The sequence below is a fragment of the Haematobia irritans genome, chromosome 4, assembly GCF_050003625.1.
Source record: "Haematobia irritans isolate KBUSLIRL chromosome 4, ASM5000362v1, whole genome shotgun sequence".
NCBI classification, from domain to species: domain Eukaryota; kingdom Metazoa; phylum Arthropoda; class Insecta; order Diptera; family Muscidae; genus Haematobia; species Haematobia irritans.
The window spans coordinates 62,069,704-62,358,061 of record NC_134400.1 but is presented as its reverse complement, the minus strand read 5'-3'; the positions used below and the strand labels follow the sequence as shown (position 1 = coordinate 62,358,061).

Below are 288,358 nucleotides of genomic sequence, written 5' to 3'. Positions count from 1 at the left end.
CTACACTACATAATACACTACAATACCAATTGATAAATAATAATCTTATTAAACATATCAACAAATAAGAACAAAGAAAAAAAAACAAACAACAAAACTTTAAATATCTTAAACATTATTAGTAAACACTTTTGCATTGATAATTCGATTTCCTTCCTTTTGGTGTCATAAAACAGCATTAAAATTTATTAACATGCGGGCAATTTGAAATTAGGAACGTACTGGACCGGGTGTTAGAATTGATTTCCAGCAGAAGGAATTCACAAAATATCCATTTTAAACTGATAATAGCATATGAATTAAACTGACGATGTGATGCACATTTTCATCCAGAAGTTGTTGATTTCAACAATTTGTTGTTTTTAACAATTCTAATTGGTTGCACTTGTTTGTAATGTTTCTGGAAACTTTTTCTTGTCGATAAGCCACTCATTTTTCATTGGTCAGCTTCTTAATGTTTGCAAGAATGTAGAATCCAAAGATTTTAGTTTTCTGCAAAGAGATTTAAATTTAGTGACTTCTCTAAAGTGTTGATTTAATTTTTCATATTGACGTACCAATTATTATAAATTATTGGAAGCGGTTCAAGTTAATTGTCCAACATTTTTTCATCGGTCAGCTTTTTAATGTTTTCAAGAACGTAGAATCCATAATTTTAGTTTTCTGCAAAGAGATATATATTTAGTGACTTCCTTAAAGTTTTATTTCATTTTTTATTTTCACTTACCTATTTTTATAAACTATTTGGTTATTTGTCTAAAATTTTCCATTTTTTTATTTTTTGCAATTGACCACGAACTTCGTTGCACAAATAAGTATTGAAAACCACATGGTTTTTTCGTTGCATTTTAGGGTAGTGTTTTGTCAAAGTTTTCTCATATTATCTTCAACACCTTTTCAAAGATTTCGTCAACATTTTGGCAAATTGGAAGTAATTCGCAAACAATTTGAAGATGTATTGAAGATGAGCTATTTCAAGTCAAGTTGAATTTATGTTGAAAATTATATTTACCCTCAAACTGAAAAGTTGTTGCATTTGAAAAACGCTCATCCTGTGTTTATTGGGAAGTAACCATTCCATATTTGTGTTCTGCCCACACTCAGAAAAAAGTGACCCCTACTTTAAGTTAAAATGAACTCATCGTGAAGAATGTTGAACTTCGTATAACGCCAAAGACAATTTTATTTGTTTGGACGATGTGATTTTGGTAGAAATTAGGTGGAATGCATTCCACATTTTAACATTTTCCTATATTTATGTACCACTATACTACAGAATGCAAACATTTAACTGAATTGAATTCATATATGGAATGATTTTATTGAACTTTTTTCATTCGTTTGGATAAATCTTAGTGTTGTTCCACCAAGACAACGCACCGTGACACAAGTCATTGAGAACGATGGCAAAAATTCATGAATTGGGCTTCGAATTGCTTCCCCGTATTCTCCAGATCTGGCCCCAGCGACTTTTTCTTGTTCTCAGACCTCATGAAGAGGTGATCGCCGAAACTGTAGCCTATTTTGAGGCAAAACCGAAGGAGGAGTACCAAAATGGTATCAAAAAATTGGAAGGTCGTTATAATCGTTGTATCGCTCTTGAAGGTAACTATATTGAATAATAAAAACGAATTTTGACAAAAAAAAAATGTGTTTTTCTTTGTTAGACCGGGGACTTATCAGACAACCTGTTATTTTATATATTCTATTTGTTATTTATTATATTATTTTACCACATTATTTTTTAAGAATCTCTGCATAACAACACGATTCCAACTAAAAAACAACCCACGCGCAAACATATCGATTACATCGATGACAGTTATCGGTTACAGGTAGATAAAAGAAATATGGGAAAATTTCGTATATTCTAAAAAGTGTGTTTCCTTAAGTTTTGAAAGGAGTGAAACTCCGTAGTACGAATGAACTAAAATATTTTTCTATGCCAAGTGTTATTCGTATGTATGATAAGCTTTCTATAATAAAGGAAGACAGAATTATCATTTTATAAGAAGTCTTACTAAATCTGAGGAAACTTGCGATTAGTTCGGCGTTTGTTTATTTTTACGAATGCTTTGTTATCAGTGAATAAAATTTTCTTGTTCAGTAGTAAATTCTTATACCCAGCGAAAAAAACAGTTTTAGTAAAAGCACATGCCTTATTCTAGTTAATGAACTATTCCTAACTGCTTTCAGTTTAGGATTTTTTTAGTGAAACAAGTAAATTTTATTATTTCACTCAAAAATTTACCTTAATGGAAATAAAATGGCTAAACTAAATTGATGAAAATTTTTTCCTCTAGCTTCGAAGGCACCTTTTTCTGGGTTCATTAAATGTACAAACGCAGACATCATGTAACTGCAAATAAAAATAAATGATACCATATAGCAATATACAGAACAGTCCCATTTTTATACCATCCACCATAGGATGGGGGTATATTAACTTTGTCATTCCGTTTGTAACACATCGAAATATTGCTCTAAGACCCCATAAAGTATATATATATACTGGGTCGTGGTGAAATTCTAAGTCGATCTGAGCATGTCCGTGCGTCCGTCAATCTGTTGAAATCTCGCTAACTTCCGAACGCAATAAGCTATCGACTTGAAACTTGGCACAAGTAGTTATTATTGATGTAGATCAGATGGTATTGCAAATGGGCCATATCGGTCCACTTTTACGTATAGCCCCCATATAAACGGACCCCCAAATTTGGCTTGCGAGTCCTCTAAGAGAAGCAAATTTCATCCGATCCGGCTGAAATTTGGTACATGGTGTTAGTATATGGTCTCTAACAACCACGCAAAAATTGGGTGACATCGGTAAATAATTATATATAGCTCCCATATAAACCGGTACCCCGATTTGGCTTGCGAGGCCTCTAAGAGAAGCAAATTTCGTCCGATCCGGATGAAATTTGGTACATGGTGTTAGTATATGGTCTCTAACAACCATGCAAAAATTGGTCCACATCGGTCCATAAATATATATAGCCCCCATATAAACCGATCACCAGATTTGACCTCTGGAGCCTCTTGGAAGACCAAAATTCATCTAATTCAGTTGAAATTTGGTACGTGATTTGACCTCCGGAGCCCCTTGGAAAAGCAAAATTCTTCCCATTCGGTTGAAATTTGGTACGTGATGTTAGTATATGGTATCCAACAACCATGCAGGAATTGGTTCATTTCAGTCCATAATTATATATAGCTCCCATATAAACCGATCCCCAGATTTGATCTTCGGTGCCTTTTGGAGAAGCAAAATTCATAGTATATGATATTTAAATAAATTTAAATGTGGACCGAAAGTGGTCCACATCATTCCATAATCATACATACCCTCCATATAAATCGATCCCGAGATTTGGTTTTGGAGCCTCTTGGAGGAGCAAATTTTATCCGAGTGAGTTTAAATTTGGTACATTGTGCTAGTATATGGCCGTTAACAACCATGCCTAACAAGGTCCATATCGGTCTATAGTTATATATAGCCCTCAGATAAATCGATCCCCAATCACACAAAAATTGGTCCACATCAAGTTCATAATTGTATATAGCCCCCATATAAGCGACCCCCATATTTCAATTCTGGTTCTCTACGTACCGTCAAAAGTCCATATCGATTAATAATTATTTGTAGACTTGCCTATACATCACTTTTTTGTCTAATATGTACCACGTATTGACTAACTCACAATTTAGAAAACGATGTTAAGAAGTTTTAAGATACCACAACCCAAGTAATTCGATTGTGAATGACAGTCTTTCGTAGAAGTTTCTACGCAATCCGTGGTGGAGGGTACATAAGATTCGGCCTGGCCGAACTTACGGCCGTATATACTTGTTTCAATTACACTTCCCTTTTTGTGTTCATATAAAACCACGTGCAACTTCTGAATAAATAAATTAACACAATAATTCCGTATACTCCGTCCATTCCAAGCAACAATCAACTCACGACTGACGCGCAAAATGAAAATCGTGAGTACCTGCTCAATGTTTTTATAAAATTCTTTTCGCTGCAAAAAAGTTAAAAAATGTACATGGTCTTTCTGGCGACGTAATGGTTCTAGACATGTCTATACGTAACCTATAAAAATACTTTTTTCCCTGCAAACAAGTAAAAAAATTGAATGGTCAAGTACATGATTTTGCCGACCATGTAATGATCTCAAATTCTATCATATAAATAATAGAACATGTTTGCGGCATTTGAGAACCATTTAAATGCTTATTGCCAGCATATATTTTTCTCTGCTCGAAAATTATTATTACAAAGACAAAATGACTGAAAAAAGCATGCCCGGTTCCAAAGATTTTGTCTTTACTTTAACAATTTTGGTATTGTATACAAAGAATACAAGTAAGGATACTTTTAAGACACAATTCTCTTTTAAATTTGGGGTTTGTGTACTTGCTTCTAGGAAGCAAATCTTAATTTTTCGATTTTTCAGCTTTTTTTCTTCATATGCTATCAAAGTCCTTTAAAAGCGAATTAACAACAAATTTATTTTCCAAATTCAGATTCGACTTCCGTAGAAATTTTCTGGAAGCCGAATCTGAAATTTTTTTTTAATTTTTTGCTTTGTAGTCAAGATGCAAAAAGACAACAAAGACAATTTCATTAGTTTTAAAGAATTTTTCTGAAGTATTAAAGTCAAGTTGACCTTAGCCCAAAATTTGTTTCTTGCATGTTATGATACCCATTTATAAGCCAACTCACTAAATTATAAGGACAGTACGACTTCATTGATCGGCTTTTGGACAAGGAAAACAATTTTATATTAGAGAAATGCGTCTATGCTAAGCAAAATTTGCATTCGTATTTAAAGGACATGAAATCTTTGGCCTCACGACAATATTTTTTCAGTGCAAGCTGACGTATAATTTTAATACCAGATAATAGAAATTAGTTCTAATACTGGGGCATCAACAAATGTTCAATTTTTTTGACGTAGCAATTGATTCCTCATGCAGCGCTCATATCTCTCTTTCACTTTTATCCGCATTTAAAACCACCTCGTTGTCCACATTAAACGATCTCACATTGCCCCCTCCATTGTAAAATTAAATTTTTCTGGGTTTCCAATTTAAAAAATGTTTATTTAAAACTAATTGGGGGTGTAATAGCGCAATTAAGCGGTTGGGTTGGTTACGCCGTTTCAACACATTGCACCCCTTTCAAACTGCCAAGGAATGCACACTAGGAATGTTGAACCATTTGTCCAAAGGGTGCTACCCCAATATGCCTAACAGAGCCTTGTTGTGTCCTTTATCCCGTCAGAGCTGTTTTACACTCTGTCGAAAGCAAAGAGTAAAAAAATAACCAAGATAATTACATGCGATGAATGTCAAGATAAGTGTATGCCAAACAACATGTAGCAATGAATGGAAACTTAAAAAATAATTTACAATTACACAAAGGATTGATTTGGAATTATTTATGGAGGAAGAAGAGAGTCGCATACGTAGATGTTCGTTGAGTGACGACCTGTTCCTGCTGTCAAGTGTCGAGAATTTTGACAGATGGTACCTTTTCACAGAAAATTCTTTGATCTCCAGGAAAGTGTATCATTTTTTTGTCATTGTTCTATTTAAAAATATTGTCGCAATTGTCATAGGGGAAGGTAGGCAGAATGAGACTGCTATTCTCCTGTAGAAGGAGAAATCTAATATGCCTCATGATGTTGTATTATTTTTTTATTTTAATATTCGTCATGGCTATTGTAACAATGTTTCACACAAATTGGCATTTAATGTTAAATGTCGGAAAGCTGTCAAAATATTTGCACTAATCCTTTAATGACAACATTTTCTGCTTTATCACATTGTGTTGTAAATGGAAATGCAAACTAAAGTACTATGGAAACGTAATTCTTGGTTTTCATGGTTTCTTAATGCCGGTATTATGAATAGAAATGTTCGCGGTTACTTTATGAAAATACGTAGTTTTACTCAGTTGATGCGTACACCCTCAAAAAATCGCTTCTCTAATATATGTCCCAAACACATTTTTCAGGAAACATATGATCTTTTCCCAAACAATAATATTTCGCGTGAACTTCAAGAATGGTTTATCAAGGGGAGGTATCTCTTAAGTATCCTACTTAATCTACGTAAAAACATTCTAAGTTTCCTGAAACAAAAATCAGAGAAAGTAAATATTTAATAGTTCTTAAAAACATTTAGTATAATATTTTTTTTTTAATGCCGGGCACAGGGAAGAAACCTTTCTCGAACATATACCGGAAAATGAAGCACCCTCCCTCACTTAGGAAAATGAGTCCCTACAATAGTTTACAATATAAATTTTTTTTCATGTACATTTGATGAGATGTGACTTTTCTTATGTATTTTGATCTGCTGGATTCGAAAAAAATTTACAAATTTTTTTATGGAACAGTTTTTGAGATATCCCGTTATTTTTAGTTTTTCGCTTTTTTTTCTCACTAAACAAATTATATCTCGAGTAAGGAATAAACGCCATTGAACACGATTGATCAAAACGTCTATTCAAATGTTTGTAATATGAACCTAATATGACCCCACGGCATGACATTCTAACTACTTCTTGAGATGTTCTTTATTATGAATGAAAAAATAAAGAACGCTGGCTAAAATCTCACTAGAATATTATTCTAAAAAATATTTTTTTTTATGTTATATATCGTTTTTATTTTTTTTTTTTTTTTTTGCATATATTTTTTTCATTAAAAATCAACCAAAAATTAAAATTTATCGTAATTTGAAAGACCTTTTCAAAAGAACTTCCATGGATGGGAAAAAGTCAAACGCCACAGGTTCAAATCCCAGAGGGGATGCATTTTTTACAATTATTATAGCAGATTTCATCCGATCCGGCTGAAATTTGGTACATGGTGTTAGTATATGGTCTCCAACAACCATGCGAAATTGGTCCATATCGGTCCACTTTTACGTATAGCCCCCATATAAACGGACCCCCAAATTTGGCTTGCGATTGCTCTCAGAGACGCAAATTTCATCCGATCAGGTTGGAATTTGGTCCATGGTGTAAGTATATAGTCTCTAACAACCATGCAAAAATTGGTCCATATCAGTCCACGTTTACGTATAGCCCCCATATAAACGGACCCCCAAATTTGGCTTGCGATTGCTCTAAGAGAAGCAAATGTCATCCGATCCGGCTGAAATGTGGTACTTGGTGTTAATATATGGTATCTAACAACCATGCAAAACTTGGTCCATAATTAAATATAGCTCCTATATAAACCGATCCCCAGATTTGAACTCCGGAACCACTTGGACGAGCAAAATTCATCCGATCTGGTTGAAATTTACAACGTGGTGTTAATATGTGGCCACTGATAACCATGCCAAAATTGGTCCATATCGGTCCATAGTTATATATAGCCGATCCCCAATCACACAAAAATTGGCCCATATCGGTTCATAATCATGCTTGCCACTCGAGCAAAAATAATCTAGCAAAATTTGTCGAAATTTTATTCCTATAGAAAATTTTGTCAAATTTTATTTCTATAGAAAATTTTGGCAAAATTTTATTTCTGTAGAAACTGTTGTCAAAATTTTAATTCTATAGAGAATGTTGTCAAAATTTTAAATCTTTTGAAAATTCAGTAAAAATTTTATTTCTATAGAAAATTTTGTCAAATTGTTATTTCTATAGAAAATTTTGTTAAAATCGTATTTCTATAGAAAATTTTGTCCAAATTTTAGTTCTATAAAAATGTTATCAAAATTTTATTTTGTCAAAATTTTATTTCTATAGAAAATTTTTTCAAACTTAATTATATACGTATTTAATCGGCCATTTTAAGTTTAATATATACCACGTATGGACTACGTGGTATATATTACGGAATTAGGAAGTTTTATGATACCTTGTCATCGGCAAAAGTTACCGCAACCCAAGTAATTCGATTGTGGATGACAGTCTTCAGTAGAAGTTTCTACGCAATCCATGGTGGAGGGTACATAAGCTTCGGCCTGGCCGAACTTACGGCCGTATATACTTGTTTTTTTACTTTTTTTTATTGACACTTTCCGACAAAAAGTTTGAAACTCTAATTCCCAACACTGAGGCGTGGTGCACACAGACCCCGGGGAATAAAAGATATATAGATTTATACACTGATGGCTCCAAATTGGATGAACAAGTGGGTTTCGGAGTATATTCTAAAGATCTAGAACTTCGAATAGCGAAAAGATTACCTAATCACTGTAGTGTTTTTCAGGCTGAAATATTAGCAATAAAAGAGGTGGCGAATTGGCTGAGAAGTAGTTTTCCAAAAATTGTTGACATTAATATATACTCAGACAGTCAACCTGCAATAAAATCCTTGGACTATGTGTTCCGTTACTCGAAAACAGCCATCGACTGCCGCAAATCTCTCAGCGAGATGGCTGAGCAGTACCATATTCACCTTTTATGAGTGCCTGGCCATAGGAACATACCAGGAAACTGTCAAGCAGATGAGTTAGCAAGGCTAGGAACTACCTTATATATTCAAGGGGAACTAGAATGTGTTGGTATGTCTCTGGCAACCTGCAAGCTCTTACTGCGTGAGAAGGCGGTCATGATGACAAATGTTCGATGGGGGAATTGCAAGGGTTGTATCGACACCAAGCAAATATGGCCCCATTTAAACTTGAACCGCACACTAAATATGCTAGTGTTCTCAAGACGTCAGATATCACTTCTGATATCTGCTATAACGGGTCGCTGCCTGATAGGCGAATTTGCAAAAACTATTGGTGGGAAGTATAATGACTATTGTATAAGCTGCCATGATGCGAAGGAAAATGAATCGATTAAACACGTCTTATGTGAGTGTCCTGCATTTTGTGTAAGGCGTAAGCAAATTTTAGGGGCATAAAGCTTTAGATTATTGGCGGATCTGGAAAACGTTAACTTAAGCAGTCTGCTAATGTTGTTGGAACAATCTGGTTGGTTCAACAGAAGAAAATAATCATGAAGGTACAGCGGTTAAAACTCGAAATGCCCATATGTAATAGGTAAAATTATTTAATGTGGTATCACAAAGGACTGAATAGCCTAAATGAGCCTGAAACTTATTCGGGCTGTCACTTTAACCTAACCTAACCTATTGTTTATTTGCGGTTATTTTTTTTTTGTCGACATGTGGAGCTCAAAATTGCACAAGGAATTAAAAATGTACGAAAGGAAGTAATGAACAATCTAAAGATATCCGAAGGTGCAATTAAATTACGAAAAATATTCACAATTTCGCAATTACCGTTGACAAAACAACATTTAATTTTATTGGAAAACATATAAATTATAGAATGAAAGGAAAATAGTGTAAAAACATATTTTAACGGCTTGAACATTTTTTTTTTCTATTTCCAGTAATAATATTTGATTTATTGTCATAACCCATATACATGCACGATAAGATATAGTACAATATACGGTGCATGTAATTGGATATGATGCCATGTATAAGATATACATTTATATCTTATTAGATATTACTCATATAATTAGATATATCAATATATATGCTAAGATCTCATATTACATCTAGTCATATATAACACAATATGTAGCTTATCTATGGATCTAATTATACATGCAACTATATCTGATCAGTTATAATTAAATAGACTTTGATATTATTATATATGATCAGATCCAATTTTTACATGGGTAGAAAGATTATATAAATATGATCAGATCCAATTTTTACACAGGTAGAAAGATTACTTTTCCTACACATCCCAGCAAAAAAAATTGGAAGCTATTACACAAACATTTCTTTTCAAGCGCATCTCGGAATCCCCCATTAATTTTGTTCCACCTCCGATGCAGTCCTTTTGGATAAGTCCACACACATTTCATTTAAAGCGCATCCCGAGATAACCTATAGTATTTCTTTCCACTTCCGATGCTGTCCTTTTGGACAAGTCTTAGAAAGTACGGAATCAGGCCGTTTTAAGTGAAAATTAAAGTTTTGGACAATTAACTTTCGCAAAAAAGAATAGAAAATCAAAATTTCACATGCCCAGTAAAAACTGCGTAGCCAACAAAGTAGGGCAAATGTTCTTTCTGGATCCGGAAGTGGTGCAAAATTAGCGCAGAGGCAATAAATTTAACATGGGCTTGTCATAGGACTTCTTAAGGTGTGATTCGATTTCAGTGTTTGGATATGAATTAAAAAATTTTGTAAGTCAATTTGGCAAGTAAATAATTGTTATATTTTTTATGATTTGTAATGCATTCTATATATATATATATGGTTTGGGGCGTTTATGGTTTGGGGCGATTTGACCACGTATCCCAGTTCCGCAGGCTTTTATATGGGATGGATCTTGACGGATTGCTTGATTTTAGGCTTATGTTGTTTCTCCATCGGATAATTTATTCACACGAACCATTTTATTTATATGATAGGATACGGTTTGCTAGGTCTAATAGGCGAAACATTATTGTTCCAATTCGGTATCAAAGTCATGTTTCAGATTGGCATTTCTACACTCAAAAAAAAGTTTACTTAGATCCGAAGATTTTTACCTTCCCTTAAGGATTTTGGTATTGATTCCGAGCCAAAGATGCGGCTTCTTTAAAATAAAGACAATTTTTAGCGACCTATCTGGCCCTATAGGATCAATAAAATTAAAATTAGAGTATAGATCTTAATTATCGATTTTTTATTCCCTTTTTTTTGGTATATTAATAAACTATTCTCGTTCAAACAAATGGCAGTTTAAAATCCAAATTATAACGGATTCTTCAAAGTAAAAATGTTTTCTTAATTCCAAAAAAAAATTTAAGCCAAAGACGCTAAATCCTCAAAATAAGTCTTAGCCTATATAGGAAGCGTTTTTATTTTAAATCTAAAGTTTCAATATTTCAGTTAATTTAAGGACAATTTCTTTAAATAAAAAATGCGTTTCATTAGTTTAAGGAAAATTATCCTTAGTTCAAAGACATGCGACTTTAACGGAGGGACGCAAATTTACAAAATTTGTGTCCCAAATTTAATGAAAAAGATTTTTGAAGCAAGGATTATAAACGTTATTTTAATTAAAATTGCATTATTTTAAAGAAATTTGTCCTTAATGTTTTGTAAATTTCGCATCCTAAAGTTTAGGTTGCGTAATCTTTAATATCACGTAAATATTTTTTTTTTGTGTACATAAATGCAGTACGCCTCTGGAATATATTACATCACTATATTCAACTGACAAGCAACACAATGCAATTTAAAAAACGTTTATTTGATCATTATACAAATGTACAATAACTATAATAAATTAAAATCAGTTTTATTTTTTTTATTAATTGTAATTTATCATTATTTTTTTATTTATGCATTCATTTCTTTTTTTTATATATTAATTCATTAATTAATTAATTTATTACTTTAATTTAATTTATTTTAATTTATTTATACAATTTATTTTTTTTTCGTTTTTGCTTTCTTTTTAACTCAAACAAACAAATTCTAATATTTAATTTAATTTCTGTTTTTATGTTCAAATTTAATTTAATTTCTGTTTTTATGTTCAAATCATTTTATTTTCATTTTTATAATATAAGGATGTTATTGTTGGACATATATTTTATTTTATTTTTAATATTTATTTTAATAACCTGCACAACAATAATTAATTCTTATAGTTACAGTATATCCGTTTTGAAATCAAAATTACAGCAAGTGTCATTAACCCGAGTAGAATTCATCAATAAATGCAAATGTATCGATTGATACATTTTTTTCGGTTTCTCTTTTTATTAAAATGCATAGTCTGATCTAATAGAAAGTAGCAAGTAAGCATTTTTATTATTAACATAAGTCTTAGTTTTAAGTAACATACAAAGAAATATTGCACTTCATTTTTAATCGTTAAATGAAGAAGTCGTCCGACGCTCGATGCGTTCATAAAATAAATACCAAACCATTTTTTATTTCAAATAAGGTTGAATGAGTTGGAAGAGTCCCTTGGCCTACTAAGCGACTCAAAAATTATATTTTTTCAACCCGAGAATCCCAACCATGTAACTGGCGCCCGAGCGAATTCTAAAGGACACTATCGCGAGCAATTTTTAAAGAATAGTAGCCCGAGCAAATTAAAAAGGACAATATCCCGAGCAAAGTGTAATATCGTGAAGTAATATTTCTTACAAGTGAATATAAAATTTCATTATCGGGACGAACAAATCTACAAAAAACTATCGTGAAAAACAAGTGTAAAGAACGAGGCCCCCGAGTACCAATTTTGGAAAAGGGATGCATCGAGTCCAAGTCGCTTTACCCGAAAAAAAAATTTACTGAAGTAAAAAAACAAGTATATACGGCCGTAAGTTCGGCCAGGCCGAATCTTATGAACCATGGATTGCGTAGAAACTTCTACGAAAGACTGTCATCCACAATCGAATTACTTGGGTTGTGGTATCTTAAATCGTTTTCTAAATTGTGAGTTAGTCCATACGTGGTATATATTAGACAAAAAAGGTATGTATAGGTAAGTCTACAAATAATTACGAATCGATATGGACTTTTGCACGGTACGTAGAGAGCCAGAATCGAAATATGGGGGTCGCTTAAATGGGGGCTATATACAATTATGAACTTGATATGGACCATTTTTTTGTGATTGGGGATCGATGTATGTGAGGGCTATATATAACTATAGACCGATATGGACCTAGTTAGGCATATCAGTTGAAATTTGGTAACCTAATGTACCAAATTTCAACTGACTCGGATGAAATTTGCTTCTCCAAGTGGCTCCAAAACTAAATTTCGTGATCGGTTGGGGGCTATATATGATTATGGACTGATATGGACCACTTTTGGCATGGTTTTTAAATATCATATACTACCACCACGTACCAAATTTCAACCAGATCGGATGAATTTTGCTTCTCCAAACGGCACCGGAGGTCAAATCTGAGGATCGGTTTGTATGAGGGCTATATATACATAATTATGGACTGATATGAACCAATTCCTGCATGGTTGTTAGATACCATATACTAACATCACGTACCAAATTTCAACCGAATCGGATGAATTTTGCTCTTCCAAGGGGTTCCGGATGTCAAATATGGCGATCGGTTTATATGGGGGCTATATATAATTATGGACCGATTTCAACCAATTTTTGCATTGGTGTTTGAGGCCATATATTAACACCACGTACCAAATTTCAACTGAATCAGATGAATTTTGGTCTTCTAAGAGGATCCGGAGGTCAAATCTGGTGATCGGTTTATATGGGGGCTATATATAATTATGGACCGATGTGGACAGCAATTTCCAAATGCTTGACCCTACACTACGCGGACAAGAGGCACATATCGACACTCGAATACCAAATGACAGGACTAATACAAGGAAACTCGACTGTGCACGAGTTTTACCAAGCCGTGTACTTGCATCTGTCACTTATCCTAAATATGTTAGGCGGTTTAGATGTTGGAGGCGAAGCCCTCAATTTACTAACGCAAACATATCGAGGTAAGGCACTCGACACATTCATAAGAGGCCTTAATGGCGATCTCCCAAGATTGTTAGGCATGAGAGAACCGGCCGACTTGCCCCAAGCTCTGCATTTATGCCTTAAATTGGAAAATCAGAAATTTCGTACAAATCACGCTCAAAATTTCAACAGCCAACCCACAAGGAATAACTTTCAATACCCAAAACCTCCTTTGCCCCAAAGAAAAACACTTATAGAAACAGACACCCATTTTATCCAGAACTACCTTACATTCCACGCCCACAAAATCCGTTTAGCGTAAGAGCAAACAATAACGGAGGCGACCAAATACTTAATAATCAACACAGACAACCACCCCCGCGTCCATCTGCACCAAAGCCACCAGAGCCGATGGATGTTGATAGGAATATCCGTTCTCAACAAGTTAACTATGCTAATACACGGACGAAAAAGACTGTTTTTCATATGTTTGGGTGTAAAAATTATATGTTTGGAACTCAAATTTTTAAACACAATATTTTTAAGTGCAAGCATATAATTTTCATAAACTAGCATAATATGTTTGGGACATATATGTTATATGTTAGAACATATTATGTTTGGGACATAAAATGTTTGTAAATATAATATGCTTGGGTGCAAACATATATTAATTTAGAAATAGACTATAAACATATATGTGTTTAGAAAGAGAGACATAAAGTGTATGCTGGAAGTAAAATAATGAAAAAATATATATACACAAAGAAAATTCCATTAAAGATTGGATTCATTCGGAACCAAGAGAAAAGACATTTAAAAAAAAGCATGAATTTTGTTTATCATTTTCGCATTACGGGCACTTTTTTTTGTTTCGTCAAAACAAATCGGAACGTACACTGAAAAAACAGTGAACCCACCAGGAAGAAACTTTCAGTTAATTTTAGAAAATTTTGAATACAAGAAAATTTATTAGACATAATTTGTTAAAGAAAATTTTGTAGTTTGAAGAAAAAACTTGGAGTTCAAAATTGCAAGAATGTCTTTAGTGACATACGAAGTTCACGATGGACGCATTTTTGGTAAAATTTACAAATTTAAAGAAATTCTGAACTATTTTGTGGAAGACACGAATTTAGTTAATCTTTATGCTTCACTTGAGTATATTTTTTCCTCGGGTTTAGTTAATTTAACTAACGTACACAAAAAAGTATTAGAGTAAAGAAAACTTTCTCCAAACATAATATTTCTATTAACTAAAATAAAGTTAAATTGGCTTTAGTGAAATAGAGAGTTCACTTTTTTTTGAGTGTAGGACGAGTAAGTCAAAATATTCAAACAAAGGTAATTAAAGGGATCTTCATAAAAACTAACGAAAGGGCACTATACACTGAAAAATAGCATGCCCGGTTCCAAAGATTGTGTCTCTATTTTAAAAATTTTGGTATTGATTCCGAGCCAATGAAGCTGAGAATTCAAGTAAGGATACTTTTAAGACACAATTCTCTTTTAAATGTGGGTTTTGTGTATTTGACTCTATGAAGCAAGTTTTATTTTTTCACTTTTTCAGCTTTTTTCATATGCTATAAAAAGTCCGTTAAAAACAAGACAGTAGAAATTGTGCTATGTTTCAAGTAAAAACGTCTTTAAAATAAAGTGTTGAAAAACATGTCCTATTTTTTAACGATTTTTGCTTTGTAGTCAAGATGCAAAAATGCAACAAATTTAAAGACAATTTCATTAGTTTTAAAGATTTTTTCTGAATTATTAAAGTCAAGTTGACCTTAGTTCAAAATTTTTTCTTTTATGTTATGATACCCATTTTCAAGTCAAATCACCTAATTATAAGGACAACACGACTTCATTGAAAAGTTTATCGACTTTTGAACATGGAAAAAACACTTGAACATGAAATCTTTGGCCACACGACAATATTTGTTTCAGTGTACTCTTTTTAGAGTTGTTACAGTAAAATGAAAACATTAAGAAACAGTGAAAAATTAAACAGCAAGATCTATAAAAACAAAGTTTAGTTCCTCTTTATTAATAAGTAGTCCAAGAGGAGTTGACGGATACTTTCGAAAATAAAAGCGGACATTGAGTTTGAGTTTTGCCACTAAAATTGTTTCTCATTTTAACGGCAAAACTCGCATCGGTAAAACCAGAATAACATTATAACTTTTTTTGGCAAATTGTATTATAACTTGGTGGGGAATGATCCAAAGCAACAATTGAATAAGTATATTTTCTTTAGAATAAATTATTAAAGAAAGCAAACAATTGTTCACACACTGAAAAAAATATTGTCGTGAGGTCAAAGATTTCATGTCTTTAAAATACGAATACAAATTTTGCTTAGCATAGAAGACGTATTTCTCTAAAATAAAGTTATTTTCCTTGTCCAAAAGTCGATAAACTTTTCAATGAAGTCATATTGTCCTTATAATTAAGTGATTTGATTTAAAAATGGATATCATAACATGAAAGAAAAAATGTTTGGGCTAAGGTCAACTTGACTTTATAATTTAGAAAAAATCTTTAAATTTAATGATTTTGTCTTTAAATTTGTTGTCTTTTTGCATCTTGACTACAAAGCAATAAATCGTTCACATATAGGACATGTTTTTCAACACTTTATTTTAAAGACGTTTTTTAGAAAACAACAACATACACGCAAAAAAATAATTCTTTCCTCCCAAACGAAATTTTAGACAAACAAAGTTCGTTTCTCATTTGCTTTTCGTTGAAAGGAAGTGCATTTGGAAGAAAAGTATATACTTTTTGTGATAAACGTTTATTCTTTTCCAGGATGTAAAAACAATTTCATAAAGACTAACTCAAAAAAAAAATGTTCTGGTTAATTGCATTTTCCCTCACATCTTTCTCACTTCCACGAAGTTTTTTAGTTCTTAGCACCTTTTTCTGTAATACCAACAATGTAGAAGAAAATATATGATTTTATAAATTTTTAAAATTTTTTTACCTTTCGCCTGGACGGAGAATCGAACCGCGGACCATGCACTTTGTAAGCCAACACACTAACCACTGAGCTATGTACCTGTTATGGTCATCAATAGATAATTATCCATATAAGTTATATTTATATAGCATAGCTTGCGGCGCCCACGAACCGAATAAACAAAGTTTATTTAACAGAAACAAACATTTAGTTTGGCACCGTGGAGCAGTGGTTGCTACGTCCGACTTGCATGCCAAGGGTCGTGGGTTCGATCCCCGCTTCGACCAAAGTTTTTTTTTTGTTTTTTTTTTTACATATATTCCAGATATGTTCGGAAGATTCCGAAAAAATGTTCAACATTACATTGTAGTATATTAAATTTTGAACTGTAAACTGTGTCTTATTAAAGACCTAAAGTCGGAAAAGAACAGTGTTTGATATAAACGAAATGGACTGTGTTGTTGTTTCAAAAATAACTTTTTTTATTGAAAAGATAAAAATTTTGTAACAAACGATTTTTTTTGGTGATAAAAGTTTAAAATTTTCGAAGCAATTCAAAAAACTCTAACAAAAGAAAAACGTTTTCGGTACACGTTTTCCAAACGTTTTTTTTCTTTGCGTGTAATTTCTACTAGAAGTCGAGTCTTAATTTGGAAAATAAAGTCGTCGTTAACTTGTTTTTAAAGGACTTTGATAGCATATGAAGAAAAAAAGCTGAAAAATCGAAAAATTAAAATTTGCTTCCTAGAAGCAAGTACACAAAACCCGATTTTAAAAGAGAAATGTGTCTTAAAAGTATCCTTACTTGTATTCTCCGCTTCTTTGGCTCGGAATCAATACCAAATTTTTTAAAGTAAAGACAAAATCTTTGGAACCGGGTATGCTTTTTTTTCAGTGCACCTAAATAAATTTATGTGTTGGTTGTAAAATTATTGTTTCGAATTTAATTATAATGTGCTTTTGAATGGTTATCGTTAACTTTAGGATTCGATGGAAAAATATTTATATATTACTCGACTTCACATTCTTCCTTTGTAAGAGTTTTTTGAATTTCTTCGAAAATTTCAAACTTGTGTACAAAACCCTTTTTTGTTACAAATTTTTTATTTTTGCAATAAAAAATAATATATGATTTGAAATCAGTCCATTTCGTTTATATCAAGCACTGTTCTTTTCTGAATTTAGGTGAGTATTAAGTTCAAGTTTAGCCGCTAAAATCGTAATTTTTTCACGATTACTTTTCTTTAATAATCCATTTTAAGGAATACACACTTTGTGAAAATTTGCTTTGGGATATTCCCCATCAATTCATAATGAAATCTGCAAAATATATGTATAATTTTATAACTTTTTTTAATGATTTAGTTTTCACTTTAGTGAAAATTAGCGGCTAAACTCGAACTTAATACTCACCTTTTAAGGGCGTTTTCGTTTCACAAAAAATATGTTGCCTTGGTGTTACACTACTTTTTTCGTCATTATATTTTCACTCAAACGATAGTGTCATTCCAAAATTATTGTTAATTCATAATATTGTGAGGGATACAGGACCCAAAAGCTATAACAGTGCCCTTTATATTTTGCAAACAATTTCCAGAATGTTGCACCTTTTTTACCAATCGAAATCGCCATAAGTCTTTTATAAGACACACTTTACAGTTTCGGAGTAAAAAGTTAATATAGTAGTATGTAATGTTGAACACCAGTGGTTAGTGTGCTGGCTTACAAACTGTGTGGTCCGCTGTTCGAATCCCCGTCACGCAAAATGTAAAATTTAAAAAATTATAAAATTTAATTATTTCTTCTACAATGTTTGTATTACAGAAAAAGGTGCTAAGAACTAAAAAACTCACGGAAGTGAGAAAAATGTGAGGGAATACACAATTAGGCAGAAAAAAAATTTGAGCACAATCTTCTTTGGGAGAAAGTTCTTCTAAGCATATAATATTTTTGGGTTCAAAATGTTTCCAAACATATTATATGTTCACATAATAACATATAGTTTTTTGGAAGATAACATTATTGAATTTGGATGGAAAAATACATAATGTTTGGAACTTAGACTACCCAAACATATTATATTGTTTAGATTGTTATATTGTTGTTATTCGTGACGAAAAAACAATTCAAATCAAGCAGCTCTTTAGTGTAAATTCGATTAAACTGCAAGACGAACAAATAAATAGTACACAGAAGGAAATTATGTAAATCTTAGTCTTAGTAATAGGGAAAATTCGTACATCAACCGACACCCCAGTTTATACAAAATTCTATCTCTATACAGCGTCATTAAAGCAGGAAGTCGAAAGTCAAGTCGAAAAATTATTAAATGACGGAATCATACGACCGTCGAGGTCGCCATACAATTCTCCAGTATGGATCGTCAATAAGAAACCTGACTCTCAGGGAAATAAACAATTTGGAATGGTGATAGATTATAAAAAATTGAACACTGTAACGATTTCAGGCAGGTATCCCATTCCGAAAATATCAGACGTATTGGCGAAATTAGGGAACAGCAAATATTTTTCGGTGTTAGATCTCAAAAGCGGATTTCACCAAATCCCGCTTAAAAGCTCTGATATAGAAAAGACTGCATTTTCTATAAACAACGGCAAATACGAGTTCACTCGTTTACCGTTCGGTTTGAAAAACGCGCCGTCGATATTTCAACGCGCGCTTGACGATATCCTTCGTGATTTCATAGGTAGGATATGCTATGTGTACATCGATGACATAGTCATGTATAGCAAATATGAAGAAGACCATATTAGAGATATCGAAAATGTATTTAAGACCTTAGAAGATGCCAACATGAAAATCCAACTAAATAAATGTCATTTCAACGAAGAGGTAGAGTTCCTGGGAATTGTAGTATCGCAGGCAGGTATTAAGACCAACCCAAAAAAAGTCGGGGCTATAACAAATTTCCCGCAGCCAGTGATGCCAATTTGGTGCTTTTAGCACCAAATTTAGTGCTTTTTGATTTCTAAAAAGCACCAAATTGCCTTTTTTTGAAAAAGCACCAACTTGGTGCTTTCTGGCATTTTCATTTAGTGCTTTTTTCATTTTGAACAGTATTAAGTTTAATTTATACAAAAATTACGATTAGACTTTCAGGGGCTTAAGAAACTCAACTTTATTGCCAAATATAGAATTTGATTGTTATGAAGGTGCTATTGATTGTTATATATAATATCGAAATATCGATTTCCGACTATATAAAGTATATATATATATATATATCCTTGATCAGGGAGAAATTCTAAGACGATATAAGTATGTCCGTATGTCTGTCTGTTGTAATCACGCTACAGCCTTCAATAATGGAGCTATCGTCCTGAAATTTGGCACAGATTTTTGTTTGCAGGCAGGTCAAGTTCGAAGATGGGCTATATCGGTCCAAGTTTTGATATAGTCCCCATATAAACCGATTTCCCGATTTGGGGTCTTGTGCTTATAAAAACCGTAGTTTTTATTTGCCTGAAATTGAAAATCTAGAGGTACTTGAGGACCATAAAAGGTGTGCCGAAAATGGTGTCCATCGGTCCATGTTTTGGTATAGCCCCCATATAGATCGATCTCCCGATTTTATTTCTTGGGCTTCTAAAAACTGTATTTAATATCCGATTTGCGTGAAATTGGAAATCTAGAGGTAGTTTGGGACCATAAAGGGGTGTGTCGAAAATGGTACGTATCGGTCCATGTTTTGGTATAGCCCCCATATAGACCGATCTCCCGATTTTTATACTTGGGCTTCTATAAACTGCATTTATTATTGAGGTGTATCGGTCAATTTTTTGGTATTCCCCCATATAGACCGATCTCCCGATTTTATTTCTTGGGCGTCTATAGCCTATATTTTCTAGCCGATTTGCTTGAAATTGAAAATCTGGAGATCGGTCCATGTTTTGGTATAGCCCCTATATAGACTGGTCTCTCGATTTTACTTCTTGGGCTTCTAGAATTCGTAGTTCGTCTGAAAGTGGAATTCTAGAGGTATTTGAGGAACATTAAGAGGTGGTGAGTATTGGTCCATGTTTTGGTATATCTCCCATATAGACCTTACTTCCGAATTTATTTCTAGGACTTTTGGAATTCGGCTGACCACAAATAGGTCAGCAGAAAATGGTGTCTGTCGACCCATGTTTTAGTATATCGCATAGTATATCCACATAGACCGGTCTCCAGATTTAACCCCTTGGGCTTCTAGAAACCGTAGTTTTTATCCGATTTATACCGATCGACTCAGAATCACCTCCTGAGTCGATCTAGCGCTTGGTGTCCGTCCGTCCGTCCGTCTGTCCATGTATTTGTTGTTCACAGGATTCCGGTCGCAATTATTAACCGATTTTGATGAAATTTGGTACAGGGAGTTTTTTGGGCACAAGGACGAAAGCTATTGATTTTGGAAGAAATCGGATCAAATTTAGATATAGCTCCCATATATATGTATCGCCCGATTTCGACAAATGGAGTCACGTTGCGCCTTTTTACGAACCGATCGTCATCAAATTTTGCACATAGTAAACTTTTTCATCACCCTTTAAGTCTGCAAAATTTCATCGAAATCGGTTCAGATTTAGATATAGCTCCCATATATATGTATCGCGCGATTTTCCCAAATTTAGCCACAAAACCTTTATTTATCAACCGATCTTACTCAAACGTGAACAACAAATACATGGACAGACAGACGGACGGACACCAAGCGCTAGATCGACTCAGGAGGTGATTCTGAGTCGATCTGTATATATTTTATGGGGTCAAAAATCAATATTTCTGGTAGGCACATTTTTTGGCCGATCAAACTTATTATACCCTGACCACTATGTGGTTTAGGGTATAAAAACAACAACAACATGAAACGATGGAAGGCTATCCCAGAAGAATACGATTATGAATCGATTGATCAATTCAATGTCTGAAATGATACACATCGTCTACAGTTCTTCACACAATCTCATTTATAGCGTACACTCAAAAAAAAAGTGAACTCTCTATTTCACTAAAGCCATATTAACTTTATATTAGTTCATAGAATCATTATGTTTCGAAAAAGTTTATTTTAGTCAAATAATTTTTTGCGTATGTTAGTTAAATGAACTAAAAAACGGGAAAAAGTTATACACAAATAAAGCATAAAGATTTCCTAATTTCGTATTTCTTACAAAATAGTTCATTATTTCTTTAAATTTGTAAATTTTACCAAAAATGTGTCCATCATGAACTTCGTATGCCACTAAAGACATTCTTGCAATTTTGAACTCCAAGATTTCTCTTAAAACTACAAAATTTTCTTTAACTACTGAAAAAAAACTTAGTTATGTCTAATAAATTTTCTTGAATTTGTCGAAACATATTTACTTATTTTTGCCATATCGGAGTGATGCCAGCGCTTGTAATACCGTTTAGTTAAAATTTTCTAAAAAAGTTCCAAATTTTCTAAAATTAATCGAAAGTTATCTTTCCTGGTGGGTTCACTGTTTTTTCAGTGTAGAAACTCCTATAAATGTTTTCAAAAATCAAATAATTTTCGACCCGACATTGCCATCCCAATCTAAATTTGAAATAGTTTTCCCGACCGTACATAGACACCTAATTTCAGAAGTAGAATTTACCCCAAATCAAGGTTAGGTTAGGTTAAAGTGGCAGCCCTATTAAGTTTCAGGCTCGCTTAGCCTATACAGTCCATTGTGATACTACTAACTAAAACTAAAAGTACCTATTACATAGGGGCACTTCTAGTTTTAACCACTGAACCTTCTCTATTATTTTCTTTTGTTGAACCAACCAGATTGTTCCAAAAACATTAGCAGACTGCTTAAGTTAACGTTTTACAGGTCCGCTATATGCCCCTAAAATTAGCTTACGCCTTACACAAAATGCAGGACACTCACATAAGAGGTGTTTAATTGATTCCTTTTCCGCACCATGACAGCTCATACAGTAGTCATTATACTTCACACCAATAGTTTTTGCAAATTCGACTATCAGGCAGCGATCCGTTATAGCAGATATCAGGAGTGATATCTGACGTCTTGAGAACACTAGCATATCTAGTGTTCGATTTAAGTTTAAAGGAGCCATATGTGCTTGGTGTCGTTACAACCCTTGCACTTCTCTCATCGGACATTGGCCATCATAACAGCCTTCTCATACAGTAAGAGCTTGCAGGTAGCCAGAGGCATACCAACAGATTCTAGTTCCACTGGAATATGTAAGGTAGTTCCTAGCCTTGCTAACTCATCTGCTTCGCAGTTCCCTATGGCCAGGCACCCACATTAGGTGAATATTGTACTGATCAGCCATCTCGTTGAGAGATTTGCTGCAGTCGATGGCCGTTTTCGAGTTAGGGAACACATTGTCCCAGGATTTTATTGCAGGTTGACTGTCTGAGTAAATATTAATGGTTCATTCGCCCGAACCGAAACATGTACAGTCCAGGCGTGTATAGATTTGTATCTGGCGTTTTCTTTTCAATGGCTCTATTAGCCATGTTCCTTAATCTATATCTAAAGCTCGAAAAATAATTGTATAATTAGATATAATGCATTTGGACGTCAATTGCCTGTTTCGGTATCAGGCTAACATGAAATATAATTAATGCCAATATTTATTAGAACATTACTTCTCAGCCAATTCACCACCTCTCTTATTGCTAATATTTCAACCTGAAAAACACTACAGTGATTAGGTGTACACACCACGCCTCAATGTTGGGAATTAGGGTTTCAAACTTTTTGTCGAAAAGTGGTTTCGCCAGAGTGTAGTCCACTACCTTAGACACGTCTGGCATTATTTTGAGGACCGAACTGTGACCGTACATTTTTCCGACCACAGCTATAGCTCGCGCAACCGCACAGCCGTTGTTGCAACTGACTATTTGGATAGATGCAGCATGACATTAAGGGAATCTGTTCCTGTCTTACTGAATGTGCTGAGATACACAAGCACGCCATACGTTGAACTTTATCTAAACTTGTCGGTTGCTGAAGTCCCGGCCACCACACTACAACACCATATAGCATTATAGGTCTAACCACTGCCGTGTATAGCCAGAGCACAATTTTCGGTTTTAGTCTCTACTTTTTTCCTATTGCCTTTTTGCACGAGTACAAAGCTACCCTGGCTTTTCTCGCCCTTTCTTCAATATTAAGCCTAAAGTTCAGCTTCCTGTCCAGAAAACGCCAAAGTATTTTGCACACTCACCAAAGGAAATTTCAATACCCACTAAGGATATGGGCTTAACCGTGGGAGTTTTGCGATCTTTGCAGTACATGACTAATTCTGTCTTTGCAGGATTTACTCCAAGACCATTATCTTTCGCCCATTTCTCAGTCATCCGGAGGGCTCTCTGTATAAGATCTCTGATTGTGGATGGGAATTTTTCCCCAACGGCTAGAGCCACATCGCCTTCGTATGCCAACCAGAAGGTTGTTTATAGCAACATTCCAAAGAAGAGGTGATAGAACCTTTGTATGTTTGCTTGTCCTAGTGTGGCTGAAATACGTTTCCTCATTAGATGTTCGTCTAACGGCCTAAGTATACCTGGATCGACATTCAGAGTTGCCAGTCCATTTAATATCGAGCTCGGATGGACGTTATTCAATGCCCCCTCGATGTATAGAAACGACACGATTGTGTATTCATTGACAGATTGTGAGCTTTCAATGAAGCTGACTAGTCCAAGCAAAGCGGTCTCAGTAGACCTGCCCTTCGTGTATGCATGCTGTCGTTTCAAGAGCAAACTTGAATCGACGCTAGTTCTAAGATAAATGTATATCATCCTCTCCAGAGTCTTAAGTAGGAATGAGGATAAGGTGATTGGTCGGAAATCCTTCGCACTCGAGTGAGAGGCTTTTCCCGCTTTAGGTATGAAAACGACTTTTGTTTCCCTCCACTTTTCTGGAATATATGCTAAGTTTATATATCACTGTCATCCAAGGGATAATTCTTTCCGTCACTGCTTGTAACTCCGCCGGAGTAATTCCATCAGGTCCGGGGGATTTGAATGGCCCAAAGCTACTTTATTCTAGATTTCGATACAATTTTATCGATAGGAAATGTCCGCTGAGCCACTGTTGCACCGCCAGAACATGGTTCAACCGTCCGATTTCCAGGAAAATGAGTGTCCAATAGTGCCGCCAGCGTCTCCTCACTGGACGTTGTCCAATTGCCCTCCGATGTTTTAATGAAACCTGGAGCGGAGTTGGTGGATGCTAGTACCTTCCGTGGTCTGGAAGCCTCGGACGTATTCTCAATACTGCTGCAGTAAACATTCCAAGAGTTATGCTGAGCCTTTCTCAGTTCTCGCTTGTATCCTCAGATTCTTCTTGTAAGCGTCCCAATCCTCAGGATTTCTGGTGGACTTTTCTTTGTTAAAGCGCTTCCTGCAGGATTTCCTCATATTACTTAACTCCGTAGACCACCATGGTGGTCGATTTTCCCCCTTGGGTTCCCTCTAGGGCATGCAGCTTTCAGTGAGATGTTGAAGGCCTTAGTAATACGCTCCACTGTGTGTTCGATATCTTGCACAGGGCTCATATTTGTCTCTGGTATTTCCGGTATCATCATATCCAACGATTCCCTATACGTATTCCAATCAGCTTTCCTAACATTTGGCGGAAATATGGTCTTCGAAGTACGAACAGCCAATCTGAAACTGATGTAGCGATGATCTGAGAAGCTATGTTCCCTCAAAACTTACCACTCAGATATCTTATCATTCAGTTCGGGAGAGACCAATGTGTGCCTGTTTTTGATGACGAAGGTTGGTGCATATCCCTTATTGCAAACTACGAGGTTAGTACGTAAAATAAACTCTATTAGCCACTCTCCCCTTAGTATCACTACTTCCCCAAATACTTTGATGTGCATTTGCATCGCATCCCATAATGAGTTTTGTCTTTGTTTTCAGTGACTCCCCAACGGCACATGGAGGCATCTCCCTATCATGTCCCATGTAGACCGAAGATACGACAGTGTCTGCATTGCTCAATGAAGGAAGCAGAAACAAGTTTAGTTCGCTTTTGGCAATTATACATGCTCGATTAATATCTTTTCCGGTATTATGCAAAAGTTTGAAACCCGTAGTGCTTAATTCACAGATCTTGTTCTTATATACATACGGTTCTTGAATAAGAACTATATCTATGTCTCCTTTCATCAGGAGAACTTTTAAGGCAGCACAAGCGGCCTTACAATGGTGAAGATTTATCTGGAGGAACCGTAGAACCATCCAAATTTTCAACCACCACATCAGCCGCTTCAATTGAGTCATCAAGGGCTTCCTCTTTACAGATCTCGGTGACTCTTGCAACAATCCGCGGTTCAGCTTTGGTGAGGTTTGAGCCTGTGGGGACTTCCCGCATACGTGGCCTTTTCGTACGCTATTGCAATCTTACCCACAAAATGTCGGTGGCAGTGAGTAAGACACCAATTACCATGCGATCTTCTACATTAATACAAAAGCGAGAATAAAAACACCAGTAGTATATAGCAATGGTAGTATGGAGTGTCTTACAATCTTAAACCAATCGACATCGTAACAACGCTCGGTAAACACAAAACGAGTGTGGCACTTAAGTGTGATTGCACTCAACAACAACAATTACCAGTAGTTTGCATTAGCTCAAGAGAATTGAGAGTACCAAATAAGAGAATACCAAACTGCTGTGATATGGGTAACCAATTTGTGTGATTGCTTTACTGCGGGGTTTTCGAGAGACCAACACTCATACTAACAAACACCGACAGTCGTCGGTTGCATTGGATATTGGCGGTTGAATTGTTTTACAAATTGGTGTTTACTAAATACACTGGTCGGTTGCGGTAGATCGCAGCCATTCTCTGCCATCCACCTCATCCAAACGACCAACCTTCCAATCGGTGGTTGGAAGATCTGGGTTTCATTCCTTTAGTCTGTTTAGAATTGACTCAGGATCAGGAGGGTTTGCAGGTATCCATGCATGTGCTCTAGGTTTAGCCGGTATGTCCTTTTTATCGATTAACTCCAAAGCGGCTCCTTCCCAAACTTCAGCAATTAGCATCAAAACAGCTTTAAAGCAATCCATAGACCTCTGGTCCGCAAATGCTATTAACTTATATCGCCCTCCATCCAGCATCTTGTCGTCGAGTAATTGGTCCGAGAAACTTTTTTCGCACCTCTGAGTAGACACCAGACATCGCGTTCTCAATTTCCCCCCATTTTTGCTTTGGAAACATACCGTCCAATGCTCCTTTATTAATGATAGATATCACAAGGCTGTCTTTTGCAACTGAGGCAAACGATCTTTGATCCCGTTTAGAGGATGGCAGTTCATCCGGTGATCGTTCCCTTTTGCCAGCTTCGAGAATTCCTTGAGCCCATTTTAACCCTGGAAAATCATCCTTATTTTTTGTACACTAACGTCATCGTTCGTCATTTTGACTACGGCTTGTTTCAAGACGCTATAATTTACACCGTGAGCAAAAATGAGAACCAAAATTTAGTTTATTTTCTTATTCAATTTGTTTTTAATTAGTATAAAACAAAAATTCATAAAAAAGTTGAATTAGTATAGCTTCAATTTATCATTTCCCAATCGACTAAAATACATTTTAGATCGAAGATGAATTTACGCGTCGTCATTTTGACGAAGGATGACTATCCAGGGTTAAGGAATCGCTTTGCTTAGCCGACAACGTGCTTGGGTCGACAGATCCTAATTTCTTTAGGATAAATAAAGCATTACTGCGTTCTTTGAATCTCTTTCGTGAGGGATTACTTCCTTTTGATGTCGTTACCTTAGAAAAGGTTCGACTTGCCAAAGTGTCGCCACCTGTCGACCCGTCTACAGGTCGAATAATTGGGCCTGACTCTTGGTCACTGCCCAAATTTATAACTTCAGTCGATACCCGTCAACTGGGCCCTGACGTTAGCAACCCAGTGGATGACTTTGAATTTCGCTGCATGGTGGTTTAATTTTCCACCACACGTGAGATTCGTAATAAGTACTTATTACGATGAAATAATCCGCTATTAAAAAATACGTCCGTTCAGTTCGACGGTTGAATAATAATAATAAAATCAACTAGCTTCAACCTTAAAGAAATACCTTAACCCTTCAATAATAAATGGTATTAAGGCTCCTGAAGCACTGATGGGAAAAATCCAGGGAATTTATCCGGACCACTTCTCAACATATCGAATAAGGTTCACAAACCTCCAAGTGGAAGATATAAAAAACGAGCAACAACAGGAAGAAATAATCATTAGCACACACAGAAGGGCTCACAGAAATGGAAAGAAAAATAGGGCACAAATTCTTGAAATATTTAATGGCATCGTGAAAATAAGTACGATAGGCACCCGCCAAAACCCGTACTTAAAGAAACCCCAATTCCAACATATCCCGGTGAAATCCTCAATATTGATATTTATAGAACAGAAAATCACCTTGTCCTTACAGAATTGGATAAATTTTCGAAATACGCCCAATGCAAGCTCATTAAATCAAGGGCTATTGAAGACGTCAGAGAGCCTATAAGGAAACTAATTTTCTTATATGGTGTACCAAAAATGGTAGTATTCGATAATGAAAGTTAACGCACAAATTCCACATTTCGCCAACTCCTTGACAGAGCAAGTTACGAATAAAACTATACCATTCACAGTACGACAGGGCAGTGACCACTCGAAGTGCTTTTGGACGACGGGTTAGCACAGACCCCGAGACGTACGAAAAGGCTCGACAGGATAACATACAAAGACTAAGAGACAAACAGGCGATCGGTCTTAAGAACAGGGATGGAAAATACAATTTTTAAGAAAGTACAAAAAAGGTATTTTTTTGAACGAAAAGGTACTTTTCACTAAATGTCAACAAAAATCCCATTGGATGATTATTGTCAAGAGCTCCGTTAGACTGAATTTAAAGCAAATAAAATTTTGTTTGTCAAAACAAAATGCGAAAATTTTCTATAGATATAAAGTTTTGAGAAAATTTTCTATAGAAACAAAATTTTGACAAAATTTTCTATAGAAATAAAATTTTGACAAAATTTTCTATATAAATGAAATTTTGACAAAATTTTCTATATAAATAAAATTTTCTATTGGAAATAAAATTTTGGCAAAATTTTCTATAGAAATAAAATTTTGAGAAAATTTTCTATAGAAATAAAATTTTGAGAAAATTTTCGAAAAGAAAAAAATTTTGACAAAATTTTCTGTAGAAATATAATTGTGACAAAAATTTCTGAAGAAATAAATTTTTGCAAAATAATATTTTTTGGTAGTTTTAGGTTCTCATCTAGAAAGTGTTCGTCTGCAAGCGTAATATAAAAACGCGTGCTTTTTTCGACTAAAGCATTCTTGAAATTGAATAAATTGGTGTTTTGACTATGGCTTTTACAAAATCGAGATTGTATTCTCGCATGAACTTGTCGGTTTTGCCAAATTTGTAAAAGATTATTAGCAAATAAGTTTGTTAAAGACTTTCTCAAAATATTAAAATATTTTGTCAAAACTATTGTCTACACAAAAGGTACTAAATCATTCGCGGGGGTACTACGGTACTGACCAGGGTGGAAAAGTATTGAAAAAAGTACTATAGTACTGTATTTTCCATCCCTGCTTAAGAATCATAATAAAAATCGAGAACCAGTAAGGCAATACGAGCCAGGAGACACAATTTAGAAATAATAATCGTTTAGGAACGAAACTGTCACCAACATTTAAAAAAGAAGTTGTTAAATTATTCCACCACAATTATGACTCAGTAAGATTTATCCACAAAAGTAATATAAAATGTTAAGTGTACCTCCCTTCCTCATTTTATCCCTCTCCATTTATAGAATCCTCTTAACCCTTCATTCATCTCTCGCCAACGAACTACAAATGTTTAATCATCGCATCTCGTGGCAATTAATGATGGACAATGAAGAATCCAGAACGGTACATTCAAGATAATCTACATAGTGGACTTGGACCGATACTGGAATCTAACAGACAACATAAGGACAGAAATCGACACCACCATCCCCAATTCTAATCACTTTTACCCGCTCCTAACCCATGAATTATCCCAGATCCGTAATATTTTTGAACTTCTTGCACCAACAGATCAGGTTAGAAATAAGAGAGCTATCAATATACTTGGAACTGCATGGAAATATATCGCAGGTTCCCTGATCATGATGATTACGAATTAGTAACAAATACATTGAATGAGTCATTAAAAAATATTAACTAACAGGTTTTGATAAATAAAATATTTAGATAGATTAAGAAATCTGACAGATATCACAAATCAAATAATTCCATAAAAAAGAATAATCAGTTAATAAATGAAGATGACATCAGCTTGCAAATAAAGTTAAGATTTATCTAAAGGGAACTAATCAATATATGCCATAGAATGGACTAAACAAAATGTAATAATTCGGTCCTTTTAAATAAAGAAGAAATTAAAGAAACATTGAACCAATTAATTGAAGACAATTTTTCATTTTCCTCTGTAGAACAAGCACTTGAATTATCAAAAGTATTATATAATAAAAAGAAAATAATATATGTAATTGTTATACCCCTTGGTTGCGAGCAAACCAAGTTGATATGGGATGAAAAGAAACGTAGAAACTGCGAAATTTTGTTGTCGATGAGCAGAGAGGAATTACGGCCACTGATTGGTATTATAACAGGACACAACACACTTGGGAAACACATGGTAAGAATAGGACTTAAAGACGATGATATCTGTAGATGGTGCCTGGACCCGGAAGTTACGGAGGACTCGTACCACTTCCTGTGCCAGTGCCCAGCTTTATCCTTTAAAAGAAACAAGATACTGGGCTCCTTTTTCTTTCAGACTCTCACTGATCTACGGGAGTGCAGCTTAAGGAACATACTTGCCTTCATCAGGGCCTCTGGTTGGTTATTCTGAGATTTCTTTCAAAGAGAACGAGCAGAGGGAAGTTTCTGGGACGAGGCGGCCGCATCGGAAGAAGATAGATTGAAAAATCACATCGAGGGATCACAATGGACCTATACTGGTCTAAGTGGGCATCAATATAAAACATTGATGTCACCCTCTACAACATAACCTAACCTATACCCCTTATGAGCAACAAAGTTTATACTGATGTAATTTTTACACTAAAACCTGTAAAAAGAAATGGCAAGATTGTAAACGTTAAATATAAAGAAATAATGAAGAGTAATAATGAAATATATGGTATCTTAAATCCATGCCCTAAAATAAATGACGTAAAGATTTGTAAATTGGACCAACTATTTAATATACCATTTAATGGAACAATTAACAATGAAACGATTAGTGGAACATATTTGATAAAATTCCACAACATAACTGTCAAAATAAATAACAAGCTTTACAGGAATTTGGAAGCTCCCCATCTGGAAGTTTTTCCACCATCAATCCAACAAATCCCAATTGAAAATGAATTTGTAAATCTCTTATCTTTGGAAATGTTGAACTACGTACATATTAATAACACTAAGAAAATACACGAAATTAAATCAGACTTTGTCACTACAAAATACATAAATTTTTTAATATTCATTCTTTTGTTTCTATTTTTGGCAAAGAAACAAAAAAAATAGTTTTTAAAACAGTAACACCAAACCCAAAGGCAATTCAGTAAATTGTCCAACCTAACTTCCAATGTTTAAGGCCACAGAAAATCGATGACCTACCGTATTTTTAACGATTGGGGACAATCGTTTTTAAAGGGGGAGGAGTTAACGCTAAATAAGTTCACTACTATGAAAAATATAAATTTCTTTGAATTAATAAACGCAAACTCAGCGGTACAAGTTCAGTGACACAATTTGAAGCCACTAACTTGGATACGAAATTCAAAACCTTTTTTGATCGCATTTTTCTTTTTCACCTTTTTCCGTTTTGAAATCAAAATTGCAGCAAGTGTCATTAACCCTAGTAGAATTCATCAATAAATGCACACGTATCAATCGATTGATACATTTTTTCGGGTTTTCTTTTTATTAAAATGCATGATTTAATATAAAGTAGCAAGTAAGCATTTTTATTATTCCAAGAAGTCCTAGTTTTAAGTAACATACAAAGAAATATTGCACTTCATTTTAAATCGTTAAATAAAGAAGTCGTCCGACGCTCGATGCGCACGTAAAATAAATACCAAACCATTTTTTAATTCGAATAGGGTTGAATGAGTTGGAAGAGTCCCTTGGCCTACCAAGCGACTCAAAAATTATATTTTTTCAACCCGAGGATCCCATCCTCGTAACGCAATAACTCCAGAACGCATGAACCGATTTCCAGATTTCCAAGGGTTTCCATTCGTTGGAAAGGTCTCGGACCCTGTGTTTGTTATAAAATAATTTTATTTTTCACATGAAAATGTTCCGAAAACGTAGAGGTATTCATGTGATGAAGATAGGGTACCTCATTTTTCAAAATTGGGCCAAAGTTCTCCGATTTGGGTGAAACTTCCAGGGAAGGTTAGGGGTGATGTCTAGACAAAGACCCGCTACTTTATTTTTTGATATTTAGTCGCGGAGGTGGACCACCCCTTTATACGAAGTACAGTAAAGACCAACAATTCTCGGATTTACTTGAGATTTACAGAGAACACGCCGTGAGGCTATGAATTTATTATGTGGACCTGATTTTTTAATATCGCCCGACTTTTTGAAAATTGGAACAAAGATATCCGATTTGCTTGAAATTTTCAAGGAAGGTTGAAGGGGGCGTCTAGGCAAAGAACGGCTACTTTATTTTTCGATATTTGGTCACGGCCTCACCTTTGTTCGAAGTAGTGAAAAAACTAAAATTTGTCGGCTTACTGAAAATTTACGGAGATATTTGGGGGAGATTATGAAATTTATATGAGGTATATGATTTTTAATATTTGTTCGGGGAAAAACAAAAGGACACAGGGATACCTTCTTTTTCCTCAAGTACATACCGTGAAACAATTAAACTTTTCAATTTACAGAAGATGTGGGGTAGGTTATATTATTATAATGGATATTTGATTTTGAGATATTCGGAAGGGAAGAAGGACCTGCCCTTGCCCTGCCGTTTAAAAATTGTCTACACAATATACGCTATATTATTTTTCGATATTGGGAAAGGGAGGGAGACCTTCTCTAAAAAAAATTAATATGGTGTACTTGATTTTTGGGTGTTTGGACGGGAACCTTCTCCTTGGATCACATTATGAAACTTGAAGAAAAGTTTACAGATTTTCTTGGAATTTGGAGAGAAAGTGACGTCCCTTTACAAATAGAGCAAAATCGAACCTTCTCCGATTTACTTGAAATTGGGATAAGATGATTAAATTTATGCAGGATACATGATTTTTCGATGCCTGGGAAGGGGAATAGTGAAGTTGGGTAGTTTGTGAAATGAATATAGGGTACGTGAATTTACGATATCTGGTCGGTGAGGAGCCAAGTAGGGGGTTCTTTTTTCCCCGTTTTTTTTTTTTTTTTGAAATAGAAAAAATAAGTTTTAGCCTGTATTTGAAGTGATTTTATCTTAAATCAAAAGATTTAACAACGATTCCTTTAAATCAAACCTATTTTCCTTTACGGTAAGAAAAATTTTACCTTTGTTCGAAGACATACATTTTATTGGAGGGACGCAAATTCCAAAGATTTTTGTTCTAAATTTAATGGATTAAATTGTATAAACCTTCTTTTAATTAATTTTTCTTTATTTTAAAGAAATTTGTCCTTAATATTGTGTACATTGTCATAAAATTTAGTTTGAATAATCTTTCATATTAGGTCAATATTTTTTCAGTGTATATATGAAGATGGATTGCTTCCTTCAAATATATTTATTTTAACCCTAGTTTTGGCACAATATACAAATGTAAATATTTCATTTATGAAACTCTTGCCATTTCAACAATATTTATCCGATTTTTATGCAATTTGGATTCAGTGGCTAATTTTTCGTGCTCTTTTATAGTATGTACATATTTAACAATATTTTTTACAATATAGCAGTTTTTCAATACATTTTTGTATTTTTCTGCCACTATTTACAAATGTAAATATTTTTGGTTTACGATACTTTTAGTTGATTTGTTTTGAATTATTTCATATGAAAACAATACAAATATGTTAACCCTGGACAGTCATCCTTATTTTTTGTACACTAACGTCATCCTTCGTCATTTTGACTACGGCTTATTTCAAGATGCTATAATTTGCACTGTGAGCAAAAATGTGAACCAAAATTTAAATTATTTTCTTATTCATTTTGTTCTTAATTAGTATACAACAAAAATTCATAAAATATTTGCATTTGTATAACTTAAATTTATCATTTCCCAATCGACTAAAATGCATTTTAGATCGAAAATGAAATTACGCGTCGTCATTTTGACGAAGGATGACTGTCCAGGGTTAAACAGCATTTGGTTTGCACCCAGCTGTGCTCCACACAGACTGGCTTTTTACATTGCCCACATAGTTGCCTTGTAGGACACTTCCTTTCATTTCTCATCATCCGTCTTTACTAACCAAAAATTGCTACCTGTCTAATTCAGATAGTTCACCGTCGTTTTCCATATGATATTCCCCAATTCATTCTCATGTAAATCGGAGTATAATGTTGTGGTCATATGTGTATAAATCGGGCTAAAGATATACATTGGAGCTATATGGGTGTATATTGGGCGAAAGATATATATGGGAGCTATATCTAACTCTGAATCGATTTCAATAATGTCGAACAGATAATGTTCAAAAAACAATATTTTTCTGTAGCGAATATCAGAATGTAAAACAAACATTAAAAAGCGGTTACGAAGTTATAAATAACAAGGGAAACAAACTATTTACATGTGTAAATAGTGGCAGATAATGTAGAAAAACATTGGTGCCTAAGCTAGGGTTAAAGAAGTCACTTCTTTGGCTCGGAATCAATGTAAGTGAAATTTTTAATTGACTGTTCGATTAACTCCTACACCCCCTTATAAATATGCCATACGATTTCATAATTAGCCATCTTCTATCCAGCTAATAAAATGTCGAGACAGAGCTGACACCACATTTGACATTTTGTTTTTTATTGAAAAATGTGTTGCGTGAAAATAGTGTGGCTAACCACACTAATTGTAATTTGCACGCTCACTTAGGCACCCCCCATAAACAGTCAGCAACCTCATAGCCGAGAGACTATCTACACTGGGCTATTCTTAACATATTTCAACGTATAATTTGAATTTCCTCCTTCCTGCTTTGTGTTCCCGTTCATAGTACGTACGGCAGCCACCATACGTCCACTTATACGGATATTCGTTCAGGGCTCTTGTGTTCCTTTGCCTTTCCTTATTTTGACATACTGCTGTTGGCAAATATTCGATTGTATTAAGGGTCAATGCTACACATTTGAATAAGAAAAAAAGAAACGAGCAACAAACAACACAATCCACAAATGATTACTTTATCAGTTTCACTTTTTTGTTGCTTTGTACGACTTTTTTACTGGGGAGTTGGCCGTGTGCAATGATTCCGTGACAATTTGCCGATACGCGAATTTCATCCCTAATTTTGGAACTGAATGGGGGGAATTTCTACCCGCAAATCACACTAGCATGTGGCAACCCATAATTTACTCAAAGGGACATTTTTTAATAATGAACTGAGTCGTTGTTCTTCCCTTTTCCATAGCTAAGATGGGCGTTAAAAAACACAAACATCTAAGATTTCACATCCGTACATGAAATAGTCTCAAAACCACCATAATGCATATTAGTTACATTAATCAGGTGTTGCATTATGTTTTAAGGATAATGGGACCAAATTTAAGAATAGGTTTCAATGGTTAGCAGCAAACAGATGAGAAAAGTATTTTTTTACACTTCGACTGCTCTCCTTAAAATCGTTTAGTTTCCTCATAGAAGCTGTTCGAAACCGTAGCAAAATTTCTGAGAGAGCCATGAAAATAGTTGGCGTTTATCGTATTTTGAACAGAAACGTATCAGGGATTGCAATCAGAATCAAAAAGTCGATTGAAAAATTTGGAAAATCGACTTTCCCCGTTTTATTTTAAAATTTTCCATCATCTGGCTAAAGCATGACATCCCCTTTAGAAATTGGCATTCTTGTCCACGAACTCATTGTCATGATTCTACACTGTTAGAAAAATATGTTTTTCATATGTTCCGATATAAACAAAATGTGTTTCGGGCACGATTTTAAACCACAATATATTTAAGTGCGAACATGTAATGTTCCTAAACTAACACTAAATGTTTGGGACATCTATGTTAATATGTTAGAATATATTATGTGTGGGGCATGAATGTTTCATAAAAATCATATGTGTGAATACAAACATATATAAATTTACAAATTTCAACTAAACATACATATGTTGTGATATTTTATTCAAAGCGACAGAGAGAGTATAGAGAGAAATAGAGATGGAAACCGGGAGAGTTGACGAAAGATATCAATATAACACAGCAAAAGAGTCAAAAGAGAACAATTTCTGTGAAACCGCTTGTATGTTGTTTCGGAAAACTGTTTTATGATAAGGCCAAAAATGTGATATGTTTAAGTCTAAATATTATTTAATTTGAATAAAGAGAATATACATTCTGAACCAAGAGAATAGACATTTGAAAAACAAACAGCTTATGTTTTCGCCTTGAGAGCAGCATTTTATGCAAAAACAATAGATGATGAAGACGGGAGAATAGGCGACGTCATACCAAAAGTTGCATTTACGGTGTTCGATACATACACGTTCGTTCATTTTTAATTTGCAATATTTTTTGTTAAAAACTCACAAATGATGTTAAATTTTGTGTAAATAATAATGAGAAACTTTTGACCGATTGTTCTACGTCATTCCCTGATATAAATTTCTTTTTATTCTTAGTTTAATTTGTGGAACAAAAAATCATAAACGACACGTTTGCATCGAACGCCGTCAATGGTTTGATACCCTCTGCTGCCATTTTCCCATCTTCATCTTCCATTGTTTTTGATTTTATGTATGTGTGGACATGTGTTTTGTTTATCATTTTGGCATTATGGGCACAATTTTTTTCTTGGTTCGTTAAAAGAAATCAGGGGTCTTCATAAAAATAACGAAAGGGCACTATACTCTTTTTAGAGTTGGGACAGTAAAATGAAATAAGGAGGAAATAGTGAAAAATTACACAGTAAAATGTAAAAAAACAAACTTTAGTTCCTCTTTATTAAAAAGTAGTCCACGAGGAGTTGACGGACACCATCAAATATAAAAGCGGGCATTAAGTTCGAGTTTTACAGCTAAAACAATTTAAAAAGTTTATTTTCTTTAAAATGAATTATTAAAGAAAAATAAAAGGAATTTTAGAGCGATGGTGTTAAATGCTAGTAAAAAACTGTTCACTCCTAAATAAATTTATGTTTATATTATAAAATTATGTATGTATGTTTATACTCGACTCCACGTTCTTCTTTTGTTAGTTTTTGAATTCCTTCCAAATTTTAAAGTTTTGTACAAAAACAGTTTTTATTACAAGATTGTTATTTTTGCAATAAAAAATAATATTTTATCCAAAAAACAGTCAATTTCGTTTATATCAAGCACTGTTACTGACTATAAATCTTTAATAACACACATTTCGAAGTTTCATTTAAAAAAGAATTAATATAGTATAAATATAAATGTGTAAATTAAAAAAAAAAAAAAAAAAACAAAAAAATTTCGGTCGGAGCAGGGATTGAACCCACGACCCTTTGCATGCAAGTCAGACATGCTAACCACTGCTCCACGTGGCAAACAAATGTATGTTTCTGTTAAATAATGTTATGTTTGCATGGGCTCGTGGGCGCTGCAAACTATGCTATATAAATGTAACTTAAAACGATAATTATCTACTGGTGACTGTAACAGCTACGTAGCCCAGTGGATAGTGTGTTGGCTTACAAACTGTATGGTCCTCGGTTCGATTCTCCGTGCAGGCGAAAGGTAAAATTTAAAAAATTTATAAAAGTGAATAATTTCTTCAACATTATTTGTATTACAGAGAAAGGTTCCAATAACTAAAAAATTTCGTGGAAGTGAAAATTACGAGTATGTTAGGGAATGAGCACAATCGTGTTTGGGAAAAATTCTTCCAAGCATATAATATTTTTGGCTCAAAATGCTTCCAAACATATAATATGTTCACATAAAACAAACATATTAATGTTTCGGCAGTATGCAATAATATATGTGCTTCCTGCAAAATATGTTTGGAACATATGTTAAAGAAGCGATTTTTTTTGAGGGTGTACTAAATAGGTGGACGCCACCGTTGTTCAGTCGTTAACCTCTACTCGTATTGAAGGATCACGGTTCAATCCCAGATCACGCCTACAACTAAACAGTTTTTCCGCAGTGGTTTACATCCCCCCAGTAATGCCGACGGAATTTCAAAGCTCCTGTAAATGTTCCTAAAATTATGTGGGGCGCATTTCGGACAACTAAAACAGCATAATCATTGAGTTCAATATAGAATAATTGTTTGATATAGGCAGATTGAGCAATATTAAATCTGGTAGGCAAATTGGACAATATTAATCGCCTGTTTTTGTGTCAGGCTAACATGAAACGTAAATCTGAATATATCATTGTTTACCATACCATTTTCATACTCATTTCCCCGAGTTGGCTGGAATAAGTGATAATTTTCAAATAGGAAGTCATATTTCAGTCGGATGTGAAAAATAAAAAATTTGGAAAAATCGACTTTCCCCGTTTTGTTTTAAAATTTTCCATCATCTGGCTAAAGCATGATATCCTTTTTAGAAATTGGCATTCTTGTCAACGAACTCGATGTCATGATTCTACTAAATAGGTGGAAGCCATCATTGTTCAGTCGTTAGCCTCTACTCGTATTGAAGGATCACGGTTCAATCCCAGATCACGCCTACAACAAAACAGTTTTTCCGCAGTGGTTTACATCCCCTCAGTAATGCCGACGGAATTTCAAAGCTCCCGTAAATGTTCCTAAAATTGTGTGGTAAACATACCATTTCCATACTCATTTCCCCGAGTTGGCTGGCAAAAGTGCTAATTTTCAAATAGGAAGTCATATTTCAGTCGGATGTGAAAATAGTGCAAACATGTATATACGTCCTAGTTCGGCCGGGCCGAATGTTAAACTCTCACCACCACGAATCGAATATAATAGTTTCTTTTGAATACTCTTCGTCGTAGTGGGTTACTTGAATTACTACAATCATGTGGACTTGATGACGCTTGCCACTTTAAGGTGTCTACATCAGATTCTGGATTTATTAGAACCATAGAAACATCTCGTCTAAACAAAAAACGAATCTGTCCCAAATTGTAGGACAAATACATATGTATTGAAGGCTGTAGCGTGTTACTTGGGCTTCTAGAACCCGTATTTTCAGTCCGATTTGGCTGAAATTTGAAATCTAAAAGTATTTTAGGTCCACAAATAGGTGTATAATCTGCATATCTGGAGGTATTTGAGGATCGCAAATAGGTATGCTGAAAATGGTGTCTATCGGTCCATGTTTTGGTCATAAGCGGAGGAAGGCCTCTGGGGAGGGGGCTTAGACCCCCCCAGAAAAATTTTAGCCCCCCCCCCAGAATATGAAACTCTATTTATGATTTTCCATTTTTCAATAAATGTCAATAGTTTTTTAATTTTTATAAAAATTAAACAAGTATATACAATCGCACAAAGTTCTTCTAAAGACTTTCATGAACAATCGAATTACTTGGGTTGTGGTAGCAGTTGCCGATGGCAATGTTTGAAGTCAGATATTTATGAAATAAAGCTGTGGTTGAACTTATGATTGATTTAGTTTAGTCAATTTAATTAAAAAAATAGTAATTGATATTAAAACTATTCTTTCATAAATTAATATCTTAATAATGCTGCGAAAAAGTGTTGCCAAAAAAGTAGTGAAAATGTTCTTTTTGGGTCTAGAAGTGGTGCAAAATTGGCGGAGAAGCAATGAATGTAATATGAGCTTGTCATAGGATAAATGTCCACCGTTTCAACAGCCGTTGCAATGAATTTGCATCACTTAAGGTAAGATCCGAATTCTGGGTTTTCAATGTGAATTAAAAAATGTTGTGATATTTTCCCAAATAAATAATTTTTATATTGTTTTTATGATTTTTAATGCATTCTGACGCTTGTTTGAAACGTTTTTCCTCGAATAATTTCCAAATTTATCGATTTTTCTATAATGGATTTAGCAGTTTTGTGGCAAAATTTGAATAATTTGTACCAATTTATTTATTCTTACTCTTTTTTAAACTATTTGAAAAAAAGAAAACAAAAAATTACACATTAAAATATGAAAAAAATGAAGTAAAAAAACTTCCTGTGTAGTTAAAATAATTGAGGACATTTTTGGAAGTACTTTTAAAGTTGTGCCTTAAGAACAACTCACAATTTTTTTGTTGGGAACTACTTTTAGTTGCTTTATTATAAATTAATTGTCGAGTTATTTTGATGTCTAATTTTTATTCAATTTCATGAAATAAAACATTAATTGAACCTATAAATTCAGTCTATAAATTTTTAGCTAGGGGGGCTATAGCCCCCCCCTAGGAAAATTGTCTAGCTACGCTAATGGTTTTGGTATAGACCGATCTCCCGATTTTACTTCTTGGGCTTCTAGAAACTGTATTTTCTATTCGATTTGCCTGAGATTGGAATTCTAGAGGTATTTTAGGCCCACAAATAGGTGTGTCGAAAATGGTGTCTATCAGTCCATGTTTTGCTATAGCCCCCATGTAGACCGATCTTCCGATTTTACTTCTTGAGCTTCTAGAAACCGTAGTTTTTATCTAACTTGCCTGAAATTTGATATCTAGAGGTTTTTAGGACCAAAAGCAGGTGTTCCGAATATATTGTGTATCGCTACAGATTTTGATATATTCCCTTGCAGGCTCGATCTCCGATTCGGGTTGTAGATTCCGAACCACAATTGGATGTGCTGAATTTGGTGTGTATCGGTGCATGTTTTTGGCATAGCAACCATATAGTAGAGTCATCTCCCGGTTTAACTCCTTGAGCTTATATTTACTTAGTTTTATCCGCTTTGTCTGAAAATTAGTTTTGTAGTTTTTATCAGTCCATTTGGTAAGGCCTCCATATAGACCGATTTGCACCCCTTTATCTAATTACCTAGATGACCTACGCCTCTGTCCTCTTTGCGGGGGAGTTCTCCCATCTCCAAGCTAATGCGCGATACCCTTTTTGCTTTTTAACTCTCCTTCCAAATGCCCGCAAAAGTCCAATGAATGTAAAATCCATATTTTTATTTATTTATTTATTTATTTATTTTTTTTTTTTTTGAATGGCATCCATATTACTCTAAATAACTTGTTGCTCAAAATTATCTTAAGAATACAAGCATTTTCGTTCAGATGATGTGTAATGAAGCAAAATATATTTAATTTGTTGCAAAAAAAAACTCTTAAAATCGCTACAGAAATGAAAATTTTTAAAATATGTAAAGTGGTTTGTGTCTTCGCTAAAACAACTTTAGAAAACAACTTCACACGGTGTTTTTTTATTATTTTCTTGCACACTTACAAGAGATGTTTATGATTCCTCTAAAAATTCAAACAAAACTGGTTGTTATAAATATAGAATCCGATCTAGTCTTCCATTTGATTGATTGAAAACCAACACGATTTTCAATTAAAAATTCAATAAAAATTGACTTGTGTGATTAAATAAATTTAAAAAAAGATTGTTTTTTACATAAAATTCAATCAATGGTTTAATTGAATCAACTCAAATTTTAATTAATTTTGCGAAAAAAAATCAATCAACAATTTGATTGATTCAATTAAATAATTAAGTTATATTGGCAATAATTTAAAATTAATATATTGCGCACCCAACATCTTTTTTTAATTTTGTTTGAAATAAAAGAAAATATGAATTTCTTATAAAAATATTCAATATTTTATATTTGTGATCTTCTACTATATAAAAATAAGTCGGATTTTCCTTCCTGACGCAATAACTCCAGAACGCACGAACCGATTTCCACGGTTTTGCATTCGTTGGAAAGGTCTCGGGCTCCGTAAGGTTTATAGCAAAGAAAATTCAAGAAAAGTATCAACGGAAAAGGAGGAAAATCTTTTTTATATACAGCGCCGTGTCTGATACAACGCCAGAACGCGCGAACCGATTAATATATGGACGCGAAGGAGGACCACCCTCTTGCCCGACTTTTTGAGAACTGGAACAAAATTCTTCGATTTCTTTGAAATTTTCAGGGAAGGTTAAAGGGGGGCGTCTAGGCAAAGAACAGCTACTTTATTATTTTTTGGGGGCGGGGGCTCTCCTTTGTCCGACTTTTTTAAAGTACAGTGAAAAAACTAAAATTTGTCGACTTACTGAAATTTTACAGAGAACTTTGGGGAGATTATGAAATTTATATGAGGTATATAATTTTTTAATATTTGGGCGGGGAAAAGTAAAAGGGCACAGGAAGACCTCCTTTCTCCTCAAGTACAAACAAGTAAACTTTTCCAATTTACGTGAAATTTACAGAGGATGTGGGGTAGGTTATATTATTATAATGGATACTGAGGCCCCTCTTCGGAAGGGAAGAGGGGCCTCCCCTTGCCCTGCTGTTTAAAAATTGGGCTTACAATTTGCTTGAGATTTTCTGGGACGTCTACACAATATACGCCGTATAGCTTTTCGATTTTGGGACGAAACTGAAAAAAACTGGAATTCTCAAGTTTACTTGAAATTTACAAAGGCCGTATGGGGAAGGTTATTAAATCAATATGGTGTAGTTGATTTTTGGGTATTTGGACGGGAACCTTATCCTTGCCCCACACTATGAAGAAAAGTTTACAGATTTTCTTGGAAATTGCAGAGAAAGTGACGTCCCTTTACAAAAAGAGCAAAACTTAACCATCTCCAATTTACTTGAAATTGGGAGAAGATGATTAAATTTATACAGGGTACATGATTTTTCGATGTCTGGTTGGGGAAGGGGAATAGTGAAGTTGGGTAGTTTGCTACGTGATAGGGTACGTGAATTTATGATACCTGGTCGGGGAGGAGCGAAGGAAGGGGTTCCCTTTTGCCCGATTTTTTGAAAATAGAAAGTAGAGGATTGCCGATAAATGGGAACTCTGTACATACTTTTATGATTTTTCCACAGGCTTCTGCCAGACTTTTTTAAGTAAAAAACTTCAATTTACATGAAGTTGACAGGCAACCTAGAGGGAGCTTCATTTTCCGTTTGTTTGGGAAAGGTATGTTCTCCGTGTCCAACACTTTAACAAATGTTAATATGGTCAATTTTTAAGTACTTTTACTTTTTCCGATTTATTGGACCCCCTTGACAAACCACGCTTGAAATTCACGATTTGAATATAGGACAATTAAAAAACAAAGCATTGGTTGAAAGGGAACGCCCCCTACCCGACGTTTGTTAAGCCGGTCCGTTTTACATCTGCATAACGTCCTATTTCTGTAGGTTAGGTTACATCGGGCTACCACCTAACCAATGACAAGGGACCTCCTTTTTATACCTCCTTTTTATAGCCGAGTCCGAACGGCGTTCCACATTGCAGTGACACCACTTAGAGAAGCTTTGAAACCCTCCGAAATGTCACCAGCATTACTGAGGTGGGATAATTCACCGCTGAAAAACTTTTTGGCGTTCGGTCGAAGCAGGTCGAACCCACGACCTTTTGTATGCAAGGCGGGCATGCTAACCATTGCACCGCGGTGGCTCCCGCCCTATTTCTGTATATAAATGAAAAAGCAAGTAGTCCGATGTTTATTTTTATAAATATACGAGACACATGCGTGGAAACCATGGAGTGATTAATCAATACTTCAGTTTTTGTGCCTGACACTACTCTTTAAAAGAGTTCAAATCTTTTCGAATTTGTTTTCAGATCGAAAGATATGGTTGACTAAGTTAACGATAATATGCTTTGGGAGGCGCAGTGAAGCGGGCCGGGTTACGCTAGTTATGCTATAAACAAAAGAATTTGGTTCTTGTTCCATCCCTGTGGGAAATTGAGCTAACAAATGGTTAGTCAAAACAAAGTCACAGGTGACTCAAAAGCTCACTCATTTCCCATGTAAATTCTTATTGAATATAAACACGTGTTGTCAGTGGAACAAGTCAGTACTCACTCAGATAACCAAAAGTTAGCTCGGCTATAAAAAGGAGGTCCCTTGTCATTGAGCTTAACATGGAATCGGGCAGCACTCAGTGATAAGAGCCTGAATAGTCTAAGTGAGCATGATACATCGGACTGCCACCTAACCTAACCTAACCTAGCTCAAAATGAGTTAGCTTTTGGCTGATAATATTTAAGCACACTATAAGTTAGCTTCTAACTTATTAGTTTATGGTGAGCTCTCTGGTTAATAGAATTATTTGTATACCCTTCACCACTACTGTGGTACAGGGTATAATAAGTTTGTGCATTTGTATGTAACGCCAAGAAGGAAAAGTCAGTCGTTTAGTATACCGATCGTCTTAGAATTGAATTCTAAGATCGATAAGGTAGTTTGCATCTGGGAGATGCCCCAACCTTTGTCACTAAAAAGAGGTTTTGGACATCACCTTGGCCTCGCAAGAACTGAATGAAATGATATCTGAGTGGCAGGTCTTAAGTGAATACAGCTTCTCAGATCATCGCTACATCAGTTTCAAATTTGATGTTCATACCACCAAGACCATATTTCCGCCAAATGTTAGGAAAGCTGACTGGAATAGGTATAGGGAATCGTTCAATATGATGATACCGGAAATAACAGAGACAAATATGAGAAATGTGCAAGATATCGAACACGCAGTGGAGCGGATTATTAAGGCCTTCAACATCTCACTGAAAGCTACATGCCCTAAAGGGAAGCCAAGGGGAAAAAATCGACCACCATGGTGATCTACGGAGTTAGGTAATATGGGGAAATCGTGCAGGAAGCTCTTTAACAAAGCAAAGTCCACCAGAGCTCCTGGAGATTGGGACGCTTACAAGAAGAATCTGAGAGGATACAAGCGAGAACTGAGAAAGGCTCAGCATAACTCTTGGAATGATTACTACAGCAGCATTGAGAATACGTCCGAGGCTTCCAGACTACGGAAGGTGCTAGCATCCACGAACTCGGCTCCAGGTTTCATTGAAACATCGGAGGGCAATTGGACAACGTCCAGTGAGGAGACGCTGGAGGTACTATTGGAGGAGGACACACATTTTCCCGTAAATCAGACGGTTGAACCATGCACTGGCGGTACCACAGTGGCTCAGCGGTCGTTTCCTATCGAGGAAATTGTATCAGAATCTAGAATAAAATGGGCGTTAATTAGCTTTGGATCATTCAAATCCCCCGGACCTGATGGAATTACTCCGGCGGAGTTACAAGCGGTGGCTGACAGAATTATCCCCTGGTTGTCAGCGATATATATAGGATGTATCAACTTAGCATATAATCCACGAAAGTGGAGGGAATCAAAAGTCGTTTTCATACCTAAAGCGGGAAAAGCCTCTCACTCGAATGCGAAGGATTTCCGACCAATCAGCTTATCATCATTCCTGCTTAAAACTCTGGAGAGGATGATAGATATTTATCTTAGAACTAGCGTCGATTCAAGTTTGCTCACGAAACGACAACATGCATACTTGAAGGGCAGGTCTACTGAGACTGCATTACATGAACTAGTCAGCTTTATTGAAAGCTCATTATCTGTCAAAGAATACACAATCGTGGCGTTTTTAGACATCGAAGGGGCGTTCAATAACGTCCATCCGAGTTCGATATTAAATGGACTGACAACTCTGAATGTTGATCTAAGGATTCTAAGGAAGAGACGCATTTCAGCCACACTAGGACAAGCAAACATACAAAGGTATGTGAACAGAGGCACTCCTCAAGGAGGAGTTCTATTACCTCTTCTTTGGAATGTTGCTATAAACGACCTTCTGTTTTCCCTAGAAAAAGAAAGGATACAAGTGGTGGCATACGCAGATGATGTGGCGCTAGCAGTCAGGGGAAAATTCCCATCAACAGTTAGAGATATTATACAGAGAGCCCTCCGGATGACTGAGAAATGGGCGAAAGATAATGGTCTTGGGGTAAATCCTGCAAAGACAGAACTAGTCATGTACTGCAAAGATCGCAAAACTCCCAAGGTTAGACCTTTCCTTAGGGGGTATTGAAATTCCCTTTGGTGATTGTGCAAAATACCTTGGCGTTATTTTGGATAGGAAGCTGAACTTTAAGGTTAATATTGAAGAAAGGGCGAGGAAAGCAACGGTAGCTTTATACTCGTGCAAAAAGGCAATAGGGAAAAAGTGGGGACTAAAACCAAAAATTGTACATTGCCTATACACGGCAGTGGTTAGACCTATAATGATATATGGTGTTGTAGTCTGGTGGCCGGCACTTCACCAGCCGACAAGTTTAGACAAAGTTCAGCGTATGGCGTACTTGTGTATCTCAGGTGCATTCAGCAAGACAGGAACAAACTCCCTTAATGTCATACTGCATCTATTGCCTTTAGACATTTTGGCCAAACAGTCAGCTGCAACAACGGCTGTGCGGTTGCGCGAGCTATCGCTGTGGTCGGAAAAAAGTTACGGTCACAGTTCGGTCCTAAAAATAATGACAGATGTGCCTAACGTAGTGGATTACACTTTGGCGAGTCCACTTTTCGACAAAAAGTTTGAGACTCTAATTCCCAACAGTGAAACGTGGTGTACACGGACCCCGGGGAATAAAAGTTATATAGATTTCTCCACTGATGGCTCCAAATTGGATGGCCAAGTGGGTTTCGGAGTATATGCTAAAGATCTGGAACTTCGAATAGCGAAAAGATTACCTGATCACTGTAGTGTTTTTCAGGCTGAAATATTAGCAATAAGAGAAGTGGTGAATTGGCTGAGAAATAATGCTCCAAGCAATATTGGCATTAATATATACTCAGACAGTCAAACTGCAATAAAATCCTTGGACTCTGTGTTCCTCAACTCGAAAACGGCCATCGACTGCCGCAAATCTCTCAGGCACCAGGCACCACCTAATATGGGTGCCTGGCCATAGGAACATACCGGTGAACTGCGAAGCAGATGAGCTAGCAAGGCTAGGAACTACCTTACATATTCCAGGGGAACTAGAATCTGTTGGTATGCCTCTGGCTACCTGCAAGCTCTTACTGCGTGAGAAGGCTGTCATGATGGTAAATGTTCGATGGGAGAATTGTAAGGGTTGTAACGACACCAAGCAAATATGGCCCCATTAAAACTTGTGTGAGTGTCCTGCATTTTGTGTAAGGCGTAAGCAAATTTTAGGGGCATATAGCTTCAGATTACTGGCGGACCTGGAAAACGTTAACTTAGGCAGTCTGCTAATGTTTTTGGAACAATCTTCAACAGAAGAAAATAATCGAGAAGGTTCAACGGTTAAAACTAGAAATGCCAATATGTAATAGGTACTTTTAGTTAGTGTGGTATCACAATGGACTGAATAGTCTAAGTGAGCCTGAATCTTAATCGGGCTGCCACTTTAACCTAACCTAACCTATGATTCTCACATAGGTCCTATATAAATCTTTCGCCCGATATGCACTTATATGGTCCCAGAAGCCAGAGTTCTACCCTGATGTGCTCACAATTTTGTACAAGGAGTACACTTGATATTGCCGTGAATTGTGACAAATTTAGTTGAAATCGATTCAGATTTGGATATAGCTCCCATATATATCTTTCGCCCGATTTAGACTCATATGACCACAGAGGCCAACGTTTAACACCGATTTACTTGAAATTTTCACAAGGAATAGAATTGACATTCCATAAACGCATGTTAAATTTGGTTGAAATCGGTTCAGATTTATATATAGTTCCCATATATATCTTTCGTCCGATTTAGACTCATATAACCACAGAGGCCAAAGTTTACTACCGATTTACGTGAAATTTTTCACAGAGAGTAGAATTAAAATTCTACCAATGCTGACTAAAGTCGTTTGAAATCGGTTCAGATTTAGATATAGCTCCCATATATATCTTTCGCCCGATTTACACTCGTATGACCATACACTCAAAAAAAAAGAGAACTCTCTATTTCACTAAAGCCAATTAAACTTTTTTTAATTCATGGAATTATTATGTTTGGAGAAAATATCCTTCACTTTAATAATTTTTTGCGTGCGTTAGTTAAATGAACTAAAAAATGGGAAAAAATTATACACAAATTAAGCACAAAGATTTACTTAATTCGTATTTCTCACAAAATTAATTATTAAATTCATTATTTCTTTAAATTTGTAAATTTTACTAAAAATGCGTTCATCATGAACTTCGTATGTCACTAAAGACATTCTTGCAATTTTGAACTCCAATTTCACCCTACAAACTACAAAATTTTCTTTGACAATTGAAAAAAATTAATTATGCCTAATAAATTTTCTTGCATTTGTCGAAAAATATTTACTTATTTTTGTGATATCGGCGACATGTCAGCGTTTGTAATACTGTTTAGTTAAAATTTTCTAAAAATATTCAAAATTTTCTAAAATTAACCAAAAATTATCTTCCTGGTGGGTTCACTGTTTTTTCAGTGTAGTGTCGCTACAAGTAGAGGCTGCTAATGAGGAATGTGAACTGAAAAAACAGTGAACCCACCAGGAATGAAAATTTTAGTTAGTTTTAGAAAAAATATATAAATTTTAGAAAATTTTAACTAAACTGTAATGGAAACGCGGATGCCACGCCAATTTCACAAAACTAAGTAAATAATTTTCGATAAATTCAAGAAAATTTATTAGACATAATTCATTTTTTTCCCTTGTTAAAGAAAATTTCGAAGTTTGAAGGAAAAAATTGGAGTTAAAAATTGCAAAAATCTCTTTAGTACCATACGAAGTTCATGATGGGCTAATTACTGGTAAATTGTACAAATTTTAAGAAATTCTGAACTACTTTGTGGGAGACCCGAATTAAGTTAATCTTCATACTTCATTTGTATATTTATACCCTCCATCATAGGATGGGGGTATATTAACTTTGTCATTCCGTTTGTAACACATCGAAATATTGCTCTAAGACCCCATAAAGTATATATATTCTGGATCGTGGTGAAGTTCTGAGTCGATCTAAGCATGTCCGTCCGTCCGTCCGTCCGTCTGTTGAAATCACGCTAACTTCCGAACGAAACAAGTTATCGACTTGAAACTTGGCACAAGTAGTTGTTATCGATGTAGGTCGGACGGTATTGAAAATGGGCCATATCGGTCCACTTTTACGTATAGCCCCCATATAAAGGGACCCTCAGATTTGGCTTGTGGAGCTTCTAACAGAAGCAAATTTCATCCGATCCGGCTGAAATTTGGTACATGATGTTGGTATATGGTCTCTAACAACCATGCAAAAATTGGTCCACATCGGTTCATAATTATGTATAGCCCCCATATAAACCGATCCCCAGATTTGGCTTGCGAAGTCTCCAAGAGAAGCAAATTTCATCCAATCCGGTTGTAATTTGGAACATGGTGTTAGTATATGATCTTTAACAACCGTGCCAGAATTGGTCCATATCGGTCCATAATTATATATAGCCCCCATATAAAACGTTCTCCAGATTTGACCTCCGGAGCCTCTTGGAGGAGCAAAATTCATCCGATCCGGTTCAAATTAGGAACGTGGTGTTAGTATGTGGTCTCTAACAACCATACCAAAATTGGTCCAATCACACAAAAATTGGTCCATATCGGTTCATAATCATGGTTGCCACTAGAGCCAAAAAATAATCTACCAAAATTTTATTTCTATAGAAAATTGTGTCAAAATGTTATTTCTAGATAAAATTTTGTTAAATTTTTATTAAAATTTTCATCATTTTCAGAATTTTATTTCAATAGAAAATTTTGTCAAAATTTTATTTCTATAGAAAATTTTATTCAAATTTTATTCGGTTCATAATCATGGTTGCCACTCGAGCCAAAAATAATCTACCAAGATTTTATTTCTATAGAAAATTTTGTCAAAAGTTTATTTCTATAGAAAATTTTGTTAAAATTTTATTTCTGTAGAAATTTTTGTCAAAATTTTCTTTCTATAGAATATTTTGTCAAAATTTTTATTTCTATAGAAAATTTTGTGAAAATTTTATTTCTATAGAAAATTTTGTTAAAATTTTATTTCCGTAGAAAATTTTGTCAAAATTTTATGTCTACTTTGTCAAACTGAATTATATACGTATTGGATCGATCTTTTTTGATTTAATATATACCACGTATGGACTTACATACAATTTAGAAGATGGTGTTAGGAGGTTTTAAGATACCTTGTCATCGGCAAGCGTTACCGCAACTTAAGTAATTCGATTCTGCACTGAAAGAATTCTCTTCGTTAATTTTACGAAGAATTCTTCATTAACTATTCTTCCTGAATTCTTCATAAAAATAACGAAATTTTCATTCATTTTCGTAAATTTTACGAAGAACATTTTACGAATATACGAAACTTCTACGAAACATTCTACATTAACTTTTCTTCGTAAAAAGTTCGTACTTTTAACGAAACTTTCTTCACATTTCATGAATTTTGTGAAGAAGTTTTAACGAATATTTTACGAAACATTCTGCGTTAAAATTTCATCATAAAAAGTACGAAACATTTTCTTTGAAATAACGAAGAAGTTTCATTGAAGTTGTAAAATTTCCGTTCGCGGCATTAAATTGTCTTTTATAATGTGCTTGAGTGTATTCCTTTATTCTATTTTTTTTATGCAAGTCTATGCTATTTCTCATTTGGGTGATAGCGCGCTATGAATAAAAGTGAAGCAATAAAACTAAAAATTATTCAAAAACTTAAGATGTAAAGTAGTGATATCATTTTTCACACTTGCAACTACAACCAAATGCACTTTCGACTATAATTTTTTTTTCTAAAAGTTCGAACATTTTTCAGAAAAAAGTACGAAAGTTTTTCATAAAAAGTACGAACCTATTTCATAAAAACTACGAACATTTTTCATAAAAAGTACGAAACATTTTCATAAAAAGAACGAATTTGTTTCATAAAAAGTACGAAAATTTTTCATAAAAAGTACGAAGATTCTTCATAAAAAGTACGAATCTTTTTCATACAAACTACGAAAATTTTGGAAGAACTTTTCTTCGTAAAAAGTACGAAATATTTCGTACTTTTAATGAAAAGTTTCTTTGGTTGTAAAACAATGACAAATTTCGTACTTTTAACGAAATTTTTCGTTCTTTTTACGAAGAAAATTCTTTCGCTATAGCGAAATTTTCGGTAGCAAAAATTTATTTAAGTCTACAACAAAAAAACAGGGCTGTGTACACAAATTTTAATCTAGCTAATCGCTTTTAAAAATTGTTAATATATGTTCCAAATATTCCTTAAACAAATTGTTTATTATTTACAGACCTCTTAAAACTTTTACGCACACAATGATTGTAATAAATTAAGAGTTTGCTGCCAAAATATGCTTTTGACAACCCTGTTATTTTCATTAGAGGTGCGTACCAGCTTACGAAATTGAACGCTACCGAAAATTTCGTTAGCATAAATAGCAATGCATTTCTTATGGGAATGAAATTTTTCGCTAGAGGTGCATACCGGCCTTAACAAATGAAAAAAAATATTTATGTCTAATAGATTTTCTTGAATTTGTCGAAAAATATTTACTTATTGTTGTGATATCGGCGTGATGCCAGCGTTTGTAAAGGGTGATACGGTCAAAATTTGGTCAATATAAACTTGACGTATTTCTTTCAATTTGGCATTTAAAAACCTGAACACCCCCTATTTTGAAGGTGTGTGTGTGTAGAATGTTGCTCCTATTTTGATTTTGGAATTCACTCTTCAGTTGTCAAAATGCCGTCCAAGACAGAAGAGCAGCGTATCAAAATTTTGCTCGCGCATCGCGAAAATCCGAGCTACTCGCACGCAAAGCTGGCAAAATCGCTAAAAGTTGGGGAACGTTTGTCGACAGGTAAACAAAATACGATGATAAACAAAATACGACGGCCAAAGCGCGATCCCGGAGGCTGTACACGACGATGCTGGCGAAGTTTGACTGCGTGGTAATGGACGACGAAACCTACGTCAAAGCCGACTACAAGCAGCTTCCGGGACAGGAGTTTTATAAGGCAAAAGGAAGGGGAAAGGTAGCAGATATTTTCAAGCACATAAAACTGTCAAAGTTCGCAAAGAAATATCTGGTTTGGCAAGCCATCTGTACCTGTGGCTTGAAAAGCAGCATTTTCATAGCTTCCAGGACTGTCAACCAAGAAATTTACGTGAAAGAGTGTTTGAATAGACGTCTGCTGCCTTTCCTGAAGAAACACGGTTGTTCCGTACTGTTTTGGCCGGATTTGGCATTTTGCCATTACGGTAAAAAGGCCATGGAGTGGTACGCCGCCAACTACGTGCAGGTGGTTCCCAAGGACAAGAACCCTCCCAACACGCCAGAGCTCCGCCCAATTGAGAAATACTGGGCTATTGTCAAGCGGAACCTAAAGAAGACCAAAAAAAACTGCTAAGGACGAGCAGCAGTTCAAGGCAAACTGGCTTTCTGCGGCGAAGAAGGTGGACAAGGTGGCTGTACAAAATCTGATGGCAGGTGTCAAGCGTGAGGCCCGGCAATTCGGATTTGGAAAAGCGAAAGCCTAACTGAATATTTTTCCTGAATTTTATACTAATTGAACTTGAAAAAGAAATTTAATTTGATTTTTTAAATAAACCGATTTACACGCGTTTCCCCTTGACGAAATTTTGACCGTATCACCCTTTAATACTATTTAGTTAAGAATTTCTAAAAACATTCAAAATTTTCTAAACTTAACTAAAAGTTTTCTTCCTGGTGGGTTCACTGTTTTTTCAGTGAGTCCAAAAGTTTTACTCCTATTTATGTGAGGCTATCCACAGGGAGTAGAATTATTATTATAGCTATCCGTGCTAAATTTGGTTAAAATCGGTCCAGATTTAGATATAGCTCTAATATATATCTGTCGACCGATATGGATTTAATTGGCCCTAGTCGCCAGAATTTTGCCTTTATTTCCTTCAAATATTGCATGAAGATGGTCAAGTATACTAAATTTCGTTGAAATCGGTTCAGATTTAGATATAGTTTCCATATATATATCTTTCGCCCGATTTAGATTCATATAGCAATCGTAGACCAAATTTTCATTTCGATTTACTTCAAAAATATCCATGAGAGTAGAATTACGATTTTAGCATTGTGTACCAAATTTAGTTTAAATTGGTATAGACTTTACTAACTTGTTTTTCATTCATTTTATTCATTTTTTGTAACTAAATTACAAGAAATAAAGTGTATTAAGCTTGAGTCTTGTCTTCATTTCTTTCGCTTTCCTTTCCTTTGAGGTTGTGTTATAGATCGTTGACTGGAAGTGGACTTCATCAGGCAAGTCCAAAAGGCTTGAAAGCATTTCTCTGGCTATTTTCCTCTATTACAAATAATGGCATCCAACTAAAAAATAACAATAACATATATAATAAGAAAATAATTTACTACTGTACCTGTTAAACATTAAAATTTTTATTGGGAGTTTCCATTTATTACGCCAATGTTACCACAATGATGAGTTTAATTTTAAATTTTTAAATTAAACTTTAGTTATGCATTTAAATGTTACTTACCGCAATCCATCGGGAAAATGAAAAATTTCTCTGAAACCACAAGCTAAATTGAAATGTAAATAAAAAATCAAAATAACATTTATAGCAGTGAATATATTTTTATACCCTTCACCACTACTGTGGTACAGGGTATAATAAGTTTGTGCATTTGTATGTAACGCCAAAAAGGAAAAGTCTGAGACCCATCGTTTAGTATACCGATCGTCTTAGAATTAAATTCTGAGTCGATTTAGCGATGTCCGTCTGTCTGTCTGTCTGTCTGTCTGTCTGTCTGTCTGTCCGTCTGTCTGTCTGTCTGTTGATGTATTTTTGTGTGCAAAGTACAGCTCGCAGTTTTAGTCCGATTGTCCTAAAATTTGGTATAGGGTCCTGTTTCGGCTCAAAGACGATCCCTATTGATTTTGGAAAAAATCGGTTCAGATTTAGATATAGCTGCCATATATATTTTTCACCGATCTGGTCATAATTGGCGTGTATATCAACCGATCTTCCTCAAATTCCGTACATCCGAATATTTTATGAGTCTCGAAAAACTTGCAAAATATCAGCCAAATCGGTTCAGATTTAGATATAGCTCCCATATATAGCTTTCGCCCGATTTACACTCATTTTGCCCACAGAGGCCAATTTTTTGCTCCGATTTAGTTGAAATTTTGCACAGGGAGTAGAATTAGCATTATAGCTATGCGTGCCAAATTTGGTTGAAATCGGTTCAGATTTAGATATAGCTCCCATATATAGCTTTCGCCCGATTTAGACTCATATGACCACAGAGGCCAATTTTTTGCTCCGATTTAGTTGAAATTTTGCACAGGGAGTAGAATTAGCATTATAGCTATGCGTGCCAAATTTGGTTGAAATCGGTTCAGATTTAGATATAGCTCCCATATAAAGCTTTCGCCCGATTTACACTCATATGACCATAGAGGCCAATTTTTAACTCCGATTTAGTTGAAATTTTGCACAAGGGGTTGAATTAGCATTGTTACTATGCGTGCCAAATTTGGTTGAAATCGGTTCAGATTTAGATATAGCTCCCATATATATGTTATTCTGATTTCGACAAAAATGGTCAAAATACCAACATTTTCCATGTAAAATCGCCACTGTTTAGTCGAAAAGTTGTAAAAATGACTCTATTTTTCCTTAACTTCTAATGCATATATATCGAGCGATAAATCATAAATAAACTTTTGCGAAGTTTTCTTAAAATTGCTCCAGATTTAAATGTTTCCCATATTTTTTTACTAACATTGTGTTCCACCCTAGTGCATTAGCCGACTTAAATTTTGAGTCTATAGATTTTGTAGAAGTCTATCAAATTCTGTCCAGATCGAGTGATATTTAAATGTATGTATTTGTTACAAACCTTTATATATAGCCCCAACACATTTGACGGATGTGATATGGTATCGAAAATTTAGATCTACAAAGTGGTGCAGGGTATAATATAGTCGGCCCCGCCCGACTTTAGACTTTCCTTACTGGTTTTTGTTTACTTATTTGATTTTTTCTATGACTTTGTTTTACTTACATAGGCATCAGCTTTTAGTAACCAAAAAGGTAACTCATTAATGATCGAGAAGAAGTGAGTTTGAACAATATTCAATTGACTCAAGTCTGCCTTGAATTAGTTAAAAGTCATTCAAAAAGTTGTAAACATCGAAAATGTTATATACCTGTATAAAACGTAAAAAACGTAGTAAATGTCATAAACCCTCACCCTCAATATTCGTACGGATTTCGAAACGAAAATATTATTTTTTATAAGAGAAAAGTTTGAATTCAAATTGTTGAAACCGGGTCGAACATAAATTTTCATGATAGCGTGAAATATCAATCGCCAAGTTTGCTGTTGTAGGAAAAAGTCGGACCTGGACCTTGCTCTTTTTTCTCAGATAAAGTCATTACTCAATACAAAAATTGCCAAAAAAGAAATTTAAATTTGTATATATCTAAAAATTTGTATATGTCATAGGTTTGTGACGTTTACGACGTATGGTAACATAAAATACATCATATATATACATATACATACATATATATATATATATATATATATATATATATATATATATATATATATATATATATATATATATATATATATATATATATATATATATATATATATATATATATATATATATATATATATATATATATATATATATATATATATATATATATATATATATATATATATATATATATATATATATATATATATATATATATATATATATATATATATATATATATATATATATATATGTCGACTCCAGGTGGTGTACCTAAATCTCATTTTAACAGTATTCCAATTGTAATGTTAAGGTGTAGTGTTCCAAAAATAGACCGATATAAGTACTCTATTTTGCCATATGTGTTTATATGTCCAAAAGAACTCTAACTTTAATTTTTGATACGACTCGACGACAAATCTCATCATTTTAGGGATGTAAAGAACTCTACATTTTAATTTTAGGTCAATGAATTAAAATACGACACAAGACTATATAGAGACCACATAAAAATATGGGTAGATAACAACAATCTCCAGCATATGAATTTATAAAAGCACAAAATTTGAAAAAAATAATTAGGCTTCCAGAATTTTAAGAAGTAAAATCGTGGTATTGGTCTATATAGGCATTTTATAAAATTTAAATCTATATAAAAAAGAAAAATACACAAAAATCAAAATGTCGGGCTAATCAGATAAAAAGTTTAGATGTTAAAAAATGTAATGTGTCGGATATATAAAACAAACATAAACTGCCATAAATTAGGACGGGCGGAATTTTAAATAACCACTACCATACAACAGATTACAGGAATAGCTGGAGTGTTACGAATATTATTTCTTTAAAAGTAAAATGTTGAAACATCGATTTATAAATGGTCTATCAGTTATGGACATTAGAGGCCATTAATTTAATGTAAAGAATTTCGAGTGGCTTTGATGAAACAAACTTTCTCCCGAAAGACCGCCTCAGATGGTACGTTGGCAGAGGTTTAATTTAAAATTCAGCTTCCAAGGACATCGGGTGTATATGGAGATTTCTCAAGTAATTATATATCACAAAATGTCCGATATGACCCATCCTCGTACTCTGCCAAAAATTCTGAAGGTTACACTGTTAGAAAAATATGTTTTTCATATGTTCCTATATAAACAAAATGTGTTTCGGGCACGATTTTAAACCACAATATATTTAAGTGCGAACATGTAATTTTCCTAAACTAACACTAAATGTTTGGGACATCTATATTAATATGTTAGAATATATTATGTGTGGGGCATGAATGTTTCATAAAAATCATATGTGTGAATACAAACATATATAAATTTACAAATTTCAACTAAACATACATATGTTGTGATATTTTATTCAAAGCGACAGAGAGAGTATAGAGAGAAATAGAGATGGAAACCGGGAGAGTTGACGAAAGATATCAATATAACACAGCAAAAGAGTCAAAAGAGAACAATTTCTGTGAAACCGCTTGTATGTTGTTTCGGAAAACTGTTTTATGATAAGGCCAAAAATTTGATATGTTTAAGTCTACATATTATTTAATTTGAATAAAGAGAATATACATTCTGAACCAAGAGAATAGACATTTGAAAAACAAACAGCTTATGTTTTCGCCTTGAGAGCAGCATTTTATGTATGTGTGGACATGTGTTTTGTTTATCATTTTGGCATTATTTTTTTCTTGGTTCGTTAAAAGAAATCAGGGGTCTTCATAAAAATAACGAAAGGGCACTATACTCTTTTTAGAGTTGGGACGGTAAAATGAAATAAGGAGGAAATAGTGAAAAATTACACAGTAAAATGTAAAAAAACAAAGTTTAGTTTCACTTTATTAAAAAGTAGTCCACGAGGAGTTGACGGACACCATCAAATATAAAAGCGGGCATTAAGTTCGAGTTTTACAGCTAAAACAATTTAAAAAGTTTATTTTCTTTAAAATGAATTATTAAAGAAAAATAAAAGGAATTTTAGAGCGATGGTGTTAAATGCTAGTAAAAAACTGTTCACTCCTAAATAAATTTATGTTTATATTATAAAATTATGTACACTGTTAGAAAAATATGTTTTTCATATGTTCCGATATAAACAAAATGTGTTTCGGGCACGATTTTAAACCACAATATATTTAAGTGCGAACATGTAATGTTCCTAAACTAACACTAAATGTTTCGGACATCTATGTTAATATGTTAGAATATATTATGTTTGGGGCATGAATGTTTCATAAAAATAATATGTGTGAATGTAAACATATATAAATTAACAAATTTCGAGTAAACATATATATGTTGTGATATTTTATTCAGAGAGCGGCAAAAAGAGAGTATAGAGAAATAAATAGAGATGGAAACCGGGAGGGTTGACGAAAGATATCAACATAACAAAGCGAGAGAATGAAAAGAGAACAATTTCTGTGAAACCGCTTGTATGTTGTTTCGGAAAACTGTTTTATGATAAGGCTAAAAATTTGATATGCTTAACTCTAAATATTATTTAATTTGAATAAAGAGAATAGACATTCGGAACCAAGAGAATAGACATTTGAAAAACAAACTGCATATGTTTTCGCCTTGAGAGCAGCATTTTATGCATGTGTGAACATGTGTTTTGTTTATCATTTTGGCATTATGGGCACAATTTTTCGTTAAAATAAATCAGGGGTCTTCATAAAAATAACGAAAGGGCACTATACTCTTTTTAGAGTTGGGACAGTAAAATGAAATAAGGAGGAAATAGTGAAAAATTACACAGTAAAATGTAAAAAAAAACAAACTTTAGTTCCTCTTTATTAAAAAGTAGTTCACGAGGAGTTGACGAACACCATCAAATATAAAAGCGGGCATTAAGTTCGAGTTTTACAGCTAAAACAATTTAAAAAGTTTATTTTCTTTAAAATGAATTATTAAAGAAAAATAAAAGGAATTTTAGAGCGATGGTGTTAAATGCTAGTAAAAAACTGTTCACTCCTAAATAAATTTATGTTTATATTATAAAATTATGTATGTATGTTTATACTCGACTCCACGTTCTTCTTTTGTTAGTTTTTGAATTCCTTCCAAATTTTAAAGTTTTGTACAAAAACAGTTTTTTATTAAAAAAATTTTATTTTTGCAATAAAAAATAATATTTTATCCAAAAATCAGTCAATTTCGTATATATCAAGCACTGTTACTGACTATAAATATTTAATAATACACATTTCGAAGTTTCGTTTAAAAAAATTTAATATAGTATAAATATAAATGTGTAAATTAAAAAAAAAAAAAAAAAAAAAAAAACAAAAAAAATTTTCGGTCGGAGCAGGGATTGAACCCACGACCCTTTGTATGCAAGGCAGACATGCTAACCACTGCTCCACGTGGCTAACAAATGTATGTTTCTGTTAAATAATGTTATGTTTGCATGGGCTCGTGGGCGCTGCAAACTATGCTATATAAATGTAACTTAAAACGATAATTATCTACTGGTGACTATAACAGCTACGTAGCCCAGTGGATAGTGTGTTGGCTTACAAACTGTATGGTCCTCGGTTCGATTCTCCGTGCAGGCGAAAGGTAAAATTTAAAAAATTTATAAAAGTGAATAATTTCTTCAACATTATTTGTATTACAGAAAAAGGTGCCAATAACTAAAAAATTTCGTGGAAGTGAAAATTACGAGTATGTTAGGGAATGAGCACAATCGTGTTTGGGAAAAATTCTTCCAAGCATATAATATTTTTGGCTCAAAATGCTTCCAAAAATATAATATGTTCACATAAAACAAACATATTAATGTTTCGGCAGTATGCAATAATATATGTGCTTCCTGCAAAATATGTTTGGAACATATGTTAAAGAAGCGATTTTTTTTGAGGGTGTATGTATGTTTATACTCGACTCCACGTTATTCTTTTGTTAGTTTTTGAATTCCTTCCAAATTTTAAAGTTTTGTACAAAAACAGTTTTTTATTACAAGATTGTTATTTTTGCAATAAAAAATAATATTTTATCCAAAAATCATTCAATTTCGTTTATATCAAGCACTGTTACTGACTATAAATCTTTAATAACGCACATTTCGATGTTTCATTTAAAAAATTAATATAGTATAAATATAAATGTGTAAATTAAAAAAAAAAAAAAAAATCGGTCGGAGCAGGGATTGAACCCACGACCCTTTGCATGCAAGGCAGACATGCTAACCACTGCTCCACGTGGCAAACAAATGTATGGTTCTGTTAAATAATGTTATGTTTGCATGGGCTCGTGGGCGCTGCAAACTATGCTATATAAATGTAACTTAAAACGATAATTATCTACTGGTGACTATAACAGCTACGTAGCCCAGTGGATAGTGTGTTGGCTTACAAACTGTATGGTCCTCGGTTCGATTCTCCGTGCAGGCGAAAGGTAAAATTTAAAAAATTTATAAAAGTGAATAATTTCTTCAACATTATTTGTATTACAGAGAAAGGTGCCAATAACTAAAAAAGGGAATGAGCACAATCGTGTTTGGGAAAAATTCTTCCAAGCATATAATATTTTTGGCTCAAAATGCTTCCAAACATATAATATGTTCACATAAAACAAACATATTAATGTTTCGGCAGTATGCAATAATATATGTGCTTCCTGCAAAATATGTTTGGAACATATGTTAAAGAAGCGATTTTTTTTGAGGGTGTAGGTTTTACTGCTATATTGCCTTAAAATTTTACCTTTATCAAGAGCATATATAGGGTCAAAAATCGATAGTTTAATATGTTAAAAATAGGCCATATATGTGATCAATTCAGCCCATATTCTAGTAAAACGTACTTTTTATATCACCGTGAAATTTCACCCATATAAATACACTTTGAATGGACTGAAACCCAATACTTCGTTTTTCGTTGTTCGATTAAAAACCCCCATCGAATCTAATTTGTCGAAATATTTCTTTAGTTACAAAGATATGAAGTGTTCTTCAAATTTTGTTTCGCCGGAGTCGGAGTCGAGCAAAATTTATACGGCTCCGACTCCAGCAAAATCTTCAGACTCCGACTCCAAGACTAATATATGTGCATCCTGCAAAATATGTTTGGAACATATGTTAGAGAAGCGATGTGTTTTTGAGGGTGCAATGTATGATATTTACATTAGATTTAATAATGGGCCTGTTATGTTTTCGTTTTACTTTATAAAAAAATTATATGAAATTGAATCTCAACTGTCACTGTGTTTGCTTGTCCCGACAAATCCCGGAATGTGCGACGTAAAGTCCCGGATTTCGCCAACCATCATCTGGCAACCCTATTCTTTGGACGTATCCATTCAATCTCTTTACATCCATTGACTTCTTAAAAAAGAACCTTAGCGATAGGTTAGGTTAGGTTAGGTTAGGTTAGGTTAGGTTATGTGGCAGCCCGATGTATCAGGCTCACTTAGACTATTCAGTCCATTGTGATACCACATTGGTGAACTTCTCTCTTATCACTGAGTGCTGCCCGATTCCATGTTAAACTCAATGACAAGGGACATCTTTTTTATAGCCGAGTCCGCACGGCGTTCCACATTGCAGTGAAACCACTTAGAGAAGTTTTGAAACCCTCAGAAATGTCACCACACTGTTAGAAAAATATGTTTTTCATATGTTCCGATATAAACAAAATGTGTTTCGGGCACAATTTTTAAACACAATATATTTAAGTGCAAACATGTAATGTTTCTAAACTAACACTAAATGTTTGGGACACCTATGTTAATATGTTAGAATATATTATGTTTAGGGCATGAATGTTTCATAAAAATAATATGTGTGAATGTAAACATATATAAATTTACAAATTTCGAGTAAACATATATGTGTTGTAATATTTTTTCAGAGAGCGACAGAGATAGAGTATAGAGAAAGAAATAGAGATAGAAACCAGTAGGGTTGATGAAAGATATCAACTTAACAAAGCGAGAGAATCAAAAGAGAGCAATTTCTGTGAAACCGCTTGTATGTTATTTCGGAAAACTGTTTTATGATAAGACCAAAAATGTGATATGCTTAAGTCTAAATATTATTTACAGCCTGTTTCTGTATGTCGAACGAGCTCAATCGATCGACTGAAATCGACACAAACAGCTGAATTTATAACCAAAAATCAGCTGTTTCTATGCATTCCAGTCGATCGATAGAGCTCGATCGACATACAGAAACAGGCTGTTAATTTGAATATTAGAATGAATATTCGGAGTGAAGAGAATAGACATTCGGAACCAAGAGAATAGACATTTGAAAAAAAACAGCATGTGTTTTCGCCTTGAGAGCAGCATTTTATGTATGTGTGGACATGTGTCTTGTTTATCATTTTGTCATTATGGGCACAATTTTTTTCGTGGTTCGTTAAAAGAAATCGGAAAGTACGAGTAGTAAGTCAAAATATTCAGGCAAAGGAAATTAAAAAGCGGTGGAAAATATACAAAAATTACAAAGGGATCTTCATAGAAATAACGAAAGGGCACTATACTCTTTTTAGAGTTGGGACAGTAAAATGAAAAAAGGAGGAAATAGTGAAAAATTAAAAAGTAAAATGTATATAAACAAAGTTTAGTTCCTCTTTATTACTAAGTAGTCCAAGAGAAGTTGACGGACACCTTCAAATATAAAAGCGGGCATTAAGTTCGAGTTAAAAAATTTAAATTAAGTACAAAAAACAATAAGTTGTAAATGCATTTAAAATGGTATTAAATGCAAGTAAAAAACTGTTCACGCCTAAATAAATGTATGTGTATATTATAAAATTATTTATGTAAGTTTATACTCGACTCAACGTTCTTCTTTTGTTAGAGTTTTTGAATTCCTTTCAAAATTTCAAACTTTTATACCAAAAACTGTTTTTTGTTACAAAATTGTTATTTTTGCAATAGAAAATAATATTTTATCAGTCCATTTCGTTTATATCTTTCCTGGCTGTAAATTTTTAATAACCCACATTTCGAAGTTTCATTAGAAAAATTTAATATAGCATAAATATAAATGTGTAAATTAAAAAAAAATGGTTCGGTCGGAGCAGGGATTGAACCCATGACCCTTTGCATGCAAGGCAGACATGCTAACCACTGCTCCACGTGGCCAACAAATGTATGTTTCTGTTAAATAATATTATGTTTGCATAGGCTCGTGGGCGCTGCAAACTATGCTATATAAATTTAACTTATAACGATAATTGTCTACTGGTGACTATAACAGCTACAGCCCAGTGGATAGTGTTGGTTTACAAACTGTATTGTCCTCGGTTCGATTCTCCGTCCAGGCGAAAGGTAAAATTTAAAAAATTTATAAAATTGAATAATTTCTTCAACATTATTTGTATTACAGAAAAAAGTGCCAAGAACTAAAAAATTTCGTGGAAGTGAAAATTATATGAGGGAATGAGCACAATCTTCTTTGGGGAAAATTCTTCCAAGCATATTCTTCCAAGCTTCCAAACATATAATATGTTCACATAAAACGAACATATTAATGTTTCGGCAGTATCCAATAATATATGTGCTTCCTGCAAAATATGTTTGGAACATATGTTAGATAAGCGATTTTTTTTGAGGGTGCAGCATTACTGATGTGGGATAATCCACCGCTGAAAAACTTTTTGGTGTTCGGTCGAAGCAGGAATCGAACCCACGACCTTGTGCATGCAAGGCGGGCATGCTAACCATTGCACCACGGTGGCTCCCTACCTTAGTGATAGGCGGTAACATTTTTCCGCGACGAACAAATGCAACAATTTTGTTCCGTGACAGCTTGTGATGTGTCGCCAAATTAAAATTACCAATTCTTATGAAATTTTTGAACTCACCACTCGGCATTGTTGTTGCCTGACAAAAAAAGAGGAAATGTTTGCCGACAAGGTTGTTGTATTTGTTCACCGAGGAAAATGTTTCGCTTGTCATAGATAACTAAGTATCAGTGTCAAACTGCGTTTGACAGTTCCTGAAATGAAGAATAAACGAAGAAAGTAAGGGGAATTCCAAATTCTCTCTGAGATTCGTTCCTATTTTATCCACAATTTTAACACTTTTGATACACCAGATGATTTATAATCAAATTAAATATTCAAAAGTTTATATTTGAACAAAAAATTGCGACTAAAACCGCGAAAAAAAATTGTTGAGCAAATTTTCTCTTTAAGAAAAACACAAAACGAAATGTCAGAAAATTCATTTGGGCTGGTCGGAGAGCGATGGCTAATCTATTACTTAGTTATCTATGTCATAGATTATAGAATATATATAGATGATCCATTTCTCTCCGGGGGAAAAAGTGTGTCAGTTCCAAAAATTCATTTTCTGACATTTCCTTTTGATTTTTTCGTAAAGACCCCATACATTAATTTTCCAGCATTTGCTTTTGTGTTGTTCGTAAAGAGCAATGCTGCTCAAAATTAAATTTCATATTTTCACGGTTTTGGTCACAATTTTTTGTCCAAGGATGAACTTTTAATATATTAATTTATTTATAAATCCTGTGGTGCATCGTAAACGTTCTAATTTTGTGCAAAATTGGCAAGCTACAAAAAGGAAAACGAAAGAGAATGTAAGCATGCTCTACGGTTATGTTTACACACTTATGCATTTGCATTTTGGTACTGTTCCGTTTGACACTAAGCAGTACATGCCAACCGAATATTTCATTTTCAAAATGAAATGGTGTTAGTGTTCGGTAATCCACGCCGAATATTCGAACGAAAATGTTTCATTCTTCTTATCGCCGAAGATTCGACTGTAGTATTTACTCAATTCCCATTCATCTTTATGCAAGGTCCAGTGGTGAAAATAGCTCAAAATTCACCATTACCACAAAATTCGACGAGATTCTTGCTAGCCAGGGTTGAATTTCAGTCTTTGTTAACTTAATCATCACATTGCAATTCATATTATCATTTTAATATGAATTGCTTGAAGTTTAAGGTGGGTACATTGAAAAAAATATTTACGTGATATTAAAGATTACGCAACCTAAATTTTAGGATGCGCAAATTACAAAATATTAAGGACAAATTTCTGTAAAAAAATGAAATTTTAATTAAAATAAAGTTTAGAATCTTTACTTCAAATTTTTTTCCATTAAATTTTGGACACAAATTTTGTAAATTTGCGTCCCTTCGTTAAAGTTGCATGTCTTTAAACTAAGGCAAATTTTCCTTAAAGTGAAGAAACACATTTTTGATTTAAAGAAATCGCCCTTAAATTAACTGAAATATTGAATCTTTAGATTTAAGATAAAAACGCTTCAAATATGGGCTAAGACTTATTTTGAGGATTTAGCATCTTTGGTTTAAAGTTTTTTTTTAGAATGTTACAAACTTTTTTTTATTGTATTCGACCTGTATTTGATTTTTCCAATTAATGAATTATTGATAAAAACGAGCTCGAGGCCTTTTTTAGAATTAAGAAAATATCTTTTACTGCGAAATATCCGTCATAGTTTGGATTTTTAAACTGGTATTTGTTTGTACGTGACTAGCTTTATTAATATACCGGCAAAATAGAATGAAAAGTCGATAAATGAGATAAGTGTCCTAATTTTAATTTTATAGGTCCTAGATTTAAGGCCAGATAGGTCGCTAAAAAATGTCTTTATTTTAAAGTAGCCGCATCTTTGGCTCGGATTCAATACCAAAATCCTTAAGAGAAGGTCAAAATCTTTGGATCCAAGTTAACTTTTTTTTTTGTTTTTAAAGTTCGAGTTTAGCAGCTAAAATCGAAAATAAATCATTAACAACAGTAAAAAATTATACCCCTTTAATGCAAATTTTATTAAAACTTGATGGGGAATGCCACAAAGCAACTTTTCACAAAGTTTATATTCCTTATACACTGAAAAAAATATTGTCGTGAGGTCAAAGATTTCATGTCTTTAAAATACGAATGCAAATTTTGCTTTGCATAGAAGATGCATTTCTCTAATATAAAGTTTTTTTCTTTGTCCAAAAGTCGATAATCTTTTCAATGAAGTCGTAATGTCTTTATAATTAAGGGATTTGACTTAAAAATGGGTATCATAACATGAAAGAAAAAATGTTTGGGCTAAGGTCAACTTGATTTTAATAATTCAGAAAAAATCTTTAAATTTAATGAATTTGTCTTTAAATTTGTTTCTTTTTTGCGTCTTGACTACAAAGCAAAAAATCGTTCAAATTTAGGACATGTTTTTCTAAACTTTATTTTAAAGATGTTTTTTACTTGAAACATAGCATAATTTCTACTGGATGTCGAGTCTTAATTTGGAAAATAAAGTTGTCCTTAACTCGTTTTTAAAGGACTTTGATAGCATATGAAGAAAATAAGCTGAGAAAGCTAAAAATTAAAATTTGCTTCCTAGAAGCAAGTACACAAAACCCAAATTTAAAAGAGAATTGTGTCTTAAAAGTATCCTTACTTGTATTCTCCGCTTCTTTGGCTCGGAATCAATACCAAATTTTTTAAAGTAAAGACAAAATCTTTGGAACCGGGCATTCTTTTTTTTTCAGTGTAACGGATTATTAGAGAAAAGCGGCTAAAGGTGAGTACTATGAACGATTTTCGAGTTGAAATTTTCGCGGTTACTTTATTAAAACAGTTCAATAAATATTAACTCAATTGATGCGCAGTTTCTTATTCCTCCAGATTTCGGCAATCTGTACATGAATATGTTTGTTTCCATTTATAATTTTCTTTATATCAGGAAAAGTAACCACGAAAATAAAGTGATTTTCAACTCGAAAACCGAACCTAGTACACGCAAAAAATAATTCTTTCCTCCCAAACGAAATTTTAGACAAACAAAGTTCGTTTCTCATTTGCTTTTCACTGTAAGGAAGTGTATTTGGAAGAAAAGTATATACTTTTTGTGATAAACTTTTATTCTTTTCCAGGATGTAAAAACAATTTCATAAAGACTAACTCAAAAAAAAAAAAAACATTGTTTTCTTGCTAATTGCATTTTCCCTCACATCTTTTTCACATCCACGAGGTTTTTAGTTCTTAACAACTTTTCCTGTAATACCAACAATGTAGAAGAAATTATACGATTTTATAAATTTTTTAAATTTTTTACCTTTCGCCTGGACGGAGAATCGAACCACGGACCATGCACTTTGTAAGCCAACACACTAACCACTGAGCTTCCTAGAAGCAAGTACACAAAACCCAAATTTAAAAGAGAATTGTGTCTTAAAAGTATCCTTACTTGTATTCTCCGCTTCTTTGGCTCGGAATCAATACCAAATTTTTTAAAGTAAAGACAAAATCTTTGGAACCGGGCATTCTTTTTTTTTCAGTGTAACGGATTATTAGAGAAAAGCGGCTAAAGGTGAGTACTATGAACGATTTTCGAGTTGAAATTTTCGCGGTTACTTTATTAAAACAGTTCAATAAATATTAACTCAATTGATGCGCAGTTTCTTATTCCTCCAGATTTCGGCAATCTGTACATGAATATGTTTGTTTCCATTTATAATTTTCTTTATATCAGGAAAAGTAACCACGAAAATAAAGTGATTTTCAACTCGAAAACCGAACCTAGTACACGCAAAAAATAATTCTTTCCTCCCAAACGAAATTTTAGACAAACAAAGTTCGTTTCTCATTTGCTTTTCACTGTAAGGAAGTGTATTTGGAAGAAAAGTATATACTTTTTGTGATAAACTTTTATTCTTTTCCAGGATGTAAAAACAATTTCATAAAGACTAACTCAAAAAAAAAAAACATTGTTTTCTTGCTAATTGCATTTTCCCTCACATCTTTTTCACATCCACGAGGTTTTTAGTTCTTAACAACTTTTCCTGTAATACCAACAATGTAGAAGAAATTATACGATTTTATAAATTTTTTAAATTTTTTACCTTTCGCCTGGACGGAGAATCGAACCACGGACCATGCACTTTGTTAGCCAACACACTAACCACTGAGCTATGTACCTGTTATGGTCATCAATAGATAAATATCCATATAAGTTATATTTATATAGCATAGCTTGCGGCGCCCACGAACCGAATAAACAAAGTTTATTTAACAGAAACAAACATTTAGTTTGGCACCGTGGAGCAGTGGTTGCTACGTCCGACTTGCATGCCAAGGGTCGTGGGTTCGATCCCTGCTTCGACCAAAGTTTTTTTTTTTGTTTTTTTTTTTCACATATATTCCAGATATGTTCGGAAGATTCCGTAAAAATGTTCAACATTACATTGTAGTATATTAAATTTTGAACTGTAAAATGTGTCTTATTAAAGACCTAAAGTCAGAAAAGAACAGTGTTTGATATAAACGAAATGGACTGTGTTGTTGTTTCAAAAATAACTTTTTTTATTGAAAAAAAAAATTTTGTAACAAACGAATTTTTTTGGTGATAAAAGTTTAAAATTTTCGAAGCAATTAAAAAAACTCTAACAAAAGAAAAACGTTTTCGGTACACGTTTTCCAAACGTTTTTTTTTTCTTTGCGTGTACCCACCTTAAAGGTGGGTATTAAGTTCGAGTTTAGCCGCTAAAATCGCCATTTTTCACGATTACTTTTCTTTATTAATCCACTTTAAGGACTGCAAACTTTGTCAAAATTTGCTTTGGGCTATTCCCCATCAAGTTATAATAAAATTTGCAACAAATATGTATAATTGTATGCCTTCTTTTTACTGATTTAGTTTTCACTTTAGCGATTTTAGCGGCTAAACTCGAACTTAATACCCGGTACTCTGTTCGGTTTTCACGTTGAAACTCCATACAAAACCAAAAAATGCGAAAAACTAGCGAAATTTTTTCCATTTGTGATACTTTGTTTTTTTTTTTGAAAAACTCACGTAACTCGATCAGTCAGTATTTTCATAACATGGCGCCATTTGCAATATGAATTAAGAAATAATTTATTTATTAAACTGATTGTTGTGAATTTATAATGCAAAAGTGGATCGGATTATTATTTAAAAATGTAATCTGATCGATTGATAAAACAATGTATAACATGGAGTTGTATTTCCGTAAAAAACTAGCAACCAACATCTAACCGCTCGCTACTACATTGTAGAACATAAATAATGTATAAAACATGAAATTTAAACACAAATGTTAACAAAATAAAAGCTTTATTTGTACTGGGCATCGGGATAATAAGCACAAAACAAAATGTTATCAAAAGGAGCACAACAATTGATGTTGCAAAACAAGCATTAGCACTTCAACCAACATGTATAGTACCTGGGTAGCAATGAATGGAATCACAAGAGTTAATTGCTCTGTTCCAAAAAATAAAATGCAGCATTGTAAAATTAGATTTTTTCAATCCAAAGTTATTTGTAAAATAACTTCTGCTTCTTCTTTTTCAATTTAATTATTATGTATGCGTGTGTGTGTAAATCGAGCCAATAGTTGCCTATGTAAAGGGTGATTTGTTAAGAGCTTGATAACTTTTTTTTAAAAAAAACGCATAAAATTTGCAAAATCTCATCGGTTCTTTATTTGAAACGTTAGATTGGTCCATGACATTTACTTTTTGAAGATAATTTCATTTAAATGTTGACCGCGGCTGCGTCTTAGGTGGTCCATTCGGAAAGTCCAATTTTGGGCAACTTTTTCGAGCATTTCGGCCGGAATAGCCCGAATTTCTTCGGAAATGTTGTCTTCCAAAGCTGGAATAGTTGCTGGCTTATTTCTGTAGACTTTAGACTTGACGTAGCCCCACAAAAAATAGTCTAAAGGCGTCAAATCGCATGATCTTGGTGGCCAACTTACCGGTCCATTTCTTGAGATGAATTGTTCTCCGAAGTTTTCCCTCAAAATGGCCATAGAATCGCGAGCTGTGTGGCATGTAGCGCCATCTTGTTGAAACCACATGTCAACCAAGTTCAGTTCTTCCATTTTTGGCAACAAAAAGTTTGTTAGCATCGAACGATAGCGATCGCCATTCACCGTAACGTTGCGTCCAACAGCATCTTTGAAAAAATACGGTCCAATGATTCCACCAGCGTACAAACCACACCAAACAGTGCATTTTTCGGGATGCATGGGCAGTTCTTGAACGGCTTCTGGTTGCTCTTCACTCCAAATGCGGCAATTTTGCTTATTTACGTAGCCATTCAACCAGAAATGAGCCTCATCGCTGAACAAAATTTGTCGATAAAAAAGCGGATTTTCTGCCACTGATTTTGGTAATAAAATTCAATGATTTGCAAGCGTTGCTCGTTAGTAAGTCTATTCATGATGAAATGTCAAAGCATACTGAGCATCTTTCTCTTTGACACCATGTCTGAAATCCCACGTGATCTGTCAAATACTAATGCATGAAAATCCTAACCTCAAAAGAATCACCCTTTATAAGTAATCATTTCGTGACATTTTGCGATGTTGTCAATACATTTCGATGAAATAAACGCGAAAAAGTTCCACAATGGCTGTTTTTTCCATCAAAATATATTGTCAACACTATTATTTTTCAACGCGAAACAATGATTGAAGGGAACTTTTTTCGCACCAACAAAGAGAGTACCGGCCTTAAGTCGTGAAGGACTAAAAGAAAACAGAGTACTCGTTTATCCAGGACATCTCAAAAAATATGCAACACTGTCATCAGCTGTTTAAAAACAATCACAGAAAAGAAGTGAAATCTTGCATTTTTAATGTATAAAATGCTCAAATGGTAATAAATATTTACTGCTGCGATTATTTATGACACTATACCACTTTGAATTTCATGTTTTTCAATAAATTAGTCACAATAAAGTGCTATTGTGAATCGATGAAGCGTCACTTTATCAAAACACAATCTGGCAAGATCGGCGCGACTTGCACTGATGCGATGTTCTGGATAGAACACCAGTGCAACGATGTTCTGGATAGCCCATACAAATGTTGTATCCAGTGCAAAAAGAAAACAGCCCTACTATTATTTTTCAACGCGAAACAATGATTGAAGGGAACTTTTTTCGCACCAACAAAGAGAGTACCGGCCTTAAGTCGTGAAGGACTAAAAGAAAACAGAGTACTCGTTTATCCAGGACATCTCAAAAAATATGCAACACTGTCATCAGCTGTTTAAAAACAATCACAGAAAAGAAGTGAAATCTTGCATTTTTAATGTATAAAATGCTCAAATGGTAATAAATATTTACTGTTGCGATTATTTATGACACTTTACCACTTTGAATTTCATGTTTTTCGATAAATTAATCACAATAAATTGCTATTGTGAATCAAAGAAGCGTCACTTTATCAAAATACAATCTGGCAACATCAGGCGCGACTTGCACTGATGAGTTGTTCTGGATAGAACACCAGTGCAACGATGTTCTGGATAGCCCATACAAATGTTGCATCCAGTGCTAAAAGAAAACAGCCCTACCATTAGTTACATTTTACTTTCCACAGGTTACTATTGTCAAAAACATGTAGGGTTACATAGGTAACTATTGGTTACGTAGTTCTACAGGTTACATTTTACACGCTACAGGTTATTATTGTCAAAAACATGTCTGGTTACATAGGTTACTATTGATAACTAACATTAAAATGTAAACAAAACAAATTGAAAATATTTAATATCTTCAGTTTACACACAAATCATCAAAAATTTTTCAATTAAACACTTAATTGAATTTGGAAACGGATTCAATTAATATGTTAATTGATTCAATTAATAATTTAATCAAATCCGAATAAAAACCAATTAAATAAAAAACTGATTGATATTTGTTACGGTTCAAATTAAAATATTAATTGATTCAATCAATTTGTTAATCAGTTCGGAAATAATTTTCAATTACAAACGTGATTGAAAATTTTTACGTTTCCAATTACACATGTAATTGATCCAATCAACTTTGTGATTGAAATTGAATAATTTTGAGCAATGGAAAGAGCGAAAAGAGAACAAGAGAATGGTTATTTATTAAAAAATTTATGATGGAGAGATCAGTCTGTGGAAGTAACACGTAACGAACGGTTGGGTTTTTGTTTTTCGCGTAAATTGAAAAACATGATTGGCGACATTTTGTCTGCTGCATTCAAAATGTGTGCATAAATATTTTGAACGCAACAACAAATCAAAGGGTTGAAATAGATGAAGTGTGCAACAACAAATGGCCACGTGGTAAAATATATTAGAGAACGCATTTGATATTACCTCTGTTTGTGTTTTGTGGTATTGTAAAAATGGAAAACAATCTACGTTTATTGAAGGTAACAAATTATGAAATGTGAATACCGTTTTCCAAATGATGTTGAACTACAAGTGGCAAGTTACATGTTGCAGCGTCTATCAGCCAGTGTTTGTAAAATATCTGAAACACAATCACTTTATTATACCATTTGGAAAGTCAAAAATTGTTCACCCATATACCTTTCACAATTTTAAGCGAAATAGCTATGTTTTCAGCACTTCATTATCGTTTTTATTTAAATAAATTAAAATATGCTAGTGGCGCTTGATGTTTCACCAAATATAATATGGCTCTTGTAACAATAGTGATGGCAAAATACTTTCATGTACGTATTGTACTCTCTGATACATCACAGTTCCCCACCACAGTTGGAGATTGTTGTAGTGTCACTTACGAGTCTGTGGTACACCCAAAAAATTTCGTTACTGGTAATAGCAAAAATGTTTCCTAAAACAGCAGTTTTTGTTTGCTGAAAAAGGGACAACAGTAGCATGTAGTTGTTTCAGCAAACATTCGTTAGTTGAAACAGCAAACATTTTTTACAGCTAAAATAACAAACAAATGCTTTAGCAAAAAATCAAATTGATTCACACTAAAATCATACATTATTCTCTTAAGGCCGTGGCATTATTTCGCTAAAATAGCAACGTTTTAATGTTATCCTGGCTTTAATACTCACATTTAAGGTGAACTTTGCCAATTATCATAGATTCGGGTACAGTTTAGCTTAGTTATAGTGCCAGCCCGTTATTTCAGGTTCCCTTTGAATATTTAGTCCATTATGATACAGCAGTGTTGAACTTCTTTCTTGTCACTGAGTGCCACCCGATTCCATGCAGGAAGCTCAAAGACAAGGAATCTCCATTTTATAGCCGAGCCTGAACATCATTTCCCATTGCGATAAAAATTTTAGAGTAGCTTTGAAACACTCAGAAAGGTCACCAGCATTACAGAGGGACTAATCCACCGTTGCAAAACTTTATGGTGTTTGGTCGAAACTAGGATTGAATCCATAACCGTTTGTCTGCACTGCTAGTATGAACAATTGTACGACGGTTGCTCCCATATATCAATGTATAATAATAATTTTCCAATCTAAAAATTATAAAAACCAAAGTACTTTAAAAAGAATAAAATATTATACTATACAATACTTACCAAATATAATAAAAAAAATGGAAAACATATATTCCAAAACAACACAAAATAATTTTTACATTTTCCCAGCTTGTCTCGTGTTTTCGTTTGAAAGTGATGCTTTGACGGCGTTGGCGTTTATCGACGTTGACCTTTGTCAAAACCAACAATAGGTCTGTTCGCGTACTTTTCTTGCAATAATTATCCAATAAAAACTAGTAAGGGCCAGTTTCTCAATGTCTTGTTATTATTTATCGTGTCGATAAAACAGCTGATCCCATACAAACAATTTACTAACCGGAGGTCTAACCACCGGTTAAAATTAATCGGAAGATGAGAAACTGGCCATAAGAGAGTAAAAGTGGCAGATATTTTATTTTTTTAATGGAAACATGGCTGCGCTGCTCCCTTTGTATTGGCGATTCAATAATATATGGAGGAGGTAAAAATAATTTTTGCTGCCACAGAATCCGGACTTTCATCGGAAAATCATCTTGACAAATGAGGCTCATTTCCACCTCAGCGTATATGTCAAAATGCAAAATTGTTTTATCTGAGGGTCCTCTATTCTCAATGTACGACTGTTTAGTTTGGTTAGTGACCTTGCGGAGTTACTTGATTTTTTCACAAATGAACTTGTTTTATGGTTAGAGCTGGTTGGTGTTGAACTGGACAACGGTAACTTTTAACAGTTACGTGTCACGCAAGCAACTCTTTCGCAGGAAACGTTTCCAAGCTGGACAATAATAATAAGCCACCAAGATATTGCGACTTTAAAACCTTCCTGTCGGATGAAAGAATGCTATCAACCCAGCGCCGAATTACAGCCTCAACGATAGAATTCACATGAATATATTTGGTTGAAATTGCTTTTCATTATCAACTGCATACTTTTCGCTTTATTATGAAATAAACATCCGAACATTTATCTCAAAATATTAAATTTTTCTTCGAGTACGAAAATACCAGCTCTTATTAGAAAATACTTTACAAAAATATAGAGTCCTTTTAGAAGATCTTCATCAAGTTGAGTTTTTCTGCGGCGGTTTTGTTAAAATTGTAGAACAGCCATATGTCGACTATAGAAGACATTTACATATTAGATTTGTCGTTCGGGACAAATATTTATGTTAGCCACATATTCATAGAAGTTAAGCTTATACAAATCCCATTTCATTAAAAAATGTAAATTTCTAAAAAGGATAGTTTGTTGACAAATGTTATTACATAATCAACAAATTCGAATTGTTTTTATTCGTATCAGCAGAAAATTTCAGCAAACAACAGACTTTCCTGAAGTATGTTTGCTATTCCAAAATAACAAATTGTGTGCTGTTTTAGCAAAAAAACTGCTAAAACAGCAGCATTTTGTTTGCTGAAAAACAGCAGACAGCGTTTGCTATTAACAACAGACTTTTTCTATGAGTGTAGCGATAAGGATGAAATGGAACTTTGAAATGCTGGGAGGGTACTCTCTTGCAAGCATGGTACAATAATTCCCAGGTAGTTGCAGTATTACAAAAAAAAAGCAGAACTCAAGTACATCCAAATGTCAGTTTTGTTTATAATTTTAATGTTAGTAAACAAAAGATATTAAATATTTTCAATTTGTTTTGTTTACATTTTAATGTTAGTTACCAATAGTAACCTAAGTAACCAATAATTACCTATGTAACCAGTAGTAACCAGACATGTTTTTGACAATAATAACAAGTGGCATGTAAAATGTAACCAATAGAATCTACGTAACCAATAGTAACCATACGTATTTTTGACAATTTTTGGAATGTAAAATGTAACCAATAGTAACAAGACATGTTTTTGACCGTTGGATGTACTGTAATACTCACCTTTAAGGTGGGTATTAAGTTCGAGTTTTTTCACTGAAGTGAAAACTAAATCAGTAAAAAAAGCATAAAATTATACATATTTGTTGTAAATTTTATTATAATTTGATGGGAAATAGCCCAAAGCAAATTTTCACAAAATTTGTATTCCTTAAAAAGTATTATTAAAGAAAAGTAATAGTGAAAAAATGGCGCTTTTAGCGGCTAAACTCGAACTTAATACTCACCTTTAGCAGTAAAAATATCCAGTAATAACTTGCAAGCATGACAAAACTACTAAAGGTACTACCCCTGCCAACATTTTTTTGAATTTGGGGGCGCTTCTGAGAATCCCCACTACGTCGAAAACAATCATATACGACATCAAAAACTCGTCGGAAAAGCGCCGTCACTATTGAGAAGTTGTACCACGCCAAGTTACTATGAAAAAGTTTCTCATCAGTGCAATTATTAGGTGCCTATTTAGATCAATTTCGAAGGACGCCAATAAGAACCCCTGCAAACTATCAGAAAAAGTGCATTTTAAGGTAATTGTAGAAGAATCATTGTGGTCAAGTAAAACACGATTGTGTAGATGTTTATTGATTTGATTAAACATTTATAATTTCTTATAAATATAACATTTTTCGGTTTATCTCATCACATTTAACATAATTTTTTGAATTAATAAAAGAATGATGTTGAGTTTTAAGTAGCAAGTTACATATTGCAGCGTCTATCAGCCAGTTTGTTTATTTTCGATGGAGACAGCGTGCCTGGAAAAATATTTGAAAAACGATCACTTTATTCTATTTGGAAAGTCGAAAATTGTTCACCATATACCTTTCACAATTTTAAGCGTAATATCTATGTTTTCAGAACTTTATTTTCGTTTTTATTTAAATAAAATATAACAAGCTGGTTGCGTTTGGCGTTTCACAAAAAATAAAATGGCTCTTCTAACAGTAGTGATGGCAAAATACTTTCATGTACATTTTGTACTTTTTGATATGCTTCCCCCATCACAGTTCGCGATGGTTGTGGTGACATTTACGAGTCTGTGGTAGCGATGAGGATGAAATGGAACTTTGAAATGCTGGCAGGGTACATCACAGTCAGCTGTTCACAGTAAAAAAGGCATAAAATTATACATATTTGTTGCAGATTTCATTATAACTTGCTGGGGAATAGTCCAAAGCAAATTTTCAAAAAGTTTGTATTCCTTAAAATGGATTATTAAAGAAAAGTAATCGTGAAAAAATGACGATTTTATCGGCTAAAGGTAGGTACTATGTTCGGTTTCCGAAGCGAAATCCCATACAAAACCAAAAATGCGAAAAACTACCGAAATATTTTTTCATTTGTGGTACTTTGTTTTTTTTCGAGTTGAAAAACTGACATAAAGTGCATAGTCCCTAATTAGGTCGGCTTTAAATCCTTCCATATGTTGAGATTAGTTAGTTTCAAAACATGGCGCCATTTGTAATGTGAATTAAGAAATATTTGATTTATTCAAATGATTTGTGTTAAATTAGAATACAAAAGTGGTTCGCGTTGTTATTTAAAAATGCAATTAGATTGACGAAATAAAAATAACGGAGTGCTATATGTATATAACATATATAACAGCATCTGGTTCTGTAGCCGTTTCTGCCACAGTAGCATCTGCCCTCACATCCCTGACACCCACAATTGCAGCCACTACATCAGCTACAGTGAACAACTCCAACATAGCACCCTCAACACCTGCACCGACCACAGTGGCTGTGACCGCAAATATTGTATTGCAACAACCAAATACAACGGCCGCCCAAGTAGTGAGTGGTCCCACTAGGGTGGCAGCAAATACTCCAACATTAGCCACTATTACTAATTCTTCAAATGCAATATCGACTGTTGCTGCCGTTAGTAATACAAATGCAATACTAATGCAATGGTGGTTTCACAATCATCCACAATAGTATCACCAGCAGCTGGATCGAATGTTGTTGTTCCCACCACTACAATGGCTTTAGCAGGAGCTACCGTGGGACTTAAGTCTGGTCCAGATATTACAATGACATTGAACCGTATAAATACGGCAGAGAATGAAGTTGATGTGGAGGAATGTTTACCAGGTGATGTTGTTAAATTGGATTTTGCTGGCGAAGAAGTGGTTGGGTGAAATTTTACCCCTAAGGAATGTCTTCTAGGAGTTTCCAATCGGCGACCGGTGCCCGTTGGAAACTCCGCCTATTACAACAGTACCATCATCGCTTCAGCCATCAGCAACAATAGCATTCCATCACCGTCATATTGTAGAGATACAACCAGGCCACCATTTATCATCATCCCCTGCTAATTTAGAATTGACTAATGTTATGCTACATAATGTTTGCACAGAACACGAAGAAGTAGAAGAAGCTAATTGTCATAATACTGCAGATGTAATCGATGAAGATTTCTTTTTTAAAATATGCTTAAAAACGATTTCGTCTTATCTCTGTAAACCCAGTGCTTCTACATTCAACACCCATTTTTTACAAAGAAATGAATTGTATTTTTTTTTTATTATTTTACCGCTCCTCGTAATTGCTCCCTTTTCTATTTGTTAAGCGAGCTCGTTTTTTGTGTGTAAGAGGCGTAAATGAATGAGAACTGAACAAAAGAAATGTTAATGCAGTTTTAATTTTTAATGGAAACAACATGAAAGCTAAATATGAGAAATGATAATTAAAAATTTTTAAATATAACAATATTAATGAAAGAAAGCTGATAATCCAGAAAAGAAAACATTGTGTTCTAGGGTCTTTAATTAGTGTATAAATGTACAAATTTATAAAAAATCATAATAAAATTATAATCGAACTTGTTTTATTTTTATATACCGGGGTATAAGTAATTGGGTGGTCTTATACGTTTTATACTTTTTAACATAAAATTAGTAAATTTTTCTGAACAAAGTTATATCCAAAATAAATGTTTATAGCAAATAATTAAATAATTTTTATTTAAATAGCAAAATAATTTTCTTGTATTCATCATTTGTCCAAAATGATTGCGATAGGCTGGAATGAAACGATTTAATTTCGTTGTGGCTTTTAAATTTCAGTTAGCGGCATTCTTGCATTTTATCAATTCAAAACACTGGTTGAATTTCATAACGTGACTGAAATAGTTATTGGAACTTATACATTGGGAGAGTATAACATCCTTCAGTAAACCAGCCAATTGCTTCTCAATGTATTAATTTCAGTCAACGAAGAGTCTGGTATAGAACACTAACATCCCTTTGTGACGAAATATAAGTCGGGAACAGTGACTTTGGCTTAGGGACTACCCTTGAACTTGAGTTATGGGCTTAAGTTGGTTGTTCCCCCCGATGTAACAACATTGGCAAATGAAATGGCGTTATTATCCTTTGTGGGAACCGTGGTGGTGACCACTGGATTTGAAATTGCTAGTGAGGCGGCAACAGCATGGTATTGCAATGCGATTGTGTAGATATTGTGGACACCAACGAATTAAGTTTGTTGATGAATGAGTCCATTGCTGCGCATGATGTAAAAGTTAGCATAACACCGGAATTATATGTTTTTTTGATGTGCGTTACAAATTGACGGTATCCATTTGGAAAAGCTGAAGAAGACAATGTACCACATGTTGTAAAAGCTGTTGCAGAATGTGGTAAGACACCAGGAGTAGAGCGGCTGGAGCTTTATTCTTAACAATTATTAGTGTCCAGTGCTGTATGAGATTTTTTTGGAAAACAATCCAAAAACTGGTAGAAAAACACTTTTCAAAACAATTATCATGAATGCGTGTATGTAAACAATCAGCTGCTGCGTATGTATAAGTAAAAATAGTATGACATTTGGCGATGTTGTCAATTAAATTGCGGAGAAATAAACGCGGAATAGCTCCAAAATAGCTGTTTTCTTCGTTCGAAATGTATTGTCAACACTCTCATTTTTCAACGCGAAAGAATGGTTAAGTGAAGTTTTTTTCGTGCCAACAAACATAGTACCCACCTTAAACTCGAACTTAATACCCACCTTTAAGGTGGGTATTAAGTTCGAATTTAAGGTGGGTATTATGTTCGAGTTTAGCCGCTAAAATTGTCACTTTTTCACGATTACTTTTCTTTAATAATCCATTTTAAGGAATACAAACTTTGTGAAAATTTACTTTGGGCTATTCCCCATCAAGTTATAATAAAATCTGCAACAAATGTGTATAATTTTATGCCTTTTTTACTGATTTAGTTTTCACTTTAGCGGCTAAAGGTGAGTACTATGTTCGAGTTTTTCACCAAAACACTAAATTAAAAGTGCAAAAATATATATGAAGATGATAACATTTTTATCAAGTCTCTTCAAATTATGGATGGACAATATCCAATGTATTGATTGCACTATATAAAATCGGCGAAAATGAAAGAAAATTTTTATTTGCTTTTATTTACAGAAGTAATTTATTGAAAAAAAAATTACAAAAAAGAATATCTCCATTCAGGATTTCGCGCAAGGATGTGGTATGCTTTTTATACCACCGCGCTTATGTGATAGCTTTATTTATGAAATTCATTAAAACATGATTTCGTTTTACTTTAACAAGGTGGAGTAAACTCTAAACAAAATAAATCCATAAATAGGAATGTACCTTTGAATCTAATCATGGATTCATCTACCGCTAGATATTCACCCAGATTAAAACACAATTTAAATCTCTCTAGCAACATATCCAGAAACGGTTGAACTTTATACAGCTTGTTGAACTTAGGTGATCCTTTTTTAGGCATTAAGGTAGAACCATTCAAATGTATATTAGATAATCAAATCAAATCTTCTTATAGGCATTATTTTCGATATATAGCCGTCATTTAATTCCGGACGAGATGACCTATAGTCTTTGTAACTGGCCTGGGGTTTTATTCCCATTAGAAACTTAATTCCTATAAAAGCTTGTATTTGTAAGGCATTTGTTGCAGTGTAGCGTTTGCCAGATTGTTGAGCAAACAGGTTCATTTGAAATACAATACTCGTATGTTCCATAATTTCTTTTGTTATACTTTTACTAAAAATATTAAAATTATCATAGGATGCCTCGTTTTTCCACAACTTCTGTAGGTCCTCGTTTCATGCCAGTAAATGCAATTGGTATCTCTATTGAATTTTGCTTACTCCAAATTGGTGGGGTGACTTCTACGAGACTGCTAAATAAATTAGATATGGGCATATCGTCGTCGGTATCAAATTTTTCACCCGAATTTAAAACTCCACTACATCCCTAGTTTTCACCTTCATCAAAGTGTTTATCTTCATTGTCGACTGCAAGGATCCTGGAAGGATGATCAGAACCAAATCCAAGGAAGTTCCTGGATTTGGTTCTGATCATCGAGGTCTTCAACATCATCGACAATTGACTCTGCGTCTGATAGAATCTCTTCCACAACAACTTTATCCTCGATTGTTTCCAATATATAGGAAATATCACTGTCTTTGAGTTTATTGTTTTTAGCCATGGATATAATGCGCAGTGGTATTATTTTTATACCATCAACTTTAAGCCACACTACTTCAAAATTTTTTATTTATTTTTGATGTTACTATTTTCAAGCACGTTATTTACTATCTTATTGATCAAAAATATACAAATATAAAGTCTAACGCACGTGTTTAGCAGAAAATTGCTAAATAATGGAAAACACTGTCAACACTTGACAGATGGTACTCAAGTTTAGTTCAAAATATGTATATCGGGCTGCCACTTTAACCTAGATCTTTCGAACATTTGGTATATTATTTTTTTTCTTGAAATATAAGCTTAAATCTACATATAAAAGTGATATTTAGAATAAACAATTGCACACAGAATGTAGGAAAATTAATTAGATGAGTGGTATAGTATTCATACCACCGGACCGGAAAGAGTTAATTGTTAAAAAAAGTAACCGTTAAAATATGCTGGTTTTCAGCTTGAAAACTGAACATAGTACTCAGCTTAAACTCGAACTTAATACTCACCTTTAAGGTGGGCATTAAGTTCGAGTTTAGCCGCTAAAATCGTAATTTTTTCACGATTACTTTTCTTTAATAATCCATTTTAAGGCAAGGCATATTAATTAAAGGTAAAGTCATGCAATCAGGTGACTAATATCGCCATTCATCTTGTCAAAGTCTTTGTTTACGTTTAGTAGGTTTGTTTACATTCTTTGTGTACATAAATATTGCTTTTATTTACATTGTATTGTTTGTATGGGTTTAGTTTTATGAAACTTTTGCTTTGGGCTATTTCCCATCAAGTTATAATAAAATTTACAACAAATATGTATAATTTTATTCCTTTTTTACTGATTTAGTTTTCACTTTAGCGTCTAAACTCGAACTTAGTACTCACCTTTAGCCGCTAAAGTGAAAACTAATGCGCTTTACATACTATCACTTATTCCGCACGGAATGCGCTTTACAGACTATCAGTTATTCCGGACGGAATGTCGATACGACTTGACGGCGATGACTATATAATCGGTAAATGTGTTATCGATCCCATAAACATGCAGCAGTATAGAGGAGTGCACGTGACACGAAATTGTCGTGACTCACGAACATTTTCGTGACTCACGCTGACGGCAACGGCGTGAGTGTGCGTGAGCGTGATTAACCAACCAAATGTCGTGCGTGATCGTGAGTCACGAAAATAATACCTTCGTGAGTGTGTGTGAGTAACGAATTTCGGAAAAACACGCTCACGAAAATAATCTCGCTTACGAACATAAAATGCTTATGAGTTGAATTCTTTTATAATTTTAGTGACATCCTATTTGGTAAGAGTTTTATATCGCACTCGATTTTAACCATACTCATGTTTTCAGTCAGGTTCTATAGGTAAATCACTCATAAAATTATTCGTGAGTCACGAAGTTTTTCGTGAGTCACGACATTTTTCGTTAGTCACGAAATTTTTCGTTAGTTATGACTTTTAAACGATTTTCGTGCGTGAGTGTGCGTGAGTATAAATTTTCTTTTCGTGAGCGTGTGTGATCGTGAGTCCTACCAAAAAATATCGTGCGTGAGTGTGCGTGAATAAGATTTCTCCGGCGTGAGTGTGCGTGAGCATAATATTACTCACGTGCACACCTCTAATAGAAACCATTATTTCGCACATAGAAAGCGGTGTTTGTTTAGGTAACTTGGAGCGCTATTTTACAGGGAGCGATATTGAATTAAGTTGGTGGTTGCTGCTCGCTATTACAAAATTAACATTGTATTTTCCTTGGGCAATTGATCTGCTACTCCTTTGATCCTTTGTATAGTTTCGGAACAAAAGTATAATCCGTGTTTGTGTTATAAACCCACACAAATAGTTTTAATAAATAAATTTTTTCTTAGTTCACATTGCAAATGGCGCCATGCTATAAACGTCAGTTTTTCAACTCGAAAAAAAAAACAAAGTACCACAAATGGAAAATGTTCGCAAGTTTTTCGCATTTTTTAATTTTGTTTGGAGTTTCAACGCGAAAACCGAACAGAGCACCGGCCTTAATCGTGAAAAATGAAGATTTTAGCGGCTAAATTTCACTAAAGTGAAAACTAAATCAGTAAAAGCCTTAAAATTATACATATTTGTTGCAGATTTCATTATAACTTGATGGGAATATCCCAAAGCAAATTTTCACAAAGTTTGTATTCCTTAAAATGGATTATTAAAGAAAAGTAATCGTGAAAAAATTACGATTTTAGCGGATAAACTCGAACTTAATACTCACCTTAAAGTACGCGAACAGACCTTATATTTGCACTCAAAATAAAGCGGAGTTTGAGTTTGTGTTCGTGCAAGTTTTGCCCATACACTGCACGAACAAATGTGATGACAACATGAAAAAATAAGAAGAAGCATAAACAAACAATGAAGTTGTATGAAGATTTATGGGTGAAACCATTTATTACTGAAAAAATGGAAGAAAATAATACAAAAAATCTTGGTACATGTGTCAAAACAATGATTCCTGAAGTAATCCACATTTAATATATTACAAATTACTTGATGAATTTCAAAATACTTGTCGCATGGTTTTCCATTGATTGGAAAAATTGGCGATCCATCATTAATTTCATTGCAGAAATGCCTGTTTTTAATGTAAAAATAAATTTGTCTTTGATAATGTTTGTCGAACATCCCCTTACACTCAATGATTTGTATCACCAAACCAGAAAAAATCAAAGTTGTTTTGATTTTATGCCAACACGTCCCCACGACAGACGAACACGACATTATACTATCGGATTTGTCGCCGCAACGTGTTGTGTCGCAGGGATTATCCGACCGTATAAGGTGCCCTTAAGAAGGTTTTACATTTGAAAAACGCTCACCCTGTGTTTATTGGGTATGGATAGAATGGCTTTGACATTTGGCGACATCTGTTGACGGTTGCTCTCTCAGCAAAAGAGAGCAATTTCCTACCTTCACGTCAGTGTTGCCAAGTTAGGGGTTTCCCCCCAAATTTAGGGGGTTTTTCACGTTTAGAGGAATTTTTAGGGGAAAAATTTATTTGGGGGGATTTTTGGGGGTAAAAAATTATTTCAGACCTTATAAAGTGGAGCAATTCCCAAGCAAATTCCGAACAATTCTAGCATGAGTTATGAGAAAAAAGATGCGGAAAGTCAACAAGAAGATCCTAAATACAAACAAGTATCCAATAGCATTATTTTCGTTATCTCCCTGCCAACATTTTTTGAATTTGGGGACTCTTTTGAGAATCCCCACTACGTCGAAAACAATCATATACGACATCAAAAACTCGTCGGAAAAGCGCCGTCACTATTGAGAAGTTGTACCACGCCAAGTTACTACAAAAATGTTTCGCATGAGTGCAATTATTAGGTGCCTTTATAGATCAATTTAGAACGACGCCAATAAGGGACCCTCCAAACAATCAGAAAAAGTGCATTTTAAGATAGTTGTAAAAGAATCATTGTGGTCGAGTAAAACACGTTTGTTTAGATATTTATTAATTTGATTAAACATTTACAAATTCTTAAAAATATAACATTTATACCACTATCACATTACATTTAACATAATTTTTGCCATTAATGATGATGTTGAGTTACAAGTAGCGAGTTACATGTTGCTGCGTCTATCAACCAGTGTTTTTATTCCATGGAGGCAGCGTGTCTGTAAAATATCTGAAAAACAATCACTTTATTCCATTTGGAAAATCACCAAATTGTTCACCAATATACCTTTCACATTTTTAAGCGTATAATCTATGTTTTCAGAACTTTATTTTCGTTTTTATTTAATTAAAATATAACAAGCTGGTTGCGCTTGGCGTTTCACAAAAAAAAAGGCTTTTTTAACAGTAGGGATGGCAAATTACTTGCATGTACTTTTTGATGTACCTTTTCATGATGGTTGAAGTGACATTTACGAGTCTGTGGTAACGATGAGGTTGAAATGGAACTTTGAAATGCTGGCAGGGCTTTTTTAAACTCTTCTGTTGAAAGGGCATTTTTAATATTTGACAAAATTAAAAACAATCGTATTTTAATTTAGCAGCTGAAAGCTTTTTAAGAGTAAGCCCGCTTTTTAAATTGATATACATATTGTATTATTACATCCATAAAAAAAATAATTTCCTCAGGGATGAAATTTTAAACAAACGAAAATCTCTTTTGTTTTAAAGTATTTTCTTAAATAGCAACTTTTATTTTTTATTTACTTCAAACGAAAACAAATTTTACCATCAAAAGAAAACTTAGTTTTTCTAAAATTTCGTTTCTCAGGAAAGAACTCTTCTTTCAGGATATATATTTGTGTTAAATTTAATTTTTAAAGTGTATCACTACAGGATTTTTTCACGTAATTTTGGGACCACTTTTATACTCTGAAATTTTTTGGGGGTTTTTGAAAAAAGCTTAAACCAATTTAGGGGTTTGTTGCTTAAGATTTGGGGGGAAGAATCAAAAATCACCTGGCAACACTGCTTCACGTACATAATATTATTTGCCCGAAATGATAAATATGAACTCAGTTTCATTGTCGTGTAAAATAAATTGCCGTTGTAATTCCATTCAGAAATTATATCACCAGTAGATAAAAACAAAATGAACAGTCAACGCAAACAGAAAGCATCAAAAGTTGGGAAAATTAAGAGTGTTTACTGCAAAAATTTTGTGTAAGTAGAAACTGCTTTTTTCGCGCCCTTCGAATTCTTGAATTGTATTGTACTGGAATTCGTTGTTAATAGTGTTTTTGAAGTTTTTCATATTTAGATAGATAACTTTAAATTGCACGAAAGCAATTTATAATGCTGTTTTATGCGCAAATTCTAAAAAGTTCCGGGGACCGCTTCAATGGTTTCATCAAATTTTATATTATATAGCATCAACATTACCTACCAATCGCTTTATAAGGGTTGATAGTTGTTTAAAACAAACACAACGATAAGCATTTGAAATATCTCAAAAAGACAATACATTTTCAATGTTATTAAAGATGTTCCAGGACTTTGGAAACGAAGTAATAAAACTATTTCTCAACTCCGGACAAAATAAAATTTCAACACTCTCCTTTGTAAACCTAAAGCGACTGCGGTTTAGAGGCATTGATAAGAATTATGAAGCTTGGTATGCAAATTCTAACAAGTTCAGGAGAAGAATGCTTCAATGGATTCAAATTATATATTAAATTATATAGTATCACCTTTACCTATTTTTTGATCAGCCCATAAACCACTAGTAAGACATCTATTGGTTGATCTCGTAGTTGCAGAATGTAGGCATTTCAAAATAACATATATACTGCACAAGATATTGAGAATGTCATCCCGATTGGCGATGTTTGCATTTAGAACAACAACGACAATCTTAAGACTATTCCAGTATAAATGTTTAAGCGAACTCCGAGTGAGTTTCCTCGTCGGTAAGGACGGTCGTGGAAAATTTAACAAGGAGACCAAGAAAAAATCGCACCAGTAAAATGCACATTGCGAACATGCTTTGGATCGAACAAATAATGCTAATCAATGCCGTAAAAAAATAGAGGTATAATGAACTTTCCCCTCCGTTTATATTTTTTTGTATGTCTGAAGGTGGGCCAAGAAGATATGATGTATATCTCAATTTTTTTTGATAATATCTAGAGATACATTTTTAACCGAATTGATATGCTTACGATGGTTGATATTGGTTCATTGTTTAGAACACTCATATAGACATACGCACTTTTATCATTATTTATTCGAAACTCCCATAATATTTCGTGTAGTATTTACATTATTTTTTTTATTTTATTAATCTTACAAATATTTAAATTTAAACACCTAGTATGTATTAAAAATGTAATGACTGCACACAATATTCGTAAAAATACTTCGTTCTTCAGGAAAGTATTCGTTCAGAGTAGTTGTTATATTATTTATACCCTAAACCACATAGTGGTCAGGTTATAATAACTTTGATCTGCCAAAAAATGTGCCTACCAGAAATATTGATTTTAGACCCCATAAAATATATACCGATCGACTCAGAATCATCTCCTGAGTCGATCTTGCGCTTGGTGTCCGCCCTTCCGTCCGTCCATGTATTTGTTGTTCGCAGGATTCCGGTCGAAATTATTAACCGATTTTGATGAAATTTGGTATGTGGAGTTTTTTGATACAGGGATGAATTTGGAAAAAATATGATCAAATTTATATATAGCTCCCATACGTATGTATCGCCCGATTTCGATAAATGGGGTCAGATTGCGTTAATTTACTAACCGATCGGCGTCAATTGCCACAAAGTAATCCAATTGACCACCCTTTAAGTGTGCCAAGTTTCATCGAAATCGTTTCAGATTTAGATAAATCTCCCATATATATATCTATCGCCCGATTTTCCCAAATTTGGACATAAGTCCCTTATTTATTAACCGATCTGACCCAAAGTTGGCCAAATCTAATGTTCTATAGCACTTACTACAAGTGTAAAAAATCATCGAAATCGGTTCAGATTTAGCTATAGCTTTCATATATATGTATCGCCAGATTTTCGCAAATTTGACCCTAAAACCCTTGTTTATCAACCGATCTTACTCAAATTTGGCTTACTCTAATGTTCTATAGTACTGACTATATGTGCAAAATATCATACAAATCGGTTCAGATTTAGATATAGCTCCCATATATATGTAGCGCCCGATTTTCAAAAATGCGCCCCTTATAACCTTATTTTTGACCATAGTTGCCTCATTTATTAACCGATCTGGAAAATATTATCGAAATCGGTTCAGATTTAGATATTGCTCCCATATATATGTATCACCCGTTTTTTCCCTTACAACTTTATTTCTGACCATAATAGCCTTATTTAGTACCCGATCTTACTATAATTTAGCACAAGGTAACCTTATGTGGTATCAACCAAATCTGTAAAATATCGAAATCGGTTCAGATTTAGATATAGCTCCCACATATATGCATCGGTCGATTTTCCTGAATTTGGCCATAATACTCTTATTAGCAATGTTGCTCAAACTAGCTGATCGTATTTAGACTTACATGTAGCTCTTACATAAAACTATTGCCCTATTTTCAGAAATTTAGATTTATTACCCACACTAATTGAGCGATTTCCTCGTTTCTAATAATAGACTCAATATTAATAGCATACTAACTCTTGGTTCAGAATCAACTATAGCTTCTAATATCAGATTGTGATAAAACTCCCATAACCATGTACCCCTTAATGTTCCTAAATATGGAAATGCTGTTTTTCCCCAAACCATTGATACCCCATAAACAATGTTTACTAATTCAGTAGGTGGTTTAGGGTATGATACACGAGGGCAGTTCGGAAACTTCTTAGCCTAGCACAAAAAGCGCGATATAAACAGAAAAAAGTTAAGTGTTTTGGAAACTTCCATCTCTGTTATGAACACATGTTAAATTTTGTTTCGATCTAGCAAATACTTCATATAGAAACAGGTGTTCAAAAAAGACGCATCCGCAATTTTTTTACAATGGAAAAATTAGAAATGCGTGCTGTCATTAAATATTTACATAACAAAGGTTTACCGGGACAAGAAATTCATAATGATATGGTTGTTGTTGTTGTAACAGTTTATTGTGATCTCATCCATTTCATGTTATACGCTTGGTACATCAGCTTGTTGGCAGATCAAGGAACTCTGCGACTAAGGTGGGGTGTGTCCAGAGTGATCTGGTGGTAAGTCGGGTCGGTTTGGCTGGGCAAGAGAAAAGATGACGCGTGTCGTGTGGCCCTTGGTTGCAAATTGGGCAAACGTCAGCTACGCTGCTATCAATCACCGATAAGTAGGAATTGAGGCGGCTGCACTTGCCTGATCTTAATTGGGCCAAAACTACCCTAGTCTGCCGTGGGAGGTCTCTTTCCTCCGGTGCTATGGGCGGTGGTCGGACTCCAAGAACAGGATTAACCTTGTAGCTTCTCACCGCTTCAGCTACAGTATCCTCATGAATCCTGTTCAAACCTGCCTGGTACGCTGCTTGATCTAGAGGCACTCTTTTATAGCGCTGGATCTCGCGCTCTAGATTATGTATATCAACCCTTACGTTCCTGGGTGGTGGTTGTGTATCCATAAGATGGTGGTTTGGATGATTACTGCGATAACAACCCAGGAGATACTGCTTTGACAACATGTAGTTGTGTCTTCGCACAGGGATGATCTTTGTCTCCACATAAAGGTGATCCAGGGGTGTGCTGCGGAGACACCCAGTCGCAGTTCTAAGAGCAGCGTGGTGCAATGGTTAGCATGCCCGCCTTGCATACACAAGGTCGTGGGTTCGATTCCTGCTTCGACCGAACACCAAAAAGTTTTTCAGCGGTGGATTATCCCACCTCAGTAATGCTGGTGACATTTCTGAGGGTTTCAAAGCTGCTCTAAGTGGTTTCACTGCAATGTGGGACGCCGTTCGGACTCGGCTATAAAAAGGAGGTCCCTTGTCATTGAGCTTAACATGGAATCGGGCAGCACTCAGTGATAAGAGAGAAGTTCACCAATGTGGTATCACAATGGACTGAATAGTCGTAAGTGAGCCTGATACATCGGGCTGCCACCTAACCTAACCTAACCTAACCTAAGAGCAGCGTTCTGGCAGGTTTGTATATTATTCCACTGCGTATCACTGGTCTGCGGTGTCCACACTGGCGCTGCATAGTTTACCACTGACCGGCCAATTGCCTTATAAGTAGTTAGCAAGGTTTCTTTGTCCGCACCCCAAGTACTGCCGGCAAGTGACTTGAGGACCTTGTTTCTACCACGGAGCTTATTACAAATTGCAGTGGCATGGGCGGTGGTTGTGTATCCATAAGATGGTGGTTTGGATGATTACTGCGATAACAACCCAGGAGATACTGCTTTGACAACATGTAGTTGTGTCTTCGCACAGGGATGATCTTTGTCTCCACATAAAGGTGATCCAGGGGTGTGCTGCGGAGACACCCAGTCGCAGTTCTAAGAGCAGCGTTCTGGCAGGTTTGTATATTATTCCACTGCGTATCAGTGGTCTGCGGTGTCCACACTGGCGCTGCATAGTTTACCACTGACCGGCCAATTGCCTTATAAGTAAAGGGTGATTTGTTAAGAGCTTGATAACTTTTTTAAAAAAAAAAACGCATAAAATTTGCAAAATCTCATCGGTTCTTTATTTGAAACGTTAGATTGGTCCATGACATTTACTTTTTGAAGATAATTTCATTTAAATGTTGACCGCGGCTGCGTCTTAGGTGGTCCATTCGGAAAGTCCAATTTTGGGCAACTTTTTCGAGCATTTCGGCCGGAATAGCCCGAATTTCTTCGGAAATGTTGTCTTCCAAAGCTGGAATAGTTGCTGGCTTATTTCTGTAGACTTTAGACTTGACGTAGCCCCACAAAAAATAGTCTAAAGGCGTCAAATCGCATGATCTTGGTGGCCAACTTACCGGTCCATTTCTTGAGATGAATTGTTCTCCGAAGTTTTCCCTCAAAATGGCCATAGAATCGCGAGCTGTGTGGCATGTAGCGCCATCTTGTTGAAACCACATGTCAACCAAGTTCAGTTCTTCCATTTTTGGCAACAAAAAGTTTGTTAGCATCGAACGATAGCGATCGCCATTCACCGTAACGTTGCGTCCAACAGCATCTTTGAAAAAATACGGTCCAATGATTCCACCAGCGTACAAACCACACCAAACAGTGCATTTTTCGGGATGCATGGGCAGTTCTTCAACGGCTTCTGGTTGCTCTTCACTCCAAATGCGGCAATTTTGCTTATTTACGTAGCCATTCAACCAGAAATGATCCTCATCGCTGAACAAAATTTGTCGATAAAAAAGCGGATTTTCTGCCAACTTTTCTAGGGCCCATTCACTGAAAATTCGACGTTGTGGCTCGTTAGTAAGTCTATTCATGATGAAATGTCAAAGCATACTGAGCATCTTTCTCTTTGACACCATGTCTGAAATCCCACGTGATCTGTCAAATACTAATGCATGAAAATCCTAACCTCAAAAGAATCACCCTTTAGTTAGCAAGGTTTCTTTGTCCGCACCCCAAGTACTGCCGGCAAGTGACTTGAGGACCTTGTTTCTACCACGGAGCTTATTACAAATTGCAGTGGCATGGGCAGATGACCTAAAAAGGCTGTCGAATGTGACCCCAAGAATCTTGGGGTAATTTGTGGTCGGAATTATTACTCCATCGACTCTGATATTCAACTGCCTGCGCACTTCTGCCGTCCATGTAGTAAATAGTGTGGCTGAGGATTTGGTGGGGGATATCCTCAAGTTTCTCGCAGTGAAATAACTGGTAAGATTAGCTATGTAGACGTTCAACCGATCGCAAATGTCATCAACATTGGGCCCAGATGCCAAGATTGTACAGTCATCCGCATATGATACAATCTCGACGCCGTCAGAAGGGGGTGGAATCGAGGACGTGTAGAGGTTAAACAGTGCCGGAGATATCACCCCACCTTGGGGAACTCCCTGTTTAACTCTACGCGGTCTTGACTTTCTGTCCTTGAATTCCACGTAAGACTGGCGTCCACACATATAATTCAGCACCCAACGCTTCGCTCCTGCCGGTAGGGACGTATTCTCGATGTCCTCAAATAATGTGGCATGGTTGACCGTACCGAATGCTTTCGATAGGTCAAGCGCCACGAGGACGGTCCTATGACACGGCCTGGGCTGGTTAAGTCCCTTGTTAATATGTGTCGAAATGGCATGTAAGGCTGTTGTCGTACTATGTACCTTACGGAATCCATGTTGATGGTGGGCAGCTGGAAAATTCTCCACAAGGCTGGGGAGGAGTAATGCCTCAAGTGTCTTGGCTACTGGCGAAAGAAGGGATATCGGTCTGTACGATTCACCTTTGCTCGAATCTTTGCCCGGTTTCAGTAGTGGAATCACCCTTCCCATTTTCCAGACATCGGGTATAATGTGTGATTCCAAAGACAAATTGAGGAGTCTGGTCAGGTACTCAACTCCCAGTATTCCCAGATGCTTCAGCATTAGCATTGAAATGGTGTAAGATGCTGCGGCGGAGAATATTGTTGTGCGGGAGAAGTCGGTGGGGTCACATAATCAGATGACCCACTGCTGCTGTCATTGGCACAGCATCCTGCCACAAAGTCAGTTTGACTATACTCCCGCAGCGATGTTAGGCCGGAGCAGTTCCGGAAGTGCACCCATTCCATGCACCGGTTACACCTCACCGAAACCGAGCGATGGTGAATTCGATTTCGGCAGACGGCACAGTACCATGGTCCGGGGTTTTCCTCTATCCCGGCTCGGACCAAAAGCAGGCGGAGAAGGCTCCCCGGGAACATTTCTCAAGCTTGTTTGGATCGTTTTAAGGGAAATAAAATGGATTTTCAGTGTCGCTTCATAACTGTTGATGAGACATGGATCCACCACTATAATCCAGAGACAAAAGAACAATCCAAACAATGGACTGAAGCTGGAGGAAGTACCCCAAAGAAGGCAAAAACAATTCAATCGGCTGGTAAGGTTATGGCAAAGGTTTTTTGGGACTTCAAAGGTATTTTATTGATTGACTATCTGCAAAAGGGTAAAACAATAAATTCAGAGTACTATTGCAAACTTTTGGATCAAATTCGAGAAAAACTACCCAAAAAAAATTTAATCAAAAGTGTTTTAACAATGGCTAAAATCAACGAATTGAAGTACGAGTTGCTTGACCACCCACCTTATTCTCCTGATTTAGCTCCCAGTGACTTTTACTTGTTCCCAAATCTAAAAAAATCCTTGCTGGCAAGCGTTTTACCTCAAATGAAGATGCAATTACAATTGTAAACCACTATTTTGAAGACCTTGAGGAAAACTATTTTAATCAAGGGATAGAATTGCTAGAAAAGCGTTGGACTAAGTTATTGAAGTTTCAGGAGATTATATTGAAAAATAAAAATATTTTTGAAAAACTAACTATTCTCTTTCATTGATAGGCTAAGAAGTTTCGAACCGCCCTCGTAGTCGGCCCCGCCCGACTTTCTACTTTACTCACTTGTTTTTTATCATACTAATCTCCCCCTTATCAATAAGTGTTGGAAATACAAACACTCATAGCTGAGTACGACCCCCGGGTATCAAATTACGTGTGGACCCATTTAGAGAATTTTTGCGGTGGAAATAAAGATTGAAATTAAACTGTTTAACGTTTAAAAATAATATTTAACGTATGCAACGTATACGTGTAAAAGCATGTGTAAATTGAAATTTTTTATTTGTATTAAACATTAAAATTATCTTGTAAAGCTTAAAACATTCAGAAATGTCACTGAGGACACAAAACTCCGATGACAAGGTTTTTGGTATTTTTGTTATTTTTGTTAATATTTTCGAAAGATGTTACGATGCGAATAAAATATATCGATGTGGGTACACAAAAAAGTCGGTTTCAATCACGAATTAATTAATTTTTTTAATTGAAATGTCTTCAATCACGAAAATGAAAGAATCAATCACAGTTTTTATTGGACATTAGAAAAATAATTGATTAAAAATTTAAATGATCTCATTAGCAAATTTCAATTAAGTTTTGTATCGAAATGTGTTCTACTGCAAACTGTAGTAGTTTTCCAATATTTTGTTGAGAAAGGAGAAACTATTTTCCTACTAATCGAGAGAAGTATTTGTGTTTTAATTGAACCTTTCGGACAGTCTCATGCGAAATCTGCTTCCCGTAGTCTTTTTTCAAGACTCGTACAAGTTCTCTAGTGGTGCATTGGGGATTATTTTAGACAGATTTAATAATTTTGTTTTCATCCCGCCGTTTGAGTTTCTTTTGTCGTCCGTTTGAAGCTTTTAATTCAAGTCGCCCTTCTTTTTCTGCACGATTTATAATATTGTTCTTGTGCAGTTTTCCCTTTGTATAATTATAATACTCTAACTTTTTTGCCTGACATTTTAATTTTCAATGTAATACAGAACGACTTGCACTTATGGTGATATGATTGCAACTAAATACTTCCCCTCCCGTCCACTGAACGAAAGCAATAAAAAAAACAACAACAACAAAAACGTTTCGTGCGAAAATCTAACGAGATTTTGTTTTGGGATCTGATTTTGCAAAGAATTTATTGACAGTAGTCAAATAAACTTAATGAATTATTTTGTCCTATGCTCCCACATTTCCTTGCAATAGAATACTTTTTGATAGTATTGGACGATGACCGTGTGAATTTAATAAAATCACAAAAAAAAAACAAAAAGTACATATATTAAATTGAGGAAAAAAGACGTTTATGTAATTAGTTGGTTCAATTTTTATATTTTGCAAACATTTTATTGGTCAACTGTATATATTTTTTATTGTGAATGACTTTTTAGCTTTAGGACGAATAGACAGATACCATATATTGGGTCTTCAAGATGACTGAGTAATGGGCAAGGGCAGAGATGGTCTGTCGTAAACTGTAAGGTATTTGACATACATTTACGACGTATTTTACCATACTCAAAAACGTCGTAAACCTTCGTAAATTACATAGTTTTTGTCAATATAAGAATTTGTACTTTATATATTTATTTCATATTTATAATTATAAGTAAATTATAACCATAAATGAGAATAAAGCTGTGACATCGAAGGTCCTAAGCTTCAGCGTATGTGAATGCGTGGCATAAAAGTAGAAAAGAAATAAAAAGGCACTGGTTTAGAAGTTGAACCAAAATATTTGGGCTTTATTTAATCAATTATTGTTCGTCAAACAATATTTACCTTCGTAGAAGCGAGAGAGTCTCAAAAGAGAATGACCAAAAGCTTGGATGCCGAAAGGCGGGGGTTGATGACATTTGACGTTAGAAAATGTCCTTATTTTCGTACCGAAAGGCAGAAAAAGGCATAGACAAATCCTAACGGAGGGATTACACTTGAAAATGATTATATGACTGAACAAAGCTAAAAAAACGGCATTTGAACTTAAACATTGCCGCCCGCCTTGCAACATCCAGCCATGTTGCAAAATTTAAAAATAAGTTAAATAATATTTACATGTTACATAATGAAAGTATACAGGATGTACATTTCAGTTTACAAAAAAGAGCATTTTATTTTAGTTCAATTCTTTTTTTTTCTCTTGTTATGGTGTCCAATTCATGTTTCATTTTTTCCAAAACATATTATTTACAAATGTGCTCGTTAAGCACGCGATCGTAAATGGACTCGTCAAGCCCGATCGTTGTTATTAAAAATTTTTTTAAAAAATTTGACTCGGAAGAGCCGGGTGTCGAGGACTCGTAAAGTCAGAAGGCAGTTGAAGACTACCTTACACCCAAGTGTGATATGGGGTGGCGAAGCCACAAACAATTCTCCTGGAGGAACCCCAGAAGCCGTCGTGAACGGTTTTTTATTGGATGCTGTTGCAACATTGTCGGCCAGAATGGCAGAATCAGTAGTCGTACTGATGGTATGTTCATCGGCAAGGGGTGCGATGCTAGAATTAATCTCCCGTTCCTCATCCAACATGGGGACGTCGTCCTCAGACTCTGGAAGGGTAGCAGCCATCTTTGCTATGTTTTCTATCTATGAAAATATAGAAAGATTTCGGAACGGAAAACCAAATTAACATAATGGTCAGGGTGACCAGAAACCGTAGGTCGCCTTACAACTTGTAGTCCGATCTATTGCGATTCGAACGCGGCCATCAACCCAAAGATTTTTCACGTAACAAAAACTAGGGAGGACGCGAGCATAACGCGACAGATAGACCTATGTTAACTCCCTAAAAGACAAGGATGTAATCCATTTGAACAAACGACGACCGTTAGTACCCGGATGAACATCGCGAATACGACATAATTTCCACGTAGTGGGGAGTAATAGTTCTCGTCGAGAATGTCGTGGACAAATCAAAAGTAGCATGTAAAGTTACCGCTTTCGTAGAAAAGCAGACAGTTTTGTAAATATAACCGTGATAAATAGCGTACTATAGGACAAGCTCAAACTCATGGCGTGTATTGCCCCTTGACCCAGGCGCATTACCCAAATTATGGTACCCCGTCAATACGTCGTCAACGTACATGCACCTCCGTAGGACGTATGCATAAAGAGGAAACTCATTCTCCGTGCCGTCAGCCAATGGTAAAATATGTCAAAGTCACTGTTTAATTAAATAAAAAGTCCTGGATAGTATTTGCAGAGAATATCGTAGTTGTATTCAATGATGAAAAATCTAGAACGGGTCAACATATATATGTCTGTATACATCTGTGTGATATCGCAATTGTATACGAATTTATACAACCTCCACCTCAAAACGAGGAGAAACAAGTCTGATTGTTGAGTCGGACCGACGTGTAAAAATGTCATTCAAGGCAGTGAAAACCAATCGAAGTCAAATTGTCTTTTTATCGGTGGATGACCGGCGACAAGGCAGATAACAAATTTTCATTCGTAGGCGTAACCTAAACTGGCCTCATATGGTATAACTGTATATACCCCCGGACAAAGTCGTGGTGAATCGTATTAATTCATGGTTTTCACAAGAGGGATGCCTAATTTCGATGAAATTGTGTCAGCCAGGCCGTCCTTGGTTTCCGATTTGTCCGAAGAAATAAGTTTCAAGAGGAAGAGTATCTTCACTCAGAATACCGTCGGGATATCGTTTTATAATTGTCCTCGCAAAACTTATCTAAATCAGATAAGAGAGGACGTCGGGGAAGCTCTTCCAGTTCCCAAAGTGCGGTGAAGTGTCTCGTGAAGACCATTTTCTTTGGAGAGGTCCACAGTAGTCGTGTAGACAGAAATATTCGAGGAAGGGATAGGACCCGTGACAACCCAGCCGAAGACTGTGTTTTGTGCTAGTAATGATCCCAAAATATTCGTTCGAGTACCGTGCAATAAAATTTTCGGATAAAGATCCGCGCCCAACAGAAGGTCAACAGGACGACAAACAAATAAATTGGGGTCAGCCAAACGTAGATTTGGCATGCTAGACACAATGTCACGATTTAGAGAAAAAGATGGCAGGTTGCCGGAAATGTTCGGAAGAACGTACGCTGTAGTCTCCAGTAGGAGCGACTCATCTAGTGGGGTACCAATGCAAAGTGAACAAAGTTCTCTCGACGTGATCGAAACACTTTGATTCACTCCAGAAATTGTAGCCGAAGTCGAAGACGTGCTCAGTCCAAGTCGGTTCCGCAATCCTTCCGTAATAAAGGATGATTCCGAAGCGGGATCCATTAAGGCCCTAGCAGGATACGTGATACCCTGGTGAACGATATTCACCATTGCAGTTCCTAATAATACATTTCCAGTACGCGAAGTATGGAATACCTGTCTACTCGACGTCCCTGACACAATGCCAGTCGATGTAGAAGGCTGATCGGTATCCACTGATGCTACCCCGGTATCTCGTATAAGCGGTGCGGAAACGACCGGAGAAGTTATGGGATCATTTGATATATCCCTGTGCAGAAGAGTGTGGTGTCTTCTACCACATTTACCGCAATCATATGCGCTGGGGCAATTAGCTGCAATATGTCTGCGGGACAGACAATTCATGCAGCACTGATGGCGCTTAATAATATTCATCCTCTCAAGAACTGAAAGATTATGAAACCTAGAACACGTTCTGAGGTGATGCTGTCGTCGACAGAGAACGCATAATCTGTCAGGAGAGGACTGGGAGGAACGAGGCGTACTTGTTGGGGAACGAGGTGCTTTCGCATTCGTGAAATGCGAACGAACTCTTTTGGTGGCCGGAGGCCTGGCGTCAATGCCGCGGATATCCCGAAGACATGTCAATGTCTGGATTCTTTCCGTGAGAAAGAAGTCCAAATCTGACCAAGAAGACAAAGCTGACTTTTCCTTAATACTCTGTTCCCAAAGTGTGACAGTACATTTCGGCAATCTTTGAAGGCATAAAAAGACGAGGATGGGATCCCAATCGTCAGTAGCCACATCGTAGATGGACATTGTCGAAATGCATGTCGAGATACCACGTTGTAACTTCTTCAGTCCTGAACTGGTCTCAGACTCCAAGACTGGCAAATCAAATAATAATTTGAGTTGGTGGTTCACCAAGAGGCGGGTATTATCATAAGTACCCTTTAGCGCCTTCCACGCAAGAGCGAAGCTTCTATGCGTGAGCGGAAATTTCGAAACCACATCGCGAGCTTCACCACTGGTTTTCTTGAGTAAATGACACAATTTTTCAATATCGCTAAGTCGGCTATTGTTAATATATACCGCTGTGAAGAAATCTCTAAATGTCGGCCAATTGAGAAAATCGCCGTCAAAAACATCTATATCACAAGGCGGCAGATTGAGACTGTGGGAGGAACTATTGTCTCCCCTAGAGCCAACGGAAGAACTGTGAGAGTCATCGGACCTATGAGAAACATTCAAAAGTAATGTTTGGTCCTCCAACCGAGACGATTTAGCAGAGTGCTTAGATGGTGCACGTAGTGCATCCAATTTACGTTGGATTGATTCCATAACGTTCAGATAACAATTATAAGCCACGTCATATTTGCTGTCAGCAGCGGCGACTGCCTCGGTGGCGTTGCTCTGTGTGGACACAAAGTCAAGACATTCGTCGAATAAGCTCTTAACTTTTTCCCACAACGACTTAGCCTCGGAACCATGACATTCTAGTCTATGGGCGGTGAGATCATCGTCTCGCAAACTGTGAAACTTCGTTTCAAATCGGACTACTGCGTCAGTTGCTCTTGTGAAAGCAGTTAGTGGTGTAGTAGTCATTATGACAAAGTACTGTCAAACTTAAAGGGCGAAGAAATTGACACGTGATGTCCAAATCTCTCGAAAAGAGTATAAATCGGTTCAAAAAGCTACTTCGATTTGTCGTCGAACAAATGAAAACGCAGTTATTCCTCTCAGTGTATGCGAAAGTTGTATCGTCAACACACAATATTTTTCGCAGTGTACCGAAAGCACCACAAATGTGAACAAGGTAACGTAATTACCACAAAAACACAAAAAATGAGATAAGAAAATTTCTCACAGTGTACGGAGTACAACCAATTTTTTACAGTGTATCGTCGATACACCAATTTCCTCACAGTGTATTGGAAATACCAGCTAAAATTAGCTCTGTAAGGTAAATTATAAGTATTTTAACTTTTTGTAATAATTGGCGAAAAATTTCTCCAAGTGTATGAAAACACGTAAAGTTTCTTCAAGTGTATCGTAAATACATGAAACCCTTTTTCGCGTGGCGAAATATATGCAAAATCTTTATTTGGAAAATATTACAATATTTTTCCAGTGTACCCTGTGTACCAAAAGATTTTTGCAAGTGTATCGTGAATACAAAAAATATTTTCAGTGTATCGTAGAATACAAAGAATAATTTTCGCTTGGCGAATTATTGGAAAAATTGAAAATTCTATATATTTCGAGAGTTTCTCTCAGTGTACATTCAAAATTTCTCCCAGTGTACGTAGATACACAAAATTTGTGCAAGTGTATCGTGAATATCACTTACCAAATGGAAAAATTACAAGACAATGAAAAGTCGTGAACTTTAAATTGTAAAATGTCAACTTGACCGATTGTAGGGTGCACGGACTGTAAGATGCACACTACGAAACAGTAAGGTCCAACAACAACAATAATATAAAAAATCAAAAAGTTTCGTGGAAACTCAAATATGTCAATATTAAAATAATATAATATATAATAAATACTGTTATTTTATTGTTTATATCGACCGACCGTAGGGTACACTACCACGTAACACGAACGATAATAGTAAACGACCGATATCCGTAGGAATCAACAATAAATACTTCTCTCAATTGAACTTGCCAAAAAAATTATTTTTATAATTTCGCGCCGTAAGCGACCCACGCTAATAAACCAACGTGTATGCAGTTCGAACGTATGTTGGATGTAACACCTGTGTGCGTACGTGTGTATAGTAAGTTGAACGGCAACTGTATAACACTTTACTATTGATGCCTATTGGCAAACCAATGCTTACAACCAATGCAATTGTTTTTGTTTTTTCTATGCAGATCGAAGATCAAAAACCCAAAAGAAAAACACAACAATGTATACGCAAACAAATGACAAAATACAGCGAAAATTAAATGCAACTTTGACGTTGAATATTTGGACGAAAACAAAGTGGAATTAAACGCACTTTTCAACACTTTAATGAGAATGTAACCGGGTATTAAAGACCGACGGATAATTTAATTTTTTCTCGTAGAGATTTAATGTACAACCGATATAAAATACGAGTTGTAAAGCGACCGTAGGCGAGTGTTTATTTTTGTTTTATTTATATTTACACCGAAGGATATGCTCACTTTTTAATTATCACTGAAAGTACATACCTTGGTTGTTGATAATATAATTATATTTATGTGCAATAAATTGAAAATGCCTCGTAGAGGATGGTGATCGTCGATCGTTTGTTGTTGTTGTTGATTGGCGTAGCCTTTGCCTTCGAAGAAGAAATAAAAAACACCGAATTAATACTTTCCAATAATTATTCGGCTCGAATGGACCAATGATTGCGTGGCATAAAAGTAGAAAAGAAATAAAAAGGCACTGGTTTAGAAGTTGAACCAAAATATTTGGGCTTTATTTAATCAATTATTGTTCGTCAAACAATATTTACCTTCGTAGAAGCGAGAGAGTCTCAAAAGAGAATGACCAAAAGCTTGGATGCCGAAAGGCGGGGGTTGATGACATTTGACGTTAGAAAATGTCCTTATTTTCGTACCGAAAGGCAGAAAAAGGCATAGACAAATCCTAACGGAGGGATTACACTTGAAAATGATTATATGACTGAACAAAGCTAAAAAAACGGCATTTGAACTTAAACAGTATGTGTATATAAGTTTACTGTAGTATTTAATACAATATTGTGGTTCTTGACATGTATTTAGGGGTTTCTTTTGCCGGACTTTTTCCATTTCCGGGAAAGCGGGAAATTTTTTCTAATTTACCGGGATCCCAGTCTAAGGGAAACCTGCTTCGATGTGGCATATATTTATACTTTTGAATAAATTAGAAATCGTCCAAAGCTACGGTTATAAGGCGTTGTCCGGGCCACTGACAATGTATTATTATGTTAATCGCTTATATCAGCCATAAATCATACTAAAATAAGGCGCTGTTCGGGCCACTGACAATGTATTATTATGTTAATCGCTTATACCAGCCATAAATCATACTAAAATATGATATCTTGTAATACACAAAATACAAAAATCTTTTACAATGGTTAAAATGGAAGTCTCTTCCGATATATTGGGATTGTTTATATTTAAAAAATTGTATGGAAATGATAGAAACTTTTTTCAATGTCACCATCATAAAACAGTCACTATACTTCACTATATGTAAATTTTCGATCAATATTCCCGAAAGAAATACACCATCTATATTTGATATTAAAGTAACTATCATAATAAATGTTGCCATTTTTATAAATACATCCTTGCAATAATTATGAAAATATTTTAAAATTATGGATTTGCAAAAGTGGCTATATAAGGTAAAATGACCCATTGTTCATAAAGGTTTACTTAGTGTACCAGACTATTGGAATGTCGGTTTACAGAAATATGACGATAATAAATTAGGAAGAGCAACCTTCTTTTAAACAATTGGAAGGCCTGGGCTAGAACGTTCCCGGGAAAAACCCCTACATGTATTGTATAATTATGAAAATTCATTAAAGTAGATACAGGTGAGCAATTGAATATATAATTATAAAGATTGCAAAAAATTAAAAAAAGGAAATAATATGTAATTATTATATAATATATGTTATAGAACACGACAAATAAATAAAATACTAAATGGAGTGGTAAAGGTTACTCACTTTGAGGAATTTGATTAAGTCAATTTTCTTATCTGAGCTATTGAGTTCTTTTAAAAGTTCCAATAAACTATTCCCTTGCAAGAATCTTTCTTCTAGTACTTTCATTTTCAGTGCAACGTAATGCCAAATGGGTCATATCTGTAGAGGGATTCTTGCACAATTCACAAACATTTCTCCTACGTTTGTCCAAAACATAGTCATTTGTGAATTTTAGGGTTTTTTCGGGAACAGGATCCCGGGAATTTGCTATTTTTTCGCTCCCGCTTTCCCGGGAATGAAGTGCAGGAATTCCCGGGAAATTTTCTTTACTATATTTTATATATATTATACGGTTTTATATGGCACATGAAAGATGAAATCTACACTGAAAAAAGCATGCTCGGTTCCAAAGATTTTGTCTTTACTTTAAAAATTTTGGTATTGATTCCGAGGCAACGAAGCGGAGAATACAAATAAGGATACTTTTACGATACAATTCTCTTTTAAATTTGGGTTTTGTGTACTTGCTTGTAGGAAGCAAATTTTATTTTTTCGTTTTTCCACCTTGTTTTCTTCATATGCTATCAAAGTCCTTTAAAAACGAGTTAACGACAACTTTATTTTCCAGATTCACACTCGACTTCTAGTAGAAATTCTGCTATGTTTCACGTACTTTTTCTTTCCCTGGTTTCGAAATTTTAGAACTTTTAACCATTGGTGTTGTAACACTTCTACAATCTTGAAAATTGAATCTTTCGAACAGTCTTTTTGCATAAGCTTCTTGAGTTATCGTTATCTTTTCTTCAGTTCTTTTAATCTCAAGTCCCAAAAAGTAGTTTGCTTCTTTGCAAACAATTTTGAATTCTCTTCAATTCATTTAAGAATATGTTCAAATTTTTCGAGTCAGTAGCAGCCAGCAGTCCATCATCTACATACAGAACAAGTATAACCTTCTTCCCGTTTTTCTCGCGAATATACAAACAAGGATCTGAAACCGAGTTTTACGAGATAATTTCCAAATTTGCGATTCCAACATCTAGGTGCTTGTTTCAATCCATAGAGGCTTCCCTTAAGTTTGCACACTCGATTACTTTGGTCTTCATATCCTTTTGGCATGTTTCTTCTAATTCTCCATCACAGTTTGAGACATCAAACTGCGAGAGATGCATGTTCTGCGTTGCTGCTATACTTAATATAGCTCTTATTGTTCCCATTTTTGCTACTGGACTAAACGTTTCATCATAGTCGATACCTTCTCTTTGGATAAAGGCTTTGATTACAAGTCTTGCTTTGTATTTGTCTATGCTGCCATCAGGATTTGCTTTTACTTTATACACCCATTTTGAAGGTAAAGCTTTGGCACCTTTAGGAAGATTTTCTAAAACCCATGTTTTATTATCTTGAAGTGATTGAATTTCAGAGTCCATTGCAGATTTCCTTTGAGAACTTTGCTTGCTGTTTATTGCTTCAGAAAATGTAAGAGGAGTTTCTATATTACTTTCTATTTTTTGAGAAATCATAACGAAATCTGCATATTTAGAGTTCGATATTATTGTTCGATCTCTTAGACGTTTCAAAATATGTTCATCATCATCAGAATAGTCCTCAGGATCTCTATTCCTTTTGTTCGATGTTCATCCATCGAGTTCGGAATTTTGTAGTTCTTTATATATAGGATCATCTTGTTCATCTTCTGTATGATTCTCACCTAAGGTATCTTCAATAGAACGTTCTTCTCTTTGAACTTCCTCGATGACGATCTATATTTCCAATTTCTTGTGCCGGCTCTTCTTCTAAAGTGTCTTCATTTTCTATGTTGCCATTTTCGGATCTTATGTCAATAAGATTTTCTTTTGTTTGTGTGTTTACTGTGTCATCTTTATTTTTCCCAGTTTTGTTTTCACAATTGGATAAACTTTCATTAAATCTTACATCTCTTGATAATATTACGAGGGCAGTTCGGAAACTTCTTAGCCTAGCACAAAAAGCGCGGTATAAACAGAAAAAAGTTAAGTGTTTTGGAAACTTCCATCTCTGTTATGAACACATGTTCAATTTTGTTTCGATCTGGCAACTCCTTCATATAGAAACAGGTGTTCAAAAAAGACGCATCCGCAATTTTTTTACAATGGAAAATTAGAAATGCGTGCTGTCATTAAATATTTACATTAAAAAGGTTTGTCGGGTCAAGAAATTCATAATGATATGGTGAATGTGTTAGATGAAAGTGCTCCTTCATATGCAACAGTAAAAAATTGGGTTGCTGATTTTAAACGTGGTCGTACAAGCATTGAAGATGAACCACGTAGTGGAAATTGTAGCCAAAGTGCATGATATGGTAAAACAATAAATTCAGAGTACTATTGCAACCCTTTGGATCAATTAAATGTACAAATTCGAGAAAAACGTCCTGGCTTAAAACACAAAAAAATAATTTTTCATCAAGACAACGCACCAGCGCACAAGAGTGTTTTAACAATGGCTAAAATCAGCGAATTAAAGTACGCTCATCTTCATCATATCCAACTAAGTAACCTTTCACGGCCTTAGGTTAAAGTGGCAGCCCGATTAAGATTCAGACTCACTTAAACTATTCAGTCCATTGTGATAACAATCCATTTTACTCCTTCTTTGATTTGGAATATGTACGAAACATTCACATCCTATAATCCTTAAATGTTTGATTCTTGGTTTCTTATTTTACCACAATTCGTAAGGGCTTAAAATATAAATGGATGTTTTTACCAATTCTGCCCAACTTTCATCCGGAAATTCTGCATTCAGAAAAACCCGGTCTTCTTACATCCCAATTGTTGTGCTTCGACATCGAATGAAAATTAGTGAATAACATTATAGAATATGGGCTTAGCCTTAAGAGTAAATGCTAAAATAAGGACCCTTCCAAAGAAATTTAAAAGAGAATCTAGAAACATACCTAAGCAAACCACGGCTAACTAAGCCTACACAGAAAAAAATTCACAATTAAAGTCTTAATTGAGTTTAAAAAATTTCAATTACAAATTTAATTGATTCAACAATTTTTTTTATTTAAACAAAAAAAAATATCAATTAAGTTTTAATTGGATTAGTTAATTTTTAATAGACCTTCAATTAATTTTTTAGTTGGTACTGTCATTTCTGTGATTGAAGACATTTCAATTAAAAATTAATTGGATCAATTAATTTCGTGATCGAAGGCAACATATATTTTAACACCTGACAAAACTGAAAACCATCCTAAGCGCCCATTTGAGATATAACGACATTGAACGCTACGAAATGATTACCTAGCCAAAAATTAGGGTAACGTTTATTGCCATTGCCATAGGCTTTGGAACCTACTGATGATCTTACATACATATAAGTATAAGATGACGTTAACTTAGGTTGTACAGTAGAAGGTGACAGCTGGAGTGGAAGTGTGAAAAAAGGTCTCCAACAATTTTTACATCGGGTCGTACTTACTAAGCCAGCTATGAACGTTTTTAGATATGAGATTGTACACTCATAGAAAAAAGACAAAAAAAACTTCGCCCTTATTCCTGAAGTCGCCCTCGCCGTCGCTTTTTATCGCTTTTCGTCAGTCGCCACTAATTGGTATTCCGTTCGTCGATATATTCTGCTATCGAAGAAAATCGGTATTCCTGGTGTCGCTTTTTGTCGCCAACATTGTCAGTTTTTGTCGCCTTTAAATTTACCAGCGACGAGTTTAGTGTTTAATTTTTGAAGAAGTTTTTTAGATTTATTAATCGAACAATTGAAAAATAAATGTAAAAAATGGAAATTGTTAAGAGGTAAAGTGACTAATCTTCAACAATTACAAAAAAATGGGGAAAAATCAGTATATATAGCAGTTATGGTCATCACATTCAAATCATAGAAAAGAACACTGTACAATTAAAGTAAACGTACTGATTTTCAATTCCATTTATTTTTAATAGAAATCCTTCAAGGCCAATGTATGTTATTTAGCACCAAACTTAGGTAACAATTGTGTCGAACTTTGAATGATCCTTGGACACATAATGTCAACGTCGTTCCAATTGTAGATGCCGGATGTTGTTATTGTCCTAATGTAGATATCTAAATCATTTCCCGAGTCAAATTTATCATTTATTTTGATTTTCCAAGTCAACATTGGATTACAAACAAACAGCATTTTAAACGCAAATAATTAAAAATTCAGTTTTGCACATCAGCTGATTGTTTTCTTCCACGATGATCCTTGTGTTCACGATGATCCTTGTGCCATCTCAGCGTCGTCGCCATTTTTGTAGTTTTGGAAGCGAATATATATCCACATTTTTTCCGCGTCAAATTAAATATTTTTTCTTGATTTTCCGACTTAGAATTGCGTCAGAAATAAAAATATTTTAAACCGAAAAAATTAAATTCTTTTTTTTTGCACATCAGCTGATTGTTTTCTAGTGATATCGGCCTTTCATTACCGAGTATTGTAATTGGTACAAAAAGTAATCGTCGTCGTCGCCACTTCGCAGGAATACCAAATGAATGACGAGACGACTTAAAAGCGACAGACGACAAAAAGCGACGCCGAGAGCGAGGGCGACTTCAGGAATAAGGGTGCTTGCAGTCGGTGACTGCAGTTAATATTCTAATATTTGGCTGATAAAATAATTCAGGTTATGTGGTCTTCGATTGCACAGTGGAATTGGGTTGGTCCTGCATCACGATGGTGCCAGGTTCAATTCCCGGTCGGGGTAGTACTGGCAAAAATAATTAAAATTATTAAGTTCACCGCTTGTTCGTGTGTCTGTTGATACAACCGCTTTATTTTTTTTTTTGCCATTCATATTTTGAAAATTTCATTGAATTGATTCTTCAGAAGTACTTGATATATAAGACAATAAAGACACAAACCTTTTATCGGAGCTAGTGAAGCATCACTATTCTCGTCTAGTTTCTCGATTGCACTCAAGCTTGGCTAAAATATCAAATATTGATCAAATGATAATTGGGAGCCACCGTGGTGCAATGCCTTGCATACACTGGGTCGTGGGTTCAAACCCAGTTTCGACCAAACACCAAAAAGTTTTTCAGGGGTGGATTATCCCACCTCATTAATGCTGGTGACATTTCTGAGTGTTTCAAAGTTTCTCTAAATGGTTTCACTGTAATGTGGAACGCTGTTCGGACTCGGCTATAAAAAGGAGGTCCCTTGTCATTGAGCTTAACATAGAATCGGGCAGCACTCAGTGATAAGAGAGACGTCCACAACTGTGGTATCATAATGAACTAAATAGTCTAAGTGAACTGTAAATATCAAGCTGCCCTATACCTATCCTAACATTGATATAATAAAGGATTGAATAAAAAACACGTAGTTGAAAAAGGCCTATACCTAATAAAACTTCAACTCGACTACAATTTTTGTTGGCCCCCTTTGCCATTTATAGGCTTCTCTTGAAGCCAACTTTACACCGATAAGGGAGTTCTGCAACGTCAGGGCTCTAGAGAGGATGCATTAAAATGGTCATATTTGTTCAATATAGTTCGTTGTAAATACAAAACAATGACTTGGCAGTTTATTTAGAAATGCACAAAGCTATATTTATTACTAATCAGACGTTAGTTATGTTAACAACATCTGCATTGTAATCTTGTCAAAAACAAATATGTATAACAAAAAGTTTTCTTGTTTAATAAACCGTAACTGATTTCATTTTTGCTATTTTAACAATGTTTTCAGCTGTGTGTTCTAACTAATTTCTTTGAGGTGACATAATTAAATTATCTAAACTTATCTAATATTTTTATTCCTCATTTCAGTACATATGGTGAATGCATTTTTCATCCATCGGAGTATCTAAACGTTATTATAGGCCCAAACGGAACTGGTAAATCAACTTTAGTTTCTGCCATTGTGCTGGGCTTAGGTGGCGATCCCAAAATTCTTGCCCGCTCAAGTTCTATTGGTGACTACGTAAAAAATGGTTATGATTCATCTATCGTTACTGTTGAAGTGTATGGCCATGGCGAAGAAACCATTAAATACCAACGTACCTTCGATAAAGATGGGAAATCGCAATTTGCTGTGAATAGTCAGACAGTAACACATAAGAAGTTCTTGGAAAGTGTGGATAAATTTAAAATACAGGTGGGAAATTTATGTCAGTTCCTTCCCCAGGATAGAGTACAGGTTAGTACTTTGTTTTCTTATATATTTCATACATTCCTATAATGCTCAGTTTTTGGTTATCCCATTTTAGGATTTTGCAAAAATGAATCCCCAAGAAATACTGTCTAATACAGTTAATTCTGTTTGCGGACAAGACGTGATCGATAATTTAAAAAAATTGAAGGAACTTCGAAATTCTCAAGAGAATGGAAAATCCCTCTATAAAACTTTGTTGCAAAAGCTTGAGTCGGCAACGGTTCGTGTTGACGAGTAAGTCTGAAGTATATTTTTGTCGCTTTTATTTTCCGCAAAGTAACAGTCATGCCCAACAAAATGAGGTTGGCATGGCTCTTAATTTGAGCCCGATGCTGCCCGATTTTACATTTAGTCAATAGCATTACTGAGAGGGGATAATCCACCGCCGAAAAAGTTTTTGGTGTTTTGGTCGAAACTGGGATTGAACCTACCAATCATTAATTTATTTAATTCATTCATTCATTTCGTATTTGTGATGGTTCGTAGTGAGAGCTTTTTTTCCAGAAAAGTGGGAATTTATCGAATTTCGCGGGATCCCGCTCAAAGAGATGAGAAGAGATATACATTTTGAACATTTTATTATGTTAGAAATAGCTTAAGGCTGGTGTTTTCACCTCAGTGGATTCGTTTCACCTCAGTGGATTCGTCAATAAACAGAATTGCCGCATTTGGGCGAATGAGAATCCAAGAGTGATTGTCGAAAAACCAATGCACCCACATAGAGTGACTGTTTGGTGCGATTTATGGGCTGGCGGCATCATCGGGCCGTATTTTTTTCCAAAATGAGGCCGGTCAGGCAGTTACTGTGAATGGTGTTCGCTATCGTGAGATGATAACAAAGTTTTTATGGCCCGAATGGGAAAATATGGATGTGGACGATATGTGGTTTCAGCAGGACGCTGCCACTTGCCACACAGCTAACGAAACAATGGCTCTTTTGCGCAACAAATTCTATGGCCGTGTTATCTCACGTAATGGCGATGTCAATTGGCCGCCAAGATCATGTGATTTGACACCGATGGACTTTTTTCTTTGGGGTTATTTGAAAGAAAAGGTGTACGTCGATAAGCCAGCAACAATTCAAGAGCTAAAGGATGAAATAATTCGGCACATTAACGGCATAGAACCTCCATTATGCCTCAGCGTCATCGAAAATTTGGACCATCGGATGGAGGTGTGACACCGAGGTCGCGGCGCCCATTTGGCCGATATTTTGTTCCATAAATAATTGAGTAATACCAATATATCATAATAAAATAAAATTACAATAATTTCCTAAATAGTTTGTGTTTTATTCAAAATCAACATCGGCCCTTGAAATTTTAACCACCCTTTATTTTATTTTAACCTCTTCTCTTACATCAGCCAAAAATCATAACAACCATACAACAAAAAAAAAAAAATCATGTGAGTATTTATGTCGGGCGCTCGTTAACGTGAGTTCCATATTGAGTCTATGTTAGATAAAAATTCTGATTAAATACCTATATAGGTTAGGTTAGGTTACCTATATAAGTCTCCGTAGTTCTTGATTGTTTTATATAGAGGATTCTATAGATAATTATGAATGGATATAAACCAATATTTGTATGGTGGCTAGAGGGCATATACTATCGAATCGTTCTATATGGCCGTTATATCTAAAGGTGATTCGATATGGGCCATTTGCAATACCATCCGACCTACATAATGAGAACTACTTGTACCAAGTTTCATGTCCATAGCTTATTTCATTTGGAAGTGATTTCAACTGAAGGACATTTGTAGATCGGCTCAGAATTTTACCTCGAACCAGATTATATATAAACATGAAGGACAAAGTTAGTATACGAATAATAATGAAAACCTACAACAAATTACTGCATTGCACATAACTTCTATTTCTAACTTTGGTTATAAATTAATATTTCGAAATGTTTCGTACGTTCTTTCGTAGTATGTTATTGACGTTTTGTTGAACTTACACATTTGTGTTGTTTTACAAATTTAATGATACAACACCTGCTCAACTTAAAATGACGCTGACCCTTTGGGAAGCGCTGATCTAAACCGTCGAACACAATTAAATTATTTTTTATATTCCTCTCTACTTAGTCTAAATTAATCCAATGGTGCTCTAAATCATTTTTGTAGTGTTGATACTAATATTTTATATGAAACATTTTAAAGGAAAATTGCCGAGAATTCCCGCTTTTCCGAAATACCGGAAAATACCCTATTTGAATGTACCAATACTAATAAATAAAGCCCTCATGTAGTAATGGTTTACTTGAGCGACTTACATAATCGTTGCTTTATCAGACTCTGCTTTACGAGCCTGTAAATGAAATTTATCATTTCATTCCAAAACCTTTTTAATGGTACAAAAATGGCAGATAGCATGTAAACACATTGTTTTTATACCATTCGCTATAGTATGGGGCATAATAAGTTTGTCATTCCGTTTGTAACACATTAAAATATCGAGTTCCGACTATATAAAGTACATCCGTCCGTCTGCTCATTGTTATAATCCACCGCCGAAAAACTTTTTGGTGTTCGGTCGAAGCAGGAATCGAACCCACGACCTTGTGTATGCAAGGCGGGCATGCTAACCATTGCACCACGGTGGCTATCACAATGGACTGAATAGTCTATGTGAGCCTGAAATATCGGGCGGCCACTATACCTAACCTAAGGTTGTTTTGAAATTCTGTTGTGATTAAAATAAAAGTGATTCTAGAAAATTGATTTTTGTTTTGTTTTTAGGTTAAAACAGCAGTTGGAACGCTATAATGCACGGAAAGAGATACAAGATAAGCTCAGTGTTTGTTCGGCTAAAAAGCTACGTCTGGAAATTAATGAAATGCAAAAGAAACTAGCTGAGTACGAACAAGATTTGGGATTGGCTAAAGAAAATCTTACAACATATGAAAGAGACTACCAGAATATTTTAAAAAAGCAAGCTAACATCGACACCACAACAGATAAAATAAAAAAGGAAATTGATGAAAAGGTACGATTAGTATTAATGACATTTTATTAAAACAAGTATATACACCACCATGAATCAAATATAATAGTTTTCTTTGAAAACTCTTCGTCGTACCTAGTTACTTGAAAATATATAGAATTTCAGAGGGGTTTGATGACTGATATTCTTCCAAGCAGATAAGTTCAAACAGTACCCGAAGATAAATTTAAAGATTTGACATATGACTCAAACAAACAACCATTTTTGAGTTTTAGAGGAATATAAACATCTTGTATAAGTGTGCCAGAAAATGAACGCCTTGATTTGAAATCTAAAATTTGTAAATTTTTACAACCATTATTTAAAAGATTAGAAGAAGTAAAATCTGGAAATTTTACTTTCAGTTTCAAGCCATGTTCGTGATCAGTGCGCCTTCTATATCCTCAAGAAGTGAAATCGGTCTATAGTAGGCCTTACCAAAACATGAACCGATATGTACCATTTTGTACACACATATTTGTGGTCCTAAAATACCTTAAGATTTCCAATTTCAGACAAATCGGATAGAAAATATGGTTTCTAGAAGCCCAAGACCTCAAACCCAGGATCGATTTATATGGGGGGACTATATCAAAACCTGCGGCCACAACCCTACCGTCAAATGAGTAGCTGGCTACCAAAAACACTAACTTTAAGTTCGCTTGTATAGACCAAGTTTAAGCTAACTACTATGCAATGCAAAAATTACATTAACAAAAGTGTATACAATACGACAGCGTCATTTTTTGTAAACTCATTTGGCAGTTCATTAATAAACAATACCACGGGCTATAGCTTCGTTGAAAAATTCTTTCTTAAAATAGAGAATTACTGAAAAAGTATAAAGTGTTTTAACAGCTAAAATATATTTAAAATTATTGTGTGTGGTTGTTTGAGTATTTCTTACAAAAGAACACGAAGGGTGTTAGCAAACGGCATTTGAGAAGGCTTTTTAAGAAAGAAAAGGTTCTGTACTCCAAAAAACTGTATTGTTATATTTTGAAGTTGAAGTGTTTTATTTAATTTTTATATGAAAAAATGTTTGTTTTATTAAAATATACATTTTTAAACACCCTTTCATTGTAGTAAGGTGAGTACAAAGGTAAGGTCGAGTTTAGCCGCTAAAGTGAAAACTAAACAAGTAAAAAAGGCATAAAATTATACATATTTGTTGCAAATTTTATTAAACCTTGATGAGGTATAGCCCAAAGCTAATTTTCACAAAGTTTGTATTCCTTTAAATGGATTATTAAAGAAAAGTAATCGTGAAAAAATTACGATTTTAGCGGCTAAACTCGAACTTAATACCCACCTATAAGATTAAAAATAGAGAAATTTAGGACAATTTTAATAAACTAACTTTTAGTTGATTAAAAACTAAGTAACATTAAATTAACGTATTGGTAACTAAATTTAAGCTAATTGAAAGTAAAGGGTGATTCTTTTGAGGTTAGGATTTTCATGCATTAGTATTTGACAGATCACGTGGGATTTCAGACATGGTGTCAAAGAGAAAGATGCTCAGTATGCTTTGACATTTCATCATGAATAGACTTACTAACGAGCAACGCTTGCAAATCATTGAATTTTATTACCAAAATCAGTGGCAGAAAATCCGCTTTTTTATCGACAAATTTTGTTCAGCGATGAGGCTCATTTCTGGTTGAATGGCTACGTAAATAAGCAAAATTGCCTCATTTGGAATGAAGAGCAACCAGAAGCCGTTCAAGAACTGCCCATGCATCCCGAAAAATGCACTGTTTGGTGTGGTTTGTACGCTGGTGGAATCATTGGACCGTATTTTTTCAAAGATGCTGTTGGACGCAACGTTACGGTGAATGGCGATCGCTATCGTTCGATGCTAACAAACTTTTTGTTGCCAAAAATGGAAGAACTGAACTTGGTTGACATGTGGTTTCAACAAGATGGCGCTACATGCCACACAGCTCGCGATTCTATGGCCATTTTGAGGGAAAACTTCGGAGAACAATTCATCTCAAGAAATGGACCGGTAAGTTGGCCACCAAGATCATGCGATTTGACGCCTTTAGACTATTTTTTGTGGGGCTACGTCAAGTCTAAAGTCTACAGAAATAAGCCAGCAACTATTCCAGCTTTGGAAGACAACATTTCCGAAGAAATTCGGGCTATTCCGGCCGAAATGCTCGAAAAAGTTGCCCAAAATTGGACTTTCCGAATGGACCACCTAAGACGCAGCCGCGGTCAACATTTAAATGAAATTATCTTCAAAAAGTAAATGTCATGGACCAATCTAACGTTTCAAATAAAGAACCGATGAGATTTTGCAAATTTTATGCGTTTTTAAAAAAAAAAAAGTTATCAAGCTCTTAACAAATCACCCTTTAGTACAGAGTTGGGCAATTGACTACTTCCTATGACATCGCCATGTTAAAATAGTTAGTTGAGTCCATATAAAATCAATCCACGGTAGGGTAATTACAGGTATCTACGTAGTATCGTATGTGTTCGACAGCCGAAGAATATTCTTGCGTTGCTAGAATATTCCAAATTGTTATATTTGAGATATATAAAGAGCGCTCACATGGCGCTGCCGGTCAGTTGGATTTTAAAGTGCGAGTTGTAAACGTAGTCGGAGTGTAAAGTAAATTAGTGCAAATAAATTGTAGATTATCGTTATTCAAAAGAACTGCCCAGCAAAAAATTTTGGAAGTTCTTCCAAAGGCACAACTTTAAAAGCACTTCCAGAAGATGCACTCGCAATGATGTTCTTTATTTTAACTACACAAGAAGTTCTTTTAATTCAATTTTTTATAACATGCTTTTTCATATTTTTAATGGTTAATTTTAACTTTTTTTGTTTCAAATTGGTTAAAAACAGTTTAAGAATTCATAAAATGGTACAAATTATCAAAATTTTGTCGAAAAAATGCTAAATCCAATTTGAAAAAAGTGTGAATTTTTGAAAATATTTGATGTCAAACGTTTCAGACAAGCGTTAGAATCCATTAAAAATGATAAAAAAATGTACCTTCATTTGAACGCCATTATGACAATATATTATATATGGGAGACACCGTGGTGCAATGGTTAGCATGCCCGCCTTGCATGCAGGAATCGAACCCACGACCTTGGGTTCGATTCCTGCATCGACCTAACACCACAAAGTCTTTCAGCGGCAGATTATCCCATCTCAGTAATGCTGGTTACATTTCTGAGTGTTTCAAAAGCTTCTCTAAGTGGGGGAGATGATAAACCCATAAAACCCCTTAAGCTACGCCTATGCCATTAAGCAAATATCGACAAAGTTCTGCTCAAATAAAAAAATTGTAATCATCTGATAGCTTGAAACTACCTTCCTAAACATGCCTTGCGTATCGAATCGTTTTGGTACCATATGAACAAATAATGATGCCGATGCAAATAAAAAACGTGCACACATAAAATGCGGTTTTAAACCAACAAATGCTATCGTTTTTCTAAATGTCTAATGCTCACTATACATTACTTCAAACGTCGTTATTGAATAAAAGTTCACAGAGAGAAATTAAAAATTGTCATATGTGATATACACATTATTCAACAAACACAAAAAAAAATGACATGCATACGAACATAAAGTTATATTCAAAGTATTTCGTTATAAGGTATCTTCAACACTATCCTAATGAAAATATATTACAAATGTGTATTTCTCGATTTTACTTTTTGTTAATATAAAATTTCAAATTGTAACGATAAAATTACGTCATCACGTGTTAGAAACATCTATTGTTGTTGTTGCAACAGTTTTTAATGTAATTTTATCAATTTTGTTCTATGTTTTGGTACTTCAACTGGTGTCCAGATTTAGGAACTCTGCGACAAGGGTGGGGTGCGTCCAGAGTGATCTCGTAGTGAGTCGGGTAGGTTTAGCTGGGCAAGCGAAAAGGTGACGAGTGTCATGTGGCCCTTGGTCACAGATGGGACACACGTCAGCTACGCTGCTATCAATCACTTATAGGTAGGAATTTAGGCGTCTGCACCTGCCTGATCTCAATTGGGCTAAAACCACCCTTGTCTGCCGTGGGAGGTCTCTTTCCTCCGGTGCTATGGGCGGTGGTCGGAATCCGAGAACAGGATTAACCTTGTAGCTTCTCATCGCTTCAGCTATAGTATCCCCATGAATCCTGTTCAGACCTGTCTGATATGCTGCCTGATCTAGAGGCTCACTTTTGTAACGCTGGATCTCGCGCTCTAGAAGGTGAAGATCAACCCTTACATTCTTGGGAGGAGGTTGCCTATCCACAAGATGGCGATTTGGAATACAACTTCGATAGCAACCCAAGAGGCAAGCGAAAAGGTGACGAGTGTCATGTGGCCCTTGGTCACAGATGGGACACACGTCAGCTACGCTGCTATCAATCACTGATAGGTAGGAATTGAGGCGTCTGCACCTGCCTGATCTCAATTGGGCTAAAACCACCCTTGTCTGCCGTGGGAGGTCTCTTTCCTCCGGTGCTATGGGCGGTGGTCGAACTCCGAGAACAGGATTAACCTTGTAGCTTCTCACCGCTTCAGCTACAGTATCCTCATGAATCCTGTTCAGACCTGTCTGATATGCTGCCTAATCTAGAGGCTAACTTTTGCAACGCTGGATCTCGCGCTCTAGAAGGTGATGATCAACCCTTACATTCCTGGGTGGTTGCCTATCCACAAGATGGTGATTTGGATGTCAACTTCGATAGCAGCCCAAGAGGTACTGCTTTGACAACATGTAATTGTGTCGACGCACCGGGATGATCTTGGTCTCCTTATAAAGGTGATCCAGGGGCGTACTGCGGAGACATCCTGTTGCAGTTCTAAGGGCAGCGTTCTGACAGATCTGGATGTTATTCCACTGCGTGTCGCTTGTCTGAGGTGTCCACACTGGCGCTGCATAGTTTACCACTGACCGGCCAATTGTCTTATAAGTAGTCAGCAAGGTTTCTTTGTCCGCACCCCAAGTGCTGCCGGCAAGTGACTTGAGGACATTGTTTCTACCGCGGAGGTTGTTACAAATTGCTGTGGCATGGCCAGACGACTTCAAAAGGCTGTCGAATGTGACCCCGAATATCTTAGGGTAGTTTACTGTCGGAATTATTTCGCCATCGACTCCTAACATTCAACTGCCTACATACTTCCGCCGTCCATGTAGTGAACAGTGTAGCTGAGGATTTGGTGGCAGATATCCTCAAATTTCTAGGAGTGAAATAACTGGTAAGATCAGCAATGTAGACGTTTAAACGATCGCATATGTCATCAACAATGGGCCCGGTTGCCATGATTGTACAGTCGTCCGCATATGATACAATCTAGAAGCCGTCAGGAGGCGGTGGAATCGAGGACAGGTGGGGAACTCCCTGTTTAACTTTACAGGGTTTCGACTTCTTGTCCCTGAATTTCACGTACGACTGACGTCTGCACAGATAATTCGGAACCCAACGCTGCGTTCCTGCCGGTAGGGACGTATTTTCGATGTCCTCGAATAGTGTGGCATGGTTAACCGTATCGAATGCCTTCGATAGGTCAAGTGCCACGAGGACCGTCCTATGACACGGCTTGGACTGATTCAGTCCCATAATAATATGTGCCGAAATGGCATATAAGGCTGTCGTCGTACTAAAGGGTGATTTGTTAAGAGCTTGATAACTTTAAAAAAAAAAAAAACGCATAAAATTTGCAAAATCTCATCGGTTCTTTATTTGAAACGTTAGATTGGTCCATGACATTTACTTTTTGAAGATAATTTCATTTAAATGTTGACCGCGGCTGCGTCTTAGGTGGTCCATTCGGAAAGTCCAATTTTGGGCAACTTTTTCGAGCATTTCGGCCGGAATAGCCCGAATTTCTTCGGAAATGTTGTCTTCCAAAGCTGGAATAGTTGCTGGCTTATTTCTGTAGACTTTAGACTTGACGTAGCCCCACAAAAAATAGTCTAAAGGCGTCAAATCGCATGATCTTGGTGGCCAACTTACCGGTCCATTTCTTGAGATGAATTGTTCTCCGAAGTTTTCCCTCAAAATGGCCATAGAATCGCGAGCTGTGTGGCATGTAGCGCCATCTTGTTAAAACCACATGTCAACCAAGTTCAGTTCTTCCATTTTTGGCAACAAAAAGTTTGTTAGCATCGAACGATAGCGATCGCCATTCACCGTAACGTTGCGTCCAACAGCATCTTTGAAAAAATACGGTCCAATGATTCCACCAGCGTACAAACCACACCAAACAGTGCATTTTTCGGGATGCATGGGCAGTTCTTGAACGGCTTCTGGTTGCTCTTCACTCCAAATGCGGCAATTTTGCTTATTTACGTAGCCATTCAACCAGAAATGAGCCTCATCGCTGAACAAAATTTGTCGATAAAAAAGCGGATTTTCTGCCAACTTTTCTAGGGCCCATTCACTGAAAATTCGACGTTGTGGCAGATCGTAAGTCTATTCATGATGAAATGTCAAAGCATACTGAGCATCTTTCTCTTTGACACCATGTCTGAAATCCCACGTGATCTGTCAAATACTAATGCATGAAAATCCTAACCTCAAAAGAATCACCCTTTATGTACCTTACGGAATCCACGTTGATGGTGGGCAGCTGGAAAATTCTCCACAAGGCTGGGGAGGAGTAGTGCCTAAAGTGTCTTGGCTACTGGCGAGATAAGGGATATCGGTCTGTACGATTCACCTTTACTCGAATCTTTGCCTGGCTTCAGTAGTGGAATCACCCTACCCATCTTCCAGATATCGGGTATACTGAGTGATTCCAAGGACAAAGACCAATTATGCGACGCCCTATCACTCTCGGAATGCTCGACAAACTGTCGCTTGAAGTATCTAGTGCATCTCTTCGGATCAGTCACGTCGCCAAAGGTGACTGAAATTCCATCATCCCTCGTAGCGGGGTTTGACCACAATTTACCTGTTCCTGTGTCCAGGTTACATTGATTCAGGTGGTCTAACCATGTGTTCCGCTTGTGCTCGTCGACTATCTTACTAATCTCTGGATTCAGTTCCCTGATTCTAGGGTCAGCAGGGTTAGTGCGACAGCGTTCATCACGTTCGTCTGCGAGTCCCGCCGCTTCAACTGGGAAGTTGGGCCTCACTTGGGCAATTCGACCAGCGGGTATGAAGCGAGCGGCTGCTGCGTTTATGATGTCCCTTTGGGCAACATGATCATGAGAGGGGGACGGGAGCTCACTGAAGCGGCGATCTGTATATTCTCTGGGGTCTTCCCCTTTGGCTTTCTTTTGGTTTATAAACGTCCGGCGTTAGGTTAAAGTGGCAGCCCGATTAAGATTCAGGCTCACTTAGACTATTCAGTCCATTGTGACCGGCGTTCAGAGGTTATTAAATCGGAGGGTCGGTTAATGGTGAGCATTATGGGGAGGTGGTCTGATCCCAATGAAATGACGGGTTGCCAGGAAACGTCATTTATCAGACCAGGCGATGCTAAAGATAAATCTGGCGAACTGCTGCAATCACCCATAATCCTCGTGGGGGCCTCTTCGTTCACCGTGCAAAATGTGGAGTTATCTATCTGCTCTGCCAAAGCTATGCCTCTGATCTTTACCCAGGAGAGAATGCCAAAGTTCATGGTGGGCATTAAAGTCTCCCAGAACCAATCGGTTATGCCCGCACAACAGCCACCCAATGTTTGGGCTATAACCTGGAGCACAGCTACCAACCGGTGGTATATACACATTGTATAGCTCTGTCTCGGCAGCCCCAGACTTGACTGCTACCTCCATACATTCCATGTAGGGGTCACTAATGTCTGGCACAAGCGAGATAGGCCTATACTGCACGGAACGGTGTAATATTAAAGGCCACCACCTCCACTTCTAGTGCGATCCTTACGCAGCACATTGTATCCATCACAATGGCGCAAGCTACAGGTCTCATTTAGCTTCGTCTCTTGGATCGCCGCGACCATGTCCTCTTCCGCTTCATAAAATCTACTATCTCGCTAATCTTACCACGGATCCCGTTGCAATTAAATTGCAAAACTGATGCACTTTCCGGAACTGGTACAACAATATTGGGTGTCAGATGCTGCAGCGCTGAACATTGTTGTGCAGGAGATGTCGGGGGTCGCATAACAGGTTGGCTGATAAGTCCCCGGTCTAACAAAGAAAAACTAATTTTTTTGTCAAAATTCGTTTTTATTATTCTACATAGTTCCCTTCAAGAGTGATACAACGATTATAACGACCTTGCAATTTTTTTGATACCATTTTGGTAGTATTCCTTCGGTTTTGCCTCAAAATAGACCTCAGTTTCGGCGATCACCTCTTCATTGCAGCAAAATTTTTTCCCTGCGAGCATCCTTTTGAGGTCTCAGAACAAGAAAAAGTCGCTGGGGCCAGATCTGGAGAATACGGTGGGTGGGGAAGCAATTCGAATCCCAATTCATGAATTTTTGCCATCGTTCTCAATGACTTGTGGCACGATGCGTTGTCTTGGTGGAACAACACTTTTTTCTTCTTCATATGGGACCGTTTTGCCGCGATTTCGACCTTCAAACGCTCCAATAACGCCATATAATAGTCACTGTTGATGGTTTTTCCCTTCTCAAGATAATCGATAAAAATTATTCCATGCGCATCCCAAAAAACAGAGGCCATTACTTTGCCAGCGGACTTTTGAGTCTTTCCACGCTTCGGAGACGGTTCACCGGTCGCTGTCCACTCAGCCGACTGTCGATTGGACTCAGGAGTGTAGTGATGGAGCCATGTTTCATCCATTGTCACTTATCGATGGAAAAACTCGGGTGTATTACGAGTTAACAGCTGCAAACACCGCTCAGAATCTTCAACACGTTGTTGTTTTTGGTCAAATGTGAGCTCGCGCGGCACCCATTTTGCACAGAGCTTCCGCATATCCAAATATTCATGAATGATATGACCAACACGTTCCCTTGATATCTTTAAGGCCTCTGCTATCTCGATCAACTTAATTTTACGGTCATTCAAAATCATTTTGTGGGTTTTTTTGATGTTTTCGTCGGTAACCACCTCTTTCGGGCGTCCACTGCGTTCACCGTCCTCCGTGCTCATTTCTCCACGCTTGAATTTTGCATACCAATCAATTATTGTTGATTTCCCTGGGGCAGAGTCCGGAAACTCATTATCAAGCCAAGTTTTTGCTTCCACCGTATTTTTCCCTTCAGAAAACAGTATTTTATCAAAACACGAAATTCCTTTTTTTCCATTTTTTTTCACAATAACAAAAGTTGCTTCACAAAAGACGCTCTATCTCACAAACTAATTGACTTACAGACGTCAAATTTTGACACGAATCATTTGAAGGTTGGTACTATATAAAAAACTAGCGACGCCATATATGTTTCAGACCGGGGACTTATCAGTCAACCTGTTAGTCTGATGACCCACTGCTGCTATCACTGGCACAGCATCCTGCCACGTAGTCAGTATCACTATACTCGCGAAGCGATGTTAAGCCGGAACAGTTCCGGAAGTGCACCCATTCCAAGCACCGGTTACACCTCACCGAAACCGAACGATGATGAATTTGGTTTCGGCAGACCGAACAGTAGCATGGTCCGGGGGTTTCCTCTATCCCGGCTCGGACCATAAGCAAACGGAGAAGGCTCTCCGGGATGCATCTCCTCCCACACAAAAAGACGGACGAAACAACACGTACACTGATATGGCAGCCGCTGGCCGATGAGTTGGACCCATCGGTTCAATCCGGTGCAAAGAACCCGCCGCCGTGGGATTGCATCTATTATTTTCTTGTATTATCCTGAATTGGTTTTATTTCCCTTTTCATTGATTATTTTCATACCGAAATGTTTGTTTCTCAAACATTTTTTCAAAACCCTCCAAAAATTTAGGAATGTATATAGATAAAAAGTGTCTTTCCAAATTTCCAGAAAAAAATCCTGTATTGATACACTTACACAAAATATGCATATCAATTTATAAATTTTTTAAATTAAATTAACTAAAAATTCGGTTTATAAGGTATAAAAGTAAACCAAAATAAAATTCAGTAAATACTGTGCACTCGAGGTAACATGAACTAATTAAAACCAAGAGAGTTCACGTTAGCGAACTTCAGCGAATTTCAGAACAAAACATTGCCATATTCGGGAGTTTTACACGTTCTAGCGTGATAGTCTTTTATTTTTGTTATTAGTAATATTAACCCTCTAATGCCCAATCCCACCTTTAGACGAGCTTCATTAAATAAAGAAGCTTTTAGCGAAACACACCTTAAGACAACAAAAATGAAAAAAAAGAAAACTTAGTTGAACCTGCTCAAGAGCCTTTGCCGTATATATGTTACTGAATTTTACCGTATTAATTTTTCTTGATTAGTGTTCTCGTTAACATTGAATATTTTATCAGCTGACAAAAAAATTTTGGCATTAACATAGAGGGTTAAAAACTTTTATGAAAAAATTAAAAAAAGAGATCGATTAAGAAATAAAATTCACCAAAAAAAAAACAAACTAGATCACTAAAAAAATCTGTAAGTGTATTTGGCATTGTGAATCTGCCTTTTACGTCAAATTTCATGTTTTTTTTAGCGTTACGGTGTAGTTAATGTAACAAAAAGCTTGTTCACGGTATGTGGTGTTCACGTTAGGCGGTGTTAACGTTACCGCGAGTGCACTGTATATGTATTTGCCAAAAATGTCCCAAAATTTCTAAATCTTCCGCATTGGCAGTGTCTAAATTGTTGGAAGTAAATAATTTAATCATTTCACTTGTAGGAGTAAATAATTATGACACTCATCACTTAAGGAATATTTAACTCTAAACAGGCTTTTAGCTTTTGAAGTTAACATAACATAATTTGTTTTTAACTATGTTGAATACTGAAAATGCCCATTCACAGAAGCACGTGAAAAGGGTAGCAACAGTAATGCTAAGCAGATGTACTTGCTTTTAGTTAGGTTTTTATTAAACTTTTTTTCTTCAAATTCATGTCCGAATTGTTCCGAATTTGGTTGAGTATTGTTTTACTTTAATTTAAAAGATGTAAGACATTTTTCACCCCTAAAAACCCCCCAAATAAATGTTACCCCTAAAAATCTCCTCAAACCTGGAAAAAAATAAATTTGGGGAAACCCCCAACCCTGCAACACTGGAGTATATCGACATGTACATATCTACGTAGTAGTGTATGTGTTCCACAGCTACCAGATGATTTTTGACGCACCCCTTTATGGTTCTAGAACACCTCTAGATTTCCAATTTCACGCAAATTGGATAAAAACTACGGATTCTAGAAGTCCAAGAAGTTAAATCGGGAGATATGGGGGCTATACCAAAACATGGACCGATACTCACCATTTTTGGCACACCTCGTTGTGGTACTAGAATAAGCACAAGACCTCAAATCGGGAGGTCGGTTTATATGCGAACTTGACCTGCCGCATCTGCGAACTTGACCTGCCGCAGGCAAAATTTCAGCACAATTGCTTCATTATTGAAGACTGTAGCGTGATTACGACAGGCCGCCAAACAGGCAGACGGACCGAAATGGTTATATCGTCTTAGAATTTCTTCCTGATCTAGAATATATATACTATATATATTGTCGGAAATCTATATTTCGATGTGTTACAAACGGAATGACAAACTTATTATACCCCGGTCACCATTCTATGGTTCCATTTTCTTCCGTATAGAGCCTTTTGAATTTTACATGCCTTATGTGAAGTTTTAGTAACAGGTTGGCTGATAAGTCCCCGGTCTGACACATAGATGGCGTCGCTAGTATTAAATGCATATTATTTTTATATAGTACCAACCTTCAAATGATTCGTGTCAAAATTTGACGTCTGTAAGTCAATTAGTTCGTGAGATAAGCGTCTTTTGTGAAGCAACTTTTGTTATTGTGAAAAAAAAAGGAATTTCATGTTTTGATAAAATTCTGTTTTCTGAAGGGAAAAATACGGTGGAAGCAAAAACTTGGCTTTATGAGTTTCCGGACTCTGCCCCAGGGAAATCAACAATAATTGATTGGTATGCAAAATTCAAGCGTGGAGATATGAGCACGGAGGACGGTGAACGCAGTGGACGCCCGAAAGAGGTGGTTACCGACGAAAACATCAAAAAAACCCACAAAATGATTTTGAATGACCGTAAAATTAAGTTGATCGAGATAGCAGAGGCCTTAAAGATATCAAAGGAACGTGTTGGTCATATCATTCATGAATATTTGGATATGCGGAAGCTCTGTGCAAAATGGGTGCCGCGCGAGCTCACATTTGACCAAAAACAACAACGTGTTAAAGATTCTGAGCGGTGTTTGCAGCTGTTAACTCGTAATACACCCGAGTTTTTCCATCGATATGTGACAATGGATGCAACATGGCTCCATCACTACACTCCTGAGTCCAATCGACAGTCGGCTGAGTGGACAGCGACCGGTGAACCGTCTCCGAAGCGTGGAAAGACTCAAAAGTCCGCTGGCAAAGTAATGGCCTCTTTTTTTTTGGGATGCGCATGGAATAATTTTTATCGATTATCTTGAGAAGGGAAAAAACATCAACAGTGACTATTATATGGCGTTATTGGAGCGGTCCCATATGAAGAAGAAAAAAGTGTTGTTCCACCAAGACAACGCATCGTGCCACAAGTCATTGAGAACGATGGCAAAAATTCATGAATTGGGATTCGAATTGCTTCCCCACCCACCGTATTCTCCAGATCTGGCCCCAGCGACTTTTTCTTGTTCTGAGACCTCAAAAGGATGCTCGCAGGGAAAAAATTTTGCTGCAATGAAGAGGTGATCGCCGAAACTGAGGTCTATTTTGAGGCAAAACCGAAGGAATACTACCAAAATGGTATCAAAAAAATTGCAAGGTCGTTATAATCGTTGTATCGCTCTTGAAGGGAACTATGTAGAATAATAAAAACGAATTTTGACAAAAAAATTAGTTTTTCTTTGTTAGACCGGGGACTTATCAGCCAACCTGTTATGCGACCCCCGACATCTCCTGCACAACAATGTTCAGCGCTGCAGCATCTGACACCCAATATTGTTGTACCAGTTCCGGAATGTGCATCAGTTTTGCAATTTAATTGCAACGGGATCCGTGGTAAGATTAGCGAGATAGTAGATTTTATGAAGCGGAAGAGGACATGGTCGCGGCGATCCAAGAGACGAAGCTAAATGAGACCTGTAGCTTGTGCCATTGTGATGGATACAATGTGCTGCGTAAGGATCGCACTAGAAGTGGAGGTGGTGGCCTTTAATATTACACCGTTCCGTGCAGTATAGGCCTATCTCGCTTGTGCCAGACATTAGTGACCCCTACATGGAATGTATGGAGGTAGCAGTCAAGTCTGGGGCTGCCGAGACAGAGCTATACAATGTGTATATACCACCGGTTGGTAGCTGTGCTCCAGGTTATAGCCCAAACATTGAGTGGCTGTTGTGCGGGCATAACCGATTGGTTCTGGGAGACTTTAATGCCCACCATGAACTTTGGCATTCTCTCCTGGGTAAAGATCAGAGGCATAGCTTTGGCAGAGCAGATAGATAACTCCACATTTTGCACGGTGAACGAAGAGGCCCCCACGAGGATTATGGGTGATTGCAGCAGTTCGCCAGATTTATCTTTAGCATCGCCTGGTCTGATAAATGACGTTTCCTGGCAACCCGTCATTTCATTGGGATCAGACCACCTCCCCATAATGCTCACCATTAACCGACCCTCCGATTTAATAACCTCTGAACGCCGGTCACAATGGACTGAATAGTCTAAGTGAGCCTGAATCTTAATCGGGCTGCCACTTTAACCTAACGCCGGACGTTTATAAACCAAAAGAAAGCCAAAGGGGAAGGTCCCAGAGAATATACAGATCGCCGCTTCAGTGAGCTCCCGTCCCCCTCTCATGTTCATGTTGCCCAAAGGGACATCATAAACGCAGCAGCCGCTCGCTTCATACCCGCTGGTCGAATTGCCCAAGTGAGGCCCAACTTCCCAGTTGAAGCGGCGGGACTCGCAGACGAACGTGATGAACGCTGTCGCACTAACCCTGCTGACCCTAGAATCAGGGAACTGAATCCAGAGATTAGTAAGATAGTCGACGAGCACAAGCGGAACACATGGTTAGACCACCTGAATCAATGTAACCTGGACACAGGAACAGGTAAATTGTGGTCAAACCCCGCTACGAGGGATGATGGAATTTCAGTCACCTTTGGCGACGTGACTGATCCGAAGAGATGCACTAGATACTTCAAGCGACAGTTTGTCGAGCATCCCGAGAGTGATAGGGCGTCGCATAATTGGTCTTTGTCCTTGGAATCACTCATTATACCCGATATCTGGAAGATGGGTAGGGTGATTCCACTACTGAAGCCAGGCAAAGATTCGAGTAAAGGTGAATCGTACAGACCGTTATCCCTTATCTCGCCAGTAGCCAAGACACTTGAGGCACTACTCCTCCCCAGCCTTGTGGAGAATTTTCCAGCTGCCCACCATCAACGTGGATTCCGTAAGGTACGTAGTACGACGACAGCCATATATGCCATTTCGGCACATATTATTATGGGACTGAATCAGTCCAAGCCGTGTCATAGGACGGTCCTCGTGGCACTTGACCTATCGAAGGCATTCGATACGGTTAACCATGCCACACTATTCGAGGACATCGAAAATATGTCCCTACCGGCAGGAACGCAGCGTTGGGTTCCGAATTATCTGTGCAGACGTCAGTCGTACGTGAAATTCAGGGACAAACAAGAAGTCGAAACCCTGTAAAGTTAAACAGGGAGTTCCCCACCTGTCCTCGATTCCACCGCCTCCTGACGGCTTCTAGATTGTATCATATGCGGACGACTGTACAATCATGGCAACCGGGCCCATTGTTGATGACATATGCGATCGTTTAAACGTCTACATTGCTGATCTTGCCAGTTATTTCACTCCTAGAAATTTGAGGATATCTGCCACCAAATCCTCAGCTACACTGTTCACTACATGGACGGCGGAAGTATGTAGGCAGTTGAATGTTAGAGTCGATGGCGAAATAATTCCGACAGTAAACTACCCTAAAATATTCGGGGTCACATTCGACAGCCTTTTGAAGTCGTCTGGCCATGCCACAGCAATTTGTAACAACCTCCGCGGTAGAAACAAGGTCCTCAAGTCACTTGCCGGCAGCACTTGGGGTGCGGACAAAGAAACCTTGCTGACTACTTATAAGACAATTGGCCGGTCAGTGGTAAACTATGCAGCGCCAGTGTGGACACCTCAGACAAGCGACACGCAGTGGAATAACATCCAGATCTGTCAGAACGCTGCCCTTAGAACTGCAACAGGATGTCTCCGCAGTACACCCCTGGATCACCTTTATGCGGAGACCAAGATCATCCCAGTGCGTCGACACAACTACATGTTGTCAAAGCAGTACCTCTTGGGTTGCCATCGAAGTTGTCATCCGAATCACCATCTTGTGGATAGACAACCTCCACCCAGGAATGTAAGGGTTGATCTTCACCTTACAAAAGAGAGCCTCTAGATCAGGCAGCATACCAGACAGGTCTGAACAGGATTCATGAGGATACTGTAGCTGAAGCGGTGAGAAGCTACAAAGTTAATCCTGTTCTCGGAGCCCGACCGCCGCCCACTGCACCGGAGGAGAGAGACCTCCCACGGCAGACAAGGGTAGTTTTGGCCCAACTAAGATCAGGCAAGTGCAGCCGCCTCAATTCATACTTATCAGTGATTGATAGCGTAGCTGACGTGTGTCCCATATGTAATCAAGGGCCACATGACACTCGTCACCTTTTTGCTTGCCCAGCTAAGCCTACCCGTCTCACTACCAGATCACACACCCCATCCTTGTCGCATAGTTCCTTGATCTGGCTACCAGCTGAACTACACAAGCATAGAACAAAATGGATGAAACTACATTAAAAACTGTTACAACAACAACATCAATCCCATCGTTTTGTTAAATATATAAGAATATGATTGCAATCAAAAGGTGGGTACCGTATTGATCTTTTAAAATTGTAAATTTTTGTTCGCTCCTAGTTTTCTTAAAACCAAGAGCGGTATGGGTTTGTTGGATGATTCACCTTGAAGTTGCGAAGTAGCATTGGCATTAAATTGCATTTTTGGTTTACCTGCCTTTTTCAGTTAGAACCCAAGTAGAGAGCAGTATATCTGATATATAAACTAATGAGCTGAATTATGTAATGGTAAAAAAGTTATTTCGTTTGGATTTAAAAATATGAAAAATATCCAAAAATAATAAAAATAATAAAAAGATGTATTTCAATCACGAAAACCGCGGTTTCAATCATTTTTTTAATTGAAATGTCTTCAATCACGAAAATGATAGTACCAATCACCCATTTTGATTGAAAACCAACACGATTTTCAATTAAAAATTTAATTGGATTCTGTCACGGAATCAATTAATTGTGTGATTGAATTAAAAAAGTTATTTCGAAAAAGGCAGGTAGAACAAAAATGCAATTTAATGCCAACGCTACTTCGCAACTTCAAGATGAATCGTCCAACAAACCCATACCGCTCTTGGTTTTAACCCTTTCGACCCCGAATTTTTATAGGTATCGCTAATTTTTTTTTTTTACTTTTAATCATGTTGAAGTCATTTAAGAAGCGTCTAGCCAAAATTTCGGGTCGCCACGCCCATTCGTTTAGGCGGTAGAGAATGTTGCCTGTGGGCAACTTTGGGCAATTGTGACTACAAACTATTTTGTTTTGTAATGATAGACGTATTACGTTTTATTGGATTTTTGTTAAGTTTTTTGTTATTTTACAGTAAATATATACTTAGATGCGCGCGTGAGTGGAATTTCAATCACACTCAAACACATTCACGAAGAAATATTTGTACTCACGCATGCCATGTGGGTAGGTTAGGTTAGGTTAAAGTGGCAGCCCGATTAAGATTCAGGCTCACTTAGACTATTCAGTCCATTGTGATACCACATTAACTAAAAGTACCTATTACATATGGGCACTTCTAGTTTTAACCGCTGAACCTTCTTGATTATTTTTCTTTGTTGAACCAACCAGATTGTTCCAAAAACATTAGCAGACTGCTTAAGTTAACGTTTTCCAGATCCGCCAGTAATCTGAAGCTATATGCTCCTAAAAGTTGCTTGCGCTTTACACAAAATGCAGGACACTCACACAAGAGGTGTTTAATTGATTCTTTTTCCTCCGCATCATGACAGCTCATACAATAGTCATTATACTTCGCGCCAATAGTTTTTGCAAAATCTCCTATCAGGCAGCGACCCGTTATAGCAGATATCAGGAGTGATATCTGACGTCTCGAGAACATTAGCATATCTAGTGTGCGGTTTAAGTTGAAATGGGGCCATATTTGCTTGGTGTCGTTACAACCCTTGCAATTCTCCCATCGAACATTTGCCATCATAACAGCCTTCTCACGCAGCATGAGCTTGCAGGTAGCTAGGGGCATACCAACAAATTCTAGTTCCCCTGGAATATGTAAGGTAGTCCCTAGCCTTGCCAACTCATCGGCTTCGCAGTTCCCCGGTATGTTCCTATGGCCAGGCACCCATATTAGGTGAATATTGTACTGCTCAGCCATCTCATTGAGAGATTTGCGGCAATCGATGGCCGTTTTCGAGTTGAGGAACACAGAGTCCAAGGATTTTATTGCAGGTTGACTGTCTGAGTATATATTAATGCCCACATTTTTTGGAACATTACTTCTCAGCCAATTCGCCACCTCTCTTATTGCTAATATTTCAGCCTGAAAAACACTACAGTGATTAGGTAATCTTTTCGCTATTTGAAGTTCCAAATCATTAGAATATACTCCGAAACCCACCTGTCCATCCAATTTGGAGCCATCAGTGTAGAAATCTATATATTCTTTATTCCCCGGGGTCTGTGTGCACCACGCCTCACTGTTGGGGATTAGAGTCTCAAACTCAAACAAACTGCCATGTGGGTAGGAATTCACGGTCACGAAATGAAAAGTCATACTCGCACACGTTCACACATGAACAATGTTTATGTCTCACGCTTTCGCACGATTCACGACAATTTTCGTAATTCACGACAAATCTCGTAAGTCACGAATATTTTCGGAACACGAAAATATAAAATTCTGGTAATTAACGAAATTTCTCGTGACTCACGCTATTGAAATCTTAAGCGTGATTAAATATGTAAAGGTGATTAAAATCGGTGAGCTTGAATTTAATCGTGAACGTGAATTTGTTCGTGATTGTGACTTTTTGTGTCTGTTTTACCGTGAGTGCGAATTTTATCGTATATGAATTTTATTGTTAACGTGAATTTTATCTTGAGCGTGAGTTGGATCGTGAGCGTGGGTTGGATCGTGAAAATAAATTTTTATCGCGAGCGTGATTTCGGAGAAAGTTTACTCGCTCACAATCACGAACACAATTTGATTTTTACTCACGCTCACGCGCCACACATTTTTTTCTGTAATCCCGTTCACGCACATTGACGAGGTTTCGTTTAAATTTCATTCACGAGATTTCGTTTAAATTTCATTCACGGCTTCGCGTGAATCACGCGTGACTCACGAAAATGTTTTGTTTTTTTTTTGTTTTTAACCCATGTCAATTTAACTGGCGGTGTAAAAAACCAAAGTATTATAAAGCGTCAATATTCGTGCTAATCCACTAGTATGTTGCCAAGAAGTGACTTCCTCCCTTTTTACGATTCCTTCCAAATTCCCCACTGCACTGCAGATATGTTTTCCACATCATCGCCGCATTTCTCGTCACTGGGACATCCAAATTGAAGTTCAAAATTTTTTCAAAATCATTGTTTTTCAAACCTTTTTTCTCCAGGTCTTATGTTCAAAAATATGTAATTTTACTACCACAATTGCCCAAAGTTGCCCATAGGCAACTTTTCAATTTTAAAAATTTCCCATCTGTTGCTTTTTTGCAATTCTAAGATTTGACTTCCAGAAATATTTTATTTGACATGTACTACAATAGATTTAATAAAAACTTTCAACATTTTAGTTGTAATTTTTGAAAAAAGTCACATGTATAAAAACCTCTTTTTAAATTCGCAAATATTTTTTCTTGAGGTACGTGCGTATTAATGAAAAATTTTTTGCTAATTGACAACCAAATTAGCTGATTTTTCATTCAACTTGAAGAAAACACTTGTAGCTTTCGATACCGTTACAGTTTTATGAACAAAAACAAAAACAACGCTGACAGTGAGTCTCAAAACACAAAAAGTTGCCCACAGGCAACTTTAGGGTCGAAAGGGTTAAGAAAACTAGGAGTGAAAAAAAATTTATAGTTTTAAAAGATCAATACGGTACCCACCTTTTGATTGCAAACATATTCTTATATATTTGATAAAATGATGGAGTTGATGGGATTGATTGGACAATTTCACGAAATAAAATTGGTCACTAAAGAAATTAATAAAAAATGTATTATTTTAGTCCGTTTAATGTAAAAAGGCTTCAATCGAAAACGGTATTCACAATCCACAATTTCTTACCTTCAATAAACGTAGATTGTTTTCCATTTTTACAATACCACAAAACACAAACACTGGTAATTTCAAATGCGTTCTCTCATACATTTTTTCAGACCTTTACCACGTGGCCATTTGTTGTTGCACACTTTATTTATTTCAACCCTTTGCTATGATTTGTTGTTGCGTTCAAAATATTTATGCACACATTTTGAATGCAGCAGACAGAATGTCGCCAATCATGTTTTTCAATTTACGCGAAAAACAAAAACCCAACCGTTCGTTACGAGTTACTTCCACAGACTGATCTCTCCATCATACATAGTTGAATAAATACCCATTCTCTTGTTCTCTTTTCGCTCTTTCCATTCCTCAAAATTATTCAATTTCAATCACAAAGGTGATTGGTTCAATCACATGTGTAATTGGAAACGGAAAATTTTTCAATCACGTTTGTAATTGAAAATTATTTTCGAATTGATTAACAAATTGATTGAATCAGTTAATATTTTAATTGGAAACGTAACAAATATCAATCATTTTTTAATTGGTTTTTATTTGGATTCGATTAAGTAATTAATTGAATCAATTAACATATTAATTGAATCCGTTTCTAAATTCAATTAAGTGATTAATTGAAAAAATTTCGGTGATAATTTTTGGGTGCATATTACAAAATTTTTTCATACCAGTCTGTTCAATTTTATAAAACTTAATGATATTTTCTCTTAAATGGTAGTAAAAATGACCATGATTTGGCCCTTAAGACAGTTTTAGTATCAGTAAGTTAATTTTGTTTTTACTATGGTTCACGAAATTTTACCTATTATAAAGAAATTTTCTACGATTAAGTAAAATCATTAACTTGGTGTAAGTATCTAAAATGTTTATATTTACCTCCGATTATCTAACTATTAGTTCGAATTAGTTTAATATTATTCTAATGAGCACTTGACAGTAACAAAATGAACTATGTTCATTGAAAAATGTATTAAGAACAAAACCTATACAAAAGTTTCCTTAACCCTTACGTTAGGTTAGGTTAAAGTGGCAGCCCGATTAAGATTCAGGCTCACACTATTCATTCAGTCCATTGTGATACCACATTAACTAAAAGTACATATTACATATGGGTACTTCTAGTTTTAACCGATTATTTTCTTCTGTTGAACCAACCAGATTGTTACAAAAACATTAGCAGACTGCTTGAGTTAACGTTTTCCAGGTCCGCCAGTAATCTAAGGCTTTATGCCCCTAAAATTTGCTTACGCCTTACACAAAATGCAGGACACTCACACAAGAGGTGTTTAATTGATTGCGTTTCCTCCGCATCATGACAGCTCATACAGTAGTCATTATACTTCGCACCAATAGTTTTTGCAAAATCGCCTATCAGGCAGCAACCCGTTATAGCAGATATCAGGAGTGATATCTGACGTCTCGAGAACACTAACATATATAGTGTGCGGTTTAAGTTTAAATGGGACCATATTTGCTTGGTGTCGTTACAACCCTTGCAATTCTCCCATCGAACATTTGCCATCGTAACAGCCTTCTCATGCAATATGAGCTTGCAGGTAGCCAGAGGCATACCAAAAGATTCTAGTTCCCATGGAACATGTAAGGTAGTCCCTAGCCTTGCCAACTCATCCGCTTCGCAGTTCCCCGGTATGTTCCTATGGCCAGCCACCCATATTGGGTGAATATTGTGCGGATCAGCCATCTCATTGTGAGATTTGCGGCAGTCGATGGCCGTTTTCGAGTTGAGGAACACAGAGTGCAAGGATTTTATTGCATGTTGACTGTCTGAGTATATATTAATGCCAACATTTTGTGGAACATTACTTCTCAGCAAATTCGCCACCTCTCTTATTGCTAATATTTCAGCCTGAAAAACACTGCAGTGATTAGGTAATCTTTTCGCTATTCGAAGTCCCAGATCTTTAGAATATACTCGGAAACCCATTTGTCCATCCAATTTGGAGCCAGCAGTGTAGGTTAGGTTAGGTGGCAGCCCGATGTATCAGGCTCACTTAGACTATTCAGTCCATTGTGATACCACATTGGTGAACTTCTCTCTTATCACTGAGTGCTGCCCGATTTCATGTTAAGCTCAATGACAAGGGACCTCCTTTTTATAGCCGAGTCCGAACGGCGTTCCACATTGCAGTGAAACCACTTAGAGAAGCTTTAAAACCCTCAGAAATGTCACAAGCATTACTGAGGTGGGATAATCCACCGCTGAAAAACTTTTTGGTATGCATGCATGCTAACCATTACACCACGGTGGCTCCCAGCCAGCAGTGTATAAATTTATATATCGTTTATTCCCCGGGGTCTGTGTACACCACGCCTCACTGTTGGGAACTAGAGTTTCAAACTTTTTGTCGAAAAGTGGTCTCGCCAAAGTATAATCAACTACGTTAGGCACATCTGGCATTATTTTGAGGAACTGTGACCGTACATTTTTTCCGACCACAGCGATAGCTCGCGCAAACGCACAGCCGTTGCTGCAGCTGACTGGCCAAAAAAGGCAATAAATGCAGCATGACATTCTTCAAGGATATGGGCTTAACCGTGGGAGTTTTGCGATCTTTGCAGTACATGACAAATTCTGTCGTTGCAGGATTTACTCCAAGACCATTCTCTTTCTCCCATTTCTCAGTCATCCGGAGGGCTCTCTGTATAACATCTCTGATTGTGGATGGGACTTTTCCCCTGACTGCTAGAGCCACATCGTCTGCGTATGCCACCACTTTTATCCTTTCTTTTTCTAGGGAAACCAGAAGGTTGCTTATATCAACATTTCAAAGAAGAGGTGATAGAACTCCTCCTTGGGGAGTGCCTCTGTTCACATACCTTTGTATGTTTGCTTGTCCTAGTGTGGCCGAAATACGTCTCCTCATTAGCAATTCGTCTAGCAGCCTAAGTATACCTGGATCAACATTCAGAGTTGCCATTCCTTTTAATATAGAGCTCGGATGGACGTTATTGAATGCCCCGTGGATGTTAGAAACGTCGCGATTGTGTATTCATTGACACATAGTGAGCTTTCAATAAAACTGACTAGTTCATGCAAAGCGGTCTCAGTAGACCTGCCCTTCGAGTATGCATGCTGTCGTTTCGAGAGCAAACTTGAATCGACGCTAGTTCTAAGATAAATGTGTATCATCCTCTCCAGAGTCTTCAGTAGGAATGAGGATAATCTGATTGGTCGGAAGTGACAGGCTTTTCCCGCTTTAGGTATGAATCGACTTTTGTTTCCCTCCACATCCTTTATATATCACCGTCAACCAGGGGATAATTCTTTCAGTCACTGCTTGTTACTCCGCCGGAGTAATTCCATCAGGTCCGGGGGATTTGAATGGCCCAAAGCTATTTAACACCCATTTTATTCTAGATTCCGATACAATTTCCACGATAGGAATTGACCGCTGAGCCCCTGTGGCACCGACAGAACATGGTTCAACCGTCTGATTTCCAGGAAAATGTGTGTCCAAAAGTACCTCCAGCGTCTCCTCGCTGGACGTTGTCCAATTGCCCTCCGATGTTTTAATGAAACCTGGAGCGGAGTTAGTGGATGCTAGTACATTCCGTAGTCTGGAAGCCTCGGACGTATTCTCAATACTGCTGCAGTAAACATTCCAAGAGTTATGCTGAGCCTTTCTCAGTTCTCGCTTGTATCCTCTCAGATTGTAAGCGTCCCAATCCTCAGGATTTCTGGTGGACTTTGCTTTGTTAAAGTGCTTCCTGCAGGATTTCCTCATATTACTTAATTCCGTAGACCACCATGGTGGACGATTTCCCCCCTTGGGTTCCCTCTAGGGCATGCAGCTTTCAGTTAGATGTTGAAGGCCTTAGTAATACGCTCCACTGTGTGTTCGATATCTTTGCACAGTGCTCATATTTGTCTCTGGTATTTCCGGTATCATCATATCGAATGATTCCCTATACCTATTCAAATCAGCTTTCCTAACATTTGGAGGAAATATAGTCTTTGAAGTACGAACAGCCAATCTGAAACTGATGTAGCGATGATCTGAGAAGCTATGTTCCCTCAAAACTTGCCACTCAGATATCTTATCATTCAGTTCCGGAGAGGCCAATATGACGTCCAACACCTCTTGCCTTTGGTGATGAAGGTTGGTGCATCTCCCTTATTGCAAACTACCAGGTTAGTACGCAAAATAAACTATTAGCGACTCTCCCCTTGCATTAGTATCGCTACTTCCCAAATACTATGATGTGCATTTGCATCGCATCCCATAAAGAGTTTTGTCTTTGTTTTCAGTGACTCCTCAACTAAGGTCTTAACGGCACATGGAGGCATCTCCCTATCATGTCCCATGTAGACCGAAGATATCCAGTATTTGTATTTGGATATCTCTAGACTGGCTACGACAGTGTCTGCATTGCTCAATAAAGGAAGCAGAAACAAGTTTAGTTCGTTTTTAGCAATTATACATGCTCGATTTATATCTTTACCGGTATTATGCAAAAGTTTGGAACCCGGAGTGCTTAATTCAGAGATCTTGTTCTTATATATGTATGAGCCGCTTCAATTGAGTCATCAAGGGCCTTTTCTTCACAGATCTCGGTGACTCTCGCAACAACCCGCGGTTCAGCTTTGGTGAGGTTTGAGCCTGAAGGGAAGCCTCCCGCATACGATGTTCGTCAATGTCTGCAGTTTTTATGTCTGCTTCGGCTTCGCAAGATTTTTCTTCTTCTGGCTCTACCGGAGGCTTGTCCGTTTCGGAATCCTTTGACTGATCGCTTTTGCCATAACTTATACGTCTTTGGATCTGGGCTAGATGTGGCAGCGACTCAATGTTCAATATAAACACCGCATGTCGTCTTGGTCCATCCACCTCATTCAAACGACCAACCTTCCAATCAGCGGTTGGAAGATCTGGGTTACATTTATTTAGTCTGGTTGGCAGGGTTTGCAGGTATCCGTGCATGTCCTCTAGGTTTAGCCGGTATGTCGTTTTAATCGACTAACTCCAAAGCGACTCCTTCCCAACTTCACCAATTAGCATCAAAGCAGCTTTAAATCAATCCATAGACCTCTGGTCCGCAAATGCTATTAACTTGCCGTCGAGGACTTGGTCCGGGAAACTTTTTTCGCACCTCTTTCGTTCTTTGAATCTCTTTCGTGAGGTATTACCTCATTTTGATGTCGTTACCTTAGAAAAGGTTCGACTTGCCAAAGTGTCGCCACCTGTCGCCCCGTCTACAGGTCGACTAATTGGGCCTGACCAGGGATGTAAAAGTTGGTACAATTGTACTAAATTTGGTACATTCCGCGTTTCAAAAGTACAATGGTACTACAATTACCTATTTGGTACAATTTGATATACCCAGTTCGTCTTCAAAATGCTCGAAAAACCCCAATTAATTAATTGTTCACAATAAATTTTATTGTAAACATAGTTTAGGTACTGACCAAATTACAATAAAATGTAACAAAAAATTTCTATTTAAAATTTGGAGTTCGATGTGTATCTGACAATAAAATATGACGTTTCGGAAGATTAAACTGCATATTTAAAATATTCAAGATCAAATAGGGACTCCATCTAGACAATTTTTTCTGTATCCTGAAATGGATCAAAAAATATATTTAGAATTTTATGAAGTATTTCCATTGAACTTTAGTCTTGATACTGAGTTCAAGTCGAAACTTCCGCTTCAGATCACGGAAAACCTCTTGAGTTAAAAATTGTTTTCACTCAATTAATTTCCAATATTAAATGCCTGAATAAGCCGAATGAATATTTTCATAAGAAAATATGATGAAAGCTTCGACAACTAATACATTGGAAGAAAGCCTTTTTTGAATTTTGACTCGCACAAAACCTTCGTTATTTCACAAGTTAATAAATATATTTCTATTTTTTAGGGTGAATATTTTCCAATACATTATTTTTGAAATTTGGTACATTTTTAACCCAAAAAGTACAATTTTTATTCTCATTGGTACAATTTAAAATTTTGATTTTTCATCCCTGGGCCTCACTTTTGGTCACTGCCTAAATTTATAGCTTCAGTCGATACCCTTTCACTGGGCCCTGAAGTTAGCAACCTAGTAGATGACTTTGAATTTCGCTTCTGGTTTAATTTTCCACCACAAGTGAAATTCGTAATAAGTGCTTATTACGATGAAATAATCCGCTATTAAAAAACACGTCCGTTCAGTTCGACGGTTGAATAAGACTCTGTAATCACACGAAAAATTCCATTATTTCTAGATTCATTGTACATATATACAATATACAGGTTGGCTGTCCCCCGGTCTGACACATAGATGGCGTCGCTAGTATTAAAGCATATTATTTTTAAATAGCACCAACCTTCAAGTGATTCTTGTCAAAATTTAACGTCTGTAAGTCAATTAGTTTGTGAGAGAGAGCGTCTTTTGTGAAGCAACTTTTGTTATTGTGAAAAAAATGGAAAAAAGGAATTTCGTGTTTTGATAAAATACTGTTTTCTGAAGGGAAAAATACGGTGGAAGCAAAAACTTGGCTTGATAATGAGTTTCCGGACACTGCCCCAGGGAAATCAACAATAATTGATTGGTATGCAAAATTCAAGCGTGGTGAAATGAGCACGGAGGACGGTGAACGTAGTGGACGCCCGAAAGAGGTGGTTACCGACGAAAACATCAAAAAAATCCACAAAATGATTTTGAATGACCGTAAAATGAAGTTGATCGAGATAGCAGATGCCTTACAAATATCAAAGGAACATATCATTCATCAATATTTGGATATGCGAAAGCTATGTGCAAAATGGGTGCCGCGCGAGCTCACATTTGACCAAAAACAACAACGTGTTGATGATTCTGAGCGGTGTTTGCAGCTGTTAACTCGTAATACACCCGATTTTTTTAGGCGCTATGTGACGGTGGATGAAACATGGCTCCATCACTACACTCCTGAGTCCATCGACAGTCGGCTGAGAGGACAGCGACCGGTGAACCGTCTCCGAAGCGTGGAAAGACTCAAAAGTCCGCTGGCAAAGTAATGGTCTCTGTTTTTTGGTATGCGCATGGAATAATTTTTATCGACTATCTTGAGAAGGGAAAAACCATCAACAGTGACTATAATATGGCGTTATTGGAGCGTTTGAAGGTCGAAATCGCGGCAAAACGGCCCCATATGAAGAAGAAAAATGTGTTGTTCCACCAAGACAACGCACCGTGCCACAAGTCATTGAGAACGATGGCAAAAATTCATGAATTGGGCTTCGAATTGCTTCCCCACCCACCGTATTCTCCAGATCTGGACCCAGCGACTTTTTCTTGTTCTCAGACTTCAAAAGGATGCTCGCAGGGAAAAAAATTGGCTGCAATGATGAGGTGATCGCTGAAACTCAGGCCTATTTTGAGGCAAAACCGAAGGAGTACTACCAAAATGGTATCAAAAAATTGGAAGGTCGTTATAATCGTTGTATCGCTCTTGAAGGGAACTATGTTGAATAATAAAAACGAATTTTGACAAAAAAATGTGTTTTTCTTTGTTAGACCGGGGACATATCAGCCAACCTGTTACCTATCAATTATTGTTGATTTCCCTGGGGCAGAGTCCGGAAACTCATTATCAAGCCAAGTTTTTGCTTCCACCGTATTTTTTCCTTTCAGAAAACAGTATTTTATCAAAACACGAAATTCCTTTTTTCCATTTTTTTCGCAATAACAAAAGTTGCTTCACAAAAGACGCTCTATCTCACAAACTAATTGACTTACAGACGTCAAATTTTGACACGAATCATTTGAAGGTTGGTACTATATAAAAATAATATGCATTTAATACTAGCGGCGCCATCTATGTGTCAGACCGGGGACTTATCAGCCAACCTGTTAACACAGATAAGATTATGTACCAAGCAGGAACACATAAAAGAGGCTTGAGTGCCATCCAAACCAGTTAATTCAACCGATACTGAACATAGAAGGAATGTATCGATCTTTGAGCAGGTTTAAACCACATGATCTAATAGATCGCTTTTCACGGCAAACTTAACTCATCGTAGTAATTGAAGTTTGCCCGTATCAATGTTAACAGCTGTATAAAACTACTAGTTAGTCCAGGTGACTAGTTGAAGTATTAGTTAAGTACTCTTATTGTAAAAATGCTTAAATCAATAAAAACAAGTATATACGGCCGTAAGTTCGGCCAGGCCGAATCTTATGTACCCTCCACCATGGATTGCATAGAAACTTCTATTAAAGGGTGATACGGTCAAAATTTGGTCAAGGGAAAACGCGTGTAAATCGGTGAAATCGTTTATTTAAAAATTCAAATTAAATTTCTTTTTCAAGTTCAATTAGTATAAAATTCAGGAAAAATATTCAGTTCGGCTTTCGCTTTTCCAAATCCGAATTGCCGGGCCTCACGCTTGACACCTGCCATCAGATTTTGTACAGCCACCTTGTCCACCTTCTTCGCCGCAGAAAGCCAGTTTGCCTTGAACTGCTGCTCGTCCTTAGCAGTTTTTTTTGTCTTCTTTAGGTTCCGCTTGGCAATAGCCCAGTATTTCTCAATGAGGCGGAGCTCTGGCAACCACCTGCACGTTGTTGGCGGCGTACCACTCCATGGCCTTTTTACCGTAATGGCAAGATGCCAAATCCGACCAAAACAGTACGGAACAACCGTGTTTCTTCAGGAAAGGCAGCAGACGTTTATTCAAACACTCTTTTCACGTAAATTTCTTGGTTGACAGTCCCGGAAGCTATGAAAATGCTGCTTTTCAAGCCACAGGTACAGATGGCTTGCCAAACCAGATATTTCTTTTCGAACTTTGACAGTTTTATGTGCTTGAAAATATCTGCTACCTTTCCCCTGCCTTTTGCCGTATAAAACTCCTGTCCCGGAAGCTGCTTGTAGTCGGCTTTGACGTAGGTTTCGTCGTCCATTACCACGCAGTCAAACTTCGTCAGCATCGTCGTGTACAGCCTCCGGGATCGCGCTTTGGCCGTCGTATTTTGTTTATCATCGCGATTTGGAGTCACTACCTTCTTGTAAGTCGATAGTCCGGCTCGTTTTTTGGCTCGATGCACGGTTGTAGACGATACACCCAGCTTATTTGCGGCATCTCGGAGAGAGAGGTTAGGGTTTCGATTGAAACTACCGGCAACTCTCTTTGTCGTCTCAGCGGCTTCCGGTTTTCGATTTCCCCCCGATCCAGACTTCCTGGCTGTCGACAAACGTTCCCCAAACACTTTAATTACATTTGTAACGGTTGATTTGGCAACTTTTAGCGATTTTGCCAGCTTTGCGTGCGAGTAGCTCGGATTTTCGCGATGCGCGAGCAAAATTTTGATACGCTGCTCTTCTTGCTTGGAAGGCATTTTGACAACTGAAGAGTGAATTCCGAAATAGGAGCAACATTCTACACACACACCTTCAAAATGAGGGGTGTTCAGGTTTTTTAAATGCAAAATTGAAAGAAATACGTCAAGTTTATATTGACCAAATTTTGACCGTATCACCCTTTAAAGACTGTCACCCACAATGGAATTACTTGGGTTGTGTTATCTAAATTGTGAGTTAGTCCATACGTGGTATATATTAGACAAAAAAGGTATATATAGGTAAGTCTACAAATAATTATGAATCGATATGGACTTTTGCACGGTACGTAGAGAGCCAGAATTGAAAAATGGAGGTCGCTTATATGGGGGCTATATAAAATTATGAACTTGATATGGACCAATTTTTGTGTGATTGCGGATCGATTTAACTGAGGGCTATATATAACTATAGGTCTATATGTAAATATATATGGGGCTATATATAACTATAGACCTAGTTAGGCATGGTTGTTAACGGCCATATACTAGCACAATGTACCAAATTTCAACTGACTCGGATGAAATTTGCTCCTCCAAGTGACTCCAAAACCAAATCTCGGGATCGGTTTATATGGGGGCTATATATGATTATGGACTGATATGGACCACTTTTGGCATGGTTGTTAAATATCATATACTACCATCACGTAACAAATTTTGGGGATCGTTTTATATGGAGGCTATATATAAAATTATGGACTGATATGAACCAATTACTGCATGGTTGTTGGATACCATATACTAACATCACGTACCAAATTTCAACAGAATCGGTTGGATTTTGCTCTCCAAGGGGCTCCGGAGGCCAAATCGGGGGATCGGTTTATATGCGGGCTATATATAATTATGGACCGATGTGGACCAATTTTTGCATGGTTGTTAGAGACCATATACTAACACCATGTACCAAATTTCAGCCGGATCGGATGAAATTTGCTTCTCTTAGAGGATCTACAAGCCAAATTTGGGGATCGGTTTATATGGGGGCTATATATAATTATGGACCGATGTGGACCAATTTTTGCATGGTTGTTGGAGACCATATAAAGGGTGATTCTTTTGAGGTTAGGATTTTCATGCATTAGTATTTGACAGATCACGTGGGATTTCAGACATGGTGTCAAAGAGAAAGATGCTCAGTATGCTTTGACATTTCATCATGAATAGACTTACTAACGAGCAACGCTTGCAAATCATTGAATTTTATTACCAAAATCAGTGTTCGGTTCGAAATGTGTTTATCGACAAATTTTGTTCAGCGATGAGGCTCATTTCTGGTTGAATGGCTACGTAAATAAGCAAAATTGCCGCATTTGGAGTGAAGAGCAACCAGAAGCCGTTCAAGAACTGCCCATGCATCCCGAAAAATGCACTGTTTGGTGTGGTTTGTACGCTGGTGGAATCATTGGACCGTATTTTTTCAAAGATGCTGTTGGACGCAACGTTACGGTGAATGGCGATCGCTATCGTTCGATGCTAACAAACTTTTTGTTGCCAAAAATGGAAGAACTGAACTTGGTTGACATGTGGTTTCAACAAGATGGCGCTACATGCCACACAGCTCGCGATTCTATGGCCATTTTGAGGGAAAACTTCGGAGAACAATTCATCTCAAGAAATGGACCGGTAAGTTGGCCACCAAGATCATGCGATTTGACAACTTTAGACTATTTTTTGTGGGGCTACGTCAAGTCTAAAGTCTACAGAAATAAGCCAGCAACTATTCCAGCTTTGGAAGACAACATTTCCGAAGAAATTCGGGCTATTCCGGCCGAAATGCTCGAAAAAGTTGCCCAAAATTGGACTTTCCGAATGGACCACCTAAGACGCAGCCGCGGTCAACATTTAAATGAAATTATCTTCAAAAAGTAAATGTCATGGACCAATCTAACGTTTCAAATAAAGAACCGATGAGATTTTGCAAATTTTATGCGTTTTTTTTAAAAAAAAGTTATCAAGCTCTTAACAAATCACCCTTTACTAACACCATGTACCAAATTTGAGCCGGATCGGATGAAATTTGCTTCTCTTAGAGGATCTACAAGCCAAATTTGGGGGTCCGTTTATATGGGGGCTATACGCAAAAGTGGACCGATATGGCCCATTTGCAATACCATCCGACCTACATCAATAACGAATCGGCATGAATCTTTGCCTTGCAGAAAGTTGTGATTTAATCCATGGGAGAGAATTCATTCATAAGCTGCACACAAAAATTTTTTTCTTATTCAATCACAAAATTAATTGATCGAATTACTTTTTTTTAATTGAAATATCTTCAATCACGAAAATGATCACACTTTTAATTCGGCATAAACAAAATACTTGATTAAAAAAATAATTGATTTCATTAGCAAATTTCATTTAATTTTTTAATTGATTTAATTAAAATTTTGATGTTGATTGCACAACTCAGTTTATTTTTAATTTTATTATACCCTCCACCATAGGATGGGGGGTATATTAACTTTGTCATTCCGTTTGTAACACATCGAAATATTGCTCTAAGACCCCATAAAGTATATATATTCTGGGTCGTGGTGAAATTCTGAGTCGATCTGAGCATGTCCGTCCGTCCGTCCGTCCGTCCGTCCGTCTGTTGAAATCACGCTAACTTCCGAACGAAACAAGCTATCGACTTGAAACTTGGCACAAGTAGTTGTTATTGATGTAGGTCGGATGGTATTGCAAATGGGCCATATCGGTCCACTTTTACGTATAGCCCCCATATAAACGGACCCCCAAATTTGGCTTGCGAGGCCTCTAAGAGAAGCAAATTTCATCCGATCCGGCTGAAATTTGGTACATGGTGTTAGTATATGGTCTCTAACAACCATGCAAAAATTGGTCCACATCGGTCCATAATTATATATAGCCCCCATATAAACCGATCCCCCGATTTGGCTTGCGAGGCCTCTAAGAGAAGCAAATTTCATCCGATCCGGCTGAAATTTGGTACATGGTGTTAGTATATGGTCTCTAACAACCATGCAAAAATTGGTCCACATCGGTCCATAATTATATATAGCCCCCATATAAACCGATCCCCCGATTTGGCGTGCGAGGCCTCTAATAGAAGCAAATTTCATCCGATTCGGCTGAAATTTGGTACATGGTGGTAGTATATAGCCTCAAACTCCCATGCAAAAATTGGTCGAAATCGGTCCATAATTATATATAGCCCCCATATAAACCGATCCCCCGATTTGACCTCCGGAGCCCCTTGGAAGATCAAAATTCATCCGATTCGGTTGAAATTTGATAGGTGATGTTAGTATATGGTATCCAACAACCATGCAGGAATTGGTTCATGTCAGTCCATAATTATATATAGCACCCATATAAACCGATCCCCAGATTTGACCTCCGGTGCCTTTTGGAGAAGCAAAATTCATACGATCTGGTTGAAATTTTGTACGTGGTGGTAGTATATGATATTTAACAACCATGCCAAAAGTGGTCCATATCAGTCCACAATTATATATAGCCCCCATATAAACCGATCCCTAGATTTGGTTTTGGAGCCTCTTGGAGGAGCAAATTTCTTCCGAGTCAATTGAAATTGTGCTAGTATATGGCCGCACAGAAAAAAAGGTGTCTTGTTAATTTTAGGACCAGTTTAACTTCCACATAGTTCAAAAAATTTACTGTAATATAGTTCATTTTTCGTAACCACTGCGAAAATTAACTTAGCTAAAGGAAAACTTATAAAACTTCAGTAAATGTTTTTTAGTTCACTAACTACGAAATGGGACGGATTTTTCCTTAAATAAATTTCCAATACAATAGTTAATGCATCGTTGATTGTATTATAAAAAGACATAGGCAATATAAAAATCTTACTACGAAATGTGGACAATTTACTAAGAAAAAATTTTGTATGGAAAAAAATTTTTGTAGTAAAAATTAACTTAACCACAGTACCGATTCGTATGGCGGCTTCCTACAGCTTATTTCGGTTTTTACTATAAGTTGGAGTATATTTCCTCACATTGAAAATTTTAGATAAAGTAGAATAAAAAGTAGTTAATTTAATCCTTGACGGGTGTATATAATTTTTTATGGATTCCTCGTAAATTTTGAATATATTTTACCTTATCCTATAGATAGAATACCAACTAATCAATAAACGTGATACTGGAAATTGAAGTGAGAAGAAATTATGAAATTATTGCATCATCTTTTTTTTTTGTTTGTGTTTGTTATTGCGATGATGTTATGGAATGTGTGTTGTTGGTATCTTTTGTGGTGATAGTTGTTTTGTTGCAATAGCGAGATCAGAAAGGGATCATGTGTGTGTGGAGTTGTTTTTCTTTACATATGTGTCCTTTATGACTATTTGTGTCTTTGAGTTTTATTGGTGCATTCAGTTCTGTTGATGCATTTATGAAGCGCACACGTGGTGCGCTTGCGTGCGGTATTTGTGTTTATTAATAAAAATACATTTATTTCGTAACATTTTAGAAACTGATAAGTGAATGGTGTGATGTTAGAGAAAACAAAAACATTTTATATTGATAAAAAATAAATATCTCTAAAATAAATCACATATTAAGAAACTGTATATTTCTATTAATAATTTAAAATTAGTGTGGTTTTAAATTGGTTTACATAAAAATATTCATAATGAGTGGTAATAAAATGATCTATATTTACTCTACATCTGGATCACAGTACAATTTTTTGAGTCTATATTTTTATGTTATAGCGAGTCCTTAAGGTGTGTACTAAGTTCGAGTTTAGGTGCTAAAATCAGAAATAAATCAGTAAGAAAAGTATAAAATTATACGCCTTCGATGCAAATTTAAATATAACTTGATGGAGAATAGCTCGAAACAAGTTTTTTATTAAGTTTATATTCTTTAAATGGATTACACGATTAAGAACAGAAAATCGTTTTTAAGCTTATGTAGAACGCTGTTTTTTAATTTAATATGATGAATTGTTTTCAAGTTATTCCAATATATATAGCGGAAGTGCCTTAATTGTGAACATAACCGTATATCTCAAAAAGTCGAGCTCTTAAAAAAACAAGTGTAAATTTGGATTCAGCGACCTCAAATTACTAAAAATTTGATATAAATTTTAAATGAACACAAAAACGGTTCAATTTTGTTCCCATGTATTTCTAAAGAAAACTAATCATGAAAAATTGGGATTTTAGCCACTAAACTCGAACTTAATATCCACCATAAATACTAAATGCTATATTGACAAGTGGAAATTATATCTAATTTTATAATATTTTTATTTCATTTATATTCTGAGAAGGATTTCAAAAATGTCCCATTTGTGCATGGATATGATTCCACTAATGTAGTAATTGGATGATTTTTTCAATGTGGTAAGTTTTTCGTCCATTTGTAATAAAGCCAAAATTTCTATTTATTAAAAATAATTTTCATTTGCAGGATGACAGCAAATCTAATGGTATTTTTTGGAATCTTCTTACTGTTTAATGCTAACTAAGCTGATATCCCTATTTGCTCTAAGAAAATTCTCTTGTAAGTTAAAGATCAAAATACCATAGAATTTGATAATATTTTTATATTTTATATACCTTTTTAACTTCAGAGGCTTATGACGCAAATCCACACAACAAAAACTAGCGAAATCGGTGAAATTGGACAAAAATGAAATGAAAATAGCAACTTATGGCATATATCTTTCATATGGATAGAAAATGGAAATTCATATTAATTAGTTTCATTCTACTAACATAGAATATTACTCTTTTGAAGAAGCAATTACTAACTACCGAAAAGTAACAGCATACAGCGTACGAATAAAAACATTTCTTTTATTGTATATCATAAGCCATAGTTTTATGTAATATAATAATAATTTTTTGAAATAAAATACTGGTAGTTATGAAAAATTGTCTTATATTGTACGAAAAATTTCTTAGTTGTATACAGGCTTGTTGTACCTTTAATTCCTCAATTTATTTACTTCTTTGAAAATTATACTGATAAACAGTTTATTTGAAACCAATTTCTAAATATAGGATTCCCAAAAACTTGTTCATTTTTCCGGATAGCAGGAATATTTTGAATGAGTGTAAGTACATTCTTCCCACAGCGTAGTAAGAATGAACTAAAATACGATGCAATACATAAACTTATTTATAAGAAAATCATGAACTTATCTAGATGAAAAAAATCTTTGGCGCCAAATCATGGTCATTCTTACTATGGGTTAGTTCATTTTTCGTAAACAATAGTAAACTTTTTTTTCGGTGCGTTAACAACCATGCCTAACTAGGTCCATATCGGTCTATAGTTATATATAGCCCTCACACCCAGAAAAAAGTGACCCCTTCTTTAAGTTAAAATGAACTCATTGTGAAGAAAGTTGAACTTCGTATAGCGCCAAAGACATTTTTATTTGTTTGAACGATGTGATTTTCGTAGAAATTAGGAATAATGCATTCCATATATTAGTTAACATTTTCCTATATTTATATACCACTATATTACAGAATGAAAAAATTTAACTAATTTGAATTCATATATGGAATGATTTTATTGAAATTTTTTCATTCATTTCGACAAATCTTACACATTTGTGGTAAAACTTTTACTTCATAATTAGAACTGCTTACCTTCGTTTTTAAATACAATTTTATTTATTTCTATAAGCAATTTTTTCTTCAATAAAATACACGTTTTATTAATATATTAAATATATTTATTAAGAATCAACAGCATCGACTGGCCTTGAAATATTAGTTTATTATTCCACTATTTCCAATTTCCATGTAATGTCATCAACTGTAAAACGCATTTTTCCTTCTTCTTGTACCTTTCACTTTTAATAAGTTGCTGCCTAACGATTTTGTCCTCCTTTTACAATTTCAATACCTACAAATATAAAAAATCATATGTTAAACCAATTTTTTCACAAATGGTTAGCGTCACTGAATGTTACCTGTTAATTGAAGATTCCAAAATGAAGACGAATGAAGGGGTTGTTATTCTGTTTTCTTTCTTTCATTCTGTTTTCATTCTTTTTTTCTCACTAATTTAAAATAACAAATATTTTATATATTTTATTTGTTATTTATTATATTATTTTACTATATTATTTTTTAACAATCCCTCCGTATACCGTAACAACGCGATTCCAACTAAAAAACGACCCACGCGCAAACATACATACATCGATTGCAGTTATCGATTACAGGTAGATAAAAGAAATATAGGAAAATTTCCTATATTCTAACAAGTGTGTTTCCTTAAGTTTTGTAAGGATTGAATACTTCTTAGTACGAATGAACTAAAATATTTTTCTATGCCAAGTGTTGTTCGTATGTATGAAAAACTTTCTATTATAAAGGAAGTCGCAATTATCATTTTATAAGAAATTTTACTAATTTTGAGGAAACTTGGTTTTAGTTCGGTTTTTGTTTATTTTTACGAATGCTTTGTTATCGGTGAATAAAATTTTCTTTTTCAGTAGTAAATTCTTATACCCAGCGAAGAAAATAGTATGAGTAAAATTCCATGCCTTATTCTAGTTAATGAACTATTCCTAACTGCTTACAGTTTAGGATTTTTTTACTGAAACGAGTAAATTTTATTATTTTTCACAAAAATTTACCTTAATGGAAATAAAATGGATAAACTATATTGATGAAAATTTTTTCCTTTAGTTTCGAAGGCACTTTTTTCTGGGTGCAGATAAATCGATCCCCAATCACACAAAAATTGGTCCATATCAATAATTGTATATATCCCCCATATAAGCGACCCCCATATTTCAATTCTGGCTCCCTACGTAGCGTGCAAAAGTCCATATCGATTCGTAATTATTTGTAGACTTACTTACACATATTTTTGTTGTCTAATGTATGGACTAACTCACAATTTAGAAAACGATTTAAGATACCACAACCCAAGTAATTCGATTGTGGATGACAGTCTTTCGTAGAAGTTTCTACGCAATCCATGGTGGAGGGTACATAAGATTCGGCCTGGCCGAACTTACGGCCGTTTATACTTGTTTTTTTAATCAATTTTTAAAAACGTAACTATTTTCAATTACGTTTTTAAGTGACTTGGTTTTTTATTTTGATTTAAAAATTGATTTTTGAAATAATTTTTTAATTAAAAATTAAATCGTTTTTCCGATTGGATTAAAAAGTTAATTGTATCAATTAATTTTTTAATTAAATATTAAAAAATGTTCAATCATTGATTTAATTAACTTAATGTTTCTATCTTGGTTAAAATGTTTTGTTTTAAAGATTTTAGAAATGCAGTCGCCTTTTTGCTACTAAAAATGTTTGCACGTAGTATGCAAATAAAATCTATATGTGAAATGTGCATTTCTTGTAGATACCCTACGGGAAATGGATCAACCACAGGACTAGTCCCTCGTGTGCATGGACCAGTCCTAGTTCTGGTCAAGACGTATGGAAGGGACCGGTCACTTTAACATGGGTTTGTCATTGACGGGGTAAATTTACTCTTTAGGACACGTCTTGGACTCGTTCCTTAGGACACGACCTGGGACATTGTAGTAGTAGCATTCTTTGTGGATACACCGCTTAGTTGGTACTAAAAACTGTGCTAAATTGTGAAATAAAGCTTTTGCAATCTACTCGTAATATTCGTTTCGATGTATTTTGTGCTGAAAGCTGCATTTTTTTTGCTGTTTTATAAAATTGAAAAACATTGAAACCAAAGCAAGTGATTCCAGTTTTGTTGTTGTTTCGTCTTTGTAAACAAAGAGAAAAGGCGCTTTAACCTGTGAGTAGATAAATAAACAAAAGTCATCTTATGCTATGTTCCCACCGACTCGTTTTCCTCATTTGTTTTTCCAAAACATTTCACCGTTCACACCGGGTTGAGATGTTTTAGTTTGACAGTTACCATGGAAACTAGAAATTTACATCTACTCGAAATTCACATATTTGCAACCTATGTCCAAATAATTACCGCGAGCGCAAAGGGAAAACATTTTTATGTTATTTTCACATGTCCATGTTCTGAAAAGCCTTTGTTTATTCTTTTTTTTTCTATGAAACATATTTCAATATTTTGACATATATTTTGAATAGGGTATGTTATTCGGGGTATATTCCAAATTAGGTGGGCTCACATTCTAAAATTTACGTGTTTTGGAGGAAAACTTGTGTTTTGAACTTGTTTTTTAGTATGGCGAAAACGACTCGTTTTGAAGTGCTTATAAAGGGAAAACATTTCAAACCCCAAAACATGCTTGGTGAGAACACCGTATTACTCTACACTCAACTGTGTTGGCTCGCAAAACGTCATCCACTATTCTGCTTTTGCTTTATGATTTGATTAAAGCTCACTTCAAAAGTTTTCTGTGGTTGCTGATCAAGCTAAGTACTAATCACTGGTTGTTGTCATAGCTTAGTACTGAACTTGTTTAGCCAAACTCAACTCTGAATTTAAGGTGTTTTTTATTTATGCTTAGAAGTATACTTTGATTTTTGGTATTATACTGGAGTGAGTATTACATTTGAATTCAAGTCTGAAATTATATATACTAATTTAGTAAATCTTGAAATTATCTTGGAATCCATATCCTATCTTTGATATATCAAATAAACTTTTGAGATGACTTGCTCAATATCATCGTGTCGTATAACTAAATTAGATGAAAAAAATGATTTCTTGCTGGATTTGTTCAACAAACTTCCATTCAAAGTGTTCGCAATTGGCAGCACGTACCACAGATAACTTACGCGAAGATAAGGGTCTTCGGTGGTGCTGTGAAAAGTGCAAACCAGCGTTGCCAATTTAGCTTTTTTCCCGCTAGATTTGGTTTTTTTTGAAGACGTTTAGCGGGGAAAAAATGCATTTAGCTTTTAGCTTTTTTTCTGGCTTTTTTCATGACCCTTTTAGCTATTTTTGGCTTTTTTTATTTTCGACATGTTTCTATTGAAATATGGATAAATCGGCGTTTTTATCTAAGCCTTGCTGCAAGTATAAGGGTTTCCACATATTTCAAAGCTCAGTTGAAACATTAATAATCGTGTCTGTTCTGGTACACACATGTACAATTTTCGTATGGCGTCACACTTAAAAGGTGTTCTGGCCAACACTATACACCGTCATAGACCTGAAAAATGTACACGAACATTTCTTTTGTGTAGGCTTAGTGTACAGCCATCGTATGCAAAGTTAGAAGTTTTTATAACAAATAAATAACAGATTCTAAAACTTTAATATGTTTTTTTATAAATATTTGCAAATTTTATTGGGAAAGTCACTTATATATGGCAGAAACCACGATTTTAAAAATCCATCTAAAATTTGAACCGAAATTTCCTCTGATTGGTGTATAAATTTTGGGGTTGTTTTAATCAGCTGATTTTCAGTGTGTTCGAAAGTAGAATGTTGCCACAATTTTTTAAAGTTAACACAAAAAAAGTTTTAAGCAAAATTATCTTTGATTTTTGTGAATACTATCCGCTTTCCTAAACAAATCAAAGGTCTTTTTGAAAATATAAGGTAATTAAATTATAACTTTTACAAAATCAATGGGCTAAGAAAAGTGAATTTTACCAAATTTATTGCATGAAAAATATGGCATCTTCAATTCTGCAAAGTGTTCTTGGTGCACAAATCACTGAGCAAATTAAAAAAAAACTAACGCCGCCAATATCTTTCTGCACATGGAGGCCGCCACGATAGAAAATTTGTTTGCAATATTATTGTAAATATTTAAGCAATACAAATGAGAAAAACCTTAACAGAATAGGTAATTATGCCCACTATAATTAAATTTCCTTTAATGTATGGATGTTAAAAACTGTTTGACCAAAACCAAAATAAAAACTTCTCCGCCGTCAAAAACAAAAACGAGAACGACACGGCGATCGTTTGTTCATGAGTAACATTGAGGAGGGATAGAAAAAAACAAATCAAAACAGATTTGAAGCATCACGCAATTGTCCCCTTTTTCTTGATAAATTGCTCTTGTCCTTACATTATTCACTGCTAACAAAAATCCGGCAGGCATTTTATGGCTTTGAGTTACGCGCTTACTTTTAATTTTTTATGTTTATACCGGCAAAATATGTTTTGTTTATAATTTCTGTCTGCAAATAATATGGCTTGCAGAAAAAATCAGCTGTCACATTTTTCGATTAAAAGTCCGAAAAAAGAGTTCACACGTGTGACTCAGAACAACTAACTTTGTGTGTGGTGTGTAGAAAGTGTATAGTGTGGTGCACAATGCGGTGTGAGCCAGAACAGACATGAATGAGTCCAGCCATTATGCGGGCATTTTTGTAGCAAATGCACCTTGTTGTAAAGTTTTTTCATTATATACATAAAAGTTATCGTAAACTTTAAATCTACTATTACCATACAAATTTGTTAGATAAACTGTCAGTAAATTATTGGGAATATTATCATTTGACTCGTTTATCCTTTTTATGTTATTATAAAGGGTGATTCTTTTGAGGTTAGGATTTTCATGCATTAGTATTTGACAGATCACGTGGGATTTCAGACATGGTGTCAAAGAGAAAGATGCTCAGTATGCTTTGACATTTCATCATGAATAGACTTACGATCTGCCACAACGTCGAATTTTCAGTGAATGGGCCCTAGAAAAGTTGGCAGAAAATCCGCTTTTTTATCGACAAATTTTGTTCAGCGATGAGGCTCATTTCTGGTTGAATGGCTACGTAAATAAGCAAAATTGCCGCATTTGGAGTGAAGAGCAACCAGAAGCCGTTCAAGAACTGCCCATGCATCCCGAAAAATGCACTGTTTGGTGTGGTTTGTACGCTGGTGGAATCATTGGACCGTATTTTTTCAAAGATGCTGTTGGACGCAACGTTACGGTGAATGGCGATCGCTATCGTTCGATGCTAACAAACTTTTTGTTGCCAAAAATGGAAGAACTGAACTTGGTTGACATGTGGTTTCAACAAGATGGCGCTACATGCCACACAGCTCGCGATTCTATGGCCATTTTGAGGGAAAACTTCGGAGAACAATTCATCTCAAGAAATGGACCGGTAAGTTGGCCACCAAGATCATGCGATTTGACGCCTTTAGACTATTTTTTGTGGGGCTACGTCAAGTCTAAAGTCTACAGAAATAAGCCAGCAACTATTCCAGCTTTGGAAGACAACATTTCCGAAGAAATTCGGGCTATTCCGGCCGAAATGCTCGAAAAAGTTGCCCAAAATTGAACTTTCCGAATGGACCACCTAAGACGCAGCCGCGGTCAACATTTAAATGAAATTATCTTCAAAAAGTAAATGTCATGGACCAATCTAACGTTTCAAATAAAGAACCGATGAGATTTTGCAAATTTTATGCGTTTTTTTTTTAAAAAAAGTTATCAAGCTCTTAACAAATCACCCTTTAATATTCTAAAGTTATTACGATATTACTAAATTAAAATAGTAGATGTGAATACGAACGCGAATTTTGGTTATAATAGCATTTGTGAATTTCTTTTATATAAACTGTTTTCCTTGTCCAAAAGACGATAAAGTCGTTTTGTCCTTATAATTAAGTGATTCAACTTAAAAATGGGTATGTTTTCATGAAAGAAGGAAGAATTAATGAAATAGTCTTTAAATGTGAGGAGTTTTTGCATCTTAACCACAAACCAAAATAGCGTTCAAAAATAGAAGATGTTTTTCAACACTTTATTTTAAAATCGTATATATACAATAATTTCTACTTGAAGTCGAGTCTGAATTTGGAAATTTAAGTTGGCGTTAGCACGTTTTTAAAGCACTTTGATAGCTCATGAAGAAAAGGAAAATGTTTTTACTGGGAAATGTAAACTATAGGTATTTTCTACAATTTAAACAAAAGTAATGTATTTCGAATTTTTCACAATTTCAAATCCAAACTAAAATTTTATTTAAAAAAATGAGAAATCATTTTTTTACCAAATCCAAAGCATGCTTAGATCATTTAATATTTTAAAATAACAAGTAAATAAAATAGAGGTGTTGGGAAGGTAGCTCCCACAAAACGAAGGACTTCCAGTAAAAAATTTGTGATAGTAATCAAAATGTATCGAATGCGCAAACAGAGCTAATATGCCTTAGATATTGTTACAGTCTCACAGAAGTGGAATTAAAATGAAAATAATATGCATTGTAAGTGAAATAAAGCCTTTAAGCTTGTTAAATTTCAATCAAAAATGTGACTTTTGATACAAAAAAATTTAGCTTTTTTTCTAGCTATTTTTTAGCATTTTTTAGCTTTTTTTAGCTATTTTTTTGGGCAAATCTAGCGGTTTTTGGTGAAACAATTCTGGCAACGCTGGTGCAAACTGATTGATGGAGTTTTTTTTAATTTTTTTAAGAACTGTAGAGCTAGACTTGATGACATTGCAAATGATTTTGATTTACTGTCGGATCGCTTTAAAAGATTTAAGAACATTCTGGATTTGGCTTTACAATCACCAAATGAAAATTCTAGAAAAAGGAAGAAATCTAAAACTAATAAAAATTCATCGAAAACCGAAAGTTATCTGACAAATCGCACTCAATGTGTAGTATTTGATAATATTATTTCGGAATCGATACATGTGCCTTCTGGTGTTCCTAAAAGCAGTCATCTTGGACCTTTATTGTTCTGTTTATTTATAAATGACCTTCCATCAGCAATTCGATTTGGTAATACACTTATGTATGCTGATGATGTTAAAATTATGAAAATTATCCGGAATAGTGATGACCAAGCATTACTTCAATCTGATCTAAATAGCATGTACAACTGGTGTTCTCTAAATATGATGGAACTGAACATAAAAAAATGCAAGCACATCTCTTTTTATAGATTGAACCACATTGATACAAATTACTATATTAATAACGACATGCTTGAAACTGTTGAATCCTTTAAGGATCTCGGAATACTGTTGGATCGGAGACTAGATTTTAGATCTCACATATCTATGACCGTCAATAAATCATATGGATCACTTGGATTTGTCAAACGCTGGAGTAAGGAGTTTTCTGACTCATTTGTAACAAGGAATTTGTACACTTCACTTGTGCATCCAATCCTTGAATATGGGACCCACAATATCAAACACACTGCAACCGTGTTGAATCTGTACAAAAGCAATTTCTACTGTTTTGTTTACGCCAGAACTGGACTCTTCAAACCATGCCATCTTATAAGGAAAGACTTTCACTTGTCAAATTGCCTACACCGAAAAGTAGACGTACTATGCTGAATATCTGTTTTATGGTTGATGTTATTAATGGTAGATTTAAATCTGAGTTCTTTCTTAACAGTATCTCATTCAATATACCGTCAAGACCTACTCATAATTTTGAACTGCTTCGCATTCAGTACTTTCGCACAAACTTTGAAAATAATGATCCTGTTCGCCGACTATGTGATGAGTTTAATAAATACTATAAATATTTTGATCTTTCAGAAGATAAATATATAAAAATATATAAAAAGAAATATTACACTATTATTAAATACTTAGGCATAAGATACCATTTGTAAATATTGTAGTTTAGTATTGTTAGTCTGTAAAGATTACTCCATAGATGAATAAAAAAAAAACTGCGACACTGGATCACCGGTACCAGTCCTGTGATAGGTCCGTCTGTGGCAATTTGCACCAATTTCCCGTAGGGTACACCCAGAAAAAAGTGACCCCTTCTTTAAGTTAAAATGAACTCATTGTGAAGAAAGTTGAACTTCGTATAGCGCCAAAGACATTTTTATTTGTTTGAACGATGTGATTTTCGTAGAAATTAGGTATAATGCATTCCATATATTAGTTAACATTTTCCTATATTTATGTACCACTATACTACAGAATGAAAAAATTTAACTGATTTGAATTCATATATGGAATGATTTTATTGAAATTTTTTCATTCATTTGGACAAATCTTACATATTTGTGGTAAAACTTTTACTTCATAATTAGAACTGCTTACCTTCGTTTTTAAATACAATTTTATTTATTTATATAAGCAATTTTATCTTCAATAAAAGACAAGTTTTATATATATATTGAATATATTTATTAAGAATCAACAGTATCGACTGTCCTTGAAATATTAGTTTATTATTCCACTATTTCCAATTTCCATGTGATATTATCAACTGTAAAACGCACTTTTTCTTCTTCTTGTACTTTTCACTTTTAATAAGTTGCTGCCTAACGATTTTGTCCTCCTTTTACAATTTCAATACCTACAAATATAAAAAATCATAAACCATTTTTGATACAAAAGGTTAGCGTCACTGAATATTACCTGATAATTGAAGATTCCAAAATGAAGACAAATGAAATGAACATTGATAGATTTATTTTCAAAAAAACGAACATTTTTCTCACTAATTTAAAATAACAAATATTTTATATATTTTATTTGTTATTTATTATATTATTTTACCATATTATTTTTTAACAATCCGTATACCACAACAACGCGATTCCAACTAAAAAACAACCCACGCGCAAACATATCGATTACACCCACGCGCAAACACATCGATTACGATGACAGGTATCGATTACAGGTAGACAATAGAAATATAGGAAAATTTCCTATATTCTAACAAGTGTGTTTCCTTAAGTTTTGAAAGGATTGCATACTTCTTAGTACGAATGAACTAAAATATTTTTCTATGCCAAGTGTTGTTCGTATGTATGAAAAACTTTCTATTATAAAGGAAGTCGAAATTATCATTTTATAAGAAATTTTACTAATTTTGAGGAAACTTGGTTTTAGTTCGGATTTTGTTTATTTTTACGAATGCTTTGTTATCGGTGAATAAAATTTTCTTGTTCAGTAGTAAATTCTTATACCCAGCGAAGAAAACAGTATGAGTAAAATTCCATGCCTTATTCTAGTTAATGAACTATTCCTAACTGCTTCCAGTTTAGGATTTTTTTACTGAAACGAGTAAATTTTATTATTTCTCACAAAAATTTACCTTAATGGAAATAAAATGGATAAACTATATTGATGAAAACATTTTCCTTTAGTTTCGAAGGCACTTTTTTCTGGGTGTAATTTCATGATTTATTTATACATGCCTGATTTTATATCTTTCCAATATTACAGTAATAAATGTTTAAAAAAATTTTCTTTTCAGGATCGTAATTTAAAAGTTGCAGACGATAAAAAAAATCAAATAATGAAAAAAATTGAAGTTCTGAAGAATAAAATAAATGAAGAAAAATCTAAATTCGAGGTATGTATGAATCATTAACCCTAGAGAGCTTATCTACGTCTGAGAGACGTATGCGTTTTTTAGTTTTTCGTTCTTCTTTATGAAATGAGTACCGAAAATGTGATTTTTATGTTACACAGTAAATAAAAGTTTAGCCAAACTCGTATTTAAATGATACGGATTTGTATATAGAATCGGTGTAAGTACAAAAATTTACAAAAATCCACAAATTTTGTTCACATGATGACAAACGATAAGATGATACGTCCCACAGACGTATGTTTAGCTTATCCGTGACTTTCAGTAGGTTAAGCTTGCTGGGGTTAAATTTGCAGTTTAATATATGTAGGGGCGCTAAAAATGTTCCTTTCGTCATCGTAGCCGGTACAGCCTTCAGTGCCATCTTCCAAATCGAGTTCTCTCGGCGAAACACCTTCGATTTTCCGTTGGAGAATTTCTTGGATAGTTTCGTATTTATTACTGTCAATTTCATGTTACACATTTAGTACCAGAGTTCAAATCATTGAATTTAAAATTTAAGAAACCCCATAAGCTGATGTAATGAAATCTGATAGTTATTTGCTTGCTATTTTATTGTATAAACTTATAAAAAGCCTTTGCATGGGTGTTTGAGATATGGCTCATTTGCAATACCATCCGACCTACATTAATAACAACTACTTGTGTCAATTTTTGAGTCGATAGCTTGTTTCGTTTGGAAGTTAGCGTGATTTCCACAGACGGACAATGCTAGATCGACTCAGAATTTTACCACGACCCAGAATATATACCTTATGGGGTCTTAGACCAATATTTCGATGTGTTATAAACTGAATGCCAAAGTTAAACCCCCATAAAAATTATATAGTTTTTTTTTTTTGTTAAACAATAAATGAAATATTTTTTTGAATATTTGAATAGTTTTATTTTATCAAGGCATAAAAGCAAAATGTTAGGCGACGAATACACAAAAAATAACAAGTTTTGTCTTAACATTTGGATAAAATTCTTAAGACTAACATTTCTTTGATTTGTTTTTCGCTGGACCAGCTATGTAGATATTTTCTATGAGTTGTGCTTTTATGTTAAATAAAATACTACAATAGTTAACGTTAACAGAAAATACAAAGTGTTTTATTCTTATACTCTTAATTAAAAGTGGTAAAACTATACATTAAAGGAAACGTTGAAAAACACGGTTGAACGTGCTACTTCGTGCGCGTCAGTTTTTGTTATATTGCTATCTCTGTTGAGCAATGTCAGTTTATGAATTATTGTGTTTATGATTATAGGGTTACCCCCTAACATCCCCCTCTTTAGATTTGAAGCGGAGATCGCGATATTGGTTCTACTGGTTGTCTTCTTGATACTATACGTTGAGGAGCCCAGTTTGGCGAAGATGGTGGTGTAGTAAAGTCTTCATTCTGTTGAGTAGGTGTAATCTTAAATTCTTCTAGTAGAAAGTCTAGAGGCAATCCGAAGTTGGTCGGCGTGTGCTGTGACGAGTATCTTTTTGTCTCCAACGTCGATAAGTGTATTATAGATTACTTTACAAATCCTTTCTATGATTTCTCCAGGAACCCAGTAGCTCTTGTTGCCTTTGAAGTTTTTGGCGTAGACTAGATCGCCGTGGTGGAAAGATCCAGGTCGTGTACCATGTTTCTTATTATATTGCTCCTTCATTTCTTGTTAAATTTTGGTTCATTTGGAGTTGGTCTTATAATGGCGTCAAAGACAGTTCTTTCTGCCAATAAAAGATTCCGCTGGAGTTGTGGAATTTGAAGTTATGGGGGTTTGGAATGGAACGATATACTTCCAAGAATGTTTGAAGTGCTGCGGTGGTATTCTCTTCTCCTTCCATCTGTTTTAATGCTCGCTTAAGCGTGTGGACGAATCGTTCAGCTTGTCCGTTGGAGCTTGGTTGGAATCGCACTGTTCTTGTGTGTAAGATCGCTCTTTCTTTGCACCATATTTGAAATTGCTCAGAACAAAATTGAGTGCCATTGTCTGAGACGATTTGTTCTGGGTTACCAAACAAGGCGCAATACTCGGTGAGTAGTTTTATTGTTGCGATGGTAGTTATTGATTGTGTCAACAAATTCCTCAATCTGTCTGTCGATGTTCGGCCAGTACATGTAGCTCCGTGCTATCGATTTTCAGCACACAAGTGTCCCCGGTGCAGTTGTTTGAGAATTTTCTGATGAAAAATACCGGGTACTACGACTCGGGTGTTAAACATAAGACATCCGTCTACCATTGAGAGTGATTCCTTACGTTTTTTGTCTTACTGCTTTCGGACCAACCATTTTGCATGTATTTGATGACTAGTTGCAAAACGTTGTCTTTTTTGGTAGTATTTACTATCATTTCATATGATATTGTAAGAGTCTCCATGTTCTCGTTCAATTCGTGTCGTATGTCCTTCTCGAGTGATATTGAAGCAACAAGATGGTTTCTCGTGATCTGTGATTATCCTTGAAAGAACATCTGCTTGACCAAAATCCTTGGTGTTGGTATATGTGATTTCAAAATCATACGCAAGTAGAATTAGTGCCCAACGTTGTCGGTTTGCGGTGTATACTGGGATTCCCTTTTTGGAACCAAACACCGTTAGTAAGGGCTTGCGATTGGTATGTAGCATGAACCTGAGTCCGAATAACATTTTGTTGAATCTTTGCACTCTCCTTTCCTATTTGGCTGTAGTTCCTCTCTGCTGGTGTGAGGGATCTTGAAACGTGATATATTGCCTTCATTCCGCCGTTTGGGAATGTGTGGTAAATTACTGTTCCGATACCATTGAAGAAGCGTCGGCCGCGACATGTATCGGTAATTTCGGGTTGTAATGAGTTAAAAGAAGAGGCGATAACATACACCATTTTTCAATAAGTCATCTAGAGGCTTGCGTAAATTTCTCATGTTGCCGACAAATTTACCCTAATGGTTGATAAAACCCAGAAGGCTTCGAATTTCTGATATATTTTGAGGTACCTTTAGGTTTCGAACGGCATTGATTTTGTTCGGATCGGGTCGAATGCCCTCTTTGCTGATGACTTGTCCGAGGTACGTTATTTGGTTTTTGAAAAATTGGCATTTATCAAACTTGAGCTTGAAACCAAATTCTTGAATTCTCTGTAAAAGCAAATTCAAATTAGTAATATGATCAGCAATTGACTACTGGCAAGCATAATGTCGTCTATATATGCTTTTGCTCCATCTATGCCGTTGCAAAGTTGGTCCATTATCGTCTGAAATGCCCCTGTAGCCGATTTGATGCCGGGCGTCAAGCGGTTGAATCTTACAGACCCTTGTGGGTGTTGATAGTAAGAAGCTCCCTACTATCGTCGTATTCTTCCACTTGAAGGTAGGCGTCTGATAGGTCAAGATGACTGAAAATTGTTGCTGTATGGCAATCGGAGAGTATTTCATCTGGGGGTTGGTAACGGATATTGATTAGACTCAATGATTGAATTTAGTCCAGTTGAGTAATCTGCACAAATTCTGATTTTTCCGTTCCGTTTACTCACTACTATTGGCGCTGCATACCTTGATGTGTCATTATGTTGGTTTTCTCAAGTCTTTCCAATTCATTTTCTATTTCTACTCTTGCCACATATGGGACTGGCGCGCTTTGGAACAAAAATTTCTTTAGCATTGGGCAGTAACTGAATTCTAACTTGTGTTTTTGTACAAAGTCCGAGACTTGAATTGTTGAATACTTCTTGATAGTTAGATTTTAATGCCGCTATTTCATCGTCAAGACAAATTTGACGACACGACATCGAAATTGGTTTGTCCCAGAGTTCAAATGCTTGAATCCAATCGATACCCATGATATTGAGTTGATCTACATCTGTGATGTAACACTGCAAACATTTTGTGATGTTGTTCATGGTGACATTTACTTTGAACTTAGCTAGAAGTTTAATGTTGCTTGTGTTAGCATCACTAGCGCTGTCAGTGGTAGTATGAACTTCAGGTTTGCCGATATTTTCCCATGTTGACTCAGAAATCATGGAGATATCTGATGCTGTGTCTACTTGCAGTTTCACAGGCTTGTTGAAATTTACAGTTACATACTTACGAAGTTCCTTGAAATTTTGTTGTTTTGTTGTGAAAACTGCAGTTGTGCGAAAATTGTTTTTGGACTTCTTGTTGTTTTTCGGCTTGGTTCCACTATGAGACGGTTTTGTTGTACTGCCAGTTCTTGCACTTGTGCAGTAGTTGTCCTTGTGTCCAGTTTGGTGACATCTGGTATAGAGGTGTGCACGTGAGTAATATTTTACTCACCCTCACGCACACTCACGATGGAAAAATCTTACTCACGCACGATATTGTTTGGTAAGACTCACGCACACTCGCACAATCACGCACGAAACGTCGTGATTTACGAAAAATACCGTGACTCACGAAAAATATCGTGACTCACGAAAAATGTCGTGACTCACAAATAATTTTATGACTAATTTGCCTTAGGGATGTGTTTGAAAACATGAGCATGATTAAAAACACTTAACATCCCAGGCATCACTAAAATTGTAAATGAGTCACGACAATATCGTGTCACGTGCATACCTCTAATCTGGTACATCTGTGATCTCGATAGGGACAGAATTTAACATAATGTAAATCTCCACAAAACCAACTGGGTGTTTTTGGTGTTCGGTCTGCTTGCTTGGAATCGCTTTTTGCCTTCGTAACAGCACAGATTACCTTTTGTTGATTTTCGATCAAAGTATTGTCTGCTTTCAGGTCTAAGATCCTTTGTGTTCCGTCCACCAATTTGTCCAAATTCATGCCGTCGGTTTCTTCATCGAGCATTTTGAGAAGACGTATCCGGATTTCATTGTCTTTACTGGACTTGAGATCAAGTACGCAATTCGTTCATTTTAAAAAGTTCGCACTGCAAGTTCACGCGACTTGCGTACTCTCTGAAGCTTTCGTTGTCTGTCTACGCCAGCTGTAGACATCTGTAGCGCTGTGCAACTTGTGTTTCAGTTTTACCAAAAAGTTTTGTTAGAGGATCGACTGTGTCCTTAAGTACAATTTCTTTGGGTTTCTTTGGCAGAACGTAGTTAGTGAAGCGTTCGTGGACTTGGTTTGACATTTTTCTCCAGAGAAGAGCCACTTTGTCATGGTCTTCCAAAGAACTTGCTTCCCTTTCGAACACATGTTTGAACTGGTTGTACCATGTCTGGAATGTGAGACCACTTTCAGGTTCATAGACGAACTCTGTTATTGAGTGTGCCAATGACTCCATAAGTGCAGCTTTTGATGTGCCTGCATTTGTTTGAGAAACTGGGCAGTTCGGAAACTTCTTAGTCTAGCACAAAAAGCGCGGTATAAACAGAAACAAGTATATACGGCCGTAAGTTCGGCCAGGCCGAAGCTTATGTACCCTCCACCATGGAATGTGTAGAAACTTCTAAAATTACCAAGATGCTCCAAAACCAAATCTCGGGATCGGTTATATGGGGGCTATATATGATTATGGACTGATATGGACCACTTTTGGCATTGTTGTTATATATCATATACTACCACCACGTACCAAATTTCAACCAGATCGGATGAATTTTGCTTCTCCAAAAGGCACCGGAGGTCAAATCTGGGGATAGGTTTATATGGGGGTTATATATAATTATGGACTGATATGAACCAATTCCTGCATGGTTGTTGGATACCATATACTAACATCACGTACCAAATTTCAACCGAATCGGATGAATTTTGCTCTTCCAAGGGGCTCCGGAGGTCAAATCTGGGGATCGGTTTATATGGGGGTTATATATAATTATGGACCGATTTCGACCAATTTTTGCATGGGTGTTTGAGGCCATATATTAACACCACGTACCAAATATCAACTGAATCAGATGAATTGTGGTCTTCCAAGAGGCTCCGGAGGTCAAATCGGTTGCATGGTTGTTAAAGACCATATACTTACACCATGTACCAAATTTCAACCGGATCGGATGAAATTTGCTTCTCTTAGAGCTGCGAAAGCCAAATCGGGAGATCGGTTTATATGGGGGCTATATATAATTATGGACCAATTTTTGCATGGTTGTTGGAGACCATATACTTACACCATGTACCAAATTTCAGCCGGATCGGATGAAATTTGCTTCTCTTAGAGGGTCTGCAAGCCAAATTTGGGGGTCCGTTTATATGGGGGGCTATACGTAAAAGTGGACCGATATGGCCCATTTGCAATACCATCCGACCTACATCAATAACAACTACTTGTGCCAAGTTTCAAGTCGATAGCTTGTTTCATTCGGAAGTTAGCGTGATTTCAACAGACGGACGGACGGACATGCTCAGATCGACTCAGAATTTTACCACGACCCAGAATATATATACTTTATGGGGTCTTAGAGCAATATTTCGATGTGTTACAAACGGAATGACAAAGTTAATATACCCCCATCCTATGGTGGAGGGTATAAAAAGTTAAGTGTTTTGGAAACTTCCATCTCTGTTATGAACACATGTTAACTTTTTCGATCTGGCAACTCCTTCATATAGAAACAGGTGTTCAAAAAAGACGCATCCGCAATTTTTTTACAATGGAAAAATTAGAAATGCGTGCTGTCATTAAATATTTACATAAAAAAGGTTTATCGGGATAAAAACATCATAATGATATGGTGAATGTGTTAGGTGAAAGTGCTCATTCATATGCAACAGTAACAAATTGGGTTACTGAATTTAAACGTGGTCGTACAAGCATTGAAGATGAACCACGTAGTGGACGTCCAAAAACAGCAACAACAACAGAAATTGTAGCCAAAGTGCATGATATGGTATTAAATGATTGACGAATAAAAGTGCGTGAAATTGCTAATATCATGGGCATCTCAAATGATCGAGTCCATTAAATTTTGCATGAAGAATTACAGATGAAAAAGCTTTCTGCAAGATGGGTGCCGCATTTGTTAACAGTCGATCAAAAACGTATAAGAATGAAAATTTCTCAAGCTTGTTTGGATCGTTATAAGCGAAATAACTAAAATGGATTTTAAGCGTCGTTGCATAACTGTTGATGAGAGATGGATCCACCACTATACTCCAGAGACAAAAGAACAATCCAAACAATGGACTGAAGCTGGAGGAAGTGCCCCAAAGAAGGCAAAAACAATTCAATCGGCTGGTATGGTTATGGCAACGGTTTTTGGGACTTCAAAGGTATTTTATCGATTGATTATCTGCAAAAAGGTAAAACAATAAATTCAGAGTACTATTGCAACCTTTTGAATCAATTAAATGTACAAATTCGAGAAAAACGTTCTGGCTTACAACACAAAAAAATAATTTTTCATCAAGACAACGCACCAGCGCACAAGAGTGTTTTAACAATAGCTAAAATCAACGAATTGACCACCCACCTTATTCTCCTGATTTAGCTCCCAGTGACTTACTTGTTCCCAAATCTAAAAAAAATGCTTGCTGGCAAGCGTTTTACCTCAAATGAAGATGCAATTAAAGTTGTAAACCACTATTTTGAAGACCTTGAGGAAAACTATTTTAATCAACGGATAGAATTGCTAGAAAAGCGTTGGACTAAGTGTATTGAAGTTTCAGGAGATTGTATTGAAAAATAAAAATATTTTTCAAAAACTAACTATTCTCTTTCATTAATAGGCTAAGAAGTTTCCGAACCGCCCTCGTAGATGTGGATGACTCCTTTTCCCTTTGATTAGTTCTGCGAGTTTCTCGAGCAACTGTGTTTGTGCGTTCGTGGTTTTTTGTTGTTCAGCCAAAATTCTTACAATTTTGTCGTCGGACATTTTGCTGATAAGAATTTCACAGTAACTTGAATAGAATTAGAAAAAATTTATTACTCCGTAACCGTCGCCACAATTGTGCTTTTATATTAAATAAAAGGCTACAATAGTTAATGTTGCACAGTGTTTTATTCTTAACAGTGGTAAAACTATACATTAAAAGAAAACGCGGTTGAACGTGCTGCTTCGTGCGCGTCAGTTTTTGCTCCACCTGCTATCTCTGTCTACACGCAAAAAATAATTCTTTCCTCCCAAACGAAATTTTAGACAAACAAAGTTCGTTTCTCATTTGCTTTTCGTTGACAGGAAGTGTATTTGGAAGAAAAGTATATATTTTTTGTGATAAACGTTTATTCTTTTCCAGGATGTAAAAACAATTTCATAAAGACTAACTCAAAACAAAAAAAAACAAAAATCTGGCTAATTGCATTTTCCCTCACGTCTTTCTCACTTCCGCGAAGTTTTTTTTAGTTCTTAGCACTTTTTTCTGCAATACAAACAATATAGAATAAATTATACGATATTATAAATTTTTATTTTTTTTACCTTTCGCCTGGACGGAGAATCGAACCGCGGACCATGCAATTTGTAAGCCAACACACTATCCGCTGAGCTATGTAGCCGTTATTGTCATCAATAGACAATTACCTATATAAGTTATATTTATATAGCATAGCTTGCGGCGCCCACGAGCCGATTAAACAAAGTTTATTTAACAGAAAAATACATTTAGTTGGGCATCCCTGCTTCGACCGAAGTTTTTTTTTTACATATATTCCAGATATGGTAGGAAGATTCCGAAAAAATGTTCAACATTACAATCTACTAAATTAAATTTTTACTATGAACTGTAAAATGTCTTATTAAAAACCTAAAGTCAGAAAAGAACAGTGTTTGTATAAACGAAATGGACTGTGTTTTTGGTTCAAAAATAACTTTTTTTTATTGAAAAAATAAAAATTTTGTAACAAACGAATATTTTTGGTGATAAAAGTGTATACTTTTCGAAGCAATTCAAAAAACTCTAACAAAAGAAAAACGTTTTCCAAACGTTTTTTGTTTTCTTTGCGTGTAGCAATGTCAGTATTATCGCTGTTGCGAATTACTCTGTTTATGATTTAGTATATATGTATTTGTAATGTTTGATTTAATTATTAGAAACGCAAGCGGGATGCAAATGAACGTCAAAACGAAATAAATCACGAAATAAAAATGTTGCAAATTTATGCCCAAGATTTAAAAAACCTCCAAAATGATATGATGTCGGAAGCAGATCGAGAACAACGCATACGGGATTGTGAACTAAAAATGGAGCAAATCAAGCAAGAGATTAAACGTCTAAATCAGGAACACAGAAGTTTGCTAAATAGATTAGACGACTGTATACCAGAGATTCAGAGTTCGAAGTCACGTTTGGAATCCTTGGAGAATGTCAATGAGCAAAAACTAAAGGTATATGATTCATTAAAAAATGTTTTGTTTTATGTTTTTTTCTGCACACGATTTTTTTCTGATTCAATCACGAAATTAATTGATCCAACTAATTTTTTAATTGAAATGTCTTCAATAATGAAAATGATAGTATCAATCACAGTTTTAATTGGGCATAATAAATATTTTATTAAAACATCAATTGATTTAATTTGAAAATGTCCAATTAATAGTTTAATAGATTCAATTAAAAATTTAATTGATGTTGATTGCAAAAATCGATTAGTTTTTTTTTTGTTAAACTTTTTAATTAAATCATTTGAAGTTTGCAATCGACATTGATTAAATTTTTTAATTAATTTGTTAATTGAAACAATTAGTTAAAAAAAACATTCACTCATTTTCGTAACTAACGTTCTGTTCTTAGTTTGATTAACAAATGGATTGTATCAATTAATTTTTTTATTAAAAATTTTAAAAAAATATTTTTTTAACTGGCTTAAGGTGGAATTACATCCCATGCGGTCATGTGTGCGTACGTTGTATTCGAATGCGTTGACGAATACTATTCTTCAATTGAGTTACACAGCGTGCGTTGAAACACTAATGAATTTGCTGATTACATTCCTTGCCTCTGCGCTTTTTATTATGTTTTTATATTCCACGCACTTTTTAAAGTATATGACTTTAGTTTTAGTTCCCACATGCTAACTCTTTTTGCCAATAGCATTTAACGTACGCACGTATGGTATGTAATTCCACCTTTAGTCTTCCGAGTTTGATTAAAATGTTAATTGTATCAAATAATTTTTTAATCAAAGCTTTAAAAATTTTAATCATTGACCTAATTGATTTAATGTTTCTAGTTTGATTAAAAAGTTAATTATATCAATTAAATTTTTAATTGAAAGGGTTTTCAGCTTCAATTAACTTTTTAATTGGGGATATTTTGGTGTATTTTTTGCTGTGTGTGTGCAGAAATTCCTTGTTTGTTCCATTGTTTGTGTACGTCTGTATGTTTGGGAAACCGCAACTCTTGTACTTTCAGTTTCTGAAAACGAAATTTCCAGATGTTTATGAAGCCATCAAATGGCTGGATGAAAACTCTCATATGTTCCGAGGACGTGTATATAAACCAATAATTATGGAGGTAAGTGTTCATTCTGAATTCGCAGTCCCCTGAAACAGCAATTTTATAAGTTAGGTTAAAGTCTCAGTGCATTTCATTTTCGCCTCACTTAGACAATTCAGCCCACTATGCACTTACATTAAGTAACCCAACCATTTATACTTTTAATAAACACAATATATATGTTTTGTGTTTGCATAAAAATCACAATTTTTCTCAAATTTAGGCATAAAAGCAAACAAAATATTTGCTATACGTATTTAGGAGTTTTAAGAATATTTTTTTATATCTTTACTTCAATAGGCAAAAGATAACTGAATATGAAATGTCATAAATAACACCAATTAATAGTAATGTACAATGTTACCATCTTTATATGTAAATGTAAATATGATAAAATGGAATAATGACGACACTACACTCTCCCAGTCTTAATAACAGATACGATCCGAAAAGTCTTCTCGTCTAATGATACTTGCATTACTGAAGGGGTAGAAGGTGTCGGTTCAATTGGCGGTTCATTGATTGTTGTCTCAATCCAGATTTCATCTTTTAGTGGCTTGGCTGGTCCTGCTCTTCTAATATTTCATAATTTGCTGTGATGTGTACACTTTTCTGGTGTAATTGGTCGGAAGTTTTTTTTCTAGTTGTATCTTAAAATATACGATGCGTGTTTAACCCTAAACAACTTATCTACGTCTGAGAGACGTATGTGGTTTTTAGTTTTTCGTTCTCCCTCATGAAAATGAGTACCGAAAATATGATTTTTTTTGCTACATAAAAAAAAAATTGGCCTAAAATGTGTTTAAATGATAATGATTTGCATATAAAATCGGTGTAAGTACAAAAATTGAAAACAAAAATTCAAAAATTTTGCCCACGTGATGACAAACTATGATACGTCCCACATACGTATGTTTAGCTTATCCGTGACTTTCAGTAGGATAAGCTTTCTAGGGTTAAGGGTTAATATTATCTTTTGCGAACTTTTTCTTTTTTAAGTATGTATTTTATGAACTAAACGAGGGTATGAAGTTCAATGACCGTACACATAAGTCCAATGTAAACTAAAGCAGAAGAAATTTTCGTACGATTCCCAAAAATAGTAAGAATGAACTACTGTATGGTTAAGATGGTCATGAATTGGCGCCAATGATTTTTTTCTTTAATTATAGTTCATTTTTTCTTCTATTAAGAGTATAATTTAATTTAAGAGTATAAATTTAACAAAATGGCAGTTTAAAAGTACTCCACGACATACATTTTTCTTGTTTTAACAACGCTTTGTGGAAATCTTAAAATGTGGCGTACAATCTAGTACAATTTTCGCACGAATTATACATTTTTATCGCGACCGTCGAGAAGTAATTTTATTGTCCCGAACAGAAATTGAAACACTTGATTATTAGAGTTCTTGTTACAAACTAACTTATTCTTTATTTTAAATTATATACCTGAATTCAATGGTTGTTTTATTTTTGCTGACTATGGGAAAAGATACAAAAAGTATAAATGAGTGGAAAACCAAATTTAAAAATTAATGAAAAGTTAGCATAAATGTATTAGTCCGAAATGTTATGATTTGCCCAATACCGGATATGGTATTGGGTTACCGTTTTGTTTCTTTATTTCATTTAGAAAATCGTCAATTTTGTTTATCTTGTTATATTGTTGGTACACTGAAAAAAATATTGTCGTGAGATCAAAGATTTCGTGTCTTTAAAATACGAATGCAAATTTTGCTTAGCATAGAAGACGCATTTCTCTAATATAAAGTTTTTTTCCTTGTCCAAAAGTCGATAAACTTTTCAATGAAGTCGTATTGTCCTTATAATTAAGTGATTTGGTTTAAAAATGGGTATCATAACATGCAAGAAAAAAATGTTTGGGCTAAGGTCAACTTGACTTTAATAATTCAGAAAAATTCTTTAAATTTAATGAAATTGTCTTTAAATTTGTTGTCTTTTTGCATCTTGACTACAAAGAAAAAAATCGTTCAGATATAGGACATGTTTTTCAACACTTTATTTTAAAGAAGCTTTTTACTTGAAACATAGCATAATTTCTACTGGAAGTCGAGTCTTAACTTGGAAAATAAAGTTGTCGTTAACTCGTGTTTAAAGGACTTTGATAGCATATGAAGAAAAAAAGCTGAGAAAGCCAAAAATTAAAATTTGCTTCCTATAAGCAAGTACACAAAACCCAAATTTAAGAGAGAATTGTGTCTTAAAAGTATCCTTACTTGTATTCTCCGCTTCTTTGGCTCGGAATCAATACCAAATTTTTTAAAGTAAAGACAAAATCTTTGGAACCGGGCATGCTTTTTTTTTCAGTGTATGTATGGGGTTCTACATATGTAACTCACGAGGCAATTCATTCTTCCTATAAAACAATTTAATTTTTTTCTGTGCGTCGAATATGCACAGAAATACCCGTGGGGTCAGCATTACACGCGATTGTTGTTGGCAGTGATGCCATGAGTACACACAAAAAAATTTCACGAAAATTTTTCCAATTAAAATTTTAATTGAGTTTTAAAAAATATTCAATTAAAAATTTAATTGATTCAACAAATTTTTAATTGAAACAAAAAGCAATCACAAAAATAATAGTATCAATTAATTTTTTAATTGGATCAATTAACTTTTTAATTGACCTTCAATTAATTTTTTTATTGATACTAACATTTCTGTGATTGAAGACATTTCAATTAAAAATTAAATGGATCAATTAATTTCGTGATTGACTCAGAAATTTTTTTTGTGTGTAGGGAAAAATCCTTTTTTATGGGGATTCTTCTTAAAATTACAACTGTACACTGAAAAAAATATTGCCGTGAGGTCAAAGATTTCATGTCTTTAAAATACGAATTCAAGTTTTGCTTAGCATAGAAGACGCATTTCTCTAATATAAAGTTGTTTCCTTGTCCAAAAGTCGATAAACTTTTCAATGAAGTCGTATTGTCCTTATAATTAAGTGATTTTGAGGCGACACTCGATTTTAAATTTAATTTTTTAAATCTAATTTGTTTTGTTTTTTATGTCAAATTATTTTTCTTCGCTTCAGTTTTACTTTTTCAAATTATTTAAACCAATTTTCTTAAAATAAATAATTTTACATTTTTTGATAAATAGCGCGTTTTAAACGAATCACATACATTGGTGACCCCGAGATAAGAACACTATGAAGACTGAAGAAAATACTGGAAGAGAAGGCTCAGACCTTCAAAACTCTAGCTTTTCAACAGACACAGCCTCAAATTGCCTCCGAAACTAACGTAAAAATTCCACCATTTTGGAAGCAAAACCCTAAACTCTGGTTCATTCAAGTTGAAGCTGTATTTAAAGTCAATCGAATTACAAGAAGTGAAACTAAATACGACCATTTAATTTGTAATTTAGACCCAGAAACACAAGAATTCGCGTCAGATATTATAATGGCTACAACATTCGAGGGATGTAAGTACGAGGCATTAAAAAAGAAGCTTATTTCCGCATTCACCGAATCAGACGAAAAGAAACTCAGGCGTCTTTTATTAGGACATGCCATTGGGGACCAAAAACGCAGCCATTACTTACAAATGATGCACAATGCGGCAACTGGTCAGGTTAGTGAATTAGTTTTAAAAGCTTTATTCTATGAACAGATGCCAGAGAAAGTTAAAATAATTCTCACTGGGAACAAAGGTAATTTGGAAGACATTGCAGAAAAAGCAGACAAAATAATAGAGCAACTAAATCCATCAGTATTTGGAATCGAGGACAATCATTCCTACGATATGTCTGCTATATTAAATAAAACTGACGCTCTAGAAAAACGTTTCGATCAGATTCGACCCCGTTCACCAGAATTTTTAAGATCAAGAAATAGATCTCGAAGTAAATCCAGAGGCCGAAAAGAGTATTGCTGGTATCATAACAACTTCAAGGATAAGGTGCTTAAGTGCATAGCACCCTGCTCATTCCCAAAAAATAGAATTGCATTCGGACTTTGCGGCAGCCGAATGCGAAGCAATAAACTCTTGCCGCCTTTTTGTTAAAATTCGCCAAACACAAAAAAAACTTCTTGATAGATACTGGCGCTGATATTTCTGTACTTCCTAAATCATTCTTAAAAACTCTATTTTAATTGCAACCAATAATAATGCGCCTGTCAATCTCTTCGCTGCTAACGCTACTCCAATTAAAACTTTCGGAACTAGTATTCTTTGTTTAGACCTCGGTCTACACAGAAATTTTAAGTGGAATTTCGTTATAGCTGACGTAACCAAAGCAATTATCCGATCAGATTTTCTTTCATATTTTCATATTCTTCCTGTAAAATAATCAAATGGTTGGGCTTCAAATACCTCTAAATAAATATCTAAAGACCATGGTATCATTTTAAACCAAACGAAATGCAAATTTGGACTTTCGGAAGTAAATTTCCTTGGTTTCAAAATCAACTCATCCGGGTTAATGCCCACAGACTCATAAATGGAAACTAGTACAAACTATCCAAAACCAAAGACCATTCAAGAGTTGAGACAATTTTTAGCAATTATTATAGGCGTTTTTTACCCAATGCAGCTGGGCTTCAAATACCTCTAAATGGATATCTAAAAGGAGCCACAAAGAAAGATAAAAGATCAGTTATCTGGACCAAGTTGTTTGCTAAAGCGGTTATGCTTTCTCATCCCAAGCCTAGTGCCCCAATGGCCCTTAAAGTAGACGCATCCAATAACGGCATTGGGGCCGTTGTGGAACAAATGGTTGATAGTAGGTGCGAACCATTGGCTTTCTTCTCTAAAAAACTAAGCCCTTCACAAATCAAATACAGCGCTTATGAGCACGAATTATTAGCCGCTTATGAAGCTATCCGCCACTTTCGTCATATACAAGAAGGTCGACAATTTACTTTATTCACAGATCACAAACCACTTTGTTTTGCTTTTAACCAAAATCCAAAAAAAATTTACAAATTTAAAGAAATATTGAACTATTTTGTGGAAGACACGAATTTAGTTAATCTTTATCCTTCATTTTTTTATATTTTTTTCCTCGGTTTTAGTAATTTTAACTAACGTACACAAAAAAATATTAGAGTAGAGGAAACTTTCTCCAAACATAATAATTCCATGAACTAAAAGAAAGTTAAATTGGCTTTAGTGAAATATAGAGTTCACTTTTTTTGAGTATATAAGACACGTTTTTCAACACTTTATTTTAAAGACTTTTTTACGTGAAACATAACAAAATTTCTACTCGAAGTCGAGTCTTAATTTGGAAAATAAAGTAGTCGTTAACTCGTTTTTAAAGGAATTTGATAGCATATGAAGAAAAAAGCTGAACAAGCGAAAAATTAAAATTTGCTTCCTAGAAGCAAGTACACAAAACCCAAATTTAAAAGAGAATTGTGTCTTAAAAGTATCCTTACTTGTATTCTCCGCTTCTTTGGCTCGGAATCAGTACCAAAATTTTTAAAGTAAAGACAAAATCTTTGGAACCGGGCATGCTTTTTTTCAGTGTAGGGTAAAAACGACATATTTCTCATTTTTTCTACAAATGTAGGGAATTTTTCCAATTTCCAGAGTTTACTACAAGCTTGCAACAAGACAATATTTCAGATATTTGAAGATCCAAAATATATGGTAGTCAAAGCTTCAACTAATTGAATACGTAATTCCTCGTCAACGATGTTATTGTAATGATTTTATTTAGAAAAGCTCAGCGGTATCGTTAAAAGATATTAGATTTAATTTGCAGGAATGAATATAGATTTAATTTGCAGGAATGAACGCTTCCACCAAGTTGGCTTCTCTAACTTGGTGCTCCCCAATATTTTCTAATACAAAGATCACTTGCAGTGCATTCGCAGATTCGATTATATAAATGTAAGATTTCCGTAATATCTTCAAAGAACAGTTTTACGCTATTTAGCTATGGGCAAATTACATTCATAAGAGTTTTTAATGTTTTATAAAAATGTCACCTAGCGAAAAAATTAAACCAATCCAGCAAAATTTAGAAAATAACCTTTTTTGTGCACATTGGCCCATTGTTTAAAGGGTTGGCTAGAGGCGGTCGAAAATTACGATTTAAATGCCAGTGCATTTTTTGTGGAAAGTTCGTAAATTATGGAAAGAAAAAAGCAATGATATTGCAAAGTTCGATTAAGAATATCAGTATTCATATTATTGAACATTTGATCCCTTTATTTAAAGATATAGTCCCTGACTATTAATATTAAAGAAATTGAATTCAATATAAAATATTTGTTATTTTCTTGCCATATTTGTTTGAATTTAGTCATTTTTTATCGTACACACAAAAAAATATCACCAACATTTTTTTCAATTAAACACTTAATTGAATTTGGAAACGGATTCAATTAATATGTTAATTGATTCAATTAATTATTATTTAATCATATCCGAATAAAAATCAACTCAAAAATGATTGATATTTGTTAAGTTTCCAATTAAAACGTTAATTGATTCAATTAATTTGTTAATCAATTCGGCAACAATTTTCAATTATAAACTTGATTGAAAAATTTTCCGTTCCCACACCCTCACAAAAAATCGCTTCTGTAACATATACTCCCAAACATATTTTGCTTCAAGCATATACATTTTTGGGTATTGCCCAAACATTTATATGTTTGATCTCTTCCAATATATAATATGTTTGAAAGCATATTGGTCTCAACAATATATGTTTGGGTAGTCTAAGTTCCAAACATTTTGTATTTTTGCATTCAAATTCAATAATTTTGTCTTCTAAAAAACAATATGTTATTATGTGGACATATAATATGTTTGGAAGCATTTTGCACCCAAAAATATTATATGCTTAAAAAAATTCTCCCAAACAATATTGTGCTCAAAATTTTATTTATTTATTTATATATTTACAATCATAATGAATTATGAAAATAAACAGGTAATATAGGTGCTAACAACATAGGTTTTCGACCTGAATGCTCAAAATTTTGTTTCTGCCTAACTGTATATTCCCCCACATCTTTCTCACTTCCACGAGATTTTTTAGTTCTTAGCACCTTTTTCTGTAATACAAACATTGTAGAAGAAATTATTCAATTTTATGATTTTTATTTTATTTTAATTTTACCTTTTGCCGGACGGGGATTCGAACAGCGGACCACACAGTTTGTAAGGATCAAAGAAGTAGCTGATCAATTGCCCAAGGAAAAATAAAATGTTAATTTTGTAATAACCAGCAACAACCACCAACTTAATTCAATATCGCTCCCTGTTAAATAGCGCTTCAAGCTACTAAACACATATGAACATTATATGCTTGCACTCAAAAACATTGTGTTTAAAAATTTGTGTTCCAAACATATAATGTTTATAGCCAAACATATGAAAAACAGTCTTTTTCATCCGTGCAATTAAACATGTGATTGATTCAATCACCTTTGTGATTGAAATTGAATAAATTTGAGCGATGGAGAGAAAGAGCGAAAGAAGAACAAGAAAATATGTATTTATTCAAAAACGTATGATGGAAAGATCAGTCTGTGGAAGTAACTCGTAACGAACGGTTGGGTTTTTGCTTTTCGCGTAAATTGAAAAACATGATTGGCGACATTCTGTCTGCTGCATTCGAAATGTGTGCATATACAGTTTGAACACAGTAACAAATCATAGCAAAGGGTCAAAATAAATAGAGAGTTCAACAACAAATGGCCAATGCGGTAAAAGTCTGAATAAATATCTGACAGAACGCTTTTGGAATTACTTTTGTTTGAGTTTTGTGGTATTGTAAAAATGGAAAACAATTACGTTTATTGAGGGTAAGCCATTGTGAAATGTGAATACCGTTTTCCATTGAAGCCTGTTTATATTAAACGGACTAAAATAATATACTTTTTATTATACCCACCACCATAGAATGGTGACGGGGGTATAATAGGTTTGCCATTCCGTTTGTAACACATCGAAATATCGATTTCCGGCTATTTAAAGTATATATATTCTTGATCAGGGAGAAATTCTAAGACGATAAAACCATGTCCCTCTGTTTGTCTGTTGTAATCACGTCTTCAATAATGAAACAATCGTGCTGAAATTTTGCACAAACTCGTATTTTGTCTGCAGGTTTTTATATAGGCCCCATATAAACCGACCTCCCGATTTGGGGTTTAGAATTTGGGCTTATAGAAACTGTAGTTTTTATCCAAATTGCCTGAAATGGTGAATATCGGTCCATGTTTTGATATAGCCCCCATATAGACCGATCTCGCAATTTAACTCCTAGAAACCGTAGTTTTTATCGAGGGCGCCCTGATCATGAAAATTTCTTGAAACTGAATGTAAAATTTCCAGATTTTACTTCTCGTAATCATTTAAATAATGGGGGTGAAAATCTACAGATTGTAGATTTCAAATCAAGGCGTTATTTCATCATTTTCTTACACACTTTCAAGCGATGTTAATGATTCCTCTAAAACTCAAATAAAAATGGTTCTTATAAATCCAGAATCTGATATATGTAGTCTTCATAAGTAAAATCTTTAAATTTATCTTCGGGAAGTGTACCGGTTGAACTGCTCTGCTTTGAATACTATAAGAAACTATAGTATTGGATTCATGGTGGTGGGTATTTAAGATTCGGCACGGTCGAACCTATTGCAGTATATACTTGTTTTTTTTTATTTCCTTTAGTGAGCAATTTTGTTTCGTCAATTGGTCAATCAATCAACTCCATCATTTTAATAAAAAATCATCTAGTATAAGAATATTTTTGCAATCAAAAGGTGAGTAATACGGTACTCTTTGAAAATTGTAATTTTTTCACTCCTAGTTTTCTTAAAACGAAGGGCGGTATGGGTTCGTTGGAAGATTCAACTTCAAGTACTATGGGTTTTCCCAGGCAGCTATCGAACTTTTAAGAGACTATCTGAGAGGGAGGAAGCAATATGTCCACATATGAGAATGTAGCAGCGCTCAACTTGAGGTATTAAGTGGAGTTCCACAAGGAAGCATCATAGGCCCTTTAATGTTTAAAATTTTTATAAATGATTTACAGAATTTGGAATTAAACGGAGAGTTGTATATGTTCGCGGACGACATTTGCCTTTTGTATCACTATAACTATGTGGAGGCTGTAAGGGCTAAAATTGAATGGGATGCAGCGATTTTATCAGACTTCTTGAAAGTAAATAAGTTAGTTCTTAATTCGAATAAGACAAAGTTCATAAGATTTAGGCCTCAGATTGCTGGGGATAATGAGAAGATGGGGGTGTATGTGGATGGTAATTTTATTTTGGATTCGGACAGTGTTACATATTTAGGAATGAATTTGAGCAGTAACTTGCAATGGGAAGGTCACATGGACTTATTAAAATCGAAACTGTCATCAGGGATTGGTGTTCTGCACAAGTTCAGACAGAAACTTGATCAAAGATCGAAGATGTTGTATCAATCGCTGATTCATTCCCACTTAACATATCTTCCGATAATTTATTGCGCTAGGAAGAGTGCGGCAATCAAATCATTACAGGCAATTCAAAATAAGGCCTTGAAAATAGTATTCAATTTACATTCTAGATTTCACACAATTGACTTATACAAGGATTATGCAAAAACTGTTCTCCCTGTACAAGGAATTTATAAACATCGCCTTTTGATGTATGTTTTCAAAAGCTTGCACGGTATTAGTCCCCATTCTGTAAAATTTAGTGATAATTTATCACAAACGGGTAGAATAACTAGACAAGCAAATCAATTAATTTTTTCTAGATGTCGTTTAGAGTTGACCAAACAGAAAATAAGCTTTAATGGACCTATGGAATACAATCAGTTGCCGTCAAACCTGAGAGATATCACAAATATATCAACATTTAAAACAAAAGCAAAAGATTATTTGATAAATAACGTGGAAGCACTTCTTACATAATTTTTTTTTGCTATTCATTGTATTTTTTTATGCTTTTATTATATAATGTACATTTATCTTTTTTTATATGTATTAATATAACGAAAATTATTATGGTTTAAACCAACTTATCAGCCTCTTTAAAGCCATAGTTGGCGCTGAGGCACAATGTTTCTGTATTAAATACATTTGAATTCAATAATAATAAAAAAAAAAGTTGCGAAGTAGCCTTGGCATTAAATCGCATTTTTGTTTTACCTGTTTGAAACCAAGCAGAGAGCAGTATATATGATAAATGATCTGACGAGCTGCATTATAATCCATATCCAATCCAGTATTATTAATATAATGCCACATATTACATTTCTTTGCCATTATTTTTGTCTCTGATTGGTTCAAATTTTAATACACGCAAAAAAATAATTCTTTCCTCCCACACGAAATTTTAGACAAACAAAGTTCGTTTCTCATTTGCTTTTCGCTGTAAGGAAGTGTATTTGGAAGAAAAGTATATACTTTTTGTGATAAACGTTTATTCTTTTCCAGGATGTAAAAACAATTTCATAAAGACTAACTTAAAAAAAAAAAAACATTGTTTTCTTGCTAATTGCATTTTCCCTCACATCTTTCTCACATCCACGAGGTTTTTTAATTCTCAACACCTTTTCCTGTAATACCAACAATGTAGAAGAAATTATACGATTTTATAAATATTTAAATTTGTTTACCTTTCGCCTGGACGGAGAATCGAACCGCGGACCATGCACTTTGTAAGCCAACACACTAACCACTGAGCTATGTACCTGTTATGGTCATCAATAGATAATTATCCATATAAGTTATATTTATATAGCATAGCTTGTGGCGCCCACGAAACGAATAAACAAAGTTTATTTAACAGAAACAAACACTTAGTGTGGCACAGTGGAGCAGTGGTTGCTACGTCCGACTTGCATGCCAATGGTCGTGGGTTCGATCCCTGCTTCGACCAAAGTTTTTTTTGTTTTTTTTTTACATATATTCCAGATATGTTCGGAAGATTCCGAAAAAATGTTCAACATTACATTGTACTATATTAAATTTTGAACTGTAAAATGTGTCTTATTAAAGACCTAAAGTCAGAAAAGAACAGTGTTTGATATAAACGAAATGGGCTGTGTTGTTGTTTCAAAAATAACTTTTTTTATTAAAAAAATAAAAATGTAACAAACGATTTTTTTTGGTGATAAAAGTTTAAAATTTTCGAAGCAATTCAAAAAACTGTAACAAAAGAAAAACGTTTTCGGTACACGTTTTCCAAACGTTTTTTTTTTCTTTGCGTGTAGACGATTTCAATGTGTGGAAATTTTGGAAAGGAATTGCTACTAAAATTAAATTAACCGAGCCCCTTAATACACCTTTTTATGCTAAAAGGCTACAACGGAAAAGAAGATTGTAATTCTGCAACCTCGAACTAAGAATTCAACTTGGTATTTTATGCTGGTAAAGTTTAACAAAAATAACTTCAATTTAACAAAAATAAGTTGACTGCTGATTTATTGGAATTCTAGACGCATCTACATGTTAGAAGGAATAGGCTGAAATGGTTATTATGATAAGGAAGATACTGATTTATATAGTTTTATTTCACCTTTTAGTTGTTATTGATCGTAATTGTATGTGTAAGTTGTGTTAGAGCAAAACACACAAATTACAAGAACCAAATTCCTTTGTTTAGCATAAACCACAAGAATAAAATATTGAATATATTTTATAAGAAACGCATATTTTCTTTTATTTCAAACCAAATTAAATAAGATTTTGGGTGCGCCATATATTAATTTTTGATTGAAATTTATTGCCAATATCAATTATTTATTTAATTGAATCAACCAAACAGTTGATTGATTTTTGTCTCGAAATTAATTAAAATTTTAATTGATTCAATTAAAACATTGATTGAATTTTATGTCAAAAAATAATCATTTTTTAATTGATTCAATCACACAATTAATTGATTCCGTGACTCCATATAAATTAAATTAGCACACTATTAATAATCAGTATTGATGTTTTCAATCGTCAGTGGTACTGAATAGTCTAAATGAGCCTAAATAACGTGTCGCCACTATATACCGCTATACTCTCCAAATATTTGAGTGATAACTGAGTTTGCGAAGTCAGTTGAGTTCAAGTACATTGACTACAACATGATGTGGAAATCGAGGATTAATCAAACGCCTGTTGTAGATGTTATAGGTATACTTAGGCGGCATATAGTTTTAGAAAACTGGCGGGTCTAGCAAGTGTTTCTAGAATAATCATGTGGTTCAACAGAAGAGTATAGTTGTATAGGTTCAACGTTAAAAACTGGAAATACCTATAATTACAACGAAATTTTCTATTCATTTTTTGATATTAACCAATTTTAGTTGAGCGTTACTAATCCGGACCACGCCAAATATTTGGAAAACACAATTCCATTGAGGGACTTACTGGCATTTTCATGCGAAAATACGTCGGACCTTTCGTTGCTTACAACTGAATTGTGTAATAAGAAAAACCTTTTGGTGAACATTTCCCATGCACCACCACCAGAAGATGATGTGTTTGTTCCAAATATACCCATTGAGGAAATTCGGTAAATATTAAATTCTACTAAATTTATGAATACGAAATTAATATTTCTTTGTTTTTAGCCAATATGGATTCGAATCATATTTAATTGATTTAATTCAAGGACCACGAGCTGTACTCGGTTATCTTTGTTCCCTTTTTCAAATTCAAAATATTCCATATGGTAGTGACCACGTGAAGAACTTTGTAGATCAAATTCCCCATGATATACGAAATTATTTCGGCGGTAAATAAATTGAATCCATTGTACTAAAGTGTGACTACAATGTATCTTCCACTTGCAGGTGATAGTCGCTATGTACTATCAATTTCGAAATATGGAAACAGAGAAAGTTCTCTTACAAAAACATCTATAACCCACAGAGGATTACTTTCGAGTATAGATGAAAAGGAAATCGGCACAATAAAAAGCAGGTAATGGTTCAAGGTCCTAGTCACTAATTCAAATTCCTATGCCTAAAAGTTGGTTTAGCCAGATCTCATCAGATTTATCATAGTTGCATGCCCAGATATGCGTTATAAAAGTGTAAAGCGCAACTTCAAAACGCATATCTAATTTTTTAAAGAAACCGCCGTCGAGTTTTGAAAATTTTGATGGGAAATTGTTCTTATAAGCTTTCTATTCGTTTTGGTTGAAGTCGAAATTTTTAACAGATAACTTGGTGGGAAGATTTCTTGTCTACTTCTTCAAACTCATTACTATAGTTTTTCGAGAACTTGAAATTGTTCTTGATGTTATATTCTCATTTGTTTGATTTGAATTTCCCCATTTGGGAATCTTGTTATCTGATTTCATACTTGATACACTGCGCCGAAAATTCTTTGAAAAATTCATAAAAGCAGCAATGTTTGTGAAATCAATTCATTTTAGGCAAATATTAATTCTTCATTGGATTTTTGCAGATTAAATGAACTCATCCGGATATCGGACAAATTGCGAAACCAGCGCAATACTATTGAAGCTCAGATACGCGAAAAGGAAATTAGCTTCCAAGAAGCTATGCAAACGACAAAAGAAATACATGGTAAAAAGAGTGAACTTAAGCAAAAACTTGCTCAGCTGGAACGGCAAAAACAGAAAATCGATGCCCTTAAAAAGGAAGTTGTTGGTTAGTATATAAAGATTTAAAATATTTTATTTTAAAAAAAATGGCTACGACTTTCGTCGTCAGTCGTTTCTCTTCAATGCTAGATAATTCTAAACGATATGTGTAGTGTTTAACTAATATATTTAAATAAGAAAAATCATTTGTATTTGACAGGTTTTTATATAATTTTATAACCGTTTAACTTCTTCAGTAAGTTCTATTTTTCCAAATAATTTTACTCTAAACTCTCTAAGAGCATGACAACGGCCTAGAAAATGTTGTATACACCCAAAGAATTTTGTTACTTATAATAGCAAAAATGTTTGCTAAAACAGCAGTTTTTGTTTGCTGAAAAAGGTAAAGCAGTAGTATGTAGATGTTTCAGCAAACATTTTTTACAGCTAAAATAGCAAACAAATGCTGCTGAATTAGCAAACGTGTTTGCTAAAAGTTTTTGACATACATCGCTGCAAGGTGCGTTAGTTGTAATAGCTAAAATTTTTACTGCTATAACAACTACAAATGTTTGTTGTCCCAGCAACACAATTTGAAATGAAACCCGTAAATCATTTAATACTTTAACTTCTACATTTATTGAATGTGTGAAATAAATTGAATTCCATCAAAGTATTGGAAGTTGAGTTGGATTGTTGTCTAGGATTTATTTTCCTTCGTTTTTCTTCTTTGGCCTTATACACGCGAATAAAGCATAACAATGTTAAGACAATCTGTAATGAAAAGTAAAAAAAAAAAGAAAACAATTAGTAATTACATTAGGTTACACCAAAATTTACATTTGATGAGAGTTTGCTTTTTATGTGTTTTCATCTCCTGAATTCGAAAAAGAGGTTAAATTTTTTTTAATAAAACAGTCTCTGAGATATCCTTTTATTTGTATAAGGAAATCTCAGAAACATGACATAACAAAAATTTTATTTTGTAAACTATTTTTATTTATAGGAATTATATTGAACGATGTCATCAAAGTTGACCAATAAAATAGGTGCTTTAGCAAAAAATCAAATTGATTCATACTAAAAGCATACATTATTCTCTTAAGGCTGTGGCATTATTTCGCTAAAATAACAACGTTTTAATGTTATCCTGGTTTTAATACTCACATTTAAGGTGAACTTTGCCTATTATGATAGATTCGGGTACAGTTTAGGTTAGTTATAGTGGCAGCCCGTTATTTCAGGTTCCCTTTTACTATTTAGTTCATTATGATACAGTAGTGTTGAACTTCTTTCTCGTCACTGAGTGCCACCCGATTCCATGCAGGAAGCTCAAAGACAAGGTATCTCCTTTTTATAGCCGAGCATGAACATCGTTTCCCATTGCGATGAAAATTAGAGTAGCTTTGAAACATTCAGAAAGGTCACCAGCATTACAGAGGGAGTAATCCACCAATCCACCGTTGCAAAACTTTATGGTGTTTGGTCGAAACTAGGATTGAATCCATAACCGTTTGTCTGCACAGCGGGTATGAACAATTGTACGACGGTTGCTCCCATATATCAATGTATAATAGTCATTTTCCAATCTAAAAATTATTAAAACAAATTATTAAAAACAAAAGTACTTTAAAAGGAATACAATATTATACAATACAATACTTACCAAATATAATAAAAAAAAATTGGAAAATATATTCCAAAACAACACAAAATAATTTTTACATTTTCCCGGCATGTCTCGTGTTTTCGTTTAAAAGTGATGCTTTGACGGCGTTGGCGTTTGGCATATCGACGTTGACATTTGTCAAAACCAACAATAGGTCTGTTCGCGTACTTCTCTAGCAATATTTATCTAATAAAAACTAGCGAGAGAGTAAAAATGGCAGAGATTTTATTTTTTTAATGGAAACATAGCTGCGCTGCTCCCTTTGTATTCGCAAATCAATAACATATGGAGAAGGTCAAAATAATTTTTGCTGTCACAGAATCCGGACTTTCGTCGGAAAATCATCTTGACAATTGAGGCTCATTTCCACCTCAGCGTATATATCAAAATGCAAAAATGTTTCATCTGAGGGTCCTCTATTCTCAATGTACGACTATTTAGTTTGGTTAGTGGCCTTGCGTAGTTACTTGATTTTTAGTTAAGAAAAACGAATTAAAAAAAAAAAAACGTCTTTATTGAAAATGGTTTTTAAACAGAATAAAAAAAAAGTTTCCACAGAAACCAAACAATATCAAAAGTTATTGGAAAAAACTACTTGGTTACAAAAAAATAATATTAAGTAACATTTCCATCAACACTCTCCCTAAATGTTACGTTGTAAATATCATTAAAGTCAATCATAGCTTGGACAAATGTTTTCATTTAACGAATTTCTTAGAGCTTCAAAAATAGGTTTGGGAAGAGGTTTTGTTAAAATATCGGCAAATTGATCCTTAGAATTCACAAAATTCAGTTCAAATTCAGCATTGCTATATTTTTCGCGTATGAAATGGTACTTAACATCAATGTGTTTAGTTCGTTTATGGTACTCAGGATTCTTAATTAATTTAATTGCACTCTGGTTATCTAACAAAAGATAATTTTCTTCCAGTTCTTTTGATATTTCTTTTATAAATCGTTTTGTCCATAATATGTGTTTCACAGCTTCGGTGGCTGCAATATACTCAGCTTCTGTGGTTGATAATGCAACAACATTTTGTTGTTGAGATTGCCAAGAAATCGTACAATTTCCCAATTGTATAATCATGCCGGAAGTAGATTTGCGATTATCAATATCACCTGCAAAATCTGAGTCTGAATAAGCTTTAAGATTCCATTCATCGCTTCTTGAGTAAAGTAATCCAAAACGTGTTGTTCCTTTTAAATATCTTAATATGCGTTTGGCGGCATTTATATGTATTTGTGACGGATTTTGCATATATCTGCTTAAGTATCCCACAGCGTACAAAGATATATCAAAGATCCAATCAAATTCTTGTAAGGATATACATCATTAACTTTCTCTTGGAATCTGCTCTTTACCAAACCTGTTTCCATGGGTGTTGATACACTATTACAGTTTGCCATAGCAAAATTTTCCAAAAGCTTTTCAGTATATAGTTGTTGATAAAGAAAAACTGAACCATTTTCTAAAATTTTAATTTGAAATCCAAGAAATTTATCTATACAACATTCTTTTATTTCAAAATTTAATTTTAAATGTGTTAGTAGTTCATTAGCAAGTTGTTCATTTTTGTATACTAATAATCCATCGTCGACGTACATTGCAAGTATAATTTTGGATCCTTCTAAATTTTTGATAAAAACACATGAGTCCGCAGTACTTGCTTTCATTCCAAAATCGTTTATTATAGTACAAAACTTTTCACTAAAACACCTTGGAGCTTGCTTTAGTCCATATAAGCTACGTTTGAGCATACAAACTTTGTTCCGGTCCTTGATGTATCCTGGAGGCTGATTCATAAAAATAGTTTCCTTTAATTCACCATGCAAAAATGCTGTTTTTATATCAAATTGTTTAATTGACAACCCTTCTGCAACTGCTACAGCTAAAATCATTCTAATGGAGTCGTACTTTACTACAGGACTAAAGGTTTCTTCATAATCGAATCCGTACTGTTGAGAAAATCCTCTAGCCACCAATCTTGCTTTGTACCTGTCGATAGAACCATCTGATTTTGTCTTTATTGTGTATACCCAGCGGCAGTCTATCAATTTTCCTTTGGGAGCGTAGATCACAAAGAACCCATGTATTGTTTTTTATCAAAGATCTATATTTTTTCACAAATGAACTTGTTTTATGGTTGGAGCTGGTTGGTGTTGAACTGGACAACGGTAACTTTTAAGAGTTACGTGTCACACAAGCAACTCTCTTGCAGGAAACCTTTCCAAGCTGGGCAATCATAATAAGCCACCAAGATATTGCGACTTCAAAACCTTCCTGTCGGATGAAAGAATGCTATCAACCCAGCGTCGAATTACAGCCTCAACGATAGAATTCACATGAATATATTTGGTTGAAATTGCTTTTTATTATCAACTGCATAATTTTCGCTTTATTATGAAATAAACATCCGAACATTTATCTCAAAACATTAAATTTTTCTTCGAGTACGAAAATACCAGCTCTTATTGGAAAATACTTTACAAAAATATAATGTCCTTTTAGAAGATCTTCATCAAGTTGAGTTTTTCTGCGGCTGTTTTGTTAAAAATTGTAGAACAGCCATATATCGACTATCGAAGACATTGACATGTTAGATTTGTCGTTCGGGACAAATATTTATGTTAGCTACATATTCGTAGAAGTTAAGCGTATACAAATCCCATTTAATTAAAAAATGTAAATTACTAAAAAGGATAGTTTGTTCACAAATGTTATTACATAATCAAAAAAAAAATCGAGTTGTTTTTAATTTTTGATGTTATATAATGTGTACCATTTTACTATTGTCCATTTGACCGGAGTGAATTTTACAACTGACTTTCCTGCAGTATGTTTGCTGTTCCAAAATAATAGATTGTTTGCTGTTTTAGCAAAAAAAAAACTGCTAAAACAGAAGACAGCGTTTGCTATTAACAACAGACTTTTTTCTATGCGTGTATTCTCTAGAGTAACACAGTGCACATAGTTTTGACACATTTGCTTGATAGCGATTTCCATTAAGATTGGGAATCCATGTAAAATTCTTTTGACTTTCATTGACTATATAATTGGATTCTATCGGTACAATTAGTTTGTTGTATATTCGGGTTGTTTCAGATTTTTGTTTTTTTGCTTTTAGAAGATTCAGAAGGGTCAACCTGTTTTTGTTCCAATCATGCTTATTCACATTCTCTTTCGTCAGTACAACTTAATTAATCTGGTAATTCATTCAGCTATTTGGTTTTCCATATCACACTTGATTCACTTCAAATGAATAAATTGGGACCCCTCAAACCCATTGTCGGTGACTTTTCCTAATCGGGCAAATAAATAAAGACGCAAGAGCTGTGAAAAATACGAAGTTTATTAAAAGTTTTTAATATTTTGTAGGAAAACCATTATTAGTGATAACTGCTTCACATCTGCGAGGCATTTTCACACACACTTTGTGGGACCGATTCCTATACAAAAAAAAAAATCTGATTCAATCACGAAATTAATTGATCCAATTAATTTTTTAATTTAAATGTCTTCAATCACAGAAATGATAGTATCAATTAAAAAATTAATTGATCCAATTAACAAATTAAATGATACTACTAATTTTTGTGATTGATTTTTATTCCAATTAAAAAAATTGTTAAATCAATTCAAGTTTTAATTTAATATTTTTTAAAACTCAATTAAAATTTTAATTGGAAAAATTTTCGTGATTTTTTTCTGTGTATGCTTTCTCTTTTTTTTGATAACACAAATAATAATAAAAACTAATAAAAATAAGTAAGAATGAAAATGGTGTGTAAATGTTATTAATTTTTTAATTAAAAATGTAATTAATTTTTAAATAAAAACTTAAAAAAATTTCAATCATTGACTTAATTAATTTATTGTTTCTATCTTTATTAAAAAATAGAAAAGATATTATTGTATCAAATAATTTATTAATTGGAAATATTTTGGTTATGTTTTTTCTGTGTATGGGAACTTCATTTAGTTGTTGTTGTTGTTGTAACACTTTATTTGTTTAATTGAGGAACTCTGCGACGAGTGTCATGTAGACCTTGGCTACAGATGAGACACACGTCAGCTACGCTGCAATCAATCACTGTGTTCCCGAGAATCTTGGGGTAATTTATTATCGGAATTATTTCGGCATCGACTCTGACATTCAACTGCCTGCGCACTTCTACCGTCCATGTGGTAAAAAGTGCCACTGAGGATTTGTTGGCGGATATTCTCAAATTTATAGCAGTGAAATAACTGGTAAGATCAGCCAGGTAGAGGTTTAATCGATCGCACTTGTCATCAACTATGGACCCGCATAGAAAATTTAGAACCCAACGCTTGATTCCTGCCGGTAGGAATGTATATTCGACGTCCTCCAAGCCTCCCCCTTGCTAGGACAATGATGGGGACTATATCAAAACACGGACCAAAACTAGCATAGCTCTTTGTGAACGTAAAATACGTCTAGTTTTTAAAATTCATGAAAATCGGATAAAGGTGGATCATTTTGACGTTAGGAGGAATAAATTTGCAGAAAGCAAAAAAATTCTGTAAAGCAATACAGGAACAAAGAGAAGTGGAATCCAACTGTGGCTATGGGAAATTTTTGGATCGTACACTAATCGAACAGATGCTTCACGGGAGGTCTTTCAATGAAAGGAAATTAGTAAATGGTTTAATTGATGGAAAGGAAATTGAAATGGAGATAGACACAGGCTTATGCAATTATGCAATACCAGTGCCATTGAGGGAACAATACGAAAAAGAAATCTATAATAGGATTGAGTTCAGGTTTATATAAAAGAGCCGATCTTTCAGAATGGATATGGATAAGCGGCAACTATGTTACAAAGCTGCAGTAAATCCGAGGATAATTGTGGATGAACATCCGATAACCTGATTTGATGACTTTTTGAACAAGATATGAAAGGCGCCACGATATTTAGCCAACTGAATATGACGGACGCTTACTCTTTCTTACGGATACTAACTCTAATCGACGACCAATTTGCCAAGGTATCCAATACCAATAATACCAATATACTGGCTATTTGGCATCGTCGAAGGGAAACTTTTTTAAAAGGTATACCGAACGTATTGAATGTTTTATGATATTTTGGTTTATACTTCACAATTTGAGCAAATGCTTAAAAGTCTTGAAATTGTTTTAAATAAACTTCAAGAATGTGGGCTTATGTTGGTGTTCTAAAATCCACCAGTTCTATTGACGCAATAAAAAAATGTACCAAAACCATCATCACCGGAGGAACTAAACCTATTCACCTATTGGACAACTACCGACAATATCGAATGTCATAGCTATGGAAACAAGAAAGGACCCTCATTTAGGTAAAATCGTTCGAATACTGGAGTCGAGAGCCGATCTTGGTTTCGCCGGGTATAAGGCGCCAGAAGATCATTACCAACTATCATCTGGGTTTTCGAACATAGAGTTGCAATACCAACTGTATTACTTAATAATAAAAAAGAAGATCTTCATGCCGCATGCTTGGGCATTGTGAAGATGAAAGGTATTGTACGATCATTTGTGTATTGGCCCGGGATTGATCACGACCTAGAAGTAGTACAAAAGCGTGTACAAAATGTGCCATGATAGCGAACACACGTCCAAAATTTGACAGTCACCATTGGGATTATCCAAGTGGTCCCTGGCAGCGGATTCACATAGACTATGCTGGTTAATTTTTGGAGAAAATGCTATTGCTTGTAACAGATGCATATAGTAAGTTGATTTAGTACGACCAGAAAATATAGATATATTGATTCTGTCAGGCAACCCTAAATGGCTACCAGGAATCAATACATTTCGGGTGGCGACCTTCATTATGAAATAAACTTTCAAGGGAAAAAAAAAACGACAGAAGATAGTGACAAGATGGGTAACGCCGAGACTCCTAGGCTATCACATCAAGTTGCTACTAGGAGAAGAAATTACGTCAATACTAATCCTCTTCAGCGTGTTTCGGATGAAAGTACGCGTACACGGGAGAACATGATGCCTTTAAGAAATGAACCTATACCTCTACCGAGAAGATCAACAAGGCTACGGAACCAAGGGTTCTATTTTCTCCATAATCATATGCGAGGGAAGGAATGTTACGTATATAATGAAACTATCGATACGGTAACACTTATGTGTTATCTTTTTATCTTATGGCGATTTCGATTGGGACAAATGGTGCAACATTCTAGAAATTGATTGTAAAATATGAAGCACACTGTCATAGATTTTGGATCCGGTATCCTTCACAATATTATGAATTAACGATAATTTTGCAATGACACTATCATTTGGGCGAAAATAGAATAAGGAAAAAAGTAGTGTAACACCAAGGCAACATATTATTTGCAAATCGAAAACGCCCTTAATGAAATAAAGATACATATTTAAAATTGGGACTTTCGTTCTCATTCAGCTAAACAAGGAATATTCATAACAGCTTCAAAGGATACATATTATATCATAAGTTATTTAAATTTTTCGCAAGTTTGTATTTTGAAATTTTTGTAATGTAAAACTAACTCGAACTACTTTTTTCATTTATTTTTATTGATTTAGTTATTCCCGATATTGAAAGGGAAATGAAGAATACATGCGCAAAGGCGATTCTGGATTTAATGAAGCTTCAAATATTAAAAGTAGATGCTCTAAATGAAATTGAAAAAGCCATGGAAATGAAATCATATGCCGGAACGAAACTTACCATTTTTAAACAGGAAAATGAGGAGTTAACTAACAATATAGCATCTACAAAGGAGAAACGAGACACTGCTAAGGTATATAATGTATATTGTCAATCTATGCCTATTATATGATGAATATTTCAGAATCGCGTTGAAGTGATTTCCAATAAATGCAACAATTTAAAGCGGGATGCTAAATCGAAGTTGACGGAATCGTTGAAATTAACAAATCAGATTGATCCAACTGATCGTAGATTCCCACAGAAGGAATTCTATAGCACATTGACAAATAACCTCGAAGAACTTCGAGATATAATTAGCGATTTTAGTGGCCGCCTTGATTGCATGGATGATGTCGACGCTGAAGTAAGTACATTATTGCTCAAATTCGGATTAACACATTTTACAAAAAACGTCTACTACATATTTTAATGAACATGTACGATTTTACTGAGTACCATGGTAAAATAAGTAAAGCAAAACCAAAGTTGAACGTCGTCGATAATATTTTAGCCAGACCTAAGACCAAATTTTTGGCCGAAGCCGAACTAACACTCGGTCAAATTCTTTATGTTCGGCCGAATCTTATAATTTTTATTAAAATACTTTCAAATGTGTTATATATAGAGGGCAACAACTGTACCCTCCATGGTGAATTTGAATGAAAATCTAAAGACATCTTTAATAATTTAAAAAGGTCAATAAGATATAATAAGTAATCGGGCCGATTACTTTGAATATGTAATATATTTTTTCAAAATTTAGCAAAAGTTTAAAATGTTTGTCCTTTTGGTCATTTTATGTCAAAGCCTAAAACACCCCTACTGAATTAGTAAACCTAAGTATTTGACGGTTTGTTAGAGTAATTGTACTTTAACATTTTCTACCCCACAAACAAAAACAAAAATGAAACATAGCAACATTTGAAATTTATAATTATTTTATTTTAAAAAGTTCAATAAAATCATTCCATATATGCATTCAATTCAGTTAAATTTTTTCATTCTGTAGTATAGTGGTACATAAATATAGGAAAATGTTACCTAATATATGGAATGCATTCTACCTAATTTCTACGAAAATCATATCGTTCAAACAAATAAAAATGTCTTTAAAGCTATACGAAGTTCAACTTTCTTCACAATGGCTTCATTGTAACTTTAAGGAGGGGTCACTTTTTTCTGGGTGTATGTACCATTTTAGCTGGAAGTAATGACATTGTTAGAATTGTTGCTGAAGTTTGCCACAGTTATTCCTGTTTATAAATCAGGTCAGAAGGATCTTGTTTGAACATATTATTTGTAAATATGTACTGTTTAATGTGAAAAATTGTTGAGGTCACACACGTTTACGTTTAAGCAGTAAGAATTTATTTCAAAGAATAAAGAAAATATTTTTTTTTTAATTAAGTATAACAATATTTAAAAAGCAATGAAAACATGACATAAAATTAAATTATTGAGGTCACATGCGTTTTAAGTTAAGGATTCGTTGCAAATTTGTAACACGTTTATCCACGGTTTGGTTTGAGTCATATTCAAGGACAGTGTTGTAACCCGTACTTGGTTTATGGCCGAAATAAAAAGAATGTTGGAAGTTTATTCCTAAGTCACTACTTTATTTTAAGAAAGAGTTGTACATTAAATGATGGCTTTTTATCGAATGACAAAATGGAGATCAGAATGACAATAGAAACAGGAATAAGTAAAGATCATTACACAACAACAACAATTGACATTTGTTTACATTTGTATCGAAGGATCAGGTTGCCACATCAGTTAGAAATACAACAATTCTCCCTCACTTAATTTCAAACTAATAAAATTTAATGTCTTATATAGTCTCCAAAGTGTTGAGGAGCTCTTCTCCGTCTTTGTGAAGCACGACGACTTGGTGTGGTATCATTCCCAGGTGTTACAAGAGTTGGTTGTTCACTTCTTTGAGAAGCCGCTGGAAGTGCTGCGTTGGTAGACGAAGACTGGTTCCCAAGGCAATTGTTATAATAATAAGATGCTGCAAGGGGTAAAAGCTCATTCGATGTTTCTTGAGTTGTATCATACGCATTCTTTCCTAAAGACGGAGCTTCTGAAGGAATCTGGCTTTGAACATTTGTATACCTTAGCTGATTTATGTGGCGCTTGAAAACAAACCCATTGTCTAATTTCACGATGTAATGCAATTTACCTAATTTCTTCAGCACGAGACCAAATTTCCAGGAGGGCTTGTTCGCTGTATAATATCTTGCTTGCACACGATCACCCTCATTAAGATCCCGTACAGGTTCGCTTTGATCTGGAGATTTTGTTCAATATTGCTGGTTTTAAAGAGTCTAGTTTCATTCTTATTTGCCTTCCGAGATACATTTCTGATGGGGACTTCCCGTTTTGAAGAGGTGTCGCCCTGTACCGAAATAGAATATCTCGTACTTTCTTTGATGCCAATTAGATTCTGGCTCCTCCCAAGGGTGTAACAAAACTTTTGGTGGGCTTTTCTTTACAGCTGCGCATGAAGGGCAAGAGCGAACAAATGTTCATCAATGGAATTCCAATAGACATAGCGTCTTGACATTTTTGAAGAGAAGATGGAACCACTATTCTTTGGCCTCTAAACACAGTAGACCGCTATCAATAGTGAATTCGGATTCTGCAACGGTTGAATTCCGTAATTGATTTAAAATGACAAATGGACATCTTCACTAGTTGCTTGACGGATTGATTTGAAATTTAAATTTTTTGAATTAATTTGTTGCCCAGCAGCCAAGCATAAATCATGAACTTCCTTTCCGATAAAATTAATTGAAAGCGTACCTGCTTTTGACGGTGCTCTGGACAAGCAATCTGCATTTACATTTTCCTCGCTGGTTTTTGTGACAACTTCATAATTGAATCCGGTCAAAATGCTGCATATCGTTGAAGACGCGAAGAAGTCATCTGAGGAATTTTTGAATTCTGATGAAAAATACGAGAGAGCGGCTGGTTATCAGTCACCAACTTGAATTTTCGTCCAAAAACGTATTCATAAAAATGTTGCACGGCAAAAATAATTGCAAGAGCTTCACGGTCTAATTGTGAGTAATTTTGCTCTGCTTGTGTTAGTGATCGTGATGCGAAAGCGATTGGCCGTTCTTCTCCATTAATCAAGTGAGATAATACTCCAGCAATACCCGTGGGGCTAGCATCACAGGCAAGCTGTATTGGTATGGTTGGATTGAACGGCATCAAAACTCGATCACTTGCAATTTCCCGTTTTAAACTTTCGAATGCTTTTTCACAATTATTTGTTCACTTGAATGTTGTATTTTTCCGAAGCAAGTGTCTTAAGGGTGTTGTAATTGTGGAAGCATTCGGTATGAACCTGGCATAATAGGTCACCATACCTAAAAATCGACGCACATCATCTACATTCTTAGGCTTGGGCATTTCAAGTATAGCCTTAACTTTTGATGATGACTTTTGAATATTATTGTATTGAATCACATGTCCCAAAAATTCAATCTGGTTTTCGAAAAATTTACATTTTGAAATGTTCAAATGAAGATCATATTTTTGTAATTGATTCAGACATGCCCTTAAATTTTGTTTGCACTCCAATAATGTCTCACCATGTACCACAATGTCATCAAAGTAAGATTCAGTTTTTGGGACTTCACGTAAAATTTGGTCTATGATTCTGTTTAACTCGGCAGGGGCTGTTTAATTCCAAAGGAAAGTCGATTCATTCTATATGTGCCCTTGTGGGTTGAAATCGTCTGAATTTCGCTTGACTCGGTATCAACTGGAACATGTAAGTACGCTTTGAATAAATCCAAACGGCAGAAAAATTTAGAGTCTCTCAAACTATTGGATATTTCATCAATTTTCCGTATTGGGTAGTGTGCGTCAACAAGACTTTGGTTTACGCCGACTTTGTAATCGACTCATAAACGCACCCCTCTGTCTGCCTTTGGTATTACAACCAATGGGGATCCCCAATCACTATTTGGAACTTTTGTAATAATCCCCTCTTTTTCCAGTGTATCAAGCTCTCGGTCAACGCGTTCGGTCAATGCATAAGGTATCTGACGTTTCTTTGTGTACACAGGTGTGGCACCTTATCGTAGCTTTAATGCTACTTTATAATTGGGGATGCACCCAATCTTTTGTTGAAAAACATTAGAAAACTCTGAAATGAACTCTTGTGTATCATTTGAAGCTTCTACAGCGTTCGTAAAATTATTCATTCAGGTTAATACCGAGACGTCTAATCCAAGTTCGACCAATTAATGCGGCACACCCATTCGGAACATTATACAAATCTTCATATATAGAACAATTCTTAAATTGAACGTTGACATTCACTTTCCCATCCGGTACAAATGTATCTTGATTGTAAGATCTGAAGACAATATTTGTCGGAATTAATTTCTTTGAAAGACGTAAATTTTCAAATTCATTTCTGGGCAAAAATGAATAGCCTGAACCTGAGTCAACCTCAAAACATACCACTCGGCCTTCTATGTTGAGATTAGCGTTCGGAATTCGAATACTCGTTTTGATAAATGTCCACAATTTTGAAAATTCCGTAATCGGACTCTTCGGAATGAATTTGATTTGTGGTGCATCCTCTCGTATCCTGTTTTGTGTTTTGTCCGGCATTAGGACCATTCGCCAAAATAGAAGCAATGCAGACTTTGCCTACATGTCCATGTTTGAAACATAAATTGCATTTTAGATTTTTGATGGATCGGCAATCTTTTGCGTAGTGGCTATTTTTGCCACAACGTAAACATAAACCCGCAATGCCCAGCTGTTCATAATTGATTTTACCTTTTTGTCCCGGTCGACTTACATGTCGGGTTTTTGTTTTATTGTGCTTCTTGAAAATTTTGTTTGCTTTGTTGGAACACGTAGCTGAAGCTTGTGACAATTCCTTTGCGTCCAATTTTGTCGCCTCTAAAACCAACGCTTTCGATACAATATCTTCGAACTTACTTGCACTTGCTTGTAGGAGCTGTTCTCTGATGTTATTGTCGTTTATGCCCCTGATGAACTGAGCCCTCAGAAAGACATCTGCAATAGAAACTCCACATTGACACGGTGACACAAATTCGCACGTATTAATATCAGAACGAAGGGTAGCAACAAAATCTGCCACTGATTGGCCTTCCGACTGATATTTCGATAGAAACTTGTGTTGAGCCACAAGAATGTTCCTTTTTGGTGCCAAATGTTCTTCCAAAAGTTTTATTAGCTCGCCGTACTCTAATTCTGTCCCAACTTTTGGAATTAAATTAAGCAACATCTTTGTGCAGTAGCTATTGTTGGTTTGTACCCCCTTCATAGTTAAGTAATTCGAAAATCTTTGGATGTAATTTTGGTAAGTTTCCTTTCCGGGGTCAAAAAGTCGAAGTTAGGCACAAGAGCTGTGTTGATACTGCTGCTATTACCAACGACGTTGTTTTGGCTTCCCCCAATGGAACAAGTACCAGTAGTTAATTTTCCAAGTTGCGTAACAAGTGCTTGCTGTGTTTGCAAGAACCTTTCAAATTGTTCGTCATTCATTCTAACTTCACAATTAAAGCGTGCACTTGCTTTAATAATATCGAATGTTTTTATTTCATTGATTTACACTCGTCGCCAAACTGTTGTAACCCGTACTTGGTTTATGGCCAAAATAAAAAGAATGTTGGAAGTTTATTCCTAAGTCACTACTTTATTTTAAGAAAGAGTTGTACATTAAACGATGGCTTTTTATCGAATGACAAAATGGAGATCAGAATGACAATAGAAACAGGAATAAGTAAAGATCATTACACAACAACAACAATTGACATTTGTTTACATTTGTATCGAAGGATCAGGTTGCCACATCAGTTAGAAATACAACAGACAGATAATGATTTCATTATAATCTCAAAACTAAGCATTTAAATTGATCTGAATTCCTCTGTGATAAGTTAAAATTTTCACACAATTCATTATCACGGGCTGCCTAGGACACCAAATCCGCTTGTGGAGTTTTAACAGTTTGAAGGCATTTGTAGCGAACGCTGAATACTGATTCTTGAATTTCAAACATGCCCTTTAATATCCTCACAGTTTCCACGAATGTCAAATCTCTCGGATTTTTAGGTAGAATATATGCTGCATATTTTCCGTATGCGATGGAACTCAACTTGCTCATTAATAGACCAGCCTCACCCAATTCTTTCCCTTCTATTAAGAAAATGTCTTCATGTTGTTTGTACCATGCACCAAAAAAAAGGAATTCGACGGATCGTATATGAATTCTGCAATTCTATTTGGTAACTTATCCATTTGCTGTTCATTGCTTATAGAGGATGCTGATAATCTTTTTAAGATTTCACTCTGTTTCTTTAACAGTTTTATTATATGTTGAGGTCACAGGTTTAAACAGAAAAATTTTATTTCAAAGATTAACCAAATATTCTTTTTTCAAATTGAGTATAACAATATTAAAAAAAAATAATAAAAACATGACATAAAATTACATTATTCGCAAAGTAAAATGTTGCAAAGTGAGATATGAATCCTACTACAAAAATATTATTAATCCATCAGTAATTTAGTTAATTTTACTGATTACTGTATGTCAAGATCGCGAAAGAATTATAAAATATGTTTTTTAAATCAGTTTATTAAATTTATAAAAGAAAAATAAAAGTATTTCAAATGAATTCAATATTTTAATTTGGTTATGGCCGCACTCGTATAAAAATACGCCTTCACTCTTTGGCGCTCTCTCACTGACTGACCCTTTTTGCTTCGACAGCTCGGCCTCTCCTGACGCTTCGTCCGTCCCAGACGAATACTCCTCAGGATCATCATGACAATCCAACTCGGGGACGAGACTGCACCATGGTTTAACATGGTCACTAGACAGAACGTTGCAGTAAAGACGTCGGATACGGGATGCATCTGGTAAATCTTTCACCAGATATCGGTCGAATTCCAGCACCTTGGTAATAATATAAGAACCCTTGTACTTTGGGTCTAATTTGTGAATATCTCCAGTTGCAGTGGGTATATAGTCGATAACAACCAAATCTCCCACTTGATACTTCCTCGGATTTCTGTGTTTTGGTCGAAACGTAGTTTCCATCTCTTTTTCTCCTCCTCAATAACAGGTTGGCTGATAAGTCCCCGGTCTGACACATATATGGCGTCGCTAGTATTAAATGCATATTATTTTTATATAGTACCAACCTTCAAATGATTCGTGTCAAAATTTGACGTCTGTAAGTCAATTAGTTTGTGAGATAGAGCGTCTTTTGTGAAGCAACTTTTGTTATTGTGAAAAAAAAATGGAAAAAAAGGAATTTCGTGTTTTGATAAAATACTGTTTTCTGAAGGGAAAAATACGGTGGAAGCAAAAACTTGGCTTGATAATGAGTTTCCGGACTCTGCCTCAGGGACATCAACAATAATTGATTAGTATGCAAAATTCATGCGTGGTGAAATGAGCACGGAGGACGGTGAACGCAGTGGACGCCCGAAAGAGGTGGTTACCGACGAAAACATCAAAAAAATCCACAAAATGATTTTGAATGACCGTAAAATGAAGTTGATCGAGATAACAGAGGCCTTAAAGATATCAAAGGAACGTGTTGATCATATCATTCATCAATATTTGGATATGCGGAAGCTCTGTGCAAAATGGGTGCCGCGCGAGCTCACATTTGACCAAAAACAACAACGTGTTGTTGATTCTGGGCGGTGTTTACAGCTGTTAACTCGTAATACACCCGAGTTTTTCCGTCGATATGTGACAATGGATGGAACATGGCTCCATCACTACACTACTGAGTCCAATCGACAGTCGGCTGAGTGGATAGCGACCGGTGAACCGTCTCCGAAGCGTGGAAATACTCAAAAGTCCGCTGGCAAAGTAATGGGATGCGCATGGAATAATTTTTATCGATTATCTTGAGAAGGGAAAAACCATCAACAGTGACTATTATATGGCGTTATTGGAGCGTTTGAAGGTCGAAATCGCGGCAAAACGGCCCCATATGAAGAAGAAACAAGTGTTGTTCCACCAAGACAACGCACCGTGCCACAAGTCATTGAAAACGATGGCAAAAATTTATGAATTGGGCTTCGAATTGCTTCCCCACCCACCGTATTCTCCAGATCTGGCCCCACTGTACCCACCGTATTCTCCAGATCTGCTTCCCCACCCACAGTGTTCTCCAGATCAGACCTCAAATGGATGCTCGCAGGGAAAAAATATGGCTGCAATGAAGAGGTGATCGCCGAAGCTGAGGCCTATTTTGAGGCAAAACCGAAGGAGTACTACCAAAATGGTATCAAAAAATTGGAAGGTCGTTATAATCGTTGTATCGCTCTTGAAGGGAACTATGTTGAATAATAAAAACGAACCGTACCACGATCGGTGGTAGCTTCCAAAGGTTGACCAAATATAGCCATCGTCTCAAGTAACATGTTTATGACCGGAGTTGTCATGGTATTTCCCACAGCCTTTAATACCGAATACTTGCTAAATGCACACACCATCACAATAATGCGAATATTGCCCTTTTTGCTTCTGATAAAGGGTCCTAAGTGGTCCATACTCACTGCTCTGAACGGTATCGGTAATATTTCCATTGAATGCATTTGATTGTCGTCGTTTGATGATATAGCAAATATCGTTTCGGCTACGCTGCTGGCCTTATCGGGTGGCATGCTTGGAGCCCGGCTCATTGCATCGACATCCTTGAACCCGCTCTGTGCTTGCAGACAAAATCAAACTCTTGTAACTCCAGCCACCATCTGGCGATACGAGGGGTAGTGGCGTGGTTGCCTTGGAACTTTGAACGGAGTACCCAACAAATACATTCGAAGCCGTTCGAGTGATTCAACAATTGCCAAAACCTCTAGCTCGTGGCTGGGGTACTTTACTTCGTACTCATTACAATTCCCAGCAAAAAAATTGGAAGTTCTTCCAAAGGCACAACTTTAAAAGCACTTCCGAAGATGCACTCCCAATGATGTTCTTTATTTTAACTACCCAGGAAGTTCTTTTAATTCAATTTTTATAACTTGGTTTTTTCATACTTTTAATGGATAATTTTAATTTCTTTTGTTTCAAATAGGTTAAAAACAGAGAAAGAATTCATAAAATGGTACAAATCATTTAAATTTTGTGGACAAAAATGCTAAATCCAATCTGAAAAAATTGTGTATTTTTTTAAATATTTGAGGTCAAACGTTTCCGGCAAGCGTTAGAATCTATTAAAAATTATAAAAATTATTTATTTGACAAAATATCACAGAATTTACATCCAAAACATTGAATTCGGACCACACCTAAAGAAGTGATGAAAATTCAGTGCAACGGCTGTTGAAATGGAGGTCCTATGACAAGCCCATCGCTTCTGCGTCAATTTTGCACCACTTCCGGATCCAAAAAGAACATTTTCATTACTTTTTTGGTGACGCTTTTTTTTTGCTGGGAACGCCTGCTGTAGTAAAACACCACCTTCATTCCGTCGTCCTCCTTCTGAAGCAACATTCCCGGCAATCCATGGCTGCTGGCGTAGTGTACAATTATTGCTCACAAACTTCCTAAAAAATCCGGTTAAGCCTAAAAATTGTCGTACGCCAGTTACATTCGTTGGTCGAGGGAACAAGTCTATCGCTGCTGTTTTCTCCTCGCCTGGTCGAATACCCGCGCTTCTAATGACGTGTCCCAAGAACTTTACCTTATCTGCCATGAACTTACATTTCGATGGTCGGAGAGTGAGACCTTCTTTTCTAAGGGCTTCTAAAAATTGATTAAGGACATCTAATCCTTCCTGGACTGTTGTTGTCGCTATGATCACTTCATCTGCGTAGCTTATTATTTTCCGGCGGCAAGTCAACGACATAATAATTTTCATGACCATTTCTTGAAAATACATTGGAGCGTTCACCAAGCCAAATGGCATAACGTTATGCTCAAAAAGGCCTTCATGCGTCATAAATGTGGTGTATGCCTTACTACTTTTCTCGAGTGGAATTTGGTAACAACCAGCCGTCATATCCAGTATCGTGAAGAATGATCCACCAGACAACTTCGCCAACTGCTCCTCTACAATGGGCATTGGAAAGTGTTTTTTTAGTTACCGAATTGAGTGAACTGTATTCGACACACATTCGGCTCTCTCCGTTGGCTTTATCGACTAAAACTACTGATGCGGCATGTGCGAAGTGCTTGGGCGAATGATATTGTTTCGTAATAAATCATTTATGATCTTTGACAAAATCTCTTGTTTCGCAAATGGCACTTGGTATCGTTTTCCCACAATGGGTTCGTTAGTCATCACTTCAATTTTCGTGGCTTTTGTCTTACTCCTTCCGAGGGATGATATGTCCTCTGCAAAACAATCACTGTTACGTTCTAGCACTACTTGTGTCTTTTTTTTTGTCTTCATTGCTTAGCAATGGGTTTATGTTTGTTGTGTTTTTGTATGAGGTGACAGAAAACGTAGGTTTTAATTGTAAAATTACTTCTTTTATTCTTAGAATCAATAAAGTGTTTAAGATAATTAATTATAAAAAAATGAATGGAATGGTTGGATATGTTGAGCTTGCTCGTTTTTGCACTCTGCTTGACCAACTGTTTTGTGTGTCTCTAGAAAAGCGGTAAAATTTAATAAGTCTAGAGTTTCCATTGTTTAGAATATATTTTAGCAAGTTACCAGTGATGCCGTAACATCTCTTTTAAGTTGGAACCGGGCTTCTTGAGAAGGGTTCTACTGGTTGTCTTCTTTGGGTGATTCTCAGTGGTTGATTGTTGATAGGTGAACTTGGTGGAGTTACGAAATCATCCACTGGAGGAGTTGACGTGTCTGAGTTTTTTGGAGCTGATGGAATAGCTACGTTTTCCATTGGAGCTGTTGAAATGTCAAAGTCTTGTAATAACATATCAAGTGGTAATATGTCTTCTGAAGCTGGTGCTTGTACCATTGTATCTGAGCATCTATTTCTCAGTTGATCTGCATGAGCTTTGACGATTTTCTCACGATTTCTAGTCCAAATTAGTGTATCGAATGTGACTTTTCCGATTTTCCGTAGAATTTCTTCTGGAACCCAAAATGATTTGTTTCCTTTAAATTCTTTTGCGTAAACTAAATCTCCATGCTTGAATGTCTTTGAATTACTTCCATGTTTGGAGTTATATTGATTTTCCATTTTCTCATTCCGTTTCAGTGGATATGACGATGACTTTTTGAGAGCATCGAATATCGACCTCATTTTGCGACCAAGGAATGCTTCTGCTGGTGGCGATCCGTTTGGAGAATTCGGATTTGGCGTAGATCTATATACCTCCAAGAATGTATGAAGTATTTCTGTGGTCGTCCCTTCCCCTTGCATTTTCTTTAGCGATCTTTTCAGGGTATCCACGAACCTTTTTGCGTGGCCGTTTGAGCTGGGATGGAAACGAACTGTTCGGGTATGCTGTATTGCTCTTCCTTTGCACCAAAGTTGGTGGAACAGAACTGCGTTCCGTTATCGGATACTAATTGTTCCGGATTCCCGAACTGTGAGCAATAATAATTCATTAACTTCATAGTTAATAAAGCTGTCATTGATGATGTTTCATAAATGACTGGATACTTTGAAAATGCATCGACTATGATCAGGTAGTATTGACCTTTAACGGGACCTGCATAGTCGATATGGACTCGTTCGAGTGCTCGATCTGTTTTTGGCCATGATGATAGATCTGTCTTTACAGGATTTTTGGCTGCTAGTTGACAATTGTTGCATCTTTTGCCATAGTCCTCAATATCTTTGTCAATGCCGGGCCAATAAACATAACTACGTGCGAGCGTTTTGCATTTTTCTATGGCGAAATGTCCTCGATGTAATTATTTCAAAATTTTGTTGTGAAAGATTTTTAGAATTATGATTCTTGAATTGAAAAGTAGACATCCATCGATGTAAGAAAGTGAATCCTTTCTTTTGAAGTATGGTAACACGTCAGATTCTACTTGATTCTTTTTTTCTGGCAACCCTTGATCCATATATGACAAAGCTTTTTGAAAAATTTTATCTGAGTCGGTTGTTTTTGAAATCGTGGTGTGTGTTACCGGAAGTGTTGATAATGAATTTGATAATTCGTTTTGAAAATCTTTCAAAACTGATTGAAGCTATTATGAAATCATCTAATGGGTTTTCATGAGAGCTTATAAGTCTCGGGAGAACATCAGCATGTCCGAAATCTTGTGTGTTTGTATACTTGATGTCAAAATCATATGTTAGTAAGATGAGTGCCCATCTTTGAAGTCTATTTGCTGTATAAACAGGAATGCCTTTCTTTGATCCAAATATGGTAAGCAATGGCTTATGATCAGTATGTAATATGAATTTGCGACCAAATAACATACGATGAAATCTTTGAACGTCAAACATCAAAGCTCCGTTTAAATCTGGCTGCAATTTTTCTCAGCTGGGGTCAGTGATCTTGAAATATGATATATGGCTTTCATACTCTTGTCCGAAAAAATGTGGTATATTATTGCACCGATGCCATGACTTGAAGCATCAGCAGCTACGTGAATTTAGGCTTGGATTATAATGCGTAAGGAGTAAATCGGAAGAAAGTATTTCTTTGAATTTATCCAAAGCTGACTGACAATCCTTTGACCAGATGAATTTGTTATCCTTCTTGAGAAGGTCATCCAATGTCTTTCTGAAGTCTCTCATATTTGGTACATACTTTCCGTAATGATGCGCGTATTCCAGTTCTGTCTATGATTTGTCCCAGATATTTGATTTGAGATTTGAAAAACTGAAAATTTTCAAATTTTAAACGAAAACCAAACTCTTGAATACGCTGGAGAAATTTGTCCAAACTTGCCTTGAGTTGCGATATGTATTTGCTAGCGACCATGATATCGTCGGTGTACGCTTTAAAGCCATCAATTCCAGCGCAGAGTTGGTCCATGATGCGTTGAAATGCACCTGTTGCGCATTTTACACCTGAAGTCAGTCTGTTGAATTTGAAAAGCGCATATCTGCTTGGTAAAGGATATCGATTAGGCTCTATAGCGTTATTTAAACCTGTGGAATAGTCACCACAAATTCTGACTTTCCCATTGCGTTTACTTACTACTATAGGCGCTGCCCACTTTGATGTGTCTACTGGTGTAATGATACCAGCTGTTTCAAGACGTTGTAACTCTATCTCGATTTCTGTTCGTGCTGCATACGGTACCGGGCGTCTTGGTATAAATACTTCTTTTGAATTTGGAAGTAGTTTGATGTGTACCTTTGTTTTTGTACATAGGCCTAATGAACTGTTGTCGAAAACACTCTTATATTTTGTTTTCAGATTTGAAATTTCGCTGTCGAAATTGATTTGTCGGCACCATGTTTTTATAGGTTTCTCCCATAAATTGAATTGCTGAATCCAGTTTATGTCAAGCACATTCAAAGTGTCCACATTTGATATATAGCATGTCACTGTCTTTGAATTTTCTCCAATTGTCACTTCTGATGTGAATTCTGCTAGAAGTTTGATTTGGTTGGCATTTGCGTCGTTTACTCTGCACAGAATTGTTTTTTGTTTGGTCCGACCTGTTGTCGTGAGAACCTTTTTTCTTGTTTCTGGTCATGCTGTTGCAATAACCATCTCTGTGTCCTGTTTGTTTACATTTAGTGCATGTGTGTCTTGAAAATGGACAATTTTTGGCGTAATGCATACCTGCGCAGTACCATCAAGGTGTTTTTGGTTGTTTGGCCTGTTGCGTTGATTTACCAATAGCATTGCATTGTTTTTGATGGTCTTCGATAAGTGCTGTGTCGCTTTTCAGATCCATGATGTTTTGAGTGTCGTCAACAAGTTTTTCCAAATTTGTTGAATCGTCCCCTTCGTTGAGAAGTCTTAACAATCTGATTCTGATATCGCTGTCTTGTGCTGACTTGATACCCAATACAAAAATTAAACACTTGAAATGGTCTGCTTTTAATTCATCCATTTGAATAATTCACACTGAAGATTTACTCGGCTGGCGTACTCCTTAAAATCTTCATTTTCCAATTTTGTGAGTTGCAGGCACTTATACCTTTGGCTTACCTGTGTTTCTGTTCTGTCAAAGAATCTTGAAAGTTGTTTGATTGTATCGTCCAGTGAAAGTTCCTGAGGTTGTTTTGGTAGGACATAGTTTTTTGAATCTCTCATGGATGTGATTTGACATCTTTCTCCACTATAGTTCCACTTTGTCCGCATCGTCCAGAGCACTGGCCTCTCTTTCGAAAATGTGTCTGTAACGATTGTACCACGACTCAAATACTAAACCACTATCAGGCTCATAGTTAAAATCCGTCATGGAGTTTGCTAAAGACTCCATGAAGTGAGCTTTTGACGCTAATACTTCCTTAGAAACTGCAACTGATGATGATGCTGCTGCACCATTGTCTTGATTCATAATGAAGTTTGTTAATACCGTGAGCAATTCTGTTTGCCTTTGCATTGCCTCCTGGTGATCCGAAAGTAATTTCACAATTTTGTCGTCTGCCATTTTTCCGTATTCGCTTGTGCGTTGAAAAAAATTGTGTCACTTCACAAATCCTCGTCGCCGCAATTGTTGTGTTTTTGTATGAGGTGAAAGAAAACGTAGGTTTTAATTGCAAAATTACTTCTTTTATTCTTAGAATCAATAAAGTGTTTAAGATAATTAATTATAAAAAATGAATTGAATGGTTGGATATGTTGAGCTTGCTCGCTTTTGCACTCTGCTTGACCAAGTGTTTTGTGTGTCTCTAGAAACGCGGTAAAATTGAATAAGTCTAGAGTTGACATCGTTTAGATTATATTTCAGCAAGTTACCAGTGATGCCGTAACAATGTTGAACGGGGTATCTGCTGCAGATTGAATTTACAGAACACCATCATTAATGACCATGCGGTTATCATCCCAGCCCAAAGGCATTGGGTATGTTAAAACATTGTCCGGCACCACATAGAGTTCGGCCTTCACACATTGATTGTCCAATTTGATTTCCGTTTCGATGACCTTATGTGACCTGACTGTCTCACCTCCAAATCCATTGAAACTTTTATATATTGGTATTCGTTGCATATCAGCTGGTATCGTGGAAAGTTTCACTAATGAACTATCACTTCCCGTATCCACAAATGCTTCAATGGATTTGCCTCTCATCTCGACCATTTTCATTATAGGTGGCACCATTGTCGTTGTCACCTTGTTGACCACAGAAACCTTGCCTGCCTCCTTAGCCTCATGCCCTACACGTGAGCACTTGGTGCATCGCAGTCTCTTATATGGACACTTCGCTGCAATGTGCCCATATTCATTACAATTAAAGCACTTCACACCGCTTGTCCAACCGGCTTCGCAACAGCAGCACTTTGTTTAATTGTTGATTGATTTACTAACTTACGGTTTGCCGCAGACGCTGTTGTTGGTGATAAATTCGCCAAAGATGATAATAGCTGATTCGTGGTGTTGAAGTTCATTGCCAGAAGCGTGCGTGTTGCGTTGTTGTCGTTTAACCCGCTTATGATGTATGAGTAAATTGATATCTCATCCATATTTCCAATGGTTAGCATGCGTAATAGTATTGAACCATCGTTTCGACTGGTTTGCGGTGGCGTCTTGACATTTCCCTATGGATATCAGCGTAGTTTACTACACATGGAAAATCTTTAGAGAGCGTACTTACCAATTCAGCCCAAGAGTGCAACACGGGCTGTGCGTCCATCCACACCTTTGCAATTCCTTTCAATTTGTGTTGAGCCGCAAAAAAAAAACTATTTCGTAGTCCCATTGGTAAGTTTCTTGTAGTTGGTTTACCTTTTCGATGAGTTGTACTGCCGTCATTGTTGACTTAAACGGATCAAAATCTGGTAAAATTCCAATAATATCTCTGATGTTGGGTTTTTGGCGCATCATCTCGTATCCCGGATCCCAACTTGAATCACATGATAATTGTTGTGGGGCCGTAGCCGTCGTGCCTTGAAGCAATCCGTTGCCGTCCGCGCACATTTTCGTAATCGCACCACACATTTCATGTACCAACTTCGTTAATGGCGCCATTTCGTCCCTTAACTCGCCCACCGGTTCCTGTCATGGCTCAAAGTCAATCTCAACTTCGTTGTCATCAATGTCGTCAGACTTTACATGCTCCATTAAAACCTCAATTTTCCGGGCCTTGTTTCCTGTTGCATTTAACTTATATTTTTTTTTAACAGTGCATCCAATTGCGTGACGCGTAGATTTTGGAGAATAGTGAAATTGGATCACTATTCTCCAAAATCTTACTTCTTACTTCTTTTTTAAATTCGTGAAATTCGTTCTTCTTCTTCTTGTTTTTTTCCTTTTTGTCCACAATACGTTGGCACACATACATTCACATATTATTTTGCAAAATAATAAAGCGATTTTCCATGATTGATTTTTTTCCGAAATATAAAAGGCATCCCATGTATGGGGAAATTTTCCTATATTTTGAAATGTGCGTTTCCTTAATCCTTCGTTGCATGATTTACTCTTCGCAACACTAAACATTTTTTAACTCGTTATATTTTTTTATACCAAAACTCGATTCCTTTTCAATTCTGACAAAATGCTTAATGTATAAATGAATAGTGTCATATAGTCGAAAACTACCAAATGTAGTAGCGGCCGAAGTTGTAGCTTCTCAAAACCTAGTGCTACCTTTATCTAGCGACCGTACTCAGTGGAATGGGTGGAGTTCTTGTTTATATTTTGGTAACGTTGGGTAACCGTTTGTATCAAAGACAATAAACTTTAGGAAGATAGGAAATTGGATTGCGTCATACCAAATGTTGCATTTACCATGTTAGTTCCATACATGTTTGTAATTTTTTATTTGTTTTTATTTTTTAAATGAAAAACTTAATTTTCTTAATGAAACAATGTTAAATTTTAGGCAACAAGAAAATTAATTTTTCCCCTTTATGGAAATTTATTTCGTGCACTTAATTTCTTTTTATTTGCATTTTAATGCTATGTCAATACTTGTCGTATACGTGTTTGATTCGATAAACGAAAAGTATGAAACTAACACCGTAAATGGTTTGATATCCTCAGTAACAAATTTCCTATCTTCCCTTGTGTATTGTCTTTGGTTTGTATGGACTGTCGCTTACGAGCCGTTTTTGGATGCATAACAAAGGTCTGCACAAGCCTATTCGAAGTAATCGATGTTCTAGTGGAGGCAATACACTCCACGAATACTTCGAGTAATGATTAGAACAGAAACACTGTAAAGCGATTACAGTCAAGCATTGCAGAGCCATAACATTCAAAAGGGATCGTTGTGCAGTTCTTTTCAATATTTTGGTTTTGTTGTAATCGTCACGATACTCGTATCAAACCACCGAAGACGATATACTTTAGAAGATGGGAAATTGGTTTGCGCCATACCAAATGTTGCATTGACGGCGCTAGGTCCATACATGTTTGTAATTTCTTTTATTTATTTATTTATTTATAGTTGATACTAAATTTATAGTAAATATAATATTAGTATAAAGATATAAAAAGCATTGGCAACTGAGGCCATCAGCTAAGTAATTTCTTTTATTTGCATTTTTTTAATGAAAAACTTAATTTTTTAAATTGAACAATCGTAAATTTTGAGCAATAAATAAAAAAATAAATTTTCTCCCTTATTCCAAGTTAGTTCCAACTCTTAATTTCCTTTTATTTATAGTTTAATGTGTCGAACCAAACACGTGAACGACAAGTAGTAACCTAGCGCCGTCAATGGTTTGATGTTCTCAGCAACCAATTTCCCATCTTCTTCTCTTCTACTGTCTTTAAAAATTAAAACATAACATTTTTAGTGAAGAAAGAATATTTTGCTTTAGAAAAGGCGAAACTTCGTATGCGACACGAAGTATGCAAAACAAACACAATCGTCGATCAGTTGATTGGCACCCTGCAAACATTTACGATCGCGAATGAGTCTTCTTGGAATCATTTTTATGTTCAAAACGATTGCGGAAGAGCGAATCTGATAGTCATTGATGCGTCCCCGGTATAAAGTAGTTGTGTCTCAAAATGAGTTATAAATGAGTCTTTCAGAGTAGTAAAAACACAGTCATTTGAATCAATCCTCAACTGATCATATTTTGTCCAAAGCGAACATCAAAAGAGTTATAAATGACTCTCCGCACATGTGTCATTTAAGAATTACGTAAAAGAGTTTAAGGTTTCCTAGTAAAATGTTTCAATATTAAAAATATCAAAATAGAGTAATAAAAGCGTAAAAATCGAGTCTTTCTGATGATTTAAATTAAACGGTTAAAAATAATCATTGTTTAGACTAATATATGACTAAAATTTGAATCTTCCTCGCCATTAAACATTTTTTAATCTTCCAAAAGAGTAAGTTAACACTCTTTTTTTGCAACAACAAACAAAATAGGAATGGAGAGTGTATGTGTAGCATACTCTTATAGTTGAGAGAACGAAATAACTTCATTTATACTAAAGGTCTGCACAAATATGCTTGAAAGCGATTTCAAATGGCTTGGATTTTTATAGAACATGTAGAACATCAGCGCTTCGCCGAACAAACCTAACAAAACCCTCATTCGACGGTGGAATGGCTTGAAAATTCAAACACAACAAAAGCCAATCGAACCGATAGCCAAAGATTATAGAAGAGGAAGATGGGAGATTGGCTACTGAGAACATCAAACCATTTACCACATTAGTTTAGTACTCGAACCAAATGCGTATACGACAAGTATTGACATATCATCAAAATGCAAATAAAAAGAAATTAAGAGCACGAATTAAATTTCCATAAAGGGGAAAATGTAATTTTTTTGTTGTTGCCTAAAATTTAACATTGTTTCATTAAGAAAATTACATTTTTCATTTGAAAAATAAAAACGAAAAACAACTAAAAGATTATAAACATGTATTAAACTAATCTGGTAAATGCAACATTTGGTATGACACAAGCCAATCTCCCATCTTCCTCAAATCTATAATCTTTGCCCAGAGCAAGCACAACAAATATCAAATCCATGCGGCATATACCTTGTTGGTACTTGGGTTATAAATGTTTTGCGTGGGTGATAAATGTTCTACAAAACTTCAAGCAGCATAGCGTCGTGATTTAATTGTGTAAAAAAAGAATACACAAGCAACCGTCCGTCAAAATAATTCTTGTACGATTAAAGGTTTTTTTATTTTGCAAGCCTTTTTCTTATGTCGAATAAAACTCAAATCAAATTTTATCCCTTGTATAAAAATATTCATTATATATTCTACTAGAGCCGATTACAAATTATATTGAATGTAAATTGCAAATGATTATTGAATTTAAATTTTTACATAAAAAAATTTATTTAATTCATTAACATTTTCTAATATGACATACATATTTTTTATTATTCATCTATGGAGTAATCCTTACAGACTAACAATGTTATACTACAATATTTACAAATGGTATCTTATGCCTAAGTATTTAATAATAGTGTTATATTTCTTTTTATATTATATTTATCTTATGAAAGATCAAAATATTTATAGTACACCTAGACCTCGCTTTGCGTCGCAGATACGTTAAAAAAAAAACAAAAAAACACAACGCAAACTGAAACGACGCAAAGTGAATTGTGAGTTTCTATGGCAAACCATGCAAAGATTGGAGATAGGTTCCAGGATTACGAAAGTACTACTCTTTCAAAAAAAATTGAACAAAGTAAATAAGAAACAAAACAAAATATAAACTTTTATTTAATTCATAAGAAAAACAAAAATAATATAAGTTCAATTAAAACAAAATAAAAAATTCAAATAATAACCAAAAACAAAATAAAATTAAACGCCGTCTGATGAGGCGATAGTGGCTGTACATCGGTTCTCTTTCACAAAAAATTGGTCTAATGTTTTCTGAACTGCTTTCTTTTTCAATATAAAATACATTTCCTTGTAGCAATTGATATGAGAGGCTACCGCCTGGGACACTTTAAGACTCCTTCCGCTGTCAGGATAGTATTCTATAAAAATTTCCATAGCTTCATCAATCAAACACATCGCTTTGGAAAATTGTTTGCATATCAAATTTTGTTCTTTGTTTGTTGTTGAACAATCACAGATGTTTGTTGAACAATCACTGTCATCTTCTTCATTAGCAAATTGAAGTTCCAGTTGCAACAGTTCTTCATTAAACAATTCTTGGTTGTGCGAGAATAGCAGTTCATATATATCACTCTCCCCCATACCTTCAAAATTAGATTCTCTAGCTAAATCAGAAATTTCATGGCGAACAGCTGTTGTACTATCAACTTCTACCGCGCATATTCTGTCAACACATTCAGGCCATATTTTGCGCCAAACACCATTCATGCAAGACGGTTTAACCTCCTCCCATGAATCGGAAATAATTTCAATGGCTTTCCTAATGCTGAACTTTTTCCAAAACTCTAAAATGGAAGGCTTATCTTGACCATCAGTCTCACTTATAAGATGTTTAAATATATGACGACGGTAATAACTTTTAAAAGTTGATATTATTCCCTGATCCATCGGCTGAATAACTGATGCCGTTAGGTGGCAAAAATACAAATTTAACGTTTTCTGATAACTCATTAACATAAACTGGGTGGCTGGGAGCATTATCTACTAGGGCCAAAGCCTTGACGTTTAAATTTTCCTTGCTGCAATAAGCTTTTATTTATGAAATAGCACAAGTTGAAACCCAGTTTTGAAATAATGATGCTGTCATCCATGCTTTTTTGTTTGCTCGCCAGTGAATAGGAAGTGCATTCTTTAAACAACCTTTCATAGCTCTTGGATTTTCTGATTGATAAATGAGAAAGGGTTTAAATTTGAAATCACCATTTGCATTACCATCAAGAAGAGTCAGTCTGTCCTTGCTAGCTTTATATCCCGACGGCGATTTTTTTGTTTTAGATATGTAAGTTCTGTTAGATAGACGTTTGCAAAATAACCCAGTCTCACCAACCTTAAAGACTTGTTTCGGATCATAGCCACCTTCTTGAATTAATTCTTTTAACTTTGTCGGATAGCCTTTAGCAGCAGTTATGTCAGCACTAGCTGCCTCGCCTTTTAGAGCAATGTTGTGTAAATTTGCTCTTACCTTAAATCGCTCAAACCAGCCTTTACTAGCTTCGAATGTTTCCGTATAGCTGTAATTAGCTTTACTTTTTAAGTCTTGAAATAAGCTTTTTGCTTTGGACTGAATTACCATTTTACTTAACGGTAATTTTTGGCTTACTTGATTTTGAATCCAAATAGAGACCAAGGACTCCATTTTGGTCATCACAGCACTCCTTGATCGGGACATTGTTTTGGTATCTAATGGCGTCGCAGATTTTGCAGCATCTCTTATTTTATCTCAATCGTGATCTCTAATGGTTCTGACAGTTGTTGCAGCTATACCAACAGCATTTGCTATATCTACAGCCTTCTCTCCTTTATCAAATCGACGCAAAATATCTAGTTTTGTCTCCAAGGTGATAGATTTTTTTTTTTAATTTTTATTAATTTTACCAGCAGCGCCCTTTTCACCCATTTAGCTAAATTTACACTTGGATATAGAATAAAAAACAAAGATATAACTCTCTCAATGATTTAATTTAAAAATTATTTTCCTTTTTCTATCAACCCGAAAACTTTATAAAAATGTATTATTGAAACGCTAAAATAACACTTTCATTGAGAGTGAAAAAATTGAAATGAACTAAAATAAGCAAAACAAAGTGTGTATGTATTAAAAATGAGTCGTGTTTTAAAAAGAAGGGGAAATCCCGAGTTTGATAGCATGACGCAGATGAAAACAAAAGGATTGCCACTTTTGCGAAAAATACGTATAAAAAAAAACAAACAACGCAACATTAAAAATCTAAAAACGCAAAGTGAAAACTAGTACTAATTCAGCAGCGATGCATCTTCGAAACAACGCAAAACGAAACGACGCAAAGCGAGGTCTAGGTGTATTTATTAAACTCTTCACATAATCGGCGAAAAGGATCGTGGTTTTCAAAGTTTGTGCGAAAGTACTGAATGCGAAGCCGTTCAAAATTACGAGTAGGTCTTGACGGTATATTCAATGAGATACTGTTAAGAAAGAACTCAGATTTAAATCTACCATTAATAGCATCAACCATAAAACAGATATTCAGCATAGTACGTCTACTTTTCAGTGTAGGCAATTTGACAAGTGAAAATCTTTCCTTGTAAGATGGCATGGTTTGAGGAGTTCAGTTGTTCTGACGTAAACAAAACAGTAGAAATTGCTTTTGTACAGATTCAGCAATGAATTTGATACTATGGGTCCCATAGTACAGATCCATATTAAAGGATTGGACGCACAAGTGAAGTGTACAAATTCCTTGTTACAAATGGGTCAACAAACTCCTTACTCCAGCGTTTGACAAATCCAAGTGATCCATATTTTATTTATTGACGGTCATAGATATGTGAGATCTAAAATCTAGCCTCCGATGCAACAGTATTCCGAGATCCTTAAAGGATTCAACAGTTTCAAGCATTTCGTTATTAATATATTAATTTGTATCAACGTGGCTCAATCTATAAAAAGAGATGTGCTTCTTATGTTCAGTTCCATCATATTTAGAGAACACCAGTTGTACATGCTATTTAGTTCATCGTCAGCATACATAAGTGTATTACCAAATCGAATTGCTGATGGAAGGTCATTTATAAATAAACAGAACAATAAAGGTCCAAGATGACTGACTTGAGGAACACCAGAAGGCACATGTATCGATTCCGAAATAATGTTATCACCCAGCAAAAACTCTCATTACCCGGTAATCTTTTAGGTAAGCCTGTTTAAAAATGAATAACCACTTATTAATTGGCATCGCTCCGGATTACATTTACATACGCATGTCCTAGGAGGCAAGTACTTCTCCCCAGGCATACCTATGGCCATGAAATAATTAGTGATTTTAAACCATATAATCACCTAATATGTAATCACTTATTCGTAGATATACCAAAGTTTGCAAAATAACCACTTATTGTCGCAGACAACCAAATCTCGAAAATATTGACTTCTCTAGCCGATTACAATGGATCAAAATATGGCGAGTAATGCTGTAATATGAACATTACTTGAATAGATACGAATATTGTAGAAATAAACAAAAATGTAACAATCATCTAAATAAGATTACAGGCAAATTAATTTCACAGTTAAAGTAGAAATAAATGTTGTCGTTTAAGGGAGTTAGATTCACATTATGTTCGAAACCTACTAAAAGAGGATTTTATATATCCCTTTTTATAAGGCAAATGACAGTTGAAATCTAGTGAAGTCGATTTTGAAAGAGTAATGTGAATGAGGTATAATAAAGCATTTATTTAAAACATAGTATGGTAATGTCATTAATTTAACACACAATTATTATGAAATATTCGTGAAGAATATTCCTTAAAGGTGAGTATTAAGTTCGAGTTTAGCCGCTAAAACCGCTAAAGTGAAAACTAAATCAGTAAGAAAAATGCATGAAATTATACATATTTGTTGCAAATTTTATTATAACTTGATGGGGAAAAGCCCAAAGCAAATTTTCACAAAGTTTGTATTCCTTAAAATGGATTATTAAAGAAAGTAATCGTGAAAAAATCATGTTTTTAGCGGCTAAACTCGAACTTAATACCCACCTTAACGGAAAAATCTTCAGAATTACCGTTACATAACATATTCTTTTTGAGTTTTTTTAAATGTTCAATTATGTGAATAATTATACTTAATGGTACCGTCATTTATTCTATTTGATTAAGTCATTAACAGCCAAATGCAATATAAATTTGAGAATATCAATTCAAAAATTACCGAGAAGTATTTATTATTGTCATTGCAAGTTAGTCATTATAACTCACCGCAATGTAATGCAATGTGTAATGACAGCTTTAATCCTGGTAATGTACATTGTAATGAGATGTGGTCACCTAGTTTTTGCTGGGCAAATACTACACATTGAGTTCGATTTGTCAGATAACTTTCAAACCAGGATACTATTAAGTCACTGAAACCCATGCGATGTAATTTGTTCAGTTGAAGTGAGTGATTTACTTTGTCAAACGCTTTACTAAAATCAGTGTAAACTACATCAGTCTGTAAATGACCTCTAAAGCCTTCATTAATCATAGTAGTCAGTTCCAAGACATTTGTTATGGTTGAACAAGATTTTCGGAAGCCATGTTGTTTGGGTGATAGAAAAGAGGAGACTTGATGAACCAAAATAGCAGATATAATATTTTCCATTAGTTTTGGAATAGCACTTAGTTTAGCAATGCATCTGTAGTTAGTAATATCAGACTTGTTTCCACTTTTAAATAGTGGAATGATGAATGAATCCTTCCACAGAGTGGGAAAGAGACCAGTACGCAAAGATTCGTTAAATAGAATAGAAAGAGCAGTCGATAGAGAATGAGTACAATACTTTAGTATGTTACTGGGGATCCCATCAGGCCCCGGACGAAAAGAAAATGTTATCTTTTCCATATAACTCAGCACAATATTAGGAGATATAAAAGGAGTGGAGAGTGCAGAATGTTCCATTCCCAATAAACACAGGATGAGCGTTTTTCAAATGCAACAACTTTTCAGTTTGATGGTAAATATAATTTTCAACATAAATTCAACTTCACTTGACACAGCTCATCTTCAAATTGTTTGCGAATTACGAGGTCAGTTCGGAAAGTTCTTAGCCTAGCACAAAAAGAGCGGTATAAACAGAAAAACGTTAAGTGTTTTGGAAACTTCCATCTCTGTTATGAACACATGTTAAATTTTGTTTCGATCTGGCAACTGCTTCATATAGAAACAGGTGTTCAAAAAAGACGCATCCGCAATTTTTTTACAATGGAAAAATTAGAAATGTGTGCTGTCATTAAATATTTACATAAAAAAGGTTTATCGGGACAAGAAATTCATAATGATATGGTGAATGTGTTAGGTGAAAGTGCTCATTCATATGCTACGGTAAAAAATTGGGTCGCTGAATTTAAACGTAGTCGTACAAGCATTGAAGATGAACCACGTAGTGGACATCCAAAAACAGCAACAACAACAGAAATTGTAGCCAAAGTGCATGATATGGTATTAAATGATTGACGAATAAAAGTGCGTGAAATTGCTAATATCATGGGCATCTCAAATGATCGAGTCCATTTAATTTTACATGAAGAATTACAGATGAAAAAGCTTTCTGCAAGATGGGTGCCGCATTTGTTAGTGTATTATTATATATTTTATTTTGACGAAAATTAATAAATTATATAAAATTCATAAAATTTTGACTTTGACTTTCAATTTGAAGTCGGGATATCATTCATACAAATTTTGGTTGAAAAGTATTTGCAACGATGTTAATTTTTAATTTCGAAAATTGTTTGAGATATTATTGAGTAGTGATGCATTTCAATTTGAGGATAACACTTGAGGAATTATTGCTAATGTGTTGAATTTTACAGTTAAGGGTAATGTTTGTTTTTTGTTGAGAACGCGATTTTCTCAACAATTTCTCAACTTGAATATTACACTAAACCTTTGAAAAATGTTTGAAAAATTGTTTAAATTTAGCATTTTTCAAACGTTTGTGTTTATTGGGTTATCTTATATGGGTACACATCAGATTGCTTGAAATTCTTATGGGAGCATGTTGTTGCAAATACCTTGGAAAACATATTACATATAGATACATTATCATCCGCCTCAACAGTACCATAGTGAAGATTTCTTGGATAAACATTCCATTGACGTTTGCAATTAACAAATTTGTAAAATGATTTTGGATTAAGTTTCAATTCATTTTTGATAGATATTTGTTCTATGATAATCTATTCCACAAGCTGTATTCCGAACGGCGATTGAGTAATTTGCGTAATCGGTAGCTGAGCCAGACTTTTTGTAAAGTTTATTCTTCCTGTTCTTTAAGTTACTTAATTTATTGTTGTTCCAGGGCGGACCAGTGTAATTAGTAACGCGATTTAATGGGACAGATTGGTCAATGAATGAATTCAAAGTTTCGTAAAATATATTTATTGATTTCTCAAGATTATCATATTTATGCCATTTTATATTTATTTTCTATTCATGCAATCTATAAAAAATTATGGTAAAATTATGGGATTCAAGTTTAGTTTTTAAAGAAAAAGCTAAAACTATCCCAATAGCTATGGAAAAATTGCTTACATTCTCCCAACACAACTAAAACCAGCAAACATGTTGAAAGTTCTACTCATTTTCTAGAACATTTTGAATTATGAAAATTCAAATCTGCTTGTGCAGACCTTTAATCTACACAGCATTGGAAATTATGAAACAAATGGAATTGGTATTCCGATTACATTCGAATACTTCAGAACATTGTTTGGTGCTTGCTTTATTGGGTTCTATATGTTCTGTTTCACAATTTGCAAGGTTTATATTTTACTCGTTTGAGAAATGGACAATGAAGTTACTACTCGAATTGTGCGGCGTGTGCTCGAAGTATTTGCTTGTGTATTCGTTGCAGAGGTTTGATGCATAAACAGACTTTTAAGTGTACTGGCCTGCAAAAATTGCCTCCTGCAATCTATACCTATTAAAAACAAAATTAAAAAAAAAATCTATTATTAAAAGGTAACGGTGCAAAGGAAATTGATTAATCAAGGTTCATTGGTATTTTTTAAAAGATTTTTCATTACTTCTGCTGTTGGTGAAAGTTAAAATGAGCGAAAGCTTGTACTAGAAGTTGCTATTTTTACCCAATTATCCTACATATACATCTCTGTGCTGTTTATATCCGACCGTTTTTGTATGGTCGTAATGAACAGACATCCTACCAATGTTATTTGTGGCAGTTTAGGTTAAGGTGGTAGCCCGATTAAGTTTCAGGCTCTCTTAGAGTATTCAGTCCATTGTGATACCACACACAAAAAAATTTCACGAACATTTTTCCAATTAAAATTTTAATTGAGTTTTAAAAAATATTCAATTAAAAATTTAAATGATTCAATAAATTTTTTAATTAAAACAAAAATCAATCACAAAAATAATAGTATTAATTAATTTTTTAATTGGATCAATTAACTTTTTAATTGACCTTCAATTAATTTTTTAATTGATACTATCATTTCTGTGATTGAAGACATTTCAATTAAAAATTAATTGGATCAATTAATTTCGTGATTGAATCAGAAAAATTTTTTTTTGTGTGCACATTTAACTAAAAGTACCTATTACATATGGGCACTTCTAATTTTAACCACTGAACCTTCACTATTATTTTCTTTTGTTGAATCAACCAGATTGTTCCAAAAACATTAACAGACTGCTTAAGTTAACGTTTTCCAGGTCCGCCAGTAATCTAAAGCTATATGCTCCTAAAATTCGCTTACGCCTTACACAAAATGCAGGACACTCACACAAGAGGTGTTAAATTGATTCTTTTTCCTCCGCATCATGACAGCTCATACAGTATTTATTTGTGGCAAAATGTTAAGGAAGTACGAAGAAACTCATGTTCTGCAATCTAAAGAAAAACTATAATACTTATAAAAGTCATGAAATAGTTCTTACATTTTTACATTTAAATCTTGTTTTTAAAGAGCTTTCATGCTATTTTTTCACCCAATACTTATCAAGCATTTAGAAAACTTATGACAAATGTAAAATAAAAGATTTAGTTCGGTTTCAAATCTATCTTAGTGGAAATAAGAAAGATTCAACTAAAAAAATCAGTGAAAAGTTTTCCCGTTTGTGAGGGGAAAAGTAGCTCACGAAACAATCCCGCATATTTACTTGATAATTTTAATTTTTTTGCTTCAAATAGAAAATATCAAGAATTAATAAAATAATACAAATTATTTAAATTTTGAAAATATTTGAGTTCAAACGCTTCAGTCAAGCGTTAATATGCATTAAAAAATCATACAAAATTATAAGAATTATTTATTTGGCAAAATAATTTTAATACACATCCAAAACATTGCATTCGGATCACACCTTAAGAAATGACGCAAATTTTGTGCAACGGCTGTTGAAATGGTAGAGATTCGTCCTATGACAGGTCCATGTTAAGTTCATCGCTTCTGTGCCAATTTCGCACCACTTCCGGATCCAAAAAGATCATTTTCACTCCTTTTTTGCCGACGCTTTTTTGCTGGGAAACAATTCCTTCCTCCGAAACGAAATTTTAGACCACCTAAATTTTGTTCTAATGATACCGATGTTTCTTTACCGGCAAAAAAATCGTTGTTTATGATACCCGTATGCCCTCAACTAACTTCGTTTAGCTATTACAGGTCCATGTTAAGTTCATCGCTTCTGTGCCAATTTCGCACCACTTCCGTATCCAAAAAGAACATTTCACATCTAAATTTTCTTCTAATGGTACAAATGTTTCTTTACCGGCAAAAAATCTTTGTTTATGATACCCGTATGCCCTCAACCAACTTCGTTTCGCTACAAAGATTGAAAATAACTGAAAACTTCGTTGGTCCAGAAGTTCTTTTCCCATCAGCGTTGCCAGAATTGTTTCACCAAAAACCGCTAGATTTGTCCAAAAAACTTTGGCTAGCTAAAAAATTTAAAAAAATAGCTAGAAAAAAAAGCTAAATTTTTTTGTATCAAAAGTCACATTTTTAATTGAAATTTAACAAACTTAAAGGCTTTATTTCACTTAAAATGCATATTATTTTAATTGTATTCAATTTAATTCCATTTCTGTGAGACTGTAAGAAAGTCTAAATCATATTAGCTCTGTTGGCGTACTCGATACATTTTTACTATCACAAATTTTTACTGGAAGTCCTTCGTTTATATTTCCTTGTAAAATCATTTTTCCCAGTGAACTTGCAATTGTCAGCTGGTTAATCATGCATTAGCAAATATCTATATATTTTGTTTTAACTGAATTAATGATAAATTCGTGAACGTGTACACTTCTCTTAATTTTACCCAAGAGAATAAAACCCATTCTAACTGTCTTGCAAGTTTATAATGAATAACTTTTATTCGAAAATTTCCCAAACCTATTGTTGTCCAATTTTCGTAAATGTAAATCCATCCCATTAATAAATAGCAGATTTGTTTTGATCCTATCACTACGAATTTTTTATTGCATTTTTTGGTGTTAAAAAAAATAATACCACATTCAAAACTTTATTTCCTTAATTATTTCTATGTTCGGTTCCAAAGATTTTGTACACTAATGATTTTTGTATTGATTCCGAGTCAAATTTGAATTTATTCGTTTTCTCAGCTTTTTCTTCATGAGCTATCACAGTGCTTTAAAAACGTGCTAACGAAAACTTAAATTTTCAAATTCAGACTCGACTTTAAGTAGAAATTATTTTATGTATACGTTTTTAAAATAAAATGTTTAAAAACCTCTTCAATTTTTTAACGTTATTTTGGTTTGTGGTCAAGATACAAAAACTCCACAAATTTAAAGACTATTAATTTAAAGAATTTTTTAGAATTGACCCTAGCCTTCTTTCATGAAAAGATACCCATTTTTAAGTTGAATCACTTAACTATAAGGACAAAACGACTTTATCGGCTTTTGGACAAGAAAAACAGTTTATATAAGAGAAATTCACAAATGCTATATAACCATGTTTGGCCTCACGACAATATTTTTTCAGTGTACAAAGCAATTCACATCTACTATTTTAATTTAGTAATATCATAATAACTTTAGAATATTAAAATAACATAAAAAGGATAAACGAGTCAAATGCTAATATTCCTAATAATTTACTGACAGTTTATATAAGGAATTTGCATGGTAATAGTAGATTTAAAGTTTACGATAACTTTTATGAATACGAGGCAAGAACTTTACCACAAGGTGTATTTGCTGCAAAAATGCCCGCATAATGGCTGGAATAATTATTAATGTTTCAATTGAGATTTGAAACATGTGAAAAACCTTATTCTGGCAGCAAGGCTTAGATAAAAACGAAGTTTTATCCATATTTCAATAGGAACATGTCGAAAATAAAAAAGCCAAAAATAGCTAAAAGGGTCATGAAAAAAAGCCAGAAAAAAAGCTAAATGCATTTTTTTCCCGCTAAACGTCTTCAAAAAAGCCAAATCTAGCGGGAAAAAGCTAAATTGGCAACGCTGTTTCCCATAAAAGAAATTAAGTGTGATATTGAACTGCTGTCCTGTAAGCTAAATAAATAAAAAAGAATTTTGTTGGTTCTCGTCGGATAATATTTAATACATTCCCTACATATATTTATGTCTCAAGTTTACATATCTGGATCTTATTTCGATACACAAAATCACGTATCTCAGATTTTAAACTTTAAGATTTTTTTGCGGTATAAATAAAATAAATGAGTATAGTATTCTGGGGGCGCGGCTAACATTTTTCTGGGGCTGGCTTAGTCCCCCTAGCTACATGGAAAGAAACTTGACGAAAATTTGTCCAATTAAAATTTTAATTGAGTTTTAAAAAATATTCAATTAACAATTTAATTGATTCAACAAATTGTTTAATTGAAACTAAAATCAATCACAAAAATTAATAGTATCAATTAATTTTTTAATTGATACTATCATTTCTGTGATTGAAAACATTTAAATTAAAAAATTAATTGGATCAATTAATTTCGTGTTTGAATCAGATTTTTTTTGTATATGCCAATTTTGATATACTAACAATTTTGAAATTTCTATTTTAGATTGTACGAGAATATGATGCCAAGAAAAAAGACGTCGAGTCCTTGAGAAAAGAAATCGAAACTAATTTAAATGGCGATGAAAATTGCTTGACCGAAATACAACAAATTTTTAACGTATGGTACCCCATCATTATAGAAGTGATTACAACAATTAACACACACTTCGGACAGTTTATGGAATCTATGGGTTATGTAGGAGAAGTAAAATTAACAAGGAAAGACGAGGTAAAAAATGTATCATTTATTGTATTTTACCAACAGTTTTGATTACTTTTTTTCTCAAATCAACATAAACAGTATGATAGGCTAATACATTAACAGTTGTGGTTGAATCAAGGTATATTTTAAGCAGAGTTGTAAATCTCTGTACACAGAAAAAAATATCACCAATATATTTCCAATTAAAAAGTTACTAGAATTTAAAAATTTTTTCAATTAAAAAATTAATTGATACAATTAACTTTTTAATGAAGATAGAAAGATTAAGTTAATTTAGTCAATGATTGAAATTTTTAAAATTGTTAATTAAAAAATTAATTGATACAATTAACTTTTTAATCGAACAAAAGTGATGAAAATTTTTTTTTTAATTTTTAATTAAAAATTTATTTCAAACAATCAATTGTAAATCAAAGTAAAAACACTAAGCCGATTCAGAAAGCATTTGAAAATAATTACCTTTTTTAATTAAAAAATTAATTGAATTTTGAAATCAACATCAATTAAATTTTTAATTGAATCAATTAAAAAATTTATTGAAATTATTTGAAATTTATTGAAGTTTGAAATCAATTAATTTTTTAATCAAGTATTTTTTATGCCCAATTAAAACTGTGATTGATATTATCATTTTCGCGATTGAAGATATTTCAATTAAAAAATTAATTGGATCAATTAATTTCGTGATTGAATCAGGAAAAAATTTTTTGTGTGTACAAACAGTGCTACGTTAAGTACAGGAGATATAAAGTGTTGCATACATTATTTTTCATGCATTCTCAAATCTCGCTGAATGAAGAATTTCCTTATTTTATGTTTTAATTTCTAATATTTCCTTTTACAAAATGTATTCAATTGCAATTACAGATGCAAAAAGGCTTATGATTTCAAGTAAAATTTGGATTTGGACTTTACTAAAAATCTTTAAAATACATAAGTTGTTGAAGTGTAACGGCGTTAGTGAAGAGGTCAGCTATTATATCTTTAGTACAAAGATAACATATTCAATAACGACTTCGTTTTCATATAGTTTCTGGCGGATAAATTTGGCTTTAATATCCCCATGATTGGTTCTTGGAGAATAGTTGTGGTTTAGGGCTACCTGGATAGCCCTTTTATTATCACAAAAAAGCTTCATAATTTTATTATTTGGAGGGTTAAGTTCATCTTCTAAATGTTTAAGATAAATTGACTCTTGAATTGCTGAAGCCACTGTCATGAAATCGGCATTGCCACTGTCTTTTTCTTTTTCGTTGTCCATGATATGGCACCGGATTGATAAATGAATACACAGAAAAAATATCACCAAAATATTTCCAATTAAAAAGTTAAAGAAGTTGAAATTTTTTTCAATTAATAAATTAATTGATTTAATTAATTAATTTTTTCAATTAATAACAAATAAAACAAATAAATCATGGTACAATTAACTTTTTAATTGAGATAGAAACATTAAGTTAATTAAGTTTTTAATTAAAAATTTATTTCAAACAATCAATTTTTAATCAAACTAAAAACACGAAGCCAATTCAGAAAGTAATTGAAAATACTTACCTTTTTTATTAAAAAATTAATTGAGTCTTACAATCAACATCAATTAAATTTTTAATTGAATCAAATTTTCTAATGAAACCAATTAATTTCTTAATCATGTATTTTTTATGTCCAATTAAAACTGTGATTGATACTATCATTTACTTGATTGAAGGCATTTCAATTAAAAAATTAATTGTATTAATTAATTTAGTGAGACAGTGCGGCCAACATTAAAGAGGCTCTTAATTCCTCATCTATAATGAGACCTTATTTATAAGGCAAATGACAGTTGAAATCTAGTGAAAATGGATTTTGGAAGTGTAATGTGAATGAGGTATTACATGATAGTGAAATCGAAATAAGTTTCTTTCATTTCCAAACAGTTTTTTCATGTTACAAAAAAATTCCCACTATATTAATAGTGTTCTTCCGAAAACTATACCGAAAGAAACCATTGTAATTTTTTTTTGTATTACAAAATATTTCGTATTTTATAATATATTGGCAGACAGCGCCTTATAGCTGTAACTTTAGGCGATTTCTAATTTATTCAACTATCTAAATGTATGCCACATCAAAGTTGGTTTCCCTTTGACCGGGATCCCGGGAAAATTCCCGCTTTCCCGGGAATGGAAAAAGTCCGGGAAAAAGAAAACCCTACTTATCATTGAGCTAAACATGGAAAGAGGTATATCAGTGGCAACACTGCTGTGCTTTAGTGGTGTTTTTCTTAGCGCTATTAAAAATTTGAATAATTGTTGTGTTTTTGCATGTAAAGAAAAGTTTAATTTGTGCCGGTGTATTTTAAATCATTCAGATAAGTGATTAGTTTGTTGAAAAAGTTCAATGTTGGTTAATCCTCTGTGTAATTAACCTGTATTGTATTTATTCTCAATTGGATTATTTGTCTGATAGTTTTGTGTTAGTTTACAATAACAAGTGTGCTTTGCTTTCTTATACCATTTGTTTTGTTTTTTTACATGTAATTTTCTCAGTGGCTGTGGATATACATACATACATTATTATCAAACAGTGTTGTCAATACTGTATTTGTTGATTTGTTTTTTTTTTTTTTTGGCGTTTTTAGTGTTTTTGTGACATCTTAGTATATTGAGGCAGTGGGATATTTTCATTTGATTTTTGTTATAGTTTATTTTATAATTTGTATTTGGATTTCAACTTGATTTTATTTTGTTACTCAATTCATCATGGTATGCTCGAATGATGATTGTAAAATTGCTTCTGATGATGAGATTGTTATTGTATGCTGGCTTTGTGATGGGCATTGGCATTCGAGGTGTGTTTGACTGGCTGCAAAGGTGGTAGATGAGTTGTACGTTGGTAACAACGGTCTTAGATGGTGTTGTGTGAGATGTAGGAAGATTAGTGTGGAGTTCTATAACTGTTTTAGGGAGGCCACGTCTGAGGTGACTACGTTGACGCGTGACTTATGGGAGCTGTATTCGATCTTTGTGAAAATTTCGACGTTGTTTGATAGGTTTCCAGATCTTTCGCCATTTGTTGTCTCTCCTGTATCGGGTACGAAACGGAAGAGGTCTTCGAAAAAGTCGTCGCCGAAGGAGGGTCGTACTAAGGTTGTTAGGACTGGTTCGGGGCTGCCGAAATCTGGTGTGGGATCATCAACGGTTGGGGGTGCGTCAGCGGTTGTAAGGAGTACGAAGGATGCGATGCCTAGTGTTTCCGGTACGTCGGAAGGTGGTGCCGTATCATCACTGCCCCGAGCGGCTGTGACTGCTCCTATTTCTTGTGATCCTCTTCCAGGTATTGTAGTTGAACAGTCCACGTAAGCTCCTGTACCGCCGATTCCTTTGGTGACTGACTCGACTTCTTCGCGGGGTTGATTCAGGTTTTTCTCTCATAAATTTCGCGACGCCTACTTTGTCGGATTGCCCTCAGCCTCAACCAAAGGGGAAAAGCTCGAGAGACTCAATATGGCTGCCTCAAAGAGGGTAGTTTTTGTTTCTCGTTTTTCCCCGGAGACGACGGCTGAGGACATTGATTATATTGAAGTCTCAGTTCTCTGAGAATAGATCTTCATTTAAAATTATTGTCGATGCTGATCTCTTCGATACGCTGTGTAATCGTGACTTTTGGCCTCCTAGGGCATTCATTAAGGAGTTTGTTGATCGGTCTGATAACTTAGCTAGATTACCTAGCAGGCCTCCTCCATCTCCAAAAAACTGAGTGGCTCTTTTTCTATTGTTTATCAGAATGTCAGAGGGTTGAATACGAAATTATCGAGGCTGTATGCTGATAGTTTTGATTTTGAGTTTGCGGTTTTGGTTATGACTGAGACTTGGCTCAGGCCATCGGTATATGATTCTGAGATTCTTTGTGGACGTTACTTGGTGTTCAGGAAGGATCGTATGGGTAGGATTGTTGGTGGTGGGGTGCTAATTGGTGTCCTTGACACCTTCCCATCTGAGCGAATTGTTCTGGATGGTGTTGATTGTATTGAATTCCTTGCGGTAAGATGTTCCGAAATTTAGGTTATTCGTTACATGCTCATATATTCCTCCGGCTTCTGAGTATTCTATCTATGAGCGTCATTTTGTGGCAATAAATAGTATTATGTCTGGAATGAATGATTCGCACAGGATCGTGGTTTTGGGCGATTTTAATTTGCCTATGGTGTCTTGCCTCGACTTGCCTGATACGGAGGCGTTGACTCCACTGACTACTTCTAGTGGATCGGAATGGGTGGCGACTTTTTTGGATCTTTTTCTTGATGCTGGTTTGGTCAGATAAATGGAGTTATGAATTTCTTTGGGAAGATTCTTGATTTGGTTTTTGTGGGCGATCCTTATAATTTTGATTTGTCCAGATGTGATCCTGTTTCTTATCCTGAGGATAGGTATCACCCTGCTTTCTCTCTTTGCCTCTTGGATATTTTCACTATGTTTTATTTTTGAATTCGCTTCTTTCGGGTGTTGACTGGAGCTCTGTTTGTAGATGTGATCGGTTGTCTGATATCGATATGGTTGTTGATAATTTCTACATGGTTTTGGACGGTTTTGTGTTGCGGACTGTTCCTAGGCGAAGGGTGGATTTCCCTAGGAATCGGCCATGGTATTCCCCTGTGTTGATGAGACTCAGGAATGATAGGAATAGATGTTTTAGAAGTTATAAGAGGACGGGATCTGATTTTGATTATGCTCGGTACTCTGTCGCTAGGTCTATTTATAATATGGATTCAAGAGCGTGTTATGTTCGTTACATTGATAAGTTAGAGGTGACATTCATTGTAACCCGAGGTCTTTTTATGAATTTGTTAGGATGAAACGTAAGTCTTCGACTAGGCCTTCGAAGATCCGGAGGGATGGAGGGATGGTGTTGACTTTTATGGGGACCAGTTTCGCGGGCTATTTTCAATCTGTTTATAGAAAAGGTGCTTATGATGCTGATGGTTCATATCCCTATTCTATTAGGTCGCTTAATAGGGTGGCAATTCCATTATTTGATAGTTTGTCTGTGTCTGGGTAGTTGTGTGGGGTTGAGACGTCTACCAGTGGTGGTCCAGATGGGATTCCTGGGATACCACTTCATAAGTCGTGGAGCCCCTTTGATGTGGGTATTTATAGGGGGATAGCAAAATTGAGTGCTATTCCCAAGGTTTTTGAAAAGATGGTGACTGATGTTTTGTCGCATGGCATTTCTTCGATACTGGATCCCTGTCAGCATGGTTTTCGTATGCCTATCGACTACTACGAACTTGGTGGAATTTACTTCTCATGTTATTAATCAGTTTGTTGTTGGGAATCAGACTCATGTTATTTATACGGATTTTAGTAAGGCTTTTGACCGGGTGAATCATAAGCTCTTGTTATATAAGCTGGATATGATTGGATTGGCCAGTGCCCTTTTGGCTTGGATTTCGTCGTATCTTGATTGCCGTACGCCGTACGCAGTTTGTGTCTTTTGGAGATTCCTATTCAAGGTGCTTTGATGTCCCATCAGGTGTGCCTCAGGGTAGTCATTTGGGGCCTGTCTTATTTTTGTTATTTATAAACGATTTACCTGTGGTTAACTCTAGGATTTTGGTGTATGCTGATGACGTAAAGTTATTCTCCTCGTTTGATAAATCTGATCAGGTGCATTTATTACAAGGTGATTTGGATAGCTTTGATGATTGGTGTAGGGTAAATCTGATGGATTTGAACTTGAGGAAATGCAAGTTTATGCGATTCTTTAGGTCTAGGCCTATTCATGTTCGGTATAGTATACGGGGCTCGTTATTGGAAGAGGTTGATTCTTTTGTTGATCTTGGCATTGTTATGGATCGTACACAGAAAAAAATATCACCAAAATATTTCCAATTAAAAAGTTAATTGAAGTTGAAAATGTTTTCAATTAATAAATTAATTGATACAATTAACCTTTTAATCATGATAGAAACATTAAGTTAATTAAGTCAATGATTGAAATTTTTAAAATATTTAATTAAAAAATTAATTGATACAATTAACTTTTTAATCAAATTCGGAAGACTAATTCAGTTAAAAAAGTGCTGATTTTTTTTTACTTTTTTAATTAAAAATGTATTTCAAACAATCATTTGTTAATCCAAATAAAAACTCTAAACCAATCTAAGTAATTAAAAATAGTTACCTTTTTTAATTAATAAATTAATTGCGTTTTGCAATCAACATCAATTAAATTTTTAATTGAATCAATTAAAAAATTAATTGAATTTTGCTGAAAAAATCAATTAATTTTTTAATCAAGAACATTTCAATTAAAAAATTAATTGGATCAATTAATTTGGTGATTGAATCAGAGAAAAAATTTTTTGTGTGTAGGCTTAATGGTCATATTGATTCGATGGTGAAAAAGGCGTATGGGGTTCTAGGGTTCATAAAGCGTTGGGCGAAGGAGTTTTCGGACCCTTATGTTACAAACAGCCTCTTTACTGCCCTTGTTAGATCCATTCTAGAGTATGGTTCTATCGTGTGGGATCCTCAGTATGAAGTTTACATTGATAGGATAGAATCGGTTCAGAAGCAGTTCTTGTTGTTCGCTTTGAGACATCTTCATTGGAACAGTGACTTTGTTCTTCCTTCATACACTTCTAGATTGAGGCTGATTAATTTACGAGCCGACGGACGATGTTGAGCTCCATGATGATGTATAGGTTAGTTAGTGGGGATATTCTTTTTTGATATCTAGGATTAGGATAAATGTTCCTTTTAGGGCATCTAGGAATTACCAGTTTCTTTACATTGATTTTCATGGATGTGCATTATTTTTAATTCAATCTATCATCTAGTTGACACTAACCTTAGTATTGATATGATGAAGTCTAGAATTGTAGCATATTTGGATAACTAATACATTAGTTTTATTGAATAACCTAATATTTGATCTTGTGTTTTAATATATCCGGCTGATGAGTCCTTCTCTGTAGCTGGTCAAATCCCTCTGCCTCCACCCCGCCATGGTCCTGATCATGGTGTGTACGCTGTCCCTACGTCATGGGGACGAGGCCCTCACGGTCGGAACGGGCGGGAAAGTGGGCGATGGGACCGTTCGATAAAAAGATATACATTTTAAAGAATGAATTAATTTACAGTGTTGCAAAATTTGGATTTGTTCATCCAGACAATTGCCATAGTTATAAATATAAACTACATATACCAGGGCAATGATCCAAAGCATAAATCATATTTATGGCAGTCGTGGCTCTTGACTTGTGAACCTTGTAGAAAGTTTGTGGATGTAAAACACAAATAATAAAGACCAACTAAACATTTGCTTGACAAACTATATTTTTAAGGATAATTTCTGTATTTTAGGGATAATTTTAATTGATCAAAGGTAATTATCTCCCTGTTCCATTTTCAGTTTGACTTTGAATCCTACGGAATAGAAATTTTGGTTCAATATCGAAAAAATGTTCCTCTGCAAGCTCTAAATCGTCATGTGCAATCTGGTGGCGAGAGGGCAGTTGCAATTGCAGTGTACACAATGTCGATGCAACATATTACTCATGTGCCCTTTAGGTGTGTGGATGAAATTAACCAAGGAATGGATGCACGAAATGAAAGAAAAATCTTCGAGATGTTGGTGGATGAAACTACAAAGACAGGAAGGGCACAATATTTCTTTGTGACACCCAAGGTAATGTATGACACATATGTATATGTTTTGGTGACATGGGAAAAATCGCGACAAGCAGACAGATTAAATCATATAACTATCTCATATCTTATTTACAGCTTCTCCGAAATTTGAAGACAAATGAAAGAATGTCCGTACATGTGGTGTTTAATGGTCGAATGGTTCAATCACAAAATGCGTTTGCCACAATCTAGGCGTCTTTTTAATTATGTTTTTGAACTTATTTTTAATTTGAAAAATGAAATTTTATGTTCTTCATGTTTTCCGAGTAATTTACAAATAAACGAGTTTTTATGTTTTACTTTGCTATAAATCGTCATATGTATTCTGTAAATTATGATTCCACAAACTCAGCGTGAATACTTGCAACCAACAAAATTAACATAATTAGGTATACTGTTGTGTTAGTTTGAATGCAATATTAATCTAATTACTTATTAACAACATGTCTGGCACCGTTAGTGTCCAACCAACAAACTTTTCATGTATTTTAATTGAAAATCTTGGTTCTATTAAAACCTGCGGCGAACAAAAGATTTCTCGCAGAGAGCATATATATATTCCATTTCGTTTTTGCAGCTTCATCGTATGGGCTAGAGGTGTGCACGTTTCCCGCTTGTTCTGGGAAGCAGCGAATACCTAACTATATAGCTACTAATTTATAAACACCCCTACTTACGCTCCGCATTACACCCCATGTGTTTTAGCGGAGAGTTTAACGAGAACATGTCGCTGAATATAACCAATAGACTATTCTCTGCATTATCGATAACCACCAATTTGGTAGCTGAAAATTCACACATAATTTGTACACACTTCTCTACCCACTGAAAAGGATAGTGAAAAAAATGCTAGCTAAATAAGCACTAATTTTGCTAGAATGATTTTTATAGTTTTTTATTAAGCCAAATTTATATTTGGACTTTAACTAAATATGTTATTTAGTTTATAAGTAAAATAGTTAAGTTATGACTATACAAACAACAACGAATTATTTTAATATTCGTGGTAAGACGCATTTACTTTCAAATTGGCACTTCTTTTGTCGCTGCATTGTTAGGCGTATGTGTTGTTATGGAGGTCCAATCCTGCTAGAAAGTAAAGAAACTGCACCTGAAATTTGAATATAAATATGAAATAAATATAGGTGCTATATAATAGAATTATTACTAATTTTTTACTTACATTTTTCTATCGTTTTGATTACCCTATGAGAACTCCGTGTCCGACCAAACCATTTGCAACCCAGAGAACAACTAAACAAGTTATGAGAAGTGGAACTTTTGTGACGTCTTCTAGCGGGATTTTGCTTATTTTTGTTCAGTAAACCAAACTTCACCTTACGATTATATCATATATTTTTATGCATTACGCGTAGCCACCGAAACTCTATTCCGATCATAAGTGTGTGTTTTTGTTCAATTTTGCTAGAGACACTATTTTGTACATTACTTTTAGATACCAAAATTAAATGGTCCCTGGATTATATTTTTGAATTTTTCTCTCATTTATTTTCTGTGAGAGAGACAGCGTCTTTCTTATCGATTTCATGCTCAACTGGTAATGCCCAATATAATCTATCGATCAGATTACTTTATGGTGCTGAATTGGATGTAATGAAAGGGTACATTATATACATACAGAAAACGGGTCTTTAGTACTTTTTGAACTCATTATTCTATACCATAATAACCTCCCGAACATTGGGAGTGCTTATATAGTTAGGGAAAATGCGACAATAGCTATTTGCCGAACAAGCGGGTTGTTATATTTCATATAACAAGTATATACGTTTCACCAATACTGTGGTACAGGGTATAATAAGTTTGTGCATTTGTATGTAACGCCAAGACATAGTGGTCATATACCCATCTTTTAGTATGCCGATCGGCTTAGAATTAAATTCTTTAGCGATGTCCGTCTGTCTGTCTGTATATGTAATTTTGTGCACAAAGTACAGCTCGTAATTTAAGTCCGATCGTCCTCAAATTTGGCATAGGGCCGTTTCTTGGGACAGAGACAATCGCTATTGGTTTTGGTTCAGATTTAGATATAGCTGCCATATATATTTATCCCCGATTTGGTCATAGTTAGCGTGTTTATCAACCGATTTTCTTGAAATTCCGTACATGCAAATATTTTATGAATCCCGAAAATCTTGCAAAATATCAGCCAAATCGGTTCAGATTTAGATATAGCTCCGATATATATCTTTCGTCCGATTTAGACTCATATGACCACAGAGGCCAAAGTTTACTTGTTGACATTCTACCAATGCTTACCAATTGAAATCGGTTCAAATCTAGATATAGCTCCCATATATATCTTTCGTCCGATTTGAACTTATATGGCCACAAAAGCCAGAGTTTTGTCGAGATTTGCTTCAAATTTTGCCCAAGGGGTACGTTTAATAGTATCGTAAAGTGTGTCAAATTTTGTTAAAATCGGTTCAGATTTAGATATAGCTCACATATATATCTTTCGCCCGATTTGGACTTATATGGTCTCAAAAGCCAGAGTTTTGCCCTGACTTACTTCAAATTTTGCACAAGCGGTACTTTTAATGATACTATCCCTAAGGAAAATAGGTGCAAATTGCCACTGACGGACATATCACAGGACTGGTACCGGTGCTCCAGTTTGTCGCAATTTTTAAATAGTCATAATTTATTGATTTCCATACTCGCTTGAAATTAATCGTATTTCACATTTAGTAAAAAAAGGAAACTGATTCCAAATAGTTTGTCCTAGACTGGTTCATACCTGTCTATGAGGTGCTCCTACTAAATTGTCCCAGGACGTGTCCTTTTGAATGAGTCCAAGACGTGTCCTAAAGTGTAAATTTACCCCGTCAATGACAAACCCATGTTAAAGTGACCGGTCCCCTCCATACGTTTTGACCAGAACTGGGACTGGTCCATACACACCAGTGACTAGTCCTGTACCGGTCCTGTGGATGATCTATTTCCCGTAGGGATTGTATGTGCCAAATATGGTAAAAATCGATTCAGATTTAGATATAGCTCCCATATATATCTTTCGTCCGATTTGAACTTATACGGCCTCAAACTCCAGGGTTTTGCCGTGATTTGCTTCAAATTTCGAAAAAAAAGAAAATTTATTAGACATACGAGGGCGGTTCGGAAACTTCTTATCCTATCAATGAAAGAGAATAGTTATGGCCTCTTCCTGTATATCGAACGAAAGCTTTCTTTCGTATTCCAAACGAAAGAAAATTAATTTTTGTTCTTTTATTTCGAAAAGCAAGTCACTTCATATTTTGTTGTCGAGTAATAAACGAACATATACAATAAGTGTCAAGAAAAAAGTAAAAGCATTGTTAACATTTGAATGAATTCTCACGCCAAAAATTTAAAAATACTCATTTTTAATAATCAATGTATTCTCATACAAACGAATCGAACTTTCAAAAATAGAAAAACCCAAATTCATTCGAATTCGAGTGACTACCTTTCTTTCGAACTGGTTTTCGTTCGATATACAGGAACAGGGCATTAGTTTTTCAAAAATAGTTTTATTTTTCAATATAATCTTCTGAAACTTCAATACACTTAGTCCAACGCTTCTCTACACACAAAAAAATTTTTTTCTGATTCAATCACCAAATTAATTGATCCAAGTAATTTTTTAATTGAAACGTCTTCAATCACGAAAATGATAGTATCAATCACAGTTTTAATGGGACATAGAAAAAATTCTTGATTAAAAAATTAATTGATTTTTTCAGCAAATTTCAATTAATTTTTTAATTGATTCAATTAAAAATTTAATTGATGTTGATTGCAAAACTCAATTAATTTATTAATTAAAAAAGGTAACTATTTTTAATTACTTTCTGAATTGGCTTAGTGAAAAGGCGGGGAATTAAATAAAATAATTTATCAATGAGGGGGGAAATAAATAAAAACACAATTAAATTTCGGGTTTTAAAAAAATAAATTAAAATTTAATTTATTGGCGGGGGTATTCGTACCTTCGGGTATTTGAGCGAGAGAGTAAGTAAGTGAGCAACTTTCGTTCAATTATGTGTCATTTCAATTTTTTCATATTTCGTTATAAATTTCAGGGGTGTATTTTACAATTCATTGTACCTAAAAACTAACAGGGTGCCAACCTGAACATCCCGCCCCCCTTGCAGGAATGCAACATAGGGGCAAGCAGGAGCTAGGGGACAATAAAAACCGAGAATTCAATTTACAATTCAAATGGACATACAAATACAAAAAACATAAATAAATAAATTCAAATTCAGTGGGACCCAGAATGGACGTGAATCACAATAGTAGCCGGCCCATGACCGGTATTGGGGCTAACTGTGGTGGAGTTGGTCGGATTGTGGCCACAGGTGCATCGTCCACTGATGGTTCTCTGCTGCTGGGTCTCTGGGTTTCGTGCTACCCTCCTGGAGGCATTATTACGGCGCCGAGCATCATCGGAGCGCCTTTGATGGGAGTCACGTTGCGGTGGCTGTCTGATAGCTCTAGGAGCCTTCTTCACCTTTTGGGGTCGACTAGCGACGGCTCTGGGGGGATCTTCGCGCTTCCGCTGGTTCCCAACAAATCTGGCGTGGAGCATTGTGTGGTGCTCACCACAGCACTCCATACACCTTTCCCGACTCCTGCAATCAGTCCTTTTGTGTGACTCCGCCAAGCAATTAAAACAATAGCCGAATTGCATTACGGCTTTACGACGTCTTGCAGGGTCCATAGCTCGGAAACGCGGGCAAAGGCGGAGTGCGTGTGGTTGCAGACACACTTTGCATCTCACCTCACCACACTTCTTCTTTGGTTGGGCGACGTCCACTTCTACCTCAGGGCGCTCGTTTTTTAGACGACGTGATGGGCCAGACATGTCTGGAAATACGAAAATAAAAGATGGGACAGCACACACACAAAGAAAAGAAATGGTTATTAATTTTGTCCATCAACAGGTAGTAGTACGAGTTTGACAACGGGCCTTGTAATAGTACAATTTCCAACCCTGATGTCAACAACTCGCACTTTGTTGTCGGGGCCTAAGTAGATCTTTTCGATTCTACCTACTTTCCACTCTGGTGGAGGCAAATTATCTTTCCTGATTACTACCAGGTCACCAACGGCAAAATCTCTTTGAGGAAATTTCCACTTATTTCGCTTATGGAGTTCAACGAGATATTCCTCTTTCCACCGTTTGGCGAAAGAGTGATAAAGGACCTTAAGTTTCTGCCATCTATTCACATAACTTAACGACTCAATTGTCGTGTCGGGCTCCGGTGGGGAGAGAAGGGCAGAACCTATAAGGAAGTGTCCTGGGGTCAAAGGAGCCAAATCGTTTGGATTATCGCTCATAGGACTAAGGGGCAGTGCTGCCGCTACTACTTCAATCGAAGTATTTTGCTTCATTTTCACAAAATTTACTTCGTCACTCCTTCTTCCAAAAATCTGCTTCACTTTTTGTTCTCCTTCAAATTTTTAAAATTTTCCTAACTTTTTTCCTATTCCTTTAGTTACGATGAACATAGCGGTTTTAATCATTGAACATATGCAAACCCTATTTTTCATCGCTGGAATGGCAACCCTTTATTTTTGCTTTGTCCAAGTGTCAACGCGTGAACTGTGAAATTATGAGTAAATATCGTGTGGATTTGGGATGTGCAAGATGAATCGGTAATTATGAGGGCTATATACAATTATGAACTTGATATGGACCAATTTTGTGTGATTGGGGATTGATTTACCTGAGGGCTATATATAACTATAGACCTATATGGACCTAGTTAGACATGGTTGTTAACGGCCATATACTAGCACAATGTACCAAATTTCAGCTGACTCGGATGAAATTTGCTCCTCCAAGAGGCTCCAAAACCAAATCTCGGGATCGGTTTATATGGGGGCTACATATGATTATGAACTGATATGGACCACTTTTGGCATGGTTGTTAAATATCATATACTACCCCCACGTAACAAATTTCAACCGAATCGGATGAATTTTGCATCTCCATAAGGCACCGGAGGTCAAATCTGGGGATCGGTTTATAAGGGAGCTATATATAATTATGGACTGATATGAACCAATTCCTGCATGGTTGTTGGATACAATATATTAACACCACGTACCAAATTTCAACTGAATCAGATGAATTTTGCTCTTCCAAGGGGCTCCGGAGATCAAATCTGGGGATCGGTTTATATGGGGGCTATATAAAATTATTAACCGATGTGGACCATTTTTTGCATAGTTGTTAGAGACAATATACTTACACCATGTACCAAATTTCTATAATATTTTTAATATTTCGATGTGTTACAAACGGAATGACAAAGTTAATATACCCCCATCCTATGGTGGAGGGTATAATAAAATGAATTCTATTGCTTTGTTTTCAAAAATTAATGCTACTTCAATTTTATTCAATCTACTCCACTTTTTTCCAAAATCTACTTCACCCAATTTTTCACCAGCGGCAGCACTGCTAAGGGGCCTAGAATTAAGGCATGCCTCGATTCTAGCTAGCATTGTGCTGAACTCTTCAAAAGTAAACTTCTGAGCGTGAGACACTTTCTTAAGATGAGTCTTGAAACTCTTAACTCCTGCCTCCCAAAGACCACCCATATGTGGCGCACCAGGGGGAATACATTTCCATTCTAATAATTGGAAGGCGTTAAGCGAAATAAGATTTTGCTTCACTTCAGCGAGAAATCGGGCTTGGTCTCTACCAAGAACATTAGAAGCTCCTACAAAAGATGTCCCATTATCCGAAAACATCTTAGAAGGGCAGCCTCTTCGGGAGAAAAATCGGGTGAATGCAGCAATAAAACAATCAGTCGACATGTCATTTGTCGCTTCCAAATGAATTGCCTTAGTCGCAAAGCAGACAAACACAAGCACATATCCCTTAGTGATACGGCAACCTCTACCAATGTAGGTCTTTATATCAAAGGGGCCTGCAAAGTCGACTCCAGTGCATGTAAACGGGCGAGACAGTGTAGTTCTCTCAGGGGGAAGAGCGGCCATAATTTGGTCTACAGTTTTCTTCCGAAACAATACGCATGCACGGCAATTATGGATGATTGTCCTTACGAGATTCTTCAATCTGGGTACCCAAAATTCCAATCTCATTAATCTCAACATTAATGCATTTTCACCATGCACCGTATTCTTGTGAATGTACTCCAGGTACAATCTGGTAAACCGGGCATCATAGGGTAGAATTTTGGGGAATCTCTCGTCATAGGTGAGAGTAGGGGAACGCGCAAGTCTACCATTCATCCGCATAAATCCATCAGAATCTATAAACGGATTGAAATTCAATAAAGGGCTCTTTCGAGATAACTGCGCATCGTTCCCCAGCGCCACATATTCAGGAAAATGTCGACGCTGGCAGAGGACAACAAGACGACCTTTCACAAAGTTGATCTCACCCTGTTCCAAGTCGAAGGATGAATGCGTCTGTGTCGATTTAAACCTCGGGTGTATTCGATGAAAGAATCTGAATACATATGACAAAACTCTTAGGGCTCTGGATAAATCAGAGAAACGGGCCAAAATATCCTCAGGAGGGGATAATTGGTTCAAATTGACTTGAATCGGTTTAGTCTCAAGATTCGTCATGATTCTAAACGTAGATTTTGGCCATTCGGAGCGAGGGCGACATAACCAAGCGGGACCTTTCCACCAAAGGTTATTTGTTAGAAGATCGCGCGCTGAAGAACCTCTCGAGGCTATATCAGCGGGGTTATCGTGTGACAGAACATGATGCCAATTACTAGTACCGATTTTCGTAGAGATGTTAGCTACTCGATTCGCAACAAACGTAGGCCAGTGGCACGGGGGCTTCTGAAGCCACGACAAAACTATCGTCGAATCAGTCCAATAGAATGTCTCAATTTCTGGGAGACTCAGCTCGGAGCGAATAGTCTCAACCATATCAGCCAATAGAGTTGCACCGCAGAGCTCTAAACGGGGCAAGGATTCAACCTTGATTGGCGCTACCTTAGTTCGTGCTGCGAGCAGATGCGTGACATAATCACCAGGGGCGTTTTTAATTCGGACGTATAGTGAAGCCGCATATGCTTTCTCAGAAGCATCACAAAATGCATGAAGCTGAACTTCATGGTCTGGGCTGAAACCAACCCATCGGGGGATCTCTATCCGTTCGATTTCACTATAATCGTCCAAAAACGCAAACCATCTATTCAGAGTCATGGGTTTCAAACATTCGTCCCAATCTGTTTTGTCCTTCCAAATTTGTTGCACTATAATCTTAGCAACTATTATCTTAGGGGCCAGCCAACCTGTTGGATCGAACAATTTAGCTATCTCAGACAAAACAGCTCGTTTGGTGACGGAAGATCTAGTAGGGGCTGAAACCAACTTGAAAAAGAAAACATCTTTTCCAGCGTTCCAACGTAAACCCAGAGTCTTGGCGGTACTTTCATTGGAAATATTCAAAAAGTCATTATCCAATAAATATTCGGGGGTAAATCTAACAAAAGACCCTGCACATTAGAAGTCCATTTTCTTAGATTAAACCCAGCAGAACCTAGAACTTCCATAAGTTCATCACGGCTCTTCATGGCATCATCTAAACTGTGAGCTCCTGCCAAAATGTCATCGACATACATCTGCGAACGTATTATCTCCGCAGCAGTCGGGAACTCACCCTCGACGTCATCAGCAAGTCTAAGTAGGGTCCGAATAGCAAGATATGGGGCACAGTTCACACCAAATGTGACCGTGTTCAATTCGAAATCTTGGATTATATCATCAGGGGCTAGACGGAAAACAATTCGCTGATATGACGCCTGATCGGGATGAATCAGAATTTGCCTATACATCTTCTCGATGTCGGCATTGAAGACAAATCTAAATAATCTCCATCGGAGAATCAAAACAATTAGATTTGCTTGTAGAACGGGTCCAGTATACAATACGTTATTAAGACTAACGCCATTAGAAGTGACACTGGAAGCATTAAACACCACACGTAATTTAGTGGTGGCGCTGTCAGGCTTGAAAACAGCGTGATGGGGTAAATAATACACAGTATTAGAAGAATTTACCTTATTCTCATCAATCATGGTCATATGTCCCAAATCAGCGTACTCTTGTAGTACCCTGTCATACTGAATCTTCAGCTCGGGATTTCTCATTAACCGCGACTCATTTCGCTTAAATTGAGAAATGGCATTATTCCGGGACAAACCAAGTTGCAAATCTTTGGGGTATTCACGCTTAAAAGGCAGTGAAACAACATATCGACCATTATCATTACGATAAGTCGTTCGTAGGTATAATTCCTCACACCATCTATCCTCTTCTGACATAGTGCATACTTTCGGTACATCTTCGATTTCCCAGAACCTAGCAAGTTGATCATTCAACTCTATGTGGCTGTAAAATGATACCACCGACTGTATGGGCTTGGTTTGGGAGACTTTGCCAGTCACGATCCAACCGAAAACTGATTTCTGGGCAATAAGATCACCATTAGGGTGCTTATGAACATCAGTATGCATTATCCGAGAATATATATCACCACCCAGTAAAAGGTCCATATGAGAACACTTTAGATCACACATCGTGACTTCGGGCAGATCTACATCTAGTAGCTGTGACAATGAATAAGTAGGCAAACGACCAGTTAACTTGTCAACCACATACGCATCTGTCGACAACTCAAAAGTTGGGTCAATAGGGGAGCACAAAGAGATCCTACAAACATTAGTAGACTTCGCCGATATCGTGCCGTTTAGGCCAACAATATTCGCAGAAGTAACTGGGAATATCGGCAAAGCAAGTTTCTTTTGCAACTTTCGGGAAATAAAAGTTGCTTGCGAGGCAGGATCGATCAATGCTCTAGCAGAACACTTCACGCCATGACAACACAAATCTACCACAGTAGTTCCCAAAAGAACTGTAGAAAACTGTGATGTTTCCATAGCAGTTGCAAAAGTTTGCAACGAACGGGCAGCCTCTGATGTAGAAGGAACATCGTCAGAAGCTGATCGGGCTGGATTTCCCATATCGCGGGTCATTCCAGGTCGTGAGCTCGAATCTCGACTTACTTGTGCTGAAGATTCCCTTCTATGCAAGTGAGAATGATGTTTTTGTTTGCAGAAGAAACATATATGTGAGCTCTTACAATTGCTAAAAGTGTGCGACGAAGCTAGACAATTTGTGCAACATTTGAGTCGCTTGACGGTTTCCAATCGATTGTTAACCGACATTTGAAGAAATTCTTCGCATAATCGTAGGGGATGCGATTCGGAACAAAGAGGACATTTCTGCTGAGAATTAGATGGTATAATCGTAGAGAAGCTCTTAAAACTTCTATTACCATTATTATTAGTAATTGACTTTCTCTTTGGGCTAGTAGGTTTTCTTACATAACTCGGACCAGAAGACGTCGAAATATTATGGGCGCCTTTAATGTCAAAGACGGACTCAAGGGTCTGATACCGAGCAGTCAAAAACTTATCCATTGTTTCCCATTTAGGTAGGTCAGAACTTGACCCTTGAGATTGCTCCCATTGTCCTAGGGTAACTTCAGGAAGACGGGTGGAACATATGAAAACAAATATAACGTCCCAATTCTTCGTATCAATGCCCAAAAGAGACAAATTAGTTATGCAGTCGCTCATAGTACGCTGCAATTGCTTAATAGAGGGGCCAGATTCCTTTAAAACGGGTGCAAGACTGAATAAAATCTTGAGTTGGGCGTTTACAAGAACCCTTTTGTTCTCATAACGATCGACTAAATTTTGCCAAGCCATCTGAAAACCCTCATTAGTAATCGGACATGTTTTGATTATATCGCGGGGTTCACCTTCCGTCTTTTGCATCAGATAATACATTTTCTGAATATTACTGATATGTTCATTATCTTTATATAGGGCAGAGAACATGTCTCTGAACGTAGGCCAAGATTTATAATCACCAGAAAAAATCTCAGTATCACAAGGGGGATGGTGAATTGGAAGGGATGAACTAGAAGACTTCTTCTTCGCATTGAGCTTTTCAATTAAAGACTTAATAAGGGCTAGTCCACGCACATACGTCTTATATGTTGCGATATATTTTGCCTTAACTTTGGCAATATCATCACTAGAACCCATAGTGTCACACAATTCCTCATAAATTTCACGGAAATTCTCCCAAAGTCGAATAATTTCCTGTTTATGAATGTTGAGGCTGTGGACGGTGTGATCATCCTCCTTGAGCGAAGTCACGAACATATCCAAATCAATTAAGCGGTCTGCGCTTTTAATCAAATTCTTGATATCAGACATTATTATTTTCAATAAAATTCAAATTTCGAGTAAAAAGTTTAATTTGGTATGAAAACGGGGTTGCAGAACTCAATTCCAACAACAAACGTAAATAGGGTTCAAAAAAATTCAAAAAAGTTATGATTTTTTTTTATTATTGGCAATAAACAAATATTTAATGCCTTTGAATATTTTTCGTAAATTAAAAAATATTTCAATTTTGGTCTTACCAACACCACTGTGCAACAAAACTACGTATTAGTATACGATACAATGTGCAAGAATCAAAAATATTTCAAACGGGCGAAACTACGGGGTTAGTTCGATATCAATTTAATTTATTATACAAAATAGTCACAATTGCCTCTTACTTGCAATATTTTTCAATAATTAATTAATTAAAATAATTAATTTTAATATTTGTTTTTCAATGTAAAATAATTTTCAAAATTATTTAATGAACAACTTTTGTTCCTATCGAGCCCACTGTGCAATGTTCAGTTACAACTCACTCGAACATGTAATGCAACCTGTAGTACAATTGAATGCAACACACACGTATGTACGTATAACAGTCAACCACACTACTGGATATGAGAGACGGGAGTGGGGGTAATAAAGCAAGCTGTTGGTTTTGTTTGGTTGTTAGAAACCAAAGCTTATGGGCAAATGAAACACAACAACAACACACAGGCAAAGGAAAGAGTGACTTTGTATTTATTATTTCATTTATTTCTTTTGTTATTCTTGCACTTTTGTTTACTTTATTTTCACCACTAATAAATGTCAACAACCTTACCTTGGTGTGATGATTATTTTAGGGGAAAACAAAGGTAATGGCCAATAGTTTAGGGGGTAAAAATACCAAATATATCCAATGGATTTTCGGGCTCTAAAAAGAGAAGCTCAATGATAAATTATTTTATTTTGAATCTCGGACGGTTTAATCCGGTTAGAAGGACCAATGAAAAGGCGGGGAATTAAATAAAATAATTTATCAATGAGGGGGGAAATAAATAAAAACACAATTAAATTTCGGGTTTTAAAAAAATAAATTAAAATTTAATTTATTGGCGGGGGTATTCGTACCTTCGGGTATTTGAGCGAGAGAGTAAGTAAGTGAGCAACTTTCGTTCAATTATGTGTCATTTCAATTTTTTCATATATCGTTATAAATTTCAGGGGTGTATTTTACAATTCATTGTACCTAAAAACTAACAGGGTGCCAACCTGAATACTTAGAGTTTTTGTTTGAATTAACAAATGATTGTTTGAAATACATTTTTAATTAAAAATTAAAAAAAAAAAATCAGCACTTTTTTAACCCTTTCACTACCGATGTCCGCTTTGAAGGATATTCGAAAAAGACACCAAATTCTATTTTTCCATTTAGTTTTGATTTATTTCTCGATGTTATTTTAAAGTAGAGGCTTTAATCTAAATAACCTATAAATATTTTCTACATTGGTGAGGCCCAAAATACATTTTTGTAAACTTCTTTAGAAATAAACGAAAAATACGAAAATTTGAGACAATTTTTCTACTGTATGTTTCTAGTAAATGGAAATTCATACGAAAACTATAGCTGACACTTTTTCGGGTTCTTTTTTGTATTTTTGCTCACACTTTGAAGGACATTATAGGCCAAATAGCGCTTATTTTCGTAAGGCCACTTGGTCACAATTCAAGAATCAAATTTTCAAAACAAGCTCATATAGCTCTTGAAGTAGGTTTTCAAAATGGCAATTTTTGTTCTACATACTGGTAGTACAAGTAAAAACAGAAGAAAAATTAAAGTTTTTAACATTAGGTTTATTTCGGTAGTGAAAGGGTTAACAGAATTAGTCTTCCGAATTTGATTAAAAAGTTAATTGTATCAATTAATTTTTTAATTAAAAATTTAAAAATTTTCAATCATTGACTTAATTAACTTAATGTTTCTATCATGATTAAAAAGTTAATTGTATCAATTAATTTATTAATTGAAAAAATTTTCAACTTCAATTAACTTTTTAATTGGAAATATTTTGGTGATATTTTTTTCTGTGTAGCAATTCTATATTCTATTCATAAACTGATAAACTCATCGTAATAGGTACCTACTAAGAATTTCAAGTGTGGTGGGATATAAAGCCACCATGCAGCGAAATTCAAAGTCATCCACTGGGCTGTTAACTTCAGGGCCTAGTGGACGGGTATCGACTGGAGTTATAAATTTGGGCAATGACCAAGAGTTAGGCCCAATTAGTCGACCTGTAGACGGGTTCGACAAGTCGAGCTTTTTCTAAAGTAACGACATCAAAAGGAGGTAATCCCTCACGAAAGAGATTCAATGAACGCAGAAATCCTTTGTTTATCCTAAAGAAGTTAGGATCAGTTGACCCAAGCACGCTGTCGACTAAACAAAGCGATTCCTTAAAATGGGCTCAAGGAATTCTTGAGGCTGGAAAAAGGGAACGATCACCGGGTGAGCTGGCATCCTCCAAAAGGGATCAAAGATCGTTTGCCTCAGTTGCTAAAGACAGCCTTGTGATGGCTATCATTAATAAAGAAGCATTGGACGGTATGGTTCCAAAGCAAAAATGGGGGGAAATTGAGAATGCTTTGTCTGGCGTCTACTCACAGGTGCTGGAAAAGTTGCCCGGCCCAGATCCTCGACACCAAGAGGCTGGTTGGTATCAAGGACGATTTAAGCTAGTTGCATTTGAGGACCAGAGGTCTATAGAATGTTTTAAAGCTGCTCTGATACTAATTGGTGAAGTTTGGGAAGGAGCTGCTCTAGAGTTAGTCGAGAAGGAAGACATACCGGCTAGACCTAGAGCACATGCGTGGATACCTGCAAACCCTTCTGACCCTGAATCTATTTTAAATAGACTGAAACGATGCAACCCAGATTTTCCAACAGCTGATTGGAAGGTTGGCCGTTTGGATGAAGTGGATGGACCAAGACGGCATGCAGTGTTTATATTGAACACCCAGCCTTTGCCACATCTAGCAAAGTCCCAGGGCGGTGTATGTTATGGCTTTCATTATATCCAAATGAAGGTATATAAAAACGATCAGCTAAAGGATTCAGAGTTGGACAAGCCTCTGTCTGAATCAGAAATAAGCGGATCCTCTTGCGAAGTCGAGGGAGATACCAAAGTTGAAGACATGGATAGACACCGTATGCGAGAGGAGGTTTCTACTGCCTCAGAACTCACCAAAGTTGAACCTACGGTTATTGCGATAGTCACCCAGATCTCTGAAGAGGACATTCTTGATGACTCGATTGAAGCGGCTGATGTGACGGTTGTTGAAAATCTCGATGGTCCTACGGATCCTCCAGATAAATCTTCATCATTGTAAGGCTGCATGTGCTGCCTTAAAAGATCTCCTGATGAAAGGGGACATAGACATAGTTCTTATTCAAGAACAATATGTTTATAGAAACAAAATATGTGAATTAAGTACTCCGGGGTTCAAACTATTGCAGTATACTGGTAGTGTAAATCGAGCCTGTATAATTGCTAAAAACGAGCTTAACTTGTTTCTGCTTCCTTCAATGTGCAATGCAGACACTGTCGTTGCCAATTTAGAAATAGCCAAATGCAAATATTGGGTATCTTCGGTCTACATGGGACATGACATCTCCCTGTCATGTCCCATGTAGACCTCCATGTGCCGTTCAGACCTTAGTTGAGAAGTCACTGAAAACAAAGACGAAACTCATTATGGGATGCGATGCGAATGCGCATCATAGTATATTGGGAAGTAGGGATACTAATGCAAGGGGAGAGTCGCTAATAGAGTTTATTTTTCGTACTAATCTGGTAGTTTGCAACAAGGGAGATGCCCCAACCTTTATCACTAAAAACAGGCAAGAGGTTTTGGACATCACCTTGGCCTCGCAAGAACTGAATGAAATGATATCTGAGGTTTTAAGTGAACACAGCTTCTCAGATCATCGCTACATCAGTTTCAAATTTGATGTTCATACCACCAAGACCATATTTCCGCCAAATGTTAGGAAAGCTGACTGGAATAGGTATAGGGAATCGTTCAATACGATGATACCGAAAATAACAGAGACAAATATGAGAAATGTGCAAGATATCGAACACGCAGAGGAGCGGATTACTAAGGTCTTCAACATCTCACTGAAAGCTGCATGCCCTAGAGGGAAGCCAAGGGGGAAAAATCGACCACCATGGTGGTCTACGGAATTAAGTAATATGAGGAAATCCTGCAGAAAGCTCTTTAACAAGGCAAAGTCCACTAGAGCCCCTGAGGATTGGGACGCTTACAAGAAGAATCTGAGAGGATACAAGCGAGAACTGAGAAATGCTCAGCATAATTCTTGGAATGATTACTGCAGAAGTATTGAGAATACGTCCGAGGCTTTCAGACTACCGAAGGTTCTAGCATCCACGAACTCCGCTCCAGGTTTCATTAAAACATCGGAGGCAATTGGACAACGTCCACTGAGGAGACGCTGGAGGTACTATTGGACACACATTTTTCTGGAAATCAGACGGTTGAACCAGGTTCTGGCGGTGCCACAGTGGCTCAGTGGTCGTTTCTAATCGAGGAAATTGTATAGGAATCTAGAATAAGATGGGCGCTAAAAAGCTTTGGACCATTCAAATCCCCTGGACCTTATGGAATTACTCCGGTGGAGTTACAAGCAGTGACTGAAAGAATTATCCTCTGGTTGACGGAGATATATAAAGGATGTATAAACTTAGCATATATTCCAGAATAGTGGAGGGAAACAAAAGTCGTTTTCATACCTAAAGCGGGAAAAGCCTCTCACTCGAGGGCGAAGGATTTCCGACCAATCAGCCCTCCGGATGACTGAGAAATGGGCGAAAGACAATGTTCTTGGGGTAAATCCTGCAAAGACAGAACTAGTCATGTACTGCAAAGATCGCAAAACTCCCACGGTTAGGCCCATTTCCTTAGGTGGTATTGAAATTTCCTTTGGTGTGTGTGCAAAATACCTTGCCGTATTTTGGACAGGAAGCTGAACTTTAAGCTTGATATTGAAGAAAGGGCGAGAAAAGCAACGGTAGCTTTGTACTCGTGCAAAAAGGCAATAGAAAAAAAGTGGGGACTAAAACCAAAAATTGTGCATTGGGTATACACGGCAGTGGTTAGACCTATAATGCTATATGGTGTTGTAGTCTGGTGGCCGGCACTTCATCAGCCGACAAGTTTAGACAAAGTTCAGCGTATGGCGTGTTTGTGTATCTCAGGCGCATTCAGCAAGACAGGAAAAAATTCCCTTAATGTCATGCTGCATCTATTGCCTTTAGACATTTTGGCCAAACAGTCAGCTGCAACAACGGCTGTGCGGTTGCGCGAGCTATCGCTGTGGTCAGAAAAAACTTACGGTCACAGTTCGGTCCTCAAAGTAATGCCAGATGTGCCTAACATAGTGGATTACACTTTGGCGAGTCCACTTTTCGACAAAAAGTTTGAGACTCTAATCCCCAACAGGTAGGCGTGGTGCACACAGACCCTGTTGAATAAAGAATATATAGATTTCTACACTGATGGCTCCAAATTGGATGGACAAGTGGGTTTCGGAGTAATGATCTGGAACTTCGAATAGCGAAAAGATTACCTAATCACTGTAGTGTTTTTCAGGCTGAAATATTAGCAATAAGAGAGGTGGCGAATTGGCTGAGAAGTAATGTTCCAAAAAATGTGGGCATTAATATATACTCAGACAGTCAACCTGCAATAAAATCCTTGGACTTTGTGTTCCTCAACTCGAAAACGGCCATCGACTGCCGCAAATCTCTCAATGAGATGGCTGACCAGTACAATATTCACCTAATATGGGTGCCTGGCCATAGGAACATACCGGGGAACTACGAAGCGGATGAGTTGGCAAGGCAAGGGACTACCTTACATATTCCAGGGGAACTAGAATCTGTTGGTATGCCCCTGGCTACCTGCAAGCTCATGCTGCGTGAGAAGGCTGTTATGATGGCAAATTTTCGATGGGAGAATTGCAAGGGTTGTAACGACACCAAACAAATATGGCCCCATTTAAACTTAAACCGCACACTAGATATGCTAGTGTTCTCGAGACGTCAGATATCACTCCTAATATCTGCTATAACGGGTCGCTGCCTGATAAGTATAATGACTATTGTATGAGCTGTCATGATGCGGAGGAAAAGGAATCAATTAAACACCTCTTGTGTGAGTGTCCTGCATTTTGTGTAAAGCGTAATCAATTTTTAGGAGCATATAGCTTCAGATTACTGGCGGATCTGGAAAACGTTAACTTAAGCAGTCTGCTAATGTTTTTGGAACAATCTGGTTGGTTCAACGAAGAAAAATAATCGAGAAGGTTCAGCGGTTAAAACTAGAAGTGTCCATATGTAATAGGTACTTTTAGTTATGCCCTGTTCCTGTATATCGAACGAAAACCAGTTCGAAAGAAAGGCAGTAACTCGAATTCGAATGAATTTGGGTTTTTCTATTTTTGAAAGTTCGATTCGTTTGTATGAGAATACATTGATTATTAAAAATGAGTATTTTTAAATTTTTGGCCTGAGAATTCATTCAAATGTTAACAATGCTTTTACTTTTTTCTTGACACTTATTGTATATGTTCGTTTATTACTCGACAACAAAATATCAAGTGACTTGCCTTTCGAAATAAAAGAACAAAAATCAATTTTCTTTCGTTTGGAATACGAAAGAAAGCTTTCGTTCGATATACAGGAACAGGCCATTAATGTGGTATCACAATGGACTGAATAGTCTAAGTGAGCCTGAATCTTAATCGGGCTGCCACTTTAACCTAACCTAACCTATATGATGTTTATTTATTTAAGCATATCCTGTACAACAAGATTAAAGTCTTATATTTGAAGTACAGGAATTTTAATAAAAAAGAAAACAATATCCCTTTTCAATTTGAAAAGCAAAAATGAATCATGATAATAATAATTTATATTAAAACATAATGAAATGATTACAAAATTTTGATAAAAATGAAATTGTAATATGTTTAAAATTAAAATTAAATTGTTATGTTTAATAAATTGAAAAAAGTTTTGAACATTTGTGTGTTTATAACAAAGTAATTATTATTTTTTTTATAATATTTTTATTTTTTTTATTTTCTATAGTCTATAGATTACAATATCCTTACAGACTAAAATATAAACGTTATGGATACATATTTACAAATTCTAGATTTATTGATAACATAATTCATTCATTCAAATATAGTATAATTTTACGCTTTAAAGAGCATCTATTTTCAGAAAGATCAATAAGGTGGTAGTACTTGTTGAAATCATAAAAGAGAAGACGAAGAGAGTCATGGTTAGCATAGTCTCTCTGAAAGTATGGAATAGCCAATAACGTAAAGTTTCTTATTGGTCTTAATGGAATATTAAAATACATACGACTTAAAATGAATTCCGAGATAATCGTACCCTTTAAAATGTTCATGATAAAGGTTACATTTAACATTTTTCTTCGACTGCTTAATGTAGGTAGTTTAACGATGGCAAGCCTATCTTTATATGAGGGGAGATTGTGATAAGTCCAGCCATTGCTTCGCAGACAAAAGAGAAGAAACTGCTTCTGAACTGCTTCTATTTTATTCGAGTAGATATTATATACAGGGTCCCAAACCACGGATCCATATTCTAGCGTACTTCGAACTAGAGAGATATATAATTTTTTCGAAATGGAATGGTCAGAAAATTCCTTAGCCCCATCTTTTCATAAAACCCAGAGAACTACACGCTTTGTTTATCATCATCAAAATATGTTGCTTAAAGTTCAATCTTGCATCTAGAAGTATACCTAGATCAAGAAATTGGTCAACACGCACAAGTTCCCTTTCATTTATATAATAACATGAATCCAAACGTTTACGTCTATAGAAGGACATATGTTTGCACTTAAGTATGTTCAGTTGCATGAGGTTTACATCACACCATTTACTGAAGACATCCAAATCAGATTGTAACAGAGTCTGTTCCAAAGGATCGTCGAACGTATGAAAAATTTTTACATCATCAGCATACATTAAAATATGAGAATGAGTAAAGATTGATGGCAAATCATTTATATATAAACAAAAAAGAACTGGACCAAGATGACTTCCCTGGGGGACACCCGAAGTTACATTAATTCGCATAGAAATTGTATCTCCTAACTTGACTTTCTGAACACGACCACTTAAATAAGACTTTATCCAGTTAATTAAGGAGGGACAAAAACCAATTTTAGAAAGTTTCATTAATAGAAGGCTATGATTGACTTTATCAAACGCTTTACTGAAATCTGTGTATATCACATCAGTCTGTCTTCCCTGTCTAAAACCGTCGTTAACGAGTGTTGTTAACTCTAGTAAATTAGTAACAGTAGAACGGGATTTTCGAAAACCATGTTGATAATTCGATAAAACTGATGAAACTTGATGTGAAACACTATCTGTCAATATTTTCTCGAGAAGTTTAGGGATTGCGCTAAGCATTGCAATGCCTCTATAATTGGACACCACGTGTCTACTACCAGATTTAAACAATGGCATAATATAAGATTCTTTCCATATATTAGGGACATAACCAAGTAATAAAGACTTATTAAAAAGCTTCGTGAGAGGAACTTTGAGAGAGTTTGCACATTGCTTTAAGATAATAGGGGGGACACCATCCGGACCGGGTACACAAGAATCTTTTAGAGATTTTAAATTTTGAAAAACGTTATCAATTGACAGGTGTGTCATAGTTATTGGAGAAGAACCACTAATTACGTAAGGATAATTCGATTCGGTATTATGACTGCAAGAATACGTGGAGGCAAAAAAGTCAGCAAACATATTACAGATATCGATATCATTCTCAGCCACAATAGACCCATTCTTGAGATAATTCGGTAAAGAGTTTGTTCTCCGCTTTGAATTTACAAAGTTGAAAAACGATTTCGGATTATGTCTAACCTTCTCTTTCATTGAATCCAAATACTGCCGGTAAAGGTATTTATTTTCAATGTTGTAGCGTGATCTCATACTAACATAACGAGAGAAATCAATTGAGGAACCAGATTTTTTGTATTTCTTAAATAAATTATTCTTCCTATTTTTCATCCTAGAAAGCACTTGATTATTCCATGGGGGCCTGAAGATATAACTGATCTAGTCCAAGGGATTGATTTCGAAAAACAGAGAAATAAAACATCATAAAACTTTACAACTAAGGTTTCTAAATCATTTGAAATTAAAATTTCATCCCATTCTACCGAGGCTAATAGGTCGTTTAATTTCCCGTAATCAGCTTTAGGAAAACAATATTGTCCCTTGCTAATGGAAGTTCTAGCAGTTCGAGATTGAATTGGAAGAGAGATCTGTGTGATACAAGTTGGATGATATTTGTCTTCCGGCAATGCTAAAGGTGAAGAAGAACTCGTACATATTTCAGAAGGATAATTAACAAAGATCAGATCTAAAAGTTTATTTTGGATATTAAAGACATTATTTACTTGAAATAGACCAAAGTCCAACAAAGGCTTAATTCTATCCATTACTATCTCATTAGATGGCACAGGGTCTAGAATATTCGAATCCGTAGAGTTTTCCCACAAAATTGAGGGTAAGTTAAAGTCACCAAAAGTTAGAAGAAAATCAGACGGTTTCGCTGATGAAAAAACTGAAGAAATTGCTGAAATATGGCTGTCGTATGTAGTAGTAGGAGAATCAGGAGGAATATAAGAACACGTAATAAATATAAACAATTTTTTTAATTTAATTTTTACGGCTAAGAATTCACTGTTAAAAATATTTTGCAAGCTGATTTGTTCAGAAGGATATGCGGATAAAACTGCTATAAGTACTCCACCACCTGTTTTTTTAGAAATACAAGCGCGATCACATCTAAAAATATTGTAATTCGAACAAAGGATTTCTGAATTGAAGACATTATCTTTTAGCGAAGTTTCCGTAAAGATTATAATATCATAATTAAATGAAAAACTATTAACATAAAGACAAGTAAGTTTAGTGTTTAGGCCTCTAACATTCTGATATAAAAGCGAAAATTCCCTTATTGTTGATGGCGAAACTAGTTTTTTGTCAATTCACTACTGCGTGTCGGCAAGCGAGCCATATCATTTTTCGGATTTGCTCTGAAGATATACTCATGAACAACTGCCTTTGGAGGCCAAAACTCAGGATGAACTATATGATCAAAAATTCCTCTGGAACAATAACTTTAAAGGACGCAGATCTACGCTTCTCAGCAAATTTAAATTTATATACTTCTAAATCAATTTCTTTCTGTAGTTTCCATTTAATATATGTTGAAATGTCATCGGACGAGGTTTCATCTGCAAATCGCGATATAAATATAGTTTTCATAGGAGCAATCACTTTTAGTTGGTTCATCGCATTAATATCAGGGGTACCAGATGGAGAATAAAACGTATTTGTTATAGATGGAGATGAGTTTGCAGGATTTTCTCTATTAACAGTGAGATTGTTTGATTGGGAAGTTGTATTAACCGGTTCTTGTATAGAAATAGATGGCAACAAATTGCGTGATGTGCCAGGTGTTGGGGTATATTTAGGTGTAGTATCATTGTTTGCCACAGATGTTTTCTTTCTTTTCCTAGAAGAGTCTAGGGGTGAATGTAGAAATTTCTCCAAACATAGAGCATTGTTAAACATTTCCTTATACTTTTCAAATTTCTCTACGACTGAATTAAGCCCATCACTTATAGACTCAAAAGCCAACTTCGTATTTTTAAAAAATGAAAAAAACTCGGCATCATAAATCTTGCATTTCGAACAGCACCAACGAAGACCCTTGTCTTCATTAAGATGATCCACCGTACGTGCAGTCAGTCCAATACATTTCGAGTGGTATAAAGAGAGACAGAGCCAACAAGACACCATCGGCTCATTTTCCTTATTAACTTTGCAGTTTAACATTCAAGTCATTGTAGATATTTAGGTACTAATCCCTAGTGGGGTTGTATAATTTGAGGTGAGCTAATGAGTAAATACTTAGTTTGATCAATAACCAGCTGGTATGGTGAATTAATATTGGTAACAGCTGAGATGGTGAAAATGACAGTGTAGCAGTTTGAGACAGATCAATTCTTACACGAACAGAATAATACAGCAAAACAACTGAAGAGAAGAGAGCGTAACCAAACAAATGATGTATTACAGCAACAATTCTTCGACAGCAAACAGCAACAACAGCTAAGCAGGAACCAAAGGTGAAACACCAAATAATTTTGTTTTGTACTATTTTTATAATTTAAAGACAAAACAACCACTGGAATTCGACGAATCGAGACGTAGATATACTGTGTGAATGTATTTAAGTAGGTGTCATACACTTTAAATTTGAGTAGAAATTAAAATACTGATAAAAAAGAGAGCTGTGTGAAAACACGACCGCACAGTGTGAAGCTATTACACGAAATAAATAAATTTAAAATATCAAGTAAAAAAACCCAAAACAAAACAGTTAAAATTTGATATGTGTAAATGATTGACAACTGGATTAATTAGTTTGCAAAGACTGGTATTGAGCAAAAATTATTTCTTTAAATTTCATTGTGTTGTTAGTTTGCTGCAAATTATTAGGTAGATTATTCCAGAGACGTATGGTATAAACAAAGAAATGCCACTCTGAGACTTCGATACCGCATTGGAAAAATTTTTCCCCCTGGTCGATCTATTAAAACGAAACTTCTCATATAAATACCGTGGTTGACCCGAGTTGATTATTTTGTGAAGGAATACAAGTGATCTTATATTAATTATATCATCAAATGATACCCCAAATATCAAGGATCTATATCGTGAATCCGTATAAGTATCTTACTACACCATTAAGTTTACGTTTGCTTGCCGCGTCACAACCAGCAAACAATTCGAATCCGTATAACAAAGAAGACATTATCATCATTAAACCTCCTAATCAGGATCTCGTAAGAATTAAGATCCTGTGCATACATATGAATCTTGCTACTGAGTAAAATGCCTGGTAAATCATTAATATATACCGAGAAAAGAAGTGGCCCTAGCGTCGAACCCTGTGGAACACCTCGTGACATGTGGAATGGGTCTGATATTCCATTTCTCGTATAAACCGTCTGTACCCTTCCAGCAAGATACGATGTTAAAGACGCGTCGCGCTTCGAGAGAAATTAAAAAGGTATCTCAATTTGAGACATAGAAGGTCGTGATCCACTGTGTCAAGTAATACGAGCATAGATACCTTGCCACTATCTTGTTCCTTTCCCAAATCCTCGCAGACATCAGCCAAAGCAGTCACACAACTATGACCCGAGCGAAATCCAGATTGGCTGACGACTAAAAGATCATTAAAAGACATACATTCTGTCATTTGTCTCTGTACAATTTTCTCCTTGGATAAAAAAGGAATAAATAAATGGGACGAAATTCGGAATTTGCCTTCGGAATTGGGGTTGCCTTAGCATGTCGTCAAACTCTAGGAAAGTAAATTGATGTTAAAATGGAATTAAAAGAATTTTAATGAACCTCGGATCAATATTGTCGTATCCTATCGAGTTTGATTTCACCTCACAGAAAGAGCGAAACATATCATTCTCCGTCACACAACTAAATTCAAAATCAGTATCTCCTTCAACTGCGGTAAATTCCTGCCGAAATCGTAGTACTCAATATCTATTTGGGGTGCCGTAAATTGGTCATTCAGAATACTAGCATCCTGATTGCATCTCCTCTTAGTAGAATTTACGACTCCAATCTCTCTTATGGTCTTCCATGTATTTTTCGTTCCTAACGCTGTGTGAAATCTATCATTATAATAAGCAATCTTGGCTCTTTTAATCACGGAATTAGCATGTCTCCTAGCGTTCCGTTCCTTCACCGCATCCGTTCTAAAGTGTTTCCATCTTGAATACGCTAAATCCCTCTGCCGTATAGCCTGTCCTATATCGCTACAAAACCATGGTCGTCGTCCATTTGAGACAGTTTTAGTTCTAATCGGTACGAATGAATCATATAGAAACGTAATATTACCCTGGAACAGAGAAACCTGATCGTCTACATTGTTCGACAGAAAAATATCCTCCCAATTAAGTGAACCGCGAAGATTCTCCAGTTCATTGTAATCAATCCGTGAAAATCCCTACCCTGCCAGCATTTCAAAGTCCCATTTCATCATCATCGCTACCACAGACTCGTAAATGTCACCACAACCATCGCGAACTGTGATGGGGAAGCATATCAAAAAGTACAAAATGTACATGAAAGTATTTTGCCATCACTACTGTTAGAAGAGCCGTTTTATTTTTTGTGAAACGCCAAGCGCAACCAGCTTGTTATATTTTATTTAAATAAAAACGAAAATAAAGTTCTGAAAACATAGATATTACGCTTAAAATTGTGAAAGGTATATGGTGAACAATTTTCGACTTTCCAAATAGAATAAAGTGATCGTTTTTCAAATATTTTTCCAGGCACGCTGTCTCCATCGAAAATAAACAAACTGGCTGATAGACGCTGCAATATGTAACTTGCTACTTAAAACTCAACATCATTCTTTTATGAATGCAAAAAATTATGTTAAATGTGATGAGATAAACCGAAAAATGTTATATTTATAAGAAATTAAAAAAGTTTAATCAAATCAATAAACATCTACACAATCGTGTTTTACTTGACCACAATGATTCTTCTACAATTACCTTAAAATGCACTTTTTCTGATAGTTTGCAGGGGTTTTTATTGGCGTCCTTCGAAATTGATCTAAATAGGCACCTAATAATTGCACTGATGAGAAACTTTTTCGTAGTAACTTGGCGTGGTACAACTTCTCAATAGTGACGGCGCTTTTCCGACGAGTTTTTGATGTCGTATATGATTGTTTTCGACGTAGTGGGGATTCTCAGAAGCGCCCCCAAATTCAAAAAATGCTGGCAGGGTATAAGAAAAAGTCTCAACGAATCGCTGTACTGGGATACCGTACACCATAAAAATAAGATCATATCTAGAGAATATTGAGGCCGAAATCTGGTCATACAACAATACATCTGGTGGCCGGCACTTCAGCAACCGACAGGTTTAGATAAAGTTCAGCGTATGGCGTGCTTGTGTATCTCAGGCGCATTCAGTAAGACAGGAACAGATTCCCTTCATGGCATGCTGCATCTATTGCCTTTAGACATTTTGGCCAAACAGTCAGCTGCAACAACGGCTGTGCTGTTGCGCGAGCTACCGCTGTTGTCGGAAATGTACGGTCACAGTTCGGTCCTCAAAATAATGCCGGATGTGCATAACGTAGTGGATTACACTCTGGCGAGACCACTTTTCAACGAAAAGTTTGAAACTCTAATTCCCAACAGTTAGGCGTGGTCTACACAGACCCCGGGGAATAAAAGATATATAGATTTCTACACTGATGGCTCCAAATTGGATGGACAAGTGGGTTTCGGAGAATATTCTAAAGATCTGGAACTTCGAATACCGAAAATATTACCTAATCACTGTAGTGTTTTTCAGGCTGAAATAATGGCAATAAGAGAGGTTGCGAATTGGCTGAGAAGTAATGTTCCAAACAATGTTGGCATTAATATATACTCAGACAGTCAACCTGCAATAAAATCCTTGGACTCTGTGTTCCTTAACTCGAAAACGGCCATAGACTGCCGCAAATCTCTCAACGAGATGGCTGAGCAGTGCAATATTCACCTAATATGGGTGCCTGACCATAGGAACATACCGGGGAAATGCGAAGCAGATGAGTTAGCAACGCTAGGAACTACCTTACATATTCCGGCTACCTGCATGTCATGTCATGATGACAAATGTTCGATGATTGCAAGGGTTGTAACGACACCAAGCAAATATGGCCCCATTTAAACTTGAACCGCACGCTAGATATGCTAATGTTCTCAAAACGTCAGATATCACTCCTGATATCTGCTATAACGGGTCGCTGTCTGATAGGCGAATTTGCAAAAACTATTGGTGCGATGTATAATGGGTACTGAGCCGTCATGATGCGGAGGAAAAGGAATCAATTAAACACCTCTTGTGTGAGTGTCCTGCATTTTGTGTAAGACGTAAGCGATGTTTTTCGACAAATTCAAGAAAATATTGTAGACATAATTATTTTTTCACTTCTTAAAGAAAATTTTGTAGTTTGAAGGAAAACATTGGAATTCAAAATTACAGCAATGTCTTTAGTGCCATGCTAAGCTCAGTTGGTCGCATTTGTAGTTACAATTTTAATGATATAATGAACTATTTTGTGGGAAGTACGAACTTCGTCAATCTTTACTAGGGCAGTTCGGAAACTTCTTAGCCTAGCACAAAAAGCGCGGTATAAACAGAAAAAAGTTAAGTGTTTTGGAAATTTCCATTTTTGTTATGAACACATGTTAAATTTTGTTTCGATCTGGCATCTCCTTCATATAGAAACAGGTGTTCAAAAAAGACACATCCACAATTTTTTTTACAATGGAAAAATTGGAAATGCGTGCTGTCATTAAATTTTTACATAAAAAAAAGGTTTATCGGGACAAGAAATTCATAATGATATGGTGAATGTGTTAGGTGAAAGTGCTTCTTCATATGCAACAGTAAAAAATTGGGTTGCTGAATTTAAACGTGGTCGTACAAGTATTGAAGATGAACCACGTAGTGGACGTCCAAAAACAGCAACAACAACAGAAATTGTAGCCCAAGAGCATTATATGGTATTAAATGATCGACGAATAAAAGTGCGTGAAATTGCTAATATCATGGGCATCTCACATGATCGAGTCCTTTTAATTTTGCATGAACAACGACAGATGAAAAAGCTTTCTGCAAGATGGATGCCGCATTTGTTAACAGTCGATCAAAAACGCATAAAAATGAACATTTCTCAGGCTTGTTTGGATCGTTTTAAGCGAAATAAAATGGATTTTAAGCGTCGTTTCATAACTTTTGATGAGACATGGATGCACCACTATACTCCAGAGACAAAAAGACAATCCACAAAATGGACTGAAGCTGGAGGAAGTGGCCCAAAGAAGGCAAAAACAATTCAATCGGCTGGTACGGTTATGGCAACCGTTTTTTGGGACATCAAAGGTATTTTATTGATTGACTATCTGCAAAAGGATAAAACAATAAATTCAGAGTACTATGGCAACCTTTTGGATCAATTAAATGTAAAAATTCGAGAAAAACGTCGTGGCTTACAACACAAAAAAATTATTTTTCATCAAGACAACGCACAAGAGTGTTTTAACAATGGCTAAAATAAACGAATTAAAGGACGAGTTGCTTAACCACCCACCTTATTCTCCTGATTTAGCTCCCAGTGACTTTTACTTGTTCCCAAATCTAAAAAAAATCCTTGGTGGCAAGCGTTTTACCTCAAATGAAGATGCAATTACAGTTGTAAACCACTATTTTGAAGACCTTGAGGAAAACTATTTTAATCAAGGGATAGAATTGATAGAAATGCGTTGGACTAAGTTATTGAAGTTTCAGGAGATTATATTGAAAAATAAAAATATTTTTGAAAAACTAACTATTCTCTTTCAGTGATAGGCTAAGAAGTTTCCGAACCGCCTGGTATGCGTTGTGTATACTTTTTCCCATTTTTCAGTATATTTAACTAACGTACACTCAGAGAAGAGTGAACCCATTAGCGAGTTATTTTTAACTAACCAGTGGTAATATTGGACTTCGTATGTCGCTAAAGAAGCATGTACCCATAGTAAGTTCAACATTTTCCTATAGGTTAGCAATTTGTTTTAACTATTCAGAAGTAAAAAATTAACTAAATAATACATATTTTAAAAACAAAAAATTAATGTTCCGGATTTCCTAGACCACCTGGTGACTTGGAGCAAGGATACCTCAAGGGGGAGGATCCCCATTTCTACATGTCATATTATATTTAGTACAAACCACTTACTCTTCTGTAGTACAAATCCTTTAGAATCATTTATTAGATTTTATTTTTATCATTTTATAAAATTTTACCTTTTGTCCGGACGGAGGATCGAACCGCGTACCATCAGTTTTCTAACTAAACACACTATCCACTGGGCCACTTAGCTCTTATACTCATCAACAACCAAATGTGAGTTTGTTTATTCTGTTCTTGCTTGGCTGCATGTATTCATTAACACACACAGTCAAGGGTGTCTATTCTTAGAAACACCACACGAGCACATGTTTCGGAGACAAACTATTGTCTACACAGAAAAAACAGTGAACCCTTTTCCATTGCAAAATGAACTAAACTGTAGTAATATTGACCATGATTTAGCCCTTAAGATTTTTTTCAACTTGTCTAGTTTATAATTCTCTTAAATTTTAGTTCATCTATAACATTGTATTTTAGTTCCTTTTTATAACACCATAAGATTTATATACCCCTACCAAGTTAAAAAGTCAGTTTTATTTTGGTTTACTTGCTTATTTTTTGGGAAACCCGATAATAAAAATTGCTTAACAGTCTCTTTAAAATGTCGAGACTAAACTATTTTTAAATCAATCATTCCACAGTACAGAGAAATTAAATAATTAAAGGAACAACAAATCGTTTTACTATTATGAAAATGTTCATACATTAAAATTTAACTTTCTTTAAGCAAAAGTACTTTGTTATAAAAACTTATGATGAAAGTTCTTAATACAATGTTTTTTGTGAATAAAAATTATGACCACGTGAAACAGAGAGTAGTTCATTTGAACCCGCTGTTTGGACATTTTGACTTATCCTTTTTTTATTCATCGTAGGTATTTTTTTCACATATCTTGCTGGAAAAAAGGAAACAATAATGAAAATTGTTAAAAATTAAAACCATGTAATGAAATATAATTTTTAATGCTTCATTTTAGCTTGTAACTTACCATATTTTGGGGCATTTTATCAAATGGTGTAAGGAATTCAACTTCTCTTTGAAAACGTATCTCATAAAATTTGTACCTGAAACAATTAGAGAAATAATGAAGTATTCTGAAGATAAGTTTTAATATAAAACTTACCAATTCTCTATTAAATTGTACGGTGAGGGGAAATATAAAAAGTTGTCCAAATTTATTTGGGTTACTCTGAATTTAAATATTTATTTTTTACATTAAATAAAATTATTAAATAGGTTTTCAAATAATCTAATGAATAAAATAAATATTCTTGATTACCCTAGACAGTCATCATTCGTCAAAATGACGACACGTAATTTCATTTTCGATTTAAAATGCATTTTAGTCTATTGGGAAATGGTAAATTTAAGTTATACTAATTCGACCGTTTTATGAATTTTTGTTTTATACTAATTAAAACCAAATTGAATAAGAAAATAAATTCAAGTTTGGTTCACTTTTTCGGTCACGATGAAAATTATAGCGTCTTGAAATCAGCCGTAGTCAAAATGACGAAGGATGACGTTAATGTACAAAAAATAAGGATGACTGTCCAGGGTTAAAAGAAAGTTAAAGAATCCTTACCAATTCACTTACTAAATTAAATAAAAATAAAAAGCAGCGTACGAAAACAAACAAAACAAAACGTTTCCAATTGTTTCGTTTCGTACAATCCACATGTCCAAAACGAAAACCTGACATAACGGCAATTGCCTTTCGTTTTGTATTGTTTTTGTTCGTGAGTGGAAACCAAACCTAAACTGAAAAGTACTGTGGTGCTTAGTAAAATATAGGAAACAAAACGGTACACATTAAATGTAAACGTTTCGCAAACGTTTGCTCATTCGTTAAGTCCTTAAAAGAAGAAAAATCTTGAATTTTATTTTTATACCCCTCACCACTACTGTGGCATAGGGTATAATAAGTTTGTGCATTTGTATGTAACGCTTTGGTAACGATTGGTCTCAGAAAAGTCTGAAACCAATCGTTTAGTATACCGATCGTCTTAGAATGAAATTCTGAGTCGATTTAGCGATGTCCGTCTGTATATCCGTCCGTCTGACTGTATATGTAATTTTGTGTGCAAAGTACAGCTCGCAATTTAAGTCGGGTCGTTCTCAAATTTGGCACAGAATTTCACTTTGGCTCAAAAACAATCGCTATTGATTTTGAAAAAAAATCGGTTCATATTTAGATATAGCTGCCATATATATTCTTCACCGATCTGGTCATAATTGACGTATTTATCATCGTCTTTTCTTAAAATTTCGGACAGCCAATTGGTTTGCGGCTCTCGTAAAATATGCAAAATATCAGCTAAATCGATTCCGATTTAGATATAGCTCCCATATATATCTTTCGTCCGATTTGCACTTATGTAGCATCAAAAGCCAGAGTCTTGCCCTGATTTGCTTCAAATTTTACACAGGGCGTACGGTTAATAGTTCCGATTTAGATATAGCTCCCATATATATCTTTCGCCCGATATGGACTTATATGGCCCCAGAAGCCAAAGTGTTATTCTAATTTGCTTGAAATGTTGCACTCGGAATACAATTAGTAGTGTAGTCAAGTATGGTAAATTTTACTTAAATCGGTTCAGATTTAGATATAACTCCCATATATAGAATTCGCCCAATTTGGATTAGTATGACTACAGAGGCAAAAGTTTTACTCTGATTTACGTGAAATTTTGCAGAGGGAGTAAAATTAATATTCTAACTACGCTTGCTAAGTTTTGTTTAAGTCGGTTCAGATTTTAATATATCTCCCGAGTATATCTTTCGACCGATTTAGACGTTTTACCCCTATTTACTTGAAACTTTGCATAGGGAGTAAAATTAAGGTTCTGGATATGCATGCTTATTTTGGTTGAAATCGGTTCAGATTTTGATGTAGCTCCCATACATGATTTTGATATAGCTCCCGTACATGTAACTTTTAAAGAATTTCTGTTCACATTCTTATCAGGGTGCGTATTTTTAAGATGACGCTCCAAATTCCCGGCATCCCCACATAAAGTTTTATGGCAGTCTTCATTGTTACATATAAATGTTTTATTTTGATTGTCATACTCAAATAGTTGTCGTAATATATCATTTTTTGGACGCGGCATGATCGTACGAAGACACGGAGTACACTGATTTCACGTATTGGTTATGTCCCGTTGTTGTCATCGTTTCGCTCAGCAAACGTTTGCAAACGTTTTATTGCCGTTTCGTTACCGAACGAAACAACAAAACGACACAAATCCAAAGAGCATTAAAGCAATCGTTCCGTTTCGTCTCTTTTGCTTTTGAACTGTTTGTTGTTTTGTTTGTGACTACGTACAAAACGATTGACGAAAATTTAAAAGTTTGTGACTTTAAACGATACGTACCTCAATCGTTTCGTTTGTTTTCGTACACTGATAAAAACAACCCCACGCTCATGTATACACAACAAAACTCAAGTAACATCATCTTTACATTAATCACATTCCACTATGCCGATAAAGATCTCTTTACTATGCATTAGTTCATCGCATCTGCTGACAATTTACTCTAAGAATAATATTCGTAAAGGCACACCAGTTTATGAACGATGAAACGTTTAACTTAAAATTTGCAAAATTTTCATGAAATGTTATCTACCATTTTTGACGAAAATGTCTATAAATTTAATTACATGTGAACTAAAAATATTTCATTGGGTAATTTTTACCAACAATTATTAACTATAGGAATTGTCAGTAAGAAATTGCTATTCACTTTCAAGTTCATTTTTCGTAAAAAATATTTTCTCATACAAAAAAATCTTATTGTAAATTGCACTTATTACTTAGAAAATACTTTACATTTCACAAGTAGTTTTATAGCATGACAAACGAATTTTTAACTACCAGTTAAGAAATTTTTTAAGGAAATTTCCATCGTATTTTGTAGGCCATGAACTAAACGATTGCTACTTCGAATTTGTAAAATTTCCTTTCGAGTAGTTAATTTTCGTTGAAGATACGAAAAATGAACTAAAATTCTGGAAAATTCTTGTAATAAATTATTGTAAAAATCTTCTTAAATTTACGAGACACTTTTTTTCTGTGTAGAAATAGATTCACTCAACGGTAGTTGGAATTGACATTCATCGTTAGTTTATTTATACTAAAAACGGAAATTTCGTGTCCAACTAGACTTCGTAATATTGCACAGTAAAAGTTCAGTAACGCTGAGAAACTTCTTCGTACGTTCGAGAAAATACGTATTCCCTATTATTATAGTTGCTTCAGTCCATTTACGAACTCATTGGGAGTTCTTAACCATTTTGCTGGTAATGGCCGTAAGTTCAATTTACTTCCACTGAGTTAATTTTGTTCATCAATAGTTAAATTTAACTAACTGTGAGTAAAATTTTGAACTACTCAATATTATGGAATTTACTTGTAGTTACGACGTTAAATTTTCTGAGTGTACGCAAAAGATTATTAGAGTAAAGAAAACTTTCTCGAAACATAAATAAAAATACCTTAGAATGTATTTTTTGTATGCTCACAATAGAAGTGTGCACGTGAGTAACATTTTACTCACGCACACTCACGAAGAAAAATCTTACTAAGGTACGATATTGTTTGATAGGACTCACGCACACTCACGAAAAGCAAATAGTACTCATGCACTCTCACGCACGAAAATGTCACCCTCATGCTCGTCATTTGGCTTGTTAATCACGCTCACGCCGTGCCATCAGAGTAACTCTCTCGTGAGTCACGACAATTTCGTGTCACGTGCACACCTCTGGCTCACATAAGATTCGGCCGTATTCCCTTCAAACATTTGCAATCACATTTGACTCACAAATGATTCTTCCAACTGATTAAGTCAATCATATAAGATATCATTTTGGAGTCAAATATGAGTATTCTGCATAAAGAAAGTGTGCCCTCAAAACAACTTGCCTCAGTGAGTCTTTAAATAATCATTTTTGTGATTGATTTAGCACTCCTTCCAAATATACATTTAGGAGTCAAATATGAGTATTCTGTATAAAGAAAGCGTGTCCTCAAAATGATTTGCATCTATGGCTCTTTAAATAATTTGTGTGATTGATTTTGCATTCTGCAGAAATATTCGCCTATGAGTCTTTACATGTAATGTTTTCTTTTTTATATTATCAAATATTTTGTATTATTACATATAAAATAAGAAAAGAACCTTAAAAAATATGGTAATTATTCTTTTGTTTCATGACCGTAAAATGTATTATAAATTATATGGTCTTATTGTGTTCGCATATTTTATTCAACTGAAAAAATATGTATTCTATTTCTCAAACAACAAACGATAATTTATCAACTGCATGTGTGCTTGTTTGATGGGCGTTAGCTTTTTTCTACTGTCGTCGCGTAAGTTAGTCATTAATGACTTCTATGTGTGCTTGTTTTGACGATCGCTTTTTGTAAACTAACTCGGAAATAAAATCAATCATAAGCATGACTTTTTAATAATTCTTTTTGGCATCGCGCATATGAAAATCAGCAAATTGAAACAAAAATGGTTAAGCATATACTCTTTAATGAGTTTCATCACACAATCTTGAGTGATTAAGGACATATTCTACAAAATGAGTTATAAAAGTGAGAATGTTACATTTTAGAATAACTAAAGAGTAAAAAATTACTCATCATTAAAATTAATCCATAATCATCAGTCGGAGTCATAAAATAATCATTCCAATGATCAATCATTCCAAGACTCTCAGAATGTTTGAAGGGTTTATTCTAAATATTTTATTGGTTATAATTGTGGGATGTTTTTAAACGTGTGTTTACATTTTACTCTAAAACGCTGCAATCTAAACTCACTTCCAATAAAATAAATAAAATTATGAAAAACTACATATGTTTTTTATAATTTTATTTATTTTATTGGAAGTGAGTTTAGATTTCAACCGTTTAGTTAGTCTTGCATAATGATATTCATATGCTAGACTAACTACAAAATGATAACGAAGAGTTAACCTTTGTTCGTCTCATTAGTATTTATGACAAAGCGCATAAGGAAATGAAGAAGTCGGGACAACCCAATAATAATGAGTGAATTGTTTATTTTGTGCGAACCTTGAAGATATCTTCATAATTTTATTCATCTTTATGGGGAGAAAGTATTTGCACAAGATACGTATAAATATGCGAAATTCGGGAGGGCAGCTTATTAGTTGACATTCGATTGCTCAATAAGCTTTACAATGATAAAACTCACAATATGTGTAGTGCTAGTGATTGTGGTTGGAGGGATTCGTGCGTCCGATACGGGAGAAAATCCAATTATCTCAGGGCGATTAACTTACGAAACTGAGGCAAACTGGCACGTCGCCATAGTCCATGATAAACACTTGAAATGCAGCGGCTCCCTAATTAAGAACAATATTATCCTAACTTCAGCCGAATGTGTCAAAGATCTCGATGTGGAGAGTTTGAAAATTCGAGCTGGAAGTAAGACATTCAAAAGAGGTGGCCAAATACGGACAGTAGCGGAGAGAGTTCAACATCCAGAATATGTTCCAAATGAACATATCCACAACATAGCACTACTTAAGGTGAAAAAATCTTTCAATTTTACCTCCGATAGTATAGATATCATCCGATTACCTAAGCCAAAACAACAGGACATACCATCCTCAGTCCTCATTTATGGTTGGGGAGTTTCAAGTTCAACTGCTAACAAAACTCTTACCAAACGGTTACGCGTCGCTAAGTATGGAGTATTCGCAGAAGACAAGTGTCAAAGCTACTTGTCATCCAAAGATGCCAGCAACAGTGAAATGGTATTTTGTGTCGGAGACCAAAAGATACACCCAGACATATGCAACGACGATATAGGAGGACCAGCAGTTAATAAAAATGGTGTTCAATATGGTGTAGTGTCATTTGGAGGAGAGTGCTTGTCAGAGAATGCAATCATTGTGACCAATTTGGTGCCCCATATGCAATGGATTCGAGAAACGGTAAATTCTTGGAAGGATCAAGCAGCTAATGCAAATGTTCCAATGGACGAAAATAACCCAAATGCTTCAATGGAATAACATAGCTTTATTGTACAAACAAACACCGAAATAATAAATGTATACACAAAATTATTGCAAATACTTAATAGTTTTATTTTAAATTACACCACTTTCTAAATTGGTTACCATATCTCGTTTCAAATGAACTGCCTTCAGAACGGCCATTCACGAGCTTAAAGCAATTCGTTCTTCTTGATGGACAGAACTTCCACATTGTTAACGTTTCATCGCTACCCGTGGTAGCAACTCTAGTTCCATCGGGACTCCAAGTAAGAAATCTAGCTCCTCCATCAGGTATTCTGAGTATATCAACAATTCGGTCCAGCGATGACATGACCAGCACTTTGTAGTCACTACAAATCCCACCATCTGGAAATAAGGAAAGAGGTTATGAAATGATTATTGCTGTTGCACACTGATGGAAACAAGTCAGCAAAAAACAGCAGCCGAAATGGGCTGTTTTATGGAGTCGTCTCCAGAGACCTAATGAGAATAAGAAAATTAATGCTTCAAAAAATCATATAGTAAAAAGTTTGATTTGAAAACAACGTATTTTTTCTTACGAGGGCAGTTCGGAAACTTCTTAGCCTAGCACAAAAAGCACGGTATAAACAGAAAAAAGTTAAGTGTTTTGGAAACTTCCATCTCTGTCATGAACACATGTTAAACTTTGTTTCGATCTGGCAACTCCTTCATATAGAAACAGGTGTTCAAAACAGGCGCATCCGAAATTTTTTTACAATGGAAAAATTAGAAATGCGTGCTGTCATTAAATATTTACATAAAAAAGGTTTATCGGGACAATAAATTCATAAAGATATGGTGAATGTGTTAGGTGAAAGTGCTCTTTCATATGCAACAGTAAAAAATTGGCTTGCTGAATTTAAACGTAGTAGTGGACGTCCAAAACAGCAACAACAACAGAAATTGTAGCCAAAGTGCATGATATGGTCTTAAATGATCGAGTCCTTTTAATTTTGCATGAAGAACTACAGATGAAAAAGCTTTCTGCAAGATGGGTGCCGAATTTGTCAACAATCGATCAAAAACGCATAAGAATGAACATTTCTCAAGCTTGTTTGGATCGTTTTAAGCGAAATAAAATGGATTTTAAGCGTCGTTTCATAACTGTTGATGAGATATGGATCCACCACTATACTCCAGAGACAAAAAGACAATCCACAAAATGGACTGAAGCTGGAGGAAGTGGCCCAAAGAAGGCAAAAACAATTCAATCGGCTGGTACGGTTATGGCAACCGTTTTTTGGGACTTCAAAGGTATTTTATTGATTGACTATCCGCAAAAGGATAAAACAATAAATTCAGAGTACTATTGCAACCTTTTGGATCAATTAAATGTATAAATTCGAGAAAAACGTCCTGGCTTACAATACAAAAAAATAATGTTTCATCAAGACAACGCACAAGAGTATTTTAACAATGGCTAAAATCAACGAATTAAAGGACGAGTTGCTTAACCACCCACCTTATTCTCCTGATTTAGCTCCCAGTGACTATTACTTGTTCCCAAATCTAAAAAAGTTCTTGCTGGCAAGCTTTTTACCTCAAATGAAGATGCAATTACAGTTGTAAACCACTATTTTGAAGACCTTGAGGAAAACTATTTTAATCAAGGGATAGAATTGATAGAAAAGCGTTGGACTAAGTGTATTGAAGTTTCAGGAGATTATATTGAAAAAAAAAATATTTTGGACAAACTAACTATTCTCTTTCATTGATAGGCTAAGAAGTTTCCGGACCGCCCTCGTAGTAAGTAAAAAGTTGAAAAAACTAAGACAACTACAACAACAGTGGAACAGCCATGTAAGCCCAGTGAATATACTAAACAATTGTGGTCACCATTTAAAATGTTGTGATATTCCTCCAAAATGTTTTTCTTCCAGTTAAAAGAACATATTCACCACCAAAGGTGTTACGATCTAGAAGAAAATAGATTTGTCCCAAATATATATATATATATATATATATATATATATATATATATATATATATATATATATATATATATATATATATATATATATATATATATATATATATATATATATATATATATATATATATATATATATATATATATATATATATATATATATATATATATATATATATATATATATATATATATATATATATATATATATATATATATATATATATATATATATATATATTTATATATATATATATACATATACATATATATACATATATATATATATATATATATATATATATATATATATATATATATATATATATATATATATATATATATATATATATATATATATATATATATATATATATATATATATATATATATATATATATATATATATATATATATATATATATATATATATATATATATATATATATATATATATATTTATTTATTTATATGTATGAACATAAAAAAGGGAAGTGTAATTGAAAATGTGTAAAATATTTACGTGATACTAAAGATCATTTCGGTGACAAGACATTTCAATTAATAATTAATTGGATCAATTAATTTACACCATGAATTAAACATCAAAACTGTAAACGAGGAAATTGCATACCAATTGTCATTGTACAAATTATTTTGAATCACCCAAATCATCTCGCTACCGATTTGATATCAAATCGTCATACATTTAGAAGGCTGAAACGAAAGGCTCCTCAAGACTTGGTTACATAGGACTTGTGTCGTATGGCTGAATAGACCATTATCCAAACATTTTAAGTAAATATAATATTAAAAAAAACATTTCATTATTGAATACAAAAAATATGTTTTTGTGTGTAGTTGCACAACTTTTGTGGATAATATTCGACAGAATAGAATACATTTAAATCAATGAGATACAGAAAGACCTTGAATTTACTATTAATTTATAATTAAATATCAATAATATTAGGTCAATATTTTAAAACATTAAATTGTATTTTAAAACATTAAATTGTATCAAATGAAGTAAACACGGATACATGCTTACTTTTTTACGTTTTTATGTATACACCAGTGGAAGCTCATTTGAGAATATTAAATTACACATTCTCCATATGAGGGGGAAAGTAAAACGATTTCTGAAATCATTCCAACATAACATCCAATCAAACTAATTTCTGAATCAAGAAGATATATGCATATTCATATGTTAAATAGAATATTATTAACACTCATTCATAATTAAAACAACGTGATAGCCAATATAGACTAACAAACTATAACGCTAATCGTTTGGTAAGGTCTATTACTTTTAGATACTCAGTTCATTTTTTACATATACACCCATAAGCGTAGGAAGGCCTCTGGGGAGGGGGCTTAGACCCCCCAGAAAAATTTTAGCCCCCCCCCCCAGAATTTGAAAACCTATTTGCGATTTTACATTTTTATAAAAATTAAACAAGTATATACTCGAACAACGCACAAAGTTCCACTAAAGACTTTCATGCGCAATCGAATTACTTGGGTTGTGGTAGAAGTCTGATATTTATGAAATAAAGCTGTGGTTGAACTTATGATTTTGTTGAATAACTAAAGCTCCTTTATTATTTTGTTTAGTCTGGTTTAGTCAATATAATTAAAAAATAGCAATTGCTATTAAAACTATTCTTTCATAAATTAATATCTTAATAATGCTGCGAAAAAGCGTTGCCAAAAAAGTAGTGAAAATGTTCTTTTTGGGTCTAGAAGTGGTGCAAAATTGGCGGATAAGCAATGAATGTAATATGAGCTTGTCATAGGACAAATGTCCACCGTTTCAACAGCCGTTGTAATGAATTTCCATCACTTCTTAAGGTGAGATCCGAATTCAGTGTTTTAAATGTGAATTAAAAAATTTTGTGATATTTTCCCAAATAAATAATTTTTATATTGTTTTTATGATTTTTAATGCATTCTGACGCTTGTTTGAAACGTTTTTCCTGGAATAATTTCCAAAATTATCAATTTTTCTATAATGGATTTAGCAGTTTTGTGGCAAAATTTGAATAATTTGTACCAAATTATTTATTCTTACTCTTTTTTTAAACTATTTGAAAAAAAAAAGAAAGCAAAAAATTGCACATAAAAATATGAAAAAAAATGAAGTAAAAAAACTTCCTGTGTAGTTAAAATAATTGAGGACATTTTTGGAAGTACTTTTAAAGTTGGTCCTTTAGAACAACTCACATTTTTTTTTTTTGCTGGGAAAAGTGTGGAACTTCTTTTAGTTGCTTTATTATAAATTGTTTGTCGAGTTATTTTGATGTCTAATTATACCCACCACCATAGAATGGTGACGGGGGTATAATAAGTTTGTCATTCCGTTTGTAACACATCGAAATATCGATTTCCGACTATATAAAGTATATATATTCTTGATCAGGGAGAAATTCTAAGACGATATAACGATGTCCGTCTGTCTGTCTGTTGTAATCACGCTACAGTCTTCAATAATGAAGCAATCGTGCTGAAATTTTGCACAAACTCGTCTGTTGTCTGCAGGCAGGTCAAGAGGTATTGTAGGACCACAACTACGTGTCCCAAAAATTGTGAGTATCGGTCCCTGTTTTGGTATGGTCCCATATAAAACGACCTCCCGATTTGGGGTCTTGGGCTTATAGAAACTGTAGTTTTTATCCAATTTGTCTGAAATTGGAAATCTAGAGGTATTTTAGGACCATAAAGAGGTGTGCCGAAAATGGTGAGTATCGGTCCATATTTTGGTATAGCCCCCATATAGACCGATTTCCCGATTTTACTTCTTGGGCTTCTAGAATCCGAAGTTTTTATCCTATTTGCTTGAGATTGGAAATCTAGAGGTATTTTCGGGTCATAAAGAGGTGTGCCGAAAACGGTGAGTATCGGTCCATATTTTAGTATGGCCCCCATAAGAACGATCTCCCGATTTAACTCCTTGGGTTTCTAGAAACCGTAGGTTTTATCTGATTTGCCTGAAATTGTAAATATTCTGGTATTTTAGGCTCACAAATACGTGTATCGGATTAAGTTTTTATCGGTCCATTTGGTAATGCCACCATATAGACCGACTTCACTTCTTGAGGATATAGAAGGCGCACTGATCATGAAAATTGCTTGAAACTCAATGTAAAATTTCCAGATTTTACTTCTACAGATTTAAGATTTCAAATCAAGACGTTATTTTATAATTTTCTTGCACATTTACAAGAAATGTTAATGATTCCTCTAAAACCTAAACAAAAATGGTTCTTATAAATCCAGAAACTGATATAGTCCTCATGGGTGAAATCTTTAAATTTACCTTCGGGAAGTGTCCTCAAGTCCTCAAGCCCTCCTGGAATTTCAAAGGAAACCTTAATATTTGGTTCATGGTGGTGGGTATTTAAGATTCGGCCCGGCCGAACTTAGTGCTGTATATACTTGTTTTTTATTCAATTTTATGTAATAAATTGAACCTATAAGTTCAGTCTATAAATTTTAGCTAGGGGGGCTATAGCCCCCCCTAGGAAAATTGTCTAGCTTCGCTAATGATACACCCCGACAAAAAAAAGGAAGGAAAAATGTTCATCAGTTTAGTTTAGCCATTTTATTTCCATTAATGTACATTTTTGCAGCGTTGCCAATTTAGCTTTTTTCCCGCTAGATTTGGCTTTTTTTGAAGACGTTTAGCGGGAAAAAAATGCATTTAGCTTTTAGCTTTTTTTCTGGCTTTTTTTCATGACCCTTTTAGCTATTTTTGGCTTTTTTTATTTTCGACATGTTTCTATTGAAATATGGATAAATCGGCGTTTTTATCTAAAGGGCACCTTATACGGTCGGATAAACCCTGCGACACAACACGTTGCGGCGACAAATCCGGTAGTATAAGGCCATGTTCGCGTGTTGCAGGGACGTTTTGGTATAAAATCAAAACAACTTTGATTTTTTCCGGTTGGGAGGCACAAATCTTCACGTGTAAGGGGATGTTCGCCAAACATTAGCAAAAACAAATTTATTTTCATAATTAAAACAAGCATTTCTGGAATGAAATTAATGAGGGATCGCTAATTAGGCTTGGAATTTTTATTGTTTCTTCCATTTTTACTAACAAATGGCTTTACACCTAACTTTTCGTCCATCTTCATTGTTTGTGTTTATGCTTCTTCTTATTTCTTCATGTTGTTATCATAATTGTTCGCACAGTGTGAGGGTAAAACTTGAACGAACACACAACAAATAGGCGAACCTCTGTCGTAGTGTTTATCCGACCGTCTAAGGTCCGCTTAAGCCTTGCTGCAAGTATAAGGGTTTCCACATATTTCAAAGCTCAGTTGAAACATTAATAATGAGTCCAGCCATTATGCGGGCATTTTTGTAGCAAATACACCTTGTTGTAAAGTTTTTTCATTATATACATAAAAGTTATCGTAAACTTTAAATCTACTATTACCATACAAATTTGTTAGATACTCTGTCAGTAAATTATTGGGAATATTATCATTTGAGCCGTTTATTCTTTTTATGTTATTATAATATTCTAAAGTTATTACGATATTACTAAATTAAAATAGTAGATGTGAATAGCTTTGTGCACTGAAAAAATATTGTCGTCTCCTTAAAATACGAACGCGAATTTTGGTTATAATAGCATTTGTGAATTTCTTTTATATAAACTGTTTTCCTTGTCCAAAAGACGATAAAGTCGTTTTGTCCTTATAATTAAGTGATTCAACTTAAAAATGGGTATGTTTCCATGAAAGAAGGAAGAATTAATGAAATAGTCTTTAAATGTGAGGAGTTTTTGCATCTTAACCACAAACCAAAATAGCGTTCAAAAATAGAAGATGTTTTTCAACACTTTATTTTAAAAACGTATATATACAATAATTTCTACTTGAAGTCGAGTCTGAATTTGGAAATTTAAGTTGGCGTTAGCACGTTTTTAAAGCACTTTGATAGCTCATGAAGAAAAGGAAAATGTTTTTACTGGGAAATGTAAACTATAGGTATTTTCTACACGCAGAGAAGAAACATGATTGTCACAATCATATTCGAAGAGCAAAATAATATGATAGGAACTATTTTTGCGGCGACCATGTAACATTTTAACCTGCAACCATGTTGGCTCAGTGAACATGGTTCTAAGAAAAATACAATTGTCCTCATCTAAAATGTTATTATATTGATAAAAATAATTTTGTTTCCATTAAAAGACAATGGTCACGATCTAAAATGTTATGTTATTCGTCAAAAATGTTTTTCTTCTAGTTAAAAGAACATGGTCACAACCTAAAATGTTTTGATTTTTATGAAAAAACTATTTTCGTCGTCGAAAAAAGGACGCCACTTGAGAAAAGAAAACACAAAATCAACTTTATTTATTTGTTTTTATTTATTTATAAACTAATTCATTGCTTATTTCTATTTATAATGTCGTGCAAGCAAACATCACATATTTTTACACACTCTAGTTTGGTTCAATTTCAACAATAAGTAATCATTCCATATTTACTTCGTGCCCATCAAATGTACAAACGCAGACATCATGTAACTGCAAATAAAAATAAATTATATATCAAAATGCAGAACAAAAACCAGGTACATTTTTTCAACTACACTTTCCTTTTTTGTATTCACATAAAACCACGTGCCATTTGTGAATAAATAAATTAACACAAAACACAATAATTCCGTATTCTCCGTCCATTCCAAGAAACAATCAACACACGACTGACGCGCAAAATGAAAATCGTGTGTACCTGCTCAATGTTTTTATAAAATTCTTGTCGCTGCAAAAAAATTAAAAAATTAAATGGTCACGAAAACAATGTACATGGTCTTTATGGCCATGTAATGGTTGTATACATGTCTATACGTAAACTATAAAAATACTTTTTTCTCTGCAAAAAAGTAAAAAAATTGAATGGTCAGGTACATGATTTTCCTGACCATATAATGGTCTCCAATTCTATCATTTAAATGATAGAACATGTTTGCGGTATTTGATAACCATTCAAATGCTTATTGCCAACATATATTTTTCTCCGGTCGAAAATTATTTTTACAAAGACAAAATACATGGTTTTCGCGACAATTACATACTCTAAATAAGCATTAAATGGATGCGGCAACCATGTCCAGACATGTTTTTTCTGTGCGTGTACAATTTAAATAAAATTAATGTATTTCGAATTTTTCACAATTTCAAATCCAAACTAAAATTTTATTTAAAAAAATGACAAATCATTTTTTTTACCAAATCCAAAGCATGCTTAGATCATTTAATATTTTAAAATAACAAGTAAATAAAATAGAGGTGTTGGGAAGGTAGCTCCCACAAAACGAAGGACTTCCAGTAAAAAATTTGTGATAGTAATCAAAATGTATCGAATACTCAAACAGAGCTAATATGCCTTAGATATTGTTACAGTCTCACAGAAGTGGAATTAAAATGAAAATAATATGCATTGTAAGTGAAATAAAGCCTTTAAGTTTGTTAAATTTCAATCAAAAATGTGACTTTTGATACAAAAAAATTTAGCTTTTTTTCTAGCTATTTTTTAACATTTTTTTTAGCTTTTTTTAGCTATTTTTTTGGGCAAATCTAGCGGTTTTTGGTGAAACAATTCTGGCAACGCTGCATTTTTGTGTGAAATAATAAAATTTACTTGTTTCAGTAAAAAAAAATCCTAAACTTAAAGCAGTTAAGAATAGTTCATTAACTAGAATAAGGCATGGAATTTTCTAATACTGTTTTCTTCGCTGGGTATAAGAATTGACTACTAAAAAAGAAAATGTTATTCACTGATAACAAAGCATTGGTAAAAATAAACAAAAACCGAACTAAACCCAAGTTAGTAAAATTTCCTATAAAATGATAATTCTGACTTCCTTTATTATAGAAAGTTTATCATACATACGAACAACACTTGGCATAGAAAAATATTTTAGTTCATTCGTACTAAGAAGTATTCAATCCTTTCAAAACTTAAGGAAACATATTTGTTAGAATATAGGAAATTTTCCTATATCTCTTTTGTCTACCTGTAATCGATATAATCGATATGTTTGCACGTTGGTTGTTTTTTAGTTGGAATCGCGTTGTTATGGTATACGGAGAGATTGAAAATAATATTGTAAAATAATATAATAAATAACAATTAAAATATATAAAATATTTGTTATTTTAAACTATTGAGAAACATTTTCGTTTTTTGAAAATTGTTAAAAATAAATAACAAACAATAAGTCTATCAATATTCGTGATGGTGTTCAAAGAAAGAAAACACCAACAGAATAACAACCCCTTCATTCATCAGGTAACATTGAAGACGATAACCTTTTGTGAAAAATTGGTTTATTTTTTATATATTTGTAGGCATTGAAAATGTAAAAGGTGGACAAAATCGTTATGCAGCAACTTATTAAAAGTGAAAGGTACAAGAAGAAGCAAAAAAATTACGTTTTACAGTTGATAACATTACATGGAAATTGGAAATAGTGGAACAATAAACTAATATTTCGATGCTGTTGATTCTTAATAAATATATTTAATATATTAATAAAACTTGTCTTTTATTGCAGAAAAAATTGCCTATATGAGTAAATAAAATTGTATTTAAAAACGAAGATAAGTAGGTCTAATTTTGAAGTAAAAGGTTTACAACAAATATGTAAGATTTGTCCAAATGAATGAAAAAAGTTCAATAAAACCAATCCATATATGAATTCAATTCAGTTAAATTTTTTCATTCTGTAGTATAGTGGTACATAAATATAGGAAAACGTTAACTAATATGGAATGCATTCTACCTAATTTCTACGAAAATCACATCGTTCAAACAAATAAAAATGTCTTTGGCGCTATACGAAGTTCAACTTTCTTCACAATGGGTTCACTTTAACTTAAAGAAGGGGTCAGTTTTTTTCTGGGTGTAAGAAAAACAACGTTTAGTTAGTCTGTAAGTAATTGAAACGTATGTCCGTTTTGCTACACATAGAAAAAATTAAACATACAGGAGAAGAAAAAATTAACTACATTTACAATTTGAATGATTTTCGAAGAATGTTTAAAAAATGGAGTAAAAGGGAATTGGCGACGTTGATGCTGGGCAGAGAAAAGAGTGGACACCAAATCCAAATCATTGTTGTAGTCACAGAATACGGAATTTCATCGGAAAATCATCTTGACTAATGATTTCATTAACATTCGGTGCCTGCGTCAATAAGCAGCTCAGAAAACCAAGGAGGCCCCTCCATCCTCAAGGTACGACTGCACGCAGAGAAGAAACATGATTGTCGCAATCATATTCGAAAAGCAAAATAATATGATAGGAGCTATTTTTGCGGCGACCATGTAACATTTTAACCTGCAACCATGTTGGCTCAGTGAACATGGTTCTAAGAAAAATATAATTGTCCTCATCTAAAATGTTATTATATTGATAAAAAGAATTTTGTTTGAATGAAAAGACAATGGTCACGATTTAAAATGTTATGGTATTCATTCAAAATGTTTTCTTCTAGTTAAAAGAACATGGTCACAACCTAAAATGTTTTGATCTTTATGAAAAAACTTTTTTCATCGCCGAAAAAAGGACGCCACTTGCGAAAAGAAAACACAAAATTAACTTTATTTGTTTTTATTTATTTATAAACTAATTCATTATTTATTTGTATTTATAATGTCGTGCAAGCAAACATCACATATTTTTACACACACTATTTTATTTCAATTTCAACAATAAGTAATCATTCATATTTACATCGTGCCCATCAAATGTACAAACGCAGACATCATGTAACTGCAAATAAAAATAAATGATCCATATAGCAAAATGCAGAACAAAAAACAGGTACATTTTTTCAATTACACTTTCCTTTTTTTGTTCACATAAAACCACGTGCCACTTATGAATAAATAAATTAACACAAAACACAGTAAATCCGTATTTTCCGTCCATTCCAAGAAACAATCAACACACGACTAACGCGCAAAATGAAAATCGTGTGTACCTGCTCAATGTTTTTATAAAATTCTTTTCGCTGCAAAAAAGTTAAAAAATTAAATGGTCACGAAAAAAATGTAAATGGTCTTTATGGCCATGTAATGGTTCTAGACATGTATATACTTAAACTATAAAAATACTCTTTTTCCCTGTAAAAAAAGTAAAAAATTGAATGGTCAGGTACATGATTTTCCCGACCATTTAATGGTCTCAAATTCTATCATTTAAATGATAGAACATGTTTGCGGTATTTGAGAACCATTCAAATGCTTATTGCCACCATACATTTTTCTCCGGTCGAAAACTATTTTTACAAAGACAAAATACATGGTTTTCGGGGCAATTACATGTCCTAGATAAGCATTAAATGGATGCGGCAACCATGTGCAAACATGCTTTTTCTGTGCGTGTGTTTGGATCTCTGGACAATTACGTGCCACACAAGCAACCAAACCGTTTCTATTTTGCAGGAAACGTTTCCGGAAACCAAGATATTGCGATTAAAAAGTGTTTTAACTAAAATGTAAATTACTATCTCCGCTAATTACTTCGGAATGTACTACGCAAGTTCGTTAAATAGACAAAAGTTATTTTCCATCTGCAACTTTGTGTATATATTACGAATAGTTTTATACCCTGCGCCACACTGTGGAACAGGGTATTATAAGTTAGTGCATATGCTTGTAACACCTAGAAGGAGACAAGATAGACACATGGTGTCTTTGGCAAAAATGCTCAGGGTGGGTCCCTGAGTCGATATAGCCATGTCCGTCTGTCCGTGAACACATTTTTGTAATCAAAGTCAAGGTCGCAGTTTTAGTCCAATCGACTTCAAATTTGGCACAAGTATGTGTTTTGGCTCAGAATAGAACCCTATTGATTTTGGAAGAAATCGCTTCAGATTTAGATATAGCTCCCATATATATATTTCGCCCGATATGGACTTATATGGCCCCAGAAGCCAGAGTTTTACCCTAATTTGCTTAAAATTTTGCACAAGAAGAACAATTAGTACTATAGTCAAATGTGCCAAATTTTATTGAAATCGGTTCAGATTTAGATATAGCTCCCATATATATCTTTCGCCCGATATGGACTAATACGGTCCCAGAAGCCAGAGTTTTACCTCAATTTGGTTGAAATTTTGCACTAGGAGTATAATTAGTAGTGTAGTCAAGTGTGCCAAATTTTATTGAAATCGGTTCAGATTTGAATATAGCTCCTATATATATCGTTCGCCCGATTTACACTCATATGACCACAGAAGCCAATTTTTTGCTCCGATTTAGTTGAAATTTTGCACAGGGAGTAGAATTAGGATTGTAGCTATGCGTGCCAAATTTGGTTGAAATCGGTTCAGATTTAGATATATCTTCCATATATAGCTTTCGCCCGATTTACACTCATATGACCACTGAGGCCAATTTTTAACTCCGATTTAGCATTGTAGCTATGCGTGCCAAATTTGGTTGAAATCAGATCAGATTTAGATACATCTTCCATATATAGGTTAGGTTAGGTTAAAGTGGCAGCCCGATTAAGATTCAGGCTCACTTAGACCATTCAGTCCATTGTGATACCACATTAACTAAAAGTACCTATTACATATGGGCACTTCTAGTTTTAACCGCTGAACCTTCTCAATTATTTTCTTCTGTTGAACCAACCAGATTGTTCCAAAAACATTAGCAGACTGCTTAAGGTAAAGTTTTCCAGGTCCGCCAGTAATCTGAAGCTATATGCCCCTAAAATTTGCTTACGCCTTACACAAAATGCGGGACACTCGCACAAGAGGTGTTTTATTGATTCCTTTTCCTCCGCATCATGACAGCTCATACAATAGTCGTTATACTTCGCACCAATAGTTTTTGCAAAATCAGGCAGCGACCCGTTATAGCAGATATGAGGAGTGATATCTGGCGTCTCGAGAACACTAGCATATCTAGTGTGCGGTTTAAGTTTAAATGGGGCCATATTTGCTTGGTGTCGTTACAACCCTTGCAATTCTCCCATCGAACATTTGCCATCATGACAGCCTTCTCACGCAGTAAGAGATTGCATTTCATTCAGTTCTTGCGAGGCCAAGGTGACGTCCAAAACCTCTTGCCTGTACTACCAAATTAGTACGCAAAATAAACTCTAGGAGTGACTCTCCTCTTGTATTAATGTCACCACTTCCCCATATACTATGATGTGCATTTGCATCGCATCCCATATGAGTTTTGTCTTTGTCCTCAACTAAGGTGTTAACGGCACATGGAAGCATCTCCCTATCATGTCCCATGTAGACCGAAGATACCCAATATTTGCATTTGGCTATTTCTAAACTGGCAACGACAGTGTCTGTATTGCACATTGAAGGAAGCAGAAACAAGTAGAGCTCGTTTTTAGAAATTATACAGGCTCGATTTACATCATTACCAGTATACTGCAATAGTTTGAACCCCGGAGTACTTAATTCACATATTTTGTTTCTATACACATATGGTTCTTGAATAAGAACTATATCTATGTCTCCTTTCATCAGGAGAACCTTTAAGGCAGCACATGCAGCCTTACAATGGTGAAAATTTATCTGGAGGATCCGTAGGACCATCGAGATTTTCAACAACCGTCACATCAGCCGTTTCAATCGAGTCATCAAGAATATCCTCATCAGAGATCTCGGTGACTCTCGCAATAACCATAGGTTCAAGTTTGGTGAGTTTTGAGGCAGTAGAAACCTCCTCTTGCATACAGTGTCTATCCAAGTCTGCATCTTTGGTATCTCCCTCGACTTCGCAAGAGGATCCGCTTATTTCTGATTCAGACAGAGGCTTGTCAATTTCCGAATCCTTTAGCTGATCGTTTTTATATACCTTCATTTGTATATAATGAAAGCCATAACACACACGGCCCTGAGACTTTGCTAGATGTGGCAAAGACTGAGTGTTCAATATAAACACTGCATGCCGTCTTGGTCCATCCACTTCATCCAAACGGCCAACCTTCCAATCAGCTGTTGGAAGATCTGGATTGCATTGTTTCAGCCTATTTAAAATAGATTCAGGGTCAGGAGGGTTTGCAGGTATCCACGCATGTGCTCTAGGTCTAGCCGGTATGTCTTTCTTCTCGACTAACTCTAGAGCAGCTCCTTCCCAAACTTCACCAATTAGTATCAGAGCAGCTTTAAAACATTCTATAGACCTCTGGTCCTCAAATGCGACTAGCTTAAATCGTCCTTGATACCAACCAGCCTCTTGGTGTCGAGGATCTGGGCCGGGCAACTTTTCCAGCACCTGTGAGTAGACGCCAGACAAAGCATTCTCAATTTCCCCCCATTTTTGCTTTGGAACCATACCGTCCAATGCTCCTTTATTAATGATAGCCATCACAAGGCTGTCTTTAGCAACTGAGGCAAACGATCGTTGATCCCTTTTGGAGGATGGCAGCTCATCCGGTGATAGTACCCTTTTTCCAGCCTCAAGAATTCCTTGAGCCCATTTTACGGAATCGCTTTGTTTAGTCGACAACGTGCTTGGGTCGACTGATCATAATTTCTTTAGGATAAACAAAGCATTTCTGCGTTCCTTGAATCTCTTTCGTGAGGGATTACCTCCTTTTGCTGCCGTTACCTTGGAAAAGGTTCGACTTGTCCATGTGTCGCCACCTGTCGACCCGTCTATAGGTCGACTAATTGGGCATAACTCTTGGTCATTGCCCAAATTTATAACTCCAGTCGATACCTGTCCACTGGGCCCTGCAGTTAGCAACCCAGTGGATGTCTTTGAATTTCTCTGCATGGTGGCCTAATATCCCACCACACTTGAAATTCGTAGTAGGTACTTATTACGATGATTTTATCCGCTATTAAAAACACGTCCGTTCCGTTCGACGGTTGAATGAAATAGTTCCATATATAGCTTTCGCCCGATTTACACTCATATGACCACAGAGGCCAATTTTGTGCTCCGATTTAGTTGAAATTTTGCACAGGGAGTATAATTAGGATTGTAGCTATGCGTGCCAAATTTGGTTGAGATCGGTTCATATTTAGATATATCTTCCATATATAGCTTTCGCCCGATTTACTCTCATACGACCACAGTGGCCAATCTTTTACTCCGATTTAATTGAAATTTTGCACAGGGAGTAGAATTAGCATTGTAACATAGCTATGCGTGACAAATTTGGTTGAAATCGGTTCAGATTTAGATATAGCTCCCATATATATGTTTTTCTGATTTCGACAGAAATGGTCAAAATACCAACATTTTCCTTGTAAAATCGCCACTGCTTAGTCGAAAAGTTGTAAAAATGACTCTAATTTTCCTAAACTTCTAATACATATATATCGAGCGATAAATTATAAATAAACTTTTGCGAAGTTTCCTTAAAAGTGCTTCAGATTTAAATGTTTCCCATATTTATACCCTTCACCACTACTGTGGTACAGGGTATAATAAGTTTGTGCATTTGTATGTAACGCCAAGAAGGAGAAGTCTGAGACCCATCGTTTACTATACCGATCGTCTTAGAATTAAATTCTGAGTCGATTTAGCGATGTCCGTCTCTCTGTCTGTCTGTTCATGTATTTTTGTGCGCAAAGTACAGGTCGCAGTTTAAGCCCGATCGTGCTCAAATTTGGCACAGGGTCGTTCTGGGGAACAAAGACGATCGCTATTGATATTGGACAAAATCGGTTCCGATTTAGATATAGCTGTCATATATATTTATCCCCGATCTGGTTATAATTGGCGTGTTTATCAACCGATGTTCTTCAAATTCCGTACATCCAAATATTTTATGAATCTCGAAAAACTTGCAAAATATTATCCAAATCGGTTCAGATTTAGATATAGCTCCCATATATCTTTCGTCCGATTTAGACTCATATGGCAACAGAGGCCAAAGTTTACTACTGATTTTCGTGAAATTTCGCACAGAGAGTAGAATTTGCCCTGACTTGCTTCAAATTTTGCACGAGAGGTACGTTTAACGTTGTCGTTATGTGTGCAATTTGGATTTAGATACAGCTCCCATATATATCTTTCGTCCGATTTGGGCTTACATGGTCTCAAAAGCCAGAGTTTTGCCCTGACTTGCTTCAAATTTTGCACATGTAGTACGTTTAATAGTATCGGTATATGTGCCAAATTTAGTTGAAATCGGTTCAGATTAAGATATAGCTCCCATATCCCATATCGGCTCAGATTTAGATATAGCTGTCATATATATTTATAACCGATCTGGTCAGAAATGACGTATTTATCAACCGATCTTCTTCCAATTTCGTATAATCGAGTATTTTGTGAATCGCGTAAATGCAAAATATCATTAACATCGGTTCAGATTTAGATATAGCTCTCATATATAGCTTTCTCCCGATTTACACTCCTATGACCTCAGAGGCCAATCTTTTGTTCCGATTTACGTGAAATTTTGCACAGGGAGTATAATTAACATTATAAATGTCCACACCGAATTCGGTTGAAGTCAGTTCAGATTTAGATATAGCTCCCATATATAGCTTTCGCCCGATTTATACTCCTATGACGCCAGAGGCCAAATGTTTACTCCCAGTTACGTGAAATTTTGCACAGGGAGTAGAATTAACATTATAAATATGCGTACCGAATTTAGTTAAAATTGGTTCGGATTTAGATATAGCTCCCATATATCTGTCGTCCGATTTACACATATGACCACCGTAGATCAAAATTTTCCTCCGATTTACTTATAATTGTACACAAGAAATGGGAATAACATTTTTACTATGCATACCAAATTTAGATGAAATTGGTTCAGATTTTGATATAGTTCGTCCGATACGAACTTATATGGCCCCAGAGGTCAAAATTTCACGCTGATTTACTTGAAGTTTTGTTCAGAGAGTAGGACTAACATTCTTGCAACACATGCCAAATTTGGTTGAAATCGGTTCAGATTTAGATATAACTCCCATATATATCTTTCGCCCGATTTAGATTCATATGACCACGGAGGCCAAAGTTTCATTTCGAAAATTTTGAAGTTTTGCATTGAGCGTTCAATTAAAATTTTAGCAATGTGTACCAAATTTTATCAAAGTCGGCTCAGAATTAGACAAAGCCCCCATATATATGTTCTTCCGATTTTAGCAAATATGGCCAAAATACCCACATGTTCCTTGTAAAATCGTCACTGTTAAGTCGAAAACTCGCAAAAATGATTCAAATTTACCTATACTCTAATTAGTATATATCGACCTATAAATCATAAATGCAGATTTGCTAAATTTTATGAAATTTAAATATTTTCGGTATTTTTTACTAACATTGTGGTCCGTCCCGGTCATCAACCAATTTACATTTTGTGAAAGTTTAAAAAATTTTGTCAAAATCGGTTCATATTTAAATATTTGTATATGGGAATATAAACCTTTATGTAGTTCCTAACAAATTTGAAGGTGTTAAGATGTTATTGATATACATAGTGGTGAAGGGTATAATATAGTCGGCCCCGCCCGACTTTAGATTTCCTTACTTGTTTTATTATATTTTGGACCGCATTTAACTCCATATATAGTCAGATATGATGTTATATATACCATATCTTATCAGATATAGTACAAGACATGGTTCTATCCTAGCATATATTATGAGATATGGGAGATATAATTAGATATTACACTATATATGATGAGATCTGCGATTATATCTAACCAGATCTAGCGCCATATATAGCATATCTGTGCATATCTAAATATGTCTGTACCAATATCTAAATATATCAAATTAGAAAAGCCAATGAGAAACGAACTTTGTTTGTCTAAAATTTCGTTTGGGAGGAAAGAATTATTTTTTTGCGAATATATATATATATATATATATATTATATATATATATATATATATATATATATATATATATATATATATATATATATATATATATTATATATATATATATATATATATATATTATATATATATATATATATATATATATATATATATATATATATATATACGCAAAAAAATAATTCTTTCCTCCCAAACGAAATTTTAGACAAACAAAGTTCGTTTCTCATTGGCTTTTCGTTGAAATGAAGTGTATTTGGAAGAAAAGTATATTCTTTTTGTGATAAACGTTTATTCTTTTCCAGGATGTAATAACAATTTCATAAAGACTAACTCAAAAAAAATTTTTTCTGGCTAATTGCATTTTCCCTCACATCTTTCTCACTTCCACGAAGTTTTTTATTTCTTAGCACCTTTTTCTGTAATACAAGCAATGTAGAAGAAATTATACGATTTTATAAATTTTAAATTTTTTTTACCTTTCGCCTGGACGGAGAATCGAACCACGGACCATGCAATTTGTAAGCCAACACACTATCCACTGAGCTATGTAGCCGTTATAGTCATCAATAGACAATTACCCATATAAGTTATATTTATATAGCATAGCTTGCGGCGCCCACGAGCCGATTAAACAAAGTTTATTTAACAGAAAAATACATTTAGTTGGGCACCGTGGTGCAGTGGTTGCTACGTCCGACTTGCATGCCAAGGGTCGTGGGTTCGATCCCTGCTTCGACCAAAGTTTTTTTTTACATATATTCCAGAGATGGTCGAAAGATTCCGAAAAAATGTTCAACATTACATTCTACTATATTAAATTTTACTATGAACTTTAAAATGTGTCTTATTAAAGACCTAAAGTCAGAAAAGAACAGTGTTTGAGATAAACGAAATGGACTGTGTTTTTGGTTCAAAAATAACTTTTTTTATTGAAAAAATAAAAATTTTGTACCAAATGAATTTTTTTGGTGATAAAAGTGTATACTTTTCGAAGCAATTCAAAAAACTCAAACAAAAGAAAAACGTTTTCGGTACACGTTTTCCAAACGTTTTTTTTCTTTGCGTATATATATATATATATATATATATATATATATATATATATATATATATATATATATATATATATATATATATATATATATATATATATATATATATATATATATATTTTATTCATTCAGCTATGGTAAGCCAGCTTGAAGATAAATTCATTAGTACAATAGGTTTATATATACGTTAACGTTAAACAAAAAATGCGGACCAGAAAAAAAAATTATGTAACGATAAAAAAAAACTGGATAAAATGAACAAAATAGATAGCCTCAACTTCTTTAAAATGTGACAATTACGACCAGAATATATATATATATATATATATATATATATATATATATATATATATATATATATATATATATATATATATATATATATATATATAATATATATATATATATATATATATATATATATATATATATATATATATATATATATATATATATATATATATATATATATATATATATATATATATATATATATATATATATATATATATATGTTAAATGTTAACAGGGGTTTTGTATTTGCCTCATGGGGGCACTTCTAGCTGTGAGACGATGTTGGCGGATTACACCTCAAGGTATCAACGGATACTGATGATGGGCGACTTTAATGTCGATCTTTTTGAGAACGCTACAAGAATGAGGGATGTATGTAATACAGTTGGTTTGGGAATAGTTCATAATAGTTTACCAACACAATTTAGTTTATGCTCTCAAAGGTGTACTCTTCTTGACAGCATATTTTTCAGATAACTTATTTCTAACATCCTCACATTCTCAACTATGGAAGGAACTAGGAAGTTTACGTTTGAGTTCTATTGTTATGCAATATTCTGTTGAGGTTAGGGTTTGTCGCATATGGAATACGTTTATTCCCTACTCAGATAGGCATTTTGGGCTTTCGGTTTTCGAATTTAAAAGTAAGTTATTGGGTGTTTGTAATTTTTGTTTTTAATAGTGTTTGGGGGGGCTTCCATATCCATGATGTAATACACTTTAGTTTTAATTATATAATTAAGTTATATAGTGTCATTAGTAAAACAATGTAATCAATTTGGCTTGTATGGCTTAGCGATTATTAATTGAATAAATGAAATGAAATGAATAAAAGTATAAGAATTCATTAATAAATATATATACAGAACCACTAAGGGTTCTGGCGTTTAAATTGCCCAAGGCGTTCGGACATTGCTCTTTCACACTTTTGTTTTCACGAGTCACCCAGTTCCTCTCTTTGGCTACTCGGACTGAAAACTCTGAAAAATATAACATATAAAAATACAGAAGATTTGTCAGTTTGTGTAAAGATATATTGGCATAATTATTCATATACTTACCAATAATTGCTTCTCGTGCCCAATCAACGCTATATGGAATCACCAAATCATTATTCTATCTTTTTAATACTACCTTCTATCGCAAATTCGAAGATGGCGTGAGTAAAAATCTTCACGTTGGTACTCGGTCTCCTTAATCTATTCCTGGACTACCACAACTTAAACAAACTAGAAATTTTCATTTTATTCGATCTTTCTTTTATTCAGTAGAAAATAATTATTCAAGCTTGAGATCTTTTTTGTATGTATTGGTTTCGTTATCCTTCAATATTTCGCAATTACATTGAATTGCTTCATCAGGAGTAGATGTATACAAAACATTCAAATCGAAAACAACAACAACATATAAAGCCTACAACTAGAGTAGTATCACTAAAGACCATTAATAAAGAAGACGTGAGATAAGCTTGCTCTTCCTCTTTTTCTTGAAAAAACAGAGATTAATATCATACATGTTCCATGAGACGTTTCAACTTTTTTTCGGTTTCTCTTTTCATTTTGCATTCGTAACAAAACTTAATTCGCTTATTTTAGCAATTTTTTTAACTCTTAAACGAACAAAAACACTGTGAAACATTTAATTAATAATTTAGTGCAACCGACACAGAAATTTGCGTGAAATGTTGGAGAAAATAGCTAAATAAAAATTGTCTACATCAAACCAGTAAGTTCGGAGCGCTTTTCCAACAAGTATGATATTAATCTCCGTTTTCTACTACTAACACTATCAAAGCCCAATTCACGTCTTCTTTATTAATGGTCTTTGAGTATCACTACCAAGGCCGTATTCAGGGGGGGGGGGGATGAGGGGGATCAAACCCCCCCCCGAAATGAATGAATATTTTTATATAAATAAATATATATTTTTAGCTGCATAGAAAAATCTTATCGAAGATGTTGAAGAAAAGCTGGAGGTTTTATTTTGAAAAACGCTTACCTATAAAACTTGCACAAATCATAGAATACTAGTTGAAAAGCCCGTCAAACGACGGTCGAAAAAAAAAAACAAATTATTTTTGTTCTCGCACCACAAATTTCATTTTTGGAAAATGTATTTCTGCTTTTTATGTGTGTTTGTTGATCTTTTTGTGAACATGACTCGCTTTGTTTGGCCATAGCAACAACAACGAAACAGCCACACACACGTGTGTAAATGAAATGGCGCAAAACCTGCGAAAAGAACCTGCCTAATTCAGCGATTGAAGCAAAAAGAGATTTTTCCAAACGTGCATATTCTTTTAAAAATTTTGGTCACTTTGCCAGTTACTCAGGGATGGAAAATACAATTTCACTGGAAGGTTATTGTCAAGAGACTGAATTTTAAAGAAAAAAAAAATTTTGACTAAATTTTCTATAGAAATAAAATTTTGCAAAAATTTCCTATAGAAATAAAATTTTTACAAAATTTTCAATTGAAATAAAATTTTGACAAAATTTTCTATAAAAATAAAATTTTGCAAAAATTCTATATAGAAATAAAATGTTGACAACTATTTCTACCGAAATAAAAAATCGATAATATAGAATCGAATTCTTTTTTCGACTAAAACTTTCTTGAAGTTCAATAAAATCCTGTTGTTGACTATGTCTTTTACAAAATCGAGATTTTCTTCCCACATGAACATGTCTGTTTTGCCATATTTGTAAAAGACTATTAGCAAATAAGGTTGATAAAGACTTTCTCAAAATATTAAAATATTTTGTCAAAGCTATTGTACCATAAATCTGATATCGACTCAAAAATGTCTACACAAAAGGTACTAAATCATTCCCGGGGGTACTACGATACTGACCGGGGTGAAAAAGGTTTGAAAAAAGTACTATAGTACTGCATTTTCCATCCCTGCAGTTACTACGTGCTCATCCGAACGTTCATTTTCAACAATGAAGAGATTAAAGACGTATCTTAGAAATTCGACTAGCGAGAGTAGACCCAAAGGATTGGCATTAATGTCGGTTCATCGCATCGAATAAATCGAATCGAATAAATGTGCCGACTGAAGAAGTCATTGATTTATTTGCTGCCCAAAAAGTCCGTCGGCTCAATTTAATATTATAACAAGTATATACAGCACTAAGTTCGGCCGGGCCGAATCTTAAATACCCACCACCATGAACCAAATATTAGGGTTTCCTTTGAAATTTCAGGAGGGCTTGAGGACTTGAGGATATTCCCGAAGATAAATTTAAAGATTTCACCTATGAGGACTATATCAGATTCTGGATTTATAAGAACCATTTTTGTTTGAGTTTTAGAGGAATCATTAACATCTCTTGTAAGTGTGCAAGAAAATTATAAAATAACGTCTTGATTTGAAATCTTAAATCTGTAGAAGTAAAATCTAGAAATTTTACATTGAGTTTCAAGCAATTTTCATGATCAGTGCGCCTTCTATACCCTCAAGAAGTGAAGTCGGTCTATATGGAGGCATTACCAAATGGATCGATAAAAACTTAATCCGATACACGTTTTTGTGAGCCTAAAATACGAGAATATTTACAATTTCAGGCAAATCAGATAAAAACTACGGTTTCTAGAAACCCAAGGAGTTAAATCGGGAGATCGTTCTTATGGGGCTATACCAAAATATGGACCGATACTCACCATTTTCGGCACACCTCTTTATGGTCCTAAAATACCTGTAGATTTCCAATTTCAGACAAATTGGATAAAAACTACGGTTTCTATAAGCCCAAGACCCCAAATCGGGAGGTCGTTTTATATGGGGACCATACCAAAACATGGACCGATACTCACAATTTTTGGCACACGTATTTGTGGTCCTACAATACCTCTAGATTTCCAATTTCAGGTAAAGTGAATAAAAACTGCGGTTTCTATAAGCCCAAAAAGTAAAATCGTGAGATCGGTCTATATGGGGGCTATACCAAAATATTGACCGATACTCACAATTTTTGGCACATGTATTTGTGGTCCTACAATACCTCTAGATTTCCAATTTCAGATAAATTGAATAAGAAGTAAAATCGGGAGATCGGTCTATATGGGGGCTATACCATGGACCGATACTCACCATTTTTGGCACACCTCTTTATGGTCATAAAATACCTCTAGATTTTAAATTTCAGGCAAATTGGATAACACCAACAAAATTGGATAACACTAAGACCCCAAATCGGGAGGTCGGTTTATATGGGGACTATATCAAAACCTGGACCGATATAGCCCATCTTCGAACTTGACCTGCCTGCAGACAAAAGACGAGTTTGTGCAAAATTTCAGTACGATTGCTCCATTATTGAAGACTGTAGCGTGATTACAACAGACAGACAGACGGACATCGTTATATCGTCTTAGAATTTCTCCCTGATCAAGAATATATATACATTATATAGTCGGAAATCGATATTTCAATATGTTACAAACGGAATGACAAACTTATTATACCCCCGTCACCATTCTATGGTGGTGGGTATAAAAATATTGTATACATACCTATGCATAAATAAAATTTTCTACACATGAGATTATATGAATATTTTTTTTTTAAGTTGAACCCCCCCCGAATTAAAATCCTGGCTACGGCCTTGATCACTACGTTCGTCTGTTACTTTTATTGCACTCTATCTCAAGCTTGAATAATTATTTTCTATTGATATAAACAAACAATAAACATACCTCATCACTACTTCTCATACTCCTTGATCTTCGTAGAAAAATGAGAAGACATTAAAATTTTATATGAATAAAAAATAAAAATGTAAAACTCGCATTATCAAATATGTGATGTCAACATTTTTTTAAAATTTAATGACAAGAACAGTTGCTAATGGTGATACTTATGGGGTAATCTTTTTGAAAACAAACAGACAGTTGTGTCTGAACGTTGAGATTTTTTTGATATTGGAAAAGGTTTCTAGGAACTGTCACAACATATAAATATTGTTTGATTATGTTCACCGCTTGTTGTGATTGTGACCAAACATACGTAGTTGTATACAAATATATCACGTTAACATTCTCGTAACAAACATATTATTTTTACAACCAAACATATACAAATATTTCTTTATTCGTGTAGCAGTACTGGTTCATGACTTAATGCGATACATATAATTAGATATGGAGCTATATATTGTATATATAATTAGATATGATGTCATATATGAAAATATACAATTAGATCTTACTTGATATAACTAATATAATTAGATATAACAACATATATAATGAGATCTTAAATCAGATGGAATCATATATAACACTATACATAAAATATCTCCGTAGATATATTTATATCTACACTGAAAAAACAGTGACCCCATTAGGAAGAAAACTTTTGGTTAATTTTAGAAAATTTTAAATATTTTTAGAAATTTTTAACTAAACAGTATTACAAACGCTGGCATCACGCCTATATCACAAAAATAAGTAAATATTTTTCGACAACTTCAAGAAAATTTCTTAGACATAAATATTTTTTTTCACTTGTTAAAGAAAATTTTGCAGTTTGATGGAAAAAATTGGAGTTCAAAATTGCAAGAATGTCTTTAGTGACATACGAAGTAGAGGTGTGCACGTGAGTAATATTTTACTCACGCTCACGCACACTCACGACTGAAAAATCATACTCACGCACACTCACGCACGAACTTTTTTGGTAGGACTCACGCTCACGCACACTCACGAAAAGAAAATTTGTACTCACGCACACTCACGCACGAAAACGTCGAAAAATACCGTGACTCACGAAAAATATCGTGACTCACGAAAAATATCGTGATTCACGAAAAATATCGTGACTCACGAATAATTTTATGATTAATTTACCTTACCGAAGTGTCTGAAAACATGAGCATTATTAAAATCGAGAGTGTTATTAAACTCTAAACATCCCAGGTGTCACTAAAATTGTTATTGAATTTAACTCTTAAGCGTTTTATGTTGTTGAGCAGAAATATTTTCGTGAGTGTAATTCGTTACTCACGCACACTCACGAAGATATTATTTTCGTGACTCACGCTCACGCACGACATGTTGGTTTGTTAATCACGCTCACGCACACTCACGCTGTTGTCATGAGCGTGACTCACGACTCACGCACGAATCACGAAAATTTTCGTGAGTCACGACAATTTCGTGTCACGTGCACATCTCTAATACGAAGTTCATGGTGGACGCATTTGTAGAAAAATTTACAAATGTAAGGAAATAATGAACTATTTTCTGAGAAGTACGAATTTAGTAAATCTTCATCCTTCATTTGTGTATAATTTTTTCCCCGTTTTTTGTTCATTTTATATACAGTATGTCAAGAAAGTCTTTTGACATTGCCAACTATTTCAAATTCTAGAAATAATTGAAATATTAAATATTTTATTAAATTTTTAATTCTGTATACGTATGTATACTTTGCAAAATACATAATAAAATATTTTTTTAAAATTTCATTATATTTAATTTTGGAACAAAACATAATTTTTAACCCATTGTCAAAACACTTTCTTGACAAACTGTATATATATATATATATATATATATATATATATATATATATATATATATATATATATATATATATATATATATATATATATATATATATATATATATATATATATATATATATATATATATATATATATATATATATATATATATATATATATATATATATATATATATATATATATATATATACGGTCTGCGTACTCTATTGTTTCAAGTTTAAATCAGAACTAACTTAAAACTAAACATCAATAAAACTTATTACTTAAAGAATATTTGCTGATGTAGATGCATTGTTGCACACGCCGGTCGAGTTACGTGGGAAACTGCATGCACTTCGTTTCCCTAGGTTTCGTTGACACCGTTGTCAGGTAATTTGCTGACGCTATGTCTGTTTGGCTGGCACATGTTGATGATGGTATTTAGTGCAATCTTAAATATAATATTCCTTAACTCCTCCCCCTTTAAGTCCATACGTCCTCGTATGGATTGTTAGAAAAATGGGAGACTATGGATGCTTTTGTTGTTGGCACTTTTTGGAGCTTGGGATGCGAGTCTTCGTTTTGTTGCTCTCCACTTTCTAGATCTGAGCGGGTTGATGATGCATTTTGTTGGTTTGTATCGTAACGTGGGGGGTTCTTCTGTTGATAGTTTGTATTATGGGTAGGATTCGGTTTAAAGTATTTTATGGCAAATGATAGTGTCACTATAAGGGTAATTGCAAGCAAGATTATGGTTAGTGATAGGCTTATTCGGTTCTTCATTTCTAGGTTGTAAAGAAGTTGTGTGTTATTGACATTCATCTCATGTACCATCTCCAATGAAAGTGTTTTTGTCAGGTCGGTCTTTTCCATTGGTTGTACTAGGGCCGGTAGAGGCTTGGTGCCTGAGACCTGTGATGCCAAGTAGGTTTTGTTGTTGATTTCAATAGTTGAGTTGTTGTGGAGTATTAAAAAGGTGCCGTTTAGCCATAGTGGTGAGTGGTCAACTTTTATTTCTCCGTCAAATTGGTTTAGCATAAGAATTCCTTCTTCGATTTCCTCGACCGTAGGGATGTGTTCGTTGTTGGTGGCGGTACATTTAGAGCTTCGACTTCTCAAGAGATTCGGTATACAATCGGATTCTGATATTTCTATAACATTTTCATTATTGCAAATACTTAAGCTATTATAAGACTGGCAAGTTTCTTTTATACCAAATATTTTATTGTCACAATCCAAAACATGATTAAAATTTATTCTAGTAATACTATTTCCATGTTTTATAGGTTTTATTAGAATTTTCTTACAATTTTTTGATTCTGTGTGGGGAATACTAATAATGTAAATAATGTTTTGTCCTTCAGTAGCTATCTTTATTTTTGTAAAATTTAACAATTCATCTGTACTCTTAAATGGTATGTCTTCTTTATCAAATATTTTATTTAGAATTTCTATTTCAAGGGATGATAGGACAAATGAGTTTACAACATTTACTTTAGCTAAGTGTATGGCCAATTCTATATTTGAAATTTCGTCTTTTAATATTTCCAATTTATACTTAATTTCTAACATTTTTTCGTTTTCTTGAAAGTTTTCAGAATTTAAGAATTTCACAATTTCGTTTGATATTTTTGTAAGTTCAGACATTTTATCGATTGTTAGTCTATTGATTATTACTTGATTGTTGGTATTAGCCAGGACATTGGACATTTTCCTCTGAATAATTTCGAAATCATGGTGGTCTGGGCTGCCAGCCAGCCATTTCCAAGCTGTTCAAAGAAAATCTATTGAACGTTTTGATTTCAATTTTGGTTTGAGTCTTGCTATATGTGTTTTGATTTGTGTAATGGTGAAGGAAAGGTATGGGATTAGGGGATGACGGGATGTGTTCCTTAGGATGTTGGCCTCGAATTGTCCGACAACGTCCTCGTAGTTTTGTACGTCGATGGTGTGAATTATCTTGAATGTACCTGATTGAATTTTTGCTAATCCAGAATGCATTGCTGTAGT

General features: G+C 35.0%; 4 protein-coding genes and 8 long non-coding RNA genes across 16 annotated transcripts in view; 3 read left to right on the top strand and 9 right to left on the bottom strand.

Moving 5' to 3' along the window:
- Positions 1-71,931: 71,931 nt before the first annotated feature.
- On the bottom strand, positions 71,932-72,492 carry LOC142237083 (uncharacterized). The gene is made up of 2 exons (XR_012722328.1): positions 72,414-72,492; positions 71,932-72,350 (listed from the first exon to the last, which is right to left on the bottom strand). It is a non-coding gene; the product is annotated as an uncharacterized LOC142237083 (long non-coding RNA).
- A 2,292-nt stretch (positions 72,493-74,784) lies between these two features.
- Positions 74,785-75,395, bottom strand: LOC142236933 (uncharacterized). Its single transcript, XR_012722265.1, has 2 exons — positions 75,062-75,395; positions 74,785-74,994 (listed from the first exon to the last, which is right to left on the bottom strand). It is a non-coding gene; the product is annotated as an uncharacterized LOC142236933 (long non-coding RNA).
- A 7,776-nt stretch (positions 75,396-83,171) lies between these two features.
- LOC142236733 (uncharacterized) lies at positions 83,172-83,679 on the bottom strand. The gene is made up of 2 exons (XR_012722172.1): positions 83,443-83,679; positions 83,172-83,385 (listed from the first exon to the last, which is right to left on the bottom strand). It is a non-coding gene; the product is annotated as an uncharacterized LOC142236733 (long non-coding RNA).
- A 505-nt stretch (positions 83,680-84,184) lies between these two features.
- On the top strand, positions 84,185-225,813 carry SMC5 (structural maintenance of chromosomes 5). Of its 3 annotated transcripts, XM_075303917.1 has the most exons (16): positions 84,187-84,377; positions 106,299-106,668; positions 106,739-106,917; positions 109,432-109,678; positions 154,597-154,695; positions 163,620-163,913; positions 164,941-165,042; positions 177,317-177,525; positions 177,584-177,747; positions 177,806-177,935; positions 178,425-178,630; positions 186,805-187,022; positions 187,074-187,295; positions 217,608-217,832; positions 225,225-225,500; positions 225,599-225,813. In XM_075303917.1, the coding sequence occupies exons 1-16, from the start codon at positions 84,307-84,309 to the stop codon at positions 225,692-225,694; spliced, it is 3,108 nt and encodes a 1,035-aa protein (XP_075160032.1). In that variant the 5' UTR covers positions 84,187-84,306; the 3' UTR covers positions 225,695-225,813. The 3 variants fall into 3 exon arrangements, with proteins under 3 accessions (XP_075160033.1, XP_075160032.1, XP_075160034.1); XM_075303918.1 differs by lacking the exon at positions 217,608-217,832 and having other exon boundaries at positions 84,185-84,377; XM_075303919.1 differs by lacking the exons at positions 163,620-163,913; positions 164,941-165,042.
- On the bottom strand, positions 94,076-99,333 carry LOC142236626 (uncharacterized). Its single transcript, XR_012722126.1, has 3 exons — positions 99,318-99,333; positions 99,031-99,140; positions 94,076-94,249 (listed from the first exon to the last, which is right to left on the bottom strand). It is a non-coding gene; the product is annotated as an uncharacterized LOC142236626 (long non-coding RNA).
- LOC142233122 (uncharacterized) lies at positions 142,601-144,668 on the top strand. 2 transcript variants are annotated; one of them, XR_012721327.1, is made up of 4 exons: positions 142,601-142,991; positions 143,775-143,847; positions 143,915-144,007; positions 144,078-144,668. It is a non-coding gene; the product is annotated as an uncharacterized LOC142233122 (long non-coding RNA). The 2 variants fall into 2 exon arrangements; XR_012721326.1 differs by lacking the exon at positions 142,601-142,991 and adding an exon at positions 143,005-143,136.
- Positions 145,109-145,588, bottom strand: LOC142233125 (uncharacterized). Its single transcript, XR_012721330.1, has 2 exons — positions 145,434-145,588; positions 145,109-145,366 (listed from the first exon to the last, which is right to left on the bottom strand). It is a non-coding gene; the product is annotated as an uncharacterized LOC142233125 (long non-coding RNA).
- LOC142233124 (uncharacterized) lies at positions 153,492-153,880 on the bottom strand. The gene is made up of 2 exons (XR_012721329.1): positions 153,750-153,880; positions 153,492-153,687 (listed from the first exon to the last, which is right to left on the bottom strand). It is a non-coding gene; the product is annotated as an uncharacterized LOC142233124 (long non-coding RNA).
- LOC142233123 (uncharacterized) lies at positions 179,179-180,297 on the bottom strand. Its single transcript, XR_012721328.1, has 3 exons — positions 180,230-180,297; positions 179,731-180,152; positions 179,179-179,337 (listed from the first exon to the last, which is right to left on the bottom strand). It is a non-coding gene; the product is annotated as an uncharacterized LOC142233123 (long non-coding RNA).
- Positions 225,814-230,431: 4,618 nt separating the features above from the next.
- On the bottom strand, positions 230,432-236,797 carry LOC142235447 (uncharacterized). The gene is made up of 3 exons (XM_075306702.1): positions 234,049-236,797; positions 231,953-234,004; positions 230,432-230,877 (listed from the first exon to the last, which is right to left on the bottom strand). Exons 1-3 carry the CDS (start codon positions 236,795-236,797, stop codon positions 230,432-230,434), a joined length of 5,247 nt encoding a protein of 1,748 aa, XP_075162817.1.
- Positions 236,798-259,886: 23,089 nt separating this feature from the next.
- On the top strand, positions 259,887-260,723 carry LOC142235446 (trypsin alpha-like). Its single transcript, XM_075306701.1, has one exon. The coding sequence runs from the start codon at positions 259,887-259,889 to the stop codon at positions 260,721-260,723; it is 837 nt and encodes a 278-aa protein (XP_075162816.1).
- Positions 260,711-288,358, bottom strand: part of cort (Cdc20/fizzy protein cortex) — a 195,807-nt gene continuing 168,159 nt past the window's right edge. For both annotated transcript variants that reach the window (XM_075304425.1, XM_075304424.1), the window contains one exon: positions 260,711-261,074. In XM_075304425.1, the coding sequence (XP_075160540.1) occupies positions 260,797-261,074 (278 nt within the window). In that variant the 3' untranslated portion in view covers positions 260,711-260,796. The remainder of the gene's footprint in view (positions 261,075-288,358) is intronic.

Coding starts and splice junctions, on each gene's coding strand:
- LOC142235446 (XM_075306701.1), top strand. CDS start 259,887: ATGATAAAACTCACAATATGTGTAGTGCTAGTGATTGTGGTTGGAGGG.
- SMC5 (XM_075303917.1), top strand. CDS start 84,307: ATGAACAGTCAACGCAAACAGAAAGCATCAAAAGTTGGGAAAATTAAG. Junction 84,378..106,298: donor GTTTACTGCAAAAATTTTGT/GTAAGTAGAAAC, acceptor TCCTCATTTCAG/TACATATGGTGAATGCATTT. Junction 154,696..163,619: donor AAGAAAAATCTAAATTCGAG/GTATGTATGAAT, acceptor TTTAATTATTAG/AAACGCAAGCGGGATGCAAA.
- LOC142235447 (XM_075306702.1), bottom strand. CDS start 236,797: ATGTCTGATATCAAGAATTTGATTAAAAGCGCAGACCGCTTAATTGAT. Junction 234,005..234,048: donor TGAACTTATGGAAGTTCTAG/GTTCTGCTGGGT, acceptor TCTAATGTGCAG/GGTCTTTTGTTAGATTTACC. Junction 230,878..231,952: donor TGCCGCTGGTGAAAAATTGG/GTGAAGTAGATT, acceptor CTTCGATTGAAG/TAGTAGCGGCAGCACTGCCC.